This window comes from Diceros bicornis, chromosome 20 (assembly GCF_020826845.1).
Source record: "Diceros bicornis minor isolate mBicDic1 chromosome 20, mDicBic1.mat.cur, whole genome shotgun sequence".
Classification (NCBI taxonomy): domain Eukaryota; kingdom Metazoa; phylum Chordata; class Mammalia; order Perissodactyla; family Rhinocerotidae; genus Diceros; species Diceros bicornis.
The window spans coordinates 22,402,969-22,646,761 of record NC_080759.1 but is presented as its reverse complement, the minus strand read 5'-3'; the positions used below and the strand labels follow the sequence as shown (position 1 = coordinate 22,646,761).

At 38.1% G+C, this 243,793-nt stretch overlaps 3 protein-coding genes across 3 annotated transcripts in view; 2 read left to right on the top strand and 1 right to left on the bottom strand.

The window, feature by feature from the left end:
- The first annotated feature begins 8,990 nt into the window (after positions 1–8,990).
- ITGA1 (integrin subunit alpha 1) lies at positions 8,991–110,603 on the top strand. Its single transcript, XM_058563453.1, has 29 exons — positions 8,991–9,090; positions 14,978–15,098; positions 26,457–26,569; positions 29,266–29,354; positions 29,480–29,591; positions 30,190–30,317; positions 43,378–43,526; positions 47,411–47,561; positions 57,815–57,980; positions 62,448–62,521; positions 63,414–63,558; positions 68,131–68,273; positions 71,540–71,683; positions 72,895–73,152; positions 75,421–75,551; positions 79,702–79,868; positions 81,529–81,665; positions 83,386–83,496; positions 85,483–85,692; positions 87,443–87,523; positions 92,321–92,397; positions 94,822–94,911; positions 96,531–96,633; positions 97,995–98,108; positions 99,924–100,028; positions 100,185–100,289; positions 101,846–101,938; positions 104,384–104,500; positions 110,247–110,603. Exons 1-29 carry the CDS (start codon positions 8,991–8,993, stop codon positions 110,289–110,291), a joined length of 3,579 nt encoding a protein of 1,192 aa, XP_058419436.1. The 3' UTR covers positions 110,292–110,603.
- A 28,367-nt stretch (positions 110,604–138,970) lies between these two features.
- Positions 138,971–227,138, top strand: ITGA2 (integrin subunit alpha 2). Its single transcript, XM_058564104.1, has 30 exons — positions 138,971–139,113; positions 161,985–162,105; positions 176,110–176,219; positions 178,662–178,753; positions 181,802–181,916; positions 182,090–182,217; positions 184,577–184,725; positions 188,965–189,115; positions 189,403–189,568; positions 191,885–191,961; positions 193,723–193,861; positions 194,750–194,895; positions 196,833–196,976; positions 198,681–198,884; positions 199,603–199,739; positions 202,568–202,707; positions 205,768–205,919; positions 208,224–208,334; positions 209,115–209,197; positions 209,626–209,767; positions 210,898–210,990; positions 211,590–211,666; positions 211,753–211,836; positions 215,542–215,644; positions 217,171–217,281; positions 218,508–218,612; positions 220,462–220,575; positions 223,751–223,840; positions 226,314–226,430; positions 226,902–227,138. The coding sequence occupies exons 1-30, from the start codon at positions 139,056–139,058 to the stop codon at positions 226,980–226,982; spliced, it is 3,540 nt and encodes a 1,179-aa protein (XP_058420087.1). The 5' UTR covers positions 138,971–139,055; the 3' UTR covers positions 226,983–227,138.
- Positions 227,139–234,255: 7,117 nt separating this feature from the next.
- The window catches only part of MOCS2 (molybdenum cofactor synthesis 2), a 10,338-nt gene continuing 800 nt past the window's right edge, over positions 234,256–243,793 (bottom strand). The window contains exons 2-7 of the mRNA XM_058564103.1: positions 243,504–243,625; positions 242,194–242,338; positions 238,891–239,018; positions 238,138–238,288; positions 237,126–237,249; positions 234,256–235,212 (exon numbers count right to left, since the gene is read on the bottom strand). Of these exons, the coding sequence (XP_058420086.1) occupies positions 235,144–235,212; positions 237,126–237,249; positions 238,138–238,288; positions 238,891–239,018; positions 242,194–242,291 (570 nt within the window). The 5' untranslated portion in view covers positions 242,292–242,338; positions 243,504–243,625 and the 3' untranslated portion in view covers positions 234,256–235,143. The remainder of the gene's footprint in view (positions 235,213–237,125; positions 237,250–238,137; positions 238,289–238,890; positions 239,019–242,193; positions 242,339–243,503; positions 243,626–243,793) is intronic.

Genomic DNA, 243,793 nt, shown 5'->3' with positions numbered 1-243,793 from the left:
ATGTCTCCACTAATTATGATTCTGAAAAGAATTTTCAAATAAGGTTTTTCAAAGGACATTGATTTTTTATTTTTCTTTTTTGAGAGGAAGCTAATGAGAACAGTACCATATTCACATATAGAGAGAATACCTTTTAAGATACTATAGAATTTGGTTTTTGGTATTGCAAAATACAGGACTCTATTAAAATGTTCAGAAAGCATATTTTTTGTGCTCACACTGTTACCCATGAGGCACTCTTGTTTTTTTGCTTTTGTCTTTAAATCATCAATAATGTTGAGATTTAGGCCTTTTGACTATTGTGATGGTTCAGGTCATAAAAGGAATATCATACCTGACACGCTTAGCCCCAGCGCCTTTGTATTTTAGTATAGCATGTAGATTATGACCCACTTTGTTGGGGTCTCATTTCATGCATCAGTTAAATAATTATGTAAATGAAATAATCCTTTCTTCTCAAGAATTCTTCTCAAGAACATTTGATCTAATATATTAACAGTTATTTGAGTTCCTAAATATGAAAAAGCTGACAGGGTGTAGTAGTTCTGTGAAAAGCTGTTTTAGTATGAGAGCATAGAAATCTAAGAATTCAGACAATGGCCTTATTCAGAAGACGGAAAGCTTGGAAGCCCATTTTCTGGACCCTGGTGCTATTCTGGAATCTCTTTTTTTCTGCTTGGATAGTGCTATCTGTTAAGAAATAGGTGACAAGGCTTTGATTCACCACGTTCTCAAATTGTCCCCACTATAAAACATGTCTTCAAAGATAAATTTTGAAAGCTTTTGTAACAGGATTGTATGAAAGTTTTAAATAAGTCCTAATTATTCACCAGGGAGTATATCTTTAAAAAAACAAAACCAAAATTTTTCCTTACTTTATTTGACGGGTATTTAAGAAATATATATACAGTCGTTTTTAAGTTGATTGGAGTTCATCCAGAAAATCATTGCTTGTTGGTAAAAGATTAAAAATTAAGGAAATTCAAGTTTTGAAAATTTTCACAAAGATCTTTTTATGCCTCTAAAGTAGTAAAAGGCCAAGTATTTTAGAAAGTGTCCACACAAATTATATTACTGATGTTTCATCATAATATGGAATAGTAGTTACACTCAAGACATGAAGGAAAAACAGGCTTCAGAGTTTGGCTGTGAAATAACTGACGTACAACAGAGTCACTCACCCTAGTAGTTTTTCACTCCAGATGCCAAGAGGGGTGTCAGTTTGTAGATGGGCAAGCCAGTGCCTCATTCAGCGCTGCCCTCCTAATAAGACCAGCCTGACACAAAGCTGCAATTATTCTGTGGTGACATCACCACCATCCTGCCTTTTCGCTTATATTTAAATGAATTATTCTTACGTTGCATAATGGAAGATTTCAACTTTCAACCTGACCTAGCCTTGAATGTCAGTGTGAGTTCTGTGTCTTGTTTTCACCTTGCTTTATTTTTACCTTCTGGCGATACTTCTAGCACAGACATAAAATTCTGAAAGTGTTTTCCAACTTGAGATGTAGAGTCCTCTCAGGAAGTTTTTTACATATTTAGTCACCTGCCTAATCAACTAAAAGAGGTGTCACACTTTTTCAGAATACATAAAGGATTACCCAAATTAAGTCCCAAGATACGTATTCCCAACTGTCTTGTAGAAGGCACAGACCTTTTCAATGATTAAATAGGAAAGAGAAAAAAATTAGGATTGTTAGGATTTATAAAATTGGCATCCAAATTACAATAATTCCAATTACAGTGATCACTTATGGCCCTTGAGGTTTTTTTTGTTTTTTTTTTTTTAGCTTCATGGATTAGTTATTTGATTATGCCTTATTTCTCACAAGTAACTAAAGGTCTTTGAGGGCAGGGCTAATGTTTATTTCACCTTGTAATCCCTCTAGCTCTTCCACATTACCTTGCATGTGGTGGACTTTTATTGGTGTGTGCTGAATGAAAATAACATATTCATAATGTTGTCACATAAAGACATTTATTTACATGCTTGTAATCTACATACAGAGCAGGCACAGTTCCCTTTTCTCTCTCACTCTCTGTCTTTTTTAACTTTTTAATAGCTTTTGGGAGAAAAAGGTAAGAAGGAAACATTAAATCTGTTAGGATTAGGTTTCCCGGAAACTAATGAAACTGTGACTTTAAGTAAATTTAAGTAATATGGAACAATGCAGAATAACATGTAACATAAAAGAAGTCCCTATGAAGGTAATTCAGGGCTAGTGTGGTGGCTCTATTGTCGTGATAATCCCATGCTACTTCTTCCGTCTTTCTACTCCACCATTCTATCACATCATTTCCATTCAAGTTCACCTCATAGTCTAGCCTGCCAGTTGAAGCTTATATTAGTCTGCTCAGGTTGCCATGACAGAATACCACAAACCAGCTTAAACAACAGAAATTTATTTTCTGATAGTTCTGGAGACTAAAAGTCCAAGATCCAGGTGCCATCATGGTTGGTTTCTGTCAGCCTTTGTTTCTTTTTTTGCTCGTCCATTTTCTCCTGATGCCTCTCTTCCTGGCTTGTAGACAGCCGCCTTCTCACTGTGTCCTCACATGGCCTTTCCTCAGTGCGTGCCTGTGAAGAGAGAATCTCTGGTGTCTCTTTCTCTTCTTACCAGAATACCAGTCCTGTGGGATTAAGGCCTCACCGTTATGGCCTCATTTAACCTTAATTACCTCCTTAAAGGCCCCGTCTCCAAACATAGTCACATTGGGGGTTAGTGCTTCCATATTTGAATCAGGAGGGGCACAATTCAGTCCATAACAGAGCTCTACCTATTATGTAGGAATTCATAATTGAGGAAAAGAGAAAGAAGAAGGGCAAAAGAAGGAGAAAACAGAAAGGCAAAAAAAGGCAATGCTTTCAAGTGAGTCAGTTCTGCTTACGGAGCTTCCTGGATGTCGCGTATAATACTTCCGCTTACTTTTCCTTGGCCAGTATTTAGTCACAGAACTTTATGTAGCTCCAAGTTGTCTTTTAGCCATGTGTACTGCTGCCCTGCATAAAGTAGATTTTATTACCAAAGAAAAGGAAGAAATGGATATTTAGATTCAACAAACCATCTTTGTCATATTCAGAAATTGTGCTAGGCATTGAGGATGAGAATATGAGTTCCTAACTTTAAGTAGTTTATAGTCCAACAGGGGAATAGAGCATGTAAACTAGTCACCTGTCATATAATATAATATGTCCTATGGGATAAATGTGTAAAGGTTCTATGGGAACATAGAGGAAGAATGATTCAGTGGGGGCAGTTGGGGAAGGTGATCTTGAGATAGACTTTGAAAGATGGATGGAAGTTCATCAGGCTAAGAAGTGATTCAGAGGAGAATACAAGATGTTTCAGGGAACTGCAAATAGTAAAGAGTGGCCATAACTTGATATTCTTAACCAGAAGTGGTAAATGAGATTAGAAAGGTGGAATGAGGCCTCATTTTAATGAGTCTAAAATGCTATTTAGGGAGTAGGACAACATTTATTGGGCTCTGGAGAGCCACTCAAGAATAAGACAGTATTATAATCAGATACATGTTTTTAAAAATACATTTCTGGCAACAGAGTGGAAGATAAGTTGATGAATTTATAGACAGGCATTTGTTCGTGTTTGTTCTAATACAATAAACCCTTCTGAGGAAATGTGGTATTAGATTCCATTGACGGCACAGGGTGCAGTCTTTGTTGTTCTTTTGATGCGGTTGTGCTAATTGCTGCCCCTTTAAAAATCCAAATAATAATTTAAGATCAGAAAGTGGCAAGAATACATGGAATGGTGAGCAATGATGAGTTCAGCAAGCTTTCTAAAGTTGCAATACTTGAGGAAAATTGTCAAATACACATTCTCGTTCATCTGCCATAAGCTTGCTATATCCTGTTTAACCTTGCTGATAATTGTAGAACTCCTTGGCATTTTTTCCTTCCATCTTTAGATGTTTATATTCTCAGAAGTAGATGTTCAAGCCACCTCTAGCATGCTGGACAGTTCAAAATTGAGTGGTGACCTCTTTCTTTTACATCTTCCCTGAGCTCTAGTGTTGGTGAAATAAAGATGGCCAGTGGAAAGTCATTATGTGTTACTTGACTTACTTCCATATTTCTTAGCTAAACTTCTCCCAGACAGGGTAAGGGATTATGAGTTCCTGCAGCAGCACATGTGTCTCTTTCTTAACATAACTCTCAGTTCCATAGTGAGGATTATCTGCAGTTCTCTGAAGAAGCAATGATCCATCCATATAAATACAACAGTCCTAGGATATGAAATAAGAAACTAGACTGTGGACAAGAACTGAGAAAATTATCGAAAGAAACTAGTGAAAATTCTAGCAGTCAATACCTTTTCAGGCCAGAATATGTGTTTAAGCAAATAGTGAATGTTGGCTAATCAGTGTTCATTTCATTTCCAAAATCTTTGGCTTTTTTGGCCCTTGCAAGCTGACCTTCAGTGATTTTCACCAGAGTACAAGCATGAGAAGCAGTTCCCATAGCAAACCACCCTTGGCCAGAGCTCCACCATGCTCTCGTTCACATTGCCCGCCTCTGAAGTTACCATATATCCCCCTTATCCTAATCATGCCTCCTTATATCTTCTTCTGCTGACTTCCACCTCTTACTCTCAATGTCACTGAAAGTCTTGAGATGGTAGAAAATAGGAAATGGATAAAGATAATTAACACCATGCACTCAAGTCCTTTTATTTTGTGCCTCATTGCAGCCTAAGAAACAAGAATGGCATTGTGTTTGTTCTAATTTCTTTAAAAGTTATGAAAATAGGAAAAAAAAATGTGAAGTTCCCTCCACACAGAGGAAAACATCAGGAATGTGAAGTAAGCATTTTCCTCTAAAAACGTATAAAGTTAAAGCCACATTTTTGTCTCCTTTTGGATCCTATTCTCTTCCTTACCTTTCCCCTAGTCCAGAAGTAACTCCTACCTGAATTTTAAGATCCTTGTATATAACAAAATCTTAGTCACTGGAGTTGTGATTCTAAGTACCAGAATGCTTCCATTTAAGGAAAATATTGGCTGCCAGTTCTGGGGGATATTGACAATAACATCTGTATTTACTTCAATTTCAAGATACCCTAGTAGACTAATGGAAAGAATGTAAAAGATGATGCTACTAGATAGGAATAGAGTTTGGATCCAAGGATGTTACTATTCAACCAATGTTCTAAGTGCTAAAAGATCATCATGATCTTAGCAACAACAATTATAGCTAAGAAAACAAAGTTTAGAGCTATCTCAAAACAGAAAAGAAAGCATCAAAAAGTTATCTCTTTCCTCTGAAAAGAAAACAAGCATTCTACTGACCCTTGCCTTCTGAAATATTTCAACATTCCAGGCTACTGAGATTTTTCTTCATCTCTTATAAACAAACCCCAATGTCCTTTAAAATACTTTCTGATTTATTTTCCAATTTTTTTCAGGTGAATAACAAGTTATATTTAATTGGCTTACATTATTCCCTCTTGATAAATTGGACAGGTTTTAAACTGAGCAGAGGTACCAAAAAACTTTTGAATGAAGAGAATGTTTGGTAGTGAATGATATAATGGAAAATTGCTATAATAAGTAGCTAGGCAGGGAGGAAAATTATACAGAACCATTTTAGTTTAAGTGATAGTGTACGTATTATTAGGGGCAGTACTGAGCCATTCAGAAAAATGAGTCTACTAAATGGTATAGGAGAATTAATAATGGCATCTCTTAGTGTCTGGACTTTGAAATTGCCAGTTAAAGCTCCTGGGTAACTCTAGAATGAGCAATCATTTTCTTACAGATTTTGTTTTGGTTGGGGTATACTGTTGGAGTTTGTACATTTCATTTTGTCAGTTAGCTTCATGAAGCCCTTAATTTATTTATGTCAATTATTGACCACTTGTGTGTCAAACCAAAAAGTATTTAGATAACTGTATTCCATCAAAAAAGGAATATTATAAATCTGTATACTTTGCCTCCTGCTTCTGAGCAATATGGCAAATAAAAAAATGAGAGGTTAAGGCAGGCTAAATCTAATACCCCTTTGTGGTCCATGGCAAAATAAAATTAGGTAGACTTCGTTTTATGTGTTGATTGTGTTCTTAAAACCTGGCATAAAAATCAAAACATTTTTAAAAGTCTAGGCATACCCCTTCTTTGAAAAAATATTATAGCTGACTTAAAATGCCAATAATTACTTCCAATCTAAATAGTCACAACCTAATTTGACTTATTTTTTTCACATGTTAGAATTTCTGTAAGTGAAGAATGTCTGTTAGATTTTATAGGTGATACCATATTGTAGTATGAATGATCACATTTTTTAAAAAGCTTTAAACTTTTACTTCTCAAATTTCAACAAGCTAAATAAGTGCCTTCAAGTAATATGTATACTTGAAAATTTTTTATTATTATTTTCTATTCATTTCTATTTTATTTTTTGTTACATGTCTAAGTGTGTTTTCACTTGAACAATTTTAGCTCCAAACTCCAAATTGTACAATAAAGACAGAATGGCTTTTGGCTCTTTTTGTACTATTTCTACATTAGGTAACTGGATAATCATTTTTTCACATTTTTGAGATGTCCTCAGTTCAGTCTCAGAGTCAAATCTTAGCCAGCTAGCATATACATTCTGTCCATCGATGCCTTAGTAAAAAGGACCTGAGTAAAAAGTTGTTCCTTTATTAACAGATTCTTTTCAAGGAATTTTATTAATTTACATATACTTTCTTCTCAGTGATGTATATGAGCCAATAACACATTGCCGGTCCTAAGGTTGTTTTTGCTAGTATGCCCAACAAGTAGTTTCGTGGGTCAGGAAAGCAAAGGAGTAGTATACACAGTGATATGAATGATTTTCTATTTCCTAATTTCCATTGGAGTTATTACATATATAAGCAAACAAACAAACAAAAACGTAGGATAAACTCACTGTCCCCAGTGAAGCAATGCAAGTATCCGAAGTAGCAACCGTGTCTCACACACTTGGACTTGTGTATGAACTTCAAAAGCCAACACTCAAGCCATCTAGAAAAACTTTCCTATTAAATGGTGTAGGAGAATTAATAATGGAATCTCTTAGTGACTGGACTTTGAAATTGCCAGAAAAAGCTTTAGGTAAATTGAAAATCATTTATTTCACAGTGCAGACTACCTCTTTGCTTTCCTGGCCCTTGAAAGTGCCTGTTGTGCATACTAACAAAAATAACCTTACCATGGCAAAGTCTTACTGTCTCATGAAGAAGAAATTATATGTAAATTAATAAAATTCACTGAAAAGTTTTCCTTAATGAAAGTACAACTTTTATTCAGATTCTTACACACCCAAAGACCTCGTATCTCATATATTTGGGTAAATACTTGAATAGGATGCAACCCTGCTCTGTTTTGAAGTGTAATACGCCTTTCCATATGCAGCACTCCATGTTGTGTAGTCACGGAAATTAATGAGTTCAGCTCTCAGGACGCCAGGGCAGCTGGAGAACACAGTTCTGTGCTCATGTTGCTTGCACAAACACACAAGTCGTGTTTCCCACAGCAGGCTTCAGGGACCCCTAAGGTTCTGCAGCTTTTTTATCCTGTAAAACACAGAGCCAGAAGATGATGCTGATAGGGTGGAGGCGTTGGGTTCTGAGACTGTTGAAGAATTTCAGGAAAAGGGATAGTCTGAGAGGAGCTAGCAGAGCAGGCAATTATTTGTGGTGGGAGGATATGGGAAAAGAGCAGATGTCTGTAGATACTACAAAGGAAAATAAACACTGTGGAAGAACAAACTTATATAGAAAAATTTAAAAGGGGGATTTTTAACAAAGGATGTTTGGGAAACACTCTATCGGGGTTTAATATTCTGGGCAGCACTTATGAAAGGGGGCATGTTTTTACACCCAGAATGACCTTTCTACCAGAAATCTTCGTTTCTCTGTTTATTCCATCCTGTTCCATTTAACAAACTTGTATTAAACACCTACTGTGTGCCAAGAATTAGGTCTCCTTGTCTCCTTCCCACCAGCCATATACTGATACACACATATACACACTCACTTTGAAGTTCAAATACCATTTGTAATAACCGGGGACCCGCAGGACGTTAACACTAAAAGTCAAAACAATTCTCTCACTAGAGCACGCTGAAGTTAAAAAACAGCTTGCCAGGATGAAACTTGGAAAATGCTTGAACACCGAGGTGTTTATTTGGGTTGGCTTTTCTGGGCTTGCTGATGGAGGTAGATATCTTGCTGACATATTACATCATTTCTGATGAAAGAACTTTGAATGGTGAGATTAATTGAGCCAGTTTTTTTAGGGAAATTCCAACTGTTTGAAGGAGACATTGAGTTGGATATGGTATTTTTTCCAGAAAATAGAAATTACCTGTATGTGACATTATGATGTCTTTTCCAAATGCTGGTGTTGAGTCTATACTCTTCGCTCAGGCTCTAATATTGTCTTATTTTCATTCTATTTTTATTTTCTGTGTCTTCACCACTGGAACTCTTTGGCTCCTCCTTCTCAAGACTGCAATGCTGTAAAAATAATCATCGCAGACTTCAAATGGTGAAGCACTATAACGTTTTTGGACAAATTCAGTTACACCACAGATAAGATTTTATCTTTTAAGGCAACTGTGTAAACCAAAATTGAGATCTGACTCACTTAGCCTATTAAGAGTAATTAAACTAATTAAGATTTCAGATCCACAGCCCTGATATTATAAAGATGTTTCATTATACATTACAAAATGAAGAAAAGGGCTTCCAACTTTCACCAACTCTTATCGTTAAAATGCTTTTCTTCCAACTTCCTGGAGTGCCTCAAAGTTGAATATATTTTTTCTGAGTTTAAGGAGAAAGAAAGTAAACTTGGAGTTATGTAAAATACCTAGTGTATCACATCATTAGTTATAGTGAGAATATACGACTTGAGCAGTTTATATCCGTTGGAGCAAGGGTAGATGAACTCTTTCCACCAGGAGGCTTTGGCACAGTAAGAGGTAAGAGGTGCCCAGGATGGACCAGCACCCAGATTTGGGAAGTACGAGGGCTCTGCAGCTCTGCACCACAGAGGTTGCACTGCCTCCGTGTGCTGATTCTCAGGTGGATCAAGATGGTACTCTGTTAGAGTGGCCTGAATATATCAGAGGAGTCACTGCGGACTTATCCTGTCCTTGGAATAAACTTGTGATCTTTGAAGAGGGGAGTAGATTGTCAGTGGAGTAAGAGAAGCCTCTACTTGCTATTGGCTCAGAGCCTGGGTGGTATCCTAAATATGCACCACCTCTTGAGGGACTGAGGTTAGAATCCGAGATCTAACTGCAAGGACAGGGATCACATGCACTCCCCCTCCTCTGCTGGCTCTTCCACTTGGAGGGCCTGACACCTTATCTCAGATGTTCTTTACACCGTCATTGTGGCCAGGTGTAGAAACAGGAAATCTGCTGTGGAAATGAGTCAGTGAACCCACCGTCCTACCTCACTGATATAATATATCTGTATCACTGTTCAAGATACAAATGGTCATCAGAATGGGGGGAAATCTTTTTCCAAAAGAAAACTCAACTTCCAGGTGGTAAACTGACTCTGGATTCTACCTATGAACACAGTTAACTGATTTATTGAGCATTCTTTATTGCTACGTGCATAATTTGTATTTCTCAAGCAGCCAAAACCTGGAAGGCATTTGTAAGCTCATTTTAAATATGATAAACTGAGGCTCATAGATGTTAAATCACTTGCTGTATTTTTTCCCAGCAAGGCTGTAAGAACTGGGAAAGCAGGAGTACCATCTTTTTATGACTGTATCTCCAGGGCCTACCATATATCCAACCCAAAGTAAAGACTTGATTAATATTTGTGGAGTAATTGAATAAATATGAATAACTGAATAAATAATATAAGTGAAAGGGCTAGGTTTAAGCCCAAGTTCATGTATCTCTAAAGATCACCATCTTTCTATACTACCAAGGAATTTTCTCTAAAAACCACTAATTAACTGTAATAACACAATTATTATTATTTCTTAATATTGTGACATTGTTTCACTCTTTATATTAAAAATAATAGAAATAATGTTAATTGCATGATTTTTCCTATTATTTCTAGATGGGATAAATGTATAGGAAGTTATTGAAAGAAAGCAATAGCATTTTTTAAAAATTATTTTATTGAGGTTGTATTGGCTTATAACATTATATAAATTTCTGGTATACGTTATTATATATCAGTTTCTGTATAGACTGCATTGTGTTCACCACCAATAGTCTAGTTTTCATCCATCACCATTCATATGTGCCCCTTTACCCCTTTTGCCCTCCCTCTACCCCCTTCCCTTCTGGTAACCACTAATCTGTTCTCCTTATCTATGTGTTTGTTTATATTCTACATGTGAGTGAAATTACACGGTATTTGTCTTTCTCTGACGTATTTTGCTCAGCATAATACCCTCAAGGTCCATCCATGTTGTCTAAAATGGCACAATTTTGTCTTTTTTGTGGCTGAGTAGTATTCCATTGTATATGTTTACCACATCTTCTTTATCCATTCATCTGATGGGCTCTTGGGTTGCTTCCACAACTTGGCTGCAGTAGCATTTAATATATATCCCAGGTCACCATTTATTTGATACTCTCTTGCGTTGGGCTTGGAATTTAAAATATTTAAAATTCCACTGGCTATTAAATACTCCAATCTGAATATTACTAGATCAGAATTTCTGGACCTCCCTGTGAAAGACAGACTTTCTTCATTAAGAAGCAACAATCAAACAAGCTGCAGTGACTTTTCTTGGAACTCAGAGGATGTGTAGAAGGAGACCTTCCTTCGACCAGAGAGTCAATGCCCTCTGGAAATGTCCAGAATTTGCCCCCTTCATTCAGCTTTTCCTGCCAGCCCTACGCTCAAATACTCCAAAGCTACAAGATGGTGAAGAGCTCTCATGGACCATTTGAAGGTTGTGCTGAGCTGCATTGTTATATTTATTTTTATTGATGTGACCAACTCAATAGCTCTGTAGTCACGGAGAGTCTATGATTTGACTTCAGAACACCAATGTGGAAGTCCGTTCTCTGCCACTAACACAGCCTGACCTTGGACAAAACGCTTAACCCTTCTGAGTTCTAGCTTCCTAACACACAAGAAGAGAGTAATGACTGCTGTCCTGCCTAACCTCCATAGTTTATTGACGAGCTCAGTACCATTATTTGTATGAAAATGTTTGTAAGCCGCAAAATGTTGGTAAGCAGAAAACGCTACACAACTGTAGGTTAGTTCTCCCTCTCTTTCTCTCTCTTGTTTAGTTGTCTTACACATCAAATTCCATCCTTGGGTAAATAAATTGCACCAAATGGTCTCTTTCATAAGAAATACCCTTCAAGAGCACAGTCTCATCTTCCTCCTCAGTTTTTGGCCCTAAGATATATAACCATATTTGAAGGAAAGCAAACTTTTTCATTTCCTTTCTACTTAACATATATATTTTGGCTGAAGTCCCTCATGCAGCTTTATCTGTATCCATGACTTCTCTCTTACATAATCTTCCCCCTCATTCCCAACATCCCCCAGCCATGGCTACTGTAGAAGAGCCTCCTCCCTAAATCTGCTTCTCAGGAGATGGAGTTAAATGGACTAATCATAGCCTCTCTTCTAAACCCATCCTCATGAGACCTTCTACTAGGCCTTAGTTTTAGTGCTAAGATATAAGAATTGAATCAGTGTGAGTGATTTGGAATCTTGGGGAAATGGAGGCAAATTTCTCTGCCATCCTGAGCTTCCTTCTCCTCATCTACACAGTAGTGATAATGGTATTTAATTGTAGGTTTGTTGGCAAATTATATAAGAAGGAGCATGTGAGGAGTAACACATAGGAAGTCACAATATTGTTATTATTAAGGAAAAAAAAAATCTCTCTTTTGCTAGTACAGGTGAAATCAGAATTTACTTTTGACATCTTCCTGTTGTCTGTGTTTTATTTCTCATCATTTTCATCCAATATGGCTCCTTAAGCTACCTCAGTTTTTTGTTGTTGTTGTCATTTTTTGGCTTTGATTAAGAATAAGTATGATTTTGCTTAGCTTCTGGTACATAAAAGTTCCAAGACAACTTAGTATAAAAAAATGAACATTGAGCTAAAAGTCATGAGAAGCTGCTTTTACTGTTTATGCACTCCTTTAAATCAAAAGAACAAGATGTAAACTATTTTTTTTATGTCATCTCCTGGGCTTCAGGCTCCTTGGTGCCTTAGCAAACATGAAAGAGGCTGATTTACAATCACTTTGGGAAAATTGCCTGTAGAATTATGAGGACAGGAAATGAAAAAAAATGCAGCACACACCCCCGGACATTCCACACAGCATGTAGAATAAACAAACAGGCCCAAAAAGGAAACCAAAAGCTCTTGGTCTTACGTTGAGGAGTACCATGAATGGCCTTTGGGAGGGCATATACTAAAGATGATGAAGTGCTAGAAAAATCCTTCTAGGGGGTGAAATTGACCCTGATTAAAGATAATCCCTTCCCCCTTTTGTCTAAAGGATGCTGAGTACTTTCAATTTAGGTAAATTCTGTTACCTGCATCAATGTTATGAAAGAGGGGTACCATATTACAGACCTCTGCCTCTCAAACCTTAACAGGAATCAGACTTCTTGGGGATCTGGTTGGGATGTGGATATTGATTCAGAAAATCTGGGTGGGGCCTGAGATTCTGGATCCCTCATGAGCTCCTGAGTGGTGCAGATGCTGCTGCTCTGCAGGCCATAGTTGGTTTTCAGTCATCTGTTTCAACAAAATCATTGGTGGTGGTGTTCTTGTCCTTAGCTATATGGAACAGGTGGTTTTCAACTCAGATGATTTTGGTCCTACGGGAATCAGGCACTGTGTGGAGACATTTTTGATCTTCACGACTCGGGGGATACTATAGACATCATGTGGAAAGGCCCAGGGATGCTGCTAAACACCCTACAATGCACAGGATAGCCACTCATAACAAAGAATTTTCTGACCCAAAATGTCAATAGCGCCAAAGTTGAGAAATTCTGATGTAGAACTACTGTTTTGGTGTATCTCTCATATAAAAAATAATCTGTTGAACGTGTTGAAATAAATAAATTTGTGAGGAAAGGGTAGGCTTATGTACTGTTTAGTTTGGAGTAGAGAGTGAACAGTGTTTAAAACTGTCTTCAAATATATGAAAGGCAATTATGCAGAAGATGGTAACCAGCTGCTCTTCATCACTCTTGAAGAATGAACAGGAAATGTACATAAATGGACCTGTGCATCCCATCCATTCTTTTTCTGTATCTTCCATGCCAGCCAGGCAAATCTCTCTATGATCTTGCAACCATATTTGTCCCGTCCTGTGTCTTATTACTTGCAAAGAGCCTCCCAAATCGTTGGGATACGTTTTCTGCTCACTGCCAAGTTGCATCTCCCCCACTCCTTAAAAATCTAACTTTCCATCTCCATAAAGTCTTCCTTAACTAAGGTGAAATAATTACCAGTTCATGTCTAACTACAACTGGCACACTTCCTTTTTCAGCATGTTATCTTTTATTCTACAAATATATTTTTGGCCATCTGTGTACAAGAAGCTGTGCTAGAGAAGGGATAAGGAGGATGAGTAAGAAAGTCCCTGCTTTTAAGAATTTTCCAATCTTGGAAAAAAAAATCTCACAGATAACTAAAATGTAGATAGTATTTAATAATTATTTCTATGAGATATTCTTTTTAAAAAATTAAAGAGGAGGGTTTAGTAGTTAAAAGATTATTTCCAGGTGGGGAGATCAAGGAAGACTTTATAAATAGGTATACATAAGTGTCTTTTTTTGAAGAACAAATTTTCTCTAAGTTATGTACAATTCTGTGCATAAAAGAAGCACTTAATATTGTTACCAAAATTTGAAAATTATGAATTAAAGAATAGAATGAATTAGAGTCTAGATTTAGACTGTATTTATGGAAGAGTTTAAAGTGAGTAAGGAAAGAGAATTTTTCAGGGTTATATGTGGCTATATTGTGGTTTTAACAAAGGAGACTGAATTTAATCACCTCTGTACCTTATGATGCTCTGTGATTTTATACGGGAGTGGTCTTTGGGAAGAATTCTTAGTTACGTCTAGGAGGCGAATACTTTGGAACTTCACAAATACACTTTAAAAACCAGTACCAAAGATGGAATTTGGCACCATCTATTTGCAAGAATTTGGCACCATCCAGAACGCTTTTAGGAGAAAGTCTCACTTATAACAGATTTCCATTACCTGAACTTCAAGGAAATTGAAGAGAATTAACCCTCATTGAATATCTAGTATGTGCCAGGCATTGAGTAAACTCTTTAGATATATCATCTGATTTAATCTCAACAGCAACCTGTGAGGTTATCACCACCAACAACACGATAAGGAGACTTTAGTGTATTAGTATAAGCTTCCACCTACTGCTCGATTCAGAGAGGGAAGCAGAGAAAATCTCAGGCCTGCATAGGAAGCCATCTCTGAGTGGAGACAATCAGCTCGCCTTCCCATTGGAAGCCTCAAGGAGAAAGCTTCCTTTCCTGAGGCTTTAAATGGTGATACTTGAATCCTCTGTAGTCAAAACGGGAAAATTAAGCTCTTTACATTTCATTAGTGGCCATAGTTTGCTGTAGGACTCTCTACTGGAAAATTGTCTGCAACTGTATTAGTGATACGTGAGCATGAATTTCTGCCAGCTCTTTCCCAGACATTTGAAAATCATTAGTTCTGGGAATGGTACAGATACTGTATTACTATGGAATTTTTCAAATTTTCGTATTTATATTCTTTAAAGTCATTATGTTGATTTTCAGTCAGCAATATGGTTAATATCATAGGTCTTTCTTGTAGTTCTCAATCTTTGAGCATCATTGCTCTTTTCAATAAGAGCACAGACTTCAATGGTAACCTCAAGAATGCCTTTCATAATTCGAAACATGATGGAATCTTAGTTAACTCTGTGTAACTGGACTTTGTTTTCTCTCTTAAAGTTGTTCTAGGCTTCTGCGTATCATTCAATGTCGATGTGAAAAATTCAATGACTTTCAGTGGCCCGGTGGAGGACATGTTTGGATATACTGTTCAGCAATATGAAAATGAAGAAGGAAAATGGTAAGCCAGTGGATTTTGTTGCTATTGTTTAGTTTTCTTACAAGGTAACGGAAAATATTATTTGGCTACAGTTTGTTTTATGAATGAGACTTCAACAGAATGAATCATTTATGGTAGAAAATGCAGTCTAATCATTGGGTAATGGAAACTGACAATGTAAAAAAAGAAAAATTTCTTGGCAACGTTATAGGAAGTGGTTAGTGATTTCTGTTAAGCCTGGGTTGACCTCAAAGAAGGTCCTCATCCAAAATAGTCATTGTTCTGTAATTATGTTGTTCTGGCAGGAGTTCTTTAATTGTTCTCATTTTAGAGTAGCTGAAATTTAGTAGGCGAGACTGAAAAGGCAGATGAGATGTTGTCCTAAAAGGGTTAATATTGCTTCTACAATATAATATTGGGCTTGTATTTTTGGTGTCTTACTGACCTTCTGAATTTGGTCCACTACTTAGAATGAACCTTGCCGAATTTTTTTATACACTTTTAAACCCTTTTACTATTGGTTAAGTTCACTTAGATATGAATTTAAAGCATATTTAACTTGTTGAAAATTACACAAGATGAACATTAGAGCTCTTTTGCTTTCTATTTAGCATAATTTTTAGTAAGTGTAAGTCTTTTTGTAAATTGGATCTTGTAGTAAAAAAAGACCAAGAGTTAGTTAAATTTTGCTTCAGTTTAACAACTTAAACTAAACAAGTTCATTTTTTAGTAACTACAATAATAAACAAAAAGGGATTTACATCTACTTGGAAAACAATGATCTTTCACTCTACTCTATTTCATAGATGGAAAGATGTGGCTGTTCGATATTTTGTTTTATCTTTTAGACTTGATTAATTTGATAATAGTCCCCTAATTACTATCAAAAGTAAAAATTTGAGGTCTTGTATTTTCTAAGTGCAAATATTACATTCTAGGTATAAACTAGAATTTGTGGAGGTGCTTTACTCTTCTACTCTCCTTACAAATATCTCAGATGAGAAATCTAATAATAGAGTATGAGGTTTTAAATCCTCTTTCCTTCCATCCTATACACCCCGTCCCCCTTTTTAAGGTTAAATGGGTTAAGTCTTCCCTCTATACACCAATTTTTCTTTTTTTAAGCATTATGCCTACAATTTAGGGAGCTCTACCTCTGGGAGAATAATGGTGAGTGGGCCAAATGGTGAAGCTTCTCTTTGTGCATAAGATATAATAAACTGAAACAGTACCTGTTTTTCTAAAGGAACTCAACTTTTACATAAAGCACATATAAAACTTAATTTTCACTAATTCATAATAGTTACATAAATTTTAAAGAGGTATATAATAAATAGCAAGCCTTAAATCACCTATTTAAAATGAAGTATCTTTTTAAAGGATAGTCAAATATTGTTAAAATATTTTATGAGAGCCTGGTTTTCATTTTCTGATATGAGGAAAACCTGTAAGCTTCCTCCTTATCCAGTCCTGTCTCTCTGATTTTAGGGCAGTCTGATATCAGAAGTCCTTAATTATCTGAGTGAATTCTGGTGCAATAGAGTAAGAAGGGGTTCCTATTTCCTGTTAGGAGCCTTAGTGCACCCATTTGATCTCTTCAGTCTTTTTCTGTCCCTTATTATAAGAGCCCATCGTATTGTGAGAGTTCCACCCTCTAAATTCTCTATTTCAAGGCACCAGAAGGCAAAGAAATGGGAAACTGAGAAATCAGGCCTCAAAATGGAAAACAGATAAGAGAGAGAAGTTGACATATTAAGGGAAATGTCTGCAGAGCAAGGACTTTTGGTGCCCACTTGAAAGCCTGTGCATTGCCCGGCATCTAGCATGAGGCATTAAACATTATATGCGCTCAATGATTATTTGTTGGCTGAGCAACTGCATCTAGTTTATTTCCCTCTTATCACAGATGAAAAAACAGACACATAAAAGTGACTTTTCTATGCCTATTATCAAAAAAACAAAAGATAACAAGTGTTGGCAATGTTATAAAGAAAAGAGAACATTTGTGCACTGTTGGTGGGAATGCAAATTGATGCAACCACTATGGAAAACAGTATAGAGTTTCCTCAAAAAAATTAAAAATAGAACTACCATATGATCCAGCAGTCCCACTTCTGGGTAGATAGCCAGAGGAAATGAAATCAGGATCTCAAAGAGATATCTGCACTCCCATCTTCATTGCAGCATTATTCGCAGTAGCCAAGATGTGAAAGTAATCTAAATGTCCGTTGACAGATGAATGGATAAAGACGATGTGTTATATACATACAATGGAATATTATTCAGCCTTAAAAAAGAAGGAAATCTTGACATTTGTGACAACATGGATGAACCTGCAGGACGTTATGCTAAGTAAAATAAACCAGACACAGGACAAATAGTACGTGGTACCACTTCCATGAGGAATCTAAAATAGTCAAACTCGTAGAAGCAGAAAGTAGAATGGTGGTTGCCAAGGGCTGAGATGAGTAGAAAAGGAGGAGGTATTAGTCAGAGGGTACAAAGTTTCAGTTGTGCAAAATGAATAAGTCCTAGAGATCTACTATATAGCATAGTGCCTACAGTTAACAATACTGTATTGTATACTTAAAAGTTTGCTAAGAGGATAGATCTTACGTTAAGTGTTCTTATCACAAAATAATAAGAATTAAAGAAGGCAGGAAGAAACTTTTGGAGGTGATGGATATGTTTATGGCATAGATCGTGGTAATGGTTTTCCAGGTGTATGCTTATCTTCAAACTCAACTTGATATCAAGTGGTATACATTAAATATGTATAGCTTTTTATATGTTGATAATACTTCAATAAAGTGGTTTTCAAAAAAAGTGACTCCCCTAGGGAAATGTAACTACTTAGGGCCAGAGCTGAAAATAGAACTCAAGTCTCTCCACTCCAAGTCTAGTGCTTTTTTCTTTATTAGAACTATATTTAAAAGTAAATGTTGAGGGGCCGGCCCGGTGGCGCAAGCGGTTAAGTGCGCGCGCTCCGCTGCGGCGGCCCGGGGTTCGCTGGTTCGGATCCCGGGCGCGCACCGACGCACTGCTTGGTAAGCCATGCTGTGGCAGCGTCCCATATAAAGTGGAGGAAGATAGGCACAGATGTTAGCCCAGGGCCGTCTTCCTCAGCAAAAAAAAGAGGAGGATTGGCGGATGTTAGCTCAGGGCTGATCTCCTCACAAAAAAAAAAAAAAAAAAAAAAGTAAATGTTGATAATAACTATCTTTGCGGTGAGTATCAGACTTTACATATTAATATGTGTGAGAGTTTGTGAGCATTTGAATATATATGGATGTCTGACACTTTAATTCCATTTTGACATTCCATATTTATAATGATTTTATGGAAAAGGTATGAAAAAGGTCAGCAAAAATGATGTAGCCAAATGAATTTAAAAATAAGAAAGTTATAAAAATCTAAATTTCCAAAGCTTTAAGGATGGTGTGGTAGCAGCATATTGTTCTAAATAGATTCAGGCACTGGTAATGCGAAATAAACTTTAGAAACATGTTTGGATATTCTGTAAGTGTTTATAAAATCAGATAGGATGTAGATTTACTTTAAGAAATGGACTATGGAATAATTGACATATTTGGGAGAACATGGAAATCATTATTTAGTTTTCTCCAGAAGTGGTTACCTTCAGAAGTCATATTTACTGTTCATGTTTTGGAAGCTCATCAACCTCAGATTTTTAAAAAATCATCCCGGGGCCGGCCCTATGGCTTAGCGGTTAAGTGCGCGTGCTCCGCTGCTGGCGGCCCGGGTTCGGATCCCGGGCGCGCACCGACACACCGCTTCTCCAGCCATGCTGAGGCTACGTCCCATATACAGCAACTAGAAGGATGTGCAGCTATGACATACAACTACCTACTGGGGCTTTGGGGGAAAAAATAAATAAATAAATAAAATTATAAAAAAAAAAAATCATCCCGACCTATCTTATATCGTGGCTGAAATACAAGAAGGAGCACTTGCTGGTCCATTACAAGTGCGGTCTGTGTATTTGAAAAGCATGACTTTACTTCTTTGGAAAGAATTAAAAGTTAACAGAAAAGGCAGCCTTCTGCCCTCTTTACCTTTCAGAAGTTTACAGTGAAGTGGAATTTACTTTATTCTTTGGCTTAGAAACCACATGTTTTCTTAGTAGCAGAACACATTATGCCTCTGATTAAGATCAGCCGTTGTTCGTTATGGTTAGCATGAGCTGGAGCATCCTGGTAATTGCAATGTGGTTCAGAAAAATTCACAAAGAACACAGTTAGTTTAATAATTTTGCTTTGAAGAGGAGAAACTTAAATGTGCTCAGCATTGCACAAGCCTTCCAGATTTAGTGGTAATCACCAGGATGGCAAGGTCTCGGCCCAATGGGAAAATACAAGATGTTGGTTCAGGGCTTTCCACTCTGTTTTTCCTTTGCTTCATTCCTTTCAATATGTGCACCCACCCTTTTAATTGCTGTTCCAGCAACCGTTCTTGGGGGCGTCAGTGACTTTAGTGGGCCTGTCTTCTCAAAGTGAATTTTCATGAGGCAGATGCCTCGCTAGCGAATCCTCAACCCAGTATACATCAAAACGTGTTGGCTTCATGCCTTTTCCCGAGAGGACCCTGCTTCGTGCCAGGTAAGGTTTATAGTGGGCTCAGGTGATTGATTCCCTCTTTCCAGTGTATGTAGGCTTTAAATAAAGCCCATTCAAGCTTGGGGTAAAAAAGGCTTTTTAAAGGTTCTATCACATTTTCTCTTACAGATTTTAATATAATATTTATTTTCCATTGTTTATAACATCTTTTGAAGTTGAATTTCCTCTTTGCCAAGCTTGTCATTTCTTTGGCTCACCTCATTTCCACCCCTCTACCTTTCATGACTGAAAACCCTCCAGCTAATGGGCACTGTATAACTTCATTCCCTAAGATGACCAAACACTGACTCCATTTATGTAAAAAAAAAATGGCTGTCAGGGATACTTGGCACTCTGATAGTGACTTTGGCTTGGACATCAAAAAAGAGTTAGGTGAAAAGAGCATTCATGAAATAATGCAAATATGAGACAACAATCTCCAGGAAACTATCTTTTACAGAGGAAAAAATAAGTACAAAATAGAGAAGTCAGGCCAGCTACTCTTCAAATAAATAGAATAATGGTTATAATGATAAGAATGACTATTATGAATAGCAAACATTTCTCAGTTTACTAAATTTTATTATAATTGGAGCTTTTTCATGGAGAAGAGATGTTTCTCTCACTTTGATGATCTTTGAGTTCATCAGGTGTTTCTGCAGAGATCAGTAATGACATCCAGAACATTCTTTAATCCTTTTAATCTACAGACAGATAATTGCAATAATGCCATGTAAAAAACAAAAATCTAATAGAAATAAAATGTAATGAGTTAAAACAAACTTGCATAAAATTTAAAATAACAGTATTCGCAGTTCATGAAACAATGTGCCTTGGGTCTTCACATTGACTCCATGGGTTTAGGCGGACATCATTGTTATTATCCTCATTTTCTAGACAGGAAACAGGGACTGAAAGAAAGAATTGCCAAAAGTTTAATATAGCAAGTATGTGAGAGGGCCAGGACGTGGAACACCAGCCTCCTGATTTTCAGCCAGTTCTCTCCTCTAGCAACAAGGATTCTCTGGAACATTGACCTGTGGAAATGCCTCCTGTGTCACCCAAAGGTGTATATGACATTCTGCTTAAGCAAAATATCCAGCCTCTAAAATGGAAAAAAGACTTCACAATTAGGACCTCTTAGCAGGTCACATGAGTCTAAAATTTCCAGGTTTGCCTTATTCAGATTCTTAGAGCATTTGACACAGTCATTCATTCATTCATTCATTCATTCAATAAATATTTATTGAATGCCTATTTTGTACCTGGCACTGTTATAGGCACTAAGGATATATGAGTGAACAAAAGAGACAAAAATTTCTGCTATTGTGGATCTTATATCCTATTGGGACAGGGGGAAACAAAAAATAAATAATCAACTTAATAAACAGGTAGGTTATATCATATGTCAGAATATGATAAGTACTTGAGAAAAAAATAGAGCAAGATGATGGGGATTGAGAATGCTGGAGATTCCTGAAATTCCATAAACACTGTGCTGATACTTTCCTAGCATCTTGTTATCTTTATGCAGCTTGGGAAAAGTGAGGCTTCCTTAGGATTAAGTGGTAAGATATATGTACTTTCCAGAGCTGCATGCTTGATGTCAGAACAAATAGCTCCTAGGAAAATACACAAAATTATTTTATGTCTTATGTCCTGCTAACCCATTCTTTACCATGAGTCCCAGCTCTTAAACTCCCTGTCTCAATCCTGGCCTACAACACTCTACCACTTTCTGATCTCTCACATCGCAGTCTTGACTTATCCAGAATCCACAATAGGCTATGGTTCCAGTTGCTGTATCAGCAGCTCTGGGGGCTTTCTATTGCCCTTGAGGTCATATATAAGCTCCAGACCCTTTCCTTCAAAGTCCACTGCTTGCCAATCTCAGCCTCCCTGCTGCAGTTGATGCAGAAGCTTTGTTCTGTGTTGCAGCCACCCATACTTCCTCGTCGCCTTCCATTTTCCGCCTTCGCTCTCCTGCTTCCTCACTTGTGTCTAGGCTATCCAGGATCACTCTTCCTTCCTGCCTTATCACTCACAATCACTTTACTGTTAACATGCTGTTCAGGACTCACTTTCATCCATTATCCTCGATATTCCCCAGTTAATGGTACATGTTTTCCAACTAATCAGTGCTCCTCTACATACTTAAAATTTGTTCTGTTTAGATGATGGAATCTTAGAATTGAAACGTCTTTGGAGGCCTATCTTACATCTGCAGTAGAAACACCTTCCAAAACATACCTGACCAGCTGTCACCTACCTCCTGGTGGCCTAAGTGGCTGCCTGACTGACCTGTGGATGTCTTGTCAGTTTAAATCCTCATTACTCTCCACAACCCCGTCACCCTGCTACTGCTCCCCCTAAATCTCACCAGATGACTACAGCTACTGTATTCCAAAGGAGGGAGGAAAGGAGGTAGGAAGGAAGGAGGGAAGGGGAAGGGGAGGGAGGGAAGGAGGAAAGAAGGAAGGAAGGGAGGAAGGGAGGGAGGGAGGAAGGAAGGAAGGAAGGAAGGTCAAAAATTTATCCTCCCTTCCTGTTTCAGTTAGCTGTTGCTGCACAACAAATCACGCCAAAATTTAGTGGCATAAAACAACAATAATTGGTTATTTCTCAAGGTTTTCAGGATTGAATAGGTGTTCCCCTGCTATCTGGGGAACTGCATGCATACTCATTCATGCAGCTGCAGTCATCTGGTACCTCTCTTGGGACTAGAGGGTCCGAGACAGTTTAACTCACATAGCTGGCATTTCATCCCGTCAGCTCAAGCATGGCTTCTCTTCCGTGTAGCCTCGCATCCTCCATTAGGCTAGACCTAGACCGGACTTCTTCACAGCGTGGTGCTCTCAGGTTTCCAAAAAAAGGTAAAGTGGAATCTACAATGCCTCTTAAGACCTAGTCTCAGAAGTCACAGTGTGATTTCTGCTGCATTCGAATTACCAAGCAAATCCCAGTTTCAACAGGAGGAAAAATAGATTCTGCCTCAATGAAGGACAATGGGGGACAATGTCACATTGCAAACATGCACAAAATTCCAAACCATCTACCACACTTACAAACCTGTGGCTACTGGGCCATCCAGAGCCCTGCCGAGGGAATCGGTAGCCTTTCTCATTTCTAAGACAAATTCTGGATCCACCGCTTCTACCTGCTCAGGGACTATACCCCTTTCCTGCGACATCAGCGTTTCTCTTGTTCTTGGTTCTTTCTCATCGTGATTTAACCATATCCAGGTTTCCTCCATAATAAATTTAAAGTGGCCTCAAACCTTTAATAAGTCTGAAATAAGTCTGCTCCACACCCATGGCTCCCATTCTTGATATTCTTTCCTTCTTTGGCTTCTGTGACACCACCGTTTCCTGATTCTCTCTCTCTGATCACTCCTATCAGTTTCCTTCCTTCGCTCATTAAAATCTTGTGTTATTTTCCCCTAGATGTCAGCCTGCAACTTTCTTCTTACTCTATGCTCTCTTGAAGTGATAGTATTTACTCTTAGGGCCTCAACCATGCTCACAGCATGCTCCTGTATGTTCCAAATGGTTTCTGAGATGTTCCCCAGCAAGACTGTGCCCAGATGCCACAGAAGTAATCCATTATCAGTGCGTTCTTTATTGGCCTCTCTTCCTTCCCTCTGTCATTTTCCTCGCCTCCACATTTGCACATACTTGGCATTGCCTCCCCAAAATCTATCTGTACCAAAGTCTTAATCTAGGGTCTGCTTTTGGGGAAACCCAAACGAAGACAGCTTATATCCTAAATATTTTGACAATTGGTTATTCCTTCCTCTCCACTCTCTTAATTCAGATCCTTCTTTCTCATCTGGATTACTTTAGGAATCCTTACCTTCACTCTCTGAATCTAATTTGCCCCTTTTCCCAATTTATTCATGACAGTGCAAGCAAATAATCTTTATAAATCAGAGTTGGCCATGTCACATCCCTCTTTGAAATCTTCATTGGTTCCTAACTTCCCCCTCCGTATAATAAATCCAAAGTTCTTAAAGTGGACCGTGAGAACATCCATGATCTGGAGCCTGTTTATCTTGCCAGGCTCAACTTCTACTGCAGCTGCACTGAGCTACTTAAACTTATCAAAAGAGTGGTGTTCTTTCTTGCTTCTGAGAGTTGGCTGAAGTTGCACCAGGTTCAGACTATTCAGTATTATAATAGTACATTTATAGTTTTGCTTCCTCCCTAAGTTTTAAGCAATCTAAAAAATTGTATTTTATCCATTTCATATTCCCAGGACCTGGCATAAATGCTGGGCATGCAGAATGTTCATAATAAACATTAATCAGTCTACCTGGTCTCCAGTACTTTCCATAACAGTAGGCTCGCTATTTTTCTCTCAACTGTTTTAACTATAAAACTATTTTAATCAATCACATTACAAAAAGCTTTGAAAATATTGGGGAAAGAAACCTAACCGTAACCTCCTTAATATAGTTTGTTTTTTGGTGTACTCCCTTTTAATCTATGCTTATCATAGATATAGAAGTTCTATCACCTGGAAAAAAAAAAAAGAGATAATAATAGAAAGAACTAACACTTAGCACACACTATGAGCCAAATGGTATTTTAAGCATTTTATATACATTGACTCATTTAATTTTCATGATGATCCTGTGAGGTAGCTACTCTTATTTCCATTTTACAGATGAAGAAACTAAGGCACAGAGGGTAATCAACTTGTCCTAGACCATACAGCTAAGTAAATGGTAAAGCCATGATTTGAACTTGTGAAGTCTGGCCCCAAAGTTCATGCTATATTTTATGGAGAAGATTAAATTACTTAATACATGGAAAGCACTTAGAACAGTGTCTAGCACTTGGTATGAATTTAAAAAATGCTAGCTATTATTGCATTGCTATTATAATGAGTACATTGAATATAATTTGGTATCTTTCACTTTAAATTGCCATAGGTTATCACTAAATTAGGTAGGTTTTTACTTTAAATTAGGTCATAAATAATTTTTAATCCTACCATGCAATCTTATTAACTGTTGATTTTTATGACTGCACAATAGTCCATACAATGACCATTCAATAGTTAATTAATTCTTGCTGTTTATCATATATCTTTTCATCTTTTATTATTGTATGTAACACTATGAGCGTTATCTTTAAGCGTGAAGCTTTTTTCCCTTAATTTAGGTCATTTCTTTAGGGTAGATTCCCAGAAGTGGGAATTATGCGTTAAAGGGTTTGAACATTTGTATGGTTATTTGTGCATATCAGAAATGGCTTTGCAAAGGCATTATATCATAACTGTGTTTTAGGGAGTCTAACAATTTAGTATTTGCAATTGTTATAAAACTTATTTCCATTACTACTATCTTTGCTCAAAGGACTTACACAAAATAAATTCCATCCCTTTTCAATATGACAGACTTTTGTATATTTAGATTTTTAAAAATGTGTGCCCAATCCACCTGCACTCATATACAATATCTCAACTCTCCTTCAGACATTCCTTATCCATGCTAAACAGACCAACTTTCCCTCAAGCATCTCTGGTCTGACAAAATTACCAGCCTCTTAACCATCTGAGTCATAGTCTCCTAAATACATTCCATTGTGCCTATGTCCCTCTTAATTTGGAGATTCCAGACATGGCCTGACAGTGCAGAGCACAGAGGGGCTATGACTTTCCTTGACCAGGGCATCTATTTCCAGCAATGCAGCCTAAGGTCACATTAGCATTTTTGGCACTAAAACGCTGTTGGCTCATGGTTTACTTGCTGTCAACTAAATCTCCCATGACTTTTTCACACAAACTCCTATTAAGTCAGGTTTCCCACATCCTGCACTGATGTAGATAATAGTAGGCAGTTAAGTGAAGTTATTTACATAGGTTCTTATTAAACTTTAACTAGTTTGTTTAAGTTTCTTGTTTTAGAGTGTTGAGACATTTCTGAATGCCTGGATATGTATATTGATTTACTTGATGAGTGCCTTAATGCTTTCTGTATCTTCACTCAAGTCATTAATAAAGACATAGGCTAAGACAATCCCACATGCAATCTTATAGTGCATAATTAGAGTCCTTTGGTTGCTAGTAATCAGCGTCTTTGGATACAGCTGTGGAATTAACAGCTGTGGATCCACCCAAGTACCTTAACACTCAACTACATTCATCCATCCTATTCCTGAAGATATCATAGGAGACCTTGTTAAATTACTTGCTAGGACTAAAATAAATCATGATTATATTTTTTCCATTAATTATTATTAGAGTGACTTATAATTCTGTCTAAAAAGATAATTGATTTTAACATGGGTCTCATAACTGTCCTTCTTTTCTAAATTCTTAAAAACTAGCACACACTAATATTAAATCTTATGATGATCAAATGTTTATATTTCCTAACTTCTCTATGAAATTATCAGTTCCTCATGGGGAAAAAGTCATTTATACTTCCCTGTGTGTTTTGTAAACTAACACAACAGCAGGCTTAACCAATAATTATTTTGGCCCTCAAATAAAAAATACGATAAAGTAATATATAATACAAAAAATAAAATATTCTGAGATATCTTCCTTATATATTTTATGGTTTTTTAATTCAAATGCATCTGCAATTTGGAGAAGACACTGTGCTTATTTTAGATAACATTAAATTACTAACAAAGGATGACTAGATGATTATGTCTGTGGGAACTAGTCAATTGTCTTAGAACGAGTCATAAAATAACTAAAATAAAATGTTTCTCATTGTTCAAAAATATTAATTGAGTTATTTAACTTCCAGGGTGCTTATTGGTTCTCCTTTAGTTGGCCAACCCAACAACAGAACTGGAGATGTCTATAAGTGTCCAGTTGGGAGAGGCGAATCATTACCTTGCGTCAAGTTGGATCTACCAGGTATGTAAAGTCAAAATGTTCAAGTCTGATCCTAAGTTATGCCCAACACTCTCAGTGAAAATAAATTTCAACCAACTCAAGAATATATTAAAAGTAATCTATAAACATTCTTCAGTTCTTATCATTCAAATTTACGTAAAATGACGTTTTTTTCCCCCAAAGCCCCAGTAGATAGTTGTACGTCACAGCTGCACAGCCTTCTAGTTGCTGTATGTGGGACGCGGCCTCAGCATGGCCGGAGAACCAGTGCGGTGGTGCGCGCCTGGGATCCGAACCTGGGCCGCCAGCAGCGGAGCGCATGCACTTAACCGCTAAGCCATGGGGCCGGCCCCGTAAAATGACATTTTGATTCCCTCTACCTTTATTTGCTTTAGAAATTCTTCATAGAATATCCATAGATTTAGAAGATCTTACTAGTTTTGTAACTTTTAACTGCCTCCATTGTTCAGAATCCTTTGTAAGCCAGTGGTAACATAAAAGAACTTTTCCAAATAAACCTGCCTGTCACATTTCCTCCTCAAAGTGTAACTTAGTGTTTCTTTTTTAAAAGAAAGTAGCACAAGAGGAATTGCAACAGATAAATTTAATTTTTAAAAAGAGAATAGCACAAGGCAAATTTATATTGAAATAGATATATTTGATAGAAATATCACTGTAATTAGAACATGACTAGAAAATTCCTACTAGAACTGTCCAGGATTTAGAATCCTGTCAGTATTCTATACAATATTAAATACCATAGAAATGACTCCTACCCTACAGGTTTATTTCAGATATTGTATTTTTCAGTTCTTTCTTTTTCCAATTTCCTTTCTGTGTGTTTATTATGAACATTTTTTCGTTTACATTCATGAGCATAGTTATAATAGCTGCTTTAATATCCTTGCTTGATAATTCCAACATTTGGAATATCTCAACATCACTTTCCATTTATTACCTTTCTCTTGAGGTTGGGTCCATTTTCATGTTTCCTCTTATGTTTAGTAATTTTGGATTATATTTTTGAGTTATAAGTGTGGAGAATCTAGATCTGTTATGTGCCTTTGAATAGTCTTAACTTTTTGTTTTAGCAGGCAATTTACTTGGCTGAACTCAGTATGCAAACTGCAGTGGGAAGCAGTTAAAAATCTCGATTCAGTTCTTCTAATTCTGTCTGGGCTGTTTGAAGTTTACCCTGCACATATACAGTTCAGGTCATGCAGATATTTGGACAGAATATATGCACATATATTAGAACTCTCCTTTTGTGACTCTACTGTCTAAGATATCCCCCTCGCTCTGCAGTTGCTGTCATTACCCCAAATGCTGTCTTCTGTTTCTTCAAGACAGTAAGACTGTGAATTCTATTTGAGGTTTAGCCACTGACCAGGGCCTTCTCTTAGGGGAAAACAAACAGACACAAAAACAGGAAACTCACCCAGTGCTAATCTCTTCTTACAAGTATAGATTTCCCTCCAGTATAGACTCCTCTCCTGTTTCTGCCTGCTTTTGGTTGCTTTCCTGTGCATTTAGAGAGTTGTTTCATAAATTTTTTTTTTCTTTTCCTAGTTTATAATTATTATTTGCAAAGTAGTTGTTCTGATAGGAGCTACTCCTCCATAACTGGAATCGTGTTTTAACATTAACATGGAGATTTTAGCTACATCAAGAACAGTAGGGAAGTTTCTGCTATAGTGCCTAATACCCCAGGAATGCTTATCCTGGGTCAACCCTGGTATAAAAACCTCTAATCCAGGTTATTCAAGCCCAGTTTAGATAATAGCCCAGTTCTAGGTACTTTTAAAGCAACCAGACTAAACTCTGGGACAAAGACCAATGCTCAGATTAGAAGGCTAATGTGACCATTCAGGAATCTGTGCTTCCATTCCCCACTTTAAAACTATATATAGTCTTAAGGTAGGAAAAACTTCTAGGCATGAACGGTGAGATAAATCTTTCTTGAACTTGAGTTTTGCCACTTTCAAATATTTCAGCACTCTGCTAAGCAGGGTTTAGAAGCTTTTGCTTTTGCTGTCCGATCTTTTTTCCTTTTTTAGTGTAAATAAGTGGAACTTCTTGCAAACTTTGCCAGGTTGGCATGCTTCAGGACCCAGCCTTCCTATTTGGGATGTCAATTGTAGCCCCTTCATTGTGTTTCTTTTATCCAAACTTCCTGACCACACTCTAATCTTGCTCCAGTTTTCTTTGTAACCCTCATGATGTCCCCATAATGATGAAGTTAATGGTCAAAAAACTGTATTTGAGGATTTTTCTTCTGGTCTTCTACCTGTTTTCCTTCTTTTTGCCAGAAATCATGTTTCATCATTGATCATTTATAACTTGTAGATATAACATGTAAGATAAGTGTGTAAGTTTACATTATATCTACAATATTATGAGACTAAATATTTTGTTTGTTTTAATTAGTAAAAATGTGTGAAAAACTATCCCACATCCTCATTGCGCCGATAGTTCTGCATTCTTTTACAGTTCAGTAAAAACTATTTGAGACAGTGATCCAGACAAAGTTTCTGGGACATAAGCCAGGTTTGCAGCCTTCACTTGTTCATTATATTCCTTAATAATACTTTGAAGACTATTTAGTTGAGCCAAAAGAGGAATGTGCTATGATATAAGCAAAGCAAATAGAATGTTTTAATGATAAGACACAATTTTACTTTGTTTTTCACCCTCATAAAATTTTGTTCTATTTTTAGTTAATACATCAATTCCCAATGTCACAGAAGTAAAGGAGAACATGACATTTGGATCAACTTTAGTCACCAACCCAAAGGGAGGGTTTCTGGTAAGAAAGCAAAGAGTAATTAATGATAGTTAATGAACCAGCAATGCTATCACTGTAAGTCTTTATAAAATCCGTTACATAATTTTTAATCTTATGGTTTTTAATATTTTTTAATTTTTTAAAAGGCATGTGGGCCCTTATATGCCTACAGATGTGGCCACTTGCATTACACAACTGGAATCTGTTCTGATGTCAGCCCCACATTTCAAGTTGTGAACTCCATCGCTCCCGTGCAAGGTACAGATTTTATGCATTGTTCTTGCATGTTTGAAAAGTGTAAGCAATGAGTGAGACATATGTATACACAGGAGCATACCAAAAAGCTTGAGGTATTTTCTCAGCTACCAGCATGACCAATTTAGGTAAATGTTTGCTTTGCCAATATATAACCAAACCTAACTGCTATTTTTGGAATTGATATTAGTGTAAAAAACCTTTACAGAGTCATGTTTAAACATCATAGCTAAAGCTGTCACATTGTTTTTATTTAAAGGGTGAATCTCTTTGAGGAAAGTAACCTCATTTGAAATACAACAGAATGAGAACTGTTATATAGAATTCATATTGAGAAAATTTCCAAAGAAACTTAATGTGAATTAAAATTAAACAGAGATGCGTTTTACTTGATAAGAACCCCAAACAAATCGTTATTGAATGCAATAGCATTTATTACCTGTACTTTTTCTAAAACTATTTTTTCTGATTATAAAAGCAATGTGTCTAGTTTGTAGAACATCAGTTAATCTTTTAAACTGAGCTTCTATCAGCCAAGAAGCTTCATATACCTCTAAAAAGATAGACTCCAAATTTGCTCAATTGACTTGTTTTATTGCAGAATGCAGCACTCAGCTGGACATAGTCATAGTGCTGGATGGTTCCAACAGTATTTACCCCTGGGAAAGTGTTACAGGTTTTTTAAATGATCTTCTTAAAAGAATGGATATTGGTCCTAAACAGACACAGGTATGTGACTCTGTTTTGATTTCTGTTATCCTAAAGATAAAAATGCATAGATTTTTAATAAAACAAAATATTCTGAAAATCAATTAATCAATACAGCTAAAATTCAGGATGAATTTTATATTCCATATCCCTGTTCTTATTCCTGATGAAAAGGACATTACTGGCAGATCATGTTATTTTCTAAACAGAAAATTTTATGAAAGCTGCCATTTTCAATGCTCTTGGAAAACATCCTGTTTAGATCTCTGTAAAATCATAATTGAATTCTTAATTATAAAATAAGTGTGGTAATTTCAGAGCAGGGTTTCAGAATTTGTAGAAACTAATCTGACATCCCAAAGAACGCATCACATTACAATCACCTTTCTTATATTATACAAATAAATTAAGAATTGCCCACAGGATATTGCTTAAAGCCCATTTTTCCCTATATTTAATAATTTCTTTCCTTAAGCAAAAAGCAAATGCTCTATGCTTTAGCTGCAGTAAGTCAAATAGTTTTTTAAAATGGTCTCCCCATGAGTATCTGGGGAGATGCTAAACACATCTAAACACAGCTCCTTTATTGCCACTAAATGAAGTGGAACTTCTCATGTGGCTCCTCCACTTTAGACAGAGTTTGGATTTAATTAATCTAATGTGTATTAAACTTATATGGCCATATAGCTTAAAATATAAAGGAGACATAATAGATAACAGGCAAATTAAATGTCAGAGTGAGGTCAGTGCCTTAAGGGCAGGAATGAGCACGAGAGTCAGAGTCAAATGGTTGTTCCGTGGTTTGGGGAAGATAGGAGAGCACAGGAGACTTTAGAACTGCACGTGCTCTTTGTTTTTCTCTCTGACAGCTCTACTTTTGAAGAAATTTTCTGAGGCACTGAAAAAGTGGTCTGACTGCATCAGTGTCTATCACACCCACACTAAAATTGGCACATAAATACACACACGTATGTGTATAGATATATATACATATATATGTGTGTATATGTATATGTGTATGTATATGTATAAATATATATATCATAAATTTTCCCCAAAGGATGGTACTTGAAGATTGCACATTAGACTCAAACCTCAAAGTGAAATGTCATATGGCTGTGTCCCAAGGCTGAACAGGTCTCTTTAGAGAGCAGGTGAGGGGTAAGGTTGTCTATATCCTATTGGACAATAGAGAACTTCTTGAAATCAGTGTAAAATTATTATAATAAAATGGACTTTTGCACATCACAAAATGTAAATTTTCCTAGATGCAAATTTCTCATCTACAATTGATCTTCCCAAGTGAATTACTAGAAGTTTAAAGAAGATACTGTATCTCTTCTTGCTACAGGCAAAACTCTCTCCCTTACTCATTTCCTCTCTTCCTTTGTTCTTTCTCTCCTCAGTCAATAAGATTTCATAGAGCCATAAAATTAAAGCAGGAAGGAATCTTAGAGGTCATTTAGCCCCAAATCTCAATTCATGGAGAGAAGACGAGAGGCTAAGTGACTTGTTGAAGGTCCCTTGCTTGTTGATGGCAGATCAGAACACACAGCTCTCCAACTGCAGTCCAGTGTTCTTTCCTTTCTGAGAGCTCTACTTCTGGACAAGTTTTAGAGCTGGTCCTTCTGATGTCCCTAAATAGTAGGTCTCTAGTTCTTTCCATGTCATCATGACTGTCCCTATCCTTCCTAGGCCAGCTCGTTGGCTGGTACCAGCCCAGGCCTCTTGGTGCCCCATTCCCTGCACTGACATTCCTGGAATCCACAGCTCTCCCCTCTCTCATCACTTTTCCCTATGATGTACTTTTTTCCTTCCCACCTCTTTAGTCCACCTTATTTTACCTTCTTATCCAATCCTCTCTTTCCAAATTTAATAATATTCTTGGAATATTTTTTAATTTCTAATATTTTTAATCATCTGAATATTTGATTTTTACTTTTAAATTCATTTATCCATTTTACTTTAAAAAAATAATTTATCTGTAGCTATTTGTGGAAATTATTGCAGCTGTGACGTGTTTGAAGTTGCTCCAGAACTTCAAGAAGAAAATCTGCAAGACTATTTTAGAATAATAATCACGGCTTCAGTAGGGCTCCGTGCAGTGACTCAGTTTTGTAAAGAAATAGATAATCAATTGCTTATGTGCACAACCCATTCTGCTGCAATTTTGATATTTCTAACTATTAGAACGATGATTAATTTTACATTTCTCTAGTGAGAGTCCTAATAGAGGAGCTATTTTGCCTAACCACCAGAGGAATTCTAGCCTGCCAGGGTGAGCTTCATGGAGTTATATATCTTTCTCAGAGGGAACAATGACTCTATTCAGATGAATGGGGGCCAGCCCTTGGGATCCAGATGCTACCAGTGAATGGGAGGGAGATGAACTTACTCTGAGGGGGAAGAGTCAGGTCACATTTACTCAGTTCCAGGACCCCATTCCACAGAGAAGAAGATTTCAGAATGCGACTCTGGGCACTGAGTTATTTGTAGTATGTACTGACTTCATCCAAGTGTACCTCCTTCCTAAAGAGAGAGGAGCTGCTTCAATTGCTAAATTTTTATGTCACATTTTCATATTTTGTTTGTATCATTCATTGTGGAGCTTAGTTATACTCATTCATTCACTTATTCAAATGTTTTTCCTGAGAGTTTACTGTGTACCAGGCTCTGTGCTAGGACTTGGATAATCACGGAGAATAAGATAGACAGGGCCACTGGCTTCATGGAGCTTCTGTATAATGCAGTGTTTCTCCAACTGTGGCTCATGGAATTCCTGCTTCTGAATCCCTGAGCTGCTGGGACTGTAGCCGAGACTTTCAGAATCAAGAGTCTCCAAAGGTGGGGCTTTAGAGCCTGCATTTTAAGTAAGCAATCCACATAATTCTTAAACAGGTGAAAAATTGCAAAACACTGGACTAATGCATTATTATGTTGATATGTGTGTGTGTATGTATGTGTGTTTGTGTCTGTGTTCGCTGCATCCTCTAGATTACAGGCACCTCAAGAGTAAAGACTGTACGTCATCTTTTTATCCTTGTCAGTGGCCAGCACAGAGCTTTGCTGTGACATAGGAGGCTCGCAATGAGCACTTGTTGAATAAATGTGTATATCATAATGAATGCATTTTGTATTTTTCTCTGATGGGTGGACATTTAATGAAACTTTTTTCTATAATTGGCATTTTAATATTCTTTTAAGTAAGCCTTAGTAGGGGGAGGAGAGAAGATTTAACTATAAACTTTGATGGTTTGCCTTGTTGGTTTTAATTTAGGTTGAACCATAGGAAACTGTTGCTATTTGATCATTTTTTGACCTACAAATACAGCAATTTCATGTACAACATAAATTAAAATATACGACTTTTTTTTAACAGACATTTTTAAACTAAGAATAAGTCATAAGACATTTATCTCTCCATCCAGGGAGAGTGGAAGACCTTCACCCTAAATAAGTTTTAAAGGGATGATGGGCCAAAAAAAATTTGTATGCTAATTGTACCTCATGAGTTCTTGTTTGTTATATTGATTACAGTTATACACTTGGTACAATAGGTGAAGATTGACATATTCAATCTTCAGTCATTGATTTGTCATTTAGTAATTGTAAGTATTGAAAGGTAGTGTCAAAGATGTGAAACATTCCTGGAAGTAACTGTCACCTCCACAAGGAAAAAAAGAAAAGATGGAAGGAAGAAAGGAAGGGAGGGAGGGAGGGAGAAAGGAAGGAAGACAAAACAGCTTGCATTAAAATTTCCATATGACAATTAGTATACATTAGAGGAAGGCAACACAAGTGACAAAACCACTGACTCTAAATAGTTACTCAAAATTTCTTCCATGTTTCTGTGTGGTCCCATTAAGACTTTGGCAAACATAGTCAAGGAATTTTTGCAAACCAATTTTTTACCCACAACAGAGTAAAGGCTATAAAGTTGCCTTTTAAAAAACCACCTATAAAAACAAACCTGAAATACTCTGAGCTTGCCATAAAAGATGGTATAAACATTATGGAGGTCTTATTGATCCTCAATACCTAAACATAACATTGCTTTCAATAATAAATGAGAATGATATAAATATGCCAAATACTAGTGCATTACCCTAAATAAAATCAGTAAATTGTGAGGCTTCATATAAAAGTGAAATATACTAATGGAACAATGTCTAGATTGTCCCCATCAAGAGTGTAGCATAACATTAAACCAAGCAAAACGAAAGAGAAATTAATTAAATTTTAGGAATATTATTTATCTCTCTTTTTACTGCACATTTTATGGCCATTTCCCAAGAAGCCTTACATATGAGGACTGATTCATTGTTTGGAGGTCTAAAAGAAGCCTGACTGAGTTATGCAGCCATAGCCTTGTCAGTCAGGCTGCAGTTTCTGAAAGTGGTGTTGTGAATGAGGTGAAAATTCGTGCGTGTTAGCCTCCTGGTCTCTGTTCTCCTACCTCCGTCCATCACTCAGCTGAGTTATCTTTCCAAGGTAAAGTTCAGATCATGGCATTTCCCTGGATAAAAATCTCCTATTATCACCTGCTGAATAATCTCCAACTCTCCAGTGGGCTATAAGGCTTTTGTTGCCTGGCACCAGTCATTCCCACTGCCTCCTGCCCGCCTCATGCCCACCTCTCATCTTGCCCTGCAGCTACTCCTCACCCTGGCCTTCCCTGAACACGTTGTTCTGGGCTCATGTGATTCCCTCTGCCTGGAATGCCCTTCTCCACCCTAGGCCGTAGGTGCTAGGGAAACTTCTTAGACTCAGTTCAAATGCCACTTTCTCTGTCATTTTCTATGATTATTTCACCCACCTTTCCCAAGAAAAATTCCTTCCCCTCCCATGTACCTGTAGCATTTGCATACCCTTCACTTATTGCTCTCATCACTCAGGAGCATCACTTTTTGTCTCATGTGTCTGTCTCTCTTGGTGGACTGTGAATTCCATGATGACAGCATTGTGCCTTAATCTTTTTATTTATAAAATACAGTCCAGAGTTTTATGTGTTGCCTAGGACAGAGGAGGCAAGTCATTTATGTTGGAAAAAATGTAATTCCTGAAACTTTCATTTCCCTTTGTGTTAAAAATCATTATTGTAGCGACCACTTTCTCTCATCTACTTCGTGAAGTCATTGACCTAGAAAGTGCTTGCTTGGGGGGGACTCCCTGGACACCCCTTTACATTGTGTTTCAGGCTTCTTTTGCAGTTGTTTGCTCATCTAGCCCCATTCACCTCTAGTCCTGATTTCTCCCAAAGTCTTTTCCCTTCTCCACAAAACTTTAACATCTCCTATCCTTGCATGTTTGAGCATGGATCAGTTTCATTGTAGCATCTTCCATAAAGCAAGAGGCCAGCTAAAGACACCCTTTTCCTAGAACCCATATCTATCATCGATCAACTTTATATTTTTTCCTTTTTTGTGTGTGTGAGGAAGATTCGCTCTGAGCTAACATCTGTTGCCAATCTTCCTCTTTTTTTGCTTGAGGAAGATTAGCCCTGAACTAACATCTGTGCCAGTCTTTCTCTATTTTATATGTGGGTCACCACCACAGCATGGCTGATGAGTGGTGTAGGTCCGCGCCCAGGATCCAAACCCGTGAACCCTGGGCCGCCGAAGCAGAGTATGCTGAACTTAACCACTACACCACAGGGCTGGCCCCTTATTTATGGTTTTAAGGACTCATTTCGTCTACCTGTGAACCAGTCCTGTTTATGTCCCTCTCCGTAGTGACAGATAGTTAAGGCTGGTTTCAATTACCATAGCCTCAGCATGGTTTGTGCTGACAGTTACCTTGGACTGCAGCCTGAATTGTCACCACACTCAGACTCTGACTTACTTGCATGGAAAGCATGTTGTAAGGCAGGGCTTTTGTACCATATTGGTAAAAGGAAATAGAAATTGGCCAGACACAAAGCCTGAGCTCTTGTCAGGTTAAGCAAGTGTACATCTTACAGAAACACAGAAAACCTCATTGTTTTCCCCTGTCTTTACTCCCCTAAAGAAGCTCTTGACTTGATAATGTTAATTGTTGAATGAAAGCCCAGAAACTTAGCTCGTGCTGGGCCTTAAAATTTTGGTGCTGGTGTTATAACTCTGACTTAACAATACAAGGTAATAATGTAATTCTAAATGAGGAAATAATTCCATTCCTTCATAACTCTTTGACTTAATACACTTAATAGCTATTTAAACGCTTTTCTTTCTTAAACTCCCTTGTCACTCTGTTGTGACTTTAAATTTCATAAAAGCAAAATCAGTAAGGCCCTCCTTTCAGCAATTTCTAACAGTGTCATTCTTTTCATATTCCTTATATTCACTTTCCTCCTCTTTCTTCTCTGCTCCCAAAAGAAATGAAGCCATTGGGTCATTAATTCATTTTAATTCAGCAGATACTTATGAAGTATCTTATTGATGAAGTATTATGCTAGGTATCGTGGGCAATATAAAACAACACTAAAACTCTGTCCCTGATCCCAAAAAACTTCCAACTTAGAAATGGGGTAAAATCTTATATTTGAATAACTGCAATGCATGATGGTGTATCATAAATATAACAAGGGTGAATGAAGTAGAACAATGAATTGATCTTTACAAGTAGGTCACTCTTAATATTGTAAAGCAATGATTTCCAAACTATATTGTTTGAGGTGTTGACTATGGTCCTCACAAAAATTATTCTCTTCAAAAAGAATAAAATACATATATCAAGTCTTACAATTCATGATTCACAATGCATATTTTCATATTAAAAACTCTGAGAACACTTTCAGAGGAATTTGCTTTATGAGTCAGAGTAGAGCAGTGGGGACAGGAGTGAAAGAAAGCCTTGCTCTTGACATTTTTTCATTTAATATAAATAGCAGAGGAAGAAAGAGGGACAGAGAGAGACACAGAAAGGGATAGAGAGAGGGGCGTCCTGCTGTAAAGATACATGTTTAACTTTGTGTTACCCGTTGTTTCCAAGATGACTTCACCATGGAACTCTTTTTTTAAAATCATACCTAGCAACATACAAAAGGATGCTAGGATTCCCTGGAAAAAGCATAAGGAATATTAGTTTGGGGCTTAGCTGAAGAAACATTGTAAATCTTATGTTTAAGTGGAGGGTTCGAATAAGTGTTACAAACCTCTTGTTCATGTGACGAGCCTCAGCTAGTTGTGTGCCTGATTTATGCTATAGCCTGAATCAGCTCTTCGTTCTCTTTGGCCTTAGATTGCAATTTTATACCTATGTCTTCTGTTCTACTTAATCAAGTTCAAACTGCATCTCCCAGGAAGGGAATGCATCCCTTCCAGTTGTCTCTGAAAAACAACTGTTCCTTCTGCTTGTGACTTATCCCCTCTTGATAATAGTCTCTTGTTATTATCTTCATCCACTCTTTTATGGATGCCAGAAGCTACTCTCTTTCCATTCTCTCTTAAAGAAAGCCCACAGCTAACCCAGTTGCTTCTTTTAGCTGCCATCCCTGCTTATTTTTTTCCATTCAGCAAAAATGCCTACAATCCCTCCATGTGCATTACTCCTCACCAGCTCTCTACTTAACTTCCACCTTCTGGTTTTTGTACTGTTCCAATGCAACTGGCTGCTTCAAGTCAAATAGGATGATGATTGGTTGTTTTTCCTTTTCTCAATTTCTAGAATGATTTAAATTCCTTATCATCCTTGACATATTTTCCAAGCTCAAGACTGCTTTGCTTTCTCTTACTCTACTTCCATAACATGTTATCTGTTCTTTACCTGAGTATCTCATTCAGGAAGCTGGGTCCTTCTCCCTCCATGGGGCCTTTCGATGTGAGGCTGTAAATATGCTTGTGATTCTCTCTCCATCTGCCTCCTCACCATGTGTATTTATCACTTGACTCACTTTTTTTTCTGGTTATTTAATTCTCATGCTTATTTGATTCTGTTGCATGTGCGTATATACATATTATGCTAATACGAACCTGCCTTAAATTATAAACTAAGCTGAGACGGAAACTATTTCTATTGAACTTGGTCTCACCAATACTCAGCAAAGCATTACATATTTTTTATGATTTCACCATTTTCCTGTGATGAAAATTAATAAATGGCACCCTTTTCTGGGGAAGACACAGCAAGCCTTATTCTATCTGGTTCTCTAGGAAATAAGCAGCCCCGTATCAGCCAGGGACCCACACTGAATGTCATTTCCCTGAGATTTGAGTCTCCGCTGCCCACTCTTCTCATTTCCCACACTTCTTTGTATCTCTCTTTTTCTGCTTATCATTATTTCCCTGCTATTTCAGTTTTCTACTTGCTCATGTGAAATGTTAGTCATCTGGTAAGAATGTATGAGGGTCAGTTGTGAGCAAAGCAAAGCAGTGGTAAGGGATAAGAGAATACCGAAAGCTATGACATAGTCCATGCTCTTTCCCCCTGCTTGCCCCCTTAGAACTTATAATGTAGTTAAGGAGATAAAGCATGCATACACAACAGTTGAGAAGAATGAAGTACTCACAGGAGCAGGACAGACAAGTTTGCTTCAGAGTTTGGAGAAGGGGAAGATGAGTATAGGCTATATTGATGACTAGATGGTGAAAGTTTTACAAAGAAAGTGAAACTTGAATTGAATCTTACAGAATAGTTAGAATTTAGCTTAGTTGGAAGGATAAGGAAGGGCATTTGGTTAGGGTAGAATTCATGTTAGTAAGTCTTGAAGATGAGGGAGATAGAGAAGGTAGGGCCAGACTGTTAAGTGACTGAGAGTTAGGGGAAGAAAACAAAATTTTAACCTATAGGCCTAGTATTTCAAGGAACAGCTTGAAGTTTTATCTGTTTTCTATTTTAATTAGAATAAAAATTCTCTTTTAAAGTGTATTTCAGAGTCGTTGATGTAGGCAATAGAGAGTTATTGGAGATTTTTGAACAAGAAAATTATGTGATAAAAGCAGGATTTGAAGACAGTTAATCTGCCGTTAATATGTAGAAGGATTTGAGGAGAGTGGAAATGGAAAGAAGGAGATCAGCAGTGGAGGGACCGACCATTGCCATGGTCCAGGTTCAACGCCATGACGTCTGGCCTTGGCTAAAGAAGAAATGCAGACATGTAGATAATAGCTGCCTTAGGTCCTGTTCCCCAGAAACAAACCCTGAAAGAAGGAGTCAAGTGAGGGGATTTACCAAGGGAGTGCTACCAGGAGAAAATAGGAGGGGATTTGGGGGAGCAAAACAGAGTAGCACAGAAGACACACAGGGTGTGATTTCAGGTGAAGTCTGGGCCTCAGCCTGATCTGGAAGGGAGCTCCAAGTTGCGTCAAGGGGCCTGGGTGCCCTCCGGCATGGCCTGTGGAGCAGGGCAACGGGGGAAGAGGGAGAACTCTCCCAGGCGCTTCTGGCTTTTTGATCCTTTGGGACAAAGCAGCTCTAGCAGTCCGAGGGCAGTCATCTGAAGAGAATCGCAGGTGGAGTTGTCAGGAGCAAAGGAGAAAGAAGGGGTGAGGGAACGGCAGTTCTAAGTTCTCTCCTATCTTAACATTTACAAAGAATAAGCTTACAGAAGTCAAATATATGTTGAGTAGGTATGTAGCTAGAAAGAGAGAAAGAGAGAAAATATAAAACACTGATCTCTGACTTACAAAGATTTAAAAATTTTCTGCTATTCCTAGTGTGAAGATAATTTGTCCAGATAATGCAATAGTTCATAGTAGGTTCTATAAAATATATAAAGTGTGTTATAAATGTAAAATATTATGGCACTAAGCAGCCTTGTTTAGTTGGCATTACTTCCATCTCTTCTCCTGTTGATTGCTCCCCATGTATAAGTGAGATACTCTCTTTTTTCCTGAGAAGTTAACAGCTTATGACTAGAATTTGACTGAACTCAATAAATGGGAGCAAAGTACACTCATTAGTAAAATGTAGTAGGACTGTTTGGGCAGTGCTATGGACAACCACATTTGAGATTCATGTCCATAACTTTAAAGTGAGACCAGTCTACAAGTTGTGTGACTTTTGTCTAGCCACATTCAGTGTCACAGAAGTACCCGCAAGAAGGAGATATTTGGACTTAACCAGAGTTGGAAGTTAGCCAAGTGAGTTAATGGAGGGAAAAAATGGTTAAGCGAGTTAAATGTTTGCAAGTAAATGATTATGGTGATGGACCATGGAATCTAGGCTAGATACAAAAAAAAAAAAAAAAGGAAGGATCTATGAATTAATTGGAAGTCTTGATGTGGTCAATGAATTGATGAATTAGATATACTAGGTAAATGAGCTGAAGTTAATGGTCAGAGAGAAGAACACTTGATATTGAGATTGAGGTGCTGCAGTTTTTCCTGATGACAAAGTCAAGAATAGGACCTTGGGAGTAGATGATGTAGGTGGGCTAGAGGAAAAGGTTACTGATGTCGAGGAAGTCAAAGAAATAACAGAGGAGGGTATTCAATAGATTCATCTAAGTGGTAAAATGTCCAAGAATAATGACAGGAGTGACAATCTTCAAAGTGCTTTAGCCTCCTGCTTAATCAAATAAAAAAAAGGGAAATATAAACAAAACCAACTCTGTAAGATGTCCTGAATGGATAAGCAATTAACTTCCACAGCAGCATTTATTCACCTTGGTACTCAAATTAGGCATAATGATTATCTAAGTAACAAAATCATTTTACTTTTATTTGCACTGAACATTTATATGCACAAAGACAATGTCAAACCTGTTAATAATTATCCAGTGTCTCCCTGAATTACTAATTAAAAGCTATAAGGGTCATTGGGAAAATAATTTTAAATCTATGCAGAGAGTAATAGATAACTTTCCATAACATTTAATTATAAGTCAAAATATTATTATAAAAAATAACCTGAATTGGAGTCATGGATGTGTCCTCATCCATTTTGTTATTTTTGTGTGTAATTAGTTGGTTGTCTCCTACTTTATTTCCAAAAGAGCATCTGGTCATCTTTATTCCAGTTATAACAGCACATGGTCTTGGGACAGATGGTGATAGATTTTGGGTGAAAGATATATTCATAGAAGAGCAGGGCTAACCTGGACATGGACTGAGCAGACTGCATGTTCATTCAGCTTATGATGTGCCTTGTCTTACACTTGCATATATTCACTAGTTATTTTTTATTTATCTCACACCTGACTAAGTAACCCTAAGGAAAGATTCATATGTTCTATTTCCTTTTTTAAATATTATCTATTTATTTGTTTGTTTTATCATATTCTCTAGTTTATCTTAGTTAGCTAGCTAGTTAATTGAATTCATTGAGTAGCCATGAAACGGCAGCAGCATTTAGCAGAAGCTAGCAAGGCAAGGTGATTGGAGAATGGCGGGATCTGGGGGCAGGTGGGGGGAAGAGGTGCATTATTATCAAGAGGAAGTGGAGTGATGGAAAGGACCGTGGGATGAAGGATACATGTCTTAGACTAGGCTCCCTTCAGCTCCTTCATTATGACGAGTAAGTTTTTTAAACTCAGTTTACTTATTTATAAAATGTGATACTAATTTCTATTACTATAATTTGAATAAATTAGGAAAGAAAGTTTTTAAAAAAGCAGTAAAAATGTAGGATAGTATTCTCATTTAGGCATGACAGCATAATTGCTCCAAGATGTCTAAGGTACTCTAGAAGGTAGATCAAAGACAATAAAGATTATTTTAAATTGGAGGTTCTCTTATTTTTTTCTGCAAATGCCAGAGTATACTTTTGGTTTCTAAAAAGACCTAGCTGTGGAAATGTATCTATAAATCCGACATGTAGTTAACCCTAAAGATTTCTGACACCTGTGATATCGGCAGAGGAGGCTAGAAGGCAGATGCTGATCTTTTGTGCCACTTGGAAATAGGATCAGACTTGGAAGTAGGATTGGCTCTAAAGCAAGTGCCAGAGGCAACTTGACACATGAGCAAATCAGGTAATTGCCTTGGAAAGAAGGCAGACCCATCTCAAATTACCTCCTCTTCCCAAGAAACGAAGTACCCAGAATTCCTGCATTAAAAAGATGTTCCTTTTGGGTGAAGAATTCTCTGAGTCCCTAATTTTGAGCTAAGAAGGTTAAACAAAAAGTTATCCTTAGTTACAATTCTTGATGTAGATTGGTTTAAGGGTGTAGAAAAGGTTTAAAAAACCGGCCTCTCTGGAGGGGAGGAATATGGAGTGAGGAAAATCAAGTCTAGGGTGCACTTTATCTTCCATATCATTTTACTTCATGGTGGCTCTGCAGTTAGCTGCCTGCATGATCCAGTCTGTGGGAAAAGAGAGAATGAAAGGAGGATGGCAGTAAGAGAGGGAAGACAGAGAACAAGAAAAGGGGTGGTGGGGAGAAGGGCTGATTTGGGAGAAATGAAGCTACCACTGAGCTACATAAAAAGTGAAGCACAGGTGTGCCCTGCCAGCTACATCCCATGCTTACTCATCCAGCCGCCTCCTGCTTCACGCTCCCCTCATAGCCTGGGCCACACTCACTGACTTTCCTCTTATTCTTAGGGCATACCGCCCTCTTTCCCATCTCAGCTTCTTCACATACACTTCCCTTTGTGTGGACCCCATCCTCCCTCTCAGCCACCATTCAGGACTGGCCTCCGCCCTCCTAGCACCTATCCTTTAAGTCTCAACATAAATCTCTCTTCTGAAAGGCCTTCGCTGAGCCGCCATGTTAAATTAGGGCCCTAGGTTATGCTCGCTACTAACAGCTTTTCTGTTACAGCCCTTTTCACAGTTTGCAATTGAACGTATATTTGAATGATCGTGTGTTTAATCTCTCTCTCCCTCTAGTTTAGAAGCTCCATGAAGTCAGAGAGCATGTCAGTGTGTTTCACATTCTACCGCGCAAGGCCTATCAGAGTCTTTTGGTAGAAACTGCTGAAAAGATAAACCAATCATTTGAGAAGTTTAATAACAGCACTTTCATTTGTATTCTTTATGCTATGAGTATGCACAGAATGGCAGTGATTATTGCTGTCAAAGTAGAGGATTTGTATACTGGTAGATTTTTAAACTCTTCTGAAAGACTAAAATGTGTTATATCTGATCTACATGTTTAAACTGGAGTATTGAAACAGGGAGTATTGCTAGATGGATAACTCACAGTGGCTTGGTATTTCAGGTTGGAATTGTACAGTATGGAGAAAACGTAACCCATGAGTTCAACCTCAATAAGTACTCATCAACAGAAGAGGTGCTTGTTGCAGCGAATAAAATAGTCCAGAGAGGAGGCCGCCAGACCATGACAGCCCTTGGAATAGACACAGCAAGGTATATGGGTAACAAATAAACCCAAGTAAAAGACTATGCAAAAATAGCTGCTCACCATCTAGCCCTTTGGAGTACTCATTGAAAATTTACCTTAGCAATACTTAAAACCATCTTGTTTAAAATTAGATTCAGCTGATTACTTAATAGTTACAGGATCAAGTTTTTTCTTTATTACAATCTTACCACTTTTCTTATCTTTCCTCTTATTTCAAAGGTTTAATTGATGGAGAATCAGTCAAAAAAATTACTGTAGTCTACGACGGCATGTTCTTGGGTGCTAAAACATAATATTAGTGAATATCTTTTCCCTTTATTCTTTGTTTTCAGCTTCTAGGAGTCTCAATTTTTTAAAAAAATGGATTACTGTTAGTCCACTTCTACTCAATGTATATTTATATCCTAGTATGTCTATAATTTTACAGTACCTGATTTAGGGCTATTGAAGCTCTCAAATAAGAGGTTTTAAGAGGCCAAATTAAATATTGTCTTATTTGAAATCATTTTCAGTGCAAAGATTGAAAGAAGTAGAGAGGATTTCATCATTTGTAATGCTCTCTCTTTCTTCTTCCTTACTTTCCCCAAATTCCCTCCAGTTCACATCCCATCCTTCTTCCCTTCTGCAGTTTCCTTCACGGAGAGCACATAATCCACTTCTAATCTCTTCTCTGAGAACCTACAGAACTGTCCTTTTCATATAACGTGGAACATTTCTTTTCTGTATTTTCTCTGATCTCATTCAGCTCTTATCTCTTGCCTTTTCTCCCCTCAGTCACCTTTAAAGCTAGTAAGTTTCTGAACAAAAACTAAACAATACTCATAGGAAACGTAATAAGTAGTTTGACTAATGTGAAAGGTCCTTCTGTTAAGTGCCTCCAACTTCTGGATTCTCACCTGATTTTGAAGAGCTAATTACCCGTGCTCTCCCTTCGCCTGCCGGCTAAGATCAGTGTTTTAAGGGGGTTAAAATAGTTAATATGGATACTCCAAAAAATGGGTTGGATATTCAAAAATTTAAAATTTCTTGTGCAGCTTTAGATGTGTAAATGTTAGAAAAGCATGTGGTTCTAGTTATATGGGGCCCAAGAGAAAATAACCACAAACAGATGGGTGATTTTATATTTACCTGCCCATCCGATCACCAATTTGCATGCACAAAGAGCACATATGTTTAGGTGTCCTGAATGCACCCTCCTAAATAATTGACCAAATATGACCTCACTTTCAAAGTAAATCAAAGTGTTCTTTGAAAGGTCTGAGCCTGTAGGGAGCTGTGTATTTTCCAAAGGCAACCACTTAAGAATGAATATTCATCTTTGAAAACTAACTGAAGAAATATTCTGTCTGCTTTTGCTCCTGCATAAATACCACTCTAAATACCGTGTCCCTATATGGTTTTTCCCTACTTGTTTCACAAAGGCTCTAGTTGTAGGACACAGAGTTTATTGATTTTTGTATGTATATAAAGCTCCATAATGATATTAATAAGTAGTCTTCTTGTACATTAGTTTTTCACGTTGAAGCATATTTTTAATTGCTCCGTATTCCTTTCAGGGAGGGCCAGATGCAAACAGTATTTTTAAGTTTTTAGAATCCTTTGCTTTCATTTTCAGTGTCTCCCAGTTCAAAATATTTTTTGTGTCCCCTTAGCCCTACCCCAAATTTTCTTTCTTTTCAATGGTTCACAGTGTTTAATCACAAGGCCTGGATTCTCCTGTCCCAAAGAAAGATTCTCCTGGGATATTTTAATGGTTAAAAGCATACAGAGAGATAAATGCTTAATTCAAAGAAAGGACACTGGATGATGATATTTGAGAGTCAGGGGTAATTTGCTGAGGAATATATTTGAAACAGAAAGAGTATACTCAGGATTTCTGCCAATGGCTGCTCTTACATTATATAAACCCAACCCTGGCTTCAGAGCTTCCAGATTTTCTTTAAGAAAGATCTTTTAATCATCTTCTTCAGTTGATATTCATTCGGTTATGGCCTTGAACTTGGAGAGAATTGAAGTTTTGGTGATCCTTTAAGGAATTAGAATTGTAAAAGGTATTGAATCTCATATGATATCCATGTCCGAACTTCATTTACAGACTAGCCTTTAACATATGTTTTCACCTTTATTTGTGCATATAAAGATGTCTGAAAATCTATGTGTATAGTGTAAAGGCCAGAGATACATAGTTACCCAGTGATCAGTTTTTTTAAATAACTTTTTTTTTCTTTTGAAAATTCTAAGAAAAATAGAAAAAATAGTACAATAAAATCTTGTCTATGCACCAAACAGTTGTTAACATCTTGTCACATTTGCTTTAAGTCCTTTTAAAGGAAAAATAATCAAGGTAAAATCCCTTTGCCCACATCACCAGGACCCTCTCTTCCTGCTCACAAAATACCTACAATTGCCCATTTACTGCGTATCTATAGTAAAACTAATGTGTATTGTGCAAACTGTTTGGAAGGTTAGTTTAAGAGAGATGTTTCTTTGGCTGTTTGTCCTCACAACCAAAGTAAAATATTTAAATGAATCTTTCAGTCTAATGATTGCTGTACTTTATACCAAAATCTGAAAAATATTATGACAGCATTTCATTGTTTCAGTCCTGAGTAAAATGTACTCTTCTCTTTCAAGACTCTAGGGAGGAAAGTGAGGTGAGTTAAAGAAAGTAATACAGAGGGCGGAAGTGTGCTTCCGCGTGTGTAACATACAAAACAAACAAAAATTGTCAATTTCTTGTATCTTCCATACATGATACAATTTCTTGTATCTGCCATCTCTTTCCATAAATGCTTGTTTTTTTTTTTATGAGGAAGATCAGCCCTGAGCTAACATCCATGCCAGTCCTCCTCTTTTTTTTTTTTTTGGCTGAGGAAGACCGTCTCTGAGCTAACATCCATTGCCAATCCTCCTCCTTTTTTTTTTTCCCTTTTTCTCCCCAAAGCCCCAGTAGATAGTTGTATGTCATAGTTGCACATCCTTCTAGTTGCTGTATGTGGGACGCCGCCTCAGCATGGCCGGAGAAGCGGTGCGTCAGTGCGCACCCGGGATCTGAACCCGGGCCCCCAGTAGTGGAGCGCATGCACTTAACCACTAAGCCATGGGGCCGGCCCCCATAAATACTTGTTGAATTGAATCAAAATTCCTTTCTTTACAATTAGGTTATAGCATTTTTCCTTCTCTCTATGCCACTTCCTCCTACCCCACCCCAACAGCCTGTGTCCTAAAGCTTAGTTCAGACCAAATCTTTTGTAGCTACTCGAGCCACCCCTTCCTGTCCACGATAGCCCTGCTCTGTCACTGACTCACGCCACCACCATCTGCAGTCTTTTATCCTGATGTCTGATTTTTCCCATACCCAGAGCGCTCTCAAGCCACACAAATATTGTTTTCTCCCATCTACCCTCCTCAGCTCAGAAGATTTCCTATCTGTTCTATGAATGTCAGAGTACGTATGGGGGAAGTGTGGACTAATGCAAAAGCTTCTGCCAAAAGCAGAAGAAAAGAGGCCTGTCAAGCAAGAGAAGGAGTGTTTACAGAGAAGGGAGTGGCTGGGAGAGTATTTAAGATCTGACCTTCTCTAAATCTGATGTACGTTCCAGTCACACCCTCCCTTTGAAGTTTCCAAAGAATGAAATACTGTTGCCTTTTGTATACGGGATATGTGGTGACTAGCCAAATGGTGACCTCTCCATCATCTGGAATAAATCTAAAACTATTACAAATAATGACCATCATGCCTCCCAGCTTGAACAATGGGCGTCAATGTGGATCTTGGCGGGAAAGCACTGGGTACCTAGCGTTGTCAGTGTTTTCCTTGTGTTCATCACTTTGCCTAACCTTGGAGTGGTGCTTTATTTGCTTCTCTTTTGGTCTGTAATTATTTCAGGAAAGAGGCTTTCACTGAAGCCAGGGGCGCCCGAAGAGGGGTTAAGAAAGTCATGGTGATTGTGACTGATGGAGAGTCCCATGACAACCATCGACTGAATCAGGTCATCCAAGAATGTGAGGATGAAAACATTCAGCGGTTTTCCATAGCTGTAAGTACATGGCTAGAGATGGCCTTCATACTCTGGTGTGAAGAGAAGAACTATGTGCGTACCATGGTTATTTTATGAAAGTTACACAAACAAGGTTGAAAAGGAGAAAATTCTCCATTTGGAGGTAAACTCTGTGGGGGCGGGATTGGGTCTTGCCCCTCTTGTGTCCTCAGGAAGGGAGGGAGAGAAAGGAAGGGACAGAAATAGGGAGGGAAAAAGAGGAGAAGAAAAGGAGGAAGAGAAGATAGGGAGGGGGAAAAAGATGGAGGGATGGAGGGAGGAAAGAAGGAAGGAAGAGAGGGAGGGAGGAAACTGAAGATGTGCTAGGAAATAAATAAACATTACCTGCTAATTAATAATTTGTCTCATAGTTTGGGAGGGTGGAAAATCAGGCCATGACTCATGATAATCTATTAAAATTCAATAATGGTATTTCCACACCTACAACTCAAAGAGTAGGAAAGAAGCAAAAGTCACCTAATTTTTTGTCTACCATGGACAGTCTACCCTGGGACTTAGGAGAGAAGTCCCATGCTACTGCAAGACTTTCTTACGGGTTCTGTAGTTCTGGGTGCTCCTCTGTGCATGCCACCTCTTGGCATTACTAGTGAAATGGGGAGGAATTGGGAGATACTTATCATTCTCTGTGCAGAGCCATTTCCTCTCTACTTCATTTCCCCAAACTGTGCAACCAAAGTGAAGCAGCCAGTAGCTATAAAAATATATTTTCTCTATAACTGCATTTAAGCTGGATAAGAAGGGCAGAAGGATCAGAGAAGAAGAAATTTCCTTTGGTTCTAAGGAAAAACCTAGCCTACTCTTGATGATATAGAAAATATTACATATAAAGTCCTGTGTGTGCTTTGTGAGCAAACCTGTATCAATACAAAGCAATCCATTATTAATGACATTTGTCTCTCAAATACAAAAAAAAAAAGGAGAGAGAGAGAGGCTGAATACTTTATACCTCTTATTAGTGATTTTTTTCTAAATCAACTGTAATAGTTCCGTGAAATCAGTTGACAATTTTCATGGTGCCAGCCCAAGGAGAGAGACATTCAGAAAAAGAGATATAAAAATTCCACCTTTCAAACATGAAAAATAATTTAAATTACTACTTAGATAGCACTCTGTAACCTACAATGGTTTTTTATATCTGTGGCCTATATACCTTCCTTTGCCCCACATGGCACCGGAAAGAGAGGAGGGCGGCTTTTATTATCCTCATTTTATGAATGAGGAAACCAAGGTACAGCAGGCCACATGGCTGTAGACCACATGGCCGAGTCTCCAGACTACCAGCTTTGACTCATATGACCCACTGCCCTGGGCTTTTCTTTCTTTCTTTCTTTCTTTTTTTTTTTTGCGAGGAAGATCAGCCCTGAGCTAACATCCATGCCAATCCTCCTCTTTTTGCTGAGGAAGACCTGCCGTGAGCTAACATCTGTGCCGATCTTCCTCCACTTTATGTGGGACGCCACCACAGCATGGCCTGACAAGCGGTGCGTCGGTGCGCGCCCGGGATCCGAACCCGGGCTGCCAGCAGTGGAGCGCGCGCACTAAACCACTACGCCACGGGGCCGGCGCCATGGGCTTTTCTTTCTCAGGGCCCATTTTCTCATTCCTGCTGCCACAAATCTCTGGATGGTGCTGCAGGGCCATCCTCACCTGCATCCTCCCCTGTTTCTACTCATTCCCCCACTCTCTCAAAAGGCACCACAGTCCTCTCCATCTCACCCCGCCTTGTACCAGAGCAAAAAATCCACCAGAACAGAGATAGTCAGCATGTACTATTGTATGTTATAACCTTAAACAACAAGGGACTCATGGACACTCTCCAGAAGTGAGAAGTGGAAGAGTGGGGGTGGGGAAGAGTAGAGGAGACTACACTTTGGAGCCAGAAATACCTTTGTTCAAATTCTGCCTTTGCCATGTGCTGGCTCTGTGACAATGGACAAGTTACTTAATACTCTGAGCTTAAGCCTCTTCATCTATTCAATAGGGTAATATTGTTTCTGTCTCTTTCTCCCTCTCACTTCAAGAATCAGTGAGATAATGATTGTGAAAACATCTAGCACAATGGCAGGCTAGGCAAATCAATAAGCATTTTTTTTCTTAAGGATCTTTATCTCAAGCAGTTTGCAACCATGAAATAATAAAATCATAGTGTTTTAGAGCTAGAAGGAATCTTTCAGATAAATTATACTGACCCCTTGCTCAGAAACCTTCAGAGATTTCCCCATAGACTATAAAATCTACTCTCAGTTTCTGAACCTTAACAATTGCTCCCAGCCTTTCTTTCTAACCCTTTCACTCAATTCCATAGCATATGCCTTTAGCCTAGGGGGAGGGGAGTCTGCTTAAGATAAGTTGATTTTTTTAATAAATCAGAGAATAAAAATTTCAGAACTCTAAGAGTTCAGCCAAAATTGTTTTTCAACAAAATCCCTTTTATTTATAGGAAGTAATGACAGATATTACCCACAATTGTTTTTCAGAATTCAGTCAGTGAGATTTCCTTTTTTCCTTTTGAAAGTATGAACAGTGAAAGACACCCCACTCCATTGTAGAAAGAGAAGAAAAAGAGAGATTTCTCCCTGATGAAGTCCCAGAACACACAATTGATTCACTGCTTCCCAGGGGCACGGGGACTATAGTTATTGTACAACCAAGATGACTAGGTTGTTAAGAGTGATAACTTCTGGCTGCAATATTTTCTTTTTCATTTAGGGTACAAGATGTAAGAAAAACTTAAAACATCCCATTATTTCTCTCTTTCCTCTTATTGTTATTTCTACAAATTATCGTTTGCCAATTATTATTCAATCCATTATTACCTCTCCTGTTACTATAACTATTTTGTTCTCTTCTGTGGTTGAGAATAATTGCATATGGCCCAGACTTCACTCAGAGATACTGTCCACAGCTAGAGTCTATGGCTGGTCTCTTCAGTATGCAAAGCCCGTGCATGCCCAGTTTGTCCCAGACAACTGGGTACCATAGGTGCTATCATTTGTTCCATGACCCCCCAGAGGATATAGTCTAGCATTCCAGGTACCATACATGTAGGCTATGAGCTGAATTAACCATCAACAGCATTAGCAACATTAGGAAAACTTTACTGGAAAGAAAGTATCTATCAATGGATGGCTTCTTAATTTGCAGTGAATCTTGTATCACTTTTACATTGTATCTGGCTACATATTCAGTATTTCTTGTCCTTAAGTCACTGTTTCCCTTGGTTGGATCCCTAGTTGATAATTCATATTTTGCCTCCCATCTGGTCAGAAAGAGGTCTCATGATTGCATTAATCTTCCTGGAGAAACATTAAATCATGCATTCCTTTTCCATTTTAGTCAATGAATTATTATCAAATTGTTCTTAAAAATGGTATAAATAAAAGTGTATAGGAAAATTTCACTTTAGCAATAGTTATTTGTTATTTTCTCAATTCTTCTTTCTTTTCTCCAATGAACCTTGTATTTTCTAGTTTGCACCAAATGCGGAAATAAGACAGTTATTTTACTTCCTCTCTGTGCATTCACACAGAAAAGCCTTAGGCATTTCTCGAGGTCCGTTCCTGCTGCACATGATCAAATATACCTGGGAGTCTGGCCCTGTTATCGCCTGGCCTGTTCCTCCTGCTCCATCTTTCTTTACCCCTCATCTGATCCTGAACACCACAGAGATGTGTTTTGTGGGGAGAAGATACCCAAAAAAATTGACTACTGAAAATATAAGCACTCTGTGATAAAACTGCGAACATTTCCCATTCAACTCTCAGATTTGGTGAGGGTCCTGAGCTGGCGTGAGTACTCTATTCTATGGTCTCTATTCTGTCACCAAGGATATTAGACATTGCCAGCAGGAGCCTGTTTCATATTCAGATTCTAATCTTACATGATAATGGTTGGGATTATAACGGCTATGAAACATGCATCACCTACAGCATTCAAATGAAAATAAGAGATGTTAGAAAGTGTTTTAGAGTCTCATTCATTTGCACATAAAAGGCACTGTACTACACGTAAATGAATCATACACTTTACATTTGACATGTCTGCCTCAAGGGAGCTTCAATTCTCAATGTCTTTTTCAGATAAATATTAGCAGAATACCAAATACCTGGGCTTAACATATTTGTATTATGTGAAACAGGAGTAATTTATAAGTGTTATTTTGTATCTCTTCTCATTCATAGAAAATAATGTTTTTACAAGCTACCAGATTCTTGGGTAAAGGATCAAAATCATTTCTCTCTATTTCCGTTTTTATTCTGTGATGCAAAATAGTTCAAACTGGATGCAAGTCACAGTAATTCCTAGGAATTCTTTTATATTTTCTTCAAAATATTTACTCCCATATTGCATTTATACATTTTATTTTTATTCTTTAAGTATGTCACTTGAGCATTTTCCCCATTGAACCTTATCCATTTGTCTCTGTCCTTTCACATAGAGCACTAAATGTCTGATAACATTTACACAACTAAGAACCTCAGTCATGCACAGTCCAAAAGTCTTTGCAATTTTTTATGTGTATTTTCAACAGCATCAATTTATAAGTGAAGTGGAAGTTAATGTGTCAATGTGATTGTGAATCTAGAATATGTTGGGGCCGGCCCCGTGGCTTAGCGGTTAAGTGCGCGCGCTCCGCTACTGGTGGCCCGGGGTTCAGATCCCGGGCGCGCACCGACGCACTGCTTCTCCAGCCATGCTGAGGCCGCGTCCCAGATACAGCAACTAGAAGGATGTGCAACTATGACATACAACTATCTACTGGGGCTTTCGGGGAAAAAAAAAAAAGGAGGAGGAGTGGCAATAGATGTTAGCTCAGAGCCGCTCTTCCTCAGCAAAAAGAGGAGGATTAGCATGGATGTTAGCTCAGGGCTGATCTTCCTCACACACAAAAAAATAAAATAAAATAAATAAAATAGAATATATTAAATAGGAACCAAGGAGGAAAGATGATGACTTTTCAGCCTAGGATGTTATATAACTTATCAAATAAATTAGGTAAATCATTGGGGACTCAGAGGGCTTCACATGATGCAGAATTTGTGTGAATCTAAAAGAAATCCATGCAATCAGCTTAAAAAATCCATGCAATTTGCTAAAAAGAAATCAGCAAAATGGCTGACAAAAGAGGAGTCCAACAGTGTGTCCGGAGAAGAATACCAGGTGGAGAGTGAGGTGTTGAGCAAGGCTGCAGTCATCCTGAAACTGACACTACAGATGTAATGGAGACTGGAGCTTGGAGACTCTTGACTGCCTTTTCCATGCTTACTCTGGGGCATGTACATCCAGATGTGGTGAGATGCCCAAGTGTAAGAAGAACATCTTAATTGTTTTTCAATAAGAGAGAGGATTTGTTCCATGTAATAAGAGCAAATGACCCTTGGGTTTTCCCTCTCTATTTGGACAATTCTCTACTATCTTTTCCATTAATTCTCTTCCCCCAGCAAGTAGCTAAAGTGGGAAAAGCACCAGTGGTCTCTGTTCAAATGTAAACCACTTCTGATGTCTGGCATTTGCTTTTCAGCCAAATAGACGGGAGCGGAGTTTTTGTGTTCTGGTGCGATTTGTAAGCTCTTGGTATAGACCTTCCCACCTAACATCTGGACATAGTAGTTGAGAGGAAGTTAAAAATCAAAAAGCTACCCAAATTGTGTGCTGATTACCTTAGAGCCAGCTCTAGTTTTCCTGAATAGCCAACATTTTCAAAGTAACTCAGAGTTCTTCACAGACATTAAGGCATTAAGCCTTTACAGGGGAAGGAGCTAGAAAGCTGACAAGGGCACTTGAGTGACTCACTTGTTGTCCCAGAGCTCCTGAAGATCCTGGTGTTCAGATGTGCACAGTATTTCCTCTGGGAACCTCTGGGGTTTTCTGGAGAAAAGGGGTGAGAGAGTTACTCCAGCAAGGAGAGAGAACCAGGAATAAATCCCCCATCACATTCTCACTCTGAAGGAAAATTTGAGAACCATTGCACTGCCTGCCTGACTAGTTGATGCACAACTCCTTTTCTCTCACTGACATTGAGTGTACTCTGTAGTGATTTAGTTGTTGATCTAAATGTGTTTTATGATACAAATAAACATGTTGTAGATCATAAATAGCAACACTTAAAATGGTAATTTTAGTTCTTTTCTTACTTTCTACAAGTGAAAAGCTGTACCCTTCTTAATAAAAATATGAGGTTTTAAATCTACCATTAAAAAAATACACGCATATGCGGAGAGCAGGAGGCCAAAGCAGGGTGGGTGGGGAGCAGTGTGCTCAGAGGAGGGAGTAGGGGGTAGGCGGCCAGAAGACCCAGTGGGACCGGGACTGACACCTCTGCCTGTGCCTACCCACCCACCCACTCACCTGTCCATGATCATTCCAGTCCACAGAGCTGAACTGTGGTTGAAGATTATTTTAGGTCTGTTTTGCAACAGGACTTTAAAGGCACCACAGAGCTCTCTCTTTTTAATGATACCGAACAAATCTATGGCTATCATCTAAAAATGGAAATTGAAGCTAGAAAATTCTGGTATCTTCGTGGTAACTGGAGGTCATGATTCTCCTTCTCCCTAAGGCGTCGGATATTCTAAAAAAATCAAGTAACAGCACAGAGTTCAGGGTCTTACATTTGCTTTTTGAATTCCAGGAGCACAGAACTGAATCAATCATGATCCGTGGTTCAGGAGACATTCTCATCATTTATTGAAGCGTGGTCCACTTTATTTGTTTCTGTGTTTAGAATTGTACCTGCATTTTTTAATGACATTATAAGCATCCATGGAGGTACCACCCAAAACAAGAGCTAGCTCAATCCTCTGACAACTTACATCTGATCACATTCACCACCTGCCTTCCTCCACCTCATAATCTTCTGCCTAAATCCTATACTCATCATCTCTTGCTCTCCTGTTCTAAATAATCTTTTGGTATCTATACGTGTCTGAAAAAAATAAATTTTAAAAAGGTTTCTTGTTTTTAACTTTATAAAAAGGGTGTCATGCTGTGTATAATATTTTGAAACTTTTAAAACTTAATATTATAGTGTTAAGATTCATCCATATTGTTGCATGGCATTCTAGTTCGTTCCATTTTTTAAAATTGAGGTAACACATACAGTGAAACGCAAGGTTTCAATGTGAAAACTGTGTGCGTACAAAGTGAACAATCTGATCAGTTTTGACAATTGTATGCTCCCACATCACTGCCACCCCCATCAAGATGTAAAACATTTCCATTACCCTTGGAAAGTTCCCTTGGGCTTTTAATACCCACCTTCTATAGCAACCGCTGATTAGACATATCCCCATAACTTAGGTTGCCTATTCTATTTTATATAAATATTCTCTTTTGTGTTTAGCTTTTCACTCAACATAATGATTATCCATGATATTTTGTGTATTGGTGATTCATTATTTTTTTATTAATATCCGTTGTATGACTACCACAATTTGTTCTATACTCTACTGTTTATGGACATTTGAGTTGTTTCTAGTTTGGGTTATTATAATAAAGGTGCCATAAATACTAACAAAAAAATGTAAAAACCAAGGTAAAATCTTCTTTTTTTCAGTGAGGTCACATTGGTTTATAACATTATATAAATTTCAGGTGTACATCATTATATTTCAACTTCTGTATAGACTGCATCTTTAGGTAACACTTGTAATGAGGTATAAACTAAACTTTTGTATCTTATTACAAAAGTGATGTTTTCATTATAAAAAAAAAACTTATAAAAACACATTTAAGCAAAAATAAAGGGGCAGCACCTAATCTAATAAACAGAAATAAAAAAATAATAAATTATGGTACAAATTTTTCCAATTTTTTCCTTAAAAATTCTTCCCATTTTTTCTTAATGTTCATAATGCCATTTTATTAATTTCATTTTTTTGTGTGTGTGTGTGAGGAGATCAGCCCTGTGCTAACATCTGCCAATCCTCCTCTTTTTGCTGAGGAAGACTGGCCTTGGGCTAACATCCGTGCCCATCTTCCTCCACTTTATATGGGATACCGCCACAGCGTAGCTTGCCAAGCAGTGCATCGGTGCGCGCCCAGGATCCGAACCGGCAAACCCTGGGCTGCCGCAGCGGAGCACACGCACTTAACTGCTTGCGCCACTGGGCTGGCCCCTAATGCCATTTTTTATACAATAAAAAAATAGAATTAGGTCCTATCTTCATGTTGAGGGTTTTTTTACTATTTTTTGCATTTTTAATTCACATATTATTTTTAAAAGATTGTTTTCATTTAACTTGTACATTTTCATATTAAAAACTAAATTTTAAGAAATGCTCACTTTAAAAACTAAATTTTTAGGCAGAGAAAGTACAAACCATAAAAGAAAAAATGATTAGTTACTTAATACTAATACTTAAGTACTTAGTACTTCATCAAAACTAAAAACTACTCTTCAAATGATACTGCTAAGAAAAAGATGGGTCAGCCCCGATGGCCAAGTGGTTAAAAGTTCAGCATGCTCCACTTCGGCAGCCCAGGTTCGGTTCCTGGGTGTGGAACCACACCACTCGTCTGTCAGTGGCCATGCTGTCGTGGTGGCTCACATCAGAAAAAAAAGAGGAAGATTGGCAACAGATCTTACCTCAGGGCAAATCTTCCCCAGCAAAAAAAGAAAAAGAAAAGACAACCCACAGACTGGGAGAAAATATTTGCAAAACACATAAAGGACGTGTATCTGGAATATATACAAAATCTCACAACTCAATAACCAGAAAATAAACAATCCATTTTTTTTAATTGGCAAGAGATTTGAACAGACACCACACCAAAGAAGAAATTCTATAGCAAATATGCCCATAAAAGGGTCTCAATATCATTTGTGATTATGGAAATGTAAATTAAATCAGAGCCCATTGCACACAAATAGCATTGCTAAAACTGAGACAAGCAAAGAAAATAACTGATAATACCAAGTGTTGACAAGGATGCAAAGCAGCTGGATCTCATACATTGCTGGTGGGAATGGTCAAATGGCAGAATGGAACAGTCACCCTGGAAAACAGTTTAGCAGTTTCTTATAAAGTTAAACATACACTTACTATAGAACCCACCACTCTCACTCCTAGGATTTTACTCAAGAGAAAAGAAAATATGTCCACAGAAAAACCTATGTGCAAATATTTATAGTAGCTTTACTCGTAATCACTTGAAGCAGAAAACAACCCAAATGTCCTCAACAATAAATTGTGGTGCATCTACACAATGGAGTCTTACTCAGCAATAAAAAGGACTGAGCTTCTGATACATGAGGCAACATGGATAACTCTCAGAAGCATTATGCAAAGTGAAAGAAGCCAGACACAAAAGGCTACATACTATATGATTCCTTAAATAGGACATTCTGGAAAAAGCAACGCTATAAGGACAGAAAATAGATCAGTGTTTGTGAGGGGTTAGGGAAGGAGGAGATTGACTACAAAGGGGTAAGAGAGAACTTTTTGGGGGGATGGAAATATTCTACGCTTAATATGGTAGTGACACAACTGTATAGGTTTGTCAAAATTCATAGAATTGTATATCTAAAAAGGGTGAATTTTACTACATATAAATTATATCTCAATAAACCTTTAAAAAATAAACTAAATGTTCGAGAAAACCTGGTAGGGCATCTAAATAATTATAGTTAACTATAACAGATAATTCCTGCCTCTCTTACCTCTCTATAAAAAAGAATGCCTCTGTTTTGAGCACTTGGTTTCAAAAAAGAATGTCCCAATTATTTATTTTCCAGATTGCCAAGTTAGATTACTAGTTAGTCCAATATCTGTTTAAAAATATGTATGTGTTGGACTGCCCCTTGGTAAGATTTTCAGGAAGAACAGCTTATTCAAGATCAAGCAACTCACTTGCTAATTGCTTTTGACAGCAAATGGTGATGTCACCAGCTGGAATAATATCAGAGACATTCAGAAACTATAACATGACTCTCGAACTGTCAGATTTTAAAGATACAGCTGTTAATAAAGAGAGAGACAGGAATGCAAGAGAAGAAACTTTCACAAACATACAAGTTGCCTTTTATATTTTCCTACACCAATTACAGTATGTAACAGTTAATATTAGGGAATCTACATATTCTGAAAATTACTCTTCCAAGAATGTGGAAATACATAAAAATTGCATTGTGCTGAGGTACTATACATGCTCTTGTTTATTGACAAAATGCTTGAGATCCTTATTGAACACAGAATTTAAAATATATTCTTGCCATTTTTATTGTGTCTTAGATTCTTGGCAGCTATAACCGAGGAAACTTAAGCACTGAAAAATTCGTGGAGGAAATAAAATCAATTGCAAGTGAACCCACTGAAAAGCATTTCTTCAACGTCTCTGATGAATTAGCTCTAGTCACTATTGTTGAAGCTCTGGGAGAAAGAATATTTGCCCTGGAAGGTATGACTATTTCTCGTAATCCTGCATGTTCTCTCAACAATTCAAACTCAATGTGATGGGTTTTTGGTATTTATTCCTACCACATGGCTAATGCATTTTTACTGTGTACAATAGCCAGCATGGAACAATGCCCTTTTATATAAATCTGTCATTGAGATGGCTATTTCACATAGCACTGTGTCTGCTGCAAGCTCACTTTGGAAGGACATGGCAGTGCTAATGTGAGAGCTGGATGAAGACAACGGTCAATATAGACATGCACGAACAAAAATGTGCCCATGTGTTTTATTCCTTTTCTGTGACCAGGTTTAGAAAATGGAGACACTAGCTCAAGTTTTGCTTTTCTTATTTGTTTGTTTCATTTGGGGCTTCTGTGGGACTGTTTGTACACAATAACTTCTTTGTTCATTTATTTTCTCCTATTTTGCTCTTTGCCCATTTTAAAGATCTTCATGAAACTGCCTCAAGTCCCATGGCAGCAAAACATTGATTCACTATATTTGTCTAAGTCGTATTACTTCTTTGTAGATGTTTTCTCTGATTTTTCAGTGGCAACTGGCTACTGGGGATAATGAGTCATAGCCTTGTCTCCTCTACCTTAGGTAGAAGATGTCAAGTAACAGATTACTTTGGAACTAGATCTTTCCTGATAAAAAAGAAGTATTTGGAATTGTCATGCCAGGCAAACTGAAAAAGTCTCTTTCTTCATGTTTTCTGATAATCTGGAGACTCAGAGAACATGTCTTTTCTCTCAACCTAGGATGAGAAACCACCAGAGAGTTCTCCTCTTATGCTCCATCCAAATCCAACTGACTGTGTCTTTGTGAGGACACATTGAAGGACTATTGTTTTTGCATCTTAATCATAGAAATTTAAAAGCACCTGTCTCCCTAATATGACCTGATAATGGGAAACAGAAAGAAAAGATAGGAAAGAGACATAACGGAAAAAAGGTGGACACTTTTGATTGAGCATCAAATGACCAGGAGAATGCAGAAAAGTGACTGACAGACAGAGAATATTAAAATGTATAGAGGGCCGGCCCCGTGGCTTAGCGGTTGAGTGCGCGCACTCCGCTGCTGGCGGCCCGGGTTCGGATCCCGGGCGCGCACTGACACACCGCTTCTCCGGCCATGCTGAGGCCACGTCCCACATACAGCAACTAGAAGGATGTGCAGCTATGACATACAATATCTACTGGGGCTCTGGGGGGGAAATAAATAAATAAATAAAAATTAAAAAAATAATAATAAAATGTATAGAAAGGAAAGAAAATGATTTAGAGTAATGGCTTTCAAACTTTTTTTGGCAGTGACCCATGATAATAAATACATTTTTCTTTGTGACTGAAGGGGAACAGAATACGCCACCCCAAAATATGCCACTTTGGCATGTGGATTATTTTGAGCCAAAGGCAATCAACACCCAGAAGACTCAGAAAAAACTTTTACCTCTCCCTTAGCCACACAAAAGAATTTAGATAGGGAGCTGGTACCAGAAAAAGAGCTATTACAGCAATAACTTTTTAATCTGAAAGACCTATCTGCATGGCAGGGCAAACTTCTAATTACCAGACATCTGCTCTTCTTATCATCCTATGAGTTGCCCTCCTCCCCTTTGAAGCCCCAGGCCTCTATCCCGTTCCTTAGTTCAGGATGGCATAAAGTCTTAACTGCCCGACTCACCCTTGAGACTCATATCTTTGGGGCTCCCATACATATGAAATTAAATTTGTTTTTCTCCTGTCAATCTGTCTTACATTGATTTGATTATTAGACCAGCCAACAAACCTAGAAGCGAAGAAGTGAAAATTTTTCTGGCCCTACATGACCCAGTGCACACACATGTATACCTATAAAAATAAAACAAAATTTCCAAAAATAACCCTTATTATATGCAATGCACTCTGATAGTTTCTCATCTCTTCCGTTCTACTCTATTTTCTTTCAATTAAAAAAAATGCTGGGCCAGCCTGGTAGATAGTGGTTAAGTTCGTATGCTCCACTTTGGCAGCCCAGGGTTTGCGGGTTCAGATCCTTACACACTGCTCATCAAGCCATGCTGTAGCAGCATCCCACATACAAAATAGAGGAAGATTGGCACAGATGTTAGCTCAGGGCCAATCTTGCTCACCAAAAAAAGAAAAAAATAATGCTGGTTGTAACTCACCCTATTGATTTCATGACTGCACCACAACAGTAAGTAGGAAGTTTGATTTAGAGATGATGGGGACCTACAGCCCATCCAGACTGAATTTCTCTAGTTCCCTTTTGCCCTGGCTCCTTTTCCACTGTGCCTTTAGAAACAGAACACTTGAATTATTTATCAGTCTGAAGTTGCAGCTGCTTCTGAAGAACTTGGCTCTTCTATGTTCTGTGTACAAGTCACTTTTAAGTGGCTTTGGTCTCCCAAAAGCTATCCCAGTATCACTTACTAATAGGCCAGATCATGAACTTAGCTGGTCTTCAGGAAATGCATTAGGTTTTCCAAGTCATTGTGCACTTTTAATTTTTAATAACATGGGGCAAGATATGATAGAAACAATCTGTAAAGATCATTTAAAAGAAAAATTACTTAGTTGCATTCGATAGTTAAACACAATACGGTCTCATTTCTAAATCTCATCTTAAGCAAGTAAATGTAACCTAAAACTTGTAGAAATGAAGCCTATATCAGCTTTTGGGGGAAGGGGAGATCAGTTTGCCTTAAGTGACATTTTCAGATGGTTTCTAACCTAACCACACCATGAGTTAAAGGTTACGTGTTGGAGGGCCCAAACAGTTCAGGAAGTCTCCATATTTAAAAATGAAATTCTTTGATAAGGAACTCTCCTGATTAAAAATGTCTCCCACATCTTTGTTGCTGCACTTTCAGGGCTAACCGAAAGCAGTGTTTTGACTAGCCGATTTCTGATTTTTTTCATAATGAGATCAGAAGGGGCTTCATTTCCTTGTTACTTGGAAAAGCCCCGTTTCCTATCAACATTTATCTTTAGACAGTAAATAGCAGCAATTATGAAATTCTTGCTGCCGAAGGGCAGTGCCACCTACTGAGGTGAGCGTGCCAGCAACTTGCTCAATAAAGTTAGAAAATGGTCTAATGTCTCTCTTTCCTATCAAGCACTGGGAGAAACGCTGAAATTCCTGATCAGAGACTGCACAGTGATCAGAGTGGTTGTCTCAGTAGTCATGAACAGTCCAGGGGGGAGTCAACAGCAAGAAGTTCAGGGATGTACAGTGCACTGTAACCTGATGCCAATTCAGCAGGCGGAATGTCACATCTTCCTTCTCTCTGTTGTCAGCTCTAAGCAGACCAGCAGCAGCTGAAGGTATTGGAAATAGGCAGGTCTTTGCTGCTGCATTCTGATAACAAATCTTGCAAAGACACATGAGAAAGCACCTTAAAGCATTGTGGACTTAAAAGAAAGGTTTAAATTAAAGTGCATCTCAGTCGTTTAAATTAGAGGGCAATCGCATGTGAGTTTAAGATGATATATTTGAATTCTTGATGGATTGCCCCACTTAATCTAGTCCTATAAAAAGGCAATCACTGATGTATTTGTTAACAAATTTATTCCAGTAAATAAGTTTGATTTCACAGATTTAATTATTCTCATGCCTCAATGAAAGGGCAGACTGAGTTTCTTAAAATTATGTGCTATTTTTAACTTATTTGCAGGCCAAATAAATCAGTAACTCCCTACTGAAGACAAATAAATCAACATTCCCTCAATCCCCTCAGGAGGTTGTGGCTCTGGTTTGGTGAATGTTTTGAGAGTAGCATGTTTCCATAGAATGCTCTGGATTATCTCCACATTTCAGTGAAGAGCTTCGAAATGGGTACAGAGTCTTAAAAAAATATGTGATTGAATGGCATGTGGCCTGGATCTCTGTCCAAAAGTCCCCTCCTGATCTGTGAGTGACACCCACAGCCAGAAATTAGAGCAAAACCCCAGAATCCCTACACCCTGTAACAACAATGGAATTCTGAGAGGATCTACAGCCAGATATAAGGGTGGGGCTGGCAGAGTGGAGAAACCTCTTTAAATATGCGAATGACTCTTTTTCAGCCCTGTAACGTATCAGGGAATGTGTCAGCAAGATTCTCAGGGCGTAAGGATGAGACAGAGGTTTCCAACTACAGAACTTTCAACTTCAACCACATGGATCCACAGCCCCCTAGGATCCACGAGCACGCTGGAGTATAAGAACAGACGCAGGAGTGGAGATTTTCTGGCTCTTCCAGCAAGGGTGGGGAAGCTAAGGGTCAAGAATCTGAGACAGCCCTTCCACTAACCTTCTCTGTCGTCTCCTCAGCCCTACCTAGGAATTTGGGGTTGAGAAATATGTGGCTGAAAATGCCCTAAAGATGTTAGAAGTTCTGGTTGGTCAAGACCACAGACTGTACCAGGTGTCTGTCTCCTGCAAATCAGCAGTATGCTAAAAGACGTTTATTTCTCTGTTACAGCCACAGTGGACCAGTCGGCAGCTTCATTTGAAATGGAAATGTCTCAGACCGGCTTCAGCGCTCATTATTCACAGGTACATTGACTACTAGGTAGACAATGAAATACCTTTTTTTTTTTTTTTAATTTTTTGTTTATTGCAGTGACATTGGTTTATAACATTATATAAATTTCAGGTGTACATCATACTTGTATTTCTGCATAGATTACATCATGTTCACCACCCAAATACTAATTACAACCCATCACCACACACCTGTGCCGAATTATCCCTGAAATACCTTTTTTTTGAGGTTTATTCTCCCCAAACCAGCACCCAGGAATCAGTATTATAAATGCAACTAGCAGTTTATGGCTTGAGCAGTTATTCAAACCATGAAGATGTTTCTAATCCAAGTAAGAAAATCGCAGTTCACAAGCTTCTTATTAGGAAAACATGTTATTTCATACAGTTGACTACATTCTACTAATAATTGTGAATCGGGCGGTTTGAAGTTTGCCTTCTGTAATTATCTATCTGGCTAAATGATATACTTAATTTAAAATATTTGCTAATGCTATGGAATATATCTATTTCTCAGTGTCAGGATATTCAAGGATCCTACTAAAATTCCGTGTTCAAGACCTAGCATTCTTGGTACCCAGAATAAAGCAGAAAGACAAGTTTAGAAAATATATCATTTATAGTTGACGGAAGAAAAAGCATCATAATCCTTGCAAAGGAATATTGACATTTCAGTGTGCAATTTTACTGTATAACCTAGGGCAAGTTATTTACTCTGCCTCAGTTTCCTCTTCTGTACAAAGGGGATGATAATAATGGCATCTAGCCCAAAGGGTTATTGTGAGGATTATATGAGTTAATATATGTAAAGCGCTTTGAATAGTACCTATCACATTGTTAATGCTATGTAAGTGTTTGCTCTTACTATTTTTGTTAAATATTGTTTTCTCTATTTGGATGTAAGGATTGGGTCATGCTTGGAGCAGTAGGAGCCTATGATTGGAATGGAACAGTCGTCATGCAGAAGGCTAATCAAATCATAATCCCCCAAAACACGACCTTTAATGTTGAGTCTACCAAAAGGAATGAACCGCTTGCTTCTTATTTAGGTAAAGTTTGGATGTAATTGAAAGAAAATTATTTCTTTTTATTTTTGTGGGGTTTTTTTATTTTTAGCATTGTTCGCTTATATTGATATAGGCTTACTTACAACCATGTAAGAGTGATCACTTCCAAGAGTCAGATATTTTACAGGACCCATTAAGTTTCCAGGCAGTTTTGGTTTATGAGCAGCGTTAGTCAGAATAACAGAACGTGAAGGTCATTCTTTCTCAGAAGGGCTGTGCAGTACAGGAATGATTCAGGCTGATTTGTGCACTTTTTGAGGTCTCCCTATGTCTAGTATTCTCATTAACTTCCAGGAGAGCTTTGCACCCGGTTGACAGGAAATGACGGTAGAAAAAGAAACCTTGACTCAACCTGTATCCTGAAGATCAGACTCCCATATTCTCTTTTATATCCTCTATCGTTAGTTTATTTCTATGGGTCCTAATTTTGGAACAGAAAATTTTAATTTGTTTTATTATATAGCTTCTTATTTAATAGCTCTATTCACAATCAAATATTGAACTTAAACCCAGTGATGTAACATCATCTTATTTTCCAAAGATTTGCCTGGAACGAGGAGGTATGTGTCTAGTATCACCTTATTCTGGATCTGCACAGGGCTGCAGGAGACTCTTCTATCACTAGATGCTCTCTATAAACAATTGGCAGGGCCTAGGATGGAAAGGACCCTCAGAGTATGGTTTCCAAGCTCTTTACTCACTCAACAAATATTTTGGGGACACGTCTTTTGTCCCAGGCGTTGTTCTTGGTGCTGAGAATGCAGTGGTAAAGAAAAATACCTTGCAATGCTCATATTTTTGCATGTTAGCATTCCTCTCTGGGCTCTTTCTGTCCTGGAGGGAAGTCTTTTTCTCTTTCTTTTCCAGTTTCTTTCTATTTTATGAGGAAGGTGGGAGGCCTTTACTGGCAGGTCCATACATCTCCTTATTCAAGGGCACATATTAAAGCTGTAGAAGCAGCAAGACTTAAGAAGAATAAAAGGGCTGAGGGTTTTAGATAATTGAAAATATAGTGGTAAGCAGCGGGTATAATGTGAGTGCTAAAACCCCTTAAGACATGTTGAACTGCATTAGTGCAAGTCTAGCGTATTTCTCATAAAAGTCCTATTACATTCTGCCCTGGTCAGAGAGCAGCTAGAGTATTCCATTGCTCTAAGCATCACATGTTACAAAAGAACATGCTAAACTAGGATGTGCCAGTAAAAGATTATCTAAAGGAGACAGGTCTGGAAACAATCCCCTTCCATCCGTCCCTCTCCCCACAAAACTTGTAGAAACTGATGGTTAGAAAACAAAGTATACACTGCATATCTTTTAAATATTTGGAGGATTGTGATATAAAATGAAGGGATTCAGCTTAAAATTCATATTGAATTTTAGTATTAAAAGAGATCTTAGCATATAATAAACATCAAATTTTCCAAATTAAGAAATTGAGGAATAGAAAAATTATGTCACATTTATCTGTGGCAGGTCTGAAGCTAGAATCTAGGTCTCTTGATTCTTATTCCAGTGTTCATTTCAAAAATAAAGACAAATTACAAAATTAAAGACATTGTGTGAAGTCCGTAAAGATGTGTGACCCAGTTGCTACTCTTAGGAAGTTCACACATTTTAATTAATAACACTACAGTACTTTTGGTATTCTGAGTTACCATCATGTGATTAAATTCCTTAAAACCAAATAGTCTTAAGAAGCCTAAATCTATTATTCCCAAAAAGCATGGTTTAATGGTTGCCTGAAGCAGATGTAGAGAATTCAAGACTTGAAGATGTCACTGTGGGCAAGAAAAAACTAAGAGAACTTCATTCTTGACCATGGGATTTATAATATATGACTCCTCTCTGCCCAGAAAAGGACATTTTTGGGTATGTTATCTACAATGGACTACAGTGATGTTTTTTTCTATTTCAGAAATCATTTCGTTAGCTTAGTCACAGGTTAGCGCATAAGACACTTTGCCAACATAAAGTCTGATATATGTAATATTTCTTTCAAAATAGAAAAGCACCCAGAGAGGGGGCAGGGGAGAAAAGTAGCTTTTTCCCCCCAAATATTATTCTAAATCTGAAATGAGACTTTCAAAACATTTCCTTGTTTGTGTGGGTTACAAATTAAGATGAGTTTGAATGTGTTAGCCCGAAATCTTTGTGGATTGCAAGTTGTTAGACTATGGAAACCTTATGGAGGAAGCAAAAGAAGAAAGAGATGCTCTATAAAAAATCCCATGCTAATCAATAATGATCAGAAAGAAGTAGGAACTGAAGCTGTTGAACCCCTCTCAGGATATAGTCACACACCCATCTTTCTATAACCCAGCCTTATGCTGATATGCGCTTAGCAAGTAGTTTTGATGGCGAGAATACAGTCGAGATCCTGTTCTCTGCCTCCTCCACCCACAGTTTGCTGTTTTCTAAGCATGCCAGACAGATTCAAAAGGAAAAGTAAAGATATGAGGCAAACGCATGAAATCAAGGCAGATAGACCTGTTTCCCATTACTTCCCCAGATCCTAGCAGTTTCCCCAAGAAATGAATTATGAGAGCTGACAACATTTATTCTTTATAAATCCATGCACGGGGCTGCACCATCAATTTTCCTTTCTCTTCAATTTTGTACTTCTCTTTTTCAGAAGACAATACTAAGCTTAAATGTTTATAATTATTTTCCTTTCATTATAGTTAGACTTTACTTGGCCCTCTTTCTCTCTCCTTTATTGTCTTTAGATGCCTGAGCTGCAACCAGTAACTACCTGACTGGTAGTTACTGTCCCTGTGAAGACTTCAACTAATAGTTTTAGTTGTCAAGTGCAAATCATCAAAGTTAATTAGCTCAATAATCATACAACTCCAAGCCTCAAATGTAATTTTCAACTTTTTTTTAAAAGGTTCTTGTATCAGTTTGCATTCATACTTCTGAAAATTATTTAAAAAAATGAATGCATACTAACACTCTCATCCCAATCCCTTATAATATCTTTCAGTAGAGCAACATGAAATAACACAGCCTTTGTTTTGCACATTCTTCCTTTCCATTTTATTTACATATAAACCTGACCCTAAAGTTTTTATTTTTTTAAGCAATACTGTGGTTAGTAACATAAAAAATATAACACATCACATGTTTGCAAAAGAATATTTTATTGTCTATTATGTATAATTTTTTTTAAAAGCTCAAAGAAAGATGAAGAAATGAGAATGTGAGAAAAATATTCATGAAGGAAAATATGCCTGAGGAATTGTTTCCCTTTAGCACTTGTAAGAATAAGCATTTTTAAGTATAAAAACATGTGTTCCTTTTTTAAAATTTTGGAAGAAGGTGGAACTATTACCGTATAGTAAAATACTTAGCAAGTAAATTATCAATATAATCTTTTTCTCAGTAAGAAATGCTATTCTGTGGCATTTTGAAAAACAGTCTACCTTCTGCTCCAAAGATGGACAGCTCTGGTTACTGGAATATTTCTTCCTTCTATTGAGTTGAAATCTACGTGTGGTAATTTTTATCCATTGGTTTACCTCTGTTCTCTGGAGACACAAACAATAAATCTAATTCTTCACTCAGAAATTAATATTAATCTACCTTACAGACATAATTTAAAATTTTAAAGGGCATGAAAGCCCAATTAAAAAGAGGAATGATTAAACATGAAAAACTGTTCAAGCTCACTTTTAATCAAATAAATGCGAATTAAAATCACAACAAGGTACTATTGTTAAATTATGTTTAACATCTATTAGAACATCCATAAATTAAATGATACCCAATGTTTGGGAGAGTTTGATGAAACTAGTTTCTCCTATGGCTGTTCATGGAATAAATTAGTACCGATGTTCTGGAAACCATTTGACAGACACTATAAGAACCACTGAAAATTTGATCCAGTAACCTATTCTTTGAAATTTATCATCAAAAAAATCCAAAAGAAAAATAAATTAAATGTTTAAAGATGTCTTTGCAGACTTAAGTATAATACCAAAAGATTTAAAACCATCTGAATTCCACCATTCCATTAGGGAATGATCCTGTGGTATAAACACAATGACTTTAGGCCTTAACTCAGAGAAATAAGCTTCAACCATTTAAAATTACAATTTAAAAACCTGGGCTACAACACAGAAAAGGCTTACATTTGCTATGACTCCAACTATATAAAATTATTAATTTCTATAGCACAGACACATACATCCAGATGAAATACAATTGATTTATTACAAAGTGGTGAATTGAGATTGCAAGAGTTTCTTGTGGGTTGTTTTTCTCTTTCTGTCATCGCTGTTATATCATTTGTGCCTTTAAACAATTAAAAACTGAGAATGGGGGAAAAATACCTTTTCAGGACAAAGCAGTTATGGTAGATAATCAGAGAACACACTAAAAGCTTCGACCAAGACAAACTTACCTGCATTAAAAAATATATATTTATTTTCAAAAAAAGAAAAGTCCATCTAAAAATATAAAAATGGTTATCTCAACCATTTAAAATATATCTTAATTTATTCTGTGCAGACTTTAAGGGGTCAGAGAGTGTACGTGCCATTTCTCTTTTGTTAGGTTACACAGTAAACTCTGCCACTGTTTCTGGAGATGTGCTCTACATTGCTGGACAGCCGCGGTACAATCATACAGGCCAGGTCATCATCTATAGGATGGAAGATGGAGACATCAAGATTCTCCAGACACTCAGTGGAGAACAGGTAGGCTTGAAAATTATTGTTGTAAATTAATCCATTCATACTCTGTCTATGGAAATTTAACTTAACTGTCTGTTGTCCTAAACTTTTAAAAAACCAGTACCTCATATTCAACATCAACTGAGAACAGGGCCCCATGTTAGGTTCCTTGGAGGGATGTCAAGTGTCTGCATCTTTGGCCTCAGGAACATTTCAGTTGGATGAGGGTGGAGGTAAGATGTATAGATAATAGATGTAGATACAGATGTGCAAATATATATACAAGAAAAGAGGTCTAAAACATTAAGAAGCCTGAAAGTGCCAGTGGCACAGACAGTAAATTCAGAAGAAGAAAAGATTGTTTTAAGCTAGGACTGGTGCAGAAAGTCTTAGGAAGAGATAAAATTTGGGCTAGTCTAGAAGGACAGAATGTAGACAGGTAGAAAGAGCCAGTTAAAAAGATAACGTGGACCTCAACGGTGTGAGGTTTCGAGTGGCAGACTAAAGAATTTGGATTTCCTCCTGAAGGTGACGGGAAATTATTTGTGACATGTGAAATCAGAAAATTCTCATTAGATCATATTGAATAGTCAAGCAGTTTAAGAAATTATACGTGCAAAATGCAAATATAAGTATATATAAATATATTTAAAATATATATAGATATATTTAAATATTATATATATATATTTAAAATATATATATAGAAACATCTATGCTATTGTTGATTATTATTGAATTGTGATGATTTGGGTAATTTTTATTCCTTTTTCATAGTTTTCTGTATTTTCCAAGTGTTTTTATACTGAGAATTTATTAACTTTATTCTGCAATCTTCATAGGACAGGAGGGTTCGTAGGCTTCATTAAATATTCCAACTCACCAAACTACCCTCCTGCAGACACATACACAAACTACTCTGAAGGGCAGAGCAGCACCCGCCCTCCTCCCCTGCAGGAGTCCTTGTAACAGCCAAGTACAAGAGTGCAGCTTAGGTGCCACGATAGACACGTCAGGTTGGTGCAGGAGCTGCCCTGGCTTAAAGCCCCACAGGAGCCAATGTCTTTTATAACACCACAGACAAAGCTTCTAGAGTTCTTGTTAAGGACATGCAGTTACAAGAGTCACTGCATTCTAGGAAGCCCAAAATATGTTGTCTCCATCACGTATTTCTAGTTCCATGCAACCTAAATGCAATGTCCCAATAAGAGTTTAGTTTTACCACACTCAATGTTGCTTAGTAATATAGTTGAAATCCCTCCCTCATCATATTTCCAGGGGAACAGAGTTAGAGTAAACTAAAGGTCAGATTCTCGTATACCAGGTGAAAGAGTTTTATTAGCCTTTTGCCCACATATATCATCAGAAAATGCATCAACAATAAAAACAAGACTTGTAGCTCACGGATGAGGTGAGAAGAACCTGAAATGATATAACAACAGTAAAAATGGAAAAAGAGGGAGTATGGTAGACATAACTAAGGAGGAATTAGTGAGACTGTAAAATGAAACATTTTGGACAACATCTGATGTCCATTATCACTCTATTAATTGTCTACAAGACAGCAAGTATAAAATTTTATGCAGACTTGCTTATGAACATTTGAAGAGAATATCACAAATGATTTAAATTATGAATGACTTGAGTTTCAAGCCTGGGAATCTGGGAGAAAGATGGCACCATGATTAGAATGTCAGCAACTCAAGTGGTTGAGATGTTATTTTAAATGGTATTTGGTTTTAGACATGTTTTCTATAACCGTGAGCACAAATTGAAATAGTTGCGGGTGCCAAGTAGGTAAAGGAAATAAATAAAGCTGCTGTACAGACAACAACAGGAAGCAGTGGGAACCGTGGCCTGAGCAGCTCCTGAGCCGTATAAAGGTTTTGCTGAGCTCCAGATGGCTGTTTCTGTGTTGGAATGAAGGCCCAATGTTGCCAGATCTTACAACATTTTATTTATGTTTGTAATTAATTCAACTTTTTAAAAAACCTTTTAAACCCTTCATAAGCCTGTGAGAAAAGGACATTCAAAAGCCAATGTCTAGCAGCTGTCTAAATGTCTAGCACTGTGTGGAAATGTAGAACTGGAGGCTCGAGAAGGAGGATGGAATGAAATTTGCAATTTGCGGTAATGGAAACGTCGGGGAGGATTGGTCATCTAGAGTAAGAGAATGAGGAAAAAATGCTGGTCTGAGCTTAGGGGGTGCCAAAATCTAGGGGATGGGAGGAGGGAAAGGAGCCAGCAAAGAGGAAAAGAAAGGATAGTCTATGATACAGTGGCAGAATCAGGAGAGCAAAAATAAAAGCATGGAAGCCAAGAAGGAAGTTTGAATTGAGAGAATTATCAAGAGCGTCAAATACGCAGGTCAATAGTTGCGAAGGTTATTGCGTTTAGATAATGAAGTGTACGTCCCCTGCATTTCCCTAAAATACATCCCTATCTTTAAAAGAGAAAATATATTGCTGCAAGGGGATGGTCCCCCCTGCAACCCTATTTTTCCATTTCCCATAGCTGCTGGGACAAGGCTAAGCCATTTTGTTGAGTAGACAGTCTTTCTAAGACTATAAGGTGAATATGCTGCACCTCTATTCCAGTACAATTCAGCTCCTCATAATGTATTTTATTTCATATTTCCATATTACTGTGTTTAAAGGAATACTGAAGCCTTTCCAGAATGCCTTCTATTGCTTATTTCATTTTATTTCCTTACAAAAAAATCACTGGGGGCCAGCCCGGTGGCGCAAGCAGTTAAGTGCACGCGCTCCGCTGCAGTGGCCCGGGGTTCGCTGGTTCGGATCCCGCGCACACCGATGCACTCCTTGCAAGCCATGCTGTGGCGTCGTCCCATATAAAGTGGAGGAAGATGGGCATGGATGTTAGCCCAGGGCCAGTCTTCCTCAGCAAAAAAGAGGAGGGTTGGCAGATGTTAGCTCAGGGCTGATCTTCCTCACCAAAAAAAAAAAAATCACTGTATCATTACTGATCTTTTTTTCTTTGTGGAGAAGAAAGAGAGGTTAGGATGAAATCTAAAGGAAATCATTTCTCTGACTCTCAAGCTGCGGAATCTATAGCAGCTGCTCATCCTCAAGGATGGACCTGACTAATATTCATTAGCCTCATGCAAGAGCCAATAGGGAGCCCTCAGGTGGCATCAGTTTCTATATTTCATTTCCTTTGCCATCTGAATGTCGAATACTCTTCTAGATTGGTATAACAAAAGAAATGCAGGTTTTTAGCTTCCTTGAGAATTTCTGACGTTCATCAGACTGTTTTGTTTTGTGTCCTAGATCGGTTCCTATTTTGGCAGTGTTTTAACAACAATTGACATTGATAAAGATTTTAATACTGACATTCTTCTAATTGGAGCGCCCATGTACATGGGAACAGAGAAAGAGGAACAAGGAAAAGTCTATGTGTATGCCCTGAATCAGGTAATGGTAACCGTGAGTTTGGTAGAAATCCAGGGAAATCTCTCCCTTTCAATTTCAAATAATTAACGTAGTTCTAATTTTTCACTCACTTTGGAAAAAGGAGCAAAGAAGCTTTCAGGAATTATCTATCCCACTAACCCCTCAGTTTCTAAATGAACATTTAGAATTCTAACAAAATAGTTCAAATCCTTAGATATTTTCTGCATGGAAATGTGAACTATTCTTTTTTAACAGAATATATAGGATAAAGATAAATATAAATCTCACCAAACTGCTAAATAAACTCACAAGGCAACCACTCATGAGCACTGGCCTGGAGGCAGTAACATGAACAGTTAAAGCTGCATGGGGTGTGGGCGGGGAGGAGGAGAGGGGAGGATTGTGGAGATAGAGTAAATTTTAAGGCAATGACACCAGACACTTTCAGAAACTACTGTGGTCTCTGGAATACTTCACTGCGCTTGAGGGAGGTTTGTTTTCCATTCCTGACTCTAGACATCGTTAGGTGAGATAATTCTTAGTTTCTACATTAGCACAGTTTTTTGCTGGGTACAACAAAGTCGGTATTCATCTATTTAGCTTTTTAAACTCTTAGAGTCTCTCCCATATTAATTATTTTAAATCATAAGTTATATGTCTTTCTTCCTATCATTTTTTTGGCTTGCTCCTGTCAACTTTTTTGGTCCTGTGCCATTTTTCCCTTTTGTCCAAGGAAGTGTGTTCCTGTTGATCATTGCTAGTATTTTCTGCCCTTTTCTGGGTTTGGGGTGTTTTTTTTTCACTCTAGGCAGCTTTGGAAAAAGTTTGTTTTTTGAACAGAGTAAATTTTCTCTTTGTTCTATAGGGGAGAATATGTAGAGACTTTTCAAAGAAGTACAATACTAGGTGAAGAAAGGATAGTGACACAGATTGAGGATTTAAAAATTCAGTTCTGCTTTAAAAAGATGCTGTGAGTTGTATACTCACCCGATTGCATTAAAAAGAGAGTCCATGAAAATCCTCAATATGTCTTCCTTCCCACAATTCTGTAGTCTGTTCTTTGAAATCTCTAACTTTGCTCTCAGTTAGGCATACTTTTTAAGAAATTTTGCAAACTTTACTGTTGATGTACGAATGGTTTTTAATAGCACTGATTTAGTATGTACTTAAAAATTCCACTCTGCTGTAGTAATGATAGAAACCCCTAAGTATCCTGTTTATCTCTCTTCCAGACAAGGTTTGAATATCAAATGAGCCTGGAACCCATTAAACAGACTTGCTGTTCATCTCTGAAGCACAATTCATGCACGAAAGAAAACAAAAATGAGCCATGTGGGGCTCGTTTTGGAACAGCTATTGCTGCTGTGAAAGACCTTAATCTTGATGGGTTTAATGACATTGTGATAGGAGCTCCCCTGGAAGATGATCACGGGGGAGCCGTGTACATTTACCATGGAAGTGGCAAGACTATAAGGAAAGAGCATGCACAAGTAAGAAGTTAAACCTACAGATTCTCTCCTGGAAGTGATACGTGGGTTCAATGCCAAGCATCACCTGTCTTACTTCATGAGTTAATCTCTTTCTTCTGACTCTATTGGGAAACTAGGTTTCTACTTCTCTTCCACGTTTTCTGTCTGGAAGAATTTCTTTGTATTTTGTCCTTTTAGCTAGTTTTTTTGTTGCTATTATTTGCCATGTCTCCATAACCTGATCTTTTGAAATGGTACAAAATGAAACAAAAGAACACTTTTTAACAATGCTATTTAACATCTGCAATGTGTCTGATCCTAAACAGAGGGTACCACTGTCTGAATGAGAGAACAATAATTAGATGATTTTTCCAATAAAGGAAATGAGATTATTGTTTTTATAGTCAATATCCAAGTTGTTATAATAAAATTGCATTACATTTATATTTATTAATTAAGTTGGTATATTTTCATCAAATGAATTTGGATTCCCGAAGGTTTATAATTTTCTCACAAGTAATCCCTCTTGGAAAAACATCTGAATAATTAAGCTTAACCTGCAGGGGATTTCTATTGTTCCTGCTTTAAATTTATTGTCAGTTAATGGCTCTAGTCCATAAATGTAATTTTTTCCTACATAAGAAAAATATCAATTTTTAGAAGTGTTTAGTGCACTATAAAAATAAGAGCGTCTACAGGAATTCTTCTAATATAATTGTTTTTAAGTAACCATAGTTAGTTAGGCATTGAACAGCTACTTATAAATAAAATAGAATTCACTACTTTCTAGCTTATGTAACATGATAAGAAAATCAGAACATCAATTATTTCTTTTTACATTTGATTGTTCTCTTTGGTACTGTAGTCAACATAATTCTCAAAATCTATTCACGTATTGAGAAGTTGTGCTTAATTTTTCATAAATTCATAATGACATTAATAGTGAAACAACAAAATAAAGGGCATATTTCAGTAACAACTCTCCTACCCGTTTAATAAATTATTTCTTTTAAAAATCTGCATGGTATTATTTACTTAGCTGGAAACAGGCAATGTTAACAATTGAGTCCTGATGGAAACAGGAACTGAGGAAGACTGCGTTTCTTTCTTGTGTTTTACCACTTTATTCCTTCAGGGTTAATCCTGCAAATTTAATGGAGTTGCATTTGCAGTAGAAAAAGAAGGATTTTTAAAACATTAATAAATGGAATACATTGTCATGAGCAATTTATTTTGTAAAATGATAGTAACTCAAGATGAAGCTTTAATCAACAGCAACAAAAAAACGAATATTAGAGTTGAGTTTATTTAATTATCAGCAAAATGCTTTCCCAAGGATAGGGGAGGATGTGCTCACTCGTTTCCACGGTAACCAGAGGTGCTACTTGTGTATGGGATGATCCAGAATCAAACTGAATCAACAGCACCAATGAGGCAGATATCTACTGATTGTTTGCTGAAAACATAAGGAAATACTTCCCAGTGAGCCACAAACATTTAAGCACGAAAAATGTTTCCATTTGGTTTGCTTTAATTGGCTTCCTAATTTATGATTTTTAAGTGGAAAATAGCAGAATAAGAGTCCAAGTTTAGGGAGGGTCTGTCAGTCCTGTCTCCTTGCCATTAGATTCTATTAAAATATTATCAGCTTGAACCAAAGCTAAGTCAGGAAGTACAGATATCAAACATATTATGCATGGGGATGTGTGCAAGTCAGCCTTCGAGAACTTGATATTCATTTATGCCTTCCCAACATTGTGGATACATGTGAGTGGAGTGAGTCTGCTGTGCCCTTGACTTTCAGGACAATTTTTGACAGTAAAGAAGATCGCATATTGAAAAATGTATTTGATGGAATGTGTTATTTATACTCAGCCCCAAAGTTCAGTGAACCCCAAATTGACCCCTAGGCCAGCTGGTATGATATGTTTTCAAGGTTTCCAGTACCTTTAAATACCTCTGTGTAATGGGATTGAATAGGAACTAGAAAGCAGAGCCAATTACTCACAATGTTTTCCTTGAGGATTAGACAAGATGACGTTATATAATTTCTTCCCCTCTCTCTGGTGTCAGTAACTCTGAAACAGTTTTGTTTGTGCTATAAAAAGAATATCCTTTGGGAATATCTGGGTAATTCCTCTTGTCTCCATGTGAGGCGGCTTTGGGGCAGGTTTCCAAAAGATCTTTAACTGTAATTTTTTGTTAACCAATCCAAGTTCTAGGGTTTATTTGAAACTGTTTTTGAAGAGACTCTTCTAACATGAAAACTCTCTGCTGGGATTTTCACAGCGTATTCCATCAGGTGGAGATGGTGAGACATTGAAATTTTTTGGCCAGTCTATCCACGGAGAAATGGATTTAAATGGTGACGGTCTGACTGATGTGACTATCGGGGGCCTTGGTGGTGCTGCCCTCTTCTGGTATGTATTTTAATAACATCCAATAATCTGATAATGTCTCACCAGTAGTTCCAGAGCTCAGAGTATGATCAGAGCTCATGTCATACCAAATATCTGTTTCCTTTTGTGCTCTATTATTTAAATAAAAATTATGGAGTTTGGGAGGCTGGAGGAGTCAATAAATCTTAAAAATAAAGAAATCGTGTGAAAGGAACAAGTAGAATCAACTCTTAATTTGGGGTATCTATTATGTGCTTGGCCCTAAGATAGATATTCTGTTTTGGGGGAGGGGGAGGGGAGAAGAGGGCCTCGTAGAGGATGTGTATGAACAAGAAAGCATCTCTAACTGAGTTGCTTACAAGCTTTTGGGGATAATTGACTCTTCATTCATTCACCTAATTGTGTAATTAGACAATTGTGCATCATCGTCTGATTGTATTTATATTGTTGGTCAAGCATAGAAGCATTTTCAAGACTATCTTTGCTCAGCCTTTGAAATGCCTGCATCCCCAAATTAGTTTCAGTTAATTCTAAAATCCTAGTTGATGGTCAGATACATACATTAATATCATTTACTTATTAATTTATTTAACAACATAATTTATTAATTAATAACATTAATAACTCTAGCTTTAACCAGATTAAAAACACAATTTCACAAAAGGTTCTATTTGAAAAAAATGACTAAAAAAATATCAAGAGTAACCTTAATGAGAATTTCGTGTGATAATTTTGAAAAATGTTACAAGCTTCATTAAGAAATATAAAGGAAGAATTTAACAAAAAAATACATATTTATGCCATGTGTCTCAATGGAAAGTCCACGTGTAGCTTCTTTTAAATTAATCATTGGTTTAATGAAATTCAGAGGGAAAAATACATCAGTGGTCCTTTTTCCAAAAAGGTATCTAGAAGAGTAGTAAAGAAAATTGTGAAAGAGAGAGGTAACAATAAAGACCTGAAAATAGACGACTTTGTCATAATTTAAGATGATGCTTAAGAACTAATGGTCAAATAAAAATTGTACACTAAAGTGTACACAGATAGTAACCATTCTGTTAAAAATATTTTGGGCCTGCCTGGTGGCAGCCCGGGCGGGGTTCACGGGTTCGGATCCCGGTGCGGACCTACACACCGCTCGTCAAACCCTGCTGTGGTGGCATCCCACATACAAAATAGAGGAAGATGGGCACGGATGTTAGCTCAGGGCTAATCTTCATCAATCAAAAAGAGGAAGATTGGCAACAGATGTTAGCTCAGGGCCAGTCTTCCTCACCAAAAAAAAAATGTTTTAACTGTACAGTAGAGGGAAAAGAAAACTGAAAGACATTGCCTAGGAAAGGAGAATGCTGGGCAGCAAGTGGCTGTGACTTTGAGTGGGGCCCACCCAAGACCAGGGCTCAGACCAGAAGTCACCAGTGTCAGCAAAAAAGGGTACATTTCATTTTTGTTTGGACTGTTAATCCTGAATTAATTTATTATGATAACGTTAACTCACAAATATTTATTGTATTCACCCTTAACAGTATATATGTTTTAAGGGCAATTTTTATTCTCCAGTTTTGTTTCAAGGGCTTCTTACAAAGCTCTGAAAACTTATCTATGGCCTCTCTTGCCCCCAGTCAAGGCTTTGTCATTGATGGGCCAAAATGACAGAGTCGGGTCCCTGCCATTGCCCAGCAGAATGGACCAAACCAGCCGACTGGAACATGAAGAGCAAGATTTGTGATGCCAAGGGAGGGATTGGGAGTGGATACAGATGACAGGTGATAAACACAGGCCCACTCGTCAGTCAGGGGTGTCTGGAGCAGATAACTGAGAGCCCCATCATGTGGACTAGACTGAGCCATAGCCCCTATAACGATCTGGTTGGGGCAGAGAGAAGGTGTGGGGTGGGGAGAAGTCAAAGCAGCCTCATGCCTGGAAGATCCAAACTACTAATGGTGCAGGAAACCGGACTCATTCATTGCTGGTGACAGGGCAACTGGTTACAACCCATTGGAAGGTATTTATCGTTAAGTGTTAAAAAGTGTTTAAATGTTCGTACTTTTTTTTTTTTTTTTTTTGTGAGGAGATCAGCCCTGAGCTAACATCCGCCAATCCTCCTCTTTTTTTTCTTGCTGAGGAAGACGGCCCTGGGCTAACATCTGTGCCTATCTTCCTCCACTTTATATGGGACGCCGCCACAGCATGGCTTACCAAGCAGTGCGTCGGTGCGCGCCCGGGATCCGAACCAGCGAACCCCGGGCTGCCGCAGCGGAGCGCGCGCACTTAACCGCTTGCGCCACCGGGCCGGCCCCTAAATGTTCGTACTTTTTAAGAAGTAAAAAATATTCATACTTTTTTTGGGTGTGTGAGGAAGATCAGCCCTGAGCTAACATCCGATGCCAATTCTCTTTTTGCTGAGGAAGACTGGCCCTGGGCTAACATCTGTGCCCGTCTTCCTCCACTGTATATGGGATGCTGCCACAGCATGGCTTGACAAGCAGTGCGTCGGTTCGCGCCAGAGATCTGAACCCTGGGTGGCTGAAGCAGAGTGTGCACTTAACGGCTACGCCACCGGGTCAGCCCCTGTTCATGCTATTTAAGAAGGAATTTACCTCCTAAAATTTTATAAAGACATAAACTGTGGTGAAAGGTGTATGATCTATAGAGTCATCACAGTGCTGTATGTAATAACTATTTTTTTAAAAAAGAAATTAAGACAAATATCCAATAAGAAAGCTTGAGTAAATCAATTATGGTACATGCATGTGGTGGAATAGTATACTGCCATTAAAAATAATGTTCCCAGAAAAATATAAATATTGTAAAGCTGTTCGTTATATTATGATAAGTTTTAAAAGTATGTATGCATAATATGTATATGTACCACTGTATGTGTATATATGTATGTGTGCATGTGTGTGTATGTATGCGTCTCTCTCTATATATATTCTTCTGCAAAGAAAAAAACACTAAGTGTACCAAATGTTAATGATGTTATTGCTGAGTGGTAGAATTATAAGTGATTTTAATTTTCTTTGTTTCCTTTTTATGTTTCCAAGTTTTCTGCGGGTAAAATATTTTAAAAAGAAAAATAACTATAATTTTTCTTTTAAAATGCAAAAGCGTAATCAGGGACTTACATATTCACAAGATACCTAGCTATAATACTTGTACTCATCTGTACAAGTATGACAACTTATACTCGTCTGTACAAGTATTACAATGCAGAAAAGTTGTCCAGGGGTCTCTGGACTCTTTCCAGATTGGGAACAAACTCAAAGATTCCCAAAATATGGTTTTGGTTCTGAGATTGCACCTGAGCACTTGGTTCCATCTCTTTTCCATCACAGGCAGAACAGATCTTTGGCCTGTGAACTTTAGGAGATGAAAAATAATGTTCCCTCTACCCTTCTGAGTTCTTGGCTGAGACCCCTGTAACGAAAGACAGATTAACAAGCGAAAAACGAACAGAAGTTTATTAACGTGTATACCTCATGTATACATGGGAGAGACCCAGAGAAAAATGAGTAACTCCTTGAGGTGGCTTAGAATTCAGACTTAAATACCATCTTAATGGGGAAAGAGGAGGGAAGATGTAGGCCTCTTAGGGCAGAGGAAATGATTTTTAAGAAAGATGAATAGGCCCTTAGAAGAATAGATGGGAGATGAGACAGTTTGTGACGAAGTTTGTCTCAGTATGGTGTCTTTTCTCCTGTGATAAGAGTCAGTCCTCCCTGGTTGATGACCTCACGGGGAGGAGACTGATGACAATTGAGTTCCTTTTGGAGGGACTTTCTTTAGGCAGATAAGAGGAGTTCAGAGAAAGCCTCTCCCTGCCTTTGCTGTTTTTCAAGTGCCCACAGCTCAAAATAATCAATATACCAAGGCAGTATATTTTGGGGTGACAGGTCCTGAACTCCTGTAGTCATATTTTTGGGGTGGCATATTCTGCGACTCTTCAGAACCAAAAGCCTAAGATCGTTCCAAAACAACCTGGGTATCCTCAGAACATCACATACAATCTCTTCTGTATCAAAAATTCCCCAAAGAAACGGAGTCCTGAGAGCCGACACCATACACAAAGAAGAATCCCCTTCGATGCATTCCCATTGCACTCCCAAAACGATGGCGTTCATTAACTGGGAACATGTGTGAGTCATCACCACTGTTTGTGTGTTTGTAGGTCCCGAGATGTTGCTGTAGTTAAAGTGACCATGAATTTTGAACCCAATAAAGTGAATATTCAAAAGAAAAACTGCCGTGTAGAGGGAAAGGAAACGGTATGCATAAATGCTACAGTGTGTTTTGATGTGAAATTAAAGTCCAAAGAAGACACGATTTATGCAGCTGGTGAGTGTAATGTATATAGCAAGTCCTTTGGGGCAGGAGGACAATACATTTGCTCCAGCATGATGAAATCCAGTAAGATATTGTATTTCCCCCAAAGGTAGGGATCTGCACATCACGTTTGCCCCTGTGAACATGTTGAACCTTGAAAAAATTCTACAGCAGAAAGAATAGGCTATGGAACCCAGTAGATTCTGGAGCAGAAACTATATGCTTATATATAACGGCCTCAACATTCTGTACTTTCCCTCTGGCTCTTTGGCTTAGTATGAACAACCAGGTGCTGAGGAAAAAAAAAAAGAAAACAATTCAGAGGTGGTGTTTGGAAACTGGGCTCTAGATGAGCCCAGTTTTCCTTCCTGTGCGTTTTCACAGACCCTCTCTTCCTTCTCCTGCCGTGTCTCCGGTAAGACTGGTGTTGCAGAGGACCCGAATTCTTTGCCACCCCCACCCCCGACTTTCCTGAGATCCCTTTGCTCCATACAGAAGGTGATTCTGGTTTTTGAGAGTCAGACGTGTTCCGTGTGTGTGTTCTCAGGCACATCACGTCAGCCTGTGTATCCCCCTCATCCCTATAGTCTACACTGCCTTAGGCAGTTTTTTAATGATATTGAAATATGTTGGAGTGAAAACTGTGAAGGCCATTGGTTACAGAAGAGTAATTTACTCTGTAAACCAAATGTAAGTGAAATGAGAAAAACAATTAATCCTTAAGATCTATTTTTCTTAGTTTGCTCTGAATGTGCATATTTATGCTCCACAGTTGTCCTCTGACTAGAAGATAAATAAGGTATAGGAATGTAAAATAATGATTTACGTTTTCATATGCAACATTACTTCAATCTTATGTAATTTTTTTATAGTAACTAAGCAGTCAAATAAGGAGGATTGTTGCCTTCATAGAAAGTATAAGGTTTAACTTGTTTTTATTGTGGTATGCTTATTTTATTAAACTTATTTATTAAGCTTATTTTATTATGTGCTTCAAACATAGTCTAAAATGACATTTTTTATAAAATAGGTAAAAATGTCATTAGCGTATATTTTTGTCTCTATTGAAATATAACAATCAATATTCTAAGCAGGACTCCAACATTTCTAAGCTAAAAAAATACTTTAAGGGGCTGGCCCAGTGGCATAGTGGTTAAGTTCGCTAGCTCTGCTTCAGCAGCCTGGGGTTCGCCGGTTTGGATCTCAGGCACTTACCTACATACTGATCATCAAGCCATGCTGTGGCGGCGTCCCAAATACAAAATAGAAGAAGATTGGCACAGATGTTAGCTCAGGGCCAATCTTGCTCACAAAACAAAAAAACTTTAAGTGAAAACCCAGTAAACACAGGCATGGTCAGAAAATTAGGTGATATGTAGATATGCACACATGTGTGTATGTGTGTGCATATATACATATATATTATAAAATTAAGTGTAATTAAACATTAAAAGCATAGTGAACTCGGAAAGCAGTTCTATAGAGTTCCTCAAGGTTATCCTCATGACTGCAAAAACCGTTGTACTTCAGTAGTGTCGATATGCTGAATAATAGAAACTTTTTGTTGACTGAGTGCTCAAGAGGTTTTTCTATAATGCTAATTTAATGAGCTGAACCATATGAAAATCATCCCAAATAAATATTTTTGTCAATTATTCTTTTATTTTTATAGATATGCAGTACCGTGTCACACTAGATTCACTAAGACAGATATCACGAAGTTTTTTCTCTGGAACCCAAGAAAGAAAGATTCAAAGAAACATCACAGTTCGAGACTCAGAATGCACTAAGCATTCCTTCTACATGTTGGCAAGTAAATCATATACTATAGCTGCCTTATTCCAAAACAAGCATAAAGTATAGATGTCTTATTTCAAGTCAATCAATCTTATTGTTTTATTTCAAAGTGCACATGACAAAGTAAACTTTATTTTGTTTGGTCACTTTTAGCAGATAATTACAGGTCTGATTTTTTAATTTCCAAATACATTTCATAAAACTATCTTTCATCTTCCCTGTGTGTGTATCAGACATCCATATATTATGGAATAGTAAAAGGCACAGTGCCCTAGCTGATAGGAGATCTTGTGTCTTCATCCATTTATTCATTTCATTCATTCATTCATTCTTTCAACTTGAAAATATCATTTAACTTTTGTGGGCCTTGTCTGTCAAATGTGGATGATAAGGGGTTAAATGTCCTGACGGGGACTGTTGGGCCATGCGCTCTCTGACATCTCTTCTTGTCCACTGAACTGTGGATTTCACTCTTTGACTTTAAATTGAAGGGGCAAAAATCTGATATTTTCTATCATCTGTAGGCTTTGTGCTACCTAAGTTTCTCTCTATTTCAGTGGATGAGAGAGCCTTGGAAAGCAAATTGTTAATCTCTAGAGATGGCTAGTAAGCCAGTTTGAACCATTTTGAATGTATTTTATTGGATCACTGTGAATGTGGAGAGCATTCCCAACTAAGGGCAGGAGTTTCTGAAATATTTTCTTAAAATATGATGATACAAAAAAAAAAAAAACTAGAATGAATGTAATGAGAAAACACTGATTTTAGTAATCAAGATTGAGATTTAGAGACTTGAACATGACCTTGAAATTTTAAAGGAAATAGGCTGGTTTTTCCCCATCTCTGACTTATATTTTACATTTTATATTTTACATTTAAAAATAGTTAGGGGCAGCAAAGTGACAGAAAACATGCATGTGGGTGTGGTATATTTGTCCAAAATTTAGTATCTAGCTATGTCTAGGCACTGGTATTAAAAGGAATAAACTAGTTTCAAATTTTCCAAAATTCTTTTGGATTTTAATGGATACTTTTACATTTGTTCTGGAGTCAGCCAGGATGGAATTTATATTCCAGCTTCCCCACATTCCGAGTGATTTTGATAAAGTTGTTTAGTCTCTTAGAGGCTCCGTTTTTCATCTGTAAAATAAAGACTATAATAGTTATTCATCTTGGAGCTCTGCTGAAATAATTCTCAATAATGTATACAAAGCTCATAATTCTAGACATGCTATAAAAGATGGCTGTTACTGATGATAGTATAAACAATCTTGATCACATTCACATTTTTTACTTATCATCGCACATTATAAAATTCTTACAGCTCAAGGTATATATTATATTAATGAAATGCAGCTCAATTTAAAGAAGGTTTGCTCTTTTGAAGTTGGGAGACGTTCCTAAAAGTATTACATAGTGATTTTTTAGCTCGAGGTCTCAAGAGACACAATATTGTTATGCGAGTAGCTTGGAATGGTATATCCTGACACGGCAAAGTACGACATATCCCATCACTCCAGCAGGCCCCTCTGAGAAGCTGGAGGTGAGTCACCTGGTCATAACCTGAAGCCTCTCATTCCAACAGTGTCCCTTGTCAAGGCAGAGGGCAGTCCCTCTCCAGTGAAGCAAAAGCTTGACGAGGACCCACAGGGGCAGCAGAAGGAAGCCATAACAAGGTCAGAACATCCAGTAAATATGATGCCAATGATATATTTTATGTTTCGACCTCTAGGACAAGCATGACTTTCGGGACTCTGTGAGAATAACTTTGGATTTTAGTCTTACTGATCCAGAAAATGGGCCAGTTCTTGATGATTCTCTACCAAATTCAGTCCATGAATATGTAAGTCAATTTATTAAATTCAGAATACCTATTTGCAAATATATTAGGAAAAAAATGTGAAACACATAAACAGACACACACAACCCTAAACCAATTATATTTAAAAAAAAAGAATTAGACTATTCTAGAGTTTTCCCAACTGCCTATTATTGGAGTTTAAGAGAACTTATAAATGACACCTATTTTTATCTCTCCTGAATTTAGGACCAACTGAAAGAAAAACATAAGTTGGCCAATTGGAACTCCCCTGTATTACTAATGAACACTTGCAGGGCATGGTTTAGGTATAATGGGTGTCCTCCTACTGAATCACTTTAGACCAGAGATAATCAAATAGGTCATCAGCAGCGCTCAGCAATCTCAGGCCGTCTTCATGGGGGCCCACCTCGTGAAACCTGCAGAATGGAGATGTGGAGCAGAATGTATGCGTCTGATGGCATATCACTGCCCCAAGAGCAGAAGAGATAGAAAGGGACTGAGCTGTGTTCACCCAGTTCCTGCTTCCAAATTCAGAGTCCACTGTCCGACCCCTTGAGAAAGAGTGAATGAGTGGGTAAAGATGGGGTCACAAATGTGGCACCAATGGAGGAAATATTGGGGATGGGGAGTTAGTTCTCCCCATGCACTTGTCTTTCGCGCTCCCTTCCTTCCTTCCAAATGTATTTATTGAGTGTCTTATATGTACCAGGCATCAGAGCTTACCGTCTAACCTAGGAAACAGGTATTAGGTAGTAATTAAAGTGTGTGCTCTGGGGCAGAACCTCAAAGCTCTGTGGGAATTTCTGCCGAGGCTGGGGAGTCAGGGAGCACTCCCCTGAAGTTGTGACATTTAAGTTGAGACTGAAGCACAGGATGATTTTCCATCCTATTTAGAGGAGCGGAGGGAGCAGTGTTCCAGACAGAGAGATATGTGTGAAGGTTCTGAGGCATAAAAGGAGCTAAACTAGGGGCCGGCCCGGTGGCGGAAGCGGTTAAGTGCGTGCGCTCCTCTGTGGCGGCCCGGGGTTCGCCCGTTCGGATCCCGGGCACGCACTGACTCACTGCTTGGCCAGCCATGCTGTGGCGGTGTCCCATATAAAGTGGAGGACGACGGGCATGGATGTTAGCCCAGGGCCAGTCTTCCTCAGCAAAAAGAGAAGGATTGGCAGATGTTAGCTCAGGGTCGATCTTCCTCATAAAAAAAAAAAAAAGGAACTAAAGTAAACTCCCTAGTGTGGCTGAAACTGACGAGTGAGGAACCAGATCCTTCAGGACGTTGTGTCAATGTACAGACTGTAAACTTTTTTGAAGAGCAATGGAATGCTACTGATGGCTTTAATTGGTTCAGTGATAGCACTGGATTTGTATTTTTTTAAGGATTACTTTAGCTGCAATGTAGAGAATGATTGGAGGGAAACAAGACTGCATGTGGGAGACCACTTAGGAAGCTGTTGCTTTAGTTCAGGGAGGAAATAAAGATGGCTGGACCAGAGGTGGTGGTGGAAACAGAGAGACAAGAAGAGATTTGGGAGATATGTAGAATAGAGGTAGAATGCACAGTTCTTGGTGGTGGATTGAATAAGAGAGAGGGGCTTAATGAAGAAGAGGGGTCAAGGAAAGCTCCCAGTTATATGGCTTGACCATTTTCTACCCTCTTAGCTGAGCTCTATTATGTTCCCAAGTATTTGATTCTTTTCAATAGAAAATCTTATAATCGGAGTTGAGTGTTAAAGTATTCTCTCATATGATTTAGATCTTAGAGAACTTGCCTTGATTTTTTTGAAACTGTTCTACTCTGGCAGACTAAAGCCAGTGAAAAACATCTGTGAAAGCTGTTCATTCTTTAAAGGACTAGAAGAATTTACATCCAAAAGTAAAAGTTTATTATTTTCCCCTATAAATTGTAGGAACAAATATAAAATTCCTTATGATTTCTGCAGTGAAATCTGTTCCCTTTGTGAGTGGCTTCACTAAATTTTGAAAAATGCTTTTCTGTGACCATTTCAGATTCCTTTTGCCAAAGATTGTGGAAACAAGGAAAAATGTATCTCGGACCTCACCCTGGATGCATCCACCACAGAAAAGGGCCTGCTTATTGTCAGGTCCCACAACGATAAGTTCAATGTTAGTCTCACAGTCAAAAATAAAAAGGACAGTGCCTATAACACCAGAACCGTAGTGCATTATTCTCCAAATCTGATTTTTTCAGGAATTGAGGTAAACTTTTAGTTTCATGTTTGTTTATTCTTGTAATGACCATTTTTTGAACCCACTTTTCATACTACTGAGCTAATTGTTTTTATTACATTGATTTTAGAAAACATTTTGTACAAAATTAGTATGCACTAATGGTGAAAGTACCAAGCTTCTTTTTAAAGGTTTTATTTTGATACATTTCTTTGGAGATGTATGACTCTTCTTGGATTCAGTATGAGAAAGGATTGCCGATGTATCAAAATCGGGTTTTTCACAGAGGCCTTACGCTGCTGAAATTGAGACTGAGTCAAGGGAAAAAATAAACGTAATCAAAGTCAAAATAGGTTTAACAGAGGTGCAGAGAGGGAGTAATACATGTGCTGAACAACAAAAAAAATTTACATGCAGAAAAATCAAGACATCATTTCCCACTTTCTATGCAAAATCCTTACATTGGCAAGAGAGTTGTGTTAAATGACTATGTCTCACTGTCATGACAGAAGATTTTCTTATTTTGGCAATAACATATAGCTGCATGAGATGCTATATCAGAAATAATTAATACTTCCAAATTTGAACTTTGCTTTTAATTCTGATCTCTGAATGAATCCTCCTGAATTAAAATTCTGTATATATTTGTATGAATCAGTAATCTATATGATTCATATTAAAAACCAATACACTTATTATATATAATATTAAAACTCTAGTTTCTGTAAATTCAGATTTTCATGAATATTTCTCTCTATTAGCATATTGCTTAGAGACACAATGGCTAAGATAGGCTTTAAAAATGTCCTTTATTATTGCCACATATTTTAGATTCAGTAAAGAATGTTAATTATAAATCCAAATGTGCAAAGTGATGCTGGGAAAATATTAGCACTGAATTTTTCTCTGGAAAGGGGATATATTAAAAATCATTCCCTGTGTCCTCTTCCACTGACTTCATGGCCTTGGCAGAGAGGCAGAACTGTAAAGTCAGCAATGCATCTCCTCTACTTCTGTTCACAGTGACAACAATAAGAATAATGGCGGTCTTTTCTTGAGTCATATTATGTGCCAGGCCCTGTTCTATGAGCTCCACTTATTTAATTCTGATTAATTCTTTTGTAAGTAGATGTTACTGTACTACAGAGATTCTAAGATAAACCATTTTTTTCACACTTTAACACTTCTGTAATTGCATTTTATAATTGATGTGTTTATTTAACTGGCAGCATTATTTTTTCCTTCTTATTGGTATGTAAAATACTGGTGAGGCTCATAATCAATGGCATATTCAATTGATGAAATAGAGTATGACTAACCTCACTTGACAGAAAATCAGGTCCAGAGAAGTGAGGAGTTTTGACAAAGAAAAAGCTAACAGTGGTGGAGTCAGGATTTAAATCCTGGTGGTCCCAGTTCAGAGCCCAGTCTCTTACCCACTGCGCTAAACTCTTCTAATGACTGCCATTCCCTGTGGGCTTCATGTGGCAGTCCAGTACGTGTGGGTTATTTTGTTCAGCCACCTAATCCCGTTGTGAGGTAGGTGCTGTTAGTACTTCCATGCTACAGTGCAAGTGCTGTGTCCTTCAGTCCCCTCTAACTCAAGTGTTGTTTTCAGATTTCCTGTGGGCTGTGAGACAAGTGATCCCAGAGTGCTGTGACTCTCCCAACAAATCTTAGCAAGGCAGAGTCTAAGGCACAGCTGGAAAAATTCTAGAAAACCAAGCTCAAGTATTTCACCTGCGTGTCTGCTCTAAATCTGTTTGTTTTCTCTCCCTAGGCTATCCAAAAAGACAGTTGTGAATCCAATCATAATATCACATGTAAAGTTGGATATCCGTTCCTAAGAAGAGGAGAAGGGGTATGCTGATTATACAACGTACATTTGGCAACTGGATATGAAAAATAATATGCTCAAAGTCAAATACGTAAATCCTTCTAATGGTAGTTTAGGTGACGTAGATGAAGAAGGTTGAGTTCAAAATTTTGAGATCTTAGAATAAAAAGCTAATTATTGCATGAGTCAAACTTAAACACCAAGATAAAATTTAAACTGTATACTAGATGACTTATCTGATAAAATGGAGCTGGGAAATTCTGGTTTTGGAGTCTCCTCTGTAGTAGGCTTTTCTGGCCTGTAGGAAAAAGAATCTTTCAAACAGGTTGGTTTAGAACTTTGTATAGAAACTCTTTTCATTTCTTTCTTTTTTAAAAATAATATCCTCCTTGAGATATAATTCACATCCTATAAAATTCACTCAAAGTGTACAATTCAATGAGTTTTGGTATATTCACCATATTGTGAATTGAACAACTGTTACCACAATCAATCTTAAAACATTTTCACATCCCAAAAAGAAACCCAGTACACATTATCAGTTACTTCTCTTTTTTTTCCTCAACAACCCCTTCTCCACCCCCAGACAACCACTAATCTACTTTCTGTCTCTATGGATTTGCCTGTTCTGGACATTTCATATAAATGGAATCGTACAATATGTGGTCTTTTGTGACTGGCTTCTTTCACCTAGGATAATGTTTTCAAGGTTTTTCCGTGTATCAGTAGTTCATTCCTTTTTATTTCCAAATAATAATCCATTGTGTGGATAGATCACATTTTATTTATTCCTTCATCAGTTGATGGGCTTTTGGGTTGTTTCCACTTTTTGGCTACTATGAATAATACTGCTATGAATATTTGTGTACAGGTTCTTGGTGGACATGTGTTTTCAGTTCTCTTGGGGTTTAATTGCTGGGTTGTATGGTAACTATGTATAACATTTTGGAGAACTGCAAAACTGTTTTCCAAGGTGGCTGCACCATTTTACATTTCTACCAGCAATGTGTGAGGATTCCAATTTCTCCACATTGTTGTTGCCTGTCTTTTTGATTAGCCATCCTAGTGGATGTGAAGTAGTATCTCATTGTAGTTCTGATTTGCATTTCCCTAATATCTAATGATGTTGAACATCTTTTCATGTGTTTATTGACCATGTGTATGTCTTCTTTGGAGAAATGTCTATTCAGATCCTTTAGCTATTTTTTAATTGGGGTATGTTTTTTATTATTGAGTTGTAAGAGCTCTTCATATATTCTGCATTCAAGTCCCTTATCATATATATGATTTGCAAATATTTTCTCTTATTGTCTAAGTTGTCTTTTCACTTTCTTGATGGTGTTCTTTGAAGCACAAAAGTTTTTACTTCGATGAAGTCCCATTTTTCTATTTATTCTTTTGTCACTGGTGCTTTGGCGTCATATCTAGGAAGGCTTTGCCCAACCTAAGATCATGAAGATTTACTCCTATATTTTCTTCCAAGAGCTTTATGGTGTTAGCTTGCACATTTAGGTCTGTGATTCATTGTGATGAACTTTTGTATCTGGTGTAAGGAAAGAGTCCATCTTTATTCTTTGTGTGTGGATATCCAGTTGTCCCACACCATTTGTTGAAAAGACTGTTCATTCCCCCATTGAATTGTCTTGGCACTCTTGTTGAAAGTCAGTTGACCATAAACATATGGGTTTATTTCTTGACTCTTACTTGTATTCCATTGATCTATGTGTCTACCGTTATGCCAGTACCACACTGTTTTGGTTACTGTAGCTTTTTTGTAAGTTTTGAAATCAGGAAATATTAAGTCTTCCAGCTGTGTTTTCCTTTTCAAAATTGTTTGGCTATTCCAGGTGTCTTGCATTGCCTTTTGTATTTTAGGATAAGCTTCTCATTTTCTGCAAAAAACTCAGCTAGGAGTTTGATAGGGATTACGTTGAATCTGTCGATCAATTTGAGGAGTGTTACCATCTTAAAAATATTAAGTCTCTGATCCATGACCATGGGATATCTTTCCATTTATTTAGATCTTCTTTAATTACTTTCAAAAATGTTTTATAGTTTTTAGAATACAAGTTTTGCACTTCCTTTGTTAAATTTATTGCTAAGCATTTTATTCTTTTTGATGCTCTTTTAGATGGAATTCTTTTCTTAAATTTATCTTCAAATTGTTTATTGCTAATGCATAGAAATACAATTGATTTTTGAATATTGATCTTTTACTCTGCAAACTTGCTGAAATTATTTATTAGTTCTAACAGTTTTTTAGAAGATTCCTTAGGATATTCCCTATACAAGATCATGTCATCTGCAAATAGAGGCATCCTTTCCAATCCAATGCCTTTTATTTCTTATTCTTACCCAATTGCCCTGGCTAGAACCTACAGTAGCAGTTAAATAGGAATGAGGAAAGTGCTTTCATCTCTGTATAAAGACAATATTGGTTTCCTTGAAAAGCAGAGAATAATTATCTCAATGATAAGCAAGGTATTTACATATATTTTCATTGAAGGTTGCTTTCTGGTAAGAATATTGGCTCCTCTGTCACTATTGAGTTAAGAAAGGAAATACTTAATTAATCAAAATGATGAAGATAGGAAGATACTTTACTTACTTAACTTAGATTTAAACAAAAAAAGAGAAATACTATTCCCCGTATTTATTTCAACTTTCTCACATTATGTTTTATAATATAAGACTTCAAAATAGATCCCTGTCATCTTTAACACACATCCTAAAAGTTGATGAACACTGGGTTGGACATCTGGAAATGGCAGAGTCACATATCTGTAATGAAATCTTTTAGCTCTTCTTTTTGCAAATGAGAATTCAAAAAGGACTTTGCTGTTAACACATGTAGCATGGTTACCAGTGATCCAGCAAACTAACTACGAATCACAGTGATTATCATTAAATTCAATAAATCTCTTCTATGTCCATTTTTGCTTATGGAACTAACTAAATGTGCCATTTTACTTTTGGAACCTCATCATAAAGTCTATTTCTTGACTACCCCAATTTGCATTTCTTCCCTACAAATCTGTAAATCACACATCACATTTGAAAAAATATACCCATGATTCCTCTAATTTGACATGGAAATAAGGAGTGTCAACTCATGTCTACTCCTTCCTTTGACCACTTTAGTTAATCATGAAATTATCTCCATTTCTTAATGAATAATGACATACTCCATGTTATATTCCAGTCATTGGAGAAATTAATTGCAATCTTAATCATTTCTTAACCATTTCTTCCTCTCTTTAGCAGTTCCTTGCTGCTTAGGTAAAAGCTTAAATCAAAGTGTCTCATGTCCTCAATAGAGAAATGGGAAGATAATTTGCAAGTAATTTTTACATGGGCTTTACACTTAGAATATACTTTGGTTTCAAGATCTAGATTTATAGTTTAAGCATTTCAGGATCAGGTCAATATGCAATAGGCACCTTCTTCAGCCACTTCTCTGCTAGTATCTTCCCTATATCTGAAGACGCATCAGAAATGGGAAGACTTTTATGAACAGGCCAGTCAGAGGGCTAAAGAAAGTCAGGAAGGAAGGACCTCACTAAGAGACTCTGGCATTTTGACCTTTGTTGTATTGTAGTTAAAGCCCACCCAGTAAAGCTTCTACTGGAATTGCGATTACTATTTCAAAGCGAGAAAAAAACTGTAGAGCTACAGATTCTTAGAAGAAATATGTTTTTTAATGTAATTCAAAATATATGTGGGAGAAGAAAATGCAAAAAAAAACACTTCACGCTAATATGGTACAACCATGCAAATCTCATGACCTGTGAATTCTAGTCATCCCTTCTATGAATGGTGCCTAAATTGGTTAAAAGAGCTTTTAATATCAAACTGTGTCCTCTCTAGTACTTAATCACAAAGATAAAATTTTAGGTAGTTTCTGTTAATTGTGCATTTTGGACTATCTATTTTGCTAGCCAAATTCCGAAACACCTTAGCACAAATTAGGATTAGTTTTGAGAATGGGAAATACAGTTTTCTAAGCATTATTCTGAGGACTCTTGGACTAGAACTATGCTGAGGACATATTTCTTCAAACAAATAATCTAGTTTTTGCTCTGCCTGTCAGTGGTTAGGAAGAGTCCTGAATTATATAATTCATATGCTCATGTATAGTTTCTCAAAAGTAAGTTACTTATATCAGAGTGTCAGTATAACACTGTTACTATAACACTGTCCAGTTTTTCTTAGGTATTATTTTTACTATTCAATTTGTAAACAAAACTCACTGCTTTTATTATTATTATTATAGTTTATTCTAAACAGCCAAGCCTATTTGTTTTATTTTGTTTTTGTTATTCCTTAAAGGTCCAAAACTTTTTTTATATTATCAAATTAATGGAACCAAGTATGTTTTCCCGTATTTTGTAATGAATATGTACAGACGGTTGCTGGTACTTGAAGTTTTCATATTAAAGAGGCTTTAATTATGACCATTTCATAATTACATTGTTCATCACTGTGATCTGATAGACTATGGTAATATAATTAAAAAATAGGATGTACCTTCATGGTAATGGTTTATGGTTAGTATAAATGATTTTTACTAATATAATTTGAATGAAGTCTTTAAATTCAGTATTAACATGCAAAGCATATTACATATTCACGTTTAAAAGCATGTGTATATCCTATCTTATTCCATCTATTTTTGAGTTGTGATGAAGTTTTATTTTATAAGAATATTTCTTAAATAACTTTGTAATTTGAGTTTAGGTAATATCATTTAAGTAATTGAATATTTTAATCAAAGTAAAAATTCTACTTTGTCACTAAACTAAAGATATTTTTATTTCATAGGTAACTTTCAAAATATTATTTCAGTTTAACACATCTTATCTCATGGAAAATGTGTTCATTCATTTAAGTGCAACAAGGTTGGTTCATTTGTGCGCATGAGTGTGTGTGTATATAATTTCTTTCATGTCTTTAGAATATTTTGCTTTATAGACTCACTGGAACTTCTTATAGCTTTTATGGGATCAGGAGAAGTAGCGGGCAATGAACCCCTTTGCTTCGTAAAAACATCCTTATGAATAATTAGCAAAATAAAGAAATTTTCATTTAATAGAAATAATACACCTAACTGGATTAAACCATTGGTTCTATGAGACATAAAACATGAAATCACACATCACTTTTATTTGCCAAATTGCATTTAAATTCACTTAAAATTTTACAGGCTTTGCTAATTTAAAAACTTTACTTCCTGCCCATCAAGGTCAACTGAATCGTTAGACAGACTTAAAGTTTTATGATACCCTGTTGTTGTTTCATAAATTTTACCCAAATCACTCAAAGCTTCTGAAATATATCATAGAACACACACACTTATAGTAAAAGGCTAGTAAGGAAATTGAAATAGTGGCTTAACTTTCTTATAAGTGTAATTATCCACTGGACCATAAGTTCCTTGACGTAAAAGTCTATCTTTTGTTGCTGTATTCCCCAGTAATTAGCATGGTGCCTCCATCTAATAAGTTAATTCTGTATGCTCAATTCAATTCAACTCAGCAGCTATTTATTTGACATCTGCTATGGACAGGGTATTGAATTAGTCACTGCAGGGAATATAAAACTTAATAAGGGCATGAATCTTCTCGTGGGGCGAATAGTACAGTAGAGGGCTGAGACTAGTATATAAATTACTGTAATACAAGGTAGAACAAGGAAAATTCATTAGAGAAATATAAACCGTGTGTCAGAGACTTAATGGGGGGTGAAATTATATGTATGTGGCAATGAGAACCTAAGGAAGCTTTATCAAGGAGATTATAATTGAGAAGGACCTTGAAGGACGGGTAGCAGTTCACAAACAGAGAGGTCAGTGGATAGAGTTAGGTGGAGCATTTCAGGCAAAACATACAGCTTGAGGAAAAGCTCAAAGGTAGACCACTAGATCTCTTTGGGGGAATAGTGTATTGGGTAATCCATTTTAGCTCAAATATAGAGAATACATGAAGGAGTGAGGGAAGATAACCAGGGAGTGTGTGTCCTACCATGTTATGGGGCATATTAAATGTCAGAATGAGGCAATTTTTCTCAATTAAACAGGCTATGAGGAGCCAGGAAAGTTTTTGAGGGGTTAAGTCATATGTACAAGAGCAGCTTCTTAGGAAGATTCATTTGGCTGCAGTGTGGAATGGGTGGGAGAGAAGGGGACCATTCAAAGCAAAAGCCCCATCATACAAGTATCTATAGCCCAAGCAGGGGGTTGCCTTCACTGCCCCATCCCTCATACCAAGCCACTTAATACACTTGGGAACGAGTAGAGCTGTTAAAAGGTACTCATTGCCCATTCTGTGAGACAAAATGCTAGGCACTTGGTCACTTGGTAGAGGGGTGTGTGTGATAGTAATAATGAAAGCTAAACTTGCTAAGTATTTCCTATGTCTTAGGCATAGTGTTAAGCACTTTATACTTATTACTCATTTAATCATCATTTATTAATCATTTAATGATAACATTCCCATTTTATAGATGAAGGAACCAAGGCACAGAGAGATTACATAACTTGCCCAAAGTGTGTTAATATTCCAGAACAATCCCATGCACTCTGGCCCTGAGCCAGAGTTGGTAACTGTTGTATCACTTGTACGTGTTTTTTTTTAATACAGGGAGTATGAGAAACGTGTACGTGTATATGTGTGTATAAATATACGTGCATGTATTTACATAATATATAATTGACATGATAACTAAAATCAGGGCAACAAATAAGAGCTGACAAGTAATATAAGCATCAACAAATATATAACAATATAAGCATGTTATTGTTAAGAAATAATATAAGCATCAAGTACTTAGCATGGAAAAACTATTAAGACAGAAGATTTTAGACTTACTCTCAGCTGCGTGATCCTAGTCACATCTCTTTACAAGGTCCTCATCTGTGATAAACAAATAAGAATCACCTGTGTGATTTGTGTAACAAACACAAATTCCTGGGCCCCAACTCAGACCTACTAAATCCATATTTCTAGTGGAGAAGCCCAGAAATCTGTGTATTTAACAATTGACCCAAGGATACTTATCATTATCCTCATAGAAGTGGGAGAAACCTTGGACTAAATCAGTGTGATGTTTCAACCCTAGCTGCACTTCAGAATCAACTTAGGTAATTTAACAATACCCATCTCTGACCTCCCTCCCTACCCTGATTTAAAAAAACAAAAAAATCAAGAATTGTGCTCTGTGCTTTTATTTAGTTGCCAAGATAAGCTTCTCTTTCAAACGCTCAGAAATGTCTCTAAGTAGTCAATGGTTTAGTGATTTGTCTGAATGTGCTGTGTATTTTCTAGTGACAGTGAAGAACCTCCTGAAGCCCTTTTTGACAATGAAGTAAACATTTCTATGCCAGTAAAATATGAAGTTGGACTACAGTTTTACAGGTAGGAGGAAACCGCATTTTTATGTTTATGATGCCTTTTTACTAACCCAGTGGTTCTCAAAGCGTGGCCCCTGGCCAAGGGTGTCAGAATCACCTGGGAACTTGTTGGAGAGGCAAATTCTCAGGCCCCACCCCAGACCTACTAAATCAGAAACTCTAGGGGTGGGGCCAAGAAATCTGTGTTAAGCCCTACAGGTAATTCTGATGCCCTCTAAAGTTTGAGAACCAGCAAACTAAATAATCTAAAATATGAGGTGCTAATGATACTGGACTGCTAATGCAGTCCAGTCTTATCTCCTAAATGCAAGCTGAAGACCCAGAAATCCTTTGCAAAAGGCAATTTTCTTAGGGGCTGGCCCAGTGGCGTAGTGGTTAAGTTTGCGCCCTCCACTTTGGTGGCCCAGGGTTCGCAGGTTCAGATCCTGGGCACGGACACATGCACTGCTCATCAAGCCATGCTGTGGCGGCCTCCCACATACAAAACAGAGGAAGATGGGCACAGATGTTAGCTCAGGGCTAATCTTCCTCAGACACACACAAAAAGGCAGTATTCTTAGAGGTCACCAGCATACTTCTTGGCTCTCACTCTTTTTGTGTGAGATTTGATTAGCCTGCCCATTCTGTACACGTAAGATTAAATCATTTCTCATTGACAAGAGTTATTTATTTCTTCCATTATTCACAAACCATCCTTTCTCCTAAGAACTTCTGATCTATCCAAACACCAGTCACGTTGGCAGACTTTCTCACTATAAATTCCCTTGCTTAAGCAGAACTCCAAGCTTTTGCTAAATAAATATGCACAATGTATACAAAAAGTACAAGAATCAGTGGCAAGTTTAGTTTAAAACTTAGTTTAAAAGTCTTGTCATTTTATTAGTTTATTTTCTATGGCACTTTCCTTTTACTCACAGACCACAAAAATGAGAGGATTATAGGATGTACATGTAAATTTTGCTTATATTTCTTAGCCTTTAAATTCCATTGACTGTTTTCTATTTTGCTGTATCTACTTCTCTTGGTACACTGACTTTTCCCAAGAATTTTTCATTTACTTAAAATCAAATTTTGGCAAACATAAATATTTTTTATCTTCTCTTAACTGAAGTGCTCTTTAAAAATGTTTTTATATTATATTTCATTCTACCAAGTATATCCAAAGAACATGGAGAAGTTGTATGGAAGAAAATGAATTTTAAGTTTAGCAGTAAATATAAGACTTTAAATAGTGAAAAAGTAACAATTTTTAAAAATCTATTTAAAATTCAGCACTACTAAAATTACCAAATTTTAGCCTTATTATTCACTACATGTAAATTATATTAGTGAATTCATGGAAACTTTTCACTTGACAACAAAGAAATTTTTGTTTGAAAAGCTCTACATATTTTAGCATTTTAAAGCCATATAAACATCAGTTACTATTGAACTAAGTTATATAATTCTTCTCACCCTCTTCAAAAATTCAATTTTAGGTTTCAGGATAAAAGAATTTGCCTCTAATTTGAAATCTCTAAGTATTTTTTGTGGGATTACCTAGTATGAAGAAAGACAAAGAATGAGGCCAAATAAAAGTTGAACTTTGTTGTGTTTTCTCTTCTTCCAATTAATTCTTTTAAGCTCTGCAAGTGAATATCATATTTTAATTGCGGCCAATGAGACAGTCCCTGAAGTTATTAATTCTACTGAGGACATTGGAAATGAAATTAATATCTTCTACTTGGTAAGAAATGACCTCTAAGTTAGTATTATAAAGGAGTTATTTGTAAGATTAAGATTAAGGGATGCTGGGGGTCTGGCCCCGTGGCTTAGTGGTTAAGTGCACATGCTCCGCTATTGGCGGCCTGGGTTCAGATCCAGGCGCACACTGATGTACCGCTTCTCCGGCCATGCTGAGGCCACGTCCCACATACAGCAACTAGAAGGATGTGCAGCTATGACACACAACTATCTACTAGGGCTTTGGGGAAAAAAAAAAAAAGGAGGAGGATTGGCAATAGATGTTAGCTCAGAGCTGGTCTTCCTCAGCAAAAAGAGGAGGATTAGCACGGATGTTAGCTCAGGGCTGATCTTCCTCACAAAAAAAAAAAAAAAAAAGATTAAGGGGATGCATTCAATCCTTGGCAACCACAGGGAATTGCTCCAGATCTGAGTGGCTCTTAGTCTAGAAGGCTCAGTTAGGTGGGTCAGCTGGACTTTCTGGCATCTGTCTCTAGATTAAGGGGCTCCCTACCCACCTGGGGATTCAGCGCAGGGAGGCCATGGAGAAGGCTTAGGGCCTGGAGATCATGCTTGAGTGGTGGGAAGGGAGGGCCACAGCCCCTGGTCGCGCCAAGTCAGTTGTACCTCTTCTAAGCAGGTGAAGACTTCTGGATAGTGACTTCAGCTTCCTGCTGAACTTGACCCTGTCCACCTTTCCTTCCCTGTGAACTACACTCACCACTGGTGGTATGATGTGATATTAAGTGGGAATTTTAGGTTAACAGATAAAATCAGATGGAGACCGAGATGAGAATCAATCTGACTCTCATCATTGACACAACAACCCTAGCGGGGGATAGGATTGTAAAGGGAAGCAGACGGGAGTCTGGATTGCCTGTACAGTGGTGGCAGGTCCCATCTAGCTGGAGTGAGTAATGTTTATGGGCTTAGGGAATTATCAGAAGCTGGGTCGAGGCAAATAAAACTATGCTCACCTGGTCTGAGTGGATCGGATAAAGTTCTCCCTCCTTTCCTCCTCCAAAAAGCCTAGTATGTCGGAAAGGATAATGAGCATGGTAAACTGACAAAGAAAATAATTTTAATTCTGATTTTTCTTTCATCTCAGTCCTATTTTGGAAGTGGGGGGGATGAAGGAACAATATGATTCTAGCTGATGCATATGACCACTGACCATTAAACATCCCTGTTTATCGGTTAATTATGCCAGTTCTTTGTACAATGCCATAAACTGTCTGCATGCATTTTAGGATTCAAAATATTTCACAACTTAATTCATCAATTAAGAACCAAAGTCCTACATAAGAGAGAAAGGTCACCATTGAAAGAGAAAGAAAGTATTACATTTCTATTTTTTTTCTGTAGATTAGAAAAAGCGGACATATTCCAATGCCAGAACTTAAGCTGTCAATCTCATTCCCCAACTTGACCTCAGATGGTTATCCTGTGCTATACCCAAGTGGATGGTCATCTTCTGAGGTGAGTCATGTGTGCCTCGGAATTATATCATTACTGTTATCTTTTCCAGTTTATATTCATAGCCTTTTGTTCTGCATGCTACTTGTGATAAAGGGCTTTACCAAAGTAACATGGAGAGGCATTTAGGAAACTAGAATAATAATAATAATACCTTACACTAGTTATTTAGTAGATGTATTAGTTCCCTACAGCTGCCGTGGTAACAAATTACCCCAAAGTGGGTGGCTAAAAACAACAGAAATTTATTCTCTCACAGTTCTGGAAGCCAGAGGTCTAAAATCAAGGTGTTGGCAATGTTGGTTCCCTCTGGAGGCCCAGAAGGAGAAGCATCCATTCCATGCTTCTCTCCTAGCTTCTGGTGGCTGCTGTCAACCGTTGGCATTCCTTAGCTTGTGGCAGCATAACTCCAGTTTCTGCCTATGTCTTCACAGGGCCATCTTCCCTGTGTTTCTGTCCTTCTCCTTCTCTGTTTCTTATAAGCACACTCATCACTGGATTTAGAGCCCACCCTAAATCCAGAATGATCTCATCTGAGATCCTTAATTTAATTACATGAACAGTGACCCTATTTCCAAACAAGGTCGCGGTCATAGGTTCCAGTTGTTAAGACTTGGGCATATGTTTTTGGGATCACTATTCAATAGAGTAGATTTTAGATAATTGTTGACTTGTGCCTGAAATGTTTATTACACCTTTAAGTTGTTTGAGGTGATCAAACTCTATAAAGGGACTTATTAATTTCTCCTAACCACACACAGCTGTACCTAAAGCAGTACAATACTATTTACTCACTTATCCCAAACAACAGCAATATCACACTCACTTTGTACCTATAGCATTGAATGAGTCTATACGGTAGTTAATTGTTACGGTTCAGTCTCTAAAACATAGAAAATCACAGTAAGTATTGAAGTAATGCATGCATGATTTCAGCATTTGACAATCTGTCTTCTTTTCAGAGTGTTTTTTTTTTTAAGTTAAAGTGTTTTCAGAAATCAAGAAATAGCAGCAGTCATAGTTGGCTTGTAATATTTAAATATTTTCCTAAAGGCAAGGAAAAAGTAAACCTCTAGCATTTCCCTCTAATCTAAAAAAGTAGGTTTGTGAGAAGCTAGAATAAAATTGTACTTTTATTGCTACTTATGAACCTTTATCCTTTTTACCTTTTTTTAAGGATGTAGAGAGTCCTGGGGAAGCAAAAACTTTATTAGATTACGTCTAGAGAAACAATCCAAGAACCAGCTGTCTTATAAACGTGGCATTTTAACATCTATTGGGCTGCTTACTTACTTCTTCCTCCCACAGAGACTACGTGTCTTACCCTTGGTGTGTAGGGATTCCAAAAATATTATTGGGTAAATACATAAATACAGATGAAAGTTCCTTTTTTTTGTTTCATAAACCATCATATGAGCCATCATATTGAATAACAAATGCTAGCTCTTTTTTTTCCTCAGTAGAGTTTTAAATTTCTTTTCTCTGTGTTATGGGAATTTACAAACTAATGTTTGATGAAAACAGTAAATTAGTGAGTTGTATTACTTAGGTAATAGAAAGTTCTACTAGCATCCTTCCTTTTCCGTAACAACCTCACTGCTATCTATTACAATTCAAAAGTGGCATGGTAACTATGATCTGGAGGTGGGTGTATATGGCTGGTGCAGAATAGCTTCTTCCCTATTGCACACTTATGAGGATGGATCTTTCATATATGGCAATGGCTGTCATTCACAGGTTCTTGACGTTATTGCCCCAACTCGTTTTTCCCTCTGACATCTGGTATGGTTTGATAAAAGAAATATTTTTATTTCTTAGAATGCAAACTGCAGACCCAGTAGCCTTCAGGATCCTCTTGGTATCAACTCTGGGAAGAAAATGACTATATCCAAATCTGAAGATCTCAAACGAGGCACAATTCTGGTAAATTCAGATAACCAAGACAAGTGCTAATTTTACCTCATGCTTTCCAAGTGAATAAATTCAATATTGACCTAAAAATAACTATCTTATAGAATATTTTAATATTCTGTCTTTTATCAAATGGCAAGAATACTAATATATATGTCATTTAAACAGGACTGCAGTACTTGTAAATTTGCTACCATCACATGTAATCTGATTCCTTCTGACGTGAGCCAAGTGAATGTTTCACTTATCTTATGGAAACCAACTTTTATAAAAGTAAGTGATTGCATTGTTCTATGCAGTTATTGAATTATATTAACAAATATTTGTTCGTTGCTTAGCATATGCAAAGCCGAGTGCTTCTGTAGAAAGAACACAAGACTGGAAGTCTAAATGTGGTTCAAGCCCCAGAGCCACTTAACCAGCTATTTGGGTCTCGTTTTCTTTGTCTGTTAGTAACTAGATTATCTCCAAGGTCCCCTTCCAGATATATGCTTTTTTCAGTCTCTCTTATTCTTTTTCTTTGCACCTAAAGAGATAAATGCCTATACGGTACCAAAGTTTGCACTTGTCTTAATACTTTGGAACTCAGTTAAGGGACAGAGAATTACAGAGTGACAATCCTTGACACCATTAACAAAGGATAGAGCTAACATATATTACGGACTCATGGTGTTAAGTAAGACTATAGCTATCTATCTATCTATATATATATATATTCTCTCTACATATTCCTCTATATATATTCTATATAAATATATTTTGGAGGACATTTTTTTTTTTTTTTTTGTGAGGAGATCAGCCCTGAGCTAACATCCGCCAATCCTCCTCCTTTTTTGCTGAGGAAGACGGCCCTAGGCTAACATCGGTGCCTATCTTCCTCCACTTTATATGGGACGCCGCCACAGCATGGCTTACCAAGCAGTGCGTCGGTGCACGCCCGGGATCCGAACCCGCGAACCCCCGGGCCGCCGCAGCGGAGTGCACGCACTTAACTGCTTGCGCCACCGGGCTGGCCCCTGGAGGACATTTTTTTTAACCCTTAATAAAGTCAAATCCGTTTGACAGCAAGCACCTTTAAAACTTACTCCATTGTATTTTGTATTATTTGCTTCTCTCTTAGGAAGCCTTTAGTTAATTATATGAAATTTCTATCATTTATATTAAATTACTAGTTTTGTAAGTCATGAATTGTTGAATATTGGCAATTTCATGTTTAATCCTAAACAAGTTCCTATATAAATCTTATTACCAGAGTGTAGCTATTTCATACTTAGCTACATGAAAGGTGGGCAGAGTTGAAGGTTTGTTTTTTCTAAAGATAAATCTGAATAGAAATTATTTCGAAAAATTTTCCATTTTATAGCAAGGATCTAAGTGAGAATTTGAGTACAGAGAGGGAGGGTGGGTACACACTCATCATTTTGATACCACCAGTTTGATTTGGATGTTAACAGAGCCAGTGCTTTTAATCTCTCAGAAAAATCTTAGTTTTAAAAATTGTGCTACTGGGGCCGTCCCGGTGACGTAGTGATTAAGTTCACGGGCTCTGCTTTGGTGGCCCAGGGTTTACAGGTTCAGATCCCGGGTGCGGACATGCACATTGCTCACCAAGCCATGAGGCAGCATCCCACATACAAAATAGAGGAAAATTGGCACAGATGTTGGCTCAGGGTCAATCTTTCTCAAGCGAAGAGAGGAAAATTGGCAACAGATGTTAGCTCAGCGCCAATCTTCCTCACCAAAAAAAAAAAAATTGCACTACTCAAACATGACTAGCTCTCATTGTGATTAACATAATGTGTTGAAAATAACTCCTGTTTGCTTTTCAGACACGTTTTTCCAGCTTAAATCTTACTGTAAGGGCAGAACTTCAGAGTGAAAATGCATTGCTGGTTTTAGGTACTGGAAATCAAAAAAGAGAGGTGAGTGCAACTCTAAGTTTTGAAAACATTATACATTTCATTCTGAATTTTCTGACATAACGTTTTATGATTGTTTATAGTCCCTAAAACAGTGACTACTACTTCCCTCAATAAGTGGCAGACAGTTTTTGCTTCAAATTATACTTGATTAACTTCAAGCGTGATTTCAGTCTCCTTCTTCTTTGTAAGAAACTGGGAAAAACCATGATATTTACAATTAACATGCCACGTTTGATTTTATTGCTTCTAACTATCACAGTAAATTGATGTTTTTACTTTCACCTTGATAACAAATGATGCATTTGTAATTTTCCTCCTTAAAAACTGGCATTATAAAATGCAGTTTTATATCTGAAAAGCAGACTTGAAAAACAATTTCTTTACAGAAAGTGTCTTTATACTGTACAGGAATACAAGTAAATTTTTTAAAGTTTTCTTCATTTGGTCATTGGGAAATTTAAAACAAAAAAATGGAGTATTATTCCATAATACAAATTCATACTTGAGTCTTTGGTAAACATACAATGGTTTGAGTCTTTTCCTCTTGTCCTTTTATAAAGTAAGGCCAAAGTACTTGTTATAGACGTGGGCACTTTGGCATGATATTCCCTCTCATCATGGGAGAGTCTGAAATCCCATGTGGACGTTATGAGTCATAAAATTCTATTTGGAAGCTACCTAACATTCAGATATTGTTTTAAATTTTCTTATTTCAAATTAATGTGTATTTCAAATTATTTCAATGTCAATGACCTGGGATAGGTAACTCGCCTTTAAAGAATATATGCATATAATGCATATAATATGTGCAAAATATATGCATATAATGTTTGCTTACTTAATAAAGAGCACTTAGCCTGGTAAATGCAAAGTTGTTTCACATACAGAAAAGCCAAAATTTCACCAGTAAGCACCTGAAATATGTGAGTATATGTTGTATTGGAAAAGAATACACTTGATTCTTAAATGTGTTTTGTTAAAATTTTATACTTAGCTTTATTTCCCCTAAATGTTAGCTTAAAATTCTCCATGGAGCTATTTATTCTACATTTTATCCTAAAAGAAAATTGTACCTAAATTGTTAAAATTACTAAAAGTGATCATTTTGTAATTGTGTGATTTTAGGGAAGTCACTGATCCCATCCAGACCTCGGTTTCTGTATCTGTAAGTTCAGGGAATTGTTTTAGATGGGTTTAAAATCCGTCTTAAAAGGTCTTATTCTGGGATCAGCCTGGTGACATAGTGGTTGAGTTTGCGTGCTCCATTTCAGCGGCCCTGGGTTTGCGGGTTCAGATCTTGGGCGTAGACCACCATTCATCAGGCCATGTTGTGGCGGCGTCCCACATGCAAAGTGGAAGAAGATCGGTACAGATGTTGGCTCAGGGACAATCTTCCTCAAGAAAAAAAAAAAAAGAGGAAGATTGTCAACACATGTTAGCTCAGGGCAATCTTCCTCACCAAACGAAAAAAAAGAAGAAAGGTCTGATTCTGTATATATATCTATACTCCTGCCAGCTCTGTCTTCCCGATGCATCAGCTATGACCTACCGAGAATGATTTGAGGGGTTGAAGGGCTTGGATCAGTGCACTGCATGCGTATATCTCCCCTGTTAATTTCCTTTTTTACCCCTAATCTTCCCTCTAGGTCAAGGAATGGAGATGTTCCCTGTTAAAGGCAAATACAGAACCTTGAGCTATTATCAGTCATTCATAGTTACCCTGAATTAGTTTTTTTCTCAGAAACCTAAAGGATGAGACACAGAGCAGACAAGTTTCATTGAGAAAGCTTGAGTAGCTGGAGCACTAAATGCTGTCCACTTCAAAGTTTTACTTGAGTTAAGACCTAATTCATAGATGCTGACTAAGAGTGAATTACCTGGAAGAGACAGGGTAGTATAATAAAAAGCACATTGGGGGTGAATATATGCAAAAATTCATTTATCTGTACACTTGAAGTTTGTGCATTTTACTATATGAAAATTATACCTCAATTTGTAAACAAACAAAAAAAATAAAACCCATTAGAATTAGAATAAGAAGACCTACTCAGGTTTTTATGTCAACAACCTGTGCCATTTCAGCCTAACCCTATGCTATTGTGATAATGCAGTAAAGTCTATTAATAAATCATTAAAACATACAGTACTTTTGGTTCTCCCAGAGTTAAATTCACCCCTCCCTTGAGCATTCTGATTCAGACAGTTGTATGTATAAGTTTCTGAAGGATAAGATTATAAATTTTTTTGGTAATAATAAATTTGACATAGATAGAGATTTAGAATAGATTAAGGGCATTTTTAAATATAAACTCAATGTTTTCTCAGTATATAATAATGAGATTAAGTACAGTGTTTGGTAGAAAATTATAGCCAGAAAGAACTATATGTACCGGGAGTTGTAATAGGTGTTTATCAATGTTGACAATCTTGCTTAATAATTTTCAGCTTGCTATTCAAATATCCAAAGATGGGCTACCGGGAAGAGTGCCATTATGGGTTATCCTGTTAAGTGCTTTTGCTGGATTATTGCTGTTAATGCTGCTCATATTAGCGCTGTGGAAGGTAAGCACCAAAGTTCCTTTAACTTTCTCTTTCAATCATCGACAACAAATTGGTGAAATAAATTATGATTTATTCATGTTGTGTAAAACAGTATCATATAGCAATGAAAAACACTGAAATGATGACCAAGACAAAAAGAAAAAAGAAAAATGCATGTCTCAAACATTGTGTACAACTTGATCCCATTTTTGTGAAAAAAAAATGAACATATCCAAAACTCATGGAGGCTCTCTCTAGAGGTTGGAATTATAGGGGACCTTTATATGTCTATAAATTGGAAAGTTTAAATTAATTATGCATTACTTTTATAAGCAGAGAAGAATGAAAACTCTCTTTTATAGAAAAAGAAAAGAAGGAATTCCTATGTCAATTTAAGAATATATAAGCAATGGAATCGTGATTAAGATAAGCCTTATTCTAGTCACACATCTCTATGTATCTTAAAAATCAAATACTTCTTTAATATATAAACATATATACCAAATTTTATGCAATAGTTGTGGGCCTGAGTGAGAGATGAGAGATTTATTAATAAGTTGATGAAAGGAAAATCTTATAGTTTCATGGACTCCTATTTCAAATCCTCTTGTAAAACTGAGAAACCATCTATTTTCTGTCAGTTAAATGTATATATTTACATAGATGTTTTGCTTAAACTGAGGTATGCAAGATTTTTCAAACCCTTAGCTGTATCACTTTCAAATTAAGCCAAAGTGAGATGATAGCTTTTAGGATAAATTTAACAGAGAATAAAATCCAAAAGAAAAGTTGAATTTAATGTTTTTCCAACTAAACATCAAACTGGCATTTATTCTAGCACAATATGACCCTGTATTTTCCTATTGTTTTGTTAAATAAATAACCCATGTTAAAAATACAGATTATGGCTACATATTCATTTTTCTAACACCTGAGCAACAGAACTATCTTTTTTTTTTTTTTTTTTTGTGAGGCAGATAAGCCCTGAGCTAACATCCATGCTAATCCTCCTCTTTTTGCTGAGGAAGACGGGCTCTGAGCTAACATCTATTGCCAATCCTCCTCCTTTTTTTCCCCCAAAGTCCCAGTAGATAGTTGTATGTCATAGTTGCACATCCTTCCAGTTGCTGTATGTGGGATGTGGCCTCAGCATGGCCAGAGAAGCGGTGCATCAGTGCGCCCCCGGGATCCGAACCCGGGCCGCCAGTAGTGGAGCACGCGCACTCAACTGCTAAGCCACAGGGCCGGCCCAGAACTGTCTTTTAATCAAATAGTTTAAATAACAAATTTCTCTCCCACCAAATTACCAACTGTTCCTACCCTTTCTGACTCATACTGACTAACTTTCTCTTTGGGGGAGTTACTCGCAGAGGAGAAGATGAACAAAGCCACGTAAAGATGTAAGTCAGTAAATAGAATCCATAGCTTTTCTCCAGCAAAGTCTTTAAGACAGAATTCTCCCCCATCTCAAAACTCCAGCTCTTCTTCCTGCTTTCCCGGGCTATCAGTGCTCTGTCTGTAGTACCGGGCTTTGCCACACTGTGGTACCCAAGGCCTGGCTTAGTGGTGTCAAGGTTGTGCTTGAAATACAGAATGTGGTTTCTTCATTTATATGCATCTCTAATAGAGAAGGCATGTTACTGTTGATTTCTTTCAGTATGGTCTTCTATTCTGAGCACTGCACTTGCCCATGTAGTTGGAGGACACTGCTGACATGAGAAAAGGAAAGCCAGAGCTGATATTTGGATAGATTCTCTCTGGCTACATACCTATGTTTAAAACAAGTTTCATCCACCTGTTTTTTGATCATCGGTCTGAAAAAGCATAAATATCAAAATAAACACATTCTTCCTTCCAGTAAATGTTTTGTTGATACATTTTAATGCCTTCTTAGATCTTCTTTTCAGGCCCAAAGGAAGGTCATTTAACAACCTTTGGACTGTCCTGCCCATAGGTATAGTTAGTTCAGCCACTTCAGTGGGAGATCCAGCAATCAGGGCTGTGATTCCGTGGCAGGAGGGAAGGGAACAAGCACTGACTGAGTGCTTACTATATGCCAGGAACTGTTTTAAGCTTTTTCACTTTAATATTAACATCAACCCTAAGATGAAGACACTATTATGAACCTCATTTTGTAAAGGAAGAAGCTGAGGCATAGAAAAGTTAAATATGTTCCCAAGGCCACATGAGTTGTCAGGTTCAGAGTAAGGATCTGAATCTGGGTCATTTCCCTTCAGTGCCAGCACTATTAACCCCATCGCTCTAGGTTCTCTCTTGCTTTTATTCACTCTGTTATCCATACAACATTTTCAACTAAGTATTTCAACTACATTTTCACTTGAGGACACTGAAGCAAAGAGAAAGGGTTAAGTAACTCTCCCAAGATTACCAGCTGGCAAGGGACTGGATGGAAGCAATGATCTCTCTGCAATGCCCATCCTTTTCCCAATACATCCCACTGCTGCAGGCTATGGGGCAGGCTCTTTACTCTGGAGCTCCAGGAATTAGGTTTTGTTCAAGAGGGTCATGAACTCTCTGAAAAGTATAAAAATATTTGATTTTGGAATGCGAGTCCTTGGTTGGATTCAGACTTTCAGCAGCTCCGTTATACCAAAAAGATTAATTGCCTCCTGCTTTAAAGCCATGTTGAACCTCGCTGAAGCATGTGTGTAGTCTGCAGTAGGCTCAGAAATCTACTCTCATCTCCAGGCGTCTTTTCATACTAATTAGATCTGGACTAATTAGACACCTCATGACTATCCCTTCTTCCTCCTTTTCCCAAATCCCACCACTCTGGGGGTTCGTAGGAATTCCCAGTCTGAGACTTTACGCAAGGCACAGGCTGTGATTCCATTTTAAAAGACACAGTCTTTATGTCTTCATCTTAGTAGTACACATGGCAGAAATTAAAGCTTGACAAAATCTTACTAGCTATTTAATATATTTAATGTTCAGGGGAGAAGCCTTGTAGGGGACATGGATTTAAATAGATTGAGAAACATGTCCTGAAATATGGTACCACATGCTAAGGGAGAAGCCCAGTCAGGCCGGTGTAACCAATAGAGTAGAATGAGACTCGGCCCACAGCAGAACCCAGAGAGAGCAGAACATTCCTCTCCCTTAACTTGATCTCATACTAATGCCTGAAGCTCCACCACTTATGATTTACTTGTTAATCCTAAAGCTTTGTTCCTCATCCAATGTGCATACCCTTGGGGGGTGTGGATAGGGAATAACACCTCACTATTTTTTTCCTTTTTTTTTTTTTTTGCTGGGAAAGATTCACCTTGAGCTAATATCTGTTGCCAATCTTCCTCTCTTTTTTTTTCCTCCCCAAAGCCCCAGTACATAGTTGTATATTCTAGTTGTAAGTCCTTCTGGTTCTTCTATGTGAGCCGCCACCACAGCATGGCTACTGACAGACAAGTGGTGTGGTTCCATGCCCAGGAACTAAACCCAAGCTGCTGAAGCAGAGCGTGCCAAAATTTAACCATTAGGCCATCAGGGCTGGCTCTTCACCTCACCATTTTTTAGCCTTTTACACATTAGTATGAATTAATTCATTCCACATTTATTTTGATTATCATCACTAAGCACATGCTTTCTACCAGGGGCTGTTTAATCAGACCCTCTGCCATAGGGTTTTGAAGTAGGGGAGCATAAATAAGATCATTATGCAAATAGAGAAAGAAAAAGAAGGAAAGTGAATGCTGTAAGGAAAGTCTGGAGTTGACTTGTTTCAAATTTTGGCTAGTATTGGCCTTGTCTAGTCTGAAGCTATGAACTATATGTTCCTAATCTCTACTCCAACTTCCACTGAAAACTCAATGTTAATAGAACTGGTTGGATGGAAAAATTTAGATAACAGAAGGTAAGTTTTAAAATAGCACATTTAGGGGCCAGCCCTGTGGCATAGTGGTTAAGTCTGGCGCACTCTGCTTCAGCGGCCTGGGGTTCACGGGTTCGCATCCCAGGCGCGGACCTACACCACTTGTCAAGCCATGTTGTGGTGGCGACCCACATATGAAATAGAGAAAGATGGGCACAGATGTTAGCTCAGGGCTAATCTTCCTCAAGCAAAAAAAGAGGAAGATTGGTGGCAGATGTTAGCTCAGAGTGAATCTTCCTCACCAGAAAATAAAAAGATAAAATAAAATAACACATTTAATGTGTGAAAGCAAAGGAAAGTTGAAAAGAAGGAAAGAGACCTGAGAGAGGAAGGATAGAAGATCAAGAGCTGGCCGGGCAGGAAAGAGAAAAGTTTTATAATGCACCACCGGCTTTTGTGGAAGCCTAGTCTGATTGATTTTCAACTGAGGACAAGCAGGTACAAGTTAAGGCACCTACTGGTTTGTGAATCCAGAACTTTCATAATTGGCTCAAAGGAACAGGCCTGAGACATGTGGGAGAACTGGCATTCTATGGAAGACAAATTTATTGTTTTTTCATATTCATGTGTTCTGTTGTCACCTTTTCCTCATCTACCACCAACTAGATTCTGGTATCGTGGTAGACATAAAGCCCTGAGTAAATCTTCTTTGATTTAAAACTGCATTTTTTGACCATTTATCCCCTCCAAGTCCTCAATTGTTTGATAATTAATTTAAGAATATATAATTCCCATGCATAATTTACCATAACTTCATGATTAATATGATATGAAAGGACCACACTTTCAAAGAATTAACTCATTGTGTTTGCTTGAACTATTATAATTCACTTGCCAATTAAAAAAAATACACAGATTAAAAAAATGCCTCTCTAAGACCCTTAATTTCCTTTATTTTAAATACCCGTTTTATTTTATTTTTTATTTTATTTTATTTTTTTTCTGAGGAAGAATCACCCTGAGCTAACATCTGTTACCAATCTTCCTCTATTTTGTATGTGAGCCGCCACCACAGCATGGCCACTGACAAGTGGTGTAGGTCCACACCCAGACACCAAACCCAGGCCGCTGAAGCAGAGTGTGCCAAACTTAACCACTAGGCCACTGGGGCTGCCCCAGAAATACCCATTTTAGATTACTTTATTACAAATATCCCTTCCAGCCCCATACTTATTTTTATTATTCTGTATAATAGGAAATAAATAAATAAAGCACTTATAATTTTTATGATGCCTCAAATCACAAATCATAATGAAAAATGACCCCCAATCACCCCTATGTGAAGGTTTTCATATTTTCAATGACTTAATTTTCACATCCAAATGATACAGGGTGTTTTTAAGAGGCTCTTCATGTCAAGCCTATGTAGACAAATGTTCTGACACACTTAAAGTTAACCCAGACAACTCAGAAATCTCCCCAACCCCTTAGCCATAGTGTACCTGCCAGATTCACCATCAACGCCAATGACCCCAACTTATGTCAGTTATCTGATGGAAATTTCTCTGCCAAGTCCCTGAAAAAAAGATGATGGCAAAGTAGAGACAGTGCCAGTTAACTGCCATTTTTACGTCTCCTAAAATATTTTCCTAGAACTCTTTAATTTAGTTCACCACATGTACTAGTTTTTATTGGGAGACATGATATATTTAACCAACAAACAAGTTAAAAATGAAATAGCATTTTTATAAATGTCATTTCTTGACATTCATTATTATTTAAATGAAGTCAATGAAAAGAATACCTCTCAATTATGTTAATTATTTGTATGCCCAGAATTGCTAACATGTTATTAAATTAAATTTTATTCAAGGAGATTAGTATTTATTACCTAAACTCAAACAATTAATTGTGTTATGTTTGGTATTTTCTCAACAGATTGGATTCTTCAAAAGACCACTAAAGAAGAAAATGGAGAAATGAAATATTTTACAAGAAAAAAAAATAACAATTATTCAATGACCTATCCTCAGGTTTGCCTAAAATATGTGACAAGAAATTTATAAATACAATTAAAGACATAGTCTTTATGTAATCCACCCAACTGTATGTAATCCATCAGGGATTAATCACTTGGAAAATGACAGATCAAACAAGATCCAAAATCAATACCATAAAGATATATTTTGTAAAATGATGAAAAATATTTTTAAATAATTACTCATTTTTGTTGAGTAATCAAAATTACAAAGTGTTTTCAAGATGAAGAATAACCTGTACAAATATCTTTATGTATTAAATAACCATTCAAAGTATTTAAGGAATGCATAAAAAGACTTTTATGTTCATTGAAACATTTACTTTCTAAACAATATAAATTAAGTTTTTTCCATTGATTCCTGATGGATATCCACATAACAGTCAACATCTGTAAATGCCAAGAAAGGAATTGCCTGAAAAAGATGACTTCCTCCTATTCAAATGAGAAAAAAATTCCAGGTAGAGTCCATATACAATATGGACTGAAAATAGAATTAAATCACAGAGGGTATATTCAGCATCTTTTGTGTTGGATTCTGTACTGGAAAGTTTTCTTTCCTAAGTGTTTGGAAAATGGTGCAATTGAGCTGAAATTCTATCTGGCTTGAAAATCAAGATAGACTTGTTTAAAAGCAAGTGCACTGAATGGATTAATTTAAGCTTTTACAGAACACGCTTAATTTTGTTGTTGAGCTCTAATTTTTTTAATTTTTAAAAATTTTTTTTTTTAATTTTTTTTTCCCCCAAAGCCCCAGTAGATAGTTGTATGTCATAGTTGCACATCCTTCCAGCCGCTGCATGCGGGACGCGGCCCCAGCACAGCCGGAGAAGTGGTGCATCGGTGCGCGCCCGGGATCCGAACCCGGGCCACCAGCAGCGGAGCGCACACACCCAACCGCCAAGCCACGGGGCTGGCCCCATGATATTGAGCTCTAAAACTCAAAACTCTTTTATACTGAAAAAACACAACAGTTTTGTGTGGCATAACAGTGATTTGTCATGAAAAGCTGAGCTGTTTGTGGGATATGCCAAAATGGTTTCTGAATGGAACATGGCAGTGTAGATCGAGGCCACTGAAATGCTGAAGTCATCTTTGCTGGGCAGCTTTTAAATGTTAGGGGTCCCAGGATGTAACCAAAAGTAAGAGTTTTCCCAACTCCTTGGTACATGGTTCATTCAAACCCTCAAGCTGTGAGAGTATGTTTATTTTTAATTTTTTAAAGGTATTTAATTTTCCAAACACATTTCTTATTTTTATGAAAAGGCAGTATTCCATTTCAGTATTGCGTTTTACCAAAAAGCCACTGCTTTTTAAGTGTGGCATATTAATATTTAAATACCAGAAATGTATTTTAAAGAATTTCAGGTGAAACCTCACACCAACAGAAAGATGTTAACACCTTTGTATGTGCTTCTTTGTTCTTGAAGTAATCATGATGGTGCATTGGACTCTACCGTAGCGTAAGCTCCTAGGTTGCTCCATTTCTTAGGAAAATACCAATGAATGAATGTATAGTAGCTGCATGTGTGAACTACTGCTGTAAAATTTGATGATACTTCTGCAACAACTCCATCTCTCCACCCGGTTGACAAACACAAGACCAGAACCTGTAATTATCCAGAAAGTCCTGGGCTCTGCTTTTCTCAAAAAGTAGCAAATTAATGGAGAAATTAAATGCTATGGATTTAATTTTTTAAACTAACTTTCAAGGAATTATCTGAGGACTGAGTCAGCCTATGTCATAACTCTCCATATCTACATCTAAGATCCTGATGGTCAAAGCCATGCACCTGGGGAGTGCCGAGGTCATCAATAGCTAGAAGAAGGGCTGAATCTTTCCAGAGATTTGGTATCCTCCTGCTGACCTGTCATTGTTCAGAAATGTCTGCTTTTGGAATTTCCTTCATTCTCGCTGTTATTTCCAGGTTCAGAAATCATTCTTTCCACCTGTTCTTTCTTTACCCAACGAAACTCCAGTCTCTCTTATTCAGTCACGATGTTGCACAACTCCAGTGCGTGGAGACCTGTTCAGCAGCTCTGCTGCAGTCTTAGCACATTCTTAGAAATAAATTTAACACACAAAATTAAATTCCCGGTTGGCCTCTGTGACCCCTAGGCAAAGCATTCACTGAACTTGAAGTGTGCACATTTAAAGTAAATATGTTGTTAACCCAAAGGGGAAAAATAGAAATGATGGCATTTTGAACTTTTTTCAAAAAGAGAGGAAGAGCTGTTTGGCTAGATCAAATAGCTACTTATAAGCCTGTCACAATTTTTAGCATAAGTCATTCCTGGTTTTTATGTAGAATATTTAATGAACCAGATATGCCATTTCCCTAATATTATAATTGTTGAGGTTTATGTGTGTATGTGTCTGTGCGTCTATGTGCACGCATGTGTATAAACATATATGTACACACACACACATATGCAGGGACACAAATTGAACATAAAATACCTCAATAACACCAAATGACAGAGTTTACAAAAAATAAACACACAAAAGCTCCACCAACAAGAAAAGTTTGATTCATCCACTTTTCATATAGTTTTCATTTTCACTAATATTTAACTTTAGGTTACAGTTCTGCAGCTATCTAACAAACATAAATGCAGAGGCTTTGATTCAAATAATAAGTCAACAGATGTCCCAAATTGGCTTTGTGCAAGTCTTCTAAAACATAGTCAATGATTAAGAAATATACTAAACTCTATTATTTTATTTTAAAACGTTTAGTAAGAAAAGTGAGTGATATTTTAGACTATGAGCTTATTGGCTAAATTAAATTGCCAAAAACTTTCTTTTTTTTTTTAACTTTGATATTTTTTAAAATTGATTATTGTTTCCACTGTGAACCGAACAATATCTGAAGCCTCTTTCCAGACCAAACCTACAATTGTATGTTGGTAAATTGTTTAACAACTGGCTCTCTAGGAGGAAAAAAATCCCTAATTTATATCATTTGCCAGTTTCCATGGTGTAAATATTCTTCCCATGGCCATTTTCAAGCTATCAACGTAACCCAAAGTAGCTTGCAAAATTCCTGAAAATTTATCTGTCAGCTCTCATGAACCAGCATGAGCTGGCTTCAGCCCATTGAGATAGATTAGATGACAATGATAGGTGATAGATGATTAGATAGATAAATAGATAGATAGATAGTAGATGATAGATAGATAGAAATATAACATGTTGTGTATATATATATATATATATATATATACATATGCAAACACATACAATATAATCATGTTTCAAATTGTGCTTAAAATGCTGATCTCAAGCCCAGTAGACATAATGCTACCTACTTCCCCATTCTCAATTTCAATTTCTAATATTATAGCCTTCCTTTAATATTAATAAAATGATGTGAACTTACAGGAGAAGAAACGAGTTGAAAGTAGGAAGATATACAGGATGCCGCACAGTGAAAATCAGACCTACACAGCCACAGAGAAGCTGTTTCACTTTCTCTAGGAATCCAGAGCCTTGGAGCGATACTGTGAAAGGTCCTTCTCTGTAAATATTTGTAATTTCTGTGATCCAATTTGAGCTTCAATGATCTGATTTGTTCACTTATTTTCTCTGAGCACTAGATTCATGGGCAATTTAATCTCTGAATATTTTCTGTCATAAGTGTGCTTGTCGTGAAGCTTCTGGGGGGAGATAGTTGTACAAAATTTGGTGCTTACTCAACCGTAATAATTTTACCTATAAATGCATACATGTATATGTATCGTCATTTCCTTTTAGCAAACCAATGTCTAGGCTCAATTGGAAAACAAATATTTGCACCAAAAGTAAAAGGTGGTTGCCTCGTGCTTCAGTAAAGCTGGGTTGTAGTAGAGGCTGTGAGAAGCCCTGGCCATACTTTCCCTGGGCATCCCCCGAAGGGCCACAGCTTGCACAGTGTGAGTGGCTGCCCCACCAGCTTTCAGGCGGTGTGCTTTCGTACAGGAGAATGTCTTTGTCAAATATGTTGTAATCTGCTCCGTGTGAATTAACTGTCTTGCATTGCACAGCATTGAGAAAACTAGGGAAGACCCAGGCTCAGAGCAAGGTTCCTGTGCCAGGTGCAGTCACATTATTGCTCAAATAAAGAGGCTTCTGGTAAATCAGTTTTTTAAAAGTAGTATCCTAGGTACCCTTCGTTTATTTTCAACACTTCTCGAGTCCCCCTCCATTAGTCTTCTCCCCCAAGGGAGATTTTCGAGAAGACTACTGGAGAAAAATCTGCTTCAAACATGTGCTCTGTTTGGTGTGAATACTAGCTTCAGTGAGTTGATCATTTCTACAGGATTTCAGTCCTCGGTTCTGTGGCACTGTAAACAGATCACATGGTATAATGTAATAGGGACAAAATGCAGTGTACTTCAGAGATGGAACATCTTTAAGAGATTTACAAACCTTTATGGGACACCATCAGCAACTGTGCCAATGGGGGACCTGGCAGGGTGTAGCCCTTCCGTGGGTCTCCATCAGCACCCCACAATCCCTGTCCTCACCCATGGAAATGATAATTCGAAAAATTAAAAGAAGGGCTTTAAAATGCTTACACTGATGCTATTTTTTAATTAAAATAAATAATTTAACTGTAAACAACAGAGTTTTTAATGCAAACACAGCTTCGTGGTAAGTCCACTGGGCAACCCCTTCCAATCAGATTACTGACCCTAAATCCCTCCTACACAGAACTTCTGAAACCACCACTAGATGCTAACTCTGCAGTACATTACAAATGCTGCCATTTCCCGAGTGGGAAGCACTGTTGTAACATCTTATGCAGAACAATAAAATATACTTAACATTGTAATCTGAACAAGTCAGTATCTTTGATCCTTATATTAAAATTTAACTTTGAATTTAGAAATTCCAAGTAATAGCCTTTAACCATCAACCTTGGGGAAATATAAAGGAGTATGTGTAGGCTCTTAGGCCCCAGCCCCATTATTCCTACAACATCTGGCACCCCAGAGGTCCAGTTCTTAATTGATGAGAATGGATCCTTCTGCCCCTATAAAGAGCCTGAGCTTAACTCCTGAATCCACTACATCCCAGGATCAGCCCTCCCACATCAGACACATGCATAAGCACTTCTTGCTAAAATTTTACCATACCAAAAAATATGCAAGGATGAGCTATCACTTCTAATTTTGGACTCCCTGCTATATAAGATCAGCTTTCTTTTTTCTTTTCTTTTTTAAGTATATCAAAACCTTTCCTCTGTAGCTAATGAGTTCAGAACTTTACATAAAGACTTCCTTGCATTTTCCTCCCACCACAGGCTGGGAATTTCAATCATTTTGGGATTGGGCAGCAGGAGCTACAGCCTATTTGCGGGATCTCTCTGCCTTCCACCTTCCAGTTGATTTCTTCTCTTCTCAGCTGCACAGTGGTGATGTTCTGTTTTTTGACTTGGGGCCTCCTTGGCAAGACCATTCATCTAAGCCTTGCGCTCCTTGCAGGACTTTGAATGGTAGCATGTTCTTTGTTGGCAAGTTGAGACTTGGAAATCCTTTAATCATCTAACACCTCATGAAAATCACAGCAATAAACGCAGGACCAGTGACACTCATAACTATAATTATGTTTAATCTTACCATATTTCAAGTCAAGTCTTTATAAAAAAAAGACTAAGTCTGGAATTTTAGGAGGTCGTCTACAAAAGACTGAGACTCAATGTTTAATCTTTTATTTCAGTTTATTTCAGATCCATGCGTATAGACTGGGGACAAAATTATAAAAAGAAATCTTCCAAATGACACAGAATGTAAGCCAAGTGTCCTCTTGAACAATACCCTGCTGACAATCCCTGTCCCCACCCCCATTCTTTCAGAGGTGGAAAGAGATTGGATGGGGAAAAGTGAGTGACATGATTGTTCCTTTCATCCACAGAGTTGCCCAGCAGAAGGGAGCCACCACATAGAATGTAATGGTGGCTTTTGAAATTAAGCTATTTATCTTTTATGTCTATACCCTTACTCCTCAAAATACCGTAAGCTCCCTTAGACCACATCATACCCGCCCACAATACTAACACATGTACTTTGCACATATAAACTGACTAAATAGAGTAAACGTATATTTTTATTTGTCTATTAACCAGGGCTAATTTCCTGGAGTTTAACTCACTTTGGGCTCAAGTAAAAACAATCATTTGAAGCAACAACAGTTCAGATCTTCTTCATACTAGAAACATTTCACACACAACAAAACTTAGTGTTTAATTCTGACACTCCCTGCCCTTATTCAGGATGCAACAGCCTCCTCTCTGCCTTCCCTATTAGGAAACATTGGCCTCTAAGGAGAATGCTGTACTGTGTATTACTACTGTGAGGTTGTAAAAGTGTTAACGGACATTGTAAAGAATTGTATCCATTTTATTAAAAAGAAAAAATATTGTATATAATAACTACTGCCCTGAAACATGTACCATAGGTACTCCAATAAACTTTTCTGCACGGTCTAACATAAAGTATATTGCATTGCTTGTTTTTTTATTTGCCTCAGAATAAACTCATTAAAATGAATAGCTTAAGGGGTATGTGCATTTCTACGAGACTTTTATTGGACAAATTCATTAGAAGAAAATGTTTTGATCACATTCAAGAGCAAAGAAGCGCAACCTTTGTTGACTCTAGTAATTTACCAGGTGTCTAATTTAAACCCATTTTTTTAAAGAAATCAGTTATTAGGTAACAGTCATTTAAACTGATATAATTAGAAATAGCTGAGAGAGTAAAAGAGTGTTTTGAATGTCCTGTGTATGGTGCATCCTGTACACCGATTTGAGGTCAGAGTTTTGGTATTTTTGTATAATTCTGTCTTATCTTGTGCATCAGCTGTGTATTTTACGTCAAGGTAAATGAGCATCCTGTCTAATATGTTAAATAAAAAAATGACTATTTCAAAGAAGAATGTGACTGCTGTAATTTTAAGTACATGAATTTTATCCAAGATTAATATTTCTTCCACAACTCCAACTTTTTTTTAGCTCCTTAGTAGGTTTTCACTTTGATGCTCTAAAAGGAAAAAACAAAAAGCAAATTAAGTCTGTCTGTGGTGTTTCCTGTACACAATATAGCAGTGCAATTAATCTTTTGCAAACTTGAGACAAAAGCCACAGAATCCATATTACTACCTATCTTCTCCTAATGAGACATTTTAATAATAAATTATCTACTGTATAATAATAGATTGGACCACATAAAGTGAAACAAAAAAAGTACTAAGAAGTAAAAAAAAAAAAGTTATTTTCTCTATTCAATCTATAGTTTAAAGAAATAAAATTATTTAATATATAAGGACTAGAAGAAAATACAAGAGGAAGTGTTAGTAGTAATAACACATATTCATCTTGTAAAAGATGTCATCCTCAAATTATGCCATAGAGTGATTGAGGGAGGTATTTTTACAGAAGAATCAGACTGAGTTATGCAGAGGTTATTTATAAGGTCCTGTACCTAATTTGTGTCAGCACATGTACCCAGTGCCCTGTCTTTTCTCTCTTGCTATGAGATAAGTAGTTCTGCTCCCACTTCACCCTTCATCCAGGATGAGAATGCAGTGGAGGTACTAGAAACATTCTGGATATACATATTCACTATAAAATAAATGTCATACATCAGGATTTATTATTTGTAAGTCTAGAGCACAGGCACAATGTTTGCTTTCTTATCCTTTGTTTACTTTGATTATAAAATTAATGTGATAATCATAGGAAGATGTCAGGAAGAATTTTAACTAAAAAGTGATCGTTAAGAAGACTGGAGGTGATTTCTATTATTTTCTTCAGAATAGTTATATTATTTAAGTTGTTTTTAAATAAATGAGTATCAATTTTTAAATCAGGAAAAAATCATTTAGGGCAAAAGGGAACATGGTAGAAAATTTGAAAAACAAAAAAAATAATTTGAAAGCAGTCATTACACCAGCACCAGAAGTTACTAACATTAAATTGTCTTTCTTCTGGACACACATTTATTTTTTACATATTTCTATTTTGACATATTTCAAATCACAGAGAACATGGTACCCTGTACTTTTTAGAAATTTAACATTATATTTCTTAATTTTTCTTTAGTATTAAGAAGGTGATAGCCATCACATTCTTTCCCTTACTCCGGAGTTGACAATAGGGAGGAAAATTACCCCTCTCCCACATTCTAAGTTAATAACCGTTATACACATATACACATATTATACTTGAATTCTCCTTAGTCCAGATATCAAATAATTGCTTCTTTACCTACTTCTTCAAGCAGGGGAGGGAAGGGGCAGAGAGCCAGGAGTGGATGGGGAAAGATAATCTCACTAGGAATAATAGCAAATGTGGCCCTGTTTATCATGCAAAATCAACTGGGTTATTTTATGAACAGTCCTAGAAAAAGAAAGAATTTTTGCCAGAAACAAGACCTGGCATCATTATGTTATAAGCATTAGCAAAAAGGAATCAGTAAAGGTGTAACAGAGGAACAAACAGGAGACATATAGAAAACAAATAGAAATATGGTAAATGCAACTGTGACCATCTCCATAATTACATTAAAGGTGAATGGTCTAAACACTCAAATCAAAAGGCAGAGACTGTCAGACTAATAAAAGAATAAGGTCCATCTATATGCCCCCTAAAAGAGACAGACTTTAGATTCAAAGTCACAAATAAATTGAAAGGAAATGATAGAGAAAAGATATACCATGCAAACAGTAACCATAAAAGGGCTGGAGGTGGCTATGTTAATATCAAACAAAATGAACTTTAAGATGTGTGCAATTCCAGACTTGGGAAGATTCTAATCTTGTGAGGGAGAATGACGCCCCTGGAATTCCTCGAAGTGTATAGAAATCCTAGATTTCTACTTGTGTTGACTTTAGTGTCCTGCAGATTTTCAAGGACTCATTGGTGCCTGAAATGAAACTTCTGTGTGGATTAGAGCAGAATCAGAGAGTCGTCCCACTTTGAGACTTGAGTCTTAAATCAGTGGGTAGGGTCCCTGAGCTGCACAGATTCCATTGCAATGGTCCAATTCCTCCAGGATGGTAGGAATAATAGGGCAAGCACCATTGTCTGTAGGCACTCAGGACTGCCAGCCACTTCACAGATGAATGCAGTTTGGTCATGTGCCAGGGCTCTAGTTAGTACTTTACTGGCAAGTACTGGCTTGAATTAATAAAAGCAGCGCTGAAACATCTGCATGTTTAGTCTTTAGCTTCTGCTTCATTCACTATTTTTTTGTTTTTGTAGTATCTTTCAACCGAGTATGTGTGGCACGAATTCATTTAGATACTACAATTCCAAATGGCATTCCAAAGGCAAGAGTGGAAATGCCTCAACCTGGTAAATGAAGAATAGCATCCAGAATTGGACATCAGACTGTAATTAGTGGAGTTGGAAGTTAGCCATACAACGGACTCTGTCTTTGATGAAATGCCCAAGGCCCTTTAGTTTCACATGCTGAGTCTCTTATTTTCTATTTTCTTCCTTCCTTTACTCTCAGACTTTTCTATTCTCTTTGCACCTAAGTACCATCTGTTATTCCTTTTCACACGCTTTTCAAACCCTTCTTTCACTCCTGCCCATTCTGCATACCTCATCATTATAAGGTGGGTAATTCTGCAAAGATTCCAATTAATGTATTGTTTGAGAGCACATCAGTTTTCCACCTTCTAAGACGGACCACATCTTCATGAATGGAGGTTGAATGTTCAAATGAAGAGTCATTTGTATTCTGCAAGAGGTTTACAGTTGGTGGTTTCAAATGAAACTGATGGAGCTGAGTGGTCTCCCATTTTTCTACAGGGAGACAAAAAAGAGAGGAGACTAACATTTATTGCCTACATCCTGTGTACTGGGCAATGGGCTAGGCACTTTTCAATATCATGCTTTTTAACCCTATCAGTAACACTAAGTGATGGTACTATTATTATTTCTGTTTTTCAGATGATGTAACTGAGACTCAGAGGAATTCAAGGGCTAGATCAAGGTTATAAATCCAGTAAGCGGTGATGCTGAAATAAAAACCAAAATCTATCTGATTCCAAAACCATTTCCCCCAACAGCACGGACATGAGAGGGAGTCACAGGAAGAGAAATGAAAACACACTGATACAGGAGAATACACATCTATCTTTGTAGTACCTGGCACATAGCAGACACAGTAAATATTTATTATTGAATGATGACAAGAATTGATAAACTGAGTAAAGTTTTATTTATCCAGCTATTACACCGCTTTGGGAGGAAAACCGTGAACATACAGTGCGGTCGCTAATCATAGACTTATAGATTTGGAGGCAATTTAAAAGTCACCCAGTACTGGAAACTTCTTTACAATGTTCCTGACAGTGTGATCCAGCCTATCTAGGGCCCTTCCAAGAGAGTGGTTCTCACTACTACAGCTGCAAGCCCTGCTCTGCTTCTGAGAAGCACTAATTGTTTGTAAGCACGTAATTAGATTTTATATTCTAATGTTAGCTCTGCATCAACTTAAGTGTCTGTGTGTTTGTCTAAATCTTCTTTAACCTATTAATTATATCCTAGAGTAATAAGTTCCATAAACTTTTTACCTGTTGTGCAAAGTCATACTTCATTTAATTTTTGTCTCCATATTATTTTAGTATCTAAAATTGCCTCTCCAGTTTCTGTTTCTCAATGTATTTCCCTCTATCAACTGTCAGGACTCTCAGATGAGTGTTTTAACTTACCCAAAAAATAAAAGAGCCCCATTGATAACATTGTAGCAATATCAAGATCATTACTATACAATAAACTGTTATAAAGATCAAGACAATATATGACAGTGCAAGCACAAAATACAACACAGCTATGATGCATTTTGCATCTAATGATCTTTTCTCATAGTGACAATACAAATGCGTGCTTGATAGGATTATGAGAGTTTATAAAATGAAAGAATGCATTTTACAAAGAATATATTAGCTCCTGTATGCTGCTGCCATAGGTCAAAAAATTAGTCCTACTTATTTAAGATCTTAGATCTTTATGTTATTATGCTTATGGGTAAAAAGTTTAATTGAAAACTATTTCAGCATTAGCAAGCTACTTATGGTAAAAGATGGTAAATATTAACTAAAACAAAAAATAAAAAATGGTAAAAAAAAATTTTTTAATGGTATCTAGAAGATGGGAAATTGAGACTTTAAAGAATTCCATTCCTGAAAGTGCCTTTAAAGTTTTCCTAAAGTTTCAAATAATCTCAGAGCCATAATACCCAAATACTATAAATCAAAACATTAAAACTAATCATCTTCCATTTGCATAAAAAACATAAATATTTTCATATACATGTTGCAGAATAAAAGAAGTATTTTGGATAAATAATAATTCATTTAGGGATGTATTTGGTTTCATGTAACAGAAAACTAAATTTAGAGCAGCTTAAAATTGTTTATGACTATTAAAAAAATTGTGGTATAGCCATACAGTGGAATACTACTCAGCAATAAAAAAGGAATGAACTACTGGTGCTCATCAACAGAGCTAGTTTATTCTCAAAAGCAGTACGCTAAAGTCCACATACTGGATGATTCAATTTATGTGAAATTCTGGAAAAGACAAAACTATGGTGATAGAAGACAGATAGCGGTTGCTGTGGCTTGAGCCGGGGTAGGGGTTGGGGAAAAGGATTGACTGCAAAGAACCATGAGAGAACTTCTTCAGAGTGATGGAAAAGTTCCACATTGTGATTGTGGTGATAGTTACATGAGTGTGTACATTTGGCAAAACTCTTCAAAACTAGTTAATTTTGTTGTATGGAAATGATACCTCAACAAAGATGACCAAAAAAGAAAAAGATTTTTAAAAAGGAAATTATAAATACCTAGACTTTGACAGAAAATCAGCGGTTCAAAGGATGATGATGAAGCTGAGTGACAGGAGTAGGCAGTGCTCTCATGAACAAAAACAGGAGCAAAAGAAACTGAAAAGGGGAAGACCCACTATGCGTATAATATTTACAGAAGGATGGAAAGGAACAAATGGAAGAGATGCAATAATCTGGGAATAACAGAAGGAAATTTCCCTGACCTGAAAAAAGTCTAGAATTTTCAGATGAAAGAGGCTCTCCGAGTTCCCATCAGGGTTGTTTTTAAAAAGGCACAATCCCTTAGGAGTGGGTGAAAGGGGTAAAGGGGCACATATGTATGGCGATGGATAAAAATTAGACTGTTTCTGGTGAGCACGATGCAGTCTATACAGAAACTGACAAATAATAACGTACACTTGAAATTTACACAATGTTATTAACCATTATGACCTCAGTAAAATAATTGGAAAAAAAAAAAGGGCACAATCCTAGACACGATCTAGTGGAATCCTGAATTCCAACGATAAAGAGAAAATCTTACAAAGTTCCCAAGAGATAAAGATATTGTGTATGAAGGGAAAAAAAATTAGACTTCAACAGATTTCTCATCTGTAACATGGAAAACTAGGAAACAGAGACCAGAGGGAAAAGGAAAATGACTTTAGAACACCAGCTCGGTCCCCATTGATGTACAAGTATGAAAAACAAATACCAGGTACCCGAAGACTCCATACCATGCCACACATGGGCATGTTTTTGGGAAAAAGAACAAAAATTGCCCTAGTCAAATAAAAAATTTTAAAATGACAACAAAAATACATATAAAATAGAATAGGTCACTTAATCCTCTGACACTTAATAGTCAATAAAATAAATGTTAAAAGATGTTTGTTTTTAGAAGATATTCTTGAAGGAGGAAAGGGACCTTAAAATAAAAAGGTGTATTTTTAAAATTAAACTTCTTAATTATTTTAACAAAAAATTAAAAAGGGGTGGATTCAATTTTCTGACATGAGCATAAGTCCAATGGTAGGTAGTTTGAACTGCTGCTGTAGTTCAGTGATATCGTGGTCAGTTCTCGGAAACTTTGATTCTCTTGGCCTTTTTGCCGGCCTTGGTCACAAGCCGGTTTGTTGCCCCTTCTGGAATGACATCTGTGTTCCTAGCTGGAAGAAGGTAGGGGGAAGGCCAGTCTGCCCTGTTTTAAAAAAAAAAAAAAAAGAATCGTAAAAGATCACCCAGAATTCCTTCCTCCCAGCAGACTTCCATTTATGCCTTGTTGGCCATAATAGTGTTACATGACCATTCCTAATTGCAAAGGAAATAGGATATTTGACTTCCAGCCTGTATAGTAGAAGTAAGACAGAAGATGGGTGAGATTGCATATTAAGCGATTCAACTAGTAATGTCCACTCAAATAATATTTCAAATAAAATCAACAGGAAGAGGGACATCCTAGGGGACACCTAGCTCTCCAATGAGAAATGGAGCTTTATGTTTAGATATTATTTCCACTGACTATGAAAGGAAACATCATTTCTCTTTAATCAATTTTGATGTGCTTAGATTGAAAATTACTATGTCTTTTAAAGTTTATTCTTATATGATTGGAACTTCAGACCAGAAAGTTTCTCCAAGAGCCTTTCCAACTCCAAAATTCTATGAAAGTACAAAGGAAAAATTAAAAATATTTTTCAAGGTGATTCAACACATACTCCTCATAATATGATATATCATGAATCCATATAGTGCCTTTCTAAGACTCATATAACATTTAAAACTCTAAAACTATACATTGTTTTAAAATATTTAAGACAATATTCATTTATTAAAATATTAATTTAACATTTATTAAGTATCCACTATATGCAGGTAATTTTACACCTGTAAACCGAGGAGCAATCTCCATTCTCTCAAAAAGATGTCAAAAGATGCTTCTTTATTTGAGGGAAATTCTTTTCTGACAATTCTTTGGAAAATGTTTTTACAGTTGTGAGTTAAATATATCGACTCGCAAACTCCAGTCTCTCTTTCTCAAGGAAGTCCTACCGCATGGCACACTATGATCTCTCCTTTCTCTGAATTCCTATGGTAATCACAGTGTGCACCAGTCCAAGTGGACTAAATGGCATTTCAATTTCATACATATGCATTAACCCAGGTATACCTATTCCAGGCCCACCTGAAGGTAAATTGGGCTCATGTTAACACTTACAAACATCCTTGGATGTATTGAACCCTTTGTTCTACGACCTGCAGTCTACCTACTCCTGGCCCTTAAAAATAACTACCCTCCAATTCTTTCTGGAAATCCCCAAAGGGCTGTCTCATGCTGATGAACACAACTTCTTGGTTGTCAAGTGGCATCTGCCATTTTCTTCCTCTAGTTCTTGCTCCTGGCATCTCCTGCTGCTGGCATCTTCAATACAAAGGTGCTATGCAGTCTTCTCTTCCGAGATGAGGATGAGAATACCTTCCTTCTGTGTCTGTGTGACTCAGTTACCCTGGTGCTCTCGCTCCTAAGAACAACGCTTTCTGTTTTAACTCACCAACAAGAGCCAGGCCAGACAGTTTTCTGTAATCCAAGTTGTCCTCCTTTCAGATGCCAGTCTAGATGTTTTATCTATCTCCTCCATTAAGGTAACTTCATTTATGAAGCTCCTTAATCCTGAATGCAAGTTGACTCTCGTCCTCCAGTCTCCCAACATGCACAGGCAGAGTCCAAGTAGGGGCCTATCACGGGAGTACTTCTCACCCCACAAGTTGACTTCTGTTTTGCCCTCCTGAGGGCAGGATGCACAGTACTTCTGTTTTGCCCTCCCTCTGCTGTCCGTGCAGTAGCTGGCCACAACTGCTACTCAGTAAACATGTACTGGATTGACTGTGACAGGACCTATTTAGCATGAAGAGAGGAACTTTCCTCACTGCACAGAATTCAGAAGTTGGCTGAAGGCAAAAATGAGAGTGAACTTAAGATTTTCCCAGAAATGTTGATTGAATTGTATTTGATGACATTGTCGGGGAGGCATCCTTGAAGTGATAGAGATAATAGAGGAAGAGGGACTGCTCAGACATCCTAGGGGCTACCTAGACTCTCCGATGAGGTCTTTGCTTTATGTTAAGTATTATTTGCACTGACTATAAAAGGAAGCATCATTCTCTTTAATCAATTTATAGTCAAGGCAGCCAAGTTTCTTAGATTGAAAATGCCTTTTAAAGATGTGATTAAATATGAAGAATTAGTCTCTCTTCTTTCCTTTCCTAGACATTGTGGCATTAATATTGGCATTTTGTTTCTTTAAATTGCATCCTAAGGTCCCCTGTCACCACAGTTCCTTCCCCAGATGGCATGTCTATAGCCCAGACTTTACCCCACCTATCTCTCTTCCTATAGATTTATATTTTCTTTTTAATTTGGATTTAAAAAATTTTAAAGTCATGATTATTGAGGTATAATTTACATACAGCAAAGTTTTATCCTTTTCAAGTCAATAGTTCTATGGCTTTTGAAAAATGTACGTAGTATGTAACCACCACCACAATCAAGATATAAAATATTTCTATCACCCTAAAAGTTTCCTCATGTGCCGTTTCCTCCCCTCCTCCCCGGCCTCCACACCTGATATGATTTAGTTTTGCCTTTTACAGAATGTCATATCAAAGAATTCATAAAGTATGTAGCCTTTTGTATCTGCCTTTTCTCATTTAGTGTAAAGTGTTTGCAGTTCATCTGTGTTGCTGCATGTATCAGTTCTTCATTCCTTTTTATTGCTGAGTAGTATTCCATTGTATGGATGCATTTTGTGATTATGATATATTTATTTGTTTTTCTTTTTTCTTTTTTTTTAAGTGACTCAACATGGGAATTTCTGGCAGTGTATATATTTTTTTCCCTTGAGGAAGATTCGCCCTGTTCTAACATCTGTTGCCAGTCTTCCTCTTTTTCTTTTTTTCTCCCCAAAGCCCCAGTACGTAGTTGTGTATCATAGCTTTAGAGTTGTTGCTCTTCTATGTGGGATGCCACCTAGAATGTCAGCATGGCCTGACAGGTGGTGAGTTGGTCCACACCCAGGATCCGAACCAGTGAAACCTGGGGAGCTGAAGTGGAACGTGTGAACTTAATCGCTACACCACTGGGCTGGCCCCTGTTTTTCTTGTCTTTGAAACTTGTGTGTGTGGCAGGCAGGAGGGGATTGTGTTTATTTTATAGTTGGGTTTTTTCGTTTTGTATTTCTTATCAGACAATATGGTTCTCGAGAGAAAATCATAGCTAGTATTGAACATATTTACACGCCTTGTATTACCAGACTGAAAGGTACTCAGAGCCTATATGCTGCCTAAACAACCTAACACATTTATGTGATTCTTTCCCCCATAAAATAGTTTTGAAGAGTCTGATCTGGGATTTGTATCTCAAAGTATAATTTGGCCACAGAGTATACTGGAAAGAATGAACTTTGGAGTTGAGGAGACATCCCACTCTGCCATTTATTAGCTGCACAGGCTTGGACATGTTTCTTGACCTTGGCTCTTGAAGAATGAGCTTCTTCACTCACACAATGGACATCATAATACTAGCTCATCAAGTTGTTATGAGAAGCCAAAATAAAATGAATTTAAAATAATAATATATGTCACATTCTTAGCACATGATAGGCAGTCAAATAATTCTCTTGCTGCCCCTTCTCAGCTCCCTACCTGAATAGTCTCTTTGGTATATATAGATTTTTAATTTCTGTAATAATTTAGGGCAACAAAAAAGTTGTTCTGCCTTTAGATTTCTAATAACTTATTTAAACTATTTTACATGTAATTCCCACTGTAATTGGCATTAACAAATATGATTAATTTTTTAAGTCAAAAATAGGCACGTTTTCCTTTTGCCACAGTTTATAGAACATTCATCTATATTTTTAAGCATGTAGAAATAGCAACAATTGAACATTTGGTTCAAATTAAACTGTATATCATCATATAGAAAGTGACTCAGGAACTGGTTGATCTAATTTTTTCTGATCAGCACTGGTAGTTGTCACCTATCTTCCCCTCCATTCAAATGTTCATCTCTGCAGCCTGCAACCCAAAGATGATGAATACAGGAAGTTCTGATGCTTTACTGCAAATATTGAGAGCCATTAAGAGGAGCATATAAGGAAACTCTATCCCGGGGTGTTGAGGGGGTGGAAATAGACTATAAACAAAAATAAATGGCAACTTACATGCAATAATATGTAATATACCAAGGAGATGTGTGTAACCCTTGGATTCTCAGGCATGCAAGTAGTTACATTGAGGCATGCAGTAGTTAGATTATAGTATTACAATAAGATTTCTCTGACTCAAGGCCTACTTAGAGATGAGTACGAACCCCAGGGCTAAATCTTTCCTTCTGATTTTCTGTAGGTTACTATAACGTTTATCTCTCAGTTATCAATCAGCAGCAATACTGTCCTCCTGTCATCTTTTTCCTTTGCTCCTCTTACTACCACGATGGTCTCAACTGTCAAGCAGACCATATGGCATGGTGTCCAGGTCACAGTCGTTTTCTTCTGCTCTTGGTATTGAACACTTAAACATGCTTGGTGGTAGGGGAGTAAAAAACTTTTTCCCTCTCCCCTCCTGGTTTCTCTGGCTGAAGCCCTGTGAATTAGACTGACGAAAGACAGAATAACAAGGGAAAACCAACATAGGTTTATTAACATGTGCATGGAGCACACACGCAGGGAAACTCAGTGATAAGTAACTCGAAGGTGTTGGTTTGCAAACTGGCCCCCATACACAGAGGGCAAGCAGAGACTGAAGAAAGAGGCAGACGACCCTAGATTGGTAGGTGACAGGTTTAATAAGCAAGGGAACTTACATACGAGGCTTGTCTTGGGCAGCTGCAAGGCTAGTAGATCTCCGCACTCGCTCACCAGAATCTTAAAAGTTTATGTAGAGGCCTCAATGGGGTTCAGTCACGTTTAATGGCCAGATGCTCTCAACAACACATTGCTCTCTTAGGCTGCATCCTTGAAACAGCTCCAGCTACGGGAAAAGTGGATGGAAGATACATTCCAAGGATGGGAGGGCGTGAGGAGCCTCCACTTGCCCAGGTCCAGCTAATGGGTCAACTGAGGATCACATCCTCTAGATGACCTCTTCCAACAGAAGGGGTGGTTAGAACTTGGGGCTTATATAGCATCTTATTTTTTTTTTATTGTGGTAACATTGGTTTATAACATTATGTAAATTTCAGGTGTACATCATTATACTTCTATTTCTGTATAGATTACATCATGTTCACTACTCCAAGACAAATTACAATCCATCACCTCACACATATGCCTAATCATCCCTTTCGCCCACCTCCCTCCCCCTTCCCCTCTGGTAACCACCAATCCAATCTCTGTCTCTGTGTGTTTGTTTGTTGTTGTTTTTATCTTCTACTTATGAGTGAGATCATATAGTATTTGACTTTCTCCTTCTGGTTCATTTCGCTTAGCATAATACCCTTGAGGTCCATCCATGTTGTCACCAATGGCTGGATTTCATTGTTTCTTACGGCTGAGTAGTATTCCATTGTGTATACATACCATATCTTCTTTACCCATTCATCCCTTGATGGGCACCTAGGTTGCTTCCAAGTCTTGGCTATTGTGACTAATGCTGCAATGAACAGAGGGGTACATGTATCTTTACACATTCGTGTTTTCATGTTCTTTGGATAAATACCCAGCAGTGGAATAGCTATATAGCGTCTTAACAAAGAACAATAGTTTTGTAGAGAAATGACAAGCAAAAGGGAAAGTGGTTTAGGTTTTTAGGGGCGACAAACTATGGAACGGTAAATATATGGGGAAACTAAGGAGAGATAAGGGCAAGTAGATAAGGTTTGTTATGCAGATTTCTCTGGTGCTCTCTCTAGGCTTATAAGAGTCTAGAGTTGTCTCTGCTGATTAAGTTGTCCTGTTCTTCTTGGTAGAGAGGGAAAGGGCAGAGAGTTTTTCTTTTATCTGCTTACTCTTAATTGCCTTTAGCTCAAGACAACTCTTATGTCAAAGTGGCATATTTTGGGGCGGCATACTCTGAACCCTTTCAGTGGCTTCTAACTTGTAGTCAGTCCCTCCTCTGGTTCATGATCCAGTAATGTGCCTGTTGAAATGGAAAAATATCTACTACTCCACTTGTGTTATAATTTAGCCAAAATGTAGCACTAGCTTATACTTTATTGTCACTGACTAATTGCCCCAAGGAACTCAAGGCTGGGTTCGGAAGCATTTAACAGTTTAAGAGATGCAAACACCAACCACCCTGACCCAGACCAAGCCCCATCACAAGAGCGAGGCCTCTGACCTTTGCCTCATTTTTAATGCTAAGATCTCCACTCCAGGGAGGAATTAAGGCCTTATTACCATAACCTGTAGTGTATGTGGAAGCATATTTTCTAACTGAGCTTGCAAAAAGTGAATACTCACCTCTCCCTTTGGAATAATCATTCCCCATCGGAAATAAAAGGCTCCTGCTTCCCTTTGTTCTGGGATGCCAGGACTTTGGAAATGATTCTGCATTCTGCGTGGCCTCCTATCTGCTGCAAATATACCCTACATTGTGTGACAACTACTTCTGGTGGAGAGTCTGATTTAACTTGCCAGGAGGCAAACTCATTTTGGTTTTTAACACTATCACTGGGTTGGTGCTACCATTTTTGCTCTGTAATCATTTTAGTATGTTTTCTTCCCCCCGAGATTTAGAGCTGACGCCTTGCTTTCTTCAGATTAATCTTGCCCCTTGAAAACTTCTTGTTCCTTGGATTAATATTTCCCACTTTGACTATCTCCTGGGGATAGTTTCTCCCCTAGATGTTCCACAGTTCAAATAGATGTGTGGGTCTGTCAGACTAGCCCTGTGGACAGCCAGACCCTGTCTGGATCCTGAGGTTAGCTTGCCTTGTGTGAGTGCCTCCTCCTTGCCCTTCAACCCCACACACAAATATGCAAGCATGTGCGAACACACACACATACACACTCCTACACAGTTATGTGTGTATACTTTTAAAAATCTTTTAATATTATTCAAAAGTTCATTCAAAGTATAAATATGAAATGCCAAGACTTACCAAATTGTACGACTTAAACATGTGCCATTTATTGCATGTCAGTTATATCTGTATGCAGCTGTTAAAGAAAAAGCAAATACAATCACTAGTAAAATCTTATACTTAACAAATATATATATAAATACAGCAGGGGTTTGTGCTAGGACTGGAGCTGCGGTTTAGTCATATATGTCATGTGGAATTAGGTAGTTGGGGAAGGAGAAGGCAGAGAGTGGAAAAGAACAGAAGCCAAATTGCAAGGAGATATGGTGGAAAAAATTCTGAGCCAGACTCAGAAACAGAGCCAGGGGTCAGGAGGAAATAGTGTTTCTGGATATAACGTGGTAACTTACTGAACGCTTTGTGACCCAGCTACCCTGGACGTGGGTGTGTACCGAGGGGGCGGGGAGGGAAGAATGGCTCCAGGTAGATCTCACTGCATTGTGTAACATGCCGGTGCATAAGCAAGCCTTCTGGGAAATCCCTCTAAGAGACTGTGGGTCTGAGGCGAGGTAGCAGCCTCCTCATTTTAAGGCAGACTTGCAAGCAGACCTGGCAGCGTGAAGTCTGAAATCATCACAAGCTGTGAAAATGGAAAGGGAGCTATGCCCATTTAGTGGTGGAGGAGAGCACGGGCCCCAAGCAGCAGAGGCCAACAGCAGCCAGGCCTGATCTTCAAGCACATGTGTGTAAGTCACAACCCAGGGACACAAGGAATAGTTCAGGGGTTGAGGGCCCTATATATATGAGTGGTAACAGTGAGAGGAGGACATTTGGGCATTTGCATGTATGGGATCTCATTTGTCCCTAGAGACTGGCAAGGCTGACAAGTTTCAGTTTACAAATGAGTGAAAATTACTACCTCTATGTATATGTCATGGACTACAACTGTAAGAAGAAAATGAACTATTTTACTGTAGCATACTATGTGAAAATGGGTGGTTTTAACGGCTTTAAAAATGTTAAGTTCTATCAGATTTAAGCCTTGAAACATCTACATTTACCTTCAGATCTAGAATTTTTGTTGGTATAAGCCACCTTCCATATAGCTGTACTTTTATAAAAGTTCATATTGAATGTAAAGAAAAAGTGCATAAACGTTCTTTCTTTCCACTGAATAGCATAAACCAGCCTGAACTTCCATATTCTCTGCTCATATGCCGCATATGATTTCAGCTAGAGCAAGACTCTAAAGACAATATTTAGTAATGACATTTCAAGCTGATGGAGAACAGCCAGTTAATGTATTGATTCTCACGACAGTGCTTAGCCTATTGCTAAATAAATGTGTCAAGTGAATGAATAAATGACAAAAGTAAAGTTATTGTAAGATTCTCAACTTAATTCAAGTGAAGGATCATGTTAGAAATTATAAGAATTTGTAAGAAAGACAGGTAAAAAGTCTGGAAGAGAATTATGCAGGAAACTTAGAAACAAATATGAGAAGACCATGAAATGAACCAAAGTTTGTGAGCCAGGAATAGTAGCTGTTGCTTTTTCAAAATATAACATAACAGGGGATGTAGAAGCAGAAAAGATTTAGATCTTGATTAACACTGAGATTCCTGGCAAAACTTGAGTTCAAAATCTTTTAAGGCTCTCCCATCTTCACTGATTTCATTCTTTTGATGTATAAACGAAGCTCACTGGCCTGCCAGTCAAATAAATCCTAATGGCAAAATTGGCTCTGTTTGACTTTTTGATGTTAAACGTTTGAAATTCATTTCCATCTAAAAGGATAGACTCCAATCTAAATGGTACAGTCAAAACTACTTCAAATAAAATAGGAGTTAGCGTCACTCATAGGATGCATTAGAAGTTAAATTGCCAAGTGGTTGAGAAAGGAGGAGTCTTGGCTTCAGAAAAGAATAAGAATTACCCAAAAAATCAAAGATTGTGTATCTTGGCTGAGGACTTTAAGAAAAAAATATCGGGAATGGTGTTATGAGTGTTAAACTGAAGACCCTGTAATGAGTTAAAATTAGGTCTCAGACAAGCAGGACTAGAGACAGCCTGTGGAAAACTAAAGGCACTTGCAAGTTGAAGTTATAGGGCCATTTATAGGACCATGGAAATGATGAGTAATTAAAGAGGAAGTCAGTTTACAGAAAGGAGAATGGATCGGATACACACAAGGAGGCAGAGCCATGAACTCACACACTCCCTAAAAGTTGTGCAGGGTGAATTGTGTTCTTCTCTTTTCAGTCTCCACTTTAAGTCCCTGAGACCAGGCTGTAATTCATGCCTCTGGGTTCTCTGAAATGTGCTCACATCCTTTCAATGAACTATTCTTAGACTTAGACTAGTTTAGGTGAGATTGATTTTTTCGCCCTTGAAAAATAGCTGATCTCTAACTGAAACATCCAAGATTTCCAGAGAGAGCCATATGATGGCTTGATCCATCATATGACACATTTCTTTAAAAAAAAAACAACCTAAAGTACACGTGAACAATGTTTCCCCTTCGTTGAGCTTTTCCATGTTCTAAGAGATAAACTTCTTAACTTCTTCTTTTCTCTGGGTCATCTTGATAAATTAGGATGTTAGTCACTAGTTGAACAAATGTGTTTATTCACTAGTGGAACAAACATTTATTGAGCATCAGCTCTGTGTCAGGCCCTGTTTTAGGGACTGTGAGTAAAAGAAGTTAATGAGACATATTACTGTCCTCAAGGATTGCCTGTAGGAGAAACATATATGTCTTACAGATAAGCTAGTGCGAGGAATAGAAACCTACTCAAACTAAATTAAAAGAAAAAGAGAAAATATTAGGAGAATACCAGGGCATTTCATGGAACTAAAAGTAGGAAGGGCAGTCAGATCCGACAAATGATTGGAAACAGGAAATAGAAAGAGATAAGGAACTAAAGCAATCTCTCTCCCTCTCTCTCTCTCTCTCTTTCTCTCTCATGCATCTATGTCTCAGTTTCTTGGTCTCTCATCTCTGCATCTCTATTTTCTATGAATAACTACAGATCGGCTTTATTTCCATGCTCATTAAAGATAACATCTGCCCCAAGTGAATGCAAATTCCTAGTCTGTGTGGTCTGCCAGGACTCTCTAAGAATCTCTGTGCCCTGAAACCAGATCCCTGGGAGAGAATCTGATCGATCCAGCCTGGGTCAGGTGTCTACCCATATCACCAGGAGGCAGGGTCATGTGACTTGATGACTTCCAGAAGGGAATTATGGCAAACTCAGCATGACCTGTGGGCAGAGCTGGCAGGCAGATTGCTTTGCATATCTGCCAGACACAAAAACAAATAAAGACAATCAACCCTAGAAGTGCTAACATAGAAGTATCAATAAAATGTGTAGGCATATTAATGAGTCCAGGAAGAATTATTTTACTTTTGTTTATTTGTTTTAAGCTCAAAGCATCTCTTTTATTTTTGGACATTATGCAACTCAGGTGGTGCCTGGAGACCTGTGGGTGAGTCAAACTCAATGGATTCCGAGCTTCACTCCACCTTATCATGGATTTACTGGGTAACATTTGAGGAATCGCTGGTTACTTCATTTCAGATTTTCCAGGACTTACATAGAATTTCACATTCACTGCCCTTTTTAGGTCTAGGGAGAAGAATATGGAACTGTTAGGAAATTCATTTCAATTTAGTAACTATTTTTAGCAACTTATTTGCCAGGTATAGGATTAGACTCTTGTGATATAATCGTGTAAGATTTCAGAGATCCAGCATTGAAGTGAGAAGGTGGATTAGTAATTAAATTTAATTCACACCATAATACATACAAAAGAAAGATTTTTTTTTTTTTTTTTGAACTAGGGGAGCCAGGAGCCAAGAAAGAATAATTGGTTCTGAATAAAGGAAAAGGCTGGGCAGGTAATATAAAATTCGATTGGAGCCTTGAAGTAGAATTTTAAAAAATGGATAAAAGAGAGAAAGCCATCTTAGGCAGAAAAAGAGCTAAGGACTTAGCAAAGAAGAATGGGAGCAGCAGGTCGCTGGAGAGGTGAATTTGCCCTAAGCGTGGGATTCAGGGCAGCAGGTCGGGGGGAGAGACTGGGGGTTGGTAGGAGAGGCTGCAGAGGCATGTTGGGGGTCATCTGGGAGCCTAAACGCTAAGGTACTTGAACTTCATCCTGTAGACATCCAAAGATTTTCAGTAGATCAATCCTGCCATTTAGAAAGAGAACTGGGATGATGGTCTAAAGGGTAGACCAGAGACAGGGAGGAGGAAGCCCAGAGAGATTGTTTAGGAGACTGTCATCATGGTGAAAGATCAAAAGGGCTTTAACTAACGCAAGTAGCAGTAGAACAGAGAATAGGAAGTGGCATAGATAACCATGGTAGAGAGTAAAGACAGAATTGATATGGCCTGGCAAGGAGGCCTGTTAGTAACCCCACACACGAAAAGCAAAACTTTCTGGTTTAGGTGATTGTATATGTGGAATGAGATAAGCAAAGAAGAGCCAGATATGAAGATAAAAAGAGGTCAGAGGGGAACAGTGGGAAAATATACCTCTGAGCCTCCTCCCTTAGTGAGGAGAGGCCTCACTCCATCCCTTAGCAGTTCTTCGACTGTGGTCCCTGGGTGTCTCAAGACCCTTTCAGGTGCTTAATAGGTCAAAATGATTTCCATAATAATACTGAGACGCTATTCGTGTTTTTCACTGTGTTCACATTTACCCTGATGGTGCAAGAGGAAGGGAGAGGAGGCGGGAGGGAGAGAGGGAAGAAAGAAGGGAGGAAGGAAGAAGGAGGAGCTAGTTTCACTTAAGAATACCCTTGATAAATCAGTAAATTTATTACTTTAATAAATCTTGACCCTTGAGTATGTCTTTTGAATATTTTGCATGCGTTAATCTGGGCAGTACACATAAAGCACTTCTGCTGTGCACTGAAGTAGGACGGTTGTCTCAACGATGCCTAAACTGAATGTGCCATTTTTTTCATGAAACATTAGTTTTACCTGAAAGAACAATTGATATATAACTTATGGTTGCTCAGACTTGGGTAGCCGACAGACATTTCTAAAAAATGAACAAAGTGGGCTTTTCATTTCAAGCAAAACAACTGACAGTATTTGTTGCCAACGATAAAATTCCAGCTTTCAAGTGAAAATTAGAATTTTGGAAATGTGTATCTACCAGCATAAGCTTGACATTTTCCCAATATGTAGAGACTTTTCTGATGAGATAGGTGGTGACAGGATTTTTTTTGATATTGTGTACTGAAAGGTGTCAACAATTGGAAGATCTGCATAACTCAGTGAACCAATAATTTCCAAATGCTAATGCATCTTGGGACAAAATCTTGCATGGGTAAAAGATCTGTTCAAAGGGCTCATAGACCAATGAATTTGAATGCACTGGGGTAGGAAAAGTTCATTGATATGGTTTCAGATTCCACATTACAACTAGTCTTGAAGAAACCACCACTTGTCGAGTTTTGGTGCAGTGTCTGAAGAATATCCACAATTATGTCCTGTTTTTCCAACTGCATATCTGTATGATGCCAGATTAATTCATATAATTTAACCAAAACTACATATCACACAGATTGAATGCAGAAGCAGATATGAAAATCCAAGTGTTTATTTTTAAGCCAGATATTAAAAAGATTGGCAAAAATGTACAATAATGCCATTCTTCTCATGAATTCTTTTATTTTGGGGAAATATCGTTATTTTTCACAAAATATATGTTATTTATGTTAACATGTAATAGGCTTATTGTTATTTTAAAATAAATTAGTACATAAATATTGGAAAATGTATCTGTTTTAATTTCTTATATAGTAAACATTAATAGAAATAATCCACATAGAAGTTCTTTGGGATGCTCAATAAATTTTTTTCAAACTTGATTGAGGTATAATTGACAATTTAAAATTGTATACATATGGTATACATCATTATGTTTTGATACACATACACATTGTGAAATGATTATCACAAGCTAATTAACATATCCATCACCTCACATAGTTACCATCTTTGTGTGTGTGTGTGTGTGTGTGTGTGTGTGTGTGTGTGTGGTGAGAACACTTAAGAACTACTCTCTTAGCAATTTTCGAGTATACGATACAGTATTGTTAACTGTAGTCACCAGGCTGTACATTAGAGCCCCAGAACTTATTCATCTTACAACTGGAAGTTTGTACCCTTTGACCAACGTCTCCCCATTTCCCCCACCCCCAGCCCCTGGTAACCACCATTCTACTCTCTGCTTCTATGAGTTTGACTGTTTTACATTCTACATGTAAATGAGATCATACACTATCTGTTTTTCTCTGTCTGGCTTATTTCACTTAGCATAATGTCCTCCAGGTTCATCTGTGTTTTTGCAATTGGTAGGATAACCTTCTTTTTTGCGGCTGAATAATATTCAGCCATATCTACATACCACATTTTCTTTATCCATTCTTCCGAGGGATCTTCAATAATTTTACGAGTGTAAAGGGCTCCTGAGATCAAAGAGTTTGAGAAGCCCTGCCTTGATCTTCCTTATTTCCTGGTCAGAATGTAGCGTCCAGAACAATTACACCTAGGCAGGATAGTCCCTAGGAAGATTAAGGGGAGAGTTCTCAAAATGTTTTGTCTCAGGAACCCTTGACACTCTTAAAATTAACATGGGGCAGGAGTTGGCTTTTCTTGAAATTTGAAATTTTTGCCTGCTCCAGAAAAACATAGCTCCTGATTTATTCCGTACCTCATGCCAGCATACTGTTGATTTGTTCAGTTCTGAGCACAAAAGGGAAGAAAGGTGCATTTTCCTCTCCAGCACCCAGAGACAAAGCACAAATTCCTGTCTCACATGAAGAGAACTATCTTGCCTCCCAAATAAGGGTCTGTTCCAAATAGTTACTCACATTTCAGTGAGTCAGAAGGAAACAGACAGATATTCATCTCCCTGAAACCTGGCTGACTTTCCACGAGAAGTTGGTGAGGAGAGTCAAACTTGGGTGTCAGGGTTACTGAGCCGCCACCTACGAGCTCTCGGGTGATAGCTAGAGTCTTAGTAAGCAGGTGAGTACCGCAGGCAGGTCAGAGGAAAATGCCCACAAGTGTTTGTCAGGATTAGTAAGTGGAGTTAGTAAGTGACAGATAAGAAAACAGGAAACAACCAGGGGCTATACATTTTGGGTACAAAGGTATTGAGGTTAGAGTCATGATTATAAGCAGTAGCATCTGACAAAAACCAATTTAATACTTTAAAAATTGGAAACTCCAGCCTAGCTATGGTAAAGGGGAACATTTGATTTTTACCAATTAATGAATTCTTTCCCATCTTGAACCACTTTGCTTCATGGTGGCAGTATCCCAAGCATCCTATCTTGCTCATCATACCTGCTCCATAAGACTTGGAATAGTGATAGTAATAATGATTAGACTAATAACTCCTTAAGTTTAATTTATTAAAACATTTGGCTGTTTCACAAAAGTAGTCACTGCAAGAATTCTGGTTTCAGCAACGTGTTGGGAATTTGTGGTTGAACTTTTGGAGGAAAAACCAAATTTAGAGAAAAGTGAATGTCCTGTTCCTAGGTAGGTAAGTAAAAATCTCAGATATGGTTATAGACTGTTCTCTTTCCAGATCTGAGACTGAAATAATGGAAGAAAATGGTCACGGTGTACTATAGACAGAGGAAGAGTCACGAATTCATGTATGGGCTCTCACTCGTCTCTCTCTGTGTCTTGAAGTAAATCGCTTAAATTTAGTAATCAAATCAGCTCCTTGGGCCTGCCCGGTGGTTTAGCGGTGCACGCGCTGCGCTACTGGCGGCCTGGGTTCAGATCCCAGGCGCACACCGACGCCCCCCCCCCCCTCCCGGCTTCTCCGGCCACGCTGAGGCCACATACAGCAACTAGAAGGATGTGCAACTACTACATACAACAGTCTACTGGGGCTTTGGGGAAATAAAGGAGGAGGATTGGCCGTAGATGTTAGCTCAGAGCCCGTCTTCCTCAGCAAAAAGAGGAGGATTAGCACGGATGTTAGTTCAGGGCTGATCTTCCTCACACACACAAAAAAATCAGCTCCTTATCTTGGAGGAGAGGAATGAAAGAAGATTTATACCACACACACACACACACACACACACACACACACACACACACACACACACACGATGCTCTCGCAGCAGGTCTTGCTTAAACATCACCTCGGATAATCATCACTTGTGAGCAGATCTTCTTTCCTGTCCAGTTGGTTTCTAACCTGGTCATTCTGTGCTTATTTTTGTCCGTTTCTCCACCTACCTGGGAAAGGCAGAGAAAGCCACGCACCGCGCAGCCCCTAAGAACTGGGGCTTAGGGCTCGCGGCTCCCCCTGGCCCTCCCACCCCTCCCAGGATCCCGGAGCGGCGAATGGCTGCAGAAGTGCCAGGGTTCTCTTGGGGACCCGGGGGTCTCCTGCGGAGGGGCGTCAGGCTGTCGGGGGTCGAGGTAGTGACAGGCGGGCTCTTGCCCGTCGGATGTGCCCGGCCAGTCCGGTCCAGGGCAGGAAAGGCCCGTCCCCATCCCCAAGGCTTCGGGGATCCCGGGGCTGGGACCGTGCAGGGGAGTTAAGGTGTGGTTTCCGGGGGTGTGGAGGAGCCAGGTGCAGCCCGGGGCGGAGGGCCGGGGCTCGGCGGGGCGGGGCCAGGGCAGATCCGGTGTTTGCCGAGGCAGAGGGGCGGGCCGGGGCGGGCCTTGGCGCCCCAGAAGCTGCCGGGCAACTTTTCCCGGCTCTCACCCGGGAGGAGGAGAGAAGCTCTGGAGACTGCTTTGGAGAGTGTCTGGATTCTTGGATCTCTCTGCAAACCCAGAGCAGCTACAGTCCCCAGGGCAGGCGCAGGATGCGGCCAGGACGGACAGGGGCCGCGCCGCTGCGGCTGGTGTTAGTGCTCAGTCAAGGTAAGCGAGGAGTTTGCTCCGCATCGGCTGCAGGAGGGACCTGCGCGGGTCCCGGGGGCGGGCGGGAGGGGTTATGTGGAATGAGGGCGCAGGCAGCGCGCGTCTCCCCTTGGATATCACGTGGACCAGGCTCCCTGCCATCCGGAGCCGGATGGAGAGACTCCCCATTCCCGCTCTCCCCTGCCTGGTGTCCCCATAATGCGTGTCTCACCCTGTCTGTTAAACACCCTCCAAAGTCATCTCAGTGCGCGCTTTGGTTTTAGACACACGCACGCGCACACATGCATAGAGGGAGTGGAGATTAACGGGTGTCCTGGAGATGGAGAGTCCTGCAGCCTGGCTCAGACAGGTGCCGTGCCACATTGGGACCAGTGGGTTCTGTGGGTCCCCGGAATCCAGTCTTGGGCAGCAGCCTGCACCTCCTCAGCGCCGTGCCTGATGACTTTGCAGGAGCCTGGGAGCCCAAAGTGCTTATTTTTCAGCCCAAGGGTATGAATAATGCCTGTATTTCTTCAGGACGCAGCACTGACGTTTCCTCCCATAGGGTACATAGAAAAACCAAGTGCCTCTTAAATACTTGGCAGAGGGGAATTCTTCCTTCCTTCTGCCTTCCTCTTGTTGTAACGTCGTCTGCTCAACGAAAGTAAACTTAGGCCAGGAAAAGTTCTTTCCACTTGCTTGATCTTAGCCGCCAGAATTCACCGGAGCAGCAGCTGCAGCTGCAGGGCGGTGAGAGTGGGGCCCACCCATCGCCCGACTCCTTTTGCACTGAGAGGGGAAGTGAGGCTGGGGTGCTGAGCTGCTGTGCGACCATCGTCCACCAAGAGAACTGTCCCCAGACCTTATCCAGAGCCTAGAATGTGCTTACTTGAAGAACTTCAGTTTACTTGGTGGGAAAGAAGCCACATTTGTATTTTGTAGTTTGAACAGCTATCAAAACAAAAAAAATGGTCTCTGATTTTCAAGTGTTTTCACAAAGAAGATAAATATTTCCTAAACTGTCCTCCTTTCGAGGCATTTAGCCAGTCGCTATTTTTTATTGTGGAAGAAACCTAGTCCAGATGGACCCTGTAGCATTTTCTCCAGGTCAGAGATAACAGAGAAATAGCACCACCATCCCCACGCCCAGCAGAGAATAGGCATCAATAGGTTTTCTCTCTAACCCTGTGTCTGGTGCTTCACAGATATTCTTTCTGGGGACTCCAAGAGTGTTTTGAGAGGCCATCAACCCTAATTTAGGGGTTTCAGATAAAGTTGGATTCACATTGAAAATTAGTCCCTGGAACATGGCAACCTTCCCAAGAGCTAATAGACGTTTAATTCCAAGCTTTGCATTTCTCTTTAATTATCCATTAACAGAAGCTATGGAAACATAACATCATTTTCTTATCTTTGAGCTGTTGAGGCTTGTTTTTTAAAGGGGAATGAGAAATACTTTGATGGAATGTGTTGCTGCAAGGCATGAGGTCAGGTACAGAGATTTTCACCTGGAGTTATTTGCTAAGGACAACTCAATGCAAGCAAGCAGAGGTGATCTGAAATGACATCTGTGAAAATATGTTGCATGTTTATTCCTTCCTTCTGCTCCAGTTGTTTGCATACTCAAGGAACAGGTTTTCTTTTAATTCAGGATGATCATAATAAAGCTTTGTCATCTGTGATATCAGTCGAGGTTCCTATGGAAGCAGCATCATTTTTTTGAACCATGAATATCCAAAATTAACATGAACAAATGAAATCTTTAGGTCCGTGATAGCTGAAATTTTTTATGGCATTACCCTATCTGTATAAAATTTTGGAGTATTTGTCATTACTATACACACACAGATATAGTTGTTTACAAATTATATACATGTACAATTGTTTTATATAAATACATACCAAAAATTAAAATGTAAAAGGCATATATGTGTGTGTCTTTATATATCTTCATCCTCTCCAGCATACACACCAACCACTGTGGAAACTTAAAACCCTCAAATCTCATTTAACACTTAGATGCACATTCGCTTTTCATAAACCTTCTCACGGGTATTTAAGAAACAGCGATATTCATAGTTTGGTTCCATATTATCACCTTTCATTGGTCATTCCTGGGTTTAAGTGCTTGCAGTCATGAGACCTAGATAATCCCTAAACTAAATAATAGGTCTGTGGAGAAAAGTGAAATGTAATTTTAAAATGATGATGTCACACATTCTCAGGTGTGTTGCCAGGCCAAGGACAATCCTCCCCCTGGGTTCTAGGCCTCATCTTCTCTCACTGCCTCTGGTACCCTGCACCAGTCATCCCCTCTTTAAGGAATATCTTCACATCCTCTCTCTAATTTTCCCTCAGGCTGTAAATAATTCTAGTTTCTCTCATAGTAAGCAACTCCTCCTTTTAATATGTAATTTGGCAGCTCCTTCCTCCTGAAACACTCTCCACCTCTGGCTTCTGCTCTTTTCTCCTATTTTCCCGGCTGTTCTTTCTTAGTCTCCTTCACAGGCTCATCTGTTTGGCCCGGTCCTTGGTGTTCACAGAGTTCCATCCTGGATCCTCCTCTTCATTCTACCAATTCTCTCTGGGCCAGTTCCCTGCTCAAGTCATTATCTCCAGCCAGACTCCCCTCCTGAGTTCCAGATCACTATTTCCATCTGCTACCAAGTATCTCCACCTAGATGTCATAAAAGCACGTCAAACTCCACATGTCCTCAACTGAGGTCAACACCTGTCCTTTGAAATTTTCTCTTATATCTTCTACTATTGTTTAATGGCAGCAATATCGTGTATTCCTAAAACTAGGAATCCTTTCCCTCGTTTTCACCCTCACGGCCAATCTCTCAGGTTCTGTTCTCTCTCCTCTCCAACTCATGCAACTTCTGCAACCACCCCGTTCAGGCCCTTGCTTTTTTTGTGTCTGGACAACTACAGTTTTAAAATTGGTTGTCCTGTTTTTGTCTCTTATCCGTCCAGTCCATTCTCCTCATTGTCACCAATGTTACTTTCTGAATGCTTACCTGTATTCAATCACTGCCTTGATTAAACGTTTGGTCCTTCGCCATCTGGCCGCAGCCTGCCTATTCAGTCTTTCCTCTACCACATCCACTCCTGCACACACTTAATGCACAAGCTCACACACTACACATATGCACACACAATACACACACCCCAAAGCCATGTATATCCACCCTTCTGTGTTCTGACTGCACCTGATTATCTTATATTTAGTGTTATAATATTTTCCAGACTATTCTCTTTGCTTTCACTGCCTTGATGCTTTTTATCTTTCTCTCTCATCCCTTTGCAAACGACCGTTGTCCAATGTTAGAAGAGACAATCTCAAGCAGAATTATAAAGTAGGGAAGTTTTTCTTTTGTAACAAAAAAAGGAAGCTTGAGATAATCTCTCATTTCTGGGACTAACTCTAAACTACCTCTCTCCTCTCATCCTCAGCCCCTCAACAGACTTAGGCCCCCCTCTGAGAACGTAACTCCTCCCACCCCGGGGCTCTCCAGCTGTACCTGCTATACCTGCCCAACCTCCGCTGAGCTTTGCTCTCTTAAATACTGGCTTATGAGCCACTGTTTGATTTAAAGTCATGGATTGGGGCTCAGGATTCAGTATTTAAAAACAATTACTCATATGTTTCTGATGTACAGCCAAGTTTAGAAGTAATTGCTTAAATATTAGCACTGCACCTCCTCTTTCCTAACGAATTAAATTTCCAGTGTTGCCTGTACTACCTGGTTGTGAGATGACCACCAAGACAGGTAGATTTCAACACAGGAGTCAGTGAATGCCTCAGTTTGAGTGAATTCCCTCTAAAGTGGGTGCTGACTGCTCCTGTCTCAGTGCTAACAGCCTTGGGCATATTAAAAGGGAGAAGCCTATTAATGTAAAAAGATGAGCTTGTAATGATGGAATGTTAGACATTCAGCAAAATAAAGACACATTTAGTTAGTGTGTCAAAAATAAAGAATTTCAGGGAAAATATTTGGGACCAAAAGTATCATCCTGACATCATGTAAATATTACTGTTAAAGTCACAAGCTTTAGTCTGGACTATCAGCCCTGCTTAGCTTGGGATATTGCTGAAAGATTCAGCACAGCATAAAAGAGAAAAAACCATGGAAGGCTGTCACTCTCATTAGCAAGTCAAAGATGTGAAGGGTTTTGTGTTTTTTTTTTTTTCATTTGTTATAGTGACAAATGATTTACTCGGATGAACACAATAGAAGAATACTCTCTAAAGAGAAGAATCTTGATATCACAAATCCTGAAACAACAATAGCTTCTGGATATGAAAGTGATTCCTATGATGCCCCTTCACGTGATCCACAGGTGCTTTGTTGATCTGGCTGCAGTGAATTCCATAAAACTAGTATTTGATCATATTTTTACGCAGTAGTTGCTATATGTAAGGCAACGTGCTAGGCCCAATGTGGAACCATAGGAAACTTGAAACATGGTCCAGAGAGGTTGTAGTCTATTCAGAAACAAGTTCAGACATGAGGGAAGGACTTCGTCTCAGCCCCTGGAGGGTGCCTAACCAATTTCAGACCCCGCCATCCTCCTTTCTCACAGAAGTCCAGTTATTGGGTTTCCCTCCTCCTCTGCACACCTAGACGATCCAGGGGATGTTGAGGGGTGATTGGACTGAGCCAATCATGATGGTCCCATACCTCTCGCCGGTGTCTGATTTATACATGGGCATGTAAAGCACTTTTGGCCAATGAGATGTGGAGGGAGATCTGCTCCAGGACTTTTGGGAAAGAATTTTTCATTCCTCGGAGAGATGCTGGTTAAGAAACGTATTCTCAGATCTAGATAATGAAACTTGGAACAGCTATAGCCATCTTGCAACCATTATGTCAGGTAGCTTGAGGATAAAGCCAATATACTGGCCTAGTGGAAAGATGGAAAGAAAGCAGGTCCTTGATGTTGTCTTTGAGTTTCTGAATTATTGAAATTTAGAGCCATCATACCTCTTGGTGTCCTAAAAAATTTCCATGTAATTTAAAACTTAGTTATGTGTTTTTGTTATGTCATTGTGTTGTCAATGCTTATGACATAGAGATATTACATAAGTTTCTATAACATGAGATGTCATATGATCGTATATAATTAATGGCTAAATGAGTGATACAGAACTAAATGTTGAGTTCAGAGGATGGAGAAATATCACTGTGACACATTTAAGTATCAAGTCCCCAGAGAAGTCTTCATGGGGACAGGAAAGAATCATTAGAGTTCAGACCTACTGTGAAGGACCTCAGAGATCACAGAGTCCAGTTCTCCCCTTTTAACACGGCTGTAAGTGATAATATGGTAATATAAGATAGAGAGTAACATACCCAGGAATAGGACCCAAGTCTCCTAGTTCCTGGGTCAGATGTTTTAGATACTTGAATAGGAAAGGGGGAGGTCATTGTGCCCAGAACACATTGCTCACGGTATTCACAGAGAATGAGAGCTAAGAAGTTGGCAGGCCCCTGCCATGAAGGGCCTTGTAAACCATGGTAAGGAGCATGAATTTTATCCTGAGGACCATGGAAAGTTTTGAAGGGCCTTAAGCAGGGGAGTGACATGTGCAGATTGGCTCCTGAGGTAGATCCGCCTGGCAGCAGGGAGGATGGTGGATTGAATGGAAGCCAGACTGAAGGCACCAAGACCACTTAGGAAAGAACCGGTTCTAGTTCCAGTTTAGTTTAGTTTAGTATGCCAATTGAGAGATGATGGGGGTAAAAACTCAGATAGTGGCAATAGGGAAAGATAGCAGGGGACAGATTTGAAAGATGTTAAGGAAGAATGGGTAGGATTTGGTGATTGATTTACTACGGTGGCAGCGAGAGAGGGAGAAGATAAGACGGAGGCCTAGGTTTCTGATGTGGACAATTCAATGGGGTGCCGTTTACTGAGATGGGGAGTGCTGAAGGAAGGCAAATTAGAAGAAAAAGATGATCAGTTCAGCTTGACAGGTTGCGTTTGAGACATCCAGGTGTACAGGTCTAGTTAGTAGATGGTTATATATAGCGGCGTTAGGAACAGGAGAGCGCAGGGTGAGGATGGAGATTCAGGAGTCATACGCATCTAGAGAGTATTCAAAGACATGGTGTTGATGAGTCACGCAAAAAGAGACTAGGAGATGACTTTGGCCACAACCCGAGGAACTACCTTACAGTCAAGTGAGGAAGTGGAGACACCAAGGGAGAGAGAAGGAGAAGCTGGAGTAGCAGAAATAAGGCTGTGGGAGTGGGATGCCACAGAAATATTTTGAGAAGGAAGAGATGGTCATAGGATCTACTCCTTCACGAAGTCAAGCAAGTTTGACAGCTTGGCAAGGGCAGTCTCTATGGAGTGAAAAACGTGGAAACCAGAGAGGAGTGGGCTGAGGAGTAAGTGGAAGATGAGGAAATGTAGACAATGTCGGGGAGTTTGGCAGTAAAAGGGAGGAGAGAGAGGCTAGAGGGGCGAGATGGGAGTAACTGCCTCAGAACAATCAAGCAAACAAACGTGGGAAAGACCTGCATAAAAATTATTATAATGAGATTTTTTTTTACTTCTATTACTCATGGTACTGCATAATACACTTGTAATTTTTGAAAATTGCATTTTGGCATCTGTATGTGGCAGAGTCTATAACACAAGAGGGGAGAGGAGGGGGATTGATGTCTATGGAAAGGGTGTTATCAGGGTCTATGGAGAGGGAGAAAATTGGATGACCCACAACAACAACAGCTCTGGCAACAGATTAGAAGTCACAGTTGATCATGTGAAGGAATGCAAAGTAGGTTCTGGGGTGTCAAATGGAGAGGATATTAATTGATGGGAGAAAGGTGAAGTTGACCAAGGATGCCAAGAGGGAAAGTGAGCAGAGCTTTGCGGGACACAGAGGAGGAGATAGCAGAGCTATGGGAATAGGCACCTCTCCCCCTCCCAGGTGGCTGCTTGGATTGATGAGAGCCGTTGGATACATGTTTGTTTCGGAACATACTCACTACGCTAAAGTAGTTTTAATTAATAAGCGTGATGCAGTTTTTAGGATGTGTAATATATAACAATATTCCAATTCTGGTAGTAGAATTAATATCAGTGCTTTAGTCTGATTTTCTAAAAGAAGTTCTTTTAGAGCTATAGATTTATGTTTCTCCAATTAAGCTTTTAATTCTTTATTTCTATCCAGTATAATAAAGATCCTCAAAGTAATCTTTTCGGAAATCATAGTCCCATCTAGCACAGAGAATTAGTGTTGGCTTTGAAAGGTTATGTTAGTAAAATATTAAAGCCTTTTATTCTGTGTAACTCAGGGGTGTTTTCAAGGCATTTAAAACATTTTCATTTAATCATATAAATTAGAAAAGAAATTACTATCTATTCTTAATTTTGTTAAAGTCATAATTAGTTCAAAGTGCTTATCTTCAAGCACTTTATCCAGTCTATGCCTGCTGAACCCTGTGCATGTAAATTACATTTACTAACCGGTATAAACTTGCACTGCATATTTTGCTAATATTTTCAGGTCCATAGAATATTAGGACTGTAAATAATTTTCAAATATATTTTTCTTCCTTTGAGAGAGTTGTCTGTTCAGCTGCCCAAACAGTTCATAGAAACTGTGCAGTTTTGTCAGTGATGATTCTTGCATTATTATGCTATGTTCAGAAAGGGTAACCACAATTCTTTTATTAGTTTAAAGTGTCTAGAGACAGTTTTTACTGCAGAAGCCATACATAACTCTTGATCATTGAAAGGCTTTCTGTATAAAAATGTGGTTAATGTTTAAACAGAGCAGTGGAAATAAAAGCGTGGTCGACACTGTATTGGTCAGCGTGAGAGATTATTTCATTGTGTTTTGAAAAGCATGAACAAAGCGATTGCACCCATGGATGGCTGGAACATTGGCAGTTGTCATTCTCCCCAATTCATTTGAGGGTGGCCTTTGTCTTTGTGCAGCCTGATCTCATTTCCATGGAGACCGTGTAGAAATGCAGACTGAATACAAGCTGGCTTCTGGTCAGTTCAGTCAGATAACTCTATTCCAAATTGTTTACCAGTTACCTTCAGGTCCTTTAACCAAATAGCTTTTGGATCCTTGTTAGAATATGAACACGGAACCTTCTGGATTTTATAACCTTTCCTAAACCATGTTCTGAATGCTAGTGCATAAAATAGATATTTCAGAATAATTGACTTAGCTTTCTGTTACTTATTAACATTGTTCCCTGGAAAAAAAAAAAAAAAGAAAAACTTAGCCTTGGAGATTGGAATACTTTTATGTGATTTTTATTTTCCTTTTAGTACAAAAATGTAATAAATAGCCCGAATAAAAAAGTCTTAATGCAAAATCAAAAGATGATTAAATAAATAATTTATGTAAATGTCACAGTGTCTTAGTCCATTCAGGCTGCTATAACAAAATACCACAGACTAGGTGGCTTATAAACAACAGAAATTTATTTCTCACATTTCTGGAGGCTGGGAAGTCCAAGACCAAGACGCCAGCATAGTAGAGTTCTGGTGAGGGCCCTCTTCCTGGTTCATAGCCGGCACCTTCTCGCTGTGTCCGTACGCGGTGGAAGGGTCTCTGGAGCCTCTTTTATAAGAGCACTAATCCCATTCATGAGGGTGAAGCCTAAACCCCTCCCAAAGGCCCACTTCCTAATACCATTGTCTTTGGGGGTTAGGATTTCAACATAGGAAGTTTGAGGGGACACAAACATTCAGACCCCAACACATAGTAAGTAAGAAATCCCTTTATTATTACAGTATTTAATTTTTGCCCTCAAATTATCAGACTTTAATATATATGTCTTTTTGTTATTTTCATTGTTGTTGTTATGGTTCAAGTGAGATAGGACCTTAGCCCTTTTTAAGAGTACAGTTCCATGGTCTCTTACCTTGGTCTGTGTTCTCTCTTTCTGAAGTACTCTTCAGCCGCCAACACCTATTCTGTATATCATTTAAGTCTCAATTTCCTTGAGGCTCGTGTACCCTAGGAAGCCGTCAAAACCCCTAATCCAATTTAGGTGTCTTCTCACATGGACCCATTCATAGCAGTTGTCACATTCTATTTCAATAATCTGTTGACTTAGCTCTAATTCCTATAGGTCGCAAGCTCTGAGAAGACACGGCCCATGGTTCTTCGCTTGTGCCAAGTTGAATTTTGTTGACTGAATAATGAATGCATGAGACATGTATGGCAGCTACTGTAACATGGATTAAAGGCACACTTTCAGAATGAATGCCAAGCTGAAAACTTCGTATTTTTTCCAATTAGAATATGCAAAAAAGCCTCTATTTGCAAGTTTATCTGAATTTGCTAAAATACTTCTGTAGGTAATAAGTTTTTTTCACTTTTTTGACGGAGTTTGTTTGCTTTTGAAACATTTCTCCTTTGTCTTGAAATATCTAGCTAGGATAGCTCTATTGACAAGAAACAAGATGAATAAAAGTATATGACAGGGCTGACATCTTTTCTTGCCCAAAAAAATTCTTTCCTGTTACCCTTTTCTATTCTCATAAAGTGGCACCATAATTTATCTTCAGCTTGACTCTCTCTCCCACTGAATACATTCTTTAAGATCACCTTCCGTTCTATTTATCAGTGTATTTCCAGGACCTAACATATAGGAAGCGCCCGGAAAATGATTGGTAAAAAAATTAAAATAAAACTAGAATTCAGATAACTGTGAGGTAAATATGTCCATTGAAATACTAAACTTGATTAATAATTTCAGCTTATAGAAGCTTTTCTTTATAAAGAAGAATATTTTAATATCCTTATAGAAAAATGACAAATACTAGAATAGTCATCTTAACAGAAAACATATTTGTATTTCTTTCTTTTCATATTTATGTGTGAAAATATTTTTTTCATAGATATACTCTATGAAAGGAGTATAGATACAGGCATACTTTCATATACTGTTTATACGAAAATGAATAGTTTATTTTTTTCACTTGATATCTTTTGTGTATACTTTTCCATATGGACTTCATATTTTTAAGTTTACATTACTGTATCCTGCCATGTCATGGTTAACTATTGTCACATTGTTGCATATTTAGGTTGTTTCCTGTGGGATTTTTGCCCCTGCTGTAAATAATGTAGCTATAAATATCATTGTACAAGAAGCTTTTTCTTTTCTTTTTCCTTTTGGATGGTTTCCAGAAGAGGCATTACTGGGTCAGAGATTATATGTATTTTTTAGTTCTTGTTGCATATTGAACGCTGCAGTCATCAGTAAGGTGTGAATTTACCAATTTCACCAACATTAGATTTTAATTTACTTTTTGTAGTTTTTAAAAATTTTTTTGTAGTTTGATGGATATAAAGTGATGCTTCGTATTTATTTTAATTCGCATTCTTTATATTCATCAGAACACATTTTTTAAGTTACAATTTAAAAATGCCAATCTTTTGAAAAATATATATAAATTAGGATATTCTAGAATTTAGGCTAGAAGAAACCTCAAGAGATCACCTTGTAAATGCCTCATTTTTATAACAACCAGCCTATAAAATGACTAATGCCCAGAACTCCAGCCTGCAGTGTGCTGTCCATTGTTTAAGGATGCCCTTCAGAATTTCTTTTGAAAATCTGACAAACTTCCCTTTGTCACCTGTTTCCCACAGGCTGATTATAATCCATTTTCACTTGAGGAGTGGCGTTCTAGTTAAAATTTCCATACTTCCATGGATCAGAACTCTTTAGGGAGAAAAAGAAGACATTCTATTGACTGCGAGTAACTGAATCTGGAGATTGTTCTGGTTAGCTATTGCCATGTAACCAATCATCCCCAAACTTAGTGGCTTAAAATGACCGTAATTTGTTATCTCTCATGGCTTCTTCGGTAGGACTTTGAGAATGCCTTGGGTGGGCAGTTCTGGCTCAAGGTCTCTCATGTGGTTACCATTAAAGGTTAGACAGCTCTCTCTCTTCATGTGGTCCCATCAAGTGGTCTCTCCAACATGACTCCCTCTGGGAAGTCTGACTTCTTCAGGGCAACTCAGGGATCCACAGGCAAGTGTCCCAAAAGAAACTGCATTGCCTTTTCTAGCCTAGACTCAGAAATCATGCAACTGCATCTGTTCATCAAAGCAATCACACAGTCCCACCTAGATTCTGGGGGAGGAGACTTACTCTGTCTCTTGATGGGAAGAGTGTCAAATAAATCCCAGATGTGTTTTAAAACCACAACAGGAACTTAATCAACTCAATGGTGTTTGCAAGACTGTTCATTATTTAGCCCAGAGTTGCTCAACATTGGCATTATTGACATTTGGGGCCAGATAGTTCTTTCTGGGGGGAGAGGAGGAGCTGTCTTGTGCATTGCAGGATGTTGAGTGGCATCCCTGGCCTCCACTCACTAGATGCCAGTAGCCAGCCTCCCCAGCCCAGTGTGACAACCAAAAATGTGACCAGATTTTACCAAATGCCCTTTAAGGGATGAAATTATTCCAGGGTTGGGAACCACTACACTAAACAAGCATTTATTAAGCACATTTAATATTCATGGCATCATGGAAAGATCTCCAGCTCTGAAGAGTAAGTTCAATGCCATTTTTCTGGGTGACTTTGGATAAGTCACAGGCAAACTACTCCTTACCTTGCTGGGTCGTTGGGAGGATCAAATGGGATTATGAATGGAAAAGTATTTTGCAGACTGTAAAAGCATATGTAATTTTATTTTTTTTTAAATCCATATACTTGATATTCCTCCATTTTTATCATTATTCATTTATTTACGGGACCTTTATGGGGTGCCTATCATATGGCAGTGGAGTGTCAGACACTAGGGGAATTGGAGGGTTCAAGGCAGCCCCTCTGGAGCTCTGCTTTCTATTTCCAACATTACCTGTGGAGGAGAATGGTAGCACCCAGATCCTTATTGAATGTAAAATTTAACATTCAAAACAGAGACTTTGAAAGAAAAATCACATTTTTTTTTTCTTAATGAAAGCAGGAGATTGTTACACCACTATATTCCAAAAGCAGTTGTAAGCGTCATTTTGGGCTTTTGGTTTTGCACTAACTTTTTTTTTTTAAGCACCATAGCTATAAGCCAGACATGATAGAGCTTAAATCTGTATACAATGTGTGGTCATTTCCAAATGGCCTATAATATCCGTTTCGTTTCTTTGTTTTTTTGAGGGGAGGGGGAGGGCTTTCTCTATTATTTTTGCTTTATTGTCCTTTCAGCATGAGGACAATGCTATTGAAAATGATTTCCTGAGGTTAGGTGTGTGTTCTAACGATCTAATGTGACCTATGACTATTTTCCGTTGTCATACATATTCTAAGTAATGATTAGCTACACTTTAGAGTTTGAAGTTTATTTTCTTAGTTTCAGAGTCAGGGTCTGAGTAACCACACTTCCTGCTTGTGTGGCTTCCTGGAGAGTCCATGGACTGATAATGTTTTCTTGGCTTTCCTGGTGTGCTTTGAGTATGTCTCAGCAAAATGCAGCAGTATGTCATCCTCCTACCCATTATACAGCAGTTCTCAGAGACTCAAAGGGAAGTTTATTCAGGATACGTTTTTCATGTTAGAGGTGAAAGTGGGATCACAAACTGGTAGGCCTTTTTCAAGTTCTCAAAAAGTATGCTAGCCTCAGTAACGTATAATGTTATTCATAGTAAAAACAAAACGAAAACAAGCTGTCTTTACTAAGTGCTCATTTGCTAGGCACTGGATTGAGAATTTTATATGCATTGTCTGATCACAATGAGGTAGGCTCATGTTTTATCTATTTCACAGGTGAAAAGGCGGTGGGCTTATATTGGATGAGGAACTTGCCCAAGGTCACAGAGCTATTCATACCTCAGAGGCCAAGCTCTCAGGCACTATGTGACACTGTTGGTCTTGCCCAGTATATGGATTTTTCAGTTAAAAAAAAAGTCCTTGTACTTCTAGCACTGGTATACTTCTGCCACCCCATCACCCCAAAATACAGTCCTTCTTCTCTTTAGGGTTCCCTATATCTAGATAGAAAGCAAAGTTAAATGTTCTCTAAAATTCTAAATATAAAATAAAATGTGTGTGTATATTTGTATATATATATATGCATGTACGTCTATGTATACATATTTATTAATCTATCTTTTAATCCATCTACCTATGTATCTTCTCAGTAGCCTGCATTCAAGCGTCTTCCTTTGAACCAGTCCAGAACTCATGTTTATTAACTAAACTGGTCTTTATTGATCTCCCGTTATATGCATAACTTATTGTTAGGTGGAAAGGTGAAGCCATCAGTAGTCTATCTGTTAATTCAATTAATTATTATTGGTCCACAGTCCTGTGCTGGGCACCATTCTGAGTACTGGGGGATATAGCAGTAGACAAAATAGACAAAGTCCCTACTCGTAGGGACGAAGGCAAATTTACCATAAAACAAGTGAATCTTAAGCTTCGGGGACCCTCACTGTGCAGGCCCTTTCCCATGTGTTCAAATGGCCTGATATTCTTATTAAGTATGCAAAAGCTAAGATCACTGTCTCTTTTGTACCCTAACATAACACGTTTCAACAAAGACATCAACCCCCGACTGATTAATAAATGTCATCAATTCAAAGAGTTTCTGGATTAATCCCTATAAAAGAAAACTTGAAATGCCTTGAAATATTATAGCTCCTGGACGATACTGGAAAACAGTCCTAAACATTTACATGACATTACAAATAAGGAGTTATGAAAATGCAAGGAACTTTTCTTAACTATAAATAATAATTTAAAAAATTCAGTTTACCATGACAGAAGAAAAATTGAGTTCTTTTTAGAGAATATGATTTTACATGATTATTGTCAAGTGAAGAGGTGATCAAAAGATGTAGAGCCGAAGACTGTAGGAAAAAGGTATTACCGAAGTGTATCCGGCAATCAGTAAAATGTATGTTATTTTTTTTTTTTTTTGGATTTTTCAGCTTTTAAAAACATGTAACTTGCTAGGATTGCTTTTTTCATTCTATAGAAATATTTAATTTTATACCTGAATTTTTTTTACAGTTTTGTAATTTTTTTCCTTAAAGAGCCACTCCCCCCCCCCAAATTGTAGAAGCTTCAGTCCCTACAAAACTTAGAACTCCCCAAACGGACTTCAATGAGGGAGGCAGAGAAATATAAAAGATAAATATATAGTATATGAGGTAGCGATGCTCTATTGAGAAAAATACAGCAGAGTAAGGGTACAGAAAATGCCAGGCAGGGGGTGGGAAAGAGGAAGGTATTGTTTTACATGGGGTTATGTGTTACTCATCTACTGCTGTATAACAAAGTATCATAAATGAAGTGACTTAAAATAATATACATTTATTATCTTATAATCTCTGTGGGTCTGGAATTTGTGCATGGCTTCACTGGGATCAATCAAGGTGTAAGCCAGGGCTGAGGTCTCATCTGAATGCTTCACTGAAGAAGGATCCACTTCTGCTCACTTCCATTCTTGGCAAAATTAATTTTCTCCAGGGTTCTTGGACTGAAGGCCTCAGCCCTAGCTGTCTCTCTGCTTTCAGTTCCTTGCCCATAGGGCCTCTTTGCTTCATCAAAGCCAACAAGAGAGAGCGTCTGCTAGCAAGATGGAAGTTACAATCTTATGTAATGTGATTGCGGAGGTGACATCCTATGACATTTGATTCTGTGTTTTGAATCTTCAATTCTAGTGATGTGAAGTCACAGGTCTTGCTCTCACTCTAGGGGAAAGGATCACACAAAGGCATGAATAACAGGAGATGGGGATCATTGGGAGCCACCTGACAACCACAGGTAGTCAGGAAAGGCAGCTTTGATAGACTTAGGTTTGATGCAGAAACAAGAAGGCAGTGAGAGTGAACATGACACTCTCTGGAAAAAGAGTATTCCATGCGGAGGGAACACATGAGAGAGGCCTGAGGTCAGAGTGTGTTCAAGGAAGAGCCCGGAGTCCAGCTGAGTGATCTAAAGGGATAGGGTAGGAGGTGAGGTCAGACAGATGGGAGAGGGAATGATTATGCAGCTATCGAGGTGAAACTTACACATGAGAACAGTTGAGTAACATTTCGAGGTAGTACACCACAATAAGAGATGCAAATGGTGAGTATCGAGGGAGTTAGAAGGGTATGTGCAGGCTAGAATGGTAGGGGAAAACCCAAACCAAAAGTTTATGGAGAAGTGGCCTGTGAACAGAGATATAAAGGAAGAAATACTAACTTCGGTTATGCCTATTGTTTCCGTCTATTGGCTCAAGACATGCGAGGCATATCTTGTTACTGAGCAAGTTAGTCAACAGGCGCTGACTTGCTAACTGCACAAAAATGCTATTCTGAAAGAGAGAGAGAGGAGTTTCTCTTTTCACCCAGAAGGAATTGAGGAAGAAATTGTAGTGAATTGATGAGCTGATACTCCGTATTTCTCCCAGTCCTCTTGGCAATTAGGAGACAGTGAGTCTGCCAGATGGCAACTCCCCCTCCAGCATCCTTATGAAAAAAAGAGAATCTATTGAGTTGTTAGGAAGCACTAAGTCATAGTAAATGGACCTAAGAAGCAATTGCAGTAGACTTTTGAAGACATTCATTGCCTGCAAGATCAAAAAAGGTGAAAGGGCCTCAAAGTCACCTAAGTGCCACAGTATGACAAGACTTGATGCAGTTACTTTGTCACTTTGATTTTTTTCTCACAAAACATTAATCTTTAATAATATAACTGAAATTAGTATGTATCTCTCCCATATTTATATATGTGCATCTATGCATTGACAAAATTATCTTTAAAACTCAGAATAGTAAATTGAAATTTTCTGGTATAATCTGATTTCCCCGTCTTAGTCTGCTGGGGCTGCCATCACAAAATGCCGCAGACCGGGTGGCTTTAACAACAGAAATTTATTTTCTTATAGTTCTGGGGACTGGTAGTCCAAGATCAAGCAGTCATCAAGGTTGGTCTCTGGTGAGACCTCTCTTCCTGGCTTCTAGACTGCCGCCTTCTTGCTGTGTCCTCACATGGCCTTCCTCTGTGTGCACATCGGGAGATTTCTGCGCTACTATTCTTCTTTTTATATAAACACCAGTCCTGTCAGATTAGGGTCTTATGATCTCTTGTAACTATTACCTCCTAAAAGGCCTTATCTTCAAATATAGTCGCATTAGGAGTTAGGGTTTCAACATAGGGATTGGGGGGGATGCAATTGATCCATAACACCCTCTTAAGCTTAACAATATATTAATGGATTTTTTTCTGGCCATGGAAGTGATGTACGTGTTTCTTTGTTATGAACAGAGAGTAATTGTCGAATAAATGGTACATACATATACTGTAGAAGAAAAAAGGTTGCCACAAATCATGAAGCAGGCAATTATCACCCAGGTGTCAGCTGGAGTCTCTCTGCTTCTTAAAATTGAGAGAAGATTCATTCAAATCCCTATTCCATTGCAGGAAGATACATTGCCCTCCCAAGATTTCTCTGAACTCCCAGGAGGTATCCATTTTCATTGTCGTTCAGCCCCAAAGTTCCTGACTGCAGAGTTTTTGTTCTCCACTCTGTCAGGTCTGGTATTTGATTTTACACTGTGTACAAGCTAATGCATTAGCCTGTTACTGTTTCATCGTTGCTGATAGATGATATGAGATTCCCGAGTCAGAGACGAAGGGCATTATTGCTCACAGCACAGCAAGCAGCACGAGCATGTTTACATCAGTTTCCCTTGTGCTTCCTCATGAAGTCTCCTGGGGGCTACATGAAGGAGTCCAAATGGAAGCCTGCACGGGCAGCAGGGTGCATTACAAGAGAAGCACACTGAGCTTGGTGAACTTGCTGTTTTATAGCCAGAAGTCAGCAAGCCTGCTCTTTGTCTTAGAAGGAGATATTATTACCTCATCCCCCAAGGTTGCTTGCTGCAAACACAATCCTGAGAAATGGCCCAGGTAAACAGCAGTCAGGATCTTACATTCTTGGCATACACATTGTATCGAGTTGAATGGTGGCCCCCCAAAAGATATTTCTATGTTCTAGTCTCCCAAATCTGTGAATATTACCTTATTTGGAGAGAGGGTCTTCAAAGATTGCCTTGCAGAGACTGTTGATAGAAACGTGAATGTTGAAGCCATTTCTGATGAAGGCTCAGGAGGGAAATGAAGAACCTCTTATTGGAAACTGGAGGAAAGGTGATCCTGGTTGTATATGGGCAGAAAATTTGGCCTAATTGTGTCCTTCAGTTGTGTGGAAAGAGGAACTTTCAAGCAGTGAACTTAGATATTTACCTGAGGAGATTTCCAAGCAAACTGTTGAAGGTGCAGCCTGCTGAATGTAGTAAAATGCATGAGGAAGGAACTGTTAAACAAAAAGAACAGTACTTAATGATTTTGGAAATTCTCAGCCAATGTAGATTACCAAAAGAAAAAGGTAGTATTAGGAGACTCATTGTTAGGAAAGTGCCCTCAGAAGAGAAGGCCAAGGGTGTGGTTGGAAAGTGTTTTGCTGAATGGATTAGGTGTGTGATTTATGGATCCTCTCAACAATCTCGGCAGAGGCCAGGAATAGAGGTGGAGTTATCCAGGAAAGATCTATGCAGAGCTCTCTTGTCTAATGGCACGGACTCCCATAACATACACAGGAAAACTACAAGGTTTTTAGGAATGTTGTCTCAGCTGAAATGCTACCATCTTGGACTGAAGGGGACAGAGAAGCAGAGGCCAATAGAGCTGCTACAGGCCCAGAGGACCTACTGTCCTAGCAGCTTTCAAATATACAACACAGTACTATTAACTATAGTCACCATGCTGTACATTACATCCACATGATTTATTTATTTTATGACTGGAAGACTTCTTATATTTTTGTTCACTATTTAACAGAGACATTTTCCCCCTAAAATGTCTCCATACATCTGCAGGAATGGGCCAAAGTGCACACTGAGGATCCTAGTTAAAAACACCTGTCTTCCCAAGGCTACCTCTTGCTGTTAGCCTTGATTCTCTTCTCTTAACATGAATTTCTTCCCCTATGTCTCCCTAGACCTTTTCGCAAATGAACCCCTTCTGTGAAAATTCTGCCCGATCAGCCTTTCAACATATGTAGATATGCCTAAATTTTGCATTGGCCACACAAATGAGACTCTCCTGCCATCTTTTACTGCAAAATAAGTGTCATTAAGCTCTGACAATGATATCATGGAAGTCAATAAGCTTCCCCTGACAAATTTTTGTTGTTGAATATAGAATGACATATTTTGTTTTATGCATTTATTTTGCCTTGTTTTCAAAAGATTTTGTTCCTTTCTTTGCTTCACTACATTTTTGAGAACAAAACTGGGTTAACTACATCTAATCCCCAAACATATATTTCTCTTTTGAATTATCCTACAACTTAAAATTGGGTTCCAGAGTAAAATGGGAGAATGAATTCTATATTTGCTGAAACTAATTCTTAAATTATTAAGGTTTCCAAAAAAATCTATTTCAGAGATAAGCAGGAACTCTCAGGGCAGGAGGTTCTATAAAATTTTTAAATGAGTGGGGAAAAAAAGAAGTCTTCATTAATCAATGTGTTTACCTATCTGGTTTGTGTATGGATATTAATATGGCAACAAGCCAGGTTATAATCAAGGCTGAAACACTACCCCCTTTTATTGTGGAAATAGAGGAAATTAGTTAACCCTCTAGGACATACTACAATGCTTATATTTGCAGTAAGTTTTGGTGAGATTCGCTGGACTACTTTGGTTTGGTTGCTGTCAACAAATGCACAGCAAAGTCACCTTTGATAAATACTTTGAGTTTGCTGTGCTACTATTGCATTCACAGGCATTCACATGAGGACAAGGAGGGAAGATTACACTCTGGGTAAAAATATTGGTACTGGTGACCCCTTTGGGCAAAGCTCAAGTCACCTTGAGACTCACTGCATCTAATATAGACCCGGACATGTATAACTTAATGAAACAATCTAGGACTTGCTGTGCCAGATTTTTCACTGTTTCCATAGTCTTCTCTTTCACACTTTTAAGCTGCTGAACAGGATGTTCCTTGTGCCTGGAATGACCTTTGCCTTCCTCTTTACATAGTGAATTCCAAGTTGTCCTCCAATGTCCAGATTGCTCCCTCTTCTGTGGAGACTTCAAATTGAGATTTACCTTCTTCTCAACTTTTGGCTCCAGCTTCTTTGTACCTCTCTGAAATTTAATATTTATTACATTATGATGTAATGATTTGTTTTTCAGTCAAATTACCAGAATGAAAGCTCAAAGACAGCAGAGATATGGTTCATTTTGTTCATTGCTATATCCTCAGGACCTAGAAAAATGCCTAGCACAAAAGAACTGGATGAATTTATTATTATTTTATTTTTGGTGAGCAAGATTGGCCCTGAGCTAACATCTATTGCCAACCCTCCTCTTTTTGCTTGAGGAAGATTGTCTCTGAGCTAACATCTGTGCCAGTATCCCTCTATTTTGTATGTGGGATGCTGCCACAGCATGGCTTGATGAGTGGTGTAGGTCCACACCTGGGATCCAAACCCGAGAATGCAGGCCGCTGAAGCAGAGCATGCCGAACTTAACCACTACACCACTGGGCCGGCCCCCAGGGTAAATATTTTTTGAATGATCCATTTATTAGTGTGTATAGACAGGTGGGCACAGTTGGAGGGAAGGAAACAAGATGAATCAAATGTGGTTGTTATTTTCCATCTGATCCAGTTAAGTTATGAGAACAAACATAGGAATATATTACTATAAGCATTAGTATTGCAAGGAAGAAATAGACATTGAATTAGATAGAATACTTACATAAATTTATATTTGCTAATTAGCTTTCATAGGCTAAGTGTGAAACGGTGACATAGACAGTGAACTATAAGTATATATTTGAGAAGAAATAAGTATAGTGAACTGAGATTATCCAGATTTATCAAAAGAGGCAAGGTCTTGAGAAGGATTTAAGAAGCAGAAAAGAAAAGATTTAGGGAAAATGGAATGAAGGAATAGTGATGGAGAAAGACATGTTTTGTGAAGAAAACGAGCAGACCCTTTATGAATGGAAATTCTCGACAATAAGGTTGAGAAGATGAGCCAGACCAAGACTCAGAGCTCAGCCACCAGTTGTGTGACATTGAGAAAAAAAAACATTTAACCTCCAGGAGTTCTAGTTTCCTTATTCGCACATTGGTAAAAATACCCAGGTTTTCTGTTTTACAATGTTGTGGGGATCAAATGAGTTAAGATGATTCTGAAATAAGCAGGGAGACATAAGCATCAAGAAATAGTAGGACACAAATTGGGATATACATTATGGTTTAAATAATACACGAAAAAATGCTGGAGGGAAATAACATTCAAATTAACTGCACTTGCATCAGAATGCTATGATTATGAGTGATCTTTTTCCCCCTAATTTTCTGTATGTACCAAATCATTATTGAAGAACATATATTAATTAAAAATTCATTTCATTCAACAAGTATTATCCTAGGGGCTGAGAAAATAAGAATGAATAAAAGAAACAAGGTCTGAGCTCTCAAGGAGCTTTGATTTTAGTAGACAGAGACAGACACCAAACCATGCAGATACATAAGATAATTTCAGATAATAAGTGCTGTGATAGTGGTGTAGTGATGGAATGGCGTGGGCTGCTAGATAGGGGAGTCAGGGGAGGTCTCCATGAGGAGAGCTGAGACCCATTTGAGCAAAGACCTAAATGATGAGTAGGTGCCAAGACATAAATGCCGAGTTGGGAAGAATGTTGTAGGCAGTGGGTCGAGCAGCTGCAAAGGCCATAAGCAGAATGAGTTGCATGTGTTCAAAGGACAGAAGGAAAGCCACTGTGGCTGGACCACAGTAAGCAAGGAGGGAGGTGGAAAGTAAAGTCACCAGATACACAAATGCCAGATCATGGAGGATCTTTGAAACTATGGTAAAGGAAATCGGATTTTGTTCTCAGTGTAATGGCAAGACATTGGGGTATTTTAAGCAGAGAGATGAAATGATCTGATTTACATTTTTTGACAATATTTTCTATATGTGTGTATATACATGTACATATCTGTATATATACATATAAGTGTATATTTACACATATATACGCACATATATAATAAAATTTAACTGTTAGATGATAAAATGAGCTCCAGTTTCCTTATTTCTGAATTGGTAATATATAAAAAATAAAATTTAACTGCTAGATGATAAAATGAACTCCATCATGATTTCTTGTCATTACATGATCTGCTGAGGTCTAACTAATAGGGTAAAAAATGATGTCATTATATATAGAGTCATATGAGGTCTTTCCAGCATTAGCTATTTTAAAAGTGAGAGCAGTTTGGCATCAACTCCCCAGGCTTTTACTAGTATGTTAGATAATTGGTAACATATTTAAATAGCATTTATTGAGCTCTGCACAATGGGGTGAAGTTTAACTGTTGATTGGAAGCACCAGTATTCTGAATGTCCTGGTTCTCAGGTTAATTTGCTGTTATTTCCTTTTGCATTTTATTTCCTCAAAAATAAAAAGGAGTGGTGGTGCATATGAAAAATAGACATTAAGGAGAAAATTGCAAATGTAGCTTTTGCTACAGAGAATTTCAAAATTATTATTGTCCTTCTCTTCCTGGCAGCACATATTTCTAAAAAATAATAAGCTGAGCTCTGTCAAGTGAACAAATCCGCAGCACAATGATTTTGGCACATAGAGAGGCGTGTTAACTACTTGAAGTCCCCCAAGCTTCTTTGTTGGCTTCATTATGCCTTTGGAGCTCTCTGCAGAATCTGCTCCCAGAAGTACGCAGGCACAATGGAATAGCAAGCCCTTTTCTTCCATCCTTTCGGTGCCCGAAACAATAGACTTATGAAATACTGTGCACTTTCAATGCTGCCCAGAAAGTGGGATATCCTTTGTGCAAACACATATTAATGGAACTTTGATGTCGGTTTTTAAAAGTCCACTCTGCCTTCTGTGTCTGCAAAAATAAATACTGATCTTAAACAGCGTGAAGCATATTCCCATCTCCACAGAGAGTGTTAATATCCACACAGCCTTCTTTCTCTAGAATGAAGGATGGCCAGCATTAATGCTATCAGTGTCAGAGAGGGAGACTTCATCAACCTAACTCTTTCCCCTCGCTCCCTTTCCAGCAGAAACAAGGCTTTTCAAAAAAGTCTGTCAGGGCTTTATCCTATCAAGGTCTTTGTTGTTTTTGAAAATAATTATCATTTCTTGAGCATTCAGAAAGAAGCATCAAAAAGCACTTTTGACAGTTCCTATGGGAAAAAAGATATGACATCTCCCCCTACATTTTCAACCTCAAAAATGATCCCTTCTGTAAGAAAGTGATGCAATTTTCAAGGAGCTGTGAATTTTCTACCTCCTTTGATGTAGTCAGCAGTGCTTTTTCAACAGACGTTTCATATAGAGTCCATTCAAGATCTTCAGGGGATTTAGAAGAAATAGAAGATAGCCTTCAGACCCTGCCCTTGGGTGGCTTAGAGTCTTGCTGTGTTAGAAAGGACAAATAGAACTAAAGTTACTTAAGAAGCCCTAGGGGTAATAGGTGGTTATAGATTTCACGCTCTTGAGTGAGACAGCCATGTGCTCAAATCCTGACTTTACCCTTATCACTTCCCACCAGTGAGATACACATTTCCGGAAACCTCAGAAATCTCTGCAAAACAAATATAATAATAGCAACCATCTTCTAGGGTTGCTGTGAGGATGAAGAGGTAATAACTCATGCATATAGAGTTCTTAGCATGGTGTCAGGGCCCCAAATAAGTACTTAAAAAGCAGTAGCTATTATTTCTTGGTAAACACTAATAAAGAGAATAATTATTATGTCAAACAAGTTTTTTTAAGTGGCCTTTGAGAATTATATTACAAATTTATATTCACAAATTGTAAATATGAACTATGTTTTCATTTTAGGCATTTTAAATTGTTGTATGGCATACAATGTTGGTCTCCCGGAAGCAAAGATATTTTCTGGTCCTTCAAGTGAACAGTTTGGCTATGCAGTGCAGCAGTTTATAAATCCAAAAGGCAACTGGTAAGAATAGTCTCTTCTTTATGATTTCAATAAAAATACTAAATAGATTTAATATTTGATTCCAATTGCTTGTTTGAATTGGTGCACAAATATATTATGAATGGGTAGCCCTCAAATATCCTTAAATGAAGGATCTTTCCTTGAGAGTTGATAACTCTCAGGTTGATAATTAATCGGATGGTGTAAACCTGGATAGAAAATTTTCTCTAAATATTCCACAGTGAATTCATAATACCAGTTTTGACCATTTAATAGACAGATAGATAGATACACACATACATAAATGCATAGAAACATAGATACATAGATTTGTCTTCATTTCTTATTCTGTAAACTGGTACCCACTGAGCTTTGTAAATGTTCATCTAGCTAATGCTGCCTTCAGGCCATTTCTAGACGGTAGAATTTTTCCCTAAATTTTCTGCTTCAGCAAGGCTTTGTCTACTGGCTTCATTCTAAGTCAGCCTTACCTTCTCCATTTGGTAAAGAGTCCTCACAAGCATCCATGCAAAATTTACAAAGGTACCTTTCTCTAGTGCATTTAGCATCTTTTATTTTTGCCCCAAAGGGCCCTCGGTTTTTTAATGCTATGTAATGGTTACATTTATATACCACTACCTTCATGGGTATGGAAATATATACCCCCATTGCTGGTTTAAGTTTCCCATAATAATAATAAAAATCAACTCAGGGGAAATCAGACGATTCTGAAAGTCGTCTTTAGGCAAGAGCTGTAGCTCCTCTTCTGCCAGAGTTGATGCCACTGTTGCACAGGAGTCCTGCCACTGGAACCTTATCTCCCTGTTGGAGCAGAAGGCTCCAGACTCACCCTGTAGCTTCAGATCCCAGATCCTCTAGAGCTCTTTCCAATGATTAAATGGGCTGTTGTTGGCTTATCAAATAAGAGCTATAATTTATTACCTTTTCTCTGTGTGAACTTATGTTTGAGGTTCTAAAAAATTAAGTTGAAAGAAACATTAGAATCCAAATTATTCACATTTTGGAGCATGCCTGTCTGTGTGATAGGGAAACAAAATGAAATTCTCACTTGAGAGGGCAGTGTGTCTCAGAAGGCATCTTGGAGGAGGTGAATCATGAGGTGGGTCTTAAGGAGTGGAGATGAATAGGCTGGAGAAGAATATTAACTAATGTGAGGAGACTTGGAAAGCAGTGTATGTTGCAGAGAGTTTGTCAGTCACTCGGAAAGATAAGAACAGGATAAGAACTGGTTGGAAACCCAAAGAGTAGCAAGTACTGTCATTATCTGGGATATGAGAAAGAGTGCATCGCCCACAATTATCTAATTAAGCTTTGATAACCATAAACCATGGTAAGGTCACAGTTTGACCTTGGAATCTAGCAGATGAAGTTGCTTAGGACCCACAATTCTACATATCCAGCCTTGATTCTTTCCTGAACTGTAGACACCCATATCGAACATCTCCACTTTAATGCCTAATAGACATATCAAACTTAACTGAGACAAAACAAACATCTGAATTTCTGTACTAGCTGATGAGGCCAAAAATCCTTGACTCCTCTCTTTCTCTCACCCTTACCTCGTCTCATCCATTAGCTAGTCCTGTTGACTCTACCACGAAAATACCTATGCTAATGGGCCATTTCTCATCATCTTTCTTGCTGTCACCTGATCGAAGCCCATACTGGCCATTGCAGGTACTGCTGTGACAGGTCTCAACCCATCTCCTGCCCCCTTCTTACCCTTCTTTACTCTCCTCACTGCAGCCAGTATGAACTTTTTACAACATGATTCGAGTAATATCACTCCCTCGATTAAAACTCTCTGTGGCTTTCCACTGCAATTAGAATAAATTAAAATTGCTTAAGGGATCTTCCATGGTCTGGTCTCAGTCTGTCTCCCCTATCTCAGATTTTATCCCTTCACCCTTATTCACTATGCTCCATGAATTCTGTCTTTTGTCTGCCCCTCGAACACACCAAACTCATTCCTGTTTCAAAGCTCCTTCTGCACATGGTTTTCTCCTGGAAGGAACCATCTTTCCAAGATCTTCTATTGGCTGGGTGATTCTCTTCTTTCAGTCTCAGGTCAAATGTCTCCTCCTCATAGAGACTTTTAGGACAAGCCCATCTAAATTAGCACTTCACCACAACTCTTGGTTGCTCTAGCCGTCTATGCTGATTTATTTTCTGTATAGCAGTTATTACTATCTGAAATGATCTGTATTTGTTTATAGGTTCATTATCTGTCTTCGGCCCGTCTCTGAGTATAGGGACATTGTTTTGTTCACTGGTGTGTCCTCAGAACCCAGAGTGGTATATAGAATTGAGTAGGGGATCAATAATTATTTGTTGAATGACTGAATGAAAGTCCTTTCCAAATGATTCACCTGAGGTACTCTACAAAGTGAACTATAGTAGATTCACTTAAGTATGAGCTGAACAAGACGCACTCTGATGGTCTACTTCATAAGCATGGCCTCGCTGAGGACAATCAGGGATTAAGTTTGAGGTTATTCTTTTTAAGTAACAATTTTTCTGGGTTGGGATAAATCTAAGAGAAAGAGCCACCATTAGTAATAGAAACTATTAGAGATGATGAGCCTATCGAGGATTGTAAGGCAACTTAACCACTGGCCACACTCCAGGTTGGAAGTTGAAGAAGAGAAAAAGGGACAAAAAGTTGACAGGAACCTAGCAGGCAAAGTCCTGGGAAGGTGACAGGCAACATTACTCCTTTCTCTCTCCAGGATTCTCTCTAAGCACACAAAACATTAAGACCAGTGTATTAGCAGTTTATGGTGAGATTCTAGTACTGATAGGGTTAAGTCAAGACCAGGGACATCAGACATTTCTAAATCCTGCCTGGGCCTTCTCATGACATTCCTGAAAGATATATAAACACAGGACAATGGCTATTGGGAAACAAGGCACCACTCTATTAATGACTGGGCTAGTGCTTTTAACTCCAGTGTAGAGCTTCCTGGTAAAATGTGGTATTAGGCTTATCAAGGCCTTACTTACTTCAATTCCATATATAGCTACCAGCTGGTATGAGCATACCCTACCACACAAGAAGAAAAGAAGGGAGGGCTGGAGGGCTAACCTTACCTGGGGGGCTAACCTTGTGGAGGCATGAAGCAGGAAGGAAAGAGAACAAAAGCTGGCCTGGCATGACAGTCTGCGTCCTTTCACTGATCTGGTCTTGTAAAGCAAAGAAGCAGAAGAGGCCACGTCCTGGATGTGATCTTCTAATCTACCACAGGCTGGACACTATGGGAGGTGCAGAAACTACAAAGCATAGACCTTGACTTTAAGGAGTGTGGAGTAGAGTCAATGAGGAAGATATTTATGCAGAGTAGGCAGCCATGAATAATGCCAGAGACATAAGTGAACCCCTTGTAGTTAATAGTGTATGTTCTTTTAGTGTCACTAGCTATATTAACTTGCTATTAAGAGCTCATTTTCTCTTCCCTAGGCCTGGGACACTAGAGGGACCAGGTCCCCTCCTGACCTCTCTCATTAGCCTGGCCTTGCCAAGGTGCCTTGCCACAGAGGGCAGGGCTGTGCAGGGTCCAGGTGAATGGGTTTTCCCACTCCAGTGCTGGAATGGGCCACAGTTAGGACAAGCAGCCGTCACCACTCTCAGGTTCAAGGAAAATAATATGAAACTTGGAATCCAGGATTGCCTATTTGTTTTGACAGTTGGCACTGTGCCCTTCTCCACTCCTAATTTATGACAATTGCACAGACATTATGGAAGTAGCAGATGTGGGAAGGACTGTTTAAATATTAACTTTCCTTCTAATACTAATCAAGTTAACTTTGGGCACAGAAAGTGGTATTACTGTGAATGCCCTTAATAAACTGTGAGTCTCTTTCTCTTAGGCATTATATATATATATATATATATATATATATATAAAATACACACACACACACACACACACGCACGCACGCACATCCCTTTCTCTTTACTCCCTTACTGCTTGTTCTGAAGCTGCCTTTTGGTAATTTTTTCCTCTGCTTACTTTGACTTTCTTTACAATCTGTCTTGTTGAGCCTCACTCCATCTCTCAGCCCTTTCCTTCCTTCTGACAACTCGCTTAAGGCTCTAGACTGAGTTTTCTTAAATCACACTCCACTATTTTTAAAGTACAACTTTAGCTATTCCATATGTCCTATGTTTCTAAGAATTTATAGGCATATTTTACACTGGGATCTATAAGGTTTTAACAAAATAATCTTGGTTCTTTTGCTAGTGTTATTTATTACGCTTCTATTATACTGTGGACTTTTACCCTAGAAATAGTGGTGATATGGCTGCTTTGAGAATTCTTGAATCTTTTTAACAGTCTCAGATGAGCTGGATAATTTTAAAAGCAAGATTACCTCCCACACAGAGCACCGGAGCGCCCCTCTGTCTGTAAGTAAAGTTGTGGTCTGTTCTCCCTTCAGTGTAGGCAGAGGATCATCTCGCCCCAGAGCCCTCATTTTATACACAGGATGTTCAAATGTAGATGATGCAATCCTTATCACAAACAATTATACAAAGGATTGAGATTTCCTGGAAGCTCGTGGTGATATGCACTGTTTCTGTTTGTCTAATCTGAAGGCTTTTTCCAAGAACAATCTGAGCTCATTATATGACTCAAAAACCTTAGAACACTGCAATCATTTGTGTGACGAGGACTGTCTGGGAATTGGGGTATTTCCAGTGGTAGAAATGTATTTTCTTGTTCCATCAAGGACTAGAGCATGCTTGTTCCTTAAGAAAAGAGGAGAATTATAATCAACCTGTGTCATGGCCAACAAAAATTTCCATCTATATATGAGCTTATATTATAGTTTTAACTATTTAATTAAGAAAAATTGTAATAAACCTCTATGTGTGTTATAACAGATTGTCTTACACAGATATGTCTGCAAGAGAATTTTAAATAAAAAATAAAGAAGAAACATTCCATTCTGTAACAGACATCAAAGATTATGTCAATGGCCAGCCCTGTGGCGTAGTGGTTAAGTTCGGTGTGCTCTGCTTTGGTAGCCCGAGTTCACAGGTTCAGATCCCAGGCGCGGACTTACACCACTCGTCAGCCATGCTGTGGCATTGACCCACATACAAATTAGGGGAAGACTGGCATAGATGTTAGCTCAGGGCTAATCATCCTCAAGCAAAAAAAGAGGAAGAGTGGCAACAGATGTTAGCTCAGGGTGAATCTTCTTCCCACACACACACACACACACAAAGATTACGTCATATAGTACATTGGTAATAACAAGACCTAGTCTTCATTGAATACTCTTTCTTTTCCAAACACTTAGTACTCATAATGACTCTAAGAGCTTTGTAAAATTATTCCCCCTTTTACAAATGAAGGGACTGAGACTTAGAAAGGTTATGTAGTTTGCCTAAGATTACAGAGCTAATAAGTAATAAACACAGGGTAGATTAACACAAAACCGAGATAAGATGTTCCAAATATACATATGTTTATAAGTATCCAAGGAGGAGAGTAGCAGAATGTAACTGGCATTTATAAAAAATATTTAAATATAATTTTCTTGTATGTAAACTTTATAAAGTAAGGTAAACTTCATTCAGTATTTTGAATTAAAAGTTGTGTTATGTAAAAGTGTTGCCTGGGCAGGGATAACAGTTAGCATCTGTCTTTTCATTGTCTCATGGACAGGGACTTGTCATATAAGTCAAGAGCCAGAGCACAAGGGTTTAACCCTCAGCTTCCCCACCACTAGCGGGGTGACTTTGGGAAAGTCACACCACCTCTCTGGAGCACAAAGAGTCCCATCTCTACCAAGCCAGAATATTCTGAGCACTTCTTGAGAGAATAAGAGTAAAGCACTTCAAAAACTCAATCACTGTGTCTATGTGAGGTACTCTCATGAGCCCTGTGTAAGAATATATAGGGAGAAAATCAGCATTCTTCATCACTAGTTCCTCCCTACTTCTCTCCACCGCCTGCTCCTTAACCATTTCTCATCTGTCGAGGATTAGCTTCCGTGCAGATTGGATTAGCTTCTGTCCATTTCTTCCTCTTCTTGGCGAAGAAGGATATTCTGATCCCTTTTCCAAAATAATCCTACCTTTGTCTTTCCTTATGGCCTTTAAATATTAGCCAATATTGTCCTTTATGTCTCTTTCTGAAGATAAAATTTTCTTGCCATTAGGTTGTCCTGGCAGTGCCACTTAACATATTTACTTCATTTATTCATAGGGTTTGCTTTTATTTTTAAATCCATGACATACATATTCCTTTGTTCCTTCCATTACATTTTAGCTATTTTCACTAACTTATAACTTAGTCCAATTTTTGATTCTGTGAAGGCATTAGAAGTCTGACTGTAAGATAGTCTTGCACTTTTTTTTTTTTGAGGAAGATTGGCCCTGTGCTAACATCGGTTGCCAATCTTCCTCTTTTTCTTTTTTTTCTCCCCAAAGCCCCAATACATAGCTGTGTTTCATAGTTGTAGAATTGTAGGTCTTCTTTGTGGGACGCTGCCTCAGCACTGCTTGTTGAGTGGTGAGTATGTCCTCGCCCAGGATCCGAACCGGCGTACCCTGCGCCGCCGACGCGGAAGGCATGAACTTAACCTCGACGCCACCGGGCTGGCCCCATAGTCTCGCAGTTTTAAATTTGAAAAACTTGTTAATATTTTTATAAATTATTATTATGCTATTCCCATATAATTAAACCACTGCTCAACATGACTAATAGAGGTGTGCAAAGTGGCACGTCTTCTGTCAACAATGACTTTGCCTTGGCCAGCAGTAGGGGCAGGATAAATAGGGAACCAAGTATCTTTGAGGACCCCACAGACCATCCTAGTGTTGATTCATCTACATTTGTCACCCCAGAGTTGTTATTTTTCTTCCACTAAGTTCAAGTAATCTTTATGGCTAATTCTTGTAATGGCTTGTGTTATTTATCATAAATAAAAATCTGTAGTAGAAAGGACACTTTAAATATCCCTTGCTCTCACTTGCTTCTCCCTTCCCCTGCTCTGGACACAAATCTGTGTATACCTACAAACACACAAACACACATACCCATCTTTTGTGACTTGCCTGTGGGATAGATCTGCTGCTCCAGAATGTCTGGAGACCTTCAATGATCTGTGAAAACCCTCCATGCCTCACCAGCTAGTCTTAAAATTTTAAGCTTTCCTTTATGTTAACATCTGAATGTCTGTTTCTGGAATAAAGTTCATTTACAAAAGGTGAATAAGGCTTAGACACGCACACCTTCCTGGTGACCGGTTGTTGTCTGAAACTTTTCCATCCATCCAACTCCATCTGAAGAGGGCTTTAGGGAATGCTAAGTAGCACAGGTGGAACCTGTTTGTTAATTTGTTTATGACCCATATGATGGGAAAACAATAAGGACTTCTCCTCTAGAAGAGTTCTAAGCAAACTTAATATGATAGGAAGAATTGGGGATTTGGAATGAAAGGACATCAGTGCAGATCTAGGCTTTGTGGCCAATTAGACACTTAGACTCAGTACCTTTATATGAAAATAGGAATAGTTATAACCCTTGACTTCACAGGCTATTTATAAGGATCAAAGGAGATAATGCACATAGAAACTGTTTTATAAACTGTAAAGCAGTTTACAAATGTTGCTTTTCCAGTTTTTATCATTGATAAAACAACCGTCTGCCAAGCACCTCGTTGAAAAGTATTATCTCATGGGCTTTGATTTATAAAAATGTGGTAGTCTTAAAATCATTCCTTCCCTCCCTGCCAGGGCCTGAGAATGTGGAATTTATAGCATCACGAGGCTTTAAATGGAATATTTCAGCTTTTGTTTTTAACTTCGAGAAACTGCATGTTGGATGAATCAACATTATGGAATCAGTTTTTATTGATTCATTTGCTTCCAGTGCAAAAGCTAATTTCCAGGGTTTTTATGAGACAGAACAATAGGCTTAAGATGTTTTACAAATAACTTGGTTGGTGGACTCCACATCAGGGAACTGAAAGACCTTGAGGGTATAGCCTGCCATCCCACTATTTGAGGAAGCGATCTGGCAGCCAAAGGAGTCTGAGGCAGCGTCATGAGGCTTAGATACTGAAACTGCCTTTCAACATATGCCAGAGAGTTTAACTATTAAATTTATAATAGCAATGTTTCTCAACCAAGAGCTAAAAATGAACTCTCTTTACCTGTCTTCCTCCTTCCTAGAGACCCACAGTCTCCACGGGTGACTTCTTTCCATCATAAACTCCTTTTACATTACAAGCAGGAAGCAGGTAGCCATATAGAACTCACTGGACCTCTCATGTTGTCAATGGCCTGGAATTAAACAATATAAGGAACAATATTTACATTTATATACCGTAGGCTTTGAAATTTCTCACATTAATGTGGGTATTGTATACAATAGCTTCTAATTTCAAGTAAAATATCTCCCTGGATGTCTGATACACATCTCAAACTTAAAATACCTCGTGCTGATCTCCTGAGCTCCCTTATCTCAAAATCTTGCTCTACTGATAGTATCCCCCTTATCTGATCGTGGCCACTCGGATCCTTTTAGTTTCTCAGTGAAAAACCTTGGAGATGTCCTTGACTATTCTTTTTTTTGTATTCAAAAGCTAACTTCTCAAGAAATCCTGCAGGCCCTACCTGCAAAATATATCTAAAATAAGACCACTTCTCACCACTTTCCTTCCACCAGCCCTTTTGGGGCCCTCCATCACCTCTGGCCTGGACTATTGCAGTTGCTTTCTAAATACTTCACCTCCTTCACCTTTGATACAATCACTTGATACAATCATTTTCAACAGAGCAGCCTTCACAATCCTTCTAAAATATGTCAGATCACATCACTACTCTACTGAAAACCCTCCAGTGGCTTTCTCATTTCACTCAAAGGAAAGTCAAGTCCTCACAATGCCATGCAAGTCTCTATGTGATCTGGCTCCGTTACCAATCTGATGTCATCTCCTACCACTTCCCACTCGTGAGCTCTGGGCCAGCCAAAGGCCTTGTGCACTTGCTGTTCCCATTGCCTGGACTACTTTTCCACCAGAGTCCTATGGTTTACTTCTTCACCTCCTTCAAGTCTTTGCTTAAATGTCGCCTTCTCTGTGAGGCCTTCTCTGACCATTCTAATAAAGATTTCAATACCCTCCACCCACACTCCTAACTCTATCCTGCTCATTTTTCCCACAAAGCACTGCTCATCATCACCATATGTTTTACTTACTTATTAAATTTATTGTCTATCTTTTCCCCCTAGAATGTAAGTTTCACGAGGCCAGAACTTTTTGACTGACTTATTCACGGATGTATCCTCAGTGCCTAGAATCGAGTCTGGCACATAGTTGGTCTGGCCACCACGTACTGCCTCACAGGACACACCATTTGTATAGGAATGCTACCCTCCTCGAGTTGTGCAACCTATCAGCCCCATGGGATCTCAATAAACATTTGTTGAATCAAATCAAAATGTTTTGCCATAGTATTTTAAGTATACGTCTGTCAACAATCTCTTGAAAAATCTCTGGTATTGAAGGAACGCTTGGAGAGTTTAGAGACTCATAGACCAAAGGAAGATATTTATAACAGACCCTGGATTGTGGGTTTAAAACTACCTACACCACCATAAATACTGTTTACTAACTAAACAAAGTATTTTGAATTCCACTGGAGGTGGGCAAATTGGCTATGTTTTGGAACTCTACATAATCACTATTTTCCCACAAGATAATTGAACAGTAAGTGTTATTTTAAGTAGTCTTGGAAGAATTCCCAGTTTCACTGTAGGAAAAGAGAAGTTTGTGTCCTGGGATTTTGTTTTGTTTTGAGAATAAGCACACACGCCTGTTCATGCAGCTCTTTTGTCTGGTTGTGACTAAGTTAAATCCATTCCTTCAAAGAGGCTTTGCCATCCTTCGGCAGGTTTACCCACTAACTTATCCTCTTTCCCACCTTTGTAACATGCTCTCCTGGCATGTTTCTTCCTGCTACAGCTGATTACGTAAAATTTTACAGATAAATATATCAGCCTCCCTCATCTTCCTGTCTGATTAATTTAAGAATTTCACAATTCCCTCGGAGTAGCCATTGGTGATGTCATAGCCTTTCCTTATGAGAATGAGTTGTCAGGAACCAGGATTTCACCGAGGCCTCGGGGTGCAAGTGCGGAGGAGAGTCTACTGGAAACGTTGCCAATAAATGAGGTGGGCAGTGGTTTTTGAAACACTGTCTGTAGTCACTACCATGATCTGTAGGCTACTTACTAACGTGGTTCACGATGTTTAAAGAATGAGTCATATATGATAAGGACACCTTTGTTGTTCTTCAGCAGTCACCAGAAAGGTCTGGCTTCGCCCAGTTTTCTATTGCTTTGTGTTAAGAGTTTAATATGGCATAATACTGCCAGAGATTTATATGTATTCTTTGAGAGAATTTCAAGTTCTTTCGCATCCTTCTTAAGGGGCACACAACTGTGCAGATACTTGCTTTCTCTTCTTCCTGTCTGATTAATGTAGGAGGGCCGTAACTCTCACAGTGGTGCTGGAGGTGTTGTAAGCCCTCCAGAGCCTCGAGATTATCAAATCCTGAAATCTTTGAAGAGGTGGGAGGAGGTGAGGGGGAGACTGTCCAGGGAACGCTTAGTCAACAGAAAACACCAAGTAGCCTTTTGAGCTACTGTTTTCATTGAGAAAACGGGTAGCTAGTGGTGCGGCTTTACTTCTGGAGGCTCTGAGGAAAAAAATGGTTAAATTTTAGATGAGAATCACTTAACTTTACTTCCTCAGTGTGTTTCTCTTGGGCTCTGGTGAGGATGGAGGGGAATGTGCACCACAGACGTCCCCCAATGACCACATTTGGTACTATCTGAACATACACTGTTCTTCCCAGCATTGTACACAGTACAGCCTGGGCCCCGCAGTGGGGATGTGTTCTTACAGCGTGACCTTGGCTGGTGTCCCTCCCCTGTGCAGCCTCCTTATAAACCACACAGCCAAACTCCCCATCACTGTAGGTGTGGCCTGGCCCTCAGTTTCCAGTTTCTACTCCTTGATGATTCGGGAACCCAAGCCACCTGTTCAGATAGTTTTCCCAGTCTGGGCCCTCTTTCAGCAAAGAGGAGGAAGGACAGACTAAGGATTAAAGGCTTGGCCTTCAGAATCAGTTACACTTGGCTCTCATTAGGCGTGTGAACGTGAGTAAATTGCTCGTCTCTCTGTGTCTCAGTGGTTCCATCTGTAAAAAGGAGATAAAATAATCACACACTTGTTTTGCATATTAGATAACGTTTGGAAAGCCTCACACACAGTACCAGCTGTTGTAAGGTTTGCTGTAGTTAATATCAGTTCCCAGCATGCCGAGGGGCAGAGCCACACTTCCTATTATAGTTTCTTGCTATAAGGTGCTATTTTGTTCCCTACAGGATCCACAGTCAGCTTTGGCTTAAAAAAACACAAGTTTGGTGCAGAGTAGATATGTGGAGACTGAATCAGGAACAGCTGACGGAACAGTGATAGTATAATACTTTCCTCTCAACTTGGTTGAGTTTTTTCACCTCTTTTTTTTTTTTTTTTACTTTAACTAGGACAAAAAGAAATGCTTCTCTATAAGAACAGAAATAAAAATTGTCTACTTAACGTTTCCTCAACCAAAAGAGTTCTTTTAAATAATAATGTAGAATCATCCATTCATTTGTTTTTTCATTTATTCGTACAACAAGTAGTTAGTCAGTGCTGGGGGCACACTGCCTACCCCCATGGACCTTTCCTCTCCAGTGGGGGATTTAGTCAGTAGGCAGGCAGTTAGAGAGTAATGGGATAAAAGGGCCAGGGAAAGGTCAGAGGCTATGGAAGTACTCAGGAAAGCCACCTTGCCCAGATTTGGAAGAGCCAGGGGACTTCCCGGAGGAAGTGGGCTTAATGGGAGTCTAACTAATGAGTAGAACATTGCCAGGAAGGGAACAGTATGTGTGAAAGTCTAGAAGCGAGAGACACTCTGAGTTGGTGGAGGAACTGAGTTTATTATGACTGAAATATAGAGTTTTAGGAAGGTGCATGAAAAGAAACGGGGTTGGAAAGTAAGCAAGAGCCAGATTATCTCTTTACTTTTTTCTTATACTTTAAGAAGTGTCCTGCACACAAAAATCCAAGATAATGCTGTATAGTACCACTGTGGAATGAAGACCAAGGACTCGTAAATGTGGAGAAAATTCAGCAGCTGGAAGACAGTTTTCACCATCCAGAGTCTTCATATGTTTCCTAATTTCCTCTGAGTTGTCATGAATGTGAAGAACATCAGATATGCTCAAACATGCATTTCAAATCCTACTACTGACTCTCCCCCTCCATTAAAATGACTATTGGGACTTACTAATATCTGACACTTAGATTTCTATCTTTTTCAAAAACTTTAACGTATGTGCCTGGTATTATTATAATTCTGTCTAAAGGTAATATTTTAACAGGTAAATTATGCTAAATTATCTGCTCATAAGAAGACAGAAATCTTTCAACTCTACCCTTAATGAAAGTTAACTGAATTAAAGTATTCTAGAATGTTCTATAAAATATTAGTTTGAGACTAATAGTACAAGATGAATAAGGGGAGAAACTTATTACCATTAACTGTCTTTCAAAATAATCCATATTTTTCCCTTTCCATGATTGTTCATGCTGTTCCCTCTGCTAAGAATACTGACTACTACCTTCGTCCTTCAATGTCCATTTTTGCTTCCTTTGACCATTTTAATGTTTATTCCAGAGGGAAACTTATTCATATCTTTTTGTTCACTTGTATTATTATTATTTTACTTGTCATGCATTTTAAACAGTTGTGCTAGATTTAGTAGACAGGAGTATGCCTTAGTCTTGTTTTATGCACTGTAGCACTTAGCATGGGGCACGTGTTGTTTAATGGATAATGAAAAAATATTTATACAGAAGGCTATGAAACAAATTATACAGAATTCGTTTCACAGATAGATAATCTAATCCTTCCCAACTTTAACAAGAAAAAAACATTGAATCAAATATGCTTTCTTAGTAACTAGGTGCTGCTGAATAATTAACTTGCTGTAGTTTCTAAAGATCAGACTCTTACATAGAGTCTTTCTGTCCATTCTTCTCTGTCCAGAAGTGTCAGGTGAGTGGTTCTACAGGGAAATGCATAGTCTCCAGTTGGAGAAGCTCTGTAGGAAGTGAAACTAACCAAAGGGAGGATGTGAGCACCAGTCTCTGATCTCTACATCCTATAGTCTGGCTATAAACATGTTACACATAGGGAGAGCCCCAGTAGTATATTTGCAAAGGATCCCTGATATAGACAGTAAACACAAGCCACTTAGATAACCCATCTGCTCCCTAAGTAAGTTAACATATGAAAACGTTTAGGGCACAGAAAGCACTCAACAAATGTTAGTTTTTGCTTTTGGTTTTAATATTATTTCATTCTTTAGAGCTATACTGACCACTATGTGCCACTAGCCACATGCAGCTACAGAGCACTTGAAATGTTACTTGTCTTTATTGATATGTGCTCTAAGTATAAAATACACACTGAATTTCAATGACTTAATGTGGAAAAAAGAATGTCAAATAGCCCATTAATAATATTTATATTGATTGCATGCTAGTTTGGATATATTAAGTTAAATAAAATATATTATATAAGTTAATTTCACCTGATGCTTTTTATTTTATTAATGCGGGTGCTAGAAAATTTTAAATTACGTATGTAATTTTACTCACATTGTGGCTTGCATTATATTTCTGTTGGACAGCACTACTTTAGAGAGGCCTCCCACGATGTTGTGGCAGGACAGCTGTATTGCAGACATTCAGCAAGGATCTTGATCAACAAAGAGGAAAGGAAAATGATCAAATTCTAGCTGAACAAATATGAACTGTTTACTTGTTAAAAATTGAAATTAAATGTATTTTTTTTCACTGTTTTGTGGTCAGTCTTATCTTTAAGAAACTATAGCTAACATTTTATGGCTAATGAAAAATAATTCCTATTTCTAGGTTACTGGTTGGTTCACCTTGGAGTGGCTTTCCTGAGAACCGAATGGGAGATGTGTATAAATGTCCTGTTGATCTGTCTACTGCTACATGTGAAAAGCTGAATTTGCAAAGTAAGCGGTAATTAGCAATGTGATTTTTTACAAATGACAAAAATCTCAATTGTCATATACCTGAATGAAAAACAACAACAAAACCAACCATAGTTCTGTCTTAAGGAAATATAGACAGCTTATTTTTGCCTTTATTTCTTTAGTCGTATGGGGCCAAATTGTATCCAAATTTCCAACACAGTTTGAAGACATAATTTAATAAGATGCATGGGAAATATTTTGCCTCCTGGAACATCTACTTTCCAGACTATTGGAGGGACCATCTACCCTCCAGAATTATTTTGCTGATTACTTACAGAAATCTGAGGCTATCCATGCCTCTCTCTCTCCTCAAAACAAACCATTAAGTATAGAAATGTCAGCACTAGGGCTGATTTTGGAGGTGCTGAGAACACTGTGTGTTTCTCATCATATGTAAATGATTTTATTCTAATAAAAACATTCACAATTTGGAATTATTTGTAATTGTTTGAAATTGCTGTTTTAATTATCCACATCTCAGATGCTTTCTGTTAATGCAAAAAGTTACTAAAGGTACAAAACTGGAAAGCTAAATGAATCATCTTTCCACACCTTCCTGATGCAAGTAAAAAGTTACTCAGTTTGATCATCATCACTTTTCAAAAAAAACAAGCACTAAGAAGTCACAGAGTTCTGAAGAATTAAGGCATGAATTAGGAAAATACAGTGTTATGGAAATAAAGGAAAAAAGATTCAAAAATAATGGTTAACACTTAGAAACAGTGCAGGAGTGTTTCTTACACATCCCTGTATACCTAATTTCTAGCATAATTTCTGGCATATAGTAGGGGCTCAATAAGCATATTTTCAGTGAGGTAGAAGGAGTATCAGGGTGTCAAATGCTACGGAGGTTGAAGAGTGTGAGGACTGAGTAAAGATCATCAGCTTATTTGTGGAGGTTGTAGGTGATCTAGATCAGTGCTCCCAAAACATTTTGAACACTCACCATATGTATACAATACATGTATATACATATGTAAAATTTCTAAAAATAATAAATATATATACATTAGGGTTGAGTGCTAGAAAATTTTATTATATAGTTTAAAAGTTTTATTATATCACCCCTAAAGTATCATATTTCCTCTAACATTTGAACATTCACCCCTAAAGTATACTTTTTTAAATTATATACATGTACTGGCATATTATCTTTCAAAATAAAAATAAATTCAAAAGAATAAAAACATACACATAGAAGTTCTATTATTTTCCTTCTGTCTCAGGAAATCATATTTTGTAACTTTCTTGCCTAGAGTATAAATCCAGTATTATTGAGGGGAGAAAATAGATTACAGAGAATTTAGGTGCGGGTGAGTAGTGAGCAAGTACGGGGAGTGAAAGTAGACCTGCATTTCCAGAAGTTGAGTAGAGAAGGAGAACTGGGAAAATAGTTTCATGGAGTAGCAGAGTTAGGAGAAGATTTTTCTAATAAAAAGGAGATGATCCTGTTTGTAGGGAGAGTGGAAGGAGGTGATAAAAAGGGAGTGATTTTTCGTCAAGCATAGAGTTAACTGGGTGGAATTAACATCACTGGTACCTGGGAAAATAAGTCTTAGAAAGAATGCTCCCTTCTCTAAGACACAGGAAAGTGAACAAGTAGTTCTAAGAATGACCTTTGGGTAAGGATGAGAAAAGCTGAGACTACCCTTCGAGGGTGACTGTCTTCTCTGGAGAGGACAGGCTATTCACAGATATTGATGGGACTCTGGTTGAGTTGGGAGGCTTGAGAAGAAGGGGAAAGTTGTAAAATGGTCACCCTGAGGAACGGAGGATAAATGAAAGTAGCAAAGTTGGCTTGGCAGAGATTAAAGAACATGAGTAAATAATGATATTATTGAGGAGAACTGCAGTGTCCAATAGCTCAAGAATGGATACAGTGGATGATGCCCTAGTTCAGTGGGAGAGAGGAGGTTGGAGACATTTATTTATTATTTTACATGGCTAGTATCGTGATTTCCTTTTAAAATTTACCTGCTATTGTGTTGAGCCAGAATCTACCATACGGCATTTTGTGATAACACTTTAAGGATATTTTTACTGATTCAGAAAAAAGCATTAGATAGAGCCTTGGAAATAGCAGAGATGGCAAACTTGAGACCAAATGGTGTCCTCAGATGTGTCGTGTTTGACCGGCACTTTGAGTTTTAAAAAAATTTAAATTTAAATGTCTATAATTTGTGCCCTCTGCAGACCCCACCCCGTAATATCTTACATTCTGCAGCCTTGCACATTTAAGTGAGCTGTCGGATCACTGAAGGCATCTTATTTTCCTACACTTGATCACGTAATGTGAACACCTGGACATATAACACTAAATTCAATGCTACACATGAATATGAGTGTGTGTGTGTTTTTTAAACAACTTTAAATAAATAGTGAAGATTTAGTCACTTTTTAAAATCTTTTTCCCTTTGAAAGCCTCCACGAGCATTCCCAATGTCACCGAGATGAAAACCAACATGAGCCTTGGCTTGACGCTCACAAGGAACGTGGGAACTGGAGGATTTCTCGTGAGTATTTACCTTTCAAATCCTCATTCCCCTCAAGAAAGTATGAAGTCAGTGTCTTCTTATCATCCCTCCTATCAAATCTAATCTTGATGTTTAAATATTAGAGCATGCTTTTGGATAAATCATGCTATGTGGATACCCAACGTGAACTAACAATCTGTTGATGTGTATGCTTCTTAAGATACTCAGCAAGACCATCGCCACAGAATGATATGGAAAAGGGGAGCAAAAGAAACAGCGATTCTTTGCTCTTGGAAAGTGTGCTTAGTATTTGTTGATAACAGCTGAATTTCAGGTCTCGTTTTTACTTCCTGTAGGAACATTCAAGAGAGGTATTACTGATTCAGAAAGTAGGCTTCAAAGCTAAAAAGTATTTTTGTTTTTAATCATTTCCTAAAACCATTGGCTAATCTGGTATTATTTAAGGTGTGGCTCAGTCTCTTATCTTATTTCGTGTTAACATTTACTCTCATTTAGTTTCTAGAATGCTGTGAAAAGACATCACAAATCAGTGAAATAGAATGCCATATTTAACTGGTGTTCTGGGAACAATTAATTGGTTAATAACTTGCATATCCAAATGCACTTTCAAGTGGATTAAAGAGTTAATATAAAAAACTAGAAGAAAATGGAAATTTTCTGAAAGAGGGAAGAATTTCTGAGCTTAGAACTAACAAAAAATAATATAGGAAATAGTTGAAAATATTTGACTATACAAAAAATGAAAACCATCACACACCAAAAAAAAATTTTAAAGGCAAATAAAAACCCATTATGTGACATTTCTGCCAGCTCATATAGGTGTATCATAGTTGTATTGCCGTGTTAAAATCATCTTAGAAAGCTTAATTTAACTTTACATTAGTTATCTATACCATTGGCATGCTAAGTTAAAAGCCCACGTGTATAACTGGATTATTCCAAAAACATAATCGATTTTGAACAGTGTCATTCTACTTTTACTAATAGATATTAGTATTCAGACAGACTTTGGTACCACTAAGTAAATCAACTACTGCTTATAATGTGTGTTCCGTCAATGCATAAGTGAATATTGCAATGAATCTTCATGGTTTATGATATTCCAAAGTCTTTGTTATAGGGTTGCTTTCATCTTTTGTTTGCTTGTTTTTAAGGTTGAATAAATTTAGAAAGAGGAACATATTGAGATATAGGGATTATGGACTGTGCTTCAAAAGTTTTAATCTGTAAATTCAGGTAAAGTAAAATAAATTTGCAAGAGAATTTGATAGATTAATTTGGCAATCAATGTAGCAAGCACAGAGGGAGGGAGAGGGGGAGAGAGAGAGAGAAAAGAAAAAGAAAGAAGAAAGAAAAAAGCCAAAGTTTCCTTTACATACCTAAAAGGTCAACATCTTAAGATACTCTTAAGAATTATGTGGAAAAGACTGACAATCATCACATTTTTTTGAAACTTTTTAAGTTCTGGGCTTAAAGCAAGAATGTAGTTTTGGCATTAACAATTGGCATATTCTAATTTCAACTTCTTAATGCTGTTTTCCATTGCTTTTAAAACAAAGAAAAAATCTTTTTCGAATACCTCATGAGTTATTATTCTTCAAGGTGATAAAAAAAACAATTTGGGGATGGGGATCTAGGAATCAATAATTGGAATCTGTTATGTGGTAAACTACCGAGGGCATCAGTCATGATTTTCCCCTAACTAATTGGCAAAATAAACCAGTTTTATAGGGGGAAAAACTATGCCCTGTTCATTGAGTGTGAAATATGACTACAGCTGCTTGTCCTCTGAGCTACCGACAATTAAACTGGGTCAAATAAATTCATTTTTTGTTCTCCCAATTGCTTTTTGCAAGTCAACACTTTTTTGCTTAGGTTTAATAATTGATCCACAGTTTGCCTAATGTTAAACTTGGTAGATGTTTTTTAAGATCTTGACTAGACTTCTCTTTCCCATTTTTTTTCCTTTTACATCTAGCAATTTTAATATTATTTAATCTAGTATTTCCCATGTTATTTAATCAAGAGTTCTTGGCATTTGAGGGCTGCTCAAAAGGGGAGATTTGGGGTTGTGTTAATGGAGATATTAAGAGTTGGAACACATATGATGTGGGCAAGGAGACAAGTACCGGTCTTGATGACTGAAGGTTTTAGGGAGAGAAAACAGGAGTCTGAAGTCCTCAGAGAAATACTTTATAACGAAATTTAAAACTGGCAATTCATGAACCTCATTTGTGTTTGTTTAGCTCATAGAGTGTTTTTTTTTAAACTGAATTTTGACACAAAACTTGCTCTCTCTGACTGTCCTTGAAAATTTGGGGGATCTGGCAACACAGGGGCTGAGTCACACCAGTTACTGAGCAGGAGCCGTAGTGGCCTGCCCCATATATAAGGCGTGGGCTCTTCATCCACCTTGACGTCTATAGCTGGCCCCGAGCACTCTTCTGAGGTTCCTGCCTGGCCCTTGGGGACATGTGGGTTTATGGTTTCTGCTGAATAGTGTAAATGGAAGGGACAGGAGGAGACCTATGTTCAAGAATGGCAACAATAATGACGCTGGCTAACAGTTATATACACTTGCTATTTACCCAGCACTGTTCTAGGTGTTTTATATCTATAGACCCAATGAATCTTCACAACAACCTTAAAAGATAGGAGGTATGATTATCCTCATTTTACAGATGAAGCACCTGAGGCCCTGGTAACTGAGACACAAAAAATGAACTGTGCACTCATTTTTCTCTGGGGTTTTCTCTGAAAGAAAAGCACCCCTTTCCTCTAGCTTGGTAGGTGACCTGATGGGCTTCTCCCTACGCTGACACCTGCCCTGACAGTCTCAGTGCCCCTCCTCCTGAGAGGCCTGCCACTGGGCACAGCACATCGGCCACCTTCTCCCTCACTTGTTTGCTCCAGTGCACTTGCACTCAAAGCCATTTTGTCAGTTTTGAGAGTTGACGATTCCTAGTATCTGGTAAAAGAATAGAAATGATTTCTGAGTTTCACAAATGGAGAGGTAGCGGGCTAACCTTTTCCGTGTGTTTTGTCATTGTTCTCATTTCTTTGAAGACATGTGGTCCCCTGTGGGCACAGCAGTGCGGGAGCCAATATTACACAACTGGTGTTTGTTCTGACGTCAGTCCCGATTTTCAGCTCTCGGCCAGCTTTTCACCTGCAGTTCAGAGTAAGTGACGAATGTGCAGAGGGTCTGAGCAGGGCCTTACAGTAAAGGCGGGGGAAAAATTTATCAAGTGCCAGCCAACCCCTCAAGTCTATTTTACTGTAAGTCTCATTTTTGTATCGGTGTCAAGTTTGACTCACCTATGGAAATCTGTTTCCTTCATCCTTCCTGTGTAGCCTGCCCTTCCCTCATAGACGTTGTGGTTGTATGTGATGAATCCAACAGTATTTATCCCTGGGATGCAGTAAAGAATTTTTTGGAGAAATTTGTACAAGGCCTGGATATAGGCCCCACAAAAACACAGGTATGGATGTCAATAATACATACACTAACCTATCGCTTTCTTTCTGAGAAAATATTGTTGGATATGAGGTCTTCATTTTTGCATTTGTCAAGTCGTCATATTAAATGCATTTAATGGTAATCTTGAAAGTTCATTGAAGCTTGTACTACATTGAGTTTTTCCGTCTATGACTTTGCCCAATGCCAGTCTTTGAGCTTAGATTACTATTTCTGACACAGCCATCAGATATGGGATATAACATTTTCATCCTCTTTAGTTGTTTATCTTTTCATCCTCTAACTCATGAATTTACCAATACATTTTAAAATCCAATATGTATTTTTTTGTTACTCACACTTGAACTGATAATGAATTCCTTTTGTTTACTTCTTGCTGGTAAAACAATTATCCTTGAATTCTGAGATTTTTGTAAATAAGTCCATAGACAGCACAGTTCTACCTTTATTATTTTAGAGTCTTTTATCGTATTCTAGTCTGGTCTTCCTTGTTTTACACAGGACAAGTCTTTTCAATAATTTTGTATATCTCTCTCTGTTTTAATTTTCTTTTCTATCTTTTTGAGGTAGGCAACCAAAACTCAGGAGCAGAAGCTTCAAGCTTCTGTAAAGCTGAATAGCATTTATTTTTTAAAGTTTTGGGTTTTTTCTTTTCTTTCTTATTGGATCTGCCATTTCACGGGCCATTCTGAACCAATGTCAACAGGGACCAGTTCACAGAGTTACCAGTGTATGTTCCTGGGTTGCATCTGATGTTCCAGTGTCTAACATCTAGTAACAACTGCTGGAACATTTTTCCCTAAATGCTTTGCAGTTATCTGTATTGAAACTTGCTTTTTTGCTTTCCTGTACAATATTGTAAAATATTGTTACACGTTTTCCTCATTGACATTGCTTTTCAATACCAAGAAGACGTTAATGTCCACTGAAACTTTGGAGGTTTCACTGTAGCTTTTGCCAGAAAATTCTGTTAAGTAAGACTGGGTATAGCACTTGTTTCTGAAGAACATCACTATGAAGGCTCCTCATAGAAGTTTTCATATGTATCTGCTTATTTTCTCTGTCTCTAAATGGATTACCCCCACAACATGACTTATTGTATTTAATAGTCTCGCATATGGAATTCTTGGCCTTCCTCTTCTTGTGTTTCTACCCCAGTGCATCTTCTTCTTCTCTAGAGGTGGTTTTGCTCAGTCTCTTTTCTTACAATCTAAATTTGACCTTTCTGTAAGTCCTAATATACCTCATTTCTTTAAATCTTCCATTCAGCCTTTCCTTTTCTCACACAGATGTTGTGGTGCTGTGTCATGGGAGTCACTACTATCTTTCTCTCATATTAAACTTCGAAATCCTCAGAGTTATTTTTTGATCCTTTTCTTTTCCTCAAGTCTTACATCCTATCCTAAAGAGACGGGTCCAGCAATATCATATTTTTTGCCATCTTCCAGGTGCCTAGTTAACTGTCTTTCTAGCAAAATAGCTGATTGAATTCAGAAATCCAGGCCTTGCCCCTTCCGCCTTCCTTACCTACTGACCTCTATTCCAGAGACCCTTTTACCACTCACCTCTTATTGCCACTTCCTGTTCTGGAAACCCCAATTCCTAGGCATAGAGGATGATTTCACTGCCGAGAACAAGAACATTAACAGAGGTGTCTGACCTTCTTGATCTAAAGGATTAGGGAATGTGCCCGAACATTTTGTTCAGAAGTTGTTGTGTCTCTCGGCTCTCTCAAGTAAGACTCTCTAATGACGTTTTCTCTGAAGACCAGAAACTTTCTGCCCCACGTGCACATATAGCAGCTTTCCTCCGGAGATGCTGACGTCTGTGATTAGAGGAAATCCAACACAATAAATACGTCCAAATTGACGGCATTAATTAACACATTGGTTTTTCTTGTATTCAACTCTAATTCTTTGTTTACTGTATAATTATACTCAGTTGGTGAAATCTTATCTTCCATCTATGACTGCTTATAATTGTTTACATATTTATATCCATTGGTAATTAGAAAATGTATTTATATCACTGTATTCTTCCTGTGAACTTTATTTTAATATTTATATTAAAATATTATAGGACCGTGATTAAAAATCTACAACTCTTACTCTTGAGAACCAAATCATACACAATAGCACATCATCTCACTTATCAATAAGTAGTGCTGCTGTACACTGGCTGCCTCTAACAAAGTAGTCACTACATTGGGAAAAAAATAACTATTCTTAAGAACAAAGTTGGAAATGATTCCCTTAAGCTATCAGTCCAAGTCTAAATGCACTTTTGATTTTTATTATACTGATTAAATAGAAATGATTTATAACTTAATGACAACCCTTTAATAAACCTCTGCTCTCTTGAAGGTGGGGTTAATTCAATATGCCAATAATCCAAGAGTTGTGTTTAACCTGAACACTTATAAAACTAAAGCTGAAATGACTGAAGCAACATCCCAGACATTCCAATATGGTGGGGACCTCACAAATACATTCAAAGCAATTCAATATGCAAGGTAAGTTATGATGCTAATAGGCCAATATTTTGATAAAATAGAAATGCTTATAAGTAAGAAAAAGGAAAGAAAAGACAAAGAAAAATAATATACCTGGTACTTACCCTTAAATCAGAACTAATAAAGAAGAAAAGTTTGAACATTCTGTAACTTGAACACTTTGAGAAGGCAGTAGGAAATGAAATTTAAAAATCTTTGATTTCCAGGACTTTTATGAGATATTACATGATTTTTTAAGATTTTATATACTTTAGCTTAAAATAGCAAGAAATGGAGCAACCTGCAATTATTTGTTAATATTTATCAAGGCCACAGAAGACTTGAGCTAATGGAGCACTTCATGCAAATTAAGAAGAGCCATAGAACCTTAAATGTTAATGACCTGGGAGTCTGAATTTAATTGAATCAGTTTATGATCCATATTACAATCTGGGGCAGTGTGAATTTTATAGCTCTATAGCACTCTTCTAATTCTTAGCTCAGTTTCTCTGTTTTCTCTGCACCGCTGACCTTCATCTTCACTCTGTTTTCATCAGATATCTTTATAAAAATGCTAAACACTCTCTTATTGTTAAAAAATAAATGAGAACAATAAACTCACCCTCCCTTAAACCTACTTGCTGCCTTTTTTTATCTTGTGCATTCTTCCTTCTACTCCCACAATTCCTTGAAAGAGGTGCCTATGCTCCCTCCCTCACTTGACACATATGGCTCTGCCATGAGGTAAACATGGCCCTCTCAACCGCCCAGCAACCCAGTGGTCCTGCCTCAAGCCTCATCTTCTTTAGCTTCCCTGAACATTTGATAATGAGGAGCACGCACTGCTATTCCTGCCCCAGTTACCATGATGTCACAAACTTCTAGAATCCCTGCCAATTTTTCTCAACAACTCTGCCTCTTCACTGGCTCCTTTTCCTATTTTTTCTCCACTAAACAGAGCCCTCTTTTTCTGTCGCCCTTTTCTCTCAGGCGTTGTATACTCTCACGGTGTCAGCATCAGCCCTATGTGGGTTACCCTATTGCTGTGTTGTCAGCCCTGAACTCGCTCCCAAAATTCACACAGGCATCCAGCTGACGCCGAATATCTTTATGGGGAGTGTTGGCTCACTTATCAAATTCAGTACATCCTAAACCTGCCTTATTCTCTTCCCTACCCTTCCACATGACTTTGCCGTTTTGAGTCATGCTACCTCCTTTTCCCCCAGTCACTCAGAGTAAAAACTTGATGGTTTTCTTTGTTCTTTCTGCCCCTCCTTAGATCACATATCTGGTCAGTCACCACATCCTGTCATTTGTATTTCTGAATTCCCTCTTATGTCTCTTCCTCCTTTTTTCTGGGTGTGTATCCTAGTTGCTGCTTCTATCAACTAGTGACTCTCCCTATATGTCTCAAAAGCGGATCCCCGACAAGAGAAGATATGATTGATTTGGTTAATCCTTATTGTCCCTATTAAGATGTCCTTTTGGGCCAAGCCATCTCCTAGGCTGCTGGCCAGTCAATAGGTCAGCTGCCATTAGGCGGAGTGCCCTTCCTGGTCCAGTCAACTAATCTTAGGCGGAGAGTAAGTTGACATAGGAAATGGCAGAGGAGTTAGAAATGGCAGAGGGTCTGTATTTCCAGCAGGGAATATAGGTGTGCCATCTTTCCCTGGAAGGAGCCTGGGGGCCTGGCAAGCTTTCTTCTCGAGGAGAATGGCTACTGTTAAGATGGAACTCCATGGCTTTCATCATCTTTGCAAAACTTTGGTTTTCTCCCTGTGCCATTATCTCTCTCTCACCACTATTTCCCAAGCTAACAGGAGTCTTTCCAGTGTTAGGAGAATCATCTAACTTCTTACGCACACCTTCCAGAATTTAATTACCTCTATTTCTTTTTTTTTTTTTTGGTCTCTTTCTTTGCAACATCAAATAGAATTCTGACATTCTTTCAGTAAATATTGCCGTTTTCCATTCATCTTATTTCACTGAGTGCCTACAGTTGCAATTTATTGCGCCAAGCCTGCAGGTAATCAAAACTAAATGAGGCACGCATTCTACCCTCAGCACACTTATCATCCTACATGAGCTCTATGGTATGTCAGAAAGAGCATAATTCACTCCAAAGGTATTTGATGTGAGTACGATAATTCAAATTTGTCTGGCTGACAAATATGAAATATTTTTCTATATTTCTATATTCTACTATATAGAAACATAAAAATTTTAGGAAATAAAATGATATTCTCAGTTTTAAACATGTTGAATTTAAAGTGCCCCTGACACATTCAGGTGAAAATATTCAGTGACCGTTGAGTACATAAATTTGAAGATGGTAAGGATGAATGGAAAGAGATATAGATTTTAAGGTGTCTTCATATCGGTGGTAGTTAATCCAAAGGAGTGGATGACATTACCCAGAAAGAAGGTGCAACCAGAGAATCCAATAGGCAGAAAAAAAAGTCATTGGACAGCTGGCTAACCATCTAGAAAAAAAATAAGGCTGAATCCCTGCCTTACTCCTTGAATCAAAATAAATTTCAGCTGGACCAAAAATTTAAATCTAAGGAAAATGAAACTATTAAAAGATTATGAGAAAACTTGGGTGATTAAAGAAAAAAGTCTTAGAGATAAGAAGTCCTTTTAAAATACCATGTCAAGTATAAAAGACACACAAAAAGTTAATGGATTTAGTTATATGAAAGTATAAAATTTCTGTGCAGAATTAATACCACTAAAATTCAAAAGGTGATTAATAAATTGAGGAAATTATTTACAATATATATGACACAGGATAATTTTCTTTATTAAGAAACAGATCTTACTAACCAGGAAAGTGATGAACAACACACAGAAAAATGGGCAATGATAAAGAAAAAGCAAGAGATCTTGCAGAAAGAAATACAACTGGTTAATAAATATATAAAAATGCTCATCATCCCTTTATAATCAAAAATGCAATTAAAACCATTATATCTTGTTTCTTACTTATCAGAATATCCCAAATTAAAAAGTCAATAATCCTCATTGTTAAGGAAAGGAGGTGGAGAAACTTACATTCTTGTGTACTGATGGTAATATAAATTGGTGGAAATTTTGAAGGGAAATTTGACGTTATCTATCAAAATATTTTTTCTCTTCCTTTTTTATTTATTTTTTAAATTTTTATTTATTAATTTATTTTTTGCTGAGGAAGATTCGCCCTGAGCTAACATCTGTTGCCAATCTTCCTCTTTTTGTATATGAGCTGCCATCACAGCATGGCCCCTGACAAGTGGTGTATGTATATGCCCAGGAACGGAACCCAGGCCACCGAAGTGGAGCACACCGAACTGAACCACTAGACCACCAGGGCTGGCCCTTATCACAATTTGAAATGTGTAAATCCTTTGTCCCAATAATTTCACTGCTGAGATTTTATCCTATCGATACATTTGAAAAAGTATGCCAAGATATATACACAAGGACATTCATTACAGTATCCCTTGTAAAACTCAAAATGGCCTAAATGCACAATAATGGGGAATTGGTTAAATAAACTATGGTTCCTCCAAATAACGAAATATTATGCAGCCATTAAAAAAGGAGAGCTTTATATGTACTGATATGAAAAGATCTACATCAAAAAGAAAAACAACTATATAGTATATGCCCCCATTTGTATAAAAGTTTAGGAGTAGACTATGCATATCCGTCTAGAGAAAGCATTTTCTAGAAGGAAACATAAACTGATAAGATTGGTTACCTTTGTCACAGTGGCTTGGCGTCAGGTTTTTGTTTTACATCTTTCCAAGTACTTTGAATTTCTTTTACCATGTGTATCTATTACTTTTTAAAAAACAATTTAGTATTGAAAAAGTAAATGCAGGTCCAATGAATAAAATTTATGACAGGAATGAATATCTTCGCTCTGATGATTGACATTAATGAATTTAATTTTCTTATCAGAAGATAATTGTAAGTGTTCCTGATGTAAATGCACACACACACATACATACATGTACACATACACACCATGGAAGCCATGGAAATAATTTTTAATGCTAAGCAAAATTTATATTTTTACATATTTCTCTACAAGCTCCAAATAGGGTATAGTTATGTCACCAGGACTGACAGAGAGAGAAATTGTAAGTCATGATAGATTATGCTCGAAGAAGTTAGTTCCATATTTATATTTATGTTTATATTACATTACCTAACCAGAGGTCCACATAGTAACTTCATCTTTTGATAATGAGTCTTTAATCTTATCTGCCGCAGAGATTCCGCTTATTCAGCAGCTGCTGGTGGACGACCAGGTGCTACCAAAGTCATGGTGGTTGTAACTGATGGTGAATCACACGATGGTTCCATGTTGAAAGCCGTGATTGATCAATGCAACGACGACAATATACTGAGGTTTGGCATAGCAGTAAGTGGGTTTTCTTTTTACTTGTCTTTCAGTTGATGGGTAAATGTTCCTTTATAATATTTCCCAAGACTGCATTTTCTTATTTGCTATTCATAGCTTAAAAGAAAATTTTTACTCTATCTCTGCTTCTTGCTGATTTTCAGTCCTGTCAGCTAAGGGGATGTGGAGATGTTGCTGGATTTATTTCTCCAGAGGACTTATTATTTTCAGAAAAGCCTAGAAAGTGCTAATTGGGAAATTAGAGTACAGTGGTAATGACCTTTTTTCCTTCTTTCTCTATTCTCAAGGTTCTTGGGTACTTAAACAGAAACGCCCTTGACACTAAAAATTTAATAAAAGAAATTAAAGCAATTGCCAGTATTCCAACAGAAAGGTACTTTTTCAATGTGTCTGATGAAGCAGCTCTACTAGAAAAGGCTGGGACGTTAGGAGAACAAATTTTCAGCATTGAAGGTAAAAGAGCTCCTTCTTTCATGAATTTTTTTTCAAAAACTTTTTTCAAGAACTCTTGATTTTATTACCACCTACTTGCTCTATTAATGTTAAGCTGTGTACATTGTATAAAAAGAACTCCTATACATCAGTACGAAAAATAGCAAAGAACATGCATAAGTAGTTTATAAGCAATAAAATGCAAATGGCCAATAGCCCTGGTGGTCTAGTGGTTAAGCTTCAGCACTCTCCAGGTTCGTTTCCCGGTCGTGGAACCACACCACCCGTCTGTCAGTTGTCATACTGTGGTGGCTGCTCACAGAGAGAACTAAACTAACAATAGGACATACAACCATGCACTGAAGCTTAAAAGACAAAAAGAAAAGAAAATATTCCCAATTTCAGTAATTATTTAAAAATATAAATTAAATCAATGTTACTTTGTGCCTAAAAGATAATAAAGATTAGTGACGTTTAATCTTGGAGAGATTACGGGGAAGCAAAGAAGCTCATACACTGTTGATAAGATTATAGGTTGTATCACCTTTTTGAGGGGCAATTTAGTAATATGTATTATAATCATAAATAGTTTTGCTGTTTTACACTGTGTAAATAGTCTTTATAATCATACAATATTTTACCTTTTTACACTGTTATATAATTTCTAAAATTTGTGAATTTGTTTACAACAAGCATGTATACTTTTAAAATTAGAAACATACAGTGAAGATTTTTTTTCTTTTTTTTTTGTGAGGAAGATCAGTCCTGTGCTAACATCTGCCAATCCTCCTCTTTTTTTTTTTTTTTGCTGAGGAAGACTGGCCCTGGGCTAACATTCCTGCCCATCTTCCTCCACTTTATATGGGACGCTGCCACAGCAGGGCTTGCCAAGCGGTGTGTCAGTGCGCGCCCGGGATCTGAACTGGCGAACCCCGGGCTGCCGCAGCGGAGCGTGCGCACTTAACCGCTTGTGCCACAGGGCTGGCCCCTGAAGATTTTTAATATTTCAGATTTCGAGGAAACATTTGTTTACCAGATCGCCAATAATTTACTTACATGGCCTCGAAAGGTCGAGTCAGTGTAGCGATATCACCTGTTCAAGAGCTTGCTGTGTGAGGGTCTGGAGCCCACTTCCCAGTTGGTAACAAGTCCCTCATGAGCCAGATCCTGGTTCCTGATGGTTCACCTAAATGACTTCCAGCAATGAGGAGTGTATTTTATTGAGCACCTACTGTATGTCAGGTACTGCTTCAGAAGCTGGGTCCAAGGGGATTGCATGAATGAAGTATTCATGCCTACTCCTGTGATCAAATCTTCTTCTCCTGATTATCCACTGGGAAGGTCTATCTAAAAAATTTTACTGCTTCTGAAACATCCCAGGTTGCTTCTAAGTTGTTTAAATCATCATCAAAATCTAATGTGCCCTGAGATCATATAAAATTATTTGGCTACCGTGGTAATAATTTTGTTTGTGGTGGCATGAATATGAACAATGGCAATACAATCTAAATGATTTTGTGTATTATCTGCTATTATGGATTTTGGAGGAACACTGCTCTACTTTATTAAAAATTATCTCTACTCATCCTGTATAAATTATTACATCTCCTAAACAAGTGACTATATCATGCGGTATAGATTGTCTTCTCTGTATTAATGTAGACGTCAAGGAATTTAGCTTCTTTTTTGTGAAGATTAGTTAAGTGTAACCATTTTGACCGCATTGTATGGAAAATGAATTCTAATTGAGTCTTATGATGCTAGTGTCAGAGGCAAGCACATATGTAGACAAAGTTCCCAATTGGTAAAATTCCTATTCAGTCTTGAATCCTGGTTCCTGAAGCCTAATCCACATATCTCTCAGCATAGTCTTCACTACAGATCAATTACCTAGCTCCTCCTACTGTATCTGAGATATTTGTGCATTTATTACTACCAATATTTAAAAGCTAAAAATTTAGTTAGTTTTTTAGCTGGTAATGATATTTTTTTTTTTTAAAAAAAAAAGACCATCACCTCAGTTTTCATTTTACCTCATCCCCTATGTTGAGGGTTCTTTGATATCAGGAACTTCATAAATATACTAATAAATACGTTAACGCTTACTCAAGACGAGTGCCAACTTCAAACACTACCTTGGAAGTATCATGGATTTCTATTTCTGTTAGAACACTTCCTTAGTGATTTCTCCCTCCCAGAATCTGCCAGCTCTATATTTTTGAGTGAACATCAGAACACTGTGTGTGTGTATGTGTGCGTGTGTGCATGCATGTGTGTTTGAAAATTTGATTTAAAACTGATGACAGTGAAATAATTTTTGAAACTGCCATTTCCCAGGCACTGTTCAAGGAGGAGACAACTTCCAGATGGAAATGTCACAAGTGGGATTCAGCGCAGATTACTCTCCTCAAAATGTGTGTATATCACATAACTTCCAGCCATGCTGTTGTTTGGCTTAACACTTCTGAGCACAATAGCCTTATACGTAAAATGGGAAAAACAGCCATCTAGTGATCAACAGTTCTGAGTCCTAGTCATAGTCATTTCGTTTCTTTGTTCTGCTGATTTATCATCTGAAAAATGAAGGTTAATAATGCCTGCCCTTCCCTATTTCACAGGGATTTTTTATGGAAACAAAAAAATGATAATATACAAGAAAGATTTGGGCGCTCCAAGGGACAGGCACTATATTAATTCCAGGTATTATCATTGCAGGAATTTCCTTTGAATTAATTAACTACTGGAAAAGTTTGTTAAAAACACAAGCTCTTGTCATTACTTCATTGAATTCTGACTTGCTGTTCTTTTTTCTAAGAGCAGAGACAGAAAATAGTTGAAAAAGTAGGGAGTTAGGAAAAATGTGAGATGAGAAGTCTTGTTAGCTCGGGGAAGTCCATTCTTCTTTCTTGGAAACATCCATCTCCCAGGCCTCTGATTTTAATTCTACTCAGGAGATGAGTGGAGTAAAAGCGGCAAAGACATACGTGACCCCAGGAAATACTTAGGGAACAAGATGAACTCAGAGGATTTGATTGGCAGGATAAAGGACGAGGAACAGCTTATTTTCTCTCTAGAATAAAAGGTGCTAACTTTTTCTGGATCACCAATCGTTAGAGAATACTCATAAAATTTATGGGTCTTTCCCTCAGAAAAAATTGTAAATGAACCCACACGGAGAATTTCACACACAATTTCCTGAGGTTTTTATACACTCCCTGAAGTCCCTTCCTGCACCCCAGATTCAGAATCCTGGATTTATGACAATTATTTACCTAATTTCATGTTCTCTTATCCTTGAAATGGGACACCTCATTTCCCTATTTCCTATTTTCTTAGTGGCTTGTATTTTTCAATCCAAAATTGTGTCTTAGATGTTTTCTAAGATCTAAGACAAAAAACTTAAAAATAATAAATCTCATCCTGATCACTCCTGCCTTCTGCGATGACTTATAGCTTTGAATATTCAGATTGGCTTTTGCGTCAATTCAGAGTAGCCTGTCCTCCCTGGTCCTGGCCCCCAACCCCTGGTGCTGACCAATGGCTATTTTCCTTCCAATAGATTGGCTATCACACTACAGAGGCCTTTTGTAGCTGTGCTATTTTCAAATAGATGGGATAGGATAGAGATGATAGAGGAACACTTGAGAAGGAGTCCGGAAGAAAGTTGAAAATCGAATAGAATATCCCAAGACACGCCTGGGACAGCAGCACCAGCCCACCTCTCATCCTCTGTCAGCACACTTCCTGTTTCTCAAGCATGCCTCAGATCAACTGTGAGCTTTTCTTACAAATCTGTGGGACTAGAGGCTCGTTTCTGACTCCTTTCTAAAGGCTCATAACTGTTCAGCATTTGCAAATACGTGCCTTTGAAAGGAAATTTCAAGATGGCTATGTGTTCCTCCTGATCTGTAGCTTATTAAAAAGATTTATCTATATAATGTGTCATACTAAATAAAGCCAAGATAACACAGCCCATGAGAAGGCTTGTTCTCCTCTCCAGTACAAATATATTGAAACAATTCTGAGATATATTGACATACATTCATATAATTTTACTTTATCATGCTTCGTTTTTTCCTTAAATCTAGACAGTTTATTTCAACGTTTTGCCTACCCTGCATTGTTATGCTTTAAGGCCATTTGTTTTAATGATCTTCATTTTTCAATTATTTTAGGATATTCTGATGCTGGGGGCAGTAGGAGCTTATGACTGGAGTGGGACTGTTGTCCAGCAGTCATCTCACGGACACTTGATCTTTCCTAAACAAGCCTTTGACCAACTTCTGCAAGACAGAAATCACAGCTCATATTTAGGTAAGGCATGGCAGCATTTGGCTCAGCAAATTTAAGTTCCGTTCTTTTAAACTAGCATCTTGTTGAACTCAGGATCAGTTCAGCAACTCCCTTGAACCATCATCTAATTATCATATTTATTACACATATTTATGTTGCCTCTTTGCCAATCAGGCCTTCACCCATAAATACTTAAAGAAATGCTGTATTATACTCGCTCAACTTCTGGCTGTTCAAGCAGTTGTTATTCCTGGGACATGATTACATTTCTCCAAAATGGAAATAGTTCCTAAAAACCAATACAGTAAGTGGTAGTCTTCTATTATTTTAGAGTTCTTAATTTTTTTGTTCCTATAATAAAAGGCCACCGATTTTGAGCACCTACTATGGGACAGGGCTTTTCTATCTACATAAACATTTAAATCCTTCCAACAACTCTCTGAGGGAAGTGTTATTATCCCCATTTTACTTTTGAGAGCCAGCAGGGTTAATAAATAATAAAGGTGAGCAATTTAGTAAGTTGCAAATCCAGAATTTGAACCTGGGACGTCTGACTCCGAAGCCTTTGTTCTTTCTAGTGTGCAATATTACCTTTTACATTCATTTACTGATTCATTCAAGAAATATTTGTTGGGTGCCAGGTCCATGATGGTTGATGGGGACAACCCAGAATGTAAGACCAGCTTTATAGGTTGATGTTCCACCTACACGGGGCAGTGCTGCCGGTCAAAGGGCAGGAGCAGTTCATGTTAGAAAAAGGAAGATGTGGCTTCAGTGATACAGTCAGGAGCACTAGGAACTGCTCATCACACCTAGCAAAAAAGGACCTCTGGTCATCTCTACTAACTTTGTAAGCTTATCTGGCTGAGATGTTCAATAGTACCTACTCTGTAACTCCTTCTCTCCTAGGTTACTCTGTGGCTGCGATTTCTACTGGAAAAAGCATCCACTTTGTTGCTGGTGCTCCTCGGGCAAATTATACTGGCCAGATAGTGCTGTACAGTGTTAATGAGAATGGCAACATCACAATTATTCAGACTCACAGAGGTGACCAGGTAAATTCCATCGTTTAGCAGGTGAAATTAATTTTAGGGACAACTGGGGCAGGTGGGGAGTCGGGAGTTGGTAGAAATGAAAACTAACGTTTATTGAGTGCCTATCCTGTGGCTGGCTCTGTAATCTGCATTTACTTGAATATTCCTTGAATCTTCACAATACTGAGGTCTGTCATACCTTTTTGACAGGTGATTGAGAGTTTAACTACCTTTCTAAGGTCACAGAGCTTTCATGGGTTTGAGCTGTCGTTAAAACCCAATCCCATGTGGCCTCAAAGCCTGTGCTGTTTGGTTACATCCCACTCCGTATTTTTGACTCCCCAGATTAATAATGCATAGGTATTATTTAGTCATGAAGACAGGCTCCTAACCACTGCTTTGTAGGCAAGCCCCTACTGAGAGCCAAGGATCTGGAGGAGAAATAACGAGAAGCGAGTGGTATAGCATTATAAGGACCAAGCTACTACATCTGTGCCCGTCAAGATGTCCTGTGGCTTTGATATTTCTATATGTAAAGCAAATTTCTTCTCTATCACTTTCTACTGATGTGTGACAGTTGGGTAGTTAGGACCCATGATGACTCCCAGTCATGGCCCACTAGAATAAAGCCCAGCTGATAGACTCCTGTTTCCTTACTAAGCAGTTATGACCCATGGGTTTGGCACATGTTTGAAATGAACATCACTGATCTCTGATAACCAATAGAAATTGTCCTTCCTCGAGTTGGAGAAACTGACTATCCACAGATTTCTTTTCTCTGAGATTCAGTCTGATCCCACTGCCTCTATGGATTTTCCAGGAGTACGAAGACCTGAGTCTTTGACTTCCTTGACTGCAAACCAGCTGTGGTCACGTACTTTTCCCTCCTCTTTAATATTTTAAAGAAGGGTGCTTTTATTTTGAGAAAAACAATGAAAGTGTTATAGAAGGAATAATTTCATGTTCATTTCTGAATCCTTGAGAGATATTCACATAGGTATGCATTGAACATTGGTTGAATGGGATGAACACTCAAATTCCCAGCCCCTCACTTTACTTTACCTCCACCCGGTCCTCCCGCCCCAATCTGTCCGGGAACCACTCTCCTGCCCCAGATCACGCCGTGGTCACTTACATCACTAGTGCTTTCCCACTCCCCTCCACCTAGAAAACTCCTTGTACTCTTTTTTTTTTTTTTTAAGATTTTATTTATTTATTTTTTGCCCCCCCAAAGCCCCAGTAGATAGTTGTATGTCATAGTTGCACATCCTTCTAGTTGCTGTATGTGGGACGTGGCCTCAGCATGGCCGGAGAAGCGGTGCGTCAGTGTGCGCCTGGGATCCGAACCCAGGCCACCAGTAGCGGAGCTCGCGCACTTAACCACCAAGCCATGGTGCCAGCCCTCCTTGTCCTCTTTTAAGATGCAATTCAAATACTACTTAATCTTTCTAAGCCTTCCTGACTCCCCTGCACTCTGATCACACAGCATTTGGTACTTCCCTCTATTACAATATGTTTTACCATAGAAGCACAATTATTTGTTCCACCTCCCTCTTCCCCTCCTACTTTTCTCTACAACACATCTCACATACTCTTCAAGTGTTTCTCTTAGAACGCCACCACCAGCATCAGAAACACCTGGAATGCTTATTTGGAATACTGTTTTCTAGGTCACACCCTAGACAGTACATCAATATCTCTGGAAATGTGTCTCAGGAATCTATATTTTAAAGATGCTTTCTTGGTTATTTTTGTACACACTAAGGTTTAAGAATCAAGTGTTAGATGGTGCTACAACCTGAGACAAGGGACTATGTTCTCCATCTTTATGTTCCTAGCACCTTGCAAGTAGTAAATACTCAATTTTTGTTTGTTGAATGAGTAAATAAAAATTTATTGTAATGTTAGGAGCATATGAACCCTAGGAATCCTAAGGTAACTATGCTTTATTACTCCAGATTGGCTCCTATTTTGGTAGTGTGCTGTGTTCACTTGATGTGGATAAAGACACCATTACAGATGTGCTCTTGGTAGGCGCACCAACGTACATGAATGACCTAAAGAAAGAGGAAGGAAGAGTCTACCTGTTTACTATCACCAAGGTAAAAAAAAATAATTATCAAACTGACATCATTTAATTTGCTTTCATATTGGTAAATAAAAGTTCATCTACATTTTTGCAAAATAAGGAAAATTTATTATTATTGAATGATAATTTTTGTATATAATATGGTTTATATTTCATCATTGTGAGAATGTCACCATTAAGTTATAATTTTAAAAATCATATTAAAAAGCATAACCTAGAGTTTAATGTATAGTGCACTACCATTTTCCATGAGAGGTCTTTGAATACATACTCCCTTATACAAATGAAGTCATTATAAATGCATACAATTTTTGAAATATACACACATGCACATACACACAAATATCTGTGTATTTCCCAAGTATCTCATTCCATTATTCTTTGCTGTAAAGAGATAACAACAATAGGGCAAAACTATCTTGTTAACATTTTACAGTGAAAAAGACAAATTGTACCAGGCACTTTGAAAACCTCTATGTAATCCCCGATGCTTTCTACATTAGTTTGTCAGGAAATTCCATTGCTTAGTGCAACATTGAGGTATATACCCAGCTCTTGGAATTTCCAGTCTAACACATGATACTTAGCATACCCTAACATGGAAAAGCTCAATTTTTCCAACTTGTAGACGGAACTCTCTAAATCCATTCAATAAGTATAGTGAACTCAGTGAAACCTGAAAAGAAAGCCAGAATCAAGGGTGCAGGTTGACATAGACATGAGATGACCATATAAGGGAAAGGATGGAAAAAGAGAAGTTGATATTAATATAGTAATTATTATGCTTAGCTGTTGTGATATTTTGTCCGACTTTATTTATTTAAATTAAAGTAAAAATTAACCCTTGAACAGAAGCAATTAAAACAATCCTAAAGCACATAAAGAAGGTATAATTGACTATTTAATAAGGGAATGTCAAATCTGTTTGAAAATTTAACAAATCCCCAGTTTCTTAAACATTTCTTGCATGTGAAATATTCTGAATTGTCATTAATTTTTGAAGATTAGAAGACCCTCTAATATCTTATCACACTCAGTAGCAAATTGATTTCCATAAGATTATTATAAGGGAAAAAGAATCAGCACTGACCCAGTTTCATGGTTGAGGAGCATTGCTTTCTTGTGAAGTCATGAAATATTTCCATTCTTGATTTCAAAATCTGAAAAAACAACTGTCTTTTACAAGAAAATGTCTTTTCTTTGGGCAGAAGGACTCAGTGTTTCTTATAATGGGATATTGAAAAACTCATTTTCTACTTCTTATCTGATTATAATTATGCCACTGTTCAGTAATTTTTAAGTAAGGGTCTAAGTTAAGATATTGTGTTTTATTTCATTTTGTATTAACCTTAATTTTATTCAGGATATTAGTAGGTTTTCCCCAGAAAATTTTTAAATCAAAAGGTTTGGAGACAGGTGAAGATCCTAATATTGAGGGCAAAACGGAGACAAAGAAATGGATACTTGCATGTAGGTTGTGCAGCCACAGAAAAAGAATTGCCTCCTTTCACCTTGGTTTATAGCAGGTATCCTATGACCTTATTTACTAAAATTCTTACTTATAATTATCATCATAAATAGAGAATTTTGAATTCTAGGTTCAAAATCTTGTCTACTTTTAACAGTTTGCAAATTGGTTTGGGCATCATTTGCTGTGAATTTTAATTATAAAAGTTGTAAGGTTTGCTTTAATCATTCCTTTTTTCCCTGTTGTAAGGGCATTTTGAATTGGCACCAATTTCTTGAAGGCCCCGATGGTGTTGAAAATGCTCGGTTTGGTTCAGCGATTGCAGCTCTTTCAGACGTCAACATGGATGGCTTTAATGACGTGATAGTTGGTTCACCTTTGGAAAATCAGAACTCTGGAGCTGTGTACATCTACAATGGTCACGAGGGCACCATTCGCTTGAAGTATTCCCAGGTAATCCATGAGTTTTCTGGTGATGTTTTTACAAGTGAGTCTCATCATGTTAGAGATAGAGAGTATCATGCAGACTATCCAGTCCATCCCTCTTATTTTATAACTTTATTCATTCACTCAACAAATATTTAGTGAACCTCTTTTGTGTATCAAGCACTGTTCTAGACTCTGGGGATGCTGTAAAGAACAGGACAGACAAAATTCTGCTCTTCGTGGATCTTACATCCTTGTGGAAGAGACAGAGTTAAAATAAGACGAATAAGATAAAGTGATCCAGATAGTAATAAATGATAAGGGAAAAAAAAAACTAAAATAGGGAATAAATTTTCAGGGATGGGAGGTATCAGGTATTTGAAAGGGTGACCAAGAAGGCCTCACTGAGAAGGCAACTTTTGAGTAAAGACCTGAAGGACGTGAGCTAGGAGAGGAATCCGGACCTGAACTTGCATCAACTCCTTCCCAGTCCACTCATCTTTCACTGCTTTGTGCTGGTTTGTGATTTTTTGTTAAAAGATTTATGCTGTTTCTTTGATGAAAATGTGGCTACAAGAATGATGAACAGATCAGATAAGATGTGATTGAGAAATCAATGGAATTTTGTGGAGAATAAAACAACCAGGGAAATGGCTATATAGAGAACATAACAATGCAGTGGAGAAGCTGCATTTCTGTTTCAGTTGTTCTGCACTACAGTTTCATGTCAAACTTGCTCTTTCAGAAAATCTTGGGATCCGATGGAGCCTTCAGGAGCCGTCTCCAGTACTTTGGGAGATCCTTGGATGGCTATGGAGATTTAAATGGGGATTCCATCACCGATGTGTCCATTGGTGCCTTTGGACAAGTGGTTCAGCTCTGGTGAGTCAGAGAGAGCCAGACACAAGCTAGCTAACTAAAAAATGACCTGCTAAAATTGCAGTGCTGGTATTGTGGAAATGCCACATGTGTTATATAAGACTCTAGGACATTTATGTGTCATAGTTTGTATAAAGGAAGGAATATGTTTTTCCTGGTGGGAGAAAAAAAATATTTGCTTAACGTTAGAATCAAGTTTCTCTTCTCCATATGGTGAGCAGAAAAAGCGCATAGAAAAGACAAAGCCTTTGAAATGCTATCCAGGATATTTCTGAATATTATCTACCAAATTGCCTTACCTCAGCTCACAGAAAGGAAGCCTCATGAGAATGTCCTAAAAATACTGAAACACTCAGACCACACAAGTAAAGTGTAACTTCTCATGTGGCTATAAGGTATTTTTTGAAATTATTAGTCATAAACCAGAAGCCATTATTTAGGTTTAACTGACCTTTCCTTGACCTCAGAAGGAGTTGAAGAGCAGGGGGGGAACAATAAGGAATTCAGGGCCATGTGATTCAAGGACAAAAATAAATATATTGGGCCAGCCCCAGTGGCCTAGTGGTTAAGTTCAGTGCACTCTGCTCTGGCGGCCCAGGTGCGGTTCCCAGGTGCGGACCTACACCACTCTATTAGCAGCCATGCTGTGCTGGTAGCCTACACACTAAAAAATAGAGGAAGATTTGCACAGATGTTAGCTCAGGGCAAATCTTCCTCAGCAATAAATAACTAAATAACTAAATAAATAAATAAATAAATAAATAGGGCTGGTGAGGGAGTGGAATCAGAAGGAAATTGAGAATATGATCAAGAGTCCCCAAGATAACATAGTTCAGCCATTCATTTATTTGTCTCTGTTGAAAAATGTGCTGTAAATGTCCAAATATATCAAGAATAGAAAACATTACATACTGATGTTCTGTTTTTTCTGAGTTTAATGAAACTATTTACACTCTCTCACTTGTGCTTTTAAAGGATGAAATGCAGTGTTTTTAATGCATCGTTTTAATGAAAACTTTATGTGGAAAAAATAAAACTCAAGGATAATGTTTAAGACTTTGAAAAATAAGAAAATGCTTTTACTGAATAAAATCAGTTAAAATCAGTTAAGAGTAGCGTACCATTAGAAAAATACAAGTTTTGAGAACATAATTATATGACTGATTTTTAAACAATTTTCTAAGAAATTATACCTTTCAGTGAGCATCACCCTGTAGCCATCTCAGTAGGCTTCGTCCTTGTTGGGGTATATTCTTACTATATTCTATGACTCCGTTTTAATACAGTCAATGATGGCTAAACTTTTTTCTTTGAAGGTGAATTTGATTCTTCAAAGCAGTCAAGGCACATGGAGTCAAATCAATTTACTGAGGTGATCAGTCAAGCTAGGTTAATGCCATTTTGTGGTCACATTCCTATAAGGTGCTGAGACTGGTTTTTCTGGGGAACTTCCCGAGAATAATTTTTCAAAAACAGGTTTACAAAATAATTTAAATCAATACCATCTCCACTGGGATAAGTGCTCAGCCTCTCAAAGAGACTGAGTTAAAGAAAACATTCACTTAGACATTTTAGATCTTTAAAGCTTGAGGCTATGTTGCATTTGTTATCAGATGTTTTATGACTGCTTATTAACTATTGAAAGAATTTTTCAATGGACTCAAGTCCTTCAAGTGGTACCTGAAATTAAAAGAAAATGTTTTCTATCTTATTGTGGTATTTTTCAAAACAGTGATATTACTAATTCTCCTTGCTGCTTTGTAAATAGTTGAGGGTATGCACAAGGGGTCATTATAATGAAATACAAATTCTGCTGGCCAAAGAATTAGCAGTCCATGGATTCCAATTTCTCGCTTGCTAACTGTTACTCAGTAAAGTGGTAAGTTACCAAATGTCTTTGTGTCTCAGACTTTTTCACTGATAAAATGGAGAAAATATTTGTTCTACCTGTTTCACAGAAGTGGTATAGGAGCAAATGAGGCCACGCGCACGTGAAAGCCTTTCAGATATCTAAAGGGCTGAGCCAGAGTCAGAAATCTGTGGCACCCTGCCTGAGATGGACTCCTCAGCCATTTTCTGGCATCAAGCTAGTTGCCACTATCATGGCCATATGCCACACTTCAAAGAATCACCACCTTGGGGCTGGCCAGGTGGCACAAGCGGTTAAGTGCGTGCGCTCCACTGCGGTGGCCCAGGATTTGCCGGTTCAGGTCCCGGGCGTGCACCAACCCACCGCTTGGCAATCCATGCTGTGGCGGCGTCCCATATAAAGTGGAGGAAGATGGGCATGGGTGTTAGCCCAGGGCCAGTCTTCCTAGGCAAAAAAAAAAAGAGGAGGATTGGCAGATGTTAGTACAGGGTTGATCTTCCTCACACACACATAAAAAAAGAATCACCACCAGCCACTGAGGCAACAGGAGACAACCACGATCACACTCCTCTGCCTACCACCCCCCCTTGCCACCTGTTCTCTCCCCTACCTTTGTGAGAAGAGTGAATATCACTGCTTCCAGCTGGCAAAACACAACAGGGACAATGACTTTGTACTTTACTTACCAACAGGTTGCAGACTCTCATCCTGTGCTCACTCATGTGTTCGTTAAACAAAAAAGATTAAATGTGGATTATCCTGGGAGTATGGTCACAAAGGAAAAAGACATTATCCCTACCTCCCATCTTAGAACTTTCAAATATAAAATACTGCTCAAGTGCTTAGATAAAGAGTGGAGAAAATAATTGTATAATGCTGGTACTGGATCCCCTATGTAAAGTTTATAATATGTGCACTCGGCAGTTACGTCCATCTATCTGTTTCCATTTATGTCTTTCAGGTCACAGAGTATTGCTGATGTATCTGTAGATGCTTCATTCACACCAGAAAAAATCACTTTGCTCAACAAGAATGCTGAGATAAGCCTCAAACTCTGCTTCAGTGCAAAGTTTAGACCTACTAAGCAAAACAGTCAAGTGGGTGAGTAGACCTGAAATAATCTGTGTGAAGATGGGTTTGCTTATAAAGTTTAGTCCTGAATATAACCTATACTTTGGATTTGTAGACCAAAAGAAATTAAGATCTTGCAGATGTTTAAATTGCCACACAGTTGAGGTGCCTAAGCATGGTTAATTAGGCATGGAAGTTTCATGTAGATCTTCCTCCATCATCTCTAGAAGATATCGTTCTGCTGCAGAAAATTGTAAACTCTATGATGTAATCATGGGCTCTCCCAACTCTATCCTTTGAGTTCCTCTTACCCACAGGTCCCTTACTTAAAACCTTGGGCACACAGATTATACTGGACTACAGCCCGTATTAAATGAGTACACCATATGTTGGCTAAGCCGTGATCTAGATAGGGTGTCTTCAGTACGAGTGTCAAATATTATTCCTATGCTTGAGGAATTAATAAGCATGAAATAATGAGAGAGAAAATATAAAACAATATATAATTTGTGCCCAGTGTTTTAAATTTTCTAAATAATCCAGAGAAGTGAGTCAAAGTCTGAAATGTGCCCTATCAGCAGAGAAGAGGCAGGAAAACTGTGGGCAGATGTCAGCGGGAATTGTTGTCGTCGCTCTCTGGGACCAGCCAAATCGTCTTTCAGGGCCTGGCTGAGGTCCTACCTGCTCTCTAGAGTCTTTTCTAACCACTCCATCTCCCCTGCGTCTCCCCTGCCGGCTCCATAGGTAGCAATTGAGTTAGCACATGAGTGAACGCTAACTTCTTTTGTTAGCAGCTGTTTCCTGTGTCCTAATCTCCCTTCCATCAGATTTCAGCTCTAAACTTCAGAAACCTGTAGTTCCTACAGGTATTTCATTAACTAGTAAACAAACTTAAAGACTAAAAATATAGAGGCATGTTAATTGTCACCATTCATACCAAGAAATAAATAGGTTAAGAACACAAAGCAGAAGTTAGATCCACATCTTGGCACACTGTCCATATTTTTCTACTTTTCATGTGTGACAGTTTTCCTTTCAGGCGTTAAAAATTGACCCAATTCTGAGAAGCACATCTCACAGAGCTGCCTTGTAGTGCGTCCATCTGAGGAGCCATGATAGTTGAGTCAAAAACCATTACTGTATAAACATTAAGTGGCTAGATGTAATGTACAGTGTGGTGACTATCGTTAACAATACTGTATTGTATATTTGAAAGTTGCCAAGAGAGTAGATTTTTAAAGTTCTCACCACAAAAAAAAGTTGTAACCATGTGAGGTGATGGATATGTTGACTAACCTTATTGTGGTGATCATTTTGCAATATATACACATATCATATATAAAATCGCTATGCCGTACACCTTAAACTTACACAGTGTTGTATGTCAATGATATCTCACTAAAACTGGGGAAAAAACATTAAGTGGCTAGTCTGCCTAAAAGATTAATTTGGAAAATATATTCCTTGGCAGAAATGGCTGGCTGGTCACCTCTCCCGGCCCCGAAGCTTGGTTTCGTCTTGTGTGTCTTCCTTCCGTTTTTGACTGTACTCCACCCCTTCCGTTGCCGCACACTAGAAAGGGCCTTTCTGCTCTCAGAAAATTCCCTTCCACTCGTTGTCCAGGGTCTCTTGCTATTGGGCACCTTTCCCTTTGAATCTTTTCCTTGACCTTCAGGTCCACACAGTCATGATCATTTGTCACTTAATTGCTTGGCAATTGTAGCATGTAAGACATGAATCTCATCTTCACAAATTTGAAAAGTGAATTTATGAAGCATATGGTCTCTATTATTTATTGCATCCGGTGCACACTCCAGTTTCAAGTTAATAACAAAAAAATTAATATATTGCCAATGTGACTATGATTTTTACCAAGCTGCTTGAAAAAAATGAAACAGTATTATCGTGTGTACTAACTTTGTCCTGGCTACAGTCACCTTGCTGCCATTGTTTTTTCTTTGCATAATTTTCACCGCTTATTTTTAGTTCATTTGATTCTCATATATTTTATCTATCTTTGTTAACCTCATTAAGTCATTGGAGTAGGAAAAATTATACACCTCTAATAGATATTTTAAAGGTAACATGTAGAACTAATGTTTTTAGAAGTATATGCAACCTTTGAAATATTGAAAGGAATAAAATAAAGATAGAGTCACCCCAAATAAGGCAGTTGATGGTATGAATAGTATCTGATCTTTGCTTTCACTTTTGGACATGGGGCCAGCATACTAGAGCTGAAGTTTCTAATAGTTTGGACATTGGCTCCTGACATCAGTTTTTATCGCATTTGTTTCTCATTTCCATTTCCCTGGGCTAGTATTATTGTCTCTGTTTTGTACATAAGGAAAGGTTAAGCAAATTCCCTACAGCTCATAAACAGTGGAATTAGGATTCAAACCAAGTCTTCCTGATTCAAAACTTATTCCTGCAATGTTGCATGCCTTTCCCTATGTAAGCATCTAGAATATGCAGGGCACTATACGTGTTCCCTTAGAGCATCTCAGTTCATCTTCACAACTGCATAGAAACAGCAAGAACAAGGGCTCTGATTTCAAAATTACCCAAATTTTATTTCTGACCATCCCCTCGCTGTGTGAACTGAGATGAATTATTTTACCTCTTTTGTTCTGTTCATTATACGAAAAATAGGATAATAATAGCCACTTTCCAGGTTTATTGTCAAACTCGTGTAGGATAACATATAAGAATATGTTCAGTTGGAGGCACTCAATAACTGTTCCTTTCCTTTTCATACCACTGTGTTATGGATGGTGAAATCCATGGTTGAGGGAGTAATTTGACCAACTTCATTCAGTAGATTTCCTGGTGGCAAGTCCACTTTTCTTTCCACTGCTTCAAGCCACGTTTCTTTAAATCACGTTTCTTTGTATCCACAGTCACATACATCACACTAGAGCCAGAATTACAAATGTCATGGGCTTTCCACAGTTCACAATCCATCAACATAAAGACTGTTTTTTATTTTCTTAAAGTCAGAGGCTTCACCCAATAAGACACAATAAAGCAAGGATGCTCTATCCTTAAAAGTTTTTTTGTAATAACATTTCTTTATGATTTTTATCATAGCCATTATATATAACATCACAATTGATGCAGACCTATATTCATCCAGAGTAACCTCCAGGGGTTTATTTAAAGAAAATAATGAAAGGTACCTGCAGAAGAATATGATAGTAAGTCAAGCACAGAGCTGCTCTGAGTACATCATCCACATACAGGTGAGGCCTCAGAGTCATCCTTTTTCATCCCATTTCTTCTTAAGACTAATGAACGGTGAAAATCTAAAATCGAAGCTTATGTATTAGAAAATGCTTGCCATTCTAATTAGTGCTTTTCTTGTCTAATTCTATGAACAGGAAGCATATTTCCTTTATACTAATATATGTGGTCACATTCTATTATTATATAAGTCAGTAGCATTAAATTTTATTTGGGATTGCAACTAAAAGGGCTAAAAATAAGATTCTTAAAGAAATCAAAGACAGTGCTTTTTTAAATGTTTAGCAGGGAGAACTTTTAGTTGACAATAAATTTTATTTTGACATTGTCCTATCAGGGGAAAATTTTGTTCATTTTTAAACTACTGAAAAGGACAATTCCAATTGTGGTTTCCATTAAGTTTAAGTTTTTCCATTGGGTTTATATTAATATAGGTGAAGGATGGTAGGTTATGAGGTTAAAATTATTTGCTCTAATCTTATACCATAATTACTAGAGTCTCATGGATTTTGAAACTCTCCCAAGTAGGAAAAATGCCTCTCAGGAGAAAACTTCCAACAGGAAATTTATTTTATAAATTATGTGAATATTTCCCCCTAGAAACCACGTAATGGTATTTGAAAATGTAATTTACTCAAGAAACTATTTTTAAAAGAGCTGTTTAAGAACTTTCCTAGAATATGGTTCTTAGAGTTAAGATGCATAAGAGTTGCCAAGGGAACTTTTATAAAATGCATATTCTGGGTCCCACCCACCAGAAGTTTGGGTTTGAAGATCCAAAGAATATGCAGATTTAAGGGACACACCTGGATATTTTTGATGTAGATGGATGGTACACAGATCTCATCTCAAGAAACGCTAAGTATAAGAGTTAGAAAAACATAAAGTTAATGGTAAGATGAATTAAAATCAGTTGAGTTGTTTAATTTATTGTTCAAGTTGAAGGTTTCTTGTTTGTGAAGGCCTGGACTTTTTTGTTGTTAAGGTGCCAATTATACAGGTTCTCTAAAGGAATAGAAGCCAGCTTCCATTCTCTCCTATCCTGTGCTAAGTGACGGATGAAATTTAAAATGTAATCCATTGTGGGGGAATGAGGACAACCAGACTATTGTTCGTATATAAATCCTGTTCACTCTTATGTGTACTTGTGAAGTTTTCAGAAGGTGTGTGTTATTTTGGTCAGCTAAGAGATATTGCTTCAGTTAACACACCATATTTGATATCAGTACCAAAGTTCATTCTATGTGCCAACCCTGCAGCCAACTGAAGAAGCATTTTCTTATAGCCAGGAAACAATCCTAGTTGTCAGCGGCCCCCCGCCCCCCGCCCCAAAAGGACTCAAGACAGGAGAAGTCCTACCAGTGAATGGGTTAAGTGAAAATGAAGATATCACTTCTCAGGAAAAGGCAAATTTGATTTTTAGGGTTTATCGTTTGTATAGACATAGTTCTTTCCTGACGAGAACTGGGATGATGTTTGTAAGAAGACTGCTAGATGATACTCGCAACCCTGTGTTGGGATTTTCACACTTTTCAATAAATAAGAAGCCTCGGAAACTGGAAGTGGCCCATGCCTCCTGGGACGCTGCAGATCTTCCACCCTCTATATTAAAGGCAAAGAGGAGAAGTTGTACTTGTAGCTGGGTAGCGCCAGCTTCAATGGCTGTTGAGTGGTAACGTGCATCATATTATATGGGCAAGAAGCAGTGTGGCTTCTAACAGTCAGCTGGGGCCAGAAGTTGAGGAGTTGGATTCAGATGTGGGAATCGTCTTTATCTGGTTTCGTAGAGCAGGGTTAGGTGCTGACTAAGGAAGAAAGTCCACTTGTCCATTCCCTGACTGCCAGCCCTGGGCACCTTCCTTTTGAGGGCATAATATTCCCTTCCAGAGATTTGGTCAGGACACCTAAGGACTCTTAAATCCTGGCAATAGGAATTGGAAGGATGTAGCCAACAACTCAAGAGCTGGGTACTGACTTAGGGGTCTTTTGAACATTAAAACTGGACATATCATCTAAATATTTATAGTTACTTGTGTATAAATAAAGAGATTACTGATGAGCTTAACTAAGAATTGCTGCTTTTGATTTTTACTGAGCTCAAGTCTCTAAGGTTCTTCACAGCAGAGAGGATAAGAGCAGAATTAGGACAGAAGAGAAGAAGCAAGAGTCTTGAAAATTCAAAACAATGATATTCTATATAATTGAGGGCGCACTCTGTTCTTAATTGTGAACACATTCGTAGTCATTTCTTGTTTTGAAGCTGCCATGCCCTATAGACTGACAGCGTGTCTGTGTGTGTTTAGGAGCCCTCGGATGTTGTCAGCTCTTTGGATCTGTGTGTGAACATCAGTCTGGAAAACCCTGGCACTAGCCCTGCCCTTGAAGCCTACTCTGAGATTGCCAAGGTCTTCACTGTAAGTGTTGCTGGAATTCGTACTCGCTAACACAGTTTCACAGTCACTGCAGTAGTGTTTGAAAGATAATTAGGACACAGCCTTTAAATTAATTTTCTAAATGAAATACACTTATATGTAAATTCATTGGCAGTTAAGCTCCGTGAAGGCAGGGGGTTTTGTCTTCCTTGCTCGCTGCTCTATTCCCAGCCCCTTGAGCAGTGCCTGGCTGACCATAGGTGTTCAATAAATATTTGTTGAAGAAATAAATAACAGGGTCCAGCCCAGTGGCGTGATGATTGGGTTCGCACGTTCCGCTTCAGCGGCCCAGGGTTCACGGGTTCAGGTCCTGGACGCGGACCTACACATCACTCATCAGACCATGCTGTGGCAGCGCCCCACATGCAAAGTGGAGGAGGATTGGTGCAGATAGTAGCTCAGGGCCAATCTTCCTCACCAAAAAAAAAAAGAAAGAAAAAGTAATAAAGCAGACCCCTTATGCTCACCACCCACTTAAAAAATAAAATGTTACCAGTAACTCATGAAGTTCTCTGTATCACTCCCCACCCCAATCATATCCACTTTCATTTTACTACCCCAGGTGAATCATCATCTTGAATTTTGTATTTATCAATGCTTTTCTTTCTGATCTTGCTAAACATGTATATATTTCTAAAACACTGTTTAGTTTTGCATGGTTTTTAACTTTATGTCAATGGAATAATACAATACGTATTCTTCCACAATTTGCTTTTTCAACTCAGGAGCGAATGTCTGGGGTTGTTTATCCTTTTTTTGTAGATCCCTTTCTATAAAGACTGTGGTGATGATGGAGTTTGCATCTCTGACCTAGTTCTAGATGTCCAACAGCTGCCAGTTGCTCAGTAAGTTTTACTTTAAAGCTCAATGTAAAATGTAGAAATAAAAGACCCATTAGATTACTTTCTTCAAATGAATGTTTATGGAGAATTTTTTCTATGAAAGAAACATCCATAGCTAATAAAGATCTTTAAAATCTAAATTTCAAATTCTACCATCCATATAGAAGTAAAACAATAAGAAATATAAAACCATTTGTGTTTGGATGGTTCCTTTCCCTGCATTGGGATTAAAAGCTACAAAGAAAAAACCCAATAGCATTTACTTATTTATTGTCAGTATCAGTTTACTATGAAGACAGTTTATTATTAAGCAATTTCTCAGTCTTCCAAATAAATCTAAAGAGTTTATTTTAGAAATAAGTGAAGTATTTGACTACTGGCCTTTTTGTTTTTTTTACCTTAATGACTTTTTTCTTTTTTCCTTTTGACAGAGAACAACCCTTTATTGTCAGCAACCAAAACAAAAGATTAACATTTTCAGTAACACTGAAAAACAAAAAGGAAAGCGCATACAACACGGGAATTGTTGTTGATTTTTCAGAAAACTTGTTTTTTGCTTCCTGGTCCATGCCGGTATGTGATGGCGCCCCGGGCTACCGCTGTTGTGTTTCCTACTCCTTGTCAATTACAGTCTTCCTTATACTCAAATCTCCACATCCTCTGTGTTGTCTGAAGAAGCACTTTAACCCTCAGCGTGATCAATCCTAACTTTGGGGCTCCCAACTAGTTAAACCGCATGAGAACATAGCCTGGTTCTGCATCTAGAGCAGTTCTGCTTCACAGCTTGGGTCAGTTTTTCCTTTGCCCTGGGACTTGGCAGCCGTAGCCAGACACTACCGTAACTCTTCTCCAGCCATCTGTGTGATGAGGCTGCCGTCATGCCGCACAGATGCTACGAGCTGCGCTTGCTCTGAGAACTTAGAGTCCCACAGCTCAGACTGAGCTTTGTAAGCACAGGTCTCGCTGCTGCCAAGACGACGCATTCCAGCGAGGTCGCTTAATCATGTCGACTTGATCACTATACCAGGAACACCCTTGACCATGAATGTCCTCCTGGTCCTTCTTCTGCCACCAAGCAATGGAAAGGAGAGAAGGGAAAGGCTGAGACTTTTCCAAATTTGCTACTTGATTGAAAAAGGATTGAAAAATGGTTTCATCTAAAGTCAATGTGAACTTAATAGATTTAGGGTCCTAACCCTATTCTGACGTCAGTGTTTAAATTTCCTGTGCCAAATGGCAACTTCTTATTTTAAACAGAAAAAAAACTGAGGAAAATTAAAAAAGATTCTTTAAATTATTTAAAATGTAGATAAACACTAACATATGCTTTTGTTTTCTTCTCTTGAAACTACTAATTTCAAATATATTGAGAGAAAGGGTATGTATTAAAAACAGCATTTCTAAATATTGGATTAAAGTTAGTTTGTGCTTTTGAGATATAAGAACTATGATTTATCTATGGGGAAAAATTCCAGTAGCTGACCTCTCCTTTGGCTTGTTGGGTGTCCTGCTTAGCAATAAAAATAGTATATTAGCCACCTGGATGATACAAGACTTTCAAGTCCTGGGGGACAATAAATTACTTCATTGTGAACCAAGCTTACTGCTAAAATGTCCATGTGGTTTATACATCCTTCAGCCTGTATGTGCATACACACACACGTTGTAGACTAATTGACCATTGTTTCCTTGGTCTCGTTCAGGTTGATGGGACGGAAGTAACATGCCAGGTTGCTTCATCTCAGAAGTCGGTTACCTGTGATGTAGGCTACCCTGCTTTAAAGAGAAAACAACAGGTACAACTTGCATTTCATCCTCAAATCCACATAGTGTCAGTTCATCAACGTACCATCGGCCCTAGTGTCAGTTCACCAACGTACCATCCTCTTATTAGGTGTCATTATTTGATAGGCATCACAAAATAGCTGGCTGCATATTTAGAGGTAGTTTTTAATATCAGAATGTTTTCTTTAAGTTATTAATACAAGTGGGATTTCCCCCCCATGCAATTCATTCCAAAAAGCACGTACAATATGGATTTTCTGAATATGTTGACCCATGCTGGTCGAAGTGCTGTACATAGAGTCACAGATATCATTTGTTAACCTCTGGTAAGCAAACGTTACATCAGCACAACGCTTTCAAATTCAGACAAGTATTTGTGCCTGTGACGTGACGGCTTGTATGTGTCAGTTGATTAAGCCCTTCTAATTCTAAAGATGATGCATGCTGAAGCAAGGTGGACAAGTAAACAGGTGTTCTACAAATTTGAAAGCTTAAGGTATATAAAATTCAGAATCAGATTGGAGTGAGTTTACTTTTATAGGAAACTTTTTTTCATGTTGGCCCTGAGTACAAAGCATCACAGATTGATGAATTTTAATTTTGTGTATAGGTGACTTTTACTATTAACTTCGACTTCAATCTTCAAAACCTTCAGAATCAGGCATCTGTCAGTTTCCAAGCCTTAAGGTAAAACATAAGGTAGTCATGAATTGATGATGGATGGCTTTTATAATAGTTCTCTTTAAGTAATTTCCTAATGTTCATTTCAATAGTGAAAGTCACGAAGAAAACAAGGCAGATAATTCAGTCAACTTCAAAATTCCTCTGCTGTATGATGCTGATATTCACATAACAAGGTGGGTGAAGCAGTGAGCGGCCTGTGACCACTCCAGTTCATAACACATTTGGCTCAAGATTAAACAATTCCTCTATATGCTCAGTCTTAACTGGAGAATTTGAATCACAATGTTTCTCCCTTGTCAACTAAAACAGAAGCCCAGAGACAAACTGGTGCCTGGGGGAATCTTGAGCAACTCTTTATGTCTATTGACTGAGAGCAGTACCAGAAAGGCCGAGGACTAACCCTTCTGCCACATGCAAGGGGAAACCTCCCTGCAGGCCCTCAGAGGAGCTGCAAACCTTCCCAAGATGTCAAAGCAGAACTCTTAGGGTCCTGAGGAGTTGCCACCACTTTCTTCTTCATGCCTGTGTCCTACTGTCCACGCAAGATCTTTAGCAATATCCCTATTCCTGGACATTGAAGCTCCAAGCACAGTGCTTTGCACATAGTAGCTCCACCACAAATGTTGAATCAAGTCACAGAAAATTAGTTTCAGGGTGGAAAATTCCTGACATAACAGATTAGGAGTTTCTTCCAACCAGGAGGAAATGAGCCATTTTCCAAAGGAGGTCAGCCACGAAGAAATGCTTCCCTTTTCTGGCCTGCCCAAAGCAAGTAAACCTGAGAGCACGGGCTGAAAGGGTACTAGTTGATACCAGTCATCTTGAGTTGCTCAGAGAGACAAGTGTCTTGAGAAGTGAGTAACATGGAAACACCACAGGTGCTAATAAGTTGGTATCATCACCTTCACTCCCACTTAGAAGTGAAGCAGGGGCCAGCCCTCTGGCCTAGTGGTTAAGTTTTAGCATGCTCCTCTTTGGTGGCCTGAGTTCAGCTCCTGGGTGCAGACCTACACCACTCATTGGCGGCCATGCTGTGGCGGCAACCCACATACAAAATAGAGGAAGACTGGCACAGATATTAGCTCAGGGCCAATCTTCCTCAGCAAAAAAAAAAAAAAAAGAGGTGAGGCAGGCTCATGGACCCAGAGACAGCAGAGTACAGCTGTGCAGGTACACAGGCTACAGGTGACACTCACCTCCAAGCCTGGGTACCAGAATTCTCTACCTGGTGAGGCACTAAGCAGCTTCCCAGCACAGATCAGTGACCCCTGGAAAACACACAGCAGTGTATTCCCAAGAACCCAGGCTGCAAATTGTTCAGTGACAGCAGATTTCTCTAACTCCCACCACATCACTCCAGCCCCTAAAAGCCTGGACTATGTAGATCATCCAAGAGATCACTGAGCAAAAACAAAAAGGAAAATGTGTCATTCTGTCTAGAGCCTGAGACACATGAGCGAAGATGAAAAGAATGCTTCTGTATCAAGTGAGTTGCAAACTGTAAAAGCAGAAACCAAGTTCAGCCCAAGTCATCCATCCCTGAAAAATTAATCAGTAACTGCAGATAGCAAAGGACCTTCAGTTGCTAAAATAAGTAATTGAAAACAAATGTAGCCAAAGAGATTGATAGGACCACATTATCTGAATTTTTTTCTTCCTACTTATGATTCTTTCTCATCCTAAATGCTTTTTGTTAATACAGCTTTTTATGATTCTACTCTCCTGCCATGGCCAATTTTTTCAGATATTTTAACATGAAATGAATGTAAGATTGAAAGGGGACTAACATCTTAACTATGTATTTTTTGTGATGATAAATTGGATTCTAAGACATTCTGATGTTCCTTAAACTATATTATACAGTTAAAAAAATTAATATGGAGAATTATAAAGAATAAAGCTAAAGTGGCTCCTAATCCCACGACCTAGATAATTCCTCCTGATGATTTTTAAAAAGAAAAACATTAAATGTACATGGATAGAAAATCCAAGCATTACAGAAAGATACACAATGAGAAGTAGAGTCATCCCTCCCCACCTTGTCTGGTCATCCCATAGATAACTAACTCAGCTGATTTCAGAAACCTTCCAGATGCAGAGTTTGTTTATCTACCGGGATATATGCATGTCACACACACACACACACATACACATTTTATTTACCCAAATGGAGTGATAAAATTTTTCTGTACCTTGCTTTTTATATAGTCTTAAAGAGGTTTTCATTTCAGGACATACAGATCTAACTTGTCCTGTTCCTGGTGGATCAGAATTTATGTAACCAATTCAATATTAATGAAATATTTGGTTGTTTTGCATTTTTATTTTGTTTTGTTTAACCATCACAAGCAATGCTGTAAAAAAAGCTTTTTTTCTTTTTTTTTTTGGTGCGGATGATTTCCCTAAGCTAACACCTGTTGCCAATCTTCCTCTTTTTGCTTGAGGAAGATTGTCCCTGAGCTAACATCTGTGCCCATCTTCCTTTATTTTGTATGTGAGATGCCTCCACAGCATGGCTTGAGTGGTGTAGGTCTGCACCCGGGATCCGAACCCGCGAACCTGGGCTGCTGAAGCAGAGCATGCCGAACTTAACTACTACTTAGGCCGGCCCCTAAAAAACATTTTTTAACAAACATCTCTGCAAACTTCTTGAAAAAAAGTCCTACCCAATTACTGAGTGGATCCCTTAGCAACCACCTTGATAATGTATAAATGTGCAATTATATTGTGCAAATATGATGGGTGGGAATAGATAACAGTAGAATTATTTCTAAAACAGGATCCCCCTGAGTGTAGCTAACTGCTATTATAAATATATTGATCAACACATAAGTAACTTAAGGAACACTTGAGTAACAAATGGAAAAATGTTGGATCTCTTTAAAATGCAAAAGCAGAACACATTAATCAATTTAGAAACTGGCTGTATTTAGGAGCTCCCACAAAGATCTTCTGGAAGGCAAAGGGAATAATTCATGCACATACAGCCAGGCTTTCTGTTTCAAATCCTAGTCAGTTTTCCCATTTTCCATGTAAGGCTGACAAATCGTTATTTCCTCTCATATACATAACCTTGACAAATACCACATCTATTTAAGTCTCCCTATGACATATTTTCCTTTTGAGAATTTGGAAAGGCTTTTTTTAATGCATAAAAAAAGAGAAAGCCAAGATTTTTAGTAAAGAAACCAAAAAACTCTATCTCAGAGAATGTCCAGTCCAATTTTTTTAGGAAATAGAATCAACATCCTATAATTAGGATAAATTGGTGGGAATGAATATTGCTTCTCAGACTCCTACCCTGCTACTCACCCCCCACCCCCAACAAAGCTACCCTGGTTGGAATCCAGCCTCAGAGCCCCAGAAATGAGTGAGGACAGGGAAGAATATCCAGTTACATTCTGGTCTGAGTAGTCCTGTGGGGGCTCCTCTGACCTGGTTCATCACTTCACTTGCAAACCCTAGTTGGCAGTCTCAAGCTTATAAATCCATTCATCCGATCAACAAGGACTAAGTTCCACTATAGTAATACACTAGTCAATATAATAGCAATCTTGAGAAGAGTTTCACTATCAACTCTAAAGTAACACATTTGTACTTATTTTAGAGACTTTATAACTGATAAATATATAACATAAAGAATCTCAGCAGAAAGATCATGAAGGGATATATTTTGAAAGGAATTTGTTTTAGCCTTAGAAATGTATATGGGACCATAAGCCCATAACAACCATTTGTTTTCATTTAGTGTGTTTGTACCTAAGTGTAAACTGTTTTACTTCTAATATAAGCTAGATGATATTTAAATAAAAGAAATATTAAACTTCAAGAACAACAGCATAACTAAAATATTTGGCTTTACAAACATCATCCAACAGATCTACCAACATAAATTTTTATGAAGTCTCTTCGGATGGGAATGTTCCTTCTGTTGTGCACAATTTTGAAGATATTGGTCCAAAATTCATCTTCTCCATTAAGGTTGGTAAGCCTGTCATAAGGATGGAAAAATCAGGAGGATGGGGAAAGAAAAAAATGAGGCCAGGAAGAGAAGAAGAAAGTAAAAAGAAGTTGAAAGATACCAATGGTTCTCAAACTTGAGCATGAATTAGAATCACCTGGTGATCTTGTTAAAACACAGGTCACTGGGCTCCATCCCTAGAGTTTCCGATTTAGTAGAGCTGAGGTGGGCCTAAAAATGTGCTTTTCTAACAAGTTCCCAAGTGACGCTATTGCTGCTGGGCCACGTGCCATACTGTGAGAACCACTAAGATAGACCACAGTTAAGTAAACAGCTGGGCTTTGTGCACAGTTATGTGTCCTGGGTAAAGGATATATTTTGAAAACAAATGTCCAACATTAATCAACAGAGTGTTAACATAATGGTATCTCTGTGAGCAAAAGTCTCTGGAATATAATTAGTATGCCAATTTATCCTTGGAAACCACTCCTATTTGAGAAGCTTATGATTTGTATACAAATATGCATTTTGTATGGTCATGCTAGGTAGTATCTAGAAATATTTTAAAATCAGTTTCTAATGGCTATTACTATGCAATTATTAATCTAAAAATTATCAATTATATAAAGATAAATTAATTTGTGAAAGAATGACTATTTTATAATATAATAACATTACATAAACTTTGGAAAGTAAAAAGAAAAGCATTCATCCACCACCCGAAGTCTATACAGTCTTTTTTCTATACATTTACTACTACATTTTGTGCATTTTATACAAACATTTTGTATATTTACTAATCTGTTACATGGTTGCAACTCTGCAATTTGGTAATTTAAAAAACAAAATCTTTAAAAGAGTCTTATTTTGTGATCCAGATACTGGAATTTATAAAATATGCATGGTATTTGGCAACTACTTCTTTAATGAAACATTTAGTCAATTAGCAGTAACAATAAAATAACTTTCATAGAGAGGCTAATAAGTACCAGCCTTTGTATCAAGTGCTTTACATATGTTGACCCACTTAATTCCCAGATAAGTTATGAGGTTGGTAGGATTACTATTCCTATGGGTGTTCTTTAAAATATTTAACAACCAGCAGGGCATGAGCACTGGCCAGTTAGAACAGACTCCTCAGCAATGAGAACAGATGTTGTACCTGTGCATACCAGTGAGTTGCTGATTATTTTACAAATGAGAAACTGGAGCATAGAGAGGTCAAGTACCTTGCCCAGGCCACACTGCTAGTCAGGGGCAGAGTGGGACTTCATTCCCTGGCAGCCCAACTCCACAGATGGTAGGTGTTTTTAACCATCTCCTAAGTCACAAATTATTTCCCAGTGAAAATTGTAGATGTTGAGATTTTTCCCGAGAGGTGAAACACAGAGACCCAAAGTGTGACTCTAAAGTAATGACTCACTTACATATGGACTCAATCTTACCACGTAATAGCTGCCCTTCATCAACACAGAGGTTATTGATCACTTTCCTTGCAAAATGTGGATGATGTAGCAATCTCCAGAATGTTTTCTTCCATACATAGGTAACAACAGGAAGTGTTCCAGTAAGCATGGCATCTGTAATCATCCACATCCCTCAATACACCAAAGAAAAGAACCCACTGATGTACCTGACTGGGGTGCACACCGATCAGGTAAGGGCAACCAGATCACCTATAAAAATGTGCACTTTCAATGTGGAAGTACACCATGAGGTTGGGGTGATCGTGTCTGACATCTTATACATAGGAAACTGAGAAAAGAACCACTATGCATCCTGAATGCCAATTAACTAGCAGTTAGTTTCATATTAGAAGCAGGGTATTGTTATAAGAAAACAAATGTCTGAGTCTAGAGATTTACAAATGGCAGAAATTATTCCTAAAGCCCCATTTTGGCTAGATGAAGATCTGACCTTGTCAGAGCCCTGTTCATAGAGGAGTTAATGGACTGGGAAGTCAGAGATTGAACCCGTGGTGGGTAGAGTAGTTGGTTGACACAGGTGCAATTGGTAGCTGCTCTTTAAGCTGCCAGCCTGGACTTTCGCCCAGTAGTAATCAACCCTGGCTGCTCATTTAAATCACCTGCATCCATTTTGTGTGTGTGTGTGTGTGTGTGTGTGTGTGTGTGTGTGTGTGTGTGAGAGAGAGAGGAAGTTAGCCCCGAGCTAACATCTGTGCGCATCTTCCTCTATTTTGTACGTGGGTTGCCGCCACAGCACGGCTGACGAGTGGTGTAAGTCCACGCCTGGGATCCGAACCTGCGAACCCTGGACCGCTGATGCGGAGTGCGCGAGCTTAACCACTATGCCACCGGGCCAGCCCCTGGGTCCATTTTTAAAAAAGGGTAATACCCAGGCCCACCCACCGGGCATTAAATCAGGATCTGTAGGGCGAATGCATCTATAACCAGAACTTTTCTTTAAAAGCACCCCCATTCCCGCCGAGTGGTTCTAATATGCAGCCTGGCTGGAGAAGCTCTGCTGAAGCCCAACCCCTTGACACTGGCTCAGCTCTTAGCTGGCTCTACGGTAGTGTTACTCCTGTGGTATACATAGGTGACTATAGGAAATCAAAACCCTAAACTGTTCCACAGACAAGAACCCTGAATCAAATCCCTCATAGTCTACTGTTATTGCAAATTTGTCTCAGCACATATGGGTGGTAAGAACCATGACCACCCCCTCAAGTCACATCAGGAGGATCTGAGTACTTCAAAGCTCACAATAGTGATGACAAGAAGTGTGGCCAGCTCAATGCTATGAAAGAAGCCTAAAGCCCCTCCCTCATCTGACATGTGACAATAGCCTATCCTAACATGTTGAAAGGAACATCATAAACCATTTTAGTTCCTAAGACTGATTCAATGTCCTTCTTTGTAGGCTGGTGACATCAGCTGTAATGCTGAAGTAAATCCACTGGAAATAGGACAGACGTCGTCTTCTGTATCTTTCAAGAGTGAAAATTTCGGGCACATAAAAGAATTGGTGAGGACAGGTTAACGGGGTGACAGTTTCCTTTGGCAATTTATTGTTTTACCTGGAAATCAAGGCAATTCTTTTCTTCCACCACCTCATCATAGAACTTTCTTATTTTGCCTTTGATGGCCCTTATGAATCAAGGTTTAGAAATACATGGTCAAAACTAGGTTATTGGAATTATTACTTATGCCATTATTATAAAATACATGTTCCAGACTTCAGGATATCAACAGGACTCCATGTAAAACTACTGTTTTTGTGTTGTGCATTTTGGAAGTATTGCAAAGAGATGGGAGTGAAGCGGGCATGTGCTGTGGAGGTGAAGCTTCTTCCATTCCCCTCCATGTAATCCCAGATGTCTTTTGCTAAATATGACTTTCTGACTACCCTGCTCTGTTTTCCAATATTTTGTTATCTCCTGCTCCAGAGCTATGCCCCTTTCTTTGGGAAAGAGACTAGTCTAGCATCTAGCATGGTTCTTGGCACATATTAAGTATTGGAATAGGCAAACATTTAGCAAACAGTAACCCTAAACAAACCGCAGCTCTCCTCTATGAACAACATTGAAATTCTGGTTTACTTTTATTGCTATTGCTTTATTTCTTAATGGATGGGGGAAACAGAAAAATAGAAGAATAACATATTTCTTTTTTAAGTAATTACAATATAAATGTAGTTTACATCCAAACAGTAGTATGTAAAAATGCCCAATAGAAACTCATCTCAGGGTATGCAAAAATATTATACCTCTCAGCGTTTTCCTTATTTTTTGAAAATGTTTTGATTTTGTAAAAATGGCAACTGCTTATGATGAACAACACGAAACAAATATAACACCAAAAACTACAAAGAAGAAACTAAAGTTCTCCAGAAATCTAACAGCTAACCACTTGTAACATTTCATGAACATCCTTCTCTATACCTCTAAGCATTAATCCACGTATAGATATACATATACTGTTACATAAATGGACCACACTATAATTTTTATAGGCCAATATGTCATAGACTTTTTTAAATAGACTTTATTTTTTAGAATAGTTTTAGGTTGACAGCAAAATTGAGTGGAAAGTAGAGAAATTTCCCATATACCCCTTACCCCCACATAGGCACAACCTCCTCCACTATCAAAATTCTCCCACACCAGAGTGGTACATTTATTTCAATTGATGATCCTACATTAACACACCATAATCACCCAAAGTCTATAGTTCACATTAACTTCACTCTTGGTGGTGTACATTCTGTGGGTTTGGACAAATGTATAGTGACATGCACCACCATTATAGGATCGTACAAAGTAGTTTCACTGCCCTGGAAATCCTCTGTGCTCCACCTCTACATCCCTCCCTCCCCTCTAACTGTTGGCAACCAATAATTCTTTCACTGTTCCTTTTTTTTTTAATCTAAGAAATGCATCTTTATCATTAGGTTTAATGACTCAATGGTACTGCATTTTGTGTATGTATATCCAATAATTTAGTTAACTAGTATGTTATTGATAAACACAAATTATTTAGGTTTCTTTTTTACTCTCAGTAGTGCAATAAACAGGCTTGGTGTACTTTTTCCCCACACATTTATGATTATTTCCTGAGGCCTTCCATTACAGATGGGAAATGGCTGGGGCAAAGGGTGAGCACATTTTACATCTTCAGACATAAGGCCAAAATCTCTTGAAGAAGGATTATACTAATAGTATACTATAATATACTACTATAGTTGATGAGATTGCTTATTTCCCTAGATCCTTCCTAGCACTGGGTTTTATCTGTCTTTGTAAGCTATTAGCGTTTATTGTTTAAAGCCCATACTAACCCTCTCTCTTCTTTCACCATTGACTGCAATCTGAAAGAACTGCAGAACTGCTTCCTGCCGTAATGTCACCTGCTGGCTGAAAGACCTTCAGGTGAAGGGAGAATACTTCCTTAATGTGTCCACCAGAATTTGGAACGGGACTTTTGCAGCAGTAAGTATCAGCTTTATTTATTGGGTTTATCAATAGCAAGGAAACCTAAGGCTTCATTGTCAAGAAGTCATGCCCTTTGACAAAATTAGTATTCTGGCTAATGTCAGCAGTGCCCGAAAAACCCAGAGCAATTTTCCCCTGGAAAGCAGTATGCTTCCATCCCTTTCCACAGCTTGCCCAATCTGGCTGTGCCCCAGAATCACCTGGGGTGCTTGTAAAGCGCCTGCTTCTTAGATTCCAGGCCAACCTCCTACACCAGAATCTCTGGGAATGGTGTCAAGATCCCCTCCACTGCCCTTGGGTGTAATGGGCCACCAGCTTTGTCTCCCTCCCCTTGCTCTAGATATTTCTGACTTCCTCGTCTCCACCACACCCAAATCAAAATGCACATGACTCTGTCTCATTCCTTGAGCTCCCGGCTAGTTGTTTGATTGCTCTCAAACCACCCAGCAGATAAATCTAACATAAGGATCCATCTTCCTGTATTAGAGCCAGGTAACCACTCTGCTTTCCTGCTTTACCCTTTCTCTGGTGAGAGCCCCATGTATATACAACTTTTTAAGTCATTTCAATCTCATGAAAAGTTTGAAGAAAGTTCCAAAACAATGTCGGTGTGTTTTTCCATTTGGCAGGTGTGACTCCAGTGGCGATATCTGCTTTCAGCAGCGATTTCGGGAGCCAGAATTTCAGTCTGGCATGAAAAATATAAGGCTAGGCAGGGCTCTTTAAATCTCACTGCGTAAGGGGCTAGCTATTCCTTTTACCAACACTGGCTCTGATTGAGGCAGCAAAATGGAAATTAGTCTGAAACCTCCAGGGGACCTTGTGGCTTTCAGTGGATTTTTTTTTTTAAACAAATAAATCAGTCTTCAAGGTGCTTACCGACCATACTGTATTCCCTATTTTCTAATCATTTCATGATCTCTCCAACAAACCCCACTCCCTGCTATGGAGTTCTGTATAAGATTAGAGAACTAAGCTCCCTCCGAACTTGTCCGTGGAATCAAAACATAAGCAATATTCTTGGATAAAGACATAATAGAAAGAGGAACAGTGAAAGGCAGAGGAAAAAATACACAAGTGGGGGAGGCGGTGGAGGAGTGAAGGGCTGGGTTTTCTTCTTGCTTTTGTTTTCTTGTTAGTTGCATTTGCCTTCAGGATGCCCCTAAATCCTGTAAGAGGGGAGCACGCCGATGGTTACCCCACCGTCCCAGCTGCTGCTGCTTGTGCTCGGATTCACCAACTAGTTCTTGGCTCCTTGCATTTGAGGAACAAATGTTTTCATAGCAACCTTTGCCAGCTGGGAAGGAAAACTGACTGTTGCAAATCAAAGTGCAATCACACCAGCTCTGTAAAATGCATTTGGGTTTTCTTGAGTTTGTTTAAAGCTACATCATTTTAACTGTAAGACTTTTTACCATACTTTCCCAAAGGTTTTCAGAAGCAGCAATTTCATTTCAAAATTCTGAAGCGGCATATGATTTAAGATTTTTCAACACGGTTATGATGGTTAAGCTGAAAAACACCCGTTATTGTATATCAAGTCCTACACATCTTCCTCCTTCATGAGAGGTCAAATGTTTATCCCCACCTTGTTTTCAGCTATTTCAACAGCTAAGTGCATGTTCTCAGACCACCTAGGAGACCCAGTCTGAAATATGGATCTCATTTCCTGTATGAGAGCCCATGAATATACTGCATTTTACCCTCTTTCTGATGCAGTGCAAGTCAACATTTCAAGTAATTTCATCACAAAGTGATTGCTCAGGCCTCCAAATCGATGGCATTGTTGGCTGCCATCTGTAAGGAAAAGCCTTGTTGAATGCGAGCAGGTGTGTTACTTCACTCTCCCAGGTATGCGTGGCATACCTACCACTGCCTGTTACCCTGCAGGATATTGTGTACCTGTGCAAAGGGCCAGACTTGGCAGGGCAGATATAGCAGTATAGTAAGGAAATTCTTTCATCCTTAGTCTACAGGACTGTGAAACTAGCATTCACTTAACTGCTACTCTTTTTTTTTTTCATTTAAACCATTATTAATACTCTTAATGTCCCCCTGATAATATATACATTTAAGAGACCAGTGATCAGGGTTAATTTCTGATGCAATCCTCCATCTTGAGAAAATTAAGACGACTAATCAGAGACAGAGCCAGTGGGAAGGAAATAAATTGCTCACTTTTTGGATATGCATTCTCCTTTTCTGGCTCCCAGATATAGTTTAGCAAATTACCTCATGGAGGATAATGAATCATGTGCCCTAATAACCAGAAAAACTGCATCCTAGTAACCCACGCATGTGAAGGCAGTTCTCAAATCTTGTACTGAGATCAGGCATTGTGTTTTCTTTCAAAGCAAGCAGGAGTCCCAATATTTGCATTATAGAGAAAACAATATACACATCAATAATGCATCCATTGACAAATAGATTATTTTTCTGTAACTAGATCCAGGGATGCATGTAAAATTAATTCATATTAGGAGGTTACTATAACATCAGCATAAAATACATGTCCTTCCTATATGCCTACCCCAAACCCAGTATTTTTTTACAGAAATGCTTGGATTAGGAAATCTGAAATTATTGCTCGTTACATAGCATGACAGAGGCTCAGAGTGTCTGCTGCTGACAAGCATGGTCAAGTTCAAGTGTACTTTTTAAACAGTATTATTTTACACATACGTACCCAGAAGAAAAATTCTCTTCCCTTTTTAATCTGATTTTCCATTCCTTCATGTGACTTATTCAGGAAGTGTATAAAAATATCGTTTGCAATTTTCCCTCCTGTCACAAACTTCATTAAGTTTTTAAAAATCTAACTATGATCTTTCCCAATTAAAAACTCCATTTCTAAACCCTTGTTTTTCAACCCTGTTTTCAAGTTAGAACCACCTGGAGAGATGTTTTAACCTGCTGGTGTCTAGACTCCACCCCCCAGAGATTTGGTTTAATTTACTGTGGCAGGCCTGTCATCCACACGTTTTAAGCCTCTGGTACTTCTCATGTGTGGTCTTGTCACATACCGCCAATTTAAGCACACGCAGCTTCTTGAGTCTTCAGAGTTGGCATCTGCTCCCGTCACTTTCCACAAGGAAATAAATTAATAAACATGCTGAGTTTTCTGCATTAACCTCTGCTAGGATAAAACATATTCTTTATTCTTATGTTCCAGTCGACTTTCCAGACATTACGGCTGACAGCATCTGCAGAAATCGACACCTATAACCCTCAGATATACGTGATCGAGGAAAACACAGTCACGGTGAGCATGTCACATCCCTCCCTGTGGGCGTTAGAGTCTATGATAGGCGTTCCATTTCTGAAAACTCAGAATAGGGGTTCTTCTCACCTACGTGTATGTAGAAGTATCTTACTGAAACTCTAAAAATCTGATGTTTATTTATGTTGAGCTTTTGGCAAAGATGTTTGCTACTCAGAAAAGTTCAGTGATATGCTTGCCCTCTTCCACACCCCCTCCCCGCTCACGTTGGCAAAGCCAGATCGGAAGCCATGATCCAATGAATGGCACAACAAAAGGGGCTCCATCTTGCTTGTGGCTCCCTTCTCCATGCCAAACCAGCACCACCAGTTCTTCCTTTCTTCTTATGCTTACACAAAACAGTCTAGATCTTAGGCCGTAAAATCCAAGTCATGCTTAGTTGAATCATGTATCATATTGCAGAGAATTTTTTAAAGAGAAGTGCTGAAGTATGCTTAATAAATAAGGCATTTATTAGATGGCTTCTTTTTTTTAGTAGTATTCCTTATAGCTAGACATTGACACTGTGTGAAATGTCCATTCATTAATCTCACAGTCTAGAAAACTATAAATGCTCCCCTTGATTAAAAAAAAGGTTTTGCAAAGAAATGTATTTTCAGAGAAAACAAAGGCTCACTGTTCAAAAAGCTGGCATGGGACAAGTTTCCTTTGCACTGAAACTCTCGTTAGAATACGCCATATTTAGATATAGCGGGATTTCCATGCTCAGCTAATCTGCTGGCAGATCCCTGAGCATTTTCCTCCTAATGCTTTTGTTAGAAACTGGAAGCCAGTTCAAGACGCTGCCCCCAAGGCTGGCCTGGCAGCTGGCCTCTGTCACTGCTGCAGCCTACAGACTCGGTTAAAAAGCCAATGGCCCTGTGAACTCTGGACCTCTCAATGCCTGACAGTAGAGTTCACAGCACTGCTGTCCCGTGGAAAATGATTCCACACAACAGAGAATGCTTTTCTGCCTCTGGTTTAGGACCCTCAGCAAAGGACCACACCCTCTCTTCAGAGGCTGGAGCGTGGAAAATCAGAAATGGAGCCAAAGGAAATGTGGCTTCAAACTCAAAGTATTATGAACTTAGCCTCAGGGGAAAAGTACTATAGATATTTTTAAAGTTCATTTTAGAAAAATGTAGTGTTCAGACAATACTTGAACCTCTGCTGAAGTCTTTGTTTTTTCAGAAAGCAGTGTATTAATTGAAAATTCAAATTAACAACTTTAATGAACCCTGTAAGAGATTTTTCTTGGTTTTCTCTGAGCAATACTGATAACAGAGGCCAACTATTACTTAATTGTGTCTATATAAATATTATTTGAATCCAAATAATATTTTAGACAATTTTTTAAATAATATTTGGAATCCAAATAATAAATTGACATATCCCTATAGGTAGATAAGTGATTCTTAAATTTATTTAAATCCTAGGCCTATTTAAAAATCTAATACAAAAATTTTATACTCATGGATCCATAGATAATCCATGGACCCGACTGGGAAGTTTTGGAAGACAGACAAGTAGAGCCGTAACTGCCATTAAGCAGTCAACTCTATGAATTTATAGTTACTTTATTCCTAAATTTATGAAGACTTATTGTAGCTCTTGAAGATACAAATGAGAATATAATCACCAAAAGGCCAGACTTGAGTTTAGCCCAACTCACACATTCTGTGATGAAAAACAGCTCATCTGCCACTGTAATTCGGTGTCAAGTCAAGTAAATAAGGTTTTGTCCCCTTGTTTTGCTCCAAAATGTAGCTCTTGAATGATAGAGCCTGTGGAGGAAATGGTTGCGATTCTTTCTGCAATTAAAAAAAAAAAAGGAATATACAGTTTTACTGTTAGAACTCCTAGGGCAGCCGTTCTATTACAAAGTCGCAAAGATTGCCAGGAAGCGGACATAGGGAGTCATATATGCAGGCTCAAGGACAATTTTATCACTGAAAAGGTAAACTTGAGCTCTGAGATCCTCTACTTTTTAACCATCCATATCAAGTAAGCTTGAGTGAGAGTTAAGTGAAATCGATGTGTTAGGAGCCCAATACAAAGTTGTTGTTACTGTTGTTTAATCACAAGGGATTTGGGTTTTGTTTAGTTTGGCCTTTGACTCTCCTCCCCAAGACTGGGTTCCAAGTGCTTTCACTTGATGATGAGACCGTGTGCCAGAAATTGAAGTTCCTATTGCATAAGTAATTAAAGTAATCTGAGATTGTCAGAGATGTCGTATCTGCTAAACACTGCAATTAAAGGGAGGAAACTAGAAAACCTGAATTCCTTGCCTGCACTTTGCAGGAGCATTTTCTCTAGAAATTGTATTGCACAATGTTTAATTGAGGAATGCGATCATGAGCAAGTCACGTCACCTTTCTAGACCGTCATTTACAAAATTAGAGAATTTGACTAGACCATCTCTTTTTATTCAGTGCTGAAATTAGTTAACTCAATTGTTGTGTATACACATTTACAGATTCCCATCACGATAATGAAGCCCCACGAGAAAGCGGAAGTACCAACCGGAGTTATAGTGGGAAGTGTAATTGCTGGAATCCTTTTGCTATTAGCTCTGGTTGCAATTTTATGGAAGGTAAGAAAAGTTTCATATTTTAAAATACAGGGCTCCCAAAGACCTCCATCTTGAATTTCCTTATCAAACAGCAACCTTAAGTTTTATATGGTACCTCCCTCCATCATAAGAGAAAAGGAAATTCAAGTTCATTTGCAAATTCTCACTCACATCTTTGAAAACAATCAATAAGAATTATATCTCTGTGGTCTTGGTCTCTGTCCTTTTATTCAACCTTCCTGTCATCCAGACCCCTGAATGTTTTGTTCAGCTGCAAAGAGAAGACCCTGAAAAATTTAACTTAATGCAATTCAGCTGAATTCCGTGGGTATTAATTTCCCCACTGAGGGGCTGACACCGGGTCAGTAGTCTGCACATTACCCTCTTCAGAGCCTCAGTGACTCCCAGACGTGCTTTAGAGAAAGTGGGCGGGAAAGGGGCCCCTACAAAATAAGCCATAGGTGGCAACATTTTTACATCATCGTCTTACAGCTCGGCTTCTTCAAAAGAAAATATGAAAAAATGACCAAAAACCCAGATGAGATTGACGAGACCACAGAACTCAACAGCTGAGCCCGCAGTAGTCCTCCCCGCGTGGGAATTGGCAGCACCTCAGCCTGCGTCTGCTATTTGCGTGAATGGATTTTTTTTTTAAATCCCAGTGTTTTATAATGTAATAGATAAACTAGCTTGATATTTTAAGAAAACTGCAGGTCGGTTTGGAAAGAAGAAATTTCTTCTTCTTTCCAAAGAAGGGGGGGGAAGGGGCGGGTAGGAGAACAAAGGGACCAAGACTTATTTTATATGGGGAAAAAGTGATCTTCATGCTGGCTGGTCCAGAGTTTACATTATGAATTATAATTACATCATAACGTTTCAGAAACGTGAAATGCTTCCAAACGTGACAAGTTTTAAAAATATAACCTTTCTCAGATTTTTTGGGAGAAAAAAACCAGTCACTTAAAATGATTGTTTTTAAACAGCAACTACGTAAGTGGAAACAGTCCACTCATGGTATAGATAGAATTAGCTTGGATATTGATGTTAACGGGATGGGAAAAACACAACACAGCCTTCAACTTAGGCTGCTCATCCCAAGTTGCCACAGAGATGATATTGTGATAATTTTGTTTATACTAAAGGTAAAATTTGCTGTTGTCAGCCCACGGCCGCCTCCTCAGAATCCGTTTCTTGCTCTGATGTATGTATCAAAACATGCTTGACTAACTGGTAGGAGCCTAGAATGTGCTTCCTGCAGAGGAAATCTCAAATTAGGTGGGGGAGGAGGGAATAGTTTAGAGGCCAAAGCACAAAATTTTGTTTAAAACCTGTAATAACATTTATGGTCCAATCCTGTCGGCTAGAGGCCCAGCCTGTGCCAGAGGAAGTAGGAAGTTCCCTTTCTCTTTTAGGCTGCACAGCTGGCTGACTTGACTGGCAGAGACCTAGTGAATTTTTGAAAGATGAGTAATTTCTTTGGCATCTTTCCTCCTTCTTTACTGAACCACTCTCCCACCTGCTGGTGCCCCCGTATTCTAGAAGCCCACTGAAGCCTGCCTTCCTGTCCAGTAGTCCAGTTATCTGCCTTCCCTCGCCCATTGTTCAAATCCTCCGTTCCCTCTGGGCAGCTGCTCCAGCTGCTCGACACCAGGTGTGGGGAGGAGAAGTCACCTGTTTAACTTACACACTTGCGTGAATTACTGTAAAATCCCCTCCACTTCGGGGAGCTATTTTTATTTATTGCTAAACAAGCAAGAAAAATAAGTTTGAGTGAATTTCTAATTGTTGGAATTTCAAGCAGTGTAAACAAGGCAAAGTAAAACAACATCTCAGGAATTTGAGAACTTATAACAAACATTGGAAACCACCAAATTAGCAGGTGTGCCGTCTGTGCTTGTCTGTTTCTGGAGGACTGAAACTTCCAGAAGAGTGACTTTCACCCGGGCAAGATTGTTCACAAGGTAGATCCTTAGGCCCCAACTCCTGACAGTCTTATTTGGTCAGATTGGGATGAGGCCCAGTGAGCTATATTTTAACAAGCACCCCAGTCATTATGATGTAAGTGGACTACCTTGAGGACCACCACCCATTTCTACTTTGGCACCTTTTCTCTTTTCTGAGCCCACACATTCTCTAGGAGGGACTGGGAGGAAAAGGTGCAGGCAAAGACAGTGGGCGCCATTTTATGTCCGAAACTGCAGACCCAAAGCTTCAGACAAGTCATTCTGCCTCTATAAACTTCAGTGTCCTCATTATCAAGTGGGGTGGCGCTCAGCAGCGATGCTTTTAGCTTTAAAGGTCTACAGTCTGGATTTCTTATAATACAAATAGACAATCCTCTAAGAATTTGACTTTGAAGTCAGAGGAACACAGGTATGTGCCCCTGTGCATCTAGCCTGGACCACCCTCCTGGCCTCGCCCCTGTGACGGCAGTCCAGAGCTGTCTGCACCGTTTAATGATTTATTTTGTATTTGACAAAACAAAACAAACACGGAAAAAAAACAATTAGTCATAAAATGTCAGGGGGTTATAGCAAAAACAGCACGGTATTCTCTTAGATGTGCTAGAGCCCAATTTTAACAACAGCTGTATGGATTCAAACACTTTCATTCCAACAAAATTTTATTTAAAAAAAAAGTGGAGGAGAAGCTAGTCACTAAGTTAATAGGGAATATTTAATAAACCATGTAACTGCTGTAAATATATATACATACTAGTTCTTTGATGTGTTATACAACAGATTATAGCGTGTCATCTTTTTCTTTTCCTCTGCCTCCTCACCTTCCTTAGACAAGCACTAAATTGAGGTCTTGTACACACAGTGAGCTTGAGAGCTTTGACGAGCCCTGGTTTAGGTAACCTGCCTTGACGGCACTGTTTCCATGAAGCAGTTGGATTACTGTACACTAAAAAGTTAGCCACTTGTCTCTGCACCAATTATTACACTAGCACTGAGTTTCTCAACCTTGGCACTGTTGACATCTGGGGCCAGGTAATTCTTTCTTGTGGGGGCTGTCCTGTGCATTGTAGGATGTTTAGCAGCATCCCTGGCATCTACCATCCAGATGCCAGGAGCACCCCTCCCCCAAGTCGTGACAGTCAAAAAATGTTTCCAGACATTGTATTATGCCTCCTGGGAGGCAAAATCACCTGACTGAGAACCACCACACTAAGAGCAAGTGGCCTGCACTTTTGCTCACTTTTAAGCAAAGGTGAGTAATCCAGAAATTAAAGAAAAAAAATTGTTTGAAAAAAAGTTATATATTCCTATTCAGCCATACTTGCTTTAAAAGTAAGTCGAGTTATGAGGCTTAAATGATGCCATCTTAAAGTTTCCATTTTGTAAATGGTACACAAACAAGATCTATGGAAGGTGATAAAAACGGAGCTGCTTCATGCATGGCTGCCACTCAAGCCTTATCAAATAGTAACACCATAAAACAGTTTGTGAAGAAACTGCATTGCGATTTGAAATTGTACGTCGTTCATTTAGCAGCAAAATGAGATCTGGACAGAAATTTTTTCTAGCTGGCAGTGTTATTTTTATAAAATAGTAAAAGTTATTAACTGTGAAAAGAAAACTAAAACCAAGTTATCAGAATCAAAGTGATTATATTAAAAATTATTATAAAAGGTGTAATTTTATAATGTACTTATCTATTCTGATATACAGCTATAACTTAATATATGAAAATCTCATAAACTAAGACATCATTAAACAGAAAGCAGGATTCCTCAAACTGAGATCTCTGGTCCATCTTGAATATTTCAATTTGCACACAGAAAATAATTGTATACACAACTTTTTAGGACTATGCCCTTCATGTACATTAATGCATACTCATTTTAACCAATTTGAAAGACTAAACAGCTAGAAGTAAAAGATAAACATGGGGGTAAAGTTTGAAGTAAATAATAATGTTAACTACTTCTTTGAACGTTAAAGAATGAAAATGTAGCCATTATGTAAATATAAATAGTTTCATATGTACCTGATTTATTTTGGCACACAAAGTCAAAATATAAATGTGTGTGTGTGTATATATATATATATATATGTTGCACAATTGTTAGAATTGTATATTTTTTAAAGACAAAATGTCTTGAATGTTTTCCTTCATACATAATGTATAAATCTTTGTTAAGATGTGATATGTATATTGCTTTTTTTGATTAACTGGTTTTTTGTCTTTTTTCTCTCCACCAAAAATATAAAAACAAATGTATGCCTGTCTGTACATCAAGTTGCACAATTCATTTGATTTCTGAGAAACAAAAATCAGATTGTAGTGATCAACATAAATTAGTTAAGAGCTTTTCTCATATTAAAGTAGGAGAATCAAACAGAAAAGTACTATTTAATTGTAAACCACTCGTCATACCACATTACTGAATATTATTAAAATCATTTTGAAAATAAAGCTATTTACTTTGGATTTTGAATTTTACGGCTGTTTCATTATATTTATCTTATGCATTTGCTGTGCTTCAGAACACATTGAAGACTCAATATAAGGAAAGTGAGGATGTATCGGATCTCTTACATTACGAGCAGTGACCATAGGATGTTTTGTAGGAACCCCAACCTGCCTGCCTAGTTTAGGGACCAGGTGTGAAGCCTTGCTCCTCACCAAGTGGTCCATGGACAGGCAGCGTTGCATCACCTGGAGCCTGGATGCAGCTCTCAGGTGCCACCCAGACCTACTGAATTCGAATCGGAGGTTTAACAAGATCCCCAGATGATTCATATTACATTCAGGTTTGAGAAGCACCTCTTTACGGCACCAGCCATCTCTTGAAATAAAATGTGTGCCTGGAATAAAGCAGAAGTCACCCAACTGCTGCTACATGCAAAACCAGTCCAGCTGCAGAGCTGCTTTTCTGTTTTTAATTTTAGCAGTAAGCAGGAGGGTTTAAATATTTATATTTTAAGGATTAAATATGCTGAAGTAAACATGCTGAAATTATAAACCAAGAAACACGTCGGGCTCATGGACTGGCCATCATCGTATAGACGGCACACTAATGCCAAGGTTGGGTGGCAGGTGCTGCCCTGTGCATCGATGCACAGACGCCTCCCACTCCCATCGGGATCTCACACGCCCTCCTCGACCCCGCCCATCTCAATCCCGGTGAACAGTCACAAGGGGAGCTCACTGCAGAACCACCACCAGTAAGCGTGTTTGGTATGCACTTTACATTAAAATACAACTTTGGGAAAAAAGAACGTTCGTTTTTGTTTTTTCACAGTAGGTTAGGAAATGCTGCTCAACACCTGTATTAAAGCTACCACGTAGTCCCAAATTGGAAAATAATTTTACACTTACTCATTTTTAAAAAAGTAATTGCTTTTACTTATATCACCTTTTAAAAACTAAAAACATTTTTAAAAACTCCTCCCTCATTCTATCATAAGCCTTTAATATTCTAAACTAAGATACCAATTAAAGATTGGAAATCATCTTACTCAACATCAGGGACTAATTTTCATCGTAGGACCACTCCAACCTAACTTGCTTTAAAGAAAACGGCTACGAACTAAACTGAACTTTTTGGTTCTGTGCAAAATAAAACAGACTAAAAATCTAAGACTCAAGTTGCTCTTACTATAGCCCTGGCTCTACTGCCCTCTGCTGGGTGATCTACCTAACTACATCACACAAATCATCAACAGCCTTAAGACAGGTCTCGAACATACTCGAGGCTCACTAACTACAGAAGATGTCACAGGAGTAGGGAAGGGAGTAGAGGACCTACCCACTCATTCAGCCAGATACTTTGGTGCATCTGTAAGCACTACAACTACACATCAGGTGTGTTTAACTTGGGGAACAATACTTGAACACCAATAGCACTTTTGAGTGCATGTGCTGGTTAGACACTGCAGTGACAGAGACAAAAGTTGCCAATCTCTGGAAGTTTACAGTCTAGTGATGGAGATAAACTGATAGATGTAGAACATCGGGCAGCAGGAAGTGCCACAACAAAATATAAAGCAGAGTAAGGGAACAGGATTCCAGTCTTAAACAGGATAGTCAGAGAAGGCTCTTTGAGGAGGTAACATTTAAACACGGACTGAAATAAAATGAGGAAGCAGACTCTGGGAATATCTGGAGGAAGAGCATTCTAGAAGAAGGGACAGGTAGGGGCCATAAAGAATAAACCTGCCACATACCAGCCACAGCAAAGCAGGAAGCCTAGAGCAAGAGAGGAGGTGAGGGGGGCACGCAGGAGCCAGATCATGTAAGCCGTAGGCATGGGGAGGACTGTGAGGTTCTGGGATGTGAGTAGCTATCAGAAGGCTCTGAGCAGGATGATGGGAGACAGAGGAGCGGCAGCAGGGACGCAGTCAGCAGGCCACAGCAATAATCCAAGGGAAGTGGAGGGGTGGCTGGACGACACAGCTGGCAGGGGAATAAGGAAGAGGTACCCAGGAATTGTTCTCTAATTCTCCAATAGGTTCATTCAGGGATCTGAGGTCAAGACTCAACTACTGGCTTCTTAACCACTGTTTCTCCCAACATACTGAAAATATATTGTGACTCTAAACATCATATCCAAGGGACAAAAATATCCACAAAAATCACAAAATACTTCACTCACCATTCGCTGTTACTTTCAAATAAAATTTTCATTTTTCTACCTGTTGAAAAATACTTGAAACACTAAGTAAGTTGAATTTCCTACTTCTTGAGTGAACTTACCTAGCTATCATACAAAGCCACAGTTCCCAAAGCAACTTTGAAACCTTGCGGGCAATCTGCTTCAAGGCTGAATTTTTTCAGGTTACTCTTCTAATCACTTGAGGAGCCAAGTAAGTGATGCTAGCCCCTTAATATGTCAACCACCAATTAACTCTGCCACTCTTAAGAGCAAGTGAGGATCAACTCTAAGTCCAGCGCAGTGCACTCAGAACTTTCAGGGACGTTCCATCCCGACTTCTGCATGCCCAAGACTAACTCCTTCACCTCTGTATTGGAGACTTCAAAGCATAATAGTCTCTGTTCCAGACTTAGAATAACGCCTACTTAATGAAGGCATGATTCTTTAAAAACATGTTTAAAGGATGTTTTCTGTTCTTTAAAAATATAATTACCATCAATAAAGATCTTTGAAAGAAATATTGGAGGAGAAAAGTCCCGATATCCACATATACTTCATATTAATATATATGACATAATATACATCATATTAACAACATGAGTATAAAACCCTAGGAATATCTACTGTGGGCCAGTGACTCTGTGATGCACTTTCAGATAGAATGCAACTGTTTCTGTCTGACCGCCAGACCCCGTTCTCAAATGGGGGCAGGCTAGAGTTTGGTGGAAGGGAGGGGGAGGCACCGAATGCAGCAGAGAGGGTAAGGCCAAGAGCAGACAGGCAAGCCCATCTCGGTAAGAGTGGTAGGTGGAGGTCTGTCTGCCTTCCCAGGATCCTTCCAGCCCAATCTCTCTGAACAGGCGAGGAATAAGCACCAAGTTACCAGGAGATTCCTCAAGTCAATGTGGCTGTTCTGTAGGTCTCTGGCAAAGACAGGACGGATGCTTCCTCACGGTATGTAAGGCTGCTGAACTAGGAGCCCCAGGTGGGTACCCGGCATAGAACAGGCATTCAATATTTGTTGAATAAATGAATTCCTTATGTAAAAAATGTTTCACTAGATGTAACAAACAGTATTACCAAAAAAAAAATCTAAGCATCTGAAAGTACAATCTTTGTTTCCAATATGCATAATACAAATTTTGTGATATCAATTGCCCAAAATTATGTCGATGTTTTATTATTTTAAGAGCTATATGGAAAAGATAGTATATCGGCCAAGCAAAAATTGGACCATTAGTGTAAAGATCTCACAGAAAACTTCATCGTTTATTAATGACTTCATTAATGATAATGCTGAATAAAAGAAAATAAAACTATCTGAAATAATGCTTTAATAAATAACCATATCATTTTCCTTTTTAATTGGTTGTGGATCAAATTTTAAATATCAACTAACATTATCATGCAAAGCACCCCTGTTGCTAGTTTGCCTGGTTTTACAACAATTTTATGCTGATTTGTATAGTGATGCAATACTAATAATTAATAAAATACAGTGTTATGGTATGATTATAGAATCTGAAATACTAGAAATCTCAATATTATGAAATATTTTGGACATTATCACAATTTTAAAAAACAAAAATACTGCTTTTAAACTTGTTTAATAGTGTTACTTATTTAGGTTATTTTTAAAAATATATAAATTCTAAAAATATACCAAATCAAAACTGGCTTATAATAACTTTTCATATGTCCCAGTTCTGCCAACATTCCCATAATGCATCCCTGATAACAATGACATCACTGGATGTGGGGGCAGGGGGCGGGGAGCAGGCTCTCTTTGAGACAAAGTCAGTGAGGAGGGGCCATACCTCAGTATCAGTCAAGTTACAATTAGAACTTAGGCTTGGAATAATATGTCTACCACAGGTATCTTTCCTCACATTTAAATTATTCTTCCATTTCTTCCCTAAAGCTCTTCCTCTACCTCTATAGAGTTCCTGCATAAGTCCTCATCCTAAACACTCATTTATTTTGCTTTTTTTTCTCCCTTTTGTCCCACAGGTGTAACATAAGAGATTGTGCTTCAATACACTATCTGAACTTTTGGAGAAGAAAAATCAAAATGTGATCAAAGATAAAAGTTTAACAAATTTAAATTTTAGCACTCTAAAAAACTGTGGTTTAATCATTGGTTGCCCAAAAGCATTCTTTGTTTCTTTTCCAAGATGATGATGACTCTTCATACATTTCCTGAAAAACAGAACCATAACAGGTATTCAAAACAGAGTATTTTAATAAATGCAAATATATTCAAATAAATCAGGCAAATGAATATCACAACTATTTAAATCTGCTCCTCTTTTAACAATCCAGTAAAGAGTGGGAGCACTGTATTGCTCTCAATAAACCACTGAGAGCAGAAAAGTGAGTAAACATGTTCCCTACACTTAAGGAGTCCCAATCCAGTAGGAGAAACGACAGACAAGAAGCCTTAACGAGATCAGGTGCAACCACAGAATGGAATAAACAATTAACTTCATTTAGAACCATGACAGGAGATAGCCAGGGCAAAGTTATGTAGGGAAGATGGAAAGTTTTCAGTTTTAAACATTTTTTTCCTTTCTAAACACACCCACTCCTCAATGTTGCTAAATATGCTTTTCCAAAGGCAGAAGGGCTATTTCCACTAGCTGTGAAACTAAGTGATCACTGGCAGAAGTTCTTCAATAGGTTTGAGCTGCGTTCTGGTGACAACTACTCTGTCAGTACGTGCCCTACCTGCCCACCCCTGCCTACATCACAGATGATCTCAAAGCACAGCGGGGACTAGAAACAGACTGGAATTTGGATAATTTTTGGAAGAGAGGAGAAAAAGAACATATTACTTTCTCTCCTCACTCAATAGTCAGGTTCTATTCCTGAGGGATAGGAATCCAAATTCAATACTCCTCTAACACCTGTACACCCTCCCACCTTCTACAGACAGAAAAGGAAATAGGGAGGCCAGCTAGTCCCCAAAGCATAAAAACACGAGTACGGCCAACTCCTGTGTGCTCCCTTATCCTGGGGGCCTGCCCTCTCACCTACCTTCTCTCAGCGGGCTGTCCATTCTGTCCTTCCGGGTGAAGCAAGCTACCCCTGCCCCCCAGGCTCACAACTCATTGTGGAATGCTCTTCCTACCCCTCCCTCTTCAGGGGCCTGCCTCACCGTCTATCAAAATCGTGGCAGCCTTGTTCACAGGAAGCAACCATTTATCTGAACTTCACTAAGACAGTTTCCTTTCACATATCCTGTCCCAAAGTTTCCCCTTATAACAATGGGCTTCAGTTTTTATTCAGAAAATATAGTCACTAAATTTCAAAGGCCCTGGTTGGAGTCCAATTTGCTCATCTGTACCACTAACTGAGGCAGTAGGCTCCTAGGAAGGACTTACCCTCTGGTCCTCTGCTCCGGCCTTCTGACCTACTAGGTGGTTAATTCATTCCTCAGCTTTGCTACCAGCCACAATGCTGTGGGCAATTCTAGATTCTTAAGTGTAATTGGGGGGGGGAGGATTTAGGGAGTTCGATCTTTTCATCCCTTCAGAATGCTCTATTTAACCAGAGAACTGTTTGCTTTTATTGATGGGTTTGACGTATCAACAGAAAATAAGCTAGAATTTCCTATTTATGTTTTTAAATCCCCTCACTATGCATTTTCTCTGAGGAGGCAATACCCCACCCTTTTCTTTTTCTAAAAAGAAGGAGTTCTAGGAGAAGGCTTTTTCGCCTTGAGGAATCTCTATTTTAGCCATTACCTAAATAGCCATGCATTATTCCCACTCTCCAAAACAGAGACCCTCTAAGTCAAGGGAATTCTAATCCAAGAGAAATGACTTATATATGAACCACTGGAATGGTCCAGACTAGGAATTCTAATTGTTACCACTCGTCGAGGCCTACTCTGTGCCATGCATTCTGAGGCATGAGTTTTTCACGCTTAACAAACCTCGGAAAGGAGATATTACATAAACATCCTATTTCACAGATACAGAAAACAAGATTCTATAGAGTCAGGAGAGGCCCATGAATCAAACTCTGTATGTACTCTTATGCCCTAGCCTTTAAAAAGTCCTGGGAGAAATCACGTCCAAATGGCAAAATGAGATATCTCCTTAACTTACCTTTTTCCATATGGGCGCCTTGGCTTTCAGAGTATCAATAGCATAGCTCACAGCCTCAAGGGATGCAGCCCTGTGGGCCGAGGACGCAGCAATGATTACGCTTGCTTCCGACACTGGAACTGAGCTTCAACAAAATGAAGAAAACAATTTACCATCTCCTCTGAATCCACACGTTCAAGAATCGACAAGACAGATAAAAACTCCAGTGAAGCATTCTTAGGCCATCCAGTTCTGTTTTTCTTAAACATCCAGTTTAGTTAGAAAACAATCTTCATCCCAGTTGCATTCAGCAGAGGGGATGCTGAGGTGGTGGCTAATCTGTGAGCATCTAGCCACTAAACCTGTTTGCTGGGCACCACGAAGAAACAGACCTTTCACTGATTCAACAAACATCTCATTCAAACCAACAAGGCACAGAGCCAGGTGATGCCTGGAGACACAAAGTTACTGCATGCCAGTATAAGACAAAGTTGAAAATATTAAATAGCAATCAATAGGATTGATAACATTAATATAATCAATGATTAATAAAATTATAGTTATTAATAACAAAATAATAACTAATAGACTATGACAGATGCAGTCTCAATTGCTGGATTCTTTTTAAAACCTAGAACTCCACTCTTCCTAGTGCCACAAAAAAGCAAACTAATTTAATGATCTTCAAAGGCATTTATATTAAAAAAAGTCTCTTAACAGACTGTCATATAAACAGAGTTCGGACTACAAAACAATTCTTAAAAGGCCTCAAGGACTTTGGCACACATCAGCACAGGCTGTTGGGCGCAGGGCCTAGAGTCCTGGCACATTTGGACTTTTCCACAGCACCAGGCACTCTTCAAATGTTACTACATAACAACCACCGGGAGGCATCTCTATTGTCCACCAGAATAATATACAAACCTTCCTCTCATGGTAATATAGGATTCCCATGAAAGATTCCAGAATCAGAATTAGTACAAAGGCAGAAAACCACTATACTTAACTTTTAAATGGATAAAAGAAATCATACCCAAGTCTATGGAACACTGCCATGTGTTTGACTGGCCATTTCTGTCTAATGTCACTACAAATTTTTCTGATTTCATTTTCTGCCATGGGTAGATATGCTTCATATTCTAAGCTAATGACTTTTTTCCCTTCAAAGTTATTTCTTGTAGTTCCTAAAAAAAAAAAAAAATTGCAATTAAAATAAAGTTTCTCCTTACAATAGAAATAGCACACTAATAGAATAAAAAAGGATGCTTTTCGAATAGACAGATAGCATATCAATTTACCTAAATATTACTTTGAAATTTTCTAAAAATGAGAACCTCATTAGAAAAACAAAAGATAATTACCACAAAGACAAGGAAATAAAATGACACTGATTAGGCAAGCTTACTGAAAACACTCATACGACAAACCAGGTTATATTCCTTTTCTAACCAACAGCACTTGATATGTAAAAGGAAACCATTATGTTCCAAGAAGTATCATTAAGTGATCATCATCACCAATTTTTCCCTGAATATTTGGAAAATATAGAATTCTCTCTCCTAATAATGACTTTTATCCTATTTTTTATATTGTTTTAACATAGGTTAACTTGAAGGTTACTAAAACAAAACAAGAACTAAAAAAATTTCTACCCACCATCATCGGTAATCCTGGTTTATTATTCAGTATCTTAAAATCCTCTGACCATTAATACTAACCATGCGAAACCCTTGCTAATTTCTATTGTCTTGTGCAGTCAATAGATGCTGTAAAAATGACAACTCACCTACAAACAGGGATATTGCACCACAGCGTGGAGAAATCACCAACTGGGAGACTTCATCTACAGAGAGTTTCTCAGCAGTGAATTTTATTATATCTTTAGATTTCTCCTCAACTTCATTCATATCTTTCCTACAAATAACATGTTAATAAACCTTAACATTGGTACTAGAGGCAAAACATCCAACTTATACGTTGTCTCAATTTATATTTTTTCTACATGAGATGTATTAGGAGACATGATTTAATCTGAACGATAAAAATAGGCAAGTGTAAAATTTTAGCAAAACTCAACATATTTATAAATATCCCTAATGAATCAAGCATGATATAAAACTGAATTTACCATTAACATGATCACTTAAAATGTAATCTATCTCATATGCCAATTTATTCCAAATTCTAGAACTGCTCCTTTTATCTCCCATCATGGTACAGTTCAGATATTGACACCTTCATCCACATGCACATCACCGCTAACCAGTGTATTACCAAGCACCATACCTAGAACTGCCTTTTTCTTTATCTAAAAAGGAGAGAGGAAGAAGAGAAGTGATGGTGACTCCATAGGAACTGGGTTCATTTCACAACCGAGCACAACCCTGGTAAAATAACTGACGAAATAAGGAAAGGAGCTGCACACCAATCCATCAGGTGCTGTGCCAAGTCCTTTCCCATGCGTTTCTTATTTCATTCATCAAGCACTTATTACACACAGTACTCACTGAGGGCCAGAGACTAGTGCCAGGCACTAGATAGAGACCAGGTGGAAAAATACATTGCTCCTACCCTCAGGGCACTCATACTGGAATGGGAGAAACAAGGCAATGAATAGAAATTACAAATAGGGATAACTTATGGAAATAACCAGGGTTCTGAGACAGAGAAGGGGGGTGACGCTGGGGAAGGGGCTATGTAAGATAAGAAGATCTTGGAAGGCCTCTCACAAGAGGTAATATTTAAAGTTGAGACCTGAAAGATAAGAAGGTAGCCCAGTAAAAAAAACAGGGCAACAGACCCCCAGGCAGAGACAGAAGGAATGGCAAAAGCCAAGGTTCTGGGACAAGAAAGAGCACGGTGTGTCGCTCCAGAACCTATGGGGAGATCAAAGCCCAGGGAGCAAGGGAAAGAACCAGTGGGCTGAGGCTGGGCAGGTGGGTCGGACCTTGCAAGCCACGAAGAGTCTGGATATAATCATAACTCCTGTGGGGTTTCACCAACATTGAAAGATGAAAGAAAGAAGGCTCAGAGGGGTTAAGGACTCACTCAAGGTGATTCCAACCGAGGAATCTTACTAAATCCAGCGTTCTTTTCCCTAGCTCCTTCCAGCTACTGATGAGAAAAAACCAATTATTCATATCCCACGGGTTCCCAGATGTTTCAGCTCCCGTACGGGCCACCCGAACTTCTTCCACTTCTTTTTCTTGCAATAAGATATAGGTAACCCAAACACGGTCCACGAACTTCAGACCATACACATTCCCACAACAGGATTCTATAAGGACACAGACAGGTTCTAAAATTACATATTACAACTCCTGTCAAATACACTCAAATAATACACAATGCTTTGAGTAATCTTCCTAATCTTTCCAAAGAACAGGTCTAATCATCACTCTCTCGCGATAAATGAAAAGCAATAGGATACACCGGAGTATACGAGGAAGCCATTTGGTATAAAACTAATTCAGCCTGACCTGGTTTTTCCAAAAGGGCCTGACATGGCCTACTGAGCACGCATTGTACATCCACTTTAAACATTTACTATCCCAAAGACAAGAATGATGTCCTTAAAGATAGAGATGTAGCTCCCCCTCCATATCGGTATTTCTTTAAGGACAGGCATTTCTTCCTTGAAACTAAGGATTAATTACCAACCTGCTGTGCTCACCTTGTGACCAATGACCTGCTGTGCCAGCTAAGCATAACAGTAGCAAAAGAAATATTCCTGTCATATGTGATGTATGCTCTTTGTTCCAAGACGGTATATAACCACTCTTGTACACTCCATTTCTTTGGTGCCCTTCTTTCCTTGGGGAAGGGAGGCCCCGGGCTATAGTCCTCAAACCTAGCTCATGATAAACTCACCCCAATTTTGATTTACAGACTGATTATGGATTATTTGCACTGACACACACACACACACACCTTTAATGGCAGCCTGTGTTTTCTGAATATATTCCAAACTCTAAAAAATAGCATTTTTCGCAAATCATGGTGGTGATATGGTGACCACAGTCTCCAAATAAAATTGAGATACATTTCTAACAAGGAATTCTCCTATTATTTCCAAATAGTAGGACTAAGAAAGATCCCATCTCCATCCACATACTGGGCAATTTGCTTTGCAATATTTATTCTTCACACTTTGTGGCACTGCTCTCCAGGAGGGCGGGGGGGGGGGGGGGTGAAAAAATAAACAGGCATCCTTGGCTTGTTCCTTTCTTTAATGAAAACAAGGATTTGCTATTGAGTATGATACTTACTCTTGATTTTGGACAAAAATCCCATCAAATTAAGAAAGTTTTCTTTCCTTCCTAACTTACCAAGAGTTTTTAATTAGGGATGATTGCTAATTTCTACATTATTTATTCTTCAGTTGACAATAAATTAAGCCTCCTTCTGCCTCTCCAGACTATACTGAGAAATGTTGCCACATCATCCTACTCAAATAGGGACTACATTGTTTGGAAAGATGGAAACATGACATGGGTCACAGGGCCCCCTGCAACACAGCTATAATAATAAAGCTGTTTCTTTATACCTGGAAAATAGTAAGACTTTTTTTCAGGCACAGTGATCTTTTAACTTTTCAGCTAACAATTTTTTTCTACCTTTCTCTGTGCCCAGAAGAGCTATTATCCAGTACTAATAAGCGTATTTGTGAAAAAGTACACAGAGAGTCCAATAATCTGAGTTCAAATGCTGCCTCTGCCACTTATTAGCTATGTAATCACAGACAAGTGTTTTTAACTTCTCCAAATTTCAGTTTTCCTCCTGCAAAACAGGGATATTAATACTCCAGTATCCAGCACTGTGCCTAATACATAATAAAATCTCAATAAACCAGGTTAAGTGAATAAAATGAACATATCCAACTGACATTAAATTAAGCTGCTTACAACAGAATTGATGCAGAGATGATAGGTAGGTATTTATAAATCTGTGTGCACCAATAAAGAGTTGCTTCTTTAATAAAGAGTTGGTGCAGACAGACTCACGAAGAGCATACAGTTAAAGCAAACCATATACAAGTTATCACCTGTATGATCCTTCTCCCCAAGACTGGTTAAAATATCTCACATACCCAACTGGCTCAAAAGAACTACCCTCCACTGATAGGGGGGATAACGGCAATTTCGTCTCCTGACTGAAGCCAGAGGAGCTGATCTCCAAGCTCGACATATTCTTGACGAACAGCAAATATCACCTGATTTCTGACATCAGCCAATCTGAAGGGAATAAAGAATAATTAGCAGTATCAATGCTGTTAGACCTCAAATTTCCTGCGCTACCATTAAAAATATTACATAAAAGTTACTTTAGGAAGCATCGTCTGCAAAGTTACTAATTAAACTAACTCATATTCTGCAGAGAAAGGACAGATTCCCTGAAGAACACACTTATTCACCAGCAAGAACAGAGTCAACTGCTAACAACTCTTTATGGGATGCTGTACGTCTTGGGTAATTAAACAAACGAAAAAAAAGAACGCCAGACTAAAGATAATATTCAGATCAGGCCAGGAAAAAAAAGAAAAATTTCCTAATCAGTACATGCCCTCCCCAGGCACCTTCCATCTAAGTATACAAATTTTACGTTTTCTTAGTATACAAGTATACTAAGTACAACATGGAAGTTTCCCCCAAGAGCAGGTGTCTCCCAGCAGGTGAAAGATTAAAAGTAAAGTAGGACAGAGGCCTCACCATGTTTCATTGATAATCAGGGCACTTGAAGAGCAGCTTGATAGAGATAAAACCAAGGAGGAGGAGTGTCTTTTACACAGCATTAGGACTTGCAAGTTAAACATCTATACGGACTTAAGTGACACTATCAATATTCCTGAACTAAACTATACTTTGTTCCAAAAAAAACCAATGTAGGAACAACAGCAGTAAAACAGATTTTCAAAAACCAGAAAAAAATCAAATATTGCAAAACTCAAATTCAGCAATAGCTAAGGTTTATCTTTCATTTTTCTTTTAATCTTAGAAATTTCTATTTTGAGTTCTCTAAAGAAGGGGCAGGACATAAAAGTTTAAAGCAGACATTTTTAATAGAATTTCTAACAATTTCAGTTAACGTTATAAAAGTGAAAAATCTACATTTTCAGTATTTTGTAAATTATAAAAACAAACATAATCATGTCCATGTGGGAGTATCCCAGCTCACTGTGTTGTTTTAGTAAAATATCTTTAGCCTTCCTTAAGGAATTGTGTATTTTTAAATACCAGAATTTAAGTTTTCAGTAGTTCCAGAAAAATACAACTAATGACCCTTTCTGACATTAAATATGAAATCAAAATTAACTTTTTTTACTTTTATCATTTGCTCATTTATACGTTTTTTAAATATTAAAAAGTGCTAATCATATGCATTCTACAAAGTTTTAACTACCCAGGATGTCGTGTTTCTATCTCATTCCACAGCTGCAATGCTTTTATTTCCTGTGGCACAGAAATGGTCTCTGAGCGAATTCCTGCTATTTCAGCACTTTTTGCAAAATACAACACTTCAACCTGCAAAGGAAAGAACATGCTTTTAACAATAAAAAACTCATAGCACTTTTCTGACTGTTCAGGTTGAGTTTTCTTGTTTTCCAAACGTATAACTTTAATCAAAGACAAATTTTATAAGTTAAAGAAAATTAAACTAGCTATAAAAATTTCAGATATATCTACAAGTAC

Bases quoted from the DNA above. Each gene is read 5' to 3' on its own strand.
- ITGA1 (XM_058563453.1), top strand. From the start codon at position 8,991: ATGGACCAGCACCCAGATTTGGGAAGTACGAGGGCTCTGCAGCTCTGC. The intron at 63,559-68,130 runs GTAAAGTTTGGA...CTCTTTTGTTAG, and splicing joins ACCGCTTGCTTCTTATTTAG to GTTACACAGTAAACTCTGCC. The intron at 98,109-99,923 runs GTGAGTCATGTG...TTTATTTCTTAG, and splicing joins GTGGATGGTCATCTTCTGAG to AATGCAAACTGCAGACCCAG.
- ITGA2 (XM_058564104.1), top strand. From the start codon at position 139,056: ATGCGGCCAGGACGGACAGGGGCCGCGCCGCTGCGGCTGGTGTTAGTG. The intron at 211,837-215,541 runs GTGGGTGAAGCA...ATCATCCAACAG, and splicing joins GCTGATATTCACATAACAAG to ATCTACCAACATAAATTTTT. The intron at 226,431-226,901 runs GTAAGAAAAGTT...ATCGTCTTACAG, and splicing joins TGGTTGCAATTTTATGGAAG to CTCGGCTTCTTCAAAAGAAA.